This window comes from Periplaneta americana, chromosome 16, assembly GCF_040183065.1.
Source record: "Periplaneta americana isolate PAMFEO1 chromosome 16, P.americana_PAMFEO1_priV1, whole genome shotgun sequence".
Classification (NCBI taxonomy): Eukaryota; Metazoa; Arthropoda; class Insecta; order Blattodea; family Blattidae; genus Periplaneta; species Periplaneta americana.
The window spans coordinates 165,915,203-166,203,560 of NC_091132.1; the positions used below are offsets into that span (position 1 = coordinate 165,915,203).

Consider the following 288,358-nt stretch of genomic DNA (forward strand, 5'->3'; position numbering starts at 1 on the left):
ATCAGTAGTATTGGGTACTCCACAGAGGAAGAAAGACGAATCTCTGCTACAATCCCCTGTAACATGTCCTTGTATGACTATATACATTTTTTATTAGTGTTCTTTAAATATTAGTCTGTAAAATTGTATCATCTTTTGTTTCTGGTTAAGTGGAAGAGAAGGCCTGATGGCCTTAATTCCATAGAATAAATAGATTATTATTATTGTTATTATTATTATTATTAATAAAATTATTGACATATTTCTCTGGTTAGAGGATATCAGTGAAGCTATGCCTGGGAAAAAAGATTTTGTCGCAGTTAGAATGGTTGTTTCGAAAGTGAAAGTTAAAGTGTGCTGTTTAATCTGGCCTATATGAGCTACCATAACACAATGCTGTTCTTACCTTCAAAACATGTGCAGTAACAGTATGTATGGAAAGTCTGTATAATAATTACGTGCAACTTCTGCTAGAATAATAAGTGTACAGTAAATTATTATTTGAGCCGTTCAGAGCAAGAGTGGTGTATGTCAAAAATGAGTAATGAGGGTTAAAGTAAATGTTCTGTAAAATACAGCGCAAAGTAGCAATTAATATTCAGTTTATTTAAACTACTAGTACAGAAGTGTGAAAATTATTAGAATAATCTTACTTTTAAAGTTTTTTAATAGTTCCTTCACAAATATTAATTGAATTGATGAATATTGGTATATAATATTACTGTACTGATGTAGGATATATTTACTACTAACAATGCCGGAAAGCATTGTTGTACATTGGTATTTTTCTTATTTTACAATTGTTATGGGAATTCAGAAATTATTATGTTATGTTGGCGGAATTGGAAACATAACAAATTAATTAAGAAATGCTTTAAGCAAATTGTTCTTTGCGTTTACATTGTTGTGAAGGTTCAAATGAACGTATACATCTGTTTTGTGCATATAATTTTTTATGTTTCCAGTTCCGCCAACATAATATAATAATTTCTGAATTCCCATAACAATTGTAAAATAAGAAAAATACCAATGTACAACAATGCTTTCCGGCATTGTTAGTAGTAAATATATCCTACATCAGTATAGTAATATATACCAATATTCATCAATTCAATTAATATTTGTGAAGGAACTATTAAAAAACCTTTAATATTAAGATTATTCTAATAATCTTCACACCTCTGTAGTTAGTGAATAGCAGGAAGGCCATATTAATTGCTACTTTGCACTATATTTTACATAATTTTTACTTTAAACCTCATTACCCAATTTTGACTTACACCACTTTTGCTCTGAACGGCTCATTTGTGTACGTGTTTGTCTTCTTGAGTTTTGTAATTACGTGTGAGTTCCTCAGTGTTTGTTAGCCCTAGAATGCTATCATCATTGAGTGACACTGTATGCCTATTTGCTATAATTACGAATTATGTAATAGGCGAAAAAATTGTTTTTGAACTCTGTTCGTTCCAGAACGTAATATTTCTTTCCTTCTTTCTTTGTATTTTATTTGTTTAGGTATCCTTTTCATTTCAAATATTTATTTTAATGAAAATAAACAAAGATGAAATATACAATGATATAGACGTAACTACAAGAGATTTTTTCTGAATATAGTTTTCTTTGTTTTCTTTAGTTTTCCTTTTTTTTTTCTTTTTTTTTTTTTTCTTTTTTTCTAAATTCCGCTTATATCAAAGTAAATTTACAGAGAATCTACCTACAAGAAAGTATTTCTGAATGTAATTCTATTGCTTTCCTTAGTTCTATTGATTTGGTATCTTTGTTTGTTGATTAATTTTGCTTAAATGAAAATCAACGGATTGTTATGAATCTGGGTATTAGTGGCAGCCCTAGAATGCACCCGCCAATCTGCAAATAAGTTTGATACAACATATTGTGCTGAGCATTATCGTGCTACTGTGTTTAACTAATCAGCTACATTTGAATTGATGATAAAGATACGCGAGAGGAGCTCAGGCAGGAAGGAAAACTTTCATATTGGCTTCAAAATTCGATTCGAGATTTATTACTGGATTTTCTGTGTAGGAATTCTCTGCAGCTTTAACTGGGGGTGTTTTGGTTGAATTTCGTACACTCTCTTTTCTTCAGTAGCAGAATATGTGGTGAGTTCCCCGTTTTCTGTTGTCTTCCTTCTTTTCCTTATTTCTCCATTCGCTTGTTTCCTACAGTTTAATCTCCATCTCTCGTGCTGGATCTTCCATAGATATTTGACCTTTAGCTCAACTTCATCCTGGAATGTATTCTGAATTCTTGTCACTGTCACAGCTTAATCATCAAACTCTGCATTGTCTTCACCAGTATCATCTGAACGTTTCTATAATTCCAATAAAATGGTCTGGATCATCACTAAGTTTTCATCCTTTGTTACTGTGTTAGATAAAATACACTTACAACAAAATAAATAAACTGTACTAAAAGGAAAACCTTCTATTAATACGTAAATCTGACGTATACACTTCCAAATATATCTTAAAATAACTTGGCTAAGCGTGTAAGTTGCAACCTGCTGTCACGGCTGCTAGTCAACAACTGACAGATGGAGGCATAATTAGAAGGAGAGCAGGTTCTATTGGTGGAAAATATAGTGAGGATGAATTGATGGCCCATTATACGTCAAAATTACGAATGATAGCATTCTAGGGTTAATGTAGGTATATATTAAGGGAACTGAATAGATACAATATCCCAAACACGGGTTCTTTTACTAAGTGTGGTGACGTCTATAAAAAAAATTGCAAATTATGGCTTTTTTAAAGACGTTCGCAACTGCAGAGGTTATATCAGCGTCCCTGGTGTGCCACAATTTTGTTCCAAAGGAGTTCTCTTATATGTCACTAAATCTATGGGAACCTCGAGCATAGAAGGCCAGCGCTATACCAACTATGCTACCAACACGTCCATGCAAGGACATTATATAATCTGCAGGTAACTTTTGAATAACATTTTTACATTCTATCTTCTGCTCCGCATTATAAAGACGAAAGAAAATATTTATCTTCCATTACATCTCAGTCTAGCCTCGTAGTAAGTATGAGTTATAGCTGACCTTTACTAAGATAAGTGATATTGCTGAGAAAGTCACAATTCCCAAGTTGCTAAGTAGCTTAGGGGAAATGTCTATGCCGAAATAATGTATGTTGGGTAATGCAGAACTTTCTGTCAGATATTATTGGAGACTTAAGAATCGGTGAGTGGACTTTGAATTTATTTCATTCTATGGTATTCGTACATCATTTCAGAGCTATAATATGGAACATGTAAAGAAAAAAAAAATCTTAATTCTAGCTACCACAAAGACTAATGCTTAATCACAGTCCAGTTGAAATATATACAGAACGGTTTCACAACATACTAGAACAATACATGGTGTTAGTATTTATACTTAACGCAAGGAAATAATGTCATGTGGCGTGGTTCAATGTCATAGGATACATGTGCAGATTAGAAGGCGTTAGAAATTAGGTATTCATTGATTAAGTTTACAACTTCTTTACACTCTAAACTTTTTAGGAAATACGGTACTTCTTTAATTTAGTGATGCAGAGAACACAGGAGGAGCAAAAATACCGAAAAGTAGGGTTTTGTTGCGGCCTTTTGGTCTATTAGAAGATAACGGTATTTAATGTATTACATCTGGATTTTCTTTTTCATTTTTCACATTCCTATTATTTTAACTACGATAAGGCCAGTGCTTCGCATTATAAATTCTGAAGAGAACTGAGTATGGCGTAACATAAAATCATGAAATTGTGGTAGATTTAATTCGCCCTGTGTTATCTTTGTTATATTCTTTGTAGGTAACACGACAGCGCATCTCCGGAGCAGTGAGATCAATTTAGAAGTGTTGCCATCACATAAATTGTATCTTCGTCAATCTAACAGCCGGAAATCCGTCAAAATTAAAACAAATTAGACCCATATCTATTTACAAATAAGTAGAAATATTAACGCAACTCCATTCCCATTTTTGATTAAAATAAAAATTCCACATCATCTGCCACTTGATGTGCTGAGTTGTCCTACCCCCCCCCCCCCCCATGCCAAAAATTGAACAATTAAAAATGACAGCAGTAAAGAAACGATGTAAGTCGTAATTTCCGCCAAAATAATCCGTCACTTGTCAAAGGCATTCTATTTCCGTCTGCTACCCGTCAGTTTCGACGGAATTTCCGGCCCGTTGGCGACACTGCTGTTTAGTCGCCAAATTCACGGCAGCTTTGATGCCTATCGTTCTTGAGTGTCCAAGCGTAAGCAATGAAGAGTTCTTTGTGATTTTCGTGATTATATAATTACGTATATCAGATTACAGTTGTGGAAGAGGTAAGTTGCAAAATTTTATCTTCAACGTATATATTATAACATAAACTTCAGACTAGAATATACCGGATAAATCGCAAAGAAGGGTACGACAGTAGGGAAAGTTATCCCCAACCTCGCTGCTAGGCAATTCGCTCGCCACATTGCAGCTGCTCTCTCTCTCTCTCTCTCTCGCTCTCGCTCTCCCTCCCTCCCTCCCTCCCTCTCTCTCTCTCTCTCTCTTTTTTTTTTTGCCCACCACTAGATCATATTATATGTAACAGATAACTCATAGCTATATTAAAATCGGGAGCACTTTGAAGAGAAGAACAGCCAGGATCGCCTCCCGTCCCCGTTAACGAACACGAGATGGCAGTACAGTCGCTAATGCAATTCAGATGGGAATTATGACGTGACTCCTTCTGTAATAACTAGATGGCAGCGTAGTAAACTTGACAAAAGTTACGATGAAAGAGTAATGGAACGGAGAAAAATTCTCTCCGGCGCCGGGATTTGAACCCGAATTTTCAGCTCTACGTGCTGATGCTTTATCCACTAAGCCACACCGGATACAACCCCGACGTCGGACAGAATTGTCTCTGAATTTTTCTCCGTTCCATTACTCTTTCATTGTATGATGACGCAGAATATCTGCATGGAAATATCATATGTACTTCGGTACATTGAAATAATATCTGACAAAAGTTATTAACCTCAAAGCCTATAAGGCCGACCTATCTGGGTATATATGATCTAGGGCCTACCGTTCCGGGGGCGCACTGCCTGACCGCCTTGATTCAAACAGAAACAGCAATGTTTTAAACCCTCCACATTACAATTAAGTGTGCATTAGATCCAACACTCACGTTAAAATGTAAAATTACCTTCTAAGATAAAAAAAAAATGAATAGGGAACTCCTTTTTTAAAACAGATTAGATTAACAGAGGGGCGATGAAGATCTGATTTATGTTTTATATTAAAGTTATGAATGTCTTGATTAGCACTAAATTTACTTTGATTTTTAATATACTACATCATTAGAGAAAGAATGTACTTCCAAAATAAGTTCGAGATTTCTAAATTGTGGAAAATATTTTTATTATGATATCCTTTTATACACACCAGCCATTATACTTGTAGCTTTCTTTTGTAAAACAAAAATGTGTTTGGCTTCAGATGAGTTACCCCAGAATATTAATCCATATTTCATTACAGAGTGAGACTATGTCATTTTAAATATGTTTATAACACCAATAGCAGATAAGGATCTTAATGCATAACAGGCAGAGTTCAATTTAGGACTAATACATTCTATGTGTGTTTTCCAGTTCAAGTGATAATTATCCAACTCTAAACCAGGAAACCTTGTGCTTATGGATTCTTTGAGATCAGTTCCATTTAATCGAATACTATAGGAAACCTGAGCACTATTGTGTGTACTAAATTTGACTGCACTGGTTTTATCAACATTAAGTGCTACTTTATTTGCATGGAACCATTCATTCATTAGATTCAATACTATATTAGAAGTGTTTATAAAATTATCGTATTGTTTGTTTCAAATAATCACACTTTTATCATCTGCATATAAAATTATATGGGATAAATTGTTTATGGGCAAGGCTAAATCATTAATATAAACTAGAAACAACCATGGACCTAAAATTAGTCCCTGGGTAACTTTATGTTTAATATTTCTAAGTTTGAATAAGTAACTTTGTGACTATTTCGTATATTTATTTCTACTTTTTTTTTACTTTTGATAAGTAAGATGTAAACCAACCTAACGTCTCATCTTTAATACCAAAAAACTTTAATTTTTTTTTTTACTTATACAGGGACATTTTATTTTTACTTAAATTTTTATTGTACCTGAGTTTTTGAATGTACTTCACTCCCACCCTCCTCTACTCGTAAACTTCCAACTGTTCTTCTCACAGAACCAAGCGTATACAGTCAAAGTCTCCTTAAGGTCGTAGTAAACACAAACAGTATTAAGTTAGTGAGTATAGTACGTTCTAGAAATATGTTCGCGTTTTCCAGTGACGAAAGATTTTTCAATATTGAATCATATTTTCGCACAGGTACTGTCGTCCGTTTGCTTACGTCGCATCCCGATTTCCCTCACCCGCAACTGTTTAAAGTAACTTAAGTAAATCCAAGTAACTGTCACGTGATTTCCCCCTTTCTACGATCCTCCGACATAACCACTTGGACGGACAGTAGATAGCATGTCTGAGTAATGTTATCTGTGTGGGTCGGACAAAAGTGAAGATTGAATTCACAGTACGTAAGGTACTCTTTCATATAATAGGTATAGAATTATTTCAAAATGAGTTACTAGTACGAAGGACGAAACTGGTAATTGGAATTAGATGCAATAGTCTGTTGTCCGATAATATGCACAAAAGAACTGAAACCTGTATCTAAATGAACAGCCACAATTTTCAGAAATGTGTTTAAATATCCGTATTATGATTATTTTTCAATTTACCTTCATTCTCTATATTGTACACTAATGTGCCGTAGACAGTATAATATACAGTACACTGCATAATGAATACGTCCGCATGGATAGCCCAATTCGTGAGTAAAGACACTTATTGTTAATACTGTACTGTATTTTGATTAAACAAAAACTTAATGAAAATTATCAAACTCAAAATTACGATATTTCCTAGTTACGTAAATGGATGAACTACTTTTCTTCCCTCCTATACTTAGTAAAGTGATTTTTTTGTATTTTACGCCAGTATCATCGAACTTCAATCGTGGAAGGGGGTAGCAAATGGTGTTTCCGGCTATGAGCCATTAATCCAAAGGTATGATCAGGTTAATATTAAAAATGTTAATAAAAATAAGATGATGTCCCTGTATATTGTGGTCAAGACAATCAAAAGGTTTAGCCAATTCATAGAAGATCCCAGCTACATGTAATTTCGAATTTAAAGAATTTAGTACTGCATCCACCAGCCTAAAAGCTAGATTCCCTGTCAATTTTGGTTTTTTGAATCCAAACTGTTCTAAAACTAATATATTGTTGTACTCCAGGTAATGGTATAATCTGTTATAGGGCTACATAACTTTGTCAAACGCTTTTGAGAATGTTTAATAATGTAATGAGTCTATAATTAACAGTAGTACATTTTATCTCCTTTCTTGTATATTGGTTTTACTATTGAATATTAGAATCTTTCTGGACAAAATACCACATTGGATTGACAAATTGCACAAATAGCTATATATTATTTCAGAACAATCTTTCAGATCTTTACTTGGTATTTCATCATATCCAGAGGAATATTTTGTTTTTAGTTGTGTTATCACATGCGTGATTTCTGCTGCGGTAGTGGCAATAAATTTGAGACCTAGAAATTCAGCGTTAAATGCATCTGTTACGTAACCAATTTCAGCTGCACAATTTTGAATGTTTAAGTTCTGTATAATATTTATATAGAATCGTTAAAATGATTTGCAATTGATTTTTGGTTATCTATTTTACAATCATTAATTTTAATACAAGTAATATTTTCGTTTTTTAAATATCGATTAGTTTATTTTTTAATAATATCCCAAATAGTTTTAATCTTATTATATGAATTTTATATATTTTCATTCAGGTACATTCTCTTTGCATCTCTTATAACTTTTGACAAAGTTTTACCACTGTCTAGTATATACAGTCACGAAGCTTGGTTGTGAGGGTGCTAGGAACAAATTACTGTGCCGGTACTATTTCACATTTTCTGTAATGAGGCGATATTAGCGATCCTAGTGGTTAGCAACTATCTATGGATGCATATTTACTAAGTATTGAGCTTCGTGACTGCATAGACTAGACTGTGGTTTAACAATCATTATTATAGTAGTTAAGAACATTAGGATTGTCACTATACCTACTCATTAAATATAGATTCCTTTTTGTAACACATGATATTTTTATTCCCGGAGTTACCTACATGTTTTTAGTTTTACATATTTTCACTACCTTGACTGGAACTGGAAAACATTCATTGAAATAATTCGTAAATGTAGTGAAAAATGCTTTAAATTTACTAGAATTCAATTTTTAATTTTCAAATAATACAAGGTTACGATTTCCAAATACGAACTATATTTTCCTGCGTCATTTGAGTGTTTCGACTGGGAGCCAATAACTATATTTTCCTGCGTCATTTGAGTGTTTCGACTGGGAGCCAATCACGGATATGACAGCAACATACTTATGTTTACGTTAGGATTTTTCTTACAGCGAAAATAGTATACTTACAAAAAGCCATGTATGGAAAATTCTCAGTTACTGACCAAGAAAGTAATACGTTTGCGTTTGAATTTAATTTTATTTTGACAGTTCCTAACACTAGCAGGTAGCGAATTCCAGAGCCTTGGCAATGCTGTTGTGAAGGAAGATAAGTACGAGGAAGTATTACGTGAATTACGTCGTAGCAACTTCTAATGAGAGTTTCTCGACAACTCAGTGTCTATAAATCAATGTCAGTCACATAACCTCAATTGTTTCAGTTGAGATGGATTTAATCAAGATGGAACCTGATGTTGATCCATTGCACTTACAAGCTCATGGTAACAAATACGAAATAGAAGAGAATAAGGCTTCATCAGAGGTAAAGTGAAAACTCTCCCTGTTTCTTTTTTGTTTGTTAGAAGTGCTTGATGATATATTTGTTATTGTCCTGAATATAATTAATAAAATATCCTATCGAAAAGGCATTTGCTATGTGGTGTAGAGTATAAATTATATTCTCGTACACATATCACAGTATATAAATTATTTCCACAAGGCTATTCCATATGAAATCGATCAGTAAAAAACCTCGCATTTTTTAATACTCTAATTTTTTCCCTATTTATACAAGGTGCTGAGGACAGTGCATTTTAAAAAATATACTATCGAAAGTCAAACGGTTTTCGTGCTATTGAGAGACAAATTTAGCGTATTTTATAAAAATAACCCTCTTTCAATGCTCAGAACTCAGGAACCATTTACTGGAGAAGATTGAACGGGAGCTCATTTTGAAGCTGACATTTGGTAGGTTATGTTAAGAAGTAATCCTTATTTCTATTATATACAGAGAGACAGATAATCCGATTTTACTTATTTTTAGGCATTTTGCCCATTTGTAAAAATGTAAAAAATATTGAGAAAAAACCTTGCATTATTAAGAGGGATTCGGCATTGTTTGCTTAGTGGCTCCACAATAAGTTTTGAGGGTATTAAATAAATTATTTTCACACGCCTAGACTTGAACGGCGCAGTACTGCACGCACTGGCCGAGAGCTGAAGATAAGCGAGCGTTGGGCGTCATTTTACTCCAGTGTTTATGAAAACTTGTGACAAAGCTAGTCCAGCTATGCGCTAATAGACGAAACATCATATGTTCGTCTCCTGGTCTTGCTTGTCTCGGCTAGCCCCCGCCTCACAGTCAGCTGGTTACTTCATGCGCGTACTATTTTTTTTCTTTATTTGATATTTTCAATGTGTTTACTTGTACTTTCAATGCGGAATCCAACCATATATTTTAAAAATATTTTTTCGAGGTAAAAGGCGTTTTAATGAAGAAAAATCTAAATTTCTCCATTTCCATAAAAATAAGAAAAACTGTTTACATGTCAATATAAACTTTAATTTCTCAGCATCAAAATAAACCATGATTTTGATCATTGGGTGAAAGGTTTTCGGAGCCACAACAGTTTAAATTTGCTAATTTTATGAAAATACGATATATTTAAATATTTTTAATTTAAACACTGTGAAGTTCTGATGCCTCAAACTTTGCACAAAGCATTGTATCACAGTTGTCAATTTTTTTTAGTAGGTTATTTTACGACGCTATATCAACATCTAGGTTATTTAGCTTCTGAATGAAATGAAGGTGATAATGTCAGTGAAATGAGTCCGGGGTCCAGCACCAAAAGTTACCCAGCATTTGCTCATATTGGGTTGAGGGAAAACCCCGGAAAAAACCTCAACCAGGTAACTCACAGTTGTCAGCGGACAGAAAAAGTTTCATTGTATTTAAAAATTGCAAGGTCAATTTTCTCTATATTTCGGTCGATTTGAGTTGGGATAGCCCACAAGGAACTTTTCGCGCATTATCAGTCATTGCGTGCGTGCCTAAGGTCTTGTTGCCTTTTTGGATTCAATTTTCTTATCTAATTTGTTGACTGTGTGGAGAGTTAGCAAATAACGGCATGCAAAACCAGATTGAGGGATAATATTAATATTTTAAAACAACTAAATATAATCATTCATGACGTCTTTATGTTCTGTAGGAAGGGAAGGTATCGCATCTGGAAGTGACTGGCATGAAAGCAGAATGCATGGACCACAGTTACGAAATAAAATCAGAGATAAACGTTGACGAAACTCCACTGCCTACGAGCGTTGTATTCGTGAAATCTGAAGTTGATGTAAGTTGTTCACTGTCAGTATACAGATATACAGGTAGTGCATTTTTAATTATGTCAAAACCATTAACAGTGTCCAATATTAACTGCATTTTTGTTTTCAGTAGTATATAAACTTGAACGGCTTTCATTTTTGGATTTAAAATGGAATATATATTGAAAAGTTCTTGTAGATTTCATTTTAACTTTTTTCGAAATTTTTTCTTGTCTCTTTCTGATCTAACAATTAGCATGCTAGACATTAGATAGGTTCAAGCTGATAGCACAGTCTAATATATACAGTCACGAAGCTCAATACTTACTAAAAATGCAAACATAGATAGTTGCTCACCACCGGGATCGCTACTATCGCCTCATGACAGACCCTTTCCCCAGCAGACGATAAAATGTATTGTTCTTTCGATATCATATTCTTTTGAAAGAATTAACACCTTCCTTCCACTATTGAAGTGTGAAATACATAAGGTTTATATATTATTTTCATAAAATATATATTATATTTTATAAACTCACGTTCCTGGATCTTTCGGAAGAAGGATAACTCTGACCTCTTTTTCTTACAATATTTATAGAACCACAAACGTCCCCTTGTCCCATATTATTATTCATATTAATGTATTTTAGCCATTTAGAGTTATTACAACCGATAACGAACATTTCACAGTTTACACAACTTTTCACAACAAAGCGAAATACAGCACAGTCAATGCCTTTCGATCTAGACCAGGCCATAATGTTTGTTTGGGTTTTCTATTTCAGTATATGGAGCTCAGTGACATATTATATTATTACTTTATTGCGTATCATTGCTAAGCTTTATTTAGTGTAATGTGTCCATAAGTTCTGTTTACTTCTTGTTGCATAATATGTTGCAGGAATAATTGCAAAAATGTGTTAGTTTAATGTGAAAAGAATTTTAGGTTTTAACATAATCTGTTCACATCAACATTTTAAGATTAGAATGGAAGCTATTTTGAGGTTCAATTAAAACGAATTTATATTGTGATTTTAATTTAGCAGATCTACCTTCCTTAATTGTAGACAGAAAATTTACCATACGACTCCTGTGCAAGTAGTGTATGTACGATTGTGTTACTTCGTCTCTTAGGTAGTAGATAAATACGATAATTCAGTGCTCAATTGTAGTATTAAAATACGGACAAATTGAATTTGACGGGTGTCATACATGACATTATGTTTAATTATAATGTATAATTGCGAATATAGGAATATATGTTAAATATAGGAAACATAACCTATAATATTCATATGACATAACATACATATGTAGTGGCAGGGCATTGGAGACCACTAAAATTAGACAGAAAGGGGCAAGTGGTACAGTAAACATAATCTGTAATTTCAACATATCTAAATATTCGTGTGGTGTAACTGCAAATTATTGAATCGTGCATAAATGAATGTACAAGAATTTCGCAATATTTAATCGAAATAAAGACACATACTACACATACGAACAACGTAATTTTCACACCAAAAATAATATTACACCTTAACTCGCAAGGAATTGTGTCTGAAGTGTCCTCTAATCATTGTTTTAAATTTTATTAATGCAATTACTCTACATTTTAGAGAAATATATGTTATTCTTTATACATTCTAATTAATTTATATGGTTGAAACGCCGCCCTTCGTGATCGGGTTAAGCGAGTTATATGGTCAACCTTACGGCATGCATTAGATCACGATGGCAGTGACACAGTCTATTGTTACTAGTACAGTGCTCCAAGCGGCTAGCAACTATCGCGAAAAATGCAACTCATTGGCAAAGATCACCCCAAGCTTCGTGACTGCATATAGTAGACTGTGCTGATAGATAGGTTTATCCAAAATTCACAAGGGATTTGGAAGTTCTGTAACTGTTTTGGTAAGTAACTTTATAGAAAAATAATAATACATCTGTGTTTGTAACAGTTTGTGTTAATTTTTTTACAAACAAATCTGTGAAAATATGCAACACTGCAAGTAGTTCATCTACTGTTGTGTCTCATCTTGATTCCTAGTATAGCTATTATTCTCCTTCCAGAATAGTTTCTAATAATTTTCTGGACTTGCATTGATAAAATCAGCATTAACATAATATATTACAGACTTTGATCTGCCATAACCTTATTAATCTCTCAGGAAATTGGTTTCTTATTAATTTTCAAATTTCTACAAAGACGACAAATTTCAGGTTCCATCCTCAACCCATTTCGAGATGTGAATCTTCTCAGTCCATTCCTCAACTATCTGTGTTACATATTATTACATAGTTATATTGAATAAGGCCAATTTGCAAGTGTGGAAGCAAAATTTTTATTTTCTGCTATTATATCTGAAAAGAACAAATCGTGTTAGAGATTTGGCACTTTGAGAAAATAAAAACTTTCAACAATGATGCATCAGCTAAACGTATTCATATGTCAGTAAATACGTTTGCTTCAAATATTGTATCAAATTTTCGTTACGTATTTTGCTGTATAATACACATGCATATATTTTCAAGATTGAGACTTTATTCCAGTGCATTTCAATATAGTTTGAATTGAAATAATGCATGAAGGATATATTTCAATGTAGTTTGATGGAACAAGTTCCATTTTGTATAGAGGGCATTATAACCTTGAATAAATTGAGATTTGGTTCATTAGGTTTGAAAAGTTATGTCTCTGACTTAGAAAACCGATAACCCAGATGATCATGTCTGCATTATTTACTCACTTTTCCAGGAAGATTTGTTCGATGTGGACGGAGTTCAGCAGGAACAGAAAGTGGAAGTATCTTCAGAGGAGGATGAAGTGTTTCCTGAGAGGTGAGTGTACCAGCCAGTGCATCAGTTCACTTTTACCTTAGCATTTGCATCTGCATTGCTTATTGTTAGGGTCACTAATTTTTCCATCGTGCTGTTCTTGACCTAACATCCTGTGTGAGCATGGCTCCTGTTCCATTAATTTCAGTACCACACACTTAGGACTAGTGAGTAACATTTTAACAAATTCATTGTGCAGGAAACAGAATTAGAGACTGCTTCATGGGAGAAGTCTTTTATAACAATAAAATCATAATTTAGCCACTGGCGTAGCTCAGTCGGCTAAGGCACTTGCCTACCGATTCGGAGTTGCTCTCGGGCGCGGGTTCGATTCCCGCTTGGGCTGATTACCTGGTTGGGTTCTTTCCGAGGTTTTCCCCAACCGTAAGGCAAATGTCGGGTAATCTGTGGTGAATCCTCGCCCTCATCTCGCCAAATACCATCTATCACCAATCTCATCGACGCTAAATAACCTCGTAGTTGATACAGCGTCGTTAAATAACCAATTGAAAAAATTAAAAAATTAAAAAATCGTAATTTGCCTGGGCATCTTTTGATTTTGAAGTAAGTAAGTCCCACTTGTACAAGAAATATGTTGGTGTTGTTATTAATTAAGCCATTATCTCTCTTGCTGTCCAGTATTTCTCATACATAATTTATAGCAATGGCGTCACAAAATCAGCACGACAACTTATGATATTGATAGCTGCATGCTTCTTGTAAAAGGCTGAATATAACTGTACAATTACTCATTATACAGCAAAGTTGTAGAAAGTGTTACAGTAGTGAAGCTATTGCAGTTTTATGGAAATCACAATCATATAAACTTCGATTCACTTTATGTTATTAGTGCCTGAGATACGTCATGCACATTAATAATCACCAGTAAGAAAGTGTAATGAATTTATATATTACTTCTACAAACGACAATGGAATAAGGCATAAATATTATTGAAAAATTGAAATATTTGTGATAGGTTATGAATATGTGATAGGTTATGACTATTTCTTTATAAAATGACAGTACTTGGCATTAAATAATATAGCATATTCTTCTAGGCAAAAATAGTATGTACCTGTACAGTCTGTGTCAGCTTACTTCATACCCTAAGGGTCAAACCTAACCATTTTTCCCCCATTACTACATATGCTAGTGGATTGTGGTGATTTTTTAGTTTACAGGTTGAATTTTCTTTTGCCAACTTCGTTTTGAATTTCGATGCAGTGGTAGTGATATTGTAACTGGTATGTTGGCAGGTGATTCAAATATCGAATATATTTGTCGGTAATAGAGTTCCAAGAAATTAAAATTGTACTAGATTTCTGAGGCAGTTAGTGAAATTTGAACATAATAATTAATTAATATCAGTATTATTGCGTTGTGGTTATAATTCAAGACTATAGTCAGGTAAATTTAGTACTAATAATTTCATGTTGTCAAACAAGATGCATTTTTAGGTTATTTCTCGTGAGTTTAGTCAAACCAATGAATTTCATATTGCCAGACAAAATACTTGACATGTTGATACCTTTATCGTATAATTTGCCTACGAAAGTGTTACAAATTATTGAATTATTTAGAATAACCTTCCAACATAAAGTACAGGAAGTAAATAAGTCATTTAGTATGGAGCATTGTTTGATATCTGGTAACAGTGACAAGACGGCAATACTTGCTCTTTAGGAATTGTTCTTATCTGCCCCTCACAATATTTGAATTATATTGTATCACGAAACATTGGAAGAAAGAACCATATACTAGTACGTAAATACATGTACAAATTGAACAACAGAAAAAAGGTTGTCGTTTCCTAAGCTTTTATTTCATTGCTTATTTTTTTCCAATTACAATGTGTACCAGTACTTATAATGTCCAAAAATATTTTCTTATATTATTAAGAGTTCATTTTTCTGACTTGAAAGACTTGCTGCAGATGCTTGACGTTTAATGTTTATTTTTAGATATCTCTACGTCAGGTATTATTACGTTAGCAGGTGCAGTCCTTAAACTGGACATAAATTATTGTGCGTCAGTAGAGTCCCTGCCTACATTTATTAAGTTTAATGAAAGGCAGTACGTATAGCTGTAACCAGTTTTTTACTGGTTACAGCTATACGTACTGCCGAACATTGATAGCAGGGATAGCTTTTGAAGGAGGGCTGCGGAGCTGCAGCACCCCCAGGCATTTGTGGCTCTTGTCTTGTTTTATGTTGTGAAATACATTTATTATACAGTCTCTATTTAGCGGTTCGAAATTTTTTTTTTATTTCGCTCTCATTGGCATGCACGCATTCGTTAGTGAAGTCATTTCCTCCCCTGGTGCTGCCAGAGCGAAACGAGAGACAAAAACGGATTGGTGAAACCACTTCCTCCCCTGGAGCTGTCAGTCTCGTCTCGGATGCTTTGCGCGTTAGTTTCACCCCTCCCCCTGCTTCCCCTCGCTAAGAATCGAGAGTTTCCTGGCGCTGCAAAACTTGCAGCAGTTTGTCAGTGGCGCTCAGTTTTAAATACATTTTCTTTAATGTTGTGAGTATAACAAGTGCAACAATGTTTAATTCTGTACAATGATTACAGTCTATCCAGTTCAGTACCTTAACAATTCAGGAGAAATGTGAAATTAAGTGCCCATGAGTTGAATCCCATAATGGAAAGAGCCGCTAAACAAAATAGCGTATGAAGCTTGCATATTGTTTGCTAATTTATTCAGTATCCCTGCTTTCTTCTCTCGATTTCCACACAGTCTGTATTAGATTAATGTGTTTCAAAGACAATTCAATCAGCTGGAGCAACAAGATGAAGTTTTAAAATAAGGACAGTAAATGTTGTTCATGAGAAGAAGGAGCCATTGCTAGAATGTTTTCAAACCATAATGGAATCTGAAACATCTAACAACATCACAATAAATGAGGCAAGCGCCCTGGTGCGTACTCTCGAAGATCCTCAATTCAATATCTGGCTCAGTTTTTTTTCACTTATTGATGTATCATGTAGATATATTATACAACTAACTACATCATCCCCAGTTAGATATTTCTAAAGTTCAAATCTACATTTAAAAATTAAATAATGGTTTATTTCACGACACTCGCAACTGCAGTGGTCATATCAGCGTCGCCGGTGTGCCAGAATTTTGTCCTGCAGGATTCTTTTAAATGTCAGTAAATCTACTGATATGAGCCTGTCTTATTTAAACACATTTAAATACCATCGGTTTGGGCCAGGATCGAGCCCGCAACCGACTATGCTACCGAGGCCGACTCTGCATATCAAGCTTTGTTGATGCCATACAGACAATACAGAACAGTTCACAGTTGAGCAGCTAGATCTGTGAAAATGAAAACCCTAAAATGCGTCGTAAGGTTGAAGAGATTCAGACAAGGGTTGCGGCAGCTAAGGAAGTGTGTGACCTCACTTTTACACAAGCTAACACTCGATTCCAGTTCATTGATCATCTGAGTATTATCTTCTCTTCTGTGTCAAGAAAAATTTGAATACTACAAAAGCTCATTTCTTGAAAATGACCTAAATGTATGTGTGAAGCTTTTTCCAATGTTCGATAAAGACAAACTAAAAACGGAACTCACCGTGTTTTATCAGAGACAAGAATTCAGAAATGTCAGTGACGCAGTCAAGCTCTTGCACTTCCTTCTATCTGAGAACTTGCAGGCTTCATATTCAGAAGTTGTGGAACTACTATGCATAGCTATCACCATACCAATGACAACTTCCGAACCAGAACGTTGCTTTTCCTGTTTGAAGAGAGTAAAATCCTATCTCAGAAATACGATGAGAGAAGAGAGACTGACCACATTAGCTATGTTTTATGTTGTAAAGACTATGTTAAACGACATATTGAATTTTAATAAGAAGATGATTCAAAAGTTTGCAACCTACAAGACAAGGTGCATGGAACTAATCTTTAAATAAGTTGCATGGTTTATTTTTGGATGCAGCCCCCCTGAATTCAATACCCACGAGCCGCCACTGATTGATAGTATTTCTGAAACAAATTTTCATTATATTATTTAAAATAAAAAGTAAAAATTGAAGTAATTGAGTATATTGTGATCATGCCTTAAATGCTCTTTACTCTTTAGCATGAGGTCGAGTGATGCATTGTATTTAATTTGTACTTCCCTATGACGTCTAGCATAAGACTGCAGCTAGGGGAGGGATATCAGTGGAGGTAAGGTTAGAATGCGTGCTGTGCTGGAATGAAATTGAAAAACAGCACGTAACAGAATGGGATGACGTCACTGGTTTAGAGGAAAGGGCTGGGTATCACTGTAAGTGATTCTGATGTACTTCTTCCTAAAGACTGCACACTGGACAAAATGGTGGAGAAATTATCACAATTTTCTTCAAGTGTTTGTAGGTAGCACTCTCCATAGTAGTTCTATACCACATATAAGATTAAATGGGATTATTATTAAATACATATAGTCTTACTATTAAACTGAGTGGAGAGAGAAAACTTTACTAATAAACCATGCATAAGCAATGGATGTATAAACAGGCTGTAACTATACAATGGGAATTGCTTTGCAGTAGTTATATATACGAAACCCCTTGTTGGAGTGCTGTATATAGAGAAAAAATGGCCGCCCTTCTAACAGCTGTTCGTATCGACTGTCATTTTATGATGATGGTTGCCTTGTAACCACAGAAGAACAAACCAAAGAGCACAGAATAATTGGAATAATATTACTGTAGCTTGTACTCATTGACCAAAATATGATGTGGTAATCGATTAGAGCCAGTTGTACTATCGATACTTAACACGCCACACTAGAGCGCTCTATCGGATGCAATAGAGAACCTCAGATGTTCTATTACCTTTCGTAACGAAGTAATGACAAAACTGTGAAGTAGCTGTGTTATACTGTTATACACGACGTATGTTGTTTATAAAGGCCAGGTCTCAACTGGTAATAACCTACAGATGTTGCCAGTAATATCTTTACAATATAGCCGTAACAAAGGTTATTAATAAACACCATTTAACATTTAAAATAAAAGAATTAGAACTTAAATAAAGAATAATTTTATGCTAATATGAGGCAACTCTTAACCCATTGTACAAAAAGCGGACATCATATCCTACATCACACACACCTCGTAAGGTTGACTACATTGCAGACAGACGAGTTTGAGTGAAGAAATAGAACAACTAAACCTTCAAATCTAGTTTGTTTACACGTGTTAACTGCTCGGTAGAACTTAGAATTTCTAACGGTCAAGATTCAAACCATTCTTTCTTTGCTGAATCGTAGCCTACATCCTGCAGTATATGTAATGAGTGGAACAAAATTAATCAGTAAGAATATGGAAACAGATTATAATATGATTCTTTATTTTCCTATGCTGTAGTTATTGTTATTCTGGATGTTTTTTTATTTGTCCAGCGTCTGTATTTTGCTTTATCAGAAATGAGGCTCACCAACATATGCATATACTTCAGACTTGAAATTCTATAAAATTTGGAAGCGACTTTCCTTAGCCAACATCACTAATAGAGTAAGGAACAGATCAACCTTAATCACGTGCTTGAGTGGAGTAACCTTGGGAAGCTCATAAGAGTCACTGAACCAAAGATATAATATATTCATCAAATTAAAACTGAAAATCATTAATTCATTCATACTGTTCTGCCCCAGGGCATATTCTCCAATCTATCCTATTTTCCGCCTTTATCATAGTCTCTGCTTTCAACCCAAATGTTTTAAAGGCCCTGTCAACTTAAAAAATGCACATTTAGATAGAAAGTGATTCTAACAGAGTAGGTGTAGAGATTAGTTTCTGTGAAAACCCGAACGTCGTAAGATTAATAGAATGGCGACAATCCGCAATTAAAAATTCCCAGAGTTACAGAAGTGACGTCACAACTCCACTGTGGTGAGCCGCAACTGGGATTTATACGGTAATTGTCAGCTTCTTCCCGCGTCAGTCTCTTCCTATTGTAGTGTAAGTTTATGATGACTGGTGTTGTATCCTATATGAAATAGTTATTTCAAGGAATCATGGATAGAGTCAGGCCATCATACCAATTTGAGCTCAGAAAAGGTGAAATTGTAAGAATACGGGAAGAAAGCAGTGACAGTACAAACCGGCTAGGAACCACGGACTGGTCTGTCTGTGGTGAATGTGCTTCTTCAGTAACTCATGAAGAGTGTTTCTGTTGTGAAAGTCCAGTGATATGAGATGTAAAGGAAAGTGCTGAATGTATTACATTTCATAATGCACTACACGCTGTTATACTAAACAGAGATGCGTTGAATACTGCTTGGCATGTTATGATGGTGAAGGCGGAGTCTAATTTTGAAAGGGAAGAGTTACCGGAGGTAAATAACAGAAACATACGCTATGAGTTTACAGGCAGTTTGTTTATTGGATTAATTCTTGGAATTCCCTCTGGAGAGGAAACAGAAAAATCATACCTTCATGCGTAATAAAATAAATTTGTTGCGAATACCCCGACCCTGGCAATGAGTACAGAAACTTTCAAACTGCTGATAGAATAGAAATTTCGTATTTTTATTGATTAGAAATTCTTTTTAATTTTAAAAAATTCACCACTATTTATTATATTTTTCAACCAACACTCCGAACAATAAAAAGAATTAGGCTATCTCAATTTTGACATTTTTTTTATTTTACCAATTGTTTTTTCCTTTTATAAGGTTTTAATAACTTTACTTCCAGTAAACTTATTGTTAGCCATTTATAATTGTTTCAGTGTTAGTGATAACTCGATGAGAAAAAAGTAATAAATTTCAAAAACCTATTACAACCTGCATTTTTTTTTAACAAATTCAAAGGTTTAATAGATAAATTTGTTTCAATATACACATCGAAATTTTAAAAGAGGAATAGAAGAATAAGTAAATAGAAATAAGGCAGAGACGAACAGTAAAGAAAGGTCAGAACCTGCGACAGCTGAGGATATAGCAGAGATATTTGATATGTTTAAAAAATGTGAGGATGTGATCAAAAGTGCAAGTAAAGTGAAATTGTAAATGATAGAGAAGTATAGGGGAGAGAGAAAGTGCATAAGCTGATGTGTAGAGATAATTATAAGTATAAGGAAGTGAGAATAGTGAGAAACGATTAGGTGTAAGTGGAATAGTGAGAAAGTGAAAGTGAGCACAAATAGGAATGAGTGAAAATAGTGAAAAGGGGTTAAGAGAAGTGAACAAGTGACAGCATAAAATTAGTACTAACATTTGAACAGTAAATGAATAGAAGAGAAAGATAGGAGAAAAGGTCAAAGAACAAATAGGACAAATAAATCAATATGATAATTTATAGAGAAAAAGTGAAATTGAGATTTTAGTGAATAGTAGTTGGAGGAAAAATGGAGTTTGAAAGGCGTATATAACTTTAGATATATTAGGATTAGTGATCAAATAGAGAATAGCAAATGAAATGTAGGAGAAATACAAAAAGAGAGATTGAAAAAGTAATAAAGAAGGTACATAGTGTAATTGGGAGTTTTTGTGTAGACGTGTACTGCACATAATGTGTTAATGGTGGCACCGGATACAGAAATGTGAGGTACACCGTTACATGTAAAGAAGTGCTGTGACGAATATATTATCATATACACATCGAAATTTTTATTGGATATTGGATAAAAGGTGAACAGAGAGAGTAAACATTCCCACACAATATAAAATATAACACTCTTGTTCATTTTTAAATTGTTATATTTCGGTAAAGCCGCTTCTCCTATGGAGTCAGTGCACTCGTCACTACTGCTACTTGTTGTTTCACAAAAGGACACATCCATATCATTTACTTCGTTACTTTCACAGTTCGAAATACCCCTGAAAATTTCACTCCCCAGCTCACACTGCACACCTAATTCATTGCAATTTGTGTATGTGTTTAAATTGGCATCATCACTTGTTTGCTCAGAGATGTCACTGATCCCTGCTCCTTTGTTCACTGTCTCACAAAGTTCGCTACATGAACTTGTAAATGACTCGTTTTATCATCTTCTTCCTTATATATGCACCAGTCTTTCTCTGACTTTGATAACATTCGTTAATTTCACCCGGTTTCAATTTTAAAGAAGGGATTGCACTTTTTTTAACCAATCTACTTGTTTTGATACGCAGAAATTAATTTCTAAGCCGAGATTTAATTCCAAAATCTTCTGGAGTGAAGTGTTCAGAACAAATGACGGAATTCCGGATGGGTTCGAAATTACGCCGATTTATTCAATTCACCCATGTTTTGAATATAATCAGTGATCTTTGGCGATTAGGAAATACATGAATATTTATTCCAAGACCTGTGTTTGCAGTATTTGAACATCCAAAAAACACAACACTGAGGCATTTCCTATATAATAGCACACAAATTTGTATAAAATAGTAAGACACTAGTTGCTTCACTGTATGAAACGCTACTGAGTAAAGCTGTAAAGAAGAATCTCAGTGAACCACCTGGAGTTGTGATGTCACGACTACAGCTGGTGTCTCATTATACACGCAGCTTTGAGAGAACGGAGCGTCATAGAAAGTTGCGATTTTCACTGTTACATTTCTCTAAACAAAACCTTTATTTTGAGTACCACTTTATTTTTAAGTTGACAGGGCCTTTAATATCGCCTATCTTCTGAAGGTCCAGTTCAGTTTCCTGTCCGGCAAACTTGAGAACATGTGGCAGTATCCACTTTTCCTTCCAATTTCAATCTGATATAGTATCTAATGCAGCGTTCATCTATGGAGTATGTGTGCCAAGCACTTCCATACAAACATGCTCTGTCTTTTTCAGTGCTACAGTTGTAGATCTCTGGGTGATGCAGGGACGTACCAGCTGGACAACTAGTTCAAGCAGGAATAGGCGTCGTTTTGTTTCATTTTCCATTCTGGAGTTTAGAGAGTGTTCACACAACTGACGTCATTTATGTTGGAGAACAGTCATACGCACCACCTCTAGCCATCTTGCCCATAGTATCCACCCTTGCTTTGGTTTTGTTTTAGTTGAGTATTATTTGTGGCTTGAAATTGTTCTCTCCCTTTAAACAAGACTTGCAAGATGCTGTGATGACTGCAGCACAACAGTTTTTTTTTTTTTTTTCTTGGATTATATAATGTCTGTCATATCACCATGAGCCCAAAAAGAGACTAAAGAACTTCTTTTCCTTTCTCTATTGTAAACTGTTTGGAATGTCAACTTTTTGTTCTTCCTGTCAGTGAGGACTAGGTTTTGAGCCAAAATGTTCTCTGTCAAATTACATCATGTGAAGAAGTTGTCTGTTGGTACCCTTCGCCCTGTACTCTAATATAACACCTTGAGGCCCGATTGTATAAACAATTTAATCTTAGATCAGAGGTTAAATTGATCCTTGTTTCAGCTGAACTTGGAATTTTGTGTTGTATAAAGTCTAATCTGAGATTAATTTGTCTCAAACTAAAGTGAACTTTGACTGAAGAAATTTCTCCGATTAAGTTAGATGATCCAAGTTCAGTTATTTCTTTTCTGTTTGAAATATACGAGTGACAGATGTGCAAATAAAATATCCATTATTATTAATATTAATAGATATGATAGGTACATTTATATATATTTCTTTCAATTTCTTGCCTTAATACACAAACAATCTTATATTTTATAAGGCTCTATCGTGTTCAGCAGTATCAAATAACATAACCTATAATTATATTATGTTTATAACAACCATTAATAATTAACGGATATAAGTACATTCATAAATTTTCAATTAACTGTATTACTAAACGAAAATTGTGGTTTTATAAAGCTTTATTATGTTTAGCAGTATCAAACACCATAACATGATAACAACTCGGAGAACAGTCAACCTTCTTCTTATTGTCCGCCATTATTTACATTGCACAAAAAACCAGTGTCTCCAACACAGTGTACGGAAAGTCGCCAAAAAGTAGTTGTAAAGTCGCTAGATTTCTCATTATCAACAAAGAAAGATTAAATTTTTGACTATGGGGTGCTAAAAAGGTCACTAAATCCCCATTTAAGCAATATAAAAGTTAAAAGAAATTGTTGTTGAAAAAGAGTTAAAGTCGCTAGATTGGCAACACTGAACAAACCTGTCCGCGCATCTCGTATTTCACCTGTTTATGCGATGTTGCCAAATCCTTTTCACGTGAACTTAGATTGCATTTGAACCAAGGTAATTTGATCGCAGAAAAGTTTTATACAATAGAAGAAGTGCCTGAACTCGGTTCACTTTTCGATCTTCGATCAAAGTTGATCTTTAGTCAGGGAGATTTATACAATTGGGCCTGAGAGTTCTTATTCCTTGGTTCTTGTCTGTTCTCTGGAGACTCATCTGGATACCTTCCTTGTATACTTGCATGTTATGAGTATGATAAGTATTTGCATCTGGTCATGTCCAGACTTTTACACAATATTTCCTTGGTTTGGTTCTGATAAAATAACTTAGAATAACAACATCCACATAGAGGTGAAAGCTGCTTGTCAACCATATTGAATTCAATAGGAGATTGTGCAAGTTTTAAATTTGCTACAGACATCTCAAATATTTCTCTCAATTGAGTCAATGTTTTATTTCGATTACTGCGAGTTTCTTTTGTAGTCTTCATTCTTGCGATTGGTTTGTAACAGCTTTCCATGCGTCCCTACTCATGGCAAGTCTTTTCACTTCTTGTTATGTGGAGCATCTCGTGTCTTCTTTAATATTTGAAAGGTAGTTTATCCGTGGGCGTCCCTTTTAGTTCTTTCCTTCTATTATTTTGACAACTGGGTGATAATATCTAATTAGAAGGCCTAAAAGTGAATGTCTTCTCTTTTGAATTGTATACATAATTTCTCTGGTATGTCCTATTCTCTTCAATATTTCTTCGTTAGTGATTTTGTCTATCCAACTTACTTTCAGCATTCTTCTATAGCACCAAATTTCGAAAGTCTTTAATCTTCTTTTTTCTTCTTTGGCGATTGTCCAAGCTTCATAGCCGTATAATGCTAAAGTCCATACATTCGACTTCAAAAAGTGTTTACGGATGTCTATTGATATCTTTTTTGATATTAACAGTGTTTTTTCTTGCTGAATGCCAATTTTGCTAAAGTAATTCTGTTTCTTATCTCTCTAACACTTCTTCCATCTTTTGTAATTTTGGAGCCTAGATAACTAAATTCTTTAATTTCTTCTACTATTTGATCGCCTGACTTAATTTGCGTTTTTGTTTGTTCCTTTTCTCCACATACCAAAATTTTGCTTTTTCTCGTATTTATTTTCATTCTATGTGATTCTAAAATTTGTTCCATTTTTTCCAACATCTTTTCAGGATCCTGCTTATTTTCTGCCAGCAACGCGATATCATCCGCGTATCTTAACATACTCCATTTTTCTCCTTGAATTTTCACCCCAATGTCTGTATTTTTATATTTTATTGGGTTATTTTACGACGCTGTATCAACATCCAGGTTATTTAGTGTCTGAATGAAATGAAGGTGATAATGCCGGTGAAATGAGTCCAGGGTCCAGCACCGAAATTTACCCAGCATTTGCTCGTATTGGGTTGAGGGAAAACCCCGGAAAAAACCTCAAGCAGGTAACTTGCCCTTGCCCCGACCGGGATTCGAACCCGGTCCAATTGGTTTCGCAGCCAGACGCGCTGACTTACTCCATAGGTGTGGACCCAATGTCTGTATGTTCTTTGATTTCTTTAATGGCTTGTTCAATGTATGCATTAAAAAGGATTGGTGACATATTGCACCCTTGTCGTACAGCTTTTGTTATTTTGGCTACTTCTTGTAATTGTTCACATCTGATTATTACTATCTGCTCCTTATATAAGTTCCAGATAATTCTTCTTTCTCTATAATTAATTCCTATTTCTTTTAAAATTATCATCAATTTGTCCCATAAAACATTATCGAATGCCTTTTCAGTGTCTATAAAAGCTATATAAGTTGGTTTATCCTTTAACAATCTGTTTTCAATTAAAATTCTTAGGGCTAGTATTGCCTCTCTTGTACCCGATTTTTTGCGAAAACCGAACTGCTCTATTGAAAGAGTTATTGCAAGTATACATATCATTAAATGAGAGAAAAGATATTTTGCAAGCCTATATTATTTTATAATTGTAAATGACATTGTTGCAGAGCTTTATTAACATTATTACTAGTTTAACGTTCGCAAAACAAGAAATACCCAGTTAGAAATACATATTATCTCATAATAATGCCTACTGCGAAATGGAATGAGTTATGTTAAAGTGCCAAATTTTCCTAATTTTGAAGTGACAAAATTAACAAACTACAAACATTTTATATATCACGAGAATAAGTGATAGAAAAAGTTATACCACATTAGCAATACGGAATTTCGAAACGATCGCAAAATGTAGCACGCTCATGTCGAAAAAAAAAGTAAAGCAAAGGCAGGTGACTTTGGGCAGAGAGGTTTATTAAAAGGAGAAGCTAATTTGGTGTGCACTAACGTGATGTAAGCCTCGTGAAATACTGTACTTTGCACTGGTAAAGACCTATTTGCCGAGGCAATTTTAATACTTCCATCAGTACCCATAAATTAATTATACAAGTATGTACCTCAATGTATCTCTAATGGTAATATACCTCCTCATGTAATAGGTTTGTTTGGATTCTAATATTGAATAATTAGATAGAATATTTTCTTCAGGATTGCAGCTACCAATGAGAGGATTGTATCGTCAAAATTGGACGGTATTGCACTTGAAGAGAACGAGACTGTGTGTGAGATTCCCAAGAATTCAGGTTCCTTGGAAAAGCTTGCGCGGACTCGTGAAAATGAAAAGCAAGTCGAATTTGAATCTTCTAAAATATGTATCTCGAATTCGACAAAATCGAACTTGCATACACCCAAGGACGCAGTGAAGATACCTTTCAAATGCGATGTTTGTGGTAAGTGTTTTGCGAAGAAAATTAACCTTAAAAGGCATGAACGTCGCCATACAACCGAGAAAGCTTTCAGATGCGATGTTTGTGGTAAGTGTTTTGCCGTGAAAATTAGCCTTAAAAGGCATGTACGTCGCCATGCAGGCGAGAAATCTTACAGATGCGATGTTTGCGGTAAGTGTTTCACTGAGTTGTATAGTGTGAGAAGGCATAAACGCGTGCACACTGGCGAGAAACGTTTCAAGTGTGAAGTTTGTAGCATGCATTTCTCATACTCGAGTACACTAAAATTTCATATTCTCGTGCATACCGGCGACAAACCATTCAAATGTGATTTTTGTGGAACGTATTTCTCGCAGTCTTGTCACATGAGAACCCATGAAGGCCTGCATAGGAGAGAAAAACCTTTCAAGTGTGAAATTTGTGCGACATCTTTCATACGACTGGGGAATCTAAAAAGACATAAATGCTTGCGCAAGGGCCAGACAGCTTTCTATTGTGATGTTTGTGGCACCTCTTTCTCGAATTTGAGTAATTTAAGATACCACGAACGCCGCGGCCACATGGGCGAGAAACCTTTCAAATGCCCATGATATCTTCTTCATAGATCGTGTCTATTAACTCAGAAATTCAGTAGAATCATCTTCAGTATTATGCTACGTTTCTCTGAACAAATTACTGTGTGATATGAATTCTTAAATATTCTGTCATCAATTTTGAAGTTGGTTAACATATGTTTATGTTAACTGTCTTATATTCGTGAGAGAACACTATTGGTCACTTGTACACAAATAACATGAGAATGCGGTGTGGACTTTACATATCGTTATTGACATACTTATCGATATGCATTCTCGTTTCAGTTCTAGGTTTATTGGGAATCAAAAACCACTTTTGTAGTCATACAATGTAAGTGAGTATCAAAATTTTATCAACAGTAATCTCACTAGAGGTTTTGATTTATCTAGAGAAAATCAAAACTCGAGTGGGTTTTAATTGACTGTCACACAATTAGAAGAAAGTATATAAAGATAAGCAATGAAGTACTCCAATACAATAAAATATTAACTTACTTGCGAAAATACAACTGTCTTCAAATGTATTATTGTACCATCTCAGTATTACAAATATTACGCTAGATGCATCATAGATGGCAGTAGTGTGTTATCATAGCTGTTTTCTTCTTATCAGTTGTGCCAACTATGGAATCTTCATTGAACTCTGTGGACGGTTACTAGTCAAGAAGACTTTGTTGTTTCAGTTTCATCAATCATCCGGATCCCATTAATGAACGTCACTTGACAGATGATTTTCAATAAATCTTAGTATTAAAAAATCTCTGATTCGTGACTATCCATAATATCATATAGCAGAAGCTTTAACATAACCTAAATAATATAAACAAGTGTTAGAAAAGTTTTAATTGGGAATGATGAAATAAACAAGAAACGTTTTAATTAACGATAATGAAATAAAAAAATAAACAGGAATAATTTTAAAAGAAACAATTATTCAAAGTACAATTTTCAAATTTGTATGTTTTAGTGGTTGAAATGTTATGTTATGTTTTATTTAACGACGCTCGCAACTGCAGATGTTATATCAGCGTCGCCGGATGTGCCGGAATTTTGTTCCGCAGGAGTTCTTTTACATGCCGGTAAATCTACTGACATGAGCCTGTCGCATTTAAGCACACTTAAATGCCATCGACCTGGCCCAGGATAGAACCCGCAACCTTGGGCATAGAAGGCCAGCGCTATACCAACTCGCCAACCAGGTCGACTTTAGTGGTTAATGGTTCAGTTCATGTTATATTGAACGTGTGCATAAAAGAAGTGGAATCCGTTGATGTACATGGTGTATTCCTGAACTTATTCAGGATTTCCGAATGGTGTTCATTTATTTGTAAATAGGGATTCAGGGAAGATGCATAGCTATGACCAGTGATCTTTATTAATTCTTGTTCTTGAATGCCAATGCGAGTCACATTTGAAACTGCTGTGCATTGACTGGAGTGGTTGTATTTTTTTTTTTTTTTTTTTTTTTTGACGTCCAGACCAGTGCAGTTTGAAATGTTGGCACACAAAGAAACAAATGCTAGGGTAGTGATAAAAATAAACAAATGCTAGGGAAGCGATAAAATTAAACAAATGCTAGGGACACGATAAAATTGTGCAGTAAGCAGCCATGATTGGTTGAAAGACGTCCTTTCGTACCGTTTTATTGGTCAAAAGTAGTGTGACGTAGTAAAAGCGTAATAGTCACCATAATTCAATGGAAACATATAGCAAGTAATATAAAGTACACACTTTCAAATTAATATGTCAATCTTCAATAAACTATGGTATTCACTTAACTTTAACCCTTGCTTTCTCCGTTTATAATAAATAGCGCTACGCCCACTATGGCTCTGAACCCTTCATTCATCATGTTATTTCTTAATTGTACTCATCCATGACCATGAAAAATAAAACAGGGTGAAATTAGGCTTTGTGCTACAAGACTACGAAATATAACGAGCTATGTGAACTAGAGTGTACTAAGTGTAATGACTGGAACAAAGTGAATCAATATGCATATAGAAACAAATGATTTTCTTCAACTCTTACAAACAAAAGAAAATTAATAACCTATACCTATTCATTCAACAGTAAACTCTCCTTAAAATAATAAAAAATATTAATTACTTGAAGTAAACCTTTCACGGTTTGTATTTGTCATTAAAAAATAAAATTGTGGTTTATTTAACGATGCTTGCAACTGCACAGGTTATTTCAGCGTTGCCGATGTGCAGGAATATTGCCCCACAGTAGTTCTTTACATGTCAGTAAATCTAGTGACATGAGCCAGTCGCATTTAAGCACACTTAAACTGGGCATGGATCGAACCCGCAATCTCTACCACAGAAGGCCAGCGCTATAACGACTACCCTATCGAGGTCCACCTTGTAATTGTCATAAGTGAGGTTTTTCTTAGAGTAAAAGAGAAGACGGAAGATTAAGTTCTCTTTGCAGGAAGAAACTGGTGACTTCCGAAGTATATGCTCTTATGCAAGAGTGTGTCAGCAAAATAGTGCAACCCTTTTGTAGTGGCAGTGATGTGTAACCGTGCCGTAGTGTCGAGTGTGACATTGAAGTCACTGAAATAGAGGAAAATTGGGAAAACCGTAATACGGCGAACGGAAAGCTCCGCCCACGTCCCCTTTCCACTTTTCCCCTACAAGCTCACCACACACCCTAGCGGGAAAGAGTGGAAATAGGGGTTTAGGGTGGGGTGACATCTAGTGTAGGAAAGTGGAACAAAAAGAGTAACGACATACGAAGCAAAAGAGGAACTTCATCCTGTCAGTCTCTTTCTCTCTCTCACACACACACTCTCTCTCCAGCCTCTCCTTCTCTGTTCCTTGCTTCATGTCTCTCTCTTTTTTTTTTCTTACGACTTCGCAGGAGGGGAGATTCGATCCGAGAAAGTTCGTACTAAACCTAAACGCACGCTTTAGACCTCTCGGCTACCGAGGCGAGTTGGGGGTAGAAGGGAAAATGAATCTATTTATGTTTAAGGGAACTGCCATAACGTATTGTAGAAGGGGACAATGACCAATTAGCGTGGGTAGAAACTGGTGGGCTTGTGAATGTCGCTTGGTAGGGGTTGACTACGGGGGTGGCATAAGTGTTAACGCGCGGAGCTTCGTGTCCGTGTCCAACTTCGTGTACAGACGTAACCACGTGTAGTGATAATCCGTACCGAAGACGTGTACTTCTTCCTGAAAATGTCCAGGGAGAATTTGAAGGCGGATACGGTAAGGTACTGTGAGGAGCATGGACTACTTGCTAGTCATTACGAGTGTCCAACCTCTGGGAAAAAAAGACTAAGTTAACAGGTGAGTGTTGTTTAATGAAAACCACATTACATTGTGTTGTGTCAGTACATGTTGTGGACAGTTGTCTAATGCGTATTGCATTGTGGTTGTGGAGAGTTGTCTAATGCGTATTGCATTGTGGTAGGCAGTGATCCATCGAAGCGGGACAGATAGTGGAGAGAGAGAGCATGCGAGCGAGGTGCCAAGCGGCGCGGGTGGGGATAACTTCCCCTACTGGCGTTCGCCGTAATACGTTTTTGCCGGAAAATTAATATCTTATCGATTTAAACGAAACATTAAAAGATATTTTCGACATAGGTAGTCCATTGAAGAAGAAGAAAAAAATGTTTACTAAAATATTCGAAGAGGGAAATGCAAAATATAAGAACATTGATATATAAAATTTTTAACTGAAGGAAAATTCCAAGTCGTAACAGGACAACGAGGAAGAAGCTTTGGACAACATGGAGAAGAATGTTTCTTAGGCCCGTAACACACTTGCAGAATTTTCGCCAGCGAGAAATGTGTTGCGAGAAAATTACAAAATTGATAACATGGTTTCAAATGAACGTCCACTCACTGGAAGAGATTCTCGTTCGAGGCAAAAACCTCGCGCGAGTTTCTCGCTAGGATCGGTAGCTCAGCGAATTTTCTTGACACATTTATCAAAGATGTTTGACATTTATACTCTTTATGACGTTTGAATGTAGAAAAAGATATCACAGGTGGCGATGAATTGTATTGTTTTTATCTGAAAATGAGGAAAGATGGGTGATAATTGCAGTCAGAAACTTATCGAACTTGTACAAGGTCATCCGTAGGCCTGTTTATATGATAAACGGGATGAAAACTATCAAAACACGAAACTTAAAGAAGAAATCTGGAGACAAATATCAGATTATCTGAAAATATATAGGGCTATATTTTATTTTTATGAGATTTAATAGTATTAATTAAACACTTTAAATACTGTATCTATGTATATGTCTTAACAGTTTACATCATTTTAATCAGAACATAGCAAAGAATCCTCTATCATATCATGAATGGCAAAAAACTGAGGTCCATTGAACCTGAAATAACACCTAAACGTATCATCATTCAAATCGAAACCAGTGTCCAAAACTCGCCCTTACTTTCTAAGATACAATGTGATTTTCAGATATTTCTGGCTTTAATTTTAGGGCTACTTTTTTTTTTCGTTAATAAAATATGTTCATATAACGCCATTTCCTCATCATCTGAATACTCAGAGTCAACATAGCATTCGTACATAATTTGTAAAGTACGACAATATACTGTACTTACAGGTTATATTCTTAAGTACGACAATATACGTAAATACATAACCTATAATATTTCCCCCAACGAGTCATTACTATAATCAGAAAAATGCTTTCTGCATGAAGGCATTGCATAGATGATCATATACACTTCCAAATATATCTTAAAATAACTTGGCTAAGCGTGTAAGTTGCAACCTGCTGTCACGACTGCTAGTCAGCAACTGAAAGATAAAGGCATAACTAGGAGAGGAGGTTCGATTGATGGAAAATATAGTGAGGATGAATTGATGACCCGTTACGTGTCAAAAATTACGAATGATCGCATTCTAGGGTTAATGTAGGTATATATTGTTTAAGGCATAAATGGAACACAAAGCATGGACCGACATCAATGCTAGATTAGCAACACCATCATACTTAGGCAGGGCAGATCATATTAGGAAGTTTAAATGTAGAAAACAAAGAACGGACGTGGCAAAATTTTCCTTTGTTAACGGCACAATAGTAGACTGGAACAGCTTACCTGCAGCAATCTTTCAGGGTGGTCCTCTCAAAATCAATACATTTAAGGAAAAGTTGAGAAGATTAGACTGAAAATGTAATTGTAGGTGCAATGTAAATATCTAAGTTTTGTCGTGTAATTAAGTTAATATGTACCGGTAATTAATTAAGATATGTAAATAAATTAAGGTGATATGTAATTAATTGAGATGATATTTAATTAATTTGATTTGTAATTAATTAAGGTGATATGTAATTACTGAAATTGGTAATAGTTGGGTGAAATAGAAGTACATATAAGTTAGGTTTATTGCATCTATTTATTTATAGTTAGAAATAAATTTAGGTTTACTTTATTTTATTCTTTTTTAATTCTTCTTTTATTGCTGTAATTACTGTAGAATTGTAATGGTATTATTGTATATTATATATCACTGCCACCGGGTGTATAGCCAATTGTAGTGTTAATAAATACATACATACATACATATTAATGGAATTCAATAGGCACAATATCCTTAACATGTGTTCTTTTACGTAATATGGTGACGTCCATCAATATTCCTTTGCAATCATATTGTATAATCCGTAGGTAAGATAATTAGTTTGAATAATATTTCTACATTTTATCTTCTGCTCCGCATTATAAAGACAAAAGAAAATATTTATCTTCCATTACATCTCAGTCTAGCTTCGTAGTAAGTGCTTGGACAGTGCCCCAAAGGCGAGCTACTGATCATTGCTAGACATCATCGTGTACGACATGCTTTGGCGATATCGTTAAAAACTTTAAATTGGGAGATTCATGAGGAAGTACATTGTGTATCATCAGATGGTTCTTTTAGACTGGCAGACATTATTGCTATCAACGGACGCTTAAAACGGGCTCTTGTTCTTGACCCTACTATCCGTTTCGAAAGAAGCCTAAATCAGGCCACCGAAGTTGATATTGAGAAGAAGTCCATATATGAACCTTGTCTGCCGTATCTTTCTCAAAAGTACAACGTCCCTCTTAAACAATGGTCCGTCATTGGTTTGCTGTTTGGCAGTAGAGGTTCAATCACAAAATTCACATGGAATTATCTTAAGGAACTTCACATTCCTTTTGATTCTGTAATGTCTGTTCTTATAAATATTATCAAGGATTCTCTTCAAATATTACATCATCATCTCTATTTCAATTAATCAACTTATATTTGCCTTCAACAATTAACTTTCTTTTTTCTTTAATGTATCACATCACATTATTGTACATGTTTATTGTATTCAGGACCCTTGTGGTCACTCAAAATTCTTTGAGCTGATGTCTATAATTTAGAAATTTATTATTTTATAGCTAACGTTTACTAAAGTATCTGATATTGCTGAGAAAGTCAATCACAATTCCCAAGTTGCTGAGTAGCTTAGAGGAAATGTAACGTTAGTCTATGCCGAAATAATGTATGTTGGATAATGCCGAAGTTCATGTCAGACATTATTGGAAACGTCAGAATCGGTGAGTGGACTTTAAATTTATTTCATTCCATGGTATTCGTACATCATTTTACAGCTATAATATGGAACATGTCAAAAAAAAATCTTATTAGTAGCTACTACAACGTCTGAATTCTTAATCAGAGTTCACTTGAAATATATACAGAAGGGTTTCACAATATACTAGAACAACACACGGATTAGTATCCGTACTTAATACAATGAAATTGTCATGCAGCGTTGTTTAATGTCATAGAATGTAAGTCCAGATTAGAAGGCGTGAGAAATTAGGTGCTCACTGATTAACTTTACAATTTCTTTACAGTGTTAACTTTGTAGGATATTCGGTACTTCTTTAATTTAGCCGTACAGAGAACAAAGGAGGAGCAAAAAACGTAATTGGATAGAATATAGCCTTAGTAAAGAGAACGCATGGAGATGTCACAAAGATGTCAGAGGCAGACCTCGTAAGATTTGGACGTAAAGAGTAGAAAAGGTGCGGGAGACTAGGAAATGCCGGGCAGGCTAAACTTACTAGATAAACATATTGAAAAGTAAGGATTTCTTGCGGGCTTTTGATCCATTAGGAGAAACTGTATTTAATATATTATATCTGGATTTTATTTTTCATTTTTGACATTACCATTATTTTAACTATGATAAAGTAAGTGCTTCGCATCATAAATTCTTAAGAGTATTGAGTATAGAGTAACATTAAATTGTGCTAGATTTAATTCTATTTATCTTTTGTCTTCTATGCTTTGTAGCCAACATGACAGGGCATCTCCGGAGCAGTGAGATCTGTTTAGCAGTGTTGTCAACACATAAATTGTAACCCCGTCAGTCTAACACCTGGAAATCCATCAAAATTACTACAAATTAGACCCACTCAATATTATCTATTTACAAATAAAAACAAATATTAACGCAACTTTCTTACCAATCTTGATTAAAAGAATAATAATTCTACGTCATCTGTCTCTAGTTCTGAAGTTATTGTGTTGAGTTGGCCTAACCCCCCCCCCACAAAATTTAACAATTAAAAATGACTGCTGCTAAAAACGTCAAAAGACGATATAAGGTGGAATTTCCGTCAGAAAATCCGTCACTCTTGACGGAATTTCATTCCCGTTGGCGACACTGCTGTTTAGTCGTGACATTCACGGCAGGATTGATGTCTTTCGTTCCTGAGTGTCAAACCGCAAGCAATGACGTTCTCTCTGTGATTTTCGTGGTTATTACTTACATAATATCTGATTACAATTGTGGAAGAGGTAAGTTGCAAAATTTTGTCTCCAACGTATATAACGCAACATAAACTTCAGGCTATAATACACCTGTCGTTTGTTTTCATTACATCTGTTTTACAATTCCGCTGTTTCGTTTTAGTTTGAGGAAATGTAATATTGAATGCGGGAGAAAAGAATTGACCATCTTACCCCTTTTTGATTACAATGTATTCCACAGACCTTACATTAGCAATGTAGCATTAATTTCTGGAACAAGTCAAAATTTTACAAGATTAGGCCTACAATTTCAATATTTTGGCGAGGTATAGTGAGATGATGTGAGGCCAAGGATTCGCCAACATATTACCAGGCGTTTGCCTTATGTTTGCGCAAACCTCGGAAAAAACCGAACCAGATAACCAGACCAGACGGGGATGAAGTAAAGTGAGGCCGAGGTCTCGCCATAAACCCCCGCGGGGTCAAATTTTAGTACCCTACTGCCACTTCCAACAGACTCCTAACGAATATTCACACGTTTATCACTGGGATTATGGCGCTGGAAATCAATTTAGAACACTTTTATCTCAGCCACAACACATTTCAATTTCTATTGTACAATATAAATGCAATTATCACTACAATGACACATGAATTCTTGCAGATAACACAGAAACAACTTCGTAAACGTAATTAACAGAGTCGCACTTTCACTTCACTTCCACTAGATGGACTCAGAATTCCAGCAGACGATATGGTACAGGTGTAGCAGGGATGCCAATATCGTCAAACGAAACTGTGAGGAATGTTACAACAGGTGTGTAGCAGGTTAGGTTAGGTTTTTTAGGTGTGTAAGATAATATGAATGTTACCACAGTTGGCGACACTGCAATCATTCTCCCACACCACCTGAAATAACGTCACAACGACGAAATGTGGCCGCCTTCTTCCTTCAAGTACGACGATTTTCCTATATAAGTAAGGAACCTATTTGGGGCGGGTTGGGACCACAGCTCTCCCAGTTTCTACTACTCCACACTACAAAACTAAGATATTTTCAGTGTTTGTTTTTAATATCCTATACTGGCAGTACATTAATAAAACTTCAACCGGCATCAGTCCGACTGGGGAAAACCTCTGAAGAAACCAACCAATCAGACCAGACGGGGGATCCAAACCAAGCCCAAGCGCAGCTCCGGATCAGCAGGCTAGCGAGTCTGCCGACTGAGCTACATTGGTGGCTCTACTAAAAATATACAATACATAGCAATCAGATTATTAAATTTACAAACCCAAACGATTATTCATCAGTTGAGCTATAAAATATAATACATAGCAAGTAAGTTAATTCAATTTAATAGCATAAACCACGCAATCAGTTAAGATATACAAAATTTGATAATACATATCATGCAAATTACTTCAAATTACAAGCATAAACAATTCATTAGTTGAGCTATACAGATTACTACTCAATTTGAAGCATGTACAATTCATCAGGCAAACTATACAAACATATACAATGCGCAGTAAACAGATTAATTCAATTATAATCATAAACAATTCATCAGTTGAGCTATACAGACTACTAGTCAGTTTTCAGCAGATACAATTAATCAGTTAAGCTAAACAAAAGTATACAATACATTGTCATAATCAACAGATTAAGTCAATATGCAAACATATTTTAGTTGAGCTATTCATAATTGTGCATTTTATATCAAGTAGAATAATTTAATTTAAAAGCATAAACAATTAATCAGTTTTGTAAAAGGTATGAGCGCTAAACTGGAGAATTAGCACGGTAGATTTGAACCGTGTGCTTACGGTTACGACCAAATTGAACTATGTACACAATGTTTTTTTTTATTGGGTTATTTTACGATGCTGTATCAACATCTAGGTTATTTTAGCGTCTGAATGATATGAAGGTGATAATGCCGGTGAAATGAGTCCGGGATCCAACACCGTAAGTTACCCAGCATTTGCTCGTATTGGGTTGAGGGGAAACCCCGGAAAAAAATGTTGGCAACATAAGAACACGACTTTGGTCTGTGGTGTCGTTAGAAGGAGAAATTTGTTTCTTTTTCTCTCCATCTCCTTCGTTCTGAACATTACTGAGAGATAGCACCACTGTTACTCTCATCTATTTCAATGATTTTTCCCTGGACCACCAATTTGTTTGGACGACATTTCTACATAGAAGATTAAGACATATCTTACAAGCGATCTCCAGTTACTAACAGTATGGTCATCAATTTTAGTAGGCTATTTCACGACGCTTTATCAACATCTTAGGTTATTTAGCGTCTGAATAATGATGGTGAAATGAGTCCGAGGTCCAGCACCGAAAGTTACCCAGCATTTGCCCATATTGGGTTGAGGGAAAACCCCGGAAAACCTCAACCAGGTAACTTGCCCCGACCGGGCCATCTGGTTTCGCGGCCAAACGCGCTGACCGTTACTCCACAGGTGTGGACATGGTCATCAAAATTGTGTGTCCATTTTATCTCGAACTAAAATCTCTCTCACATTTTCTCTGACATCTTTCATCAAGGCCGAATATATAGATGAGAGTAACAGTGGTGTTATGTTGCCACCAATCTTATTTACATACAGAATCATTGTCCAGTGTGCCATAATAGGCAGGTCTATGCTACAACCACGATGAGAAGAATGTCCTTTCCACTATATTAGTGAATCTTTTCCTATAATTGTACTAAATATGTCCCATATTCTTGTGTAGCTGATTATTGGTTTCAGGTATGTTTAGAAATTGAAAATAAAATGTTTGGTATTTATCTGTTTATTTAACCTGTAAGAGATATAGGCATCAGGCCTTCTAATTTCCTCTTCCAGGGATTATAACTTGAATACTCTGAATACAATTCAAATAACAACTACAGTATAACATGAGTGTTAAAATATTATCTAATTAATAAAGTCTACACAATTAACATATGAATTACCTGTACTAAATGACTTGGACAAGGTGGAGTATCCACTGGCCACAGAAGGAATATTGCACAGTTTTATAATTATCATTGTGACGTTATAAACCAATTTTCGCTATTTTCATCACAGCAACAACACATTTCAATTGTTATTGTACTCTATTTATCCTATGATCACTAGATGTAATATATCACTAAACGATCTAAATGTAATTATTATGAAAGTCGCCATTTTTTCTTTCTGGTGTTATGATCTGCTTCCACTAGATGGCGTACACGTCTGTGGAATAACGGTTAGCGCGTCTTGCCGCGAAACCAGATGATCCGGGTTCGATTCCCGGTCGGTGCAAGTTACCTGGTTGAGTGTTTCTCCCAACCCAATATATGTGTATTTATTCACACTACAAATGGGTATATACCCGGTGGCAGTGGTAACTAATTACACTCAATAATGACAATAATAAACACAATATGAGCAAATGCTGTTTAACTTTCGGTGCTGGACTCTGAACTCATTTCACCGGCATTATCACCTTCATTTCATTCAGACCCTAAATAATAAGTAATTAGAATAATAGTAGGAGCAAATTTAGGTAATCGTGTAGGACTATTTTCAAAAAACTACAAATAATGTCCATGGTTTGTCAATATATCTTTTAATTAATAATCTTCCTCGTATGTAATCGTGAAAACTTTGTAACTAATTCAACAGTTCATAGCATAAATACACGTCAAAAAATGGCTTTCATACTCCATTGGCAAGTCTATCGTGCTATCAAAAAGGAGTACGTTGTATGGCAGTAAACATTTTTAATAGCCTCCCTATCGATATAAAAAATGAAACTCAAAACAAAAGATTATTTAGTGCCAAATTAAAGAAGTACCTGATTTCTCATGCCTTCTATTCTGTAGGTGAATTCATGACATTCAATAACACTTCATGAAATTGATACTAAAACTATGTGTTGTACTGATAGACTATATTGTAAAGCACGTCTGTATATATTTCATCTAGATTGTGACTATAAATTAAGACTTTATAATAGTATCAAGTTTTTTTGACTTGTTCCATATTCTAGCTGTAAGCAATGTATGAATACCATGCAATGTTAATAAATACAATACAATACAATACAATAACCTAAGACGTGATAAAGCCTCGTAATATAACCTACTTAAAAGTGCTGTCAAAAAAGAAGTGCGTTATATGGCAGTAAAAATTTTTAATAGCCTCCCTATCGATATAAAAAATGAAACTCAAAACATAAGATTATTTAGGGCCAAATTAAAGAAGTACCGTACGTAATTTCTCACGCCTTCTATTCTGTAAGTGAAATCATGACATTCAATAACACTTCATGAAATTGATACTAAAACTATGTGTTGTACTAGTAGACTATATTGTAAATCTCGTCTGTATATATATTTCATCTAGACTGTGACTATAAATTAAGGCTTTATAATAGTATTAAGTTTTTTGACTTGTTCCTTATTCTAGCTGTAAAGCAATGTATGAATACCATGGAATGTTAATAAATACAATACAATCCACTAGATGGCCCCCAACACGACTAGCGGGGTTTGCAATACATGTTTCAATACACGTTTAGTATGTGAGGAATGTTACTACAGGTGTGTAATATTATGTGACGAGTTAGGTTAGGTTTGATTAGTATTATGTCACAGATTAGGTTAGGTTTGATTATGTGTGTAGTATAATGTGAGAGGTTTGGTTTGATTTGGTGTGTAGTATTATTACTGTGAAACCCACTGTCACATTAATGAAATATGGCCGCATTCTTCATTGACGCAAGACGATTTTCGTATTTAAGTATGCGTATTGTGTACGCATGCAGCTCTCCCAGTGATCACATAAATTTCCACTAATCAATACTGTAAATCCAAACAATTTTCAAGGAATTTTAGCAAGTTCCTACAGTGACTGGGACATAAGTAACCTTCACATATATGAATGAAGCTACTGGATGTTGAAGTATTTTATGCTAGCATAAGACAACTATTTACAAGAAGCCATGTCTGGACGAGTCTCAGTTACTAACCAAGAACGTAATAAGTTTGCGTTTGAATTTTATTTTATTTCCACAGTCCCTAATACTAGCAGGTAGCGATTCCAGAGTCTTGGCAGTGCTATTGTGGGAAGTGCCATGTGAATTAGATCGTAGCAACTTCTAATGAAAGTTTCTCAACAACTCAGTTTCTATAAATCAGTGTCAGTCACAGAACCTCAATTGTTTCAGTTGAGATGGATTTAATCAAGAAGGAACCTGAGGTTGATCCATTGCACTTACAAGCTCATAGTAACACATGCGAAATAGAAGAGAACAAGGCTTCATCAGAGGTAAATTGAAAAGTCTCCGTGTTTCATTTTGGTTTGTTTAAAGTGCTAGATATATTTGTTATTGTACTGAATAACAATTAATAAATATCCTACTGGAAAAGGCATCTGCAGATACGTTGTAGAGTTTAGGCCTAAATCAGTTTCTTGTACACACATCACAGTGTATAAATTATTTCCACAAGGAATACTTGGCGCATTATCAGTCATTGCGTGTGTTCCTTACTGTTGTTGACTCTTTGGGTCGATTTCTAAAACGACGTCTACATCACGGCCACGGCTTTAAACCACGTTTGGATTTATAAAACGAGGTCTTTTTCATTTTTCTGAGCCATGGCTCGAAACCATGGTTTGGAGCAGAGACCAGCGAATAGGGATTATAAAGAATGGACACTTCGCGTCGGTACCTTTGATGTAGCCGGACCGATTTCAATTACCTTCAAGCCAGCTAGAGCGTCAGATTCTGCTTTCTCCCTAGAGTTGGCGCTGACATCACACCAGCTAGCAGTCGACACAGCGGAAATATAACACATACAATTAATACATCTAGGTACATTATGTACTCAAATAAAATAAATTGGATCCATAAAATAATAAATCCTTCATTAACTGTAATGTCTAGACTCTAGAGTACCTTTATAATGAGAGTTCAGACGTTGACCCCAACAACAATTAAAATATGTAATGATTTGATAGCGCTGAAAATGGAAAAACAAAACTCTTACGAGAAGTAAAACCATATACCTATATTATATTATATACAAATATTAAACGAATTCGATACTTAATTTTATAATGTATTGTATTATTTTATAATATCTCAAATATAAAATATTATTATTACAACTAGTTTGTCACTGAGAAATAAGGAAAAGCTGTTAACTTGAATTTATTTGAAGCAAAGCGTTACTGGATTATGCAATAAGGTAGGCGATGTTTGGATCCTGTGCCTTAAGGCCGGTTACACACTATACCGAGAAATGTGTAATGTGAAATGTGTGCCGAGAAATGCGTTTAATCGAAAGCATTGTTTTAAATGGAACGTCACACACTACAACGAGTTTCTCGCTCACCTCGCGCGAGGTAAACACATTTCTCGCTCTGATCGCTAGCCCAGCGAATTTTTCAAGACACATTCGACCTCTGTCAACGATTACGATTACACACAGACATCGGGAAAACATTTTTCAGCTGTTTCAATGCAGAAAACTTAGCAAAATTGTTCTAATATGTCAGATCGGCCATTGAACTTTTTTGGTGTCATACAAATAAGTATGACTCACGAGACGATAACTATAATAATACTAAATTGAAGACGTCGACGGAAAAAAGGAATGTAACATCAAATTATTAAAATATGTGATGTAGGGAGGAATAGAAATTTTAAAGCATTTATTTATAACAATAAATGAACTCAATGGCTGAATAAACATTTATCCCTGTTTAGTGAAATGATTGTGATAGTAAATAAAGCACTGATGAAATATGCTCCTGAAATAATTTTCCTTTCTACTGAAACATGAATTTACAGTTTTGTTCGTTATGCCCTTATTCCGGGGAGGTCTTCAAATAAAAGAAGAAATCTGGAAGCAGATAACCGCTTTAATCAGACATTAATTAGGTTAGGTTTCTAATTTGCAATGCCAATCAACGTAAGATTGGCTATGAATGAAATTATGACTTTATTATCACACAATACTTACCGATGAAAAGATATGATTTTGTATTAGATATTACTGTATGTATTACTTGCTAGTCAACATGATTTTATTAAGGATTCAGTTATCTTAATTGTACCCGTGATTCAGGGGTTTCATTATTGGACTGAAGAGAATATTGTTCCTGTTCATGAAAAAGTGAACACTGTCATTCCGTTTCGCGATAAAGTGAAATACAATTTCCTGCATGCCGTTTAATATAGTGAGGGAATAATGGTATTTCTCCAGAAAAATTACACCAAAGAAAGGCACAATTTTCTTTCGTTTCACTGACTTCTGCGAGTTGTATGATGTGGTAAAAACATTGTTTTGGTTTGCAGCCACAAATATTTTACTTTTAGGATAAAAAAATCTTTTGATACTTGTGTATTCTAATACGATGTTGTATCCCGCACTTGTTAAAATTATACAAATTTGATTCTTCTGTATTTTAATACATTGTTGTAGCCCCCTCCCCTCACTTGTTACAAATATAACACTCGTTAGGTCCAAGATGCAATACTATGAAAACTGGTTATTTCCCTAGTAATTAGTGCAGGAACTATTGCGTCTTATGTTGATAATTTTGCCAAATATTTTATATAATTGGGTGCTAATAAAGAAGCTCTATCACCCCCTATATTATGACCACATTGTCATAGTTTCACTGATGGCCGTGAAAAAAATTGAAAATGCATAGTTCCAGAGCCACTGTCGCATTAAAGAGTCTATCAAATACATTTATTGCAGTTTTATGCAATATAAATCTTTTCATGGTAATGGAGTAACAAACGTCTCAAAGAAAATAAAAGTTACATTTAATTAATTCATGTTTTGCATCACGAAATTATGTAAACTATTTACCTTTTTAGTATGTTTAAACTGTCCGTTCTTGGTTTGATCCACTGCTATATTTTTATTAAGAAATTGGATGATTTATAAGGTTCAAACTATAGGCTACAACATAATAAACATAGAAAAACAGAATTATTTGTATATTAACATTTTATTTATATTATGCTGTGAATATGAATATCTCATTTATTGTACAATGAACTGCATTTACGATACTGTACCATTTGTATAGAGTCCGAGGATTAGGAAGAGCTGTATCAAATTCTTTAACAAAGTTATATGTGTTAGGGGAAAGAAAATTAATTGTTACCGGTAAGTTTTCATCACACTGTTTCTTTTGTTTTTTACCTTAACATTTCATATGTCTCTTGAGAAGAGATAGGCCTACAAAAGTCTTTCAAAATGGAACGTGACATATCACAAAACTACTGTTCAAACAAGATTTTCTGTTTCACAGTTTCCAACACATCTTTCAAATCACCCACTGATTTCACCACTCGCCATTTATACTGTTGCAATGTCTTATTCTCTTTTTGTACACAAAACGATCCTTTTCTTAACTTCCTTATTCTTCTTCGATAGAACCCGAATTTCATTTTCAGTATCACCTCCCAATGACATAACGGAGGTCCCAACTTCGTCTACAACTGTCACAGTGGAGAGAGGGAGAGAAAGATTTCAGCAAACTTCAGTTTTACTTTTCTTCTTTCCTGAAAATAATAATTCATATAACATAACGAGCCTACTTTATACACAATAGCGAATAGATATCCAAATATTATTCTATCAGTGTAATGCTCATATAATTAACCTTTGGTTCTTCAGGGTGCAAATATATACAGCACAGCCCCCTTTTGATACATATATGATAAGGTCGTGCGATCCATATCCTCCTCCCTGAAGTGCCTGGAACAAATTGTGCTGCGACAACACGAGGTGTCCGGACAGCTTCAACCTCAGGATCCTTTCGAAAGCTGTAACACAAGTTAAATTTAAATATTAATGAACTACAGACGACAACAACTCCGGATATTTACGTATATAATGTCATTAGTCTCTCATACATACCCATGATAGGTTATTCTAGGTAAGTTCTTGGACACTTTATTTCCTCTGCCATATAGCACACCGGATCGACATATTTCAATTTATCAAAATATTACTAAAAAATTTAAAACAACACAACTACACCATGAAAATACAATGATAGGTTAAATTAAGATGGCTACCGAGCGAAACCTGCAACTATTTTCTATTCTGTACTCTTGGTTCGATTACACATTTCTCGGCGCTGTGTGTGGACAATGCTGTCTCGCCTCGCTCGCGCATTTCTCGGCACACATTTCACATTACACATCTCTCGGTATAGTGTGTAACAGGCCTAATTCTATTCTCAATTATTATCGTAGCGTATGCTCGATTACACTACCTCTAGCGCTTGAAAGTGGAACTAGCCACTGGCGCACAGAGAAACAAAACACAGGAAAATTCTCTCAGTGTCCATTCTTTATAATCCCTATTCGCTGCAGAGACCACGCTGGGGCTTCATGTATACAAGATGGAGGAAGTAGATCAGCTGGATGACTATGAAAGGAAAATTTGTGATTACAAATATTAAATCTCGGATTAGAGTGATGAGAGACAGGAATAATCCTTTATAACTATATAACGACGATAATTTCAGGCGAATATTTCGATTTTCGAAGGAATCAATGCAAAATTTAGCAAGAACGGTAAATAGTAATCTGAAACAAAATGCAAGGGGCGGTGGGTTGACAATTTTTTTACATCTTCTTGATCCTTTGAGGGAAGTAAGATATAATATTTTATATTCATTATTCCTTTATGCCTATAAGACGATACAGCTTAATTCTTAATCTTTACAGTAGTTTTTAAACATTTTATTTAATACTCGAAAATGATGTGAGCCTACAAGAATATGAAGCAAACATGATTTTGTTTTCTTATTTTAAGTTAATGTTGGTAGTAGTTATGAACAAATGATAAACTACAACATAAACGCTCGATTTGTGCTAATTATTTGGGCAATATCATTCGGTTACCTAAAAATCCGTTCCCTATTAAATACTACGTAATGCAATTATTTTAAACGCACATATATTATTTAAATTAGTAAATATAAGAATACCTTAGCTGAGAAGAATAGAATGTGACTTACTGCAATTCAATGAAAATATTAATCCCGATGTTCATTTCTTTCTAATATCGACTGTTTACAAGAATAAAAGAATCGATTCTAAGCTATGTTGCCATATATGAAACCCACGAACCTCAGTTTCTTCTCAAGCCGCGTCTCGACTTCGTTTTAGAAATCGCGTAAGGATTCAGACCACGATCGCGGTTCAAAAGCCGAGGTTTGGAACTACGATTTCGTCCGTGTTTTAGAAATCGACCCTTTGGGTTCAATTTTCTTATCTAATTTGTTGACAGTGTTGAGAGTTAGCAAATAACAGCATGCAGAACCAGATTGAGGGATATTACAAATATTTTAAAACAACTAAATATAATCATTCATGATGTCTTTATGTTCTGTAGGAAGGGAAGGTATCGCGTCTGGAAGTGACGGGCATGAAAGCAGAATGCATGGACCACAGTTACGAAATAAAATCAGAGATAAAGGTTGAAGATACTCCACTGCCTACGAGCGTTGTATTCGTGAAATCTGAAGTTGATGTAAGTTGTTCACTGTCAGTATACAGATATACAGGTAGTGAATTTTTAATTATGTCAAAAACATTAACAGTGTGCAATATTAACAGTGTTTTTGTTGTCAATAATTTGTAAACTTGGATGGCCTTCATTTTTAGACGGAATGAAATGGAATAATAATTCGCAAATATATATTTCTGGTAGTTAACAGAGGTTTATCTGGAATATATTTGGAAAAAGTTCTTGTGACTAGGGACAGAATTTCATTTTAACTTTACAAAAGTTTTTCTTTTCTTGTTCTGATCCAGCAATTACTATGATAGACATTCATCGATTGGTTCAAGGTGATAGATAGGTTTATCCAAAATTCACATGGGATTTGGAAGTTCTCTAACTGTTATAAGAAGTAACTTTATAGAAAAAGAAATAATACATCTGTGTTTGTAACAGTTTGAGTTTATTTTTTTTTACATACATATCTGTGAAAATACGCAACATTGTTAAGTAGTTCTTTCTCAACTTATCCATTCTATATTATACTCCTTCCAGAATAGTTTCCTATAATTTTCTGGGCTTGCATTTATAAAATCACCCTTAGTACCGTTTATTACAGACTTTGATCTGCCATAACTTTCTTTATCTCTCACGAAATTGGTTTCTTAATAATTTACAAACTTCTACAAAGACGACAAATTTTAGTTTCCATCCCTGAACCAATTTCGAGGTGTGAATCTTCTCAGTCCGCTGAAACTATCTGTATTACATATTATTACATAGTTATACTGAATAAGGCCAATTTGCATGTGTGGATGAAAAGTTTTTATTTTGTGCTATCTTATCTGAAAAGAACAAGTCGTGTTGGAGAGTTAGCATTTTGAGAAAATAAAGCTTTCAACAATGATGCATCAGCTAAACGTATTCATATGTATGTATGTATTTATTCACACTGCAAATGGGCATATACCCGGTGGCAGTGGTAACCAATTACACTCAATAGTGACAATTAATAATAAGCACAACTAATAAAAAAACAATAATTAATATCAATGATAAATAATAATAGTAGTAATAATAATAATAATAATAATAATAATAATAATAATAATAATAATAACAAGGAGCATCCTAAATTAAATGAAGCATGATCACTTAAAATAACATTTAAATTAAATCTAATTTGTATCTTAACCCTAAGTTCGAACTAAGACCCATGAGTGTGACAGGTTTATACCTGCACAAGTACCTTTCAGCACTACACTTAGCCTATTTTGCTGTCAACTCACTCACTGCTCTGATACTATCCTAATTTCACTAACACTTCAAAACCATTTAACTGTTTAAATACTTTGCACAGCCACTTCACTGACACACAGTTCACTTACACAATAGACTTCACTGACACTACACACTTCACTGACACTACACACTTCACTGACACAGCACACTTCCTCATTGAGAGAACACTTCAAATAACAAGATATCAACTAAATTACACCCTTTAAATAGTTTGTATAATATACTACCGTCTATTAGTAAAGTCCTTAACCCTATTTTTAAATACATTTTTGGTTATTGATAAAGCCTTTGGTAAGTCTGCAGGTAAAGCATTCCAGTCCCTGATAGTACGATTGAGAAAAGAAAACTTTCCATTGTCCGTCCTCTGTCTTCTTTCCCTCAATTTATATGAGTGGTCTTTCCTTGAAGAGTAGTTTGGCGGCTGCAACATATTTTTTATTTATCCCCAGGCAGGCTCACCTCTGTATGTTTTGAACATTGTGCATAATCGAATTCGCGTTCTCCGGTCCGTGAGTGTTAACTTCCGGAATGGTTTCACCCCCTAACATATACGATTCGATTATTTTAGTTCTTTTTCTTTTGTAAAGCTAATGGCTTTGCTCTTTAGAGAATTTATTTTCATTTTGTTGGCCATTGCCCAATCGTTTATTCTATTGAGATCATTCTGAAGAAGAGTAGTATCCTCATGACTTTTTATTTCCCTATATACGATACAGTCATCTGCGAATAAGCGAATCCTGGACAAGATGTTAACTGGCAGATCATTTACAAAAGCAAGGAATAGAAGAGGCCCCAAGACACTCCCCTGCGGGATCCCGGAAGTAATTTCTATTGGGCTCGATAATTCCTCCCCCACCCATACTCTCTGAGTGCGACGAGTTAAAAATTCCTTGATCCACTGGAGTACCCTGAAATCAATCCCCGTTGATTGTAGTTTAACCAACAGTATGTCATGTGCGACTACATCGAATACGCGTTTAAAGTCAATAATCACTGCATCTATTTGGCTATTTGAATCCATGTCAGTAAATACATTTTTACTGTTGATTTCCTCCAGATATTGTACCAAATTTTGGTGACGTATTTTGCAGTATATATAACCGTGCACATATTTTCATGGTTGACACTCGATTCTAGTGCATTTCAATATAGGCATATAGCCTGAATTGAAATAATACATTAAGGATTCCATTTTGTATAGAAGTCATTATAACCTTGCCTATAATTGAGATTTGGTTCATTAGGTTTCAAAAGTTATGTCTCTGACTTAGGAAAACGGAAACCCGTCTTCATTATTTACTCACTTTTCCAGGAAGACATGTTCGATGTGGACAGAGTTCAGCAGGAACAGAAAGTGGAAGTATCTTCAGAGGAGGACGAAGTGTTTCCTGAGAGGTGAGTGTACTGCGTAGTATATTTTAAAGTGTACCACCCACCGCATCAATTCACTTTTACCATCGCATTTGCAGCTGCATTGCTTATTGTTAAGGTCACTAATTTTTCCATCTTGTTGTCCTTGACCTTACATCCTGTGTGTGAGCATGGTAGCTACTCAGCGTACAGCAGGGATGTAGAAAGTGTTCAGTAGGGAAGGGATTGTAGTTGTAGGGAAATCACAATCATATAAACGTGACAGTTTATGTTATTAGTGCCTGAGTTACGTCATGCACAATAATAATCAGAAGTAAAAAAGTGTAATGAATTTATATAATATTTCTACAAATGGCATTGGAATAAGGCGTAAATATTATTTAAAAATTGAAATACAGTAAAACCTTAATAAGATGCTTTTCAAGAGGCCGGGTGTAAACCGCGTATTAACCGGGACCGCGTATTAGGCTGGTATACTAATTTTGACTTTTATACAGTATCTTTTAACTTACTTACTTACTTACTTACTTACTTACTTACTTACTGGCTTTTAAGGAACCCGGAGGTTCATTGCCGCCCTCACATAAGCCCGCCATTGGTCCCTATCCTGAGCAAGATTAATCCAGTCTCTATCATCATATCCCACCTCCCTCAAATCCATTTTAATATTATCTTCCCATCTACGTGACATTTCCGAATTCACGCGACAGGACCCGAACATGGTTCGGAAATGGCAGTAGCAGACAACTTTTAATCAGCTGTTTCTCTGTTTCTGTGCACTTTGTAGCGTGATGTCAGAGTGGAACAAAAACGAAGTAATGAAATTATCGAGCTTTACGAGCAATGTCCATGCTTATATGACATCAGAAGTAAGGACTATCACAATAGGATTTGGAGGGAAAATGCACTGGAGTTCATTTGTAAAAATTTGGAGTCTGTTCGTCCCAATACTATTCCCTCCGACATCAAAACAAAAATAAAGAAAAGAACATCAGGAGTTAGTATGCAAGAAAAAAAAATTAAACTTACAATTCATTTTAATACAATAAATATCTACTGGACAATTTTGTTCCAGTTTGAAATTTTTACTGAGAACATGGAATAACCCTTTCTCCTGCTTTCTGGATATGCATTTCCTTTCCCAGTCTGTCTTTGGTTTTTTTTTTTTCTCATTAGTGCAAGCTAACAAAACACTTGAAGCTGCAGAAACTAAAACAGCTGCTCACCACATCGTTCACACGTTGCTCGAGCTCAACAACTAGCCTCGAGTAGCAGACGAGAAATCTGCCAAGAGTGAACGGTGATACTACATTTAGCCAACTGAAAGCGCTTGATATAGGACGTTGCTCGACAACTTGCGTCCACTTGTGGACGATAAATCTGCCAAGTGTAAATGGTAATGCTACATATAGCAGACAGAAAGCATTTGATGTTTCGCGACAAATAGCAAGTGTGAATAGGGACTAAAGTTTGCTTTACCTCCTAATTGCGGAGAGAACTTAGTTTTCAAGACTTAATGTGTTACAGAAATGGAAAATTTAGTTTTGAGAACTATACAGAAATTCCATAACATGAAAGAAGACAATAAGGGTCTCGTAGGCTACCACTAGCCCAGCCAGCTACCCCTTCTCTTCACTTCAATCATTTGTTCTGTTTCGAGAGACATGGCACCTGAACGTAAAGGTTAAGTTGAAAACTATAAATTACAGTACTGCATAACTGTGGACGTAGAATAAAGTTGCATGGCACAGTATTGTATTTTCCTTTTTCGGTCTTCTCTACTTTAGTTCACAGTCGCAAAGATTTTACTGTAGAACAGTACAGTTGAATTAAACTACAGTAATACATTTCATTTAAAGCCTGAAGGGATACATTATGCATATTATAAATTTACTGTTAGATTGGGGAGCCTCCCTCCCAATAAAGGACACCTCCCAGATGCGGACAGATTGTTACGTCCCTTCGATGTCTGTAAATGAGAGGTTTCACTGTAATACTAAGGGTTATAGCAGATTTCCAATCCCGAATTTCGAAACAGTCGCAGAAAATAGCACACTCGTGTCGAAAAAACGTAAAGAAAAGGCAGCTGACTTCGGACAGAGAGGTTTATTAAACAAAAAAGCCAACTAAGAGTTGTCAAACGTGGTGTAATTCTTATAAAATATGTTGTACAGGTGGAGACCAAATTGTTGAGACAAATTTGATACGTGTAACATTGCTCATAAATTAATTATCGGGTAGAGATGTTAATGATATATCCGTTTTTACGAAATACCGATATTTTCGTTTCGATATAGCGATATATAGATATCGAAATTTTGATTCAATATATCGTATAATATATCGGTTTTCTCATAAATTTATCGATTTTTTTTGTGGAATTATTATCATTATCAACAACAACAAAATCCACACTAGACAACTCCGATAATTCCCGAGAGATGGCTGTACTGAAGGTGGACAGACACATAATTATTGTGCAACCTCACTCAATACCTTCTTCTAATTGGCTGGGCTATAATTCGAATTCAAACTGTTTAATATGCAGCACCAAATTCAAAATGCAGCGCGTGCGAACGTGAGACAGACGGGATTTAGTATTGTCATGAATATTCTCCAAGGCAGGAAAGCAACTCTCACCCCGAAAGGGAACCATCTGACCTCTAAACGGATGTCAGAACTTTTATTTCTATATTCTGAAGTGGAAAGGGAAACAAGGATTTAATACCGATGTGACATTTGTTTACGTCTATGATTTCTATACACAACCTAGTGCTGACATTCTGTTTTCTTATTATATATTTTAGTGCTTAAAAATTGTATCCCTATAATCATCGCCATTGTTATTTAGAATGGTTGAGTGTAACAATAACTTGCAATGGGAACTTACTATAGAACGATTATAACAAACCAGCTGTGAAGTTTGTTAAAACTTGTAACATTCTCAGTACGGTTTACTTACATTTAAAAATAATTACTAGTTCTGTTTACTTACATTAGAATTGATTACGTTGTTAGGTAGAAAAGAGCATTATACTGAATTTGTGTGTTGAATTGAATCCTATATAACATTAGAATAATTGAATCGTGTCCCAAAATCAAATACTCAACCATGTAGAGTTCATTTAACTCTTTCCCACTATATTATTTAAGCTCCCTTGTCTCCACCATAATTTTGATTTAGGTTAATACCTACATCATATGGTATTGAAAATGTATTTTTTATTGTTACAATTTTACATTTATCCTTTTGACTGTTATGTTGTTAATTCAGTGGTAAAAAGGAATATTAAAATTTAAATAATATTGTTGTAATACAGTAAATGTACGCCTAAAAATGCAATTTGCTTATGGAATAGCGATATATCGATAATCGTTCGATATATCGATATATTTTCTACGATATATATCGTTTATCGAAATTAGATTTGCAATATATTGCAATATCAATATATCGGTATTTAATTTATTTCCTCCATCACTATTATCAGGATGCATCTCCAATAGTAAAGTACCTCCTGGTGAAAATAGATTTGTTTTGATTAGAATATTCAGTAATTAAGTGTATATTTGTTGCGACTATTTTTATAGACTGATAGTATATTTCCTTCAGCACCATAGCTACCAATGTGAAGAATGTATCATCAGAATTCGACAGTATTCTACTTGAAGAGAACGAGACTGTGTGTGAGATTTCCAAGAATTCGGGTCCCAAGGGAAGACGTGTGCAGAATTGTGAAAATGAGAAGCAATATGAATTGTCTGAAATATGTTTCTCGAGTTCATCAAAACTGAACGGACATTTACCCAAGGACGTAGGACAGAAAACTTACAAGTGCGATGTTTGTGGTAAGTGTTTTTCAAAGTCCAGTAATCTAAAAACGCATGAACGCCGGCACACGGGCGAGAAACCTTTCAAGTGTGATATTTGTGGTAAGTGTTTCTCAGATTTAAGTATCGTTAAAGGTCATAAACGTCTGCACACGGGCGAGAAACCTTTCAATTGTGATGTTTGTGGCATGTGTTTTTCGCAATTGAGTCATCTAAGACACCATGCACGCCGGCATACAGGCGAGAAACCTTTCAAATGTGATGTTTGTGGTAAGCATTTCAGGAAATCTTATACACTAAAAAGACATGAACGATGTCACACAGGGGAGAAACCTTTCAAATGTGATGCTTGTGGTAAGTGTTTCTTGGATTCGAGTGGCCTAAGAAAGCATGAACGACAGCACACCGCGAGAAACCTTTCAAATGTGGTGTTTGTGATCGATCCTTGATAGAATAGTCTAAGCTAATTTTAAAATTTATATTGTAAATTTCTCAGTGCATGTAACAAATATATCATTCGCACGAATTAATTTGAGACAAACACACAAAATGTTCTATAGCATTCATTTTTGGTCTGCAGTGTGAGAAGTAGGAGAAAAAACAGGCAGTTTGCTACCCCAAGATTTTCCTCTGGGATACGGTACCTCCTCAAAACATACACAAACATGATGTATACAATAAATTGTTTCGTTCAGTAGTAAAACGAATCTTTGAAGCTTACGCAACACATTAAAGTTCTTAATGAAATCATTTCAAGTTACTTCAGTTATTTATTAGATTATTTTGTAATATCCATTTAGAGTTATTATTTAAAATAATGTTAAAGCTTCAAATTCCCGTAATTAATTCACTGGTCAACAGTCATCTTGCGCCAGACATAAAATTAACAAATCCGTACTGATTTCGATTTCCTGAATTCAAAAATAACAAGCAAAATGTTCCAGCAGTTCGGGTTTTCGAGATGCATAATATAATTCATTTTCTATATATTTTATTTTAAAAAATCACCTTATTTCGTGAGCAGCTATTTTGCTTTACAAATGTGACGACACATTATGTGAAAGCATTATTCGTGTAAGTAGGCCACCATGTTAGAAGTACTTGTAGGAAAAGAAATTATTTTATTGCCCTTTTACGAGTCTGTTTGGAGGGGGTGAAACAGGTTCGCGGTATGAATTCGTTTGAGTTTACCTGATTTTAATTGAGACGTACATTTCTTTCACTGTGAGCTTTAATTTCATTACTGTAGTTTATATTTTGCAACAGATCAGTCTGTCAAAACCACTTCTAGAAGCGGAAATTGTTTTATTGCCCTTTTCGGTTCCATTTCGAGAGGGAGAAAGAGGTTCGCCGTAAGAAATTGCTTTAGTTTACCAAGAGTTTTCCGTGGTGTTAGTATTCTGTGTACAACTTGTATTTCTTTAAAGTCTGCTTTAATGATAATATTCAAAGTACGAATAGTTTATATGTGCGGATTTTAAGGTTGTAGCATTGCTTCTTGGCATATAATTAAGCTACACAAAATTTTGCTGCTTTCTCTTTGAATGGGACAGTCGCGCTCGAGATAAGAATTACAAAATAAAATGACAATCACTAAAGCCAGGGAAGAAATATCAACCCCTTGTACCTCAAAGTAAAGTAATTTTAGCCTCTTTATACATTAAATTAGGGTTACTGAAGAATTTTGTTAATGGGATGAATCATAACACTGAAGCATTTAAACATATCCAGGAAAAATTTCCTGCTATTAGTGATTTCAAAATAAAAGAAGGGGATTTCAATGGACCACAAATTAGACAACTGATGAAGCACAATCACTTCGAATCTTTGTTGGATGGAAAAGAGAGAGCCGCCTGGATTGCATTCAAGGAAGTTGTATTAAATTATCTGGGTAATCATAGAAGTGAGAACTATGAAGAACTAGTACAAAATTTACTGTTGGCGTATGCAACTTTCTTCCTTCACTCCCATCTTGACTTTTTCCCCGAGAATTGTGACTATTTCAGTGATGAGCATGGTGAGCGCTTTCATCAAGATATTTTAACTATGGAGAAAAAAACTATCAAGGACAGTGGAGTACCTATATCCTAGCAGACTATTGTTGGGTTTCAGCTCGTGATGTATCTGATGCCCAGTATAAAAGAAAATGCAGAGAAAGAACGCAGTAATCATCTGAACAGTGAACATTTAACCTTATTTTCATTATATAAAGCATTAATTTGAATAGATATACATTCGAAAATGTCTCAAAAACCGTAACCAACAACTGTTTTTTATTGTCATATTCGTGTTCAGGAGGCTCAAATTATATGGAAAACATGTATCGCATATGCAGCGCAAAAATATAAGTTAAAATTTGTTACGCAGTGTTTATTAATTAAAAAGTGCAACAACAAAAATGACACAGTCACTAAATTGGCAATAATGGCCACCATAAGCCTTCTATACTTGAAATACTACTCAGTGTATAGATAATTATACAGTATGGACACTTCGCTTCGGTACCTTTGATGTAGCCGGACTGATTTCAGTGACCTTCCAACCAGTTTGAGCGCGAGATTCTGCTTTCTCCCAGGAGTTGGCACTGACATCACACCAGCTAGCAGTCAACACAGCGGAATTGTAACACATGCAATTAATTCATCTAAGTACATTATGTACTCAAATAAAATAAATCCGTCAATAACTGTAATGTGTAGACTCTAGAGTTCCTTTATAATGAGAATTGAGACGTTGACCCCAACAACAATTAAAATATGTAAGGATTTGATAGCGCTGAAAATGGAGAAATAAAACACCTATGACAAGTAAAACCATTTACCTATATTATACTGGGTGTTCATTTCAAAGTGTGTCATGACGTCACTGTTGATGAGTCAGCGATTTGAAGCGAGTTTCAGCTTTTGTGTCAGAGAAGTTGCCTATTAATCAAGGCGTTCAATCTGAACTTGAGAACGTGTACAGTATAACTTGAACATCGTAGCAACAGATGGCGGTCTGTATGGTCTGTGTACTACCATAACCTCTTTAGAACTGTGTTTTGCTCGGCCAAATCGTATGCAGGGTATTTGTTATCATCGGTTGCGTATGGCAACATTCCATAACACAAATCAAATGCTCCGTATCCATGTTGACCATCCAAGTTAATGTCAACAAATACGTAAGTAATCGTCTTAACCACTCTCCCCATATCCCGACAGTAAGAAAAAACTCATCTCAGTATATGTTTCGAAACAGTTCACATTCCTGCCACTACCGGCGTTACCGTACGTATCAGTAAGTACTCTTCTGAATGAACGCCGTACTTGCTAGGTAACTTCTCTGGCACATAAGCAATACACCTATGCGGAAGTGTAGGAAGATTGAATTCTCTAGGCTCATCGACTAGCCACATGATGGCATACAGCGAGCCATGACACACTTTGAACTGAACATCCAGTATTGTATACAAATATTAAACGTATTTGATACATGATTTTATAATGTGTTATATTATTTTATAATGTAATTTATTATATATGCAATATAAAAAATTATAATTACAACTAGTTTGTCACTGAGAAATAAGGAAAAGCTGTTAACTTGAATTTATTTGAAGCAAAGCGTTACTGGATTATTCAATAAGGTATGCGATGTTTGCATCCTGTGTCTCAATTCTGTCGTCAGTTTTCAGGAGACACGTCCAAAATAACAAAATGTTGGGAAATCGCAAAAAACTATAACATAAAAAGTTAAATTTTCATATATAATTTTGTTCTAATTAGATCACTATGGATACATACATCCAGGATCCATAATTTCGATCTTCCTGGATTTGTACTTTTCTGTAATATTGGAAAATAGAATTGGAGTTGACGCCTTATGAAACTTTGTCATGGAATTGTCCCTTTTCGCAACATTTTTGCACTTTTATTTGTGTAGAGACTGTTATGATTAAACCCAGAAAATTGTTATAATGCTTTATTACTTACATTAAATTAAATGTACATTAACCCTTAAGTCGTCGTGCGGGGGTGTTGTGAACACCCCAGTCAGATATTACGGAGCTGGTAACTTCATATTTTGTAAGTCTGTACGTCTGAAACTTTCACTACCTTTATTGGAATTCATAAGGCAACAATAACCGTAAAGATTTTTTGAACTCAGAATTCGCATATTCGAGATAACGGTTTAAGTGGGATGGTTTTAGCGCGACTGCTTAAGGGTTAATAACTTTTTTGAAGAAAGAGGTAAGCTTCAGTACAATAATATATTTGTAACAGTAAAAAATCTAGAAACATATTGTATTATTCCCTCACTGAAATTTTGAAAGTTTGTTCGATTACAAAAGAAATGGGAATTAAATGACTCCTTACCATACAGAAAATTTGAAAAACTGAACATATTGAGCAAATCAAGATTTCAGGTGTAACTCCCTATAAAGTTGATTTGAATAATTTCGAGGGAAAAATTGTTCCGGAGCCGGGTATCGAACCCGGGACCTTTGGTTTAACGTACCAACGCTCTACCACTGAGCTACCCGGGAACTCTAACCGACACCGATCCAATTTTTCCCTCTATATCCACAGACCTCAAAGTGGGCTGACAACTGTCAAGCAACCAACTTCGAGTGCACACTAACTCCGTGTGACTTAAATTGTGGTTTTCTGTTAACGTACCAACGCTCTACCACTGAACATATTGAATTTATACAAGAATTAAGTACCGTAAGGCAATAATTAAACATACAACACTCAAGCAACTGGCTTTAAACAAAACTGGTAGGATCTGCATCATTAATTTAATTAAAATCAGAATCTGATTTATCTATTTCATTGTTTTGTGGGCCTTCCACCACTAGTTTATAATATTTGAGATTAGGCAGTGTGTCCCAGTTTTCACCAAAATGTGCAGATAATATATCTCCAACATCTTTAATTTTAGCAGTTTTCACAGGTGCTCCAGTATCAATTTTATTTCGCCTAATAGAATTAGGTGACATTCCACGCTTCAACAAGGATTCGGCAATAATTTACTTCTCCTTGGACGAGTACAACACCAGCTTTTCTAGTCAAGTTTCTACCTCTTACAGGGAACAAATTGAAAATGATATGAAGTTGACGTCGTACAAAATTTTGTCCAATATTCTTTTGAGAAGATTAACTCCATATGTAGATGAAAGTATTGGGGATCATCAGTGTGGTTTTTGGCGTAATAGATCAACTATTGAACTGATATTTTGTATTCGACAGATAATGGAGAAAAATGGGAGTTATTCATAGATTTCAAAAAGGCATATGACTCGGTTAAGAGAGAAGTTTTATATGATATTTTTATTGAATTTGGTATTCCCAAGAAACTAGTTCGATAAATTAAAATGTGTCTCGGTGAAACCTACGGCAGAGTTCGTATAGGTCAGTTTCTGTCAGATACGTTTCCAATTCACTGCGGGCTAAAGCTAGGAGATGCACTGTCACCTTTACTTTTTAACTTTGCTCTAGAGTATGCCATTAGGAAAGTCTAGGATAACAGAGAGGGTTTGGAATTGAACGGGTTACATCAGCTGCTTGTCTTTGCAGATGACATGAATATGTTAGGAGAAAATCCACAAACGATTAGGGAAAACACAGAAATTTTACTTGAAGCAAGTAAATTGATAGGTTTGGAAGTAAATCCCGTAAAGACAAAGTATATGATTATGTCTCGTGACGAGAATATTGTTCGAAATGGCAATCTAAAAATTGGAAATTTATCTTTTGAAGAGGTGGAGAAGTTCAAATATCTGGGAGCAACAGTAACAAATATAAATCATACTCGGGAGTAAATTAAACACAGAATAAATATGGGAAATGCCTGTTATTATTCGGTTGAGAAACTTTTATCATCCAGTCTGCTGTCGAAAAATCTGAAAGAATTTATAAAACAGTTATATTACCGGTTGTTCTGTATGGTTGTGAAACTTGGACTCTCACTTTGAGAGAGGAACATAGATTAAGGGTGTTTGAGAATAAGATGCTTAGGAAAATATTTGGGGCTAAGAGGGATGAAGTTACAGGAGAATGGAGAAAGTTACACAACACAGAACTGCACGCATTGTATTCTTCACGTGACATAATTAGGAACATTAAATCCAGACGTTTGAGATGGGCAGGGCATGTAGCATGTATGGGCGAATCCAGGAATGCATATAGAGTATTAGTTGGGAGGCCGGAGGGAAAAAGACCTTTAGGGAGGCCTAAGTGTAGATGGGAAGATAATATTAAAATGGAGTTGAGGGAGTTGGGATATGATGATAGAGAATGGATTAATCTTGCTCAGGATAGGGACCAATGGCGGGCTTATGTGAGGGCGGCAATGAACCTCCGGGTTCCTTAAAAGCCAGTATGTAAGTAAGTATGAAGCTGGATATTCAGAACTGATTTGGCAGCTGTTTTCGAGTCATACATGGGACACTCTCCTTCAGACGAGACTCTGATAACAGTGCCTTCAGTTCTGTACATTTCTAAGTACTTATCTGGAACAACAATGCTGGACATACTCCTAATCTTCTTAACCAGCTGTCCGAAAACCCTATCAGGTGGCAAATATGAATGCCCAACTATTGTGTACAAGCATTCAACTTCTTTAATAGTTGCAGCAGCATTGGTGGTAAGCCATTTGCTCAACACTCCCAAAACAATCTGGTTTTTGTTATGGACACCACAGCCATCACAGAATAGCTAATTTTTGTGGATATTGGACAAGTCTATGCTGTTTAAGTGTCGTATTCATAGACGACACTTTGGACCAAAGTTGACTTTGGAAAGTACAAAGTCACCATTTTCCTATTCACAGTCAACACTTTGAGGAAAGTAAACTTCAGTCGTGACTTTCCTTCGAAGTCGCCGAAAACCTAGACTTTGACTTTGACTTTCGTTCGTGAACATAAGGAAAATGGCTGATATTTGGAAAATTGTTGAATTTTCCGAGAATAGTGAGGACATCTAGGAGTTTATTTTAAAGCTTCTTATGTTCCTTAGCGTATTATTATCGATTATAAATTAAAATCAAGGTACAGATTTGATAAACAGACAGTAATAAATACCTCGTCATGTTTCAACTTTCATTGATGAATAATCAAGAAAGATTGTCTGTTCCACCAATAAATAATACAATTTATTTCATCGCGATTACACGCTACAGGTACCAGTAAGGATTGATAGCTTAATATTCATTTTGACTATGTAATTCTATAAAGGATAGGTTATATAGTTGGATATGCAGTTAATTTATAATCCTGCTGTCGTCATAATAATGTTTTCTGCATATTGATTTAAAATCATTTTTAAGTAGTTTCTGCAGATAAGCAGGGAATAACTATGCATCTGACAGCAGGATAATATGTCTCTTTCATAGTCTGTCATTGGTGGCATCTTCTTATCATCTATATCTTCAGAATAAAATTATTTTACAGTGAAATAATTTCAGGGCTTAATGTGAAACGAATATAACTACAATCAATGTTATATTCAAAACAAAATTCTTAACAGGCAGTACTATTTCATATGAAATCTACCATCATGTTTTGTATTTACGAATTGTGTTATATACAAGACTGTTCGAACTAAGTTGCGATTTTTTGTGGCCAAGTAGAAGAACAAATTATTATCGATTGGTGTAAAGATCTACCTACTATATTTCAACTATCTATAAATTTAAATCGTTTAGAAGGTAGTGATTTTGATTGCCAACATTAGAACAAGATCGTCAAATCTCGACTTACCGAAGTCAAAGTCTCAGAAGTATTGTCTATGAATAGGACTTTTAACAAAGTTAAACTTTACTACGAAAGTCGACTTTGGGAAGTCTTCATCCAAAGTCTCGTTTAAGAATACGGCCCTAAGCTATGAAATAAGCATGAAGTTATTTCGTTTAAGCCATTCTTATGTTCACTTTCAAACCAAGTATAGAGAAATGTGTTTGCAGGAGTTTGTGCATTGTTTGAATAGTCAATGCAGATTGTGAAGTTAGAAATGTATAACTGGCGAGAATAATATGCCTTTTGATCTGGAACTTTCGGTAAAACTTGATTTTTGTGACAGTCATAAGACAGCATCAGAACACCATCATTGGATTTTATTCTCTGGTAAAATTGTTTGGCCTTCAGGTTTTGTGCCTTCAGTTGAGTAGATAACTGTGATTTTTCACTTTGTCTTCTTGCGTTGCGAATTATTTCCTGCATTTGTATAAATATTTAGCAACAATTTGTTGCTAGAGTTGCAAAACTTATGTTAAATTCCGTATCAAAAATATTTCTGAAATAGTCATATTTACCTTTTTGTTCGGGGTTTGTGGTACATACTCACACAAGGTCTTTATATTTAATTCACTGGGTAGATATTGCTTTATTGTGCTTTTAGCTCGATTGTAATGAGACTCTGCTGGTTTTGCAGCCTTACTTATCAATGGGTATAGACTAACTTAAGGACTTGTCCCATTCTGTAACCTGTATACAATCTGATCCCACAGGAATCAGTTCTTGGCCCTTTACAATTTACAATTTATATTAACGACATATCAGAATCTCTAAAGTACTGCCCACACCATCTCTATGTTGACGACCTTCAAATATACATAAAATTCCACACTGACGAAATAAATGATGCAATAACTAAAATTAATGGCGATCTGGACTCAATCTGGACATGGACACGGAAATTCCGACTTAAACTAGATCCAGAAAAATCACAGTCAATCATTGTGGGCCATTCACGTTTGTTAAGCACTATACCAAATTTGTCCCCTATTAAAATATACGGCACCGAAATTCCGTTCAGTGAATCAGTAAAGAATCTAGGTATTTATATGGATAAAAGTTTAAATTGGAACATTCAAGTTGCAGAAACCTGCAAAAAAGTACTCTCATTAATCCACTCGTTTAGGCGATGCTTACTGACCTAAGCGTTACTTCGGCACAGAGACTACAACGTGTTCATAATATGTGCGTCCGTTTCGTTTGCAATATTCGCCGGGCTGATCACGTAACACTATCCCTCGAAATGTTGTCCTGGCTCCGTCTAGAAGATCGTAGGAAAATCCACTGTCTTTCCCTTCTCTTTCACATATTGCATTTCTCCACTCCTGTCTATCTTGCGTCTCGTTTTCAAAATTTATCCACCCATCATAACCTAGACACACATTACAACACTCCTTAATATTATCCATTCCCTCCCACCGAACATCCTCATATTCATCTTCTTTCACTGTGGCTGTTCCTCGGCTTTCGAATTCTCTACCGAATAATGTCAGGGACTGTCAGACATCAAACCAATTTAAGAATAGGCTAACGAAATATTTTTCTAACAATTCTTGTTAACAATAATAGCTTTTGAGGTTTCTCAATGTTTAATGGTTATATATATATATATATATATATATATATATATATATATATATATATATATATATATATATCACAGATAAATATCAAAATTATCTCATTATTATTATTATTATTATTATTATTATTATTATTATTATTATTATTATTATAACTATTTCTTACCAATGTTTATTATTGTCACACTAACATTACTTATCCAACTTTCATTATTTACTTTCATGTTGTTTTATGGTCTAGATGTAATAACTATGTAAGCAATTGTATTCAATTAGAATTAGAGTCTAGCTGGGCGGAAGAGAAGGCCTACTGGCCTTAGCTCTGCCAGATTAAATAAATAAATTATTAATTATTGTAATCTGTGGTGCTTGTTCCTTTCTGCATCCTAATGTACACAGGACTAGTCCCGTTTTGCAAAAGTGTGGTCAATTGAAACATGTTTTTAGCAGTGGATCTAATACCTTCTGCAACTTTACATATACTATCCAGAACCCATCTACGAGATAAACAAGATGGCATAAAAACCTAAAAATAATTTTTTCGTGGACTTGTCCCCTTTTGCAAGTCCTCGACAGAATTATTATTTTAGTGTGTGCTCGATTACACTAACCTCTAGTGCTTGAAAGTGGAACTAAACGCCGGTGCACAGAGAAACAAAACACAGGAAAATTCGCTAAGTGTCCATTCTTTGTAATCCCTATTCGCTGTACTAACCTTTCAAGCATTCCAGAGGTTAACTTCTCAAATAAACGTGTCTAAATACACGTTGAATACTTGAGGCTTTCCCGGCGTTTGATGTAGAATAACTGTTCTCAGGTTCTCAGCCAGGTGAGTTGGAGATTTGCTTCCAGCTTTCGACGGCTACCTCTGCCATCTTCTTCAGGGAATGAAGTGATATGGGACCATGTCTAGCCGGTATATATGCAAAAGTAGGGCTTCCCGCTTCGGGCCAATCAGTAGCTAGCTCCTAGTCCCGACCGCCAGACGCATTCTGGTTGGTGGAAACGGTAGCCAATCAGGAGCTAGTTCCTGGTCCCGACTGTCTGCCGTGTGCTGGTGGTCTAAGCGTATTGATGGCAGGTTTCCATGCTGTACTCAGCTGTAGACCTCCATCTCTGTTGATATTATTGCCATCTAGCTGGATTTCGATGGCTTCCTTGATAACCAAGTCCCAGTAACCTGATGTCTTGTCCAAGATGGTGTTGGCGCCGAAATCTACCTTGTGACCAGTTTCTAGGCTGTGTTGGGCTACTGCAGACTTAGCGGGGTATTATAGTCTTATGCTGCGTTGATATTCCTTGCAGTGTTCCATAATGGTGTGTCCTGTCTGTCCGATGTAGCATTTCTCACACTCACAAGGTATTTTGTAGACACTAGGTGTCCTAAGACCAAGGTCGTCCTTAACTGGTCTCAGCAAGTTCTGGATCTTTGTGGGCGGCTTATGGATGGTCTTAATCCCGTGTTTTCTTAGCAGTCTGCCAATCTTGCCCGAGATGGGGCCATAGAACAGGATGTGTGCCATGCCCTTCATCTGCTCTTGTTCCTCGGCGGGTGGTTTGTCTGAAAAGGCCCTTCTGAGGGCCAGACCGATTTCCCTGTTGCCGAAGTTGTTCTGTTGGTACATCTTACGTAGGTGACGGATCTCAGAAGGGAGACTCTCTTTGTCCGAAATCCCTCTCGCCCTGTGCAGAAGAGTCGACAGGACCGTTCGTTTCTGTGCTGGGTGGTGGTGGCTGCGTCCATTCAGATATAGATCCGTATGCATAGGTTTCCTGTATACGCTGTGACCCAGTGTGCCATCTGGCTTCCTGGAGATGAGAATGTCTAAGAAGGGGAGACATCCGTCTTTTTCCACTTCTTTCGTGAACTGGATGTTCGGGTGGATATTGTTCAGGTATTCTTGGAATTCCTGAAGTTTTTCTTCACCATGAAGCAAATCTCCAACTCATCTGGCTGAGAACCCGAGAAGAGTAATTATTCTACGTTGAATACAGTTCCAGAAGGCTGTGGTTTAGATTTACGAAGCAAACAAATGGTACTCTTTGCTGTGAAGAAATGTATAAACAAATTTTTACGGATTACATTTTTTCACTAACGGTATGTTTTCTGGCCATAGAAACCAGTGGCGATATTCCATACCGATGCATAGCCTACCGCCTCACTTCCCTCACTGGCAGTGTTGCCATACCTAGTGATTAAGCAGGAGATTTCCTGTTTTTCCATTGAATCTACTGCTCTACTTCTTTTTTTGTCAAAAGTACGAATTTCTCCTTCGTTCTTGGCATGCTGGAGTCACCTGGTTCTATGCCCGGATTTTAAATTTATTACATATTATATTATGTCACCATGTCTTACTTTTCCATCTTATACACAAGTCAAACGATGTTTTCATTTGTCTCCCCAACGAGCTAGAAGTAAGAATATTCTTCTAGCTCGTTGTGTCTCCCTACTCATAACGCGTCACCACAATGATGCTTAAAGAGCAAGAACACGTGAAACAGTGAGAGAGTAAAGTGTAAGTAATGGTATTTTTGTGTTACATATCGTGCACAGTGATCTTTTAAAATGAGTGAAAGTGTCCCAGCAAGAAAGAAGAGTAAATACTTCTTCGCAGAATTATAAATCAGAGTGTGAAAATCATGAACAGTTAAAAGGTAGTTATGCAAAAACAGGAAAAGGGATCGTTTTTCGTCTGTTATAATCGCAGTTAATGCAGCACTGTCTTTAATATCATCTTTAAAATAAATCTTGTTCTATCTAAAATCGTTTGTCAATATACAAAAAAACTCCTGATTAATACATTTTAATGCGAAACATTGTCAATGGGACATTACTGTGTAAAAAAAAATTGTATGACTTATTTACATACGCTGAGTAAAGATGAAGTAGTAATATTTAGCAAAAGTGTTCAATTTCATTGGTTAGGGATGTGCTATATAGTAATAAAACAGTATCATCTTTCTTAAGTATACACTGTTTTGTAATTAATATTATAATAAGAAGAGAAAATTCATGTTTAATTAATCTACTGTAATATCCTGTTTTTTTTCGATGGTTTTCTCCTGATTTTCGTGAATAGGTCGTGGCAACACTGCTCACTGGGTCTTTGTATTCCGACGTTTTCTACTCATTCTTCCCTCCTTTTCTTCGTTACTATTTCGCAAATCGTATCTAGTGTACTCTTACTGAATTACAAACCCTTACCAGTCATCTGTCTGTGTAGCTACTACAGTCTAACTAATTGTTTTGTTCAGTCCATCATATATTGTTACTCTGCAAATATTATACTGCACTTATAATTATGATTATAATATCGGGAATGTATTTGTGGTTTTCAATTTTACTTATGTTTTTCAGTTAGTTCCTGTTGTCTCGAATCATTTAAAGTCACTTATTCCTAATAATGAATTAATACAGGGTAACAAGTAATTAAACTGACTAACTTTGGGAGATTCTATGGGACATCACAACAATCGGTTTTCTCCAATATCATATTTTCCTCAGAGGCTTCATTAAACCGGCAGAAGGCATATGCGTTCTTCAGTTCATGACGACTCTACAAATTCACATTTTATTGTACGTCTTGTCCCAGTGCAGTGCTTTATTAAGGGGTTAGGTACAGCTTACAGCAGTAAAATTTTGGAAATATTCAACATTTTTTTCCTCCACTGCTGTGTCTTGTACAATAATGAAAATTAGTACTGTTCTCCAACCAGGAGATAAACTGTGAAAGGAATGTGCTTACTATTGCGTCATCTATTGGAGTGAAGTAGATAGATAATATTAGTTACAACGTCAGTTTAAAAATCATGCGCTCTCCTGCATATGTTATTTCCTGTATGGAGGGATTAAAAGACCAGGAGATTAACAGTGATCTAATTTTGTAACTAGGGTAGTATAAAAATTTGTATACCACTGTTATGGTTTGCGCTTTGAGAGATAGCCAATAGAGATACGAGTATCCACGTGTGTGATCTTATGACATGACATTGGCATTCATTCACAGCATCACCTCGCTTCGTTTCATTCCCTGGAGACTTTCTCGTGGTTGGAGTACAGTATGTGTAAAACACAGTTCTGCTATATGAAAAAATATTTTTACGATTAAAAAAAAATTATTACAGCTTTTTATTTTATTTTATTTTTATTTTTATTTATTTATTTATTTTTCAAAATTTAGTTCACTGTGCAGTGATGAAGAGTTTTCCATATCACTCAAAAACTATCCAACATTCTGTAATGAAATTGTTTGTGTGCATTTATGCATGTCATATTTACATTATGATGTAAGATCACTTCTCTATCTTCGATAGATTGATAAAAAATAAATTCATTTTAAAAATGGTCAAATATCAGTATTTTCTTCTAACACAAAATAAAAAAAAAATTATTGTAATCATGAGTTTCAGTAATGAAATAAAAGGGAGAGGATATGAAAGAGTTAATAAGTTTATGAGTTATGAGAGAAACGCTTTATCACTGCATGAACTACCACCATTATGAATTTTGAAAAAAATAAATAAATAAATAAAAATAATATATATATTTTTTTAATCATGAAAATATTTTTTTCATATATCAGAAGGACACTGTTTTACACATACCAATTTTCATTATTGTACAAGATACAGTAATGGAGGAGAAAAATGTTTAATATTTCCAAAAATGTTACTGCTGTAAGCTGTACCTAACCCCTTCAGCCGATCTGGTGGTTTGATATTTGCTGCAGCAGAGGACATAAAAGACAATCTAGAAGTCTTTCACCTCATTAGACAATCCCTGTCTTGCCAATGTAACCTATGTATGGAGGTATTTTTGAACATCTTTGCAATGATTGTGATGTGTGAATGTTTTCAAACTTATTTCGCAGTGATTTTGGTGTATAAATGTTTTCAAACTTATTTCGCAGTGATTTTGGTGTGTAAATGTTTTTGAACATCTTTTGCAGTTGGTCTGGACATTCAAAACGTTATTTATTCAATTCTTGATGAACAGTTACAATGCATTTCTTTACCCTGTCATTCAGAACAGTGGAATGGCATGAGTATTAATTTCCAATCTGGTTAAATATTGGAGCAAAGTTTTATGGTACATGAAAAAGAAACTTAAGCATTCAATTCTAAGGAATGATTTTGGTGTGTACTTGTTTTTTTACATCTTTTGGTGTGTAAATGTTTTTGAACATCTTTTGCAGTGATTTTGGTGTGTAAATGTTTTATAAGAGATTCAAGCAATAAAAACAAGGCAATGGTTTGTGTTACATTAAGGTCATTTATCCTCCAAAAATAGTGCCTCGCAAGACAATATGACATTGATGTCCCACACAACCTCCCGGAGTTTGTCGGTTTAATTACTTTTACCCTGTATATGTTAATTAACTTAACGAAATTACTCAAAATAGTTTCCTCTGTATTAACATAATTAGAGCTGATGATCTAATCCATTAATGGACTAATTTTGAAATCCGAGTAACCAATAAAATATGTTTTAAGCAAATTAATCGAACTGATTAAAAATTCCCGTGTCGTGAAGGAAACCTTGTGAAATCTTTGTAGCACAAAATCTACAAGTATAGGCTATCTTTTGGTGTTGTAGTCTTAAGCTATGATTGACAGGTTGTGGATTGTGGACTTCTTGCATCAGAAAGCTAAAATCAATAATACTGTAAGTAAATCTACGCACACATCTCTCCTTAATAGTTTTTTCTATGAGAACTCGGCTTAGGTGACTGTTTACTTTCACGAACTATGAGAGCACGTGACTCATATTGTATTTTATGACAAGTTTTTGTCAAAATAATCACCCCATTGTACCTGGAAGTTTGCTATTGGAAGAGGGTTAATGATTCTAGTAATGGTATTTCTTAGAATTGAATGCTTAAGTTTCTTTCTCGTGTACCATAAAACTTTGCTCCAATATTTAACCAGATTGGAAATTAATACTCTTGCCATTTCACTGTTCTCAACGACAGGGTAAAGAAATGCATTGTGATTCTTCATCAATAATTGAATAAATAACGTTTTGAATGTCTAGACCAACTTCATACTTGCTGTTTAAAACTGTGGCAGTTACTACATTCTAATAGAAAGCCACAGATATAAAATAGAACCTTCCGTAAGAATTTATATTCAAGGAATACATTTTTTTTTTTAGAAACTTCGGTTTGAATTTAAATTTGGATGTCACTTTCCATTGTACATCGAAAGATGGTGGATGATCCAAACTGTCATATTCAGAATCTCACAATGTTTATTCATAATAATAAGGATTTTTCATTCAATGCTATGGTCAGATTTAACTTCTCTGCTATTACGGATCATGATCAGACATTTAATCATGTGCGAAGTACAGTTCCATCACTGGCTTAATGTAGGTCCAAATTCTTTCATTTTATTATTTTTAACGTCTTTTCCTACCCACATACTGTGCCCGGCCATGTATGCTGCACATCTAGATTTATAGTGACTTACACTACACTTTAACTACATCATAATTTTGACAATAAAATGGTGCAAAAGGTCGTGTTTCGACCAATCATGGCTGCTTATCGTACAGTTTTATCACTTCCCTAGCATTTGTTTGTTTGCCAACATTTCAAACTACAAATTCTTTATGATACTATAAAACATGCTTTGTGATCGTCATTATTTTGTTTTCGACTGAAAATGGCGGTTCCTTTCAAAGGTTTTGGTGAAGGGAACATTAGTGAAATAGAATTTTAGTAAGTCAATTAATAGCCTATCTGTTTTATAGTATTAGAGTACTTTATTTCTTCTGATCTTTATATAATTTCTTCTGTTTTTATCACCACCCTACCATTTGTTTCTTTGTTTGCCAATATTTCAAACTGCAAATTCTTTACGGTACTATAAAACATGCTTTACTATCGTCATTTCTTTATCGCAGCGACAGTCAACTGAAAATGACGGCTCCGTTGAAAAGTTTTGGTGAATCTAACTTTAGTAAAATAACATTTTAGTACATCGATTAATATTTTATTGTATTAGAGTACTTTATATATTTTCTTCCAATCGTGTAATAGTCCATTAAATCCCAGTCTAGTTTTGATTTTCTCTAGATAAATCAAAACCTCTAGTGAGATTACTGTTGATTATATACCGTGCATACATTTAATCTTCTGTGCGTTCACTCTACACCAGAGAGTGGGGGAAGAAAATATATACGAGTATACTCTATGAGTGACTGATGTTACTTTTGCGTATCTATATTAAATGTAAATAATACGAATATGATCCTGTAACCTGTAATTGAGTTCTAGTTTGTAATTGTGATTCCTTACGGTTTAATGATTGTTGTGAATGTTAATGATTGTTATTTTATTGAGTGATTATATATTTTTATGATAGTTTCGCAGATTCCAATGACCAAACAATATCATCAAAGTGTGAAGGATTTGCACATGAAGCAAACGTGACTAATTGTGACGCTGGGAAGCATTCTGTTTTCTCTACAAATAATGATTTTAGGGCTCATATTGGTGACAAGAGATTCAAATGCGATGTTTCTGAAAAGTGTTCGACTTCGGGTAATTTGAAAAGCCATACAGACGCAAAAAGTCATGATCCCCAACAAACTGATGACAGACCTTTTAAATGCAATGTTTGTGGAAAGTGCTTCTCTAAGGGCTGTTACCTAAAAAAACATGAAACTCTGCATATTGGTGAGAAACCATTCGAATGTGTTGTTTGTGGAAAGGGCTTCCAGCAGCGTAGTTACCTGAAACTTCATGTAGTGCAACATAGTCGTGACACACCGTTCAAATGTGAAGATTGTGGAAAATGTTTTGCACAGTCTAATACCTTGATAACGCATAGACGTTACCACACTGGTGAGAAACCATTATTATGTGAAGTTTGTGGAGAGAGTTTTTCGCATTGGAATCCTCTAATAAGGCATAGACGTCAACATACCCTTGAAAAATCTTTCCAATGTGATACCTGCGGAAAGTGTTTCGCGGAGTCAAGTGATTTAAAAAGGCATGCAAGGCGGCATACTGGTGAGAAACCGTTCAAGTGTGATGTTTGTGGAATGTTTTTTACCTACCAGGGTAATCTAAAAAGACATGAAGGGCGGCATAAAAGTTGAAAACCATTCGAATGAGATATTTGCGGAAACTGTTTCCCACAAAGTAGTAACCTATAAAATGAACTCCAGCATTAACGAGACATCGTTGAAATACATCTTCGGAAAGCGCTCTCGTATCCCGACATCAATGTTAGCAAGCCGGTGAAAAACTTTATTTGTGGAAACTGCTTCCCACAAAAGAGTAACCTAGAATTGTATTTAATATAACATAATGGTGGAGTATGCCATTAGGAAAGTGCAGGATAACAGAGAGGGTTTGGAATTGAACGGGTTACATCTGCTGCTTGTCTCTGCGGTTGACGTGAATATGTTAGGAGAAAATCCACAAACGATTAGGGAAAACACGGTAATTTTACTCGAAGCAAGTAAAGAGAGAGGTTTGGAAGTAAATCCCGAAAAGACAAAATATATGTTTATGTCTCGTGACGAGAATATCGTACGAAATGGAAATATAAAAATTGGACATTTATCTTTTGAAGAGGTGGAAAAATTCAAATATCTGGGAGCAACACTATCAAATATAAATATTACTCGGGAGGAAATTAAACACAGAATAAATATGGGAAATGCCTGTTATTATTCGGTTGAGAAGCTTTTATCATCCAGTCTGCTGTCAAAAAATCTGACAGAATTTATAAAACAGTTATATTACCGGTTGTTCTTTATGGTTGTAAAACTTGGACTCTCACTTTGAGAGAGGAACATAGGTGAAGGCTATTTGAGAATAAGGTGCTTAGGAAAATATTTGGGGCTAAGAGGGATGAAGTTACAGGAGAATGGAGAAGGTTACACAACGCAGAACTGCACGCATTGTATTCTTCACCTGACATAATTAGGAACCTTAAATCCAGACGTTTGAGATGGGCAGAGCATGTAGCACGTATGGGCGAATCCAGAAATGCATATAGAGTGTTAGTTGGAAGGCCAGGGGGAAGAGACTTTTGAGGAGGCCGAGACGTAGATGGGAAGATAATATTATAATGGATTTGAGGGAGGTGGGTTATGATGATAGAGACTGGATTAATCTTCCTCAGGATAGGGACCTATGGCGGGCTTGTGCGAGGGCGGCCATGAACCTCCGGGTTCCTTAAAAGCCAGTAAGGAAGTGAGTTATTGTTATGGTCAGCAACTGAAGCACAAATGTTGACGTGTTCCGAATCCATTTCTTGATTTGAGTTGCACAGTGGGCAGTTAGGGGACTGACATATTCCAATTCCATGCAGGTGCTTGGCCAAACAGTCATGGCCTGTTGCCAATCTAAATGCAGCTATAGACGATTTGCGTGGTAAATCGGGAATTAACTGTGGATTATGATCCAGAGAGTTCCATTTTTTTCTCTTGAGATTGTGTTATCAAATTTTGTTTGTTGAAGTCTAAGTATGTAGACTTAATAAATCGTTTCACAGGGTAATACGTAGATTTAGTAACAGGTCTGTAAGTAACAGTGCTGCCCTTCTTTGCTAAAACATCCGCATTCTCGTTTCCCAGGATTCCACAATGGGATGGTATCCATTGGAGTACAATTCTTTTATTGAGTCTTATTAATTGAGAGAGCATTTTAGTTATTTCTGCTGTTTGAGATGAAGATGTGTGTTTAGAGACTATTGATACAATAGCTGCTTTGGAGTCTGACAATATAACTGCATTTTTAAATTTATGGATGTGGCATGGAAGATTCCTGACACTTTCACTTATTGCAATGATTTCTCCATCAAAACTTGTTCCATATCCAAGAGATCTTATAAAGTGAGAAGAGACAGCACGTAACACCTGCACCTGCACCTTGTTCTCTGGAGATCAAGGATCCGTCAGTGTATATTTGAAGCCACTTATGTGGAGGGTACCTAATATTAATTGTCTCTAAAGACAATTGTTTCATTATTTCAGTGTTTACTTCTGATTTCAGTATTTCTTCTGTTAAATTTAGATTATACTCTATATTTAATACAGTTGAATTGGTTTAATTTGTAAGTTTTCTTTTAAATTTGGGATGTTAATTTTCTGTTTTAATTCTTGAACCATGGATATTTAATGTAATGTAACATGATGAGAAACCATTGAAATATGAAGACTGTAGAAATAGTTTTGTACATTGAAATTACCTAAAAATACATTGACGAACTTACTATTCTGGCGACAAATCATTCATGTGCGATGTATGTCGAAAGTGTCTTGCGCAATGAACTCTTCTAAAGTTGCATAAACTGGTGTACCATGTTGTTGCCATGTTTACCTCCTAGCTGTATACGAGGTTTATTTAACCGGATTTCAGTACCCATCCTAACTCCCCACAATCATCCCGGATCTAAAGAATTTCCTTTGTTTTGATGGCTCGAACAAGCGCGCCTTTCATAACCGAGTTTTCGGGCATGATATTTTAGACCACGTGGACGACGAATTAAGAAAATTGGCCTTGTTTATAGCGTATAGCCATGTAAATTATAATTAGTTGATTTATTAGTGTATGATTATCATTTTGTCTGTTGTAAGCTTCCAATGATTTTCCATATGTTTATGGGAAATTGCTATAATTTTATTGAATTAGGAATTCCATCCATTTTTTTCGATTTGTTTACCTTATGAAACCCATTGATTACCAGGTCATAAATATTTCAGGTCATACACAGCAAGTTATTGTTTTCCTTTACGAATTGGACAATGCTGTTAACGAAAATTTCTGGGGATTTTAATCCAAAAACTCAAAATGTATGTATGTATTTATTTACACTGCAAGTGGGCAAGCACCCGGTGGCAGTGGTATATACAATATTAACAATACACAGTTAAAATGATAAGCAATACACAATAAAATTTACAATACATAATAAAATTTACAACACATATACAATTTTACACACAATACAATAAGAATGCACAATACAATTTAACACAATAATAATAAAACATAAAATAAAACACCTAATTTTACAACACAACCTACATAATTATGTATAGGTCCTACATAATTTTCAATAGTCTTTCACTTTACTCTCATCTCATTCCCTGTAGTGGCACTATGACGCATTTCACTGACACTTTAGCACACATTTCACTGACACTCTGTAACACATTTCACTGACACTATAGAACACATTTCATTGACGCTATAAATTATCACTGATCGGAACTGTTCACTGCACTGTAAAACCATAACTTCACTGACTCACCTCGCTTCACTGATACAACAGTTCAAATAAGTCAAATAATTGCATTCTTATGCATACTTATAAACAGAACTACATTTAAACTAAACATTTCTAGTCTAAGGCCCTCTTACACGCTATTTTTAAATAATTTACAATTCAAACCAAGGAAGTAAACTCGTCAGGCTAGATAAATACATGCCACCTTAAAAAATTAAATGTTGAATGTCACCTTAATTTTAATTTTCACTTTATACACAACTCTTTAAATTATTCTTGAATCTCCTTAAGGAAGGACAGCCCTCAAAGACCGCTGCAGGTAGGTCATTCCAATCATTTATAGTTCTATTTAAAAATGAGAATTTACCTACATCCGTTTTCTGTTTCCTACATTTGATTTTAAAATCATGATCGTTCCTACCATAGTACGTTGGCTTTTCTAACCGAGCCGTTATGTCTACCCATGCTTTCTGACCTAGCTGTGCTCTATACAATGATGTTATTCTAGTTTTCCTACGTCTGTTTTCCAAAGTTTCCCATTTAAGTTCTTTTATCGTATCGTTCCCATCTTCTCTTTTACCTTTAACAAATTTAGCTGCCCTATACTGGATTCTTTCTAAGGAATTTATCTGATATATTCTATAGGGATCCCAACATGTAGTTCCGTATTCCATTAACGGTCGCACTAATGTTAGATATGCTATTTCCCTCGATTTGGGGCTAGCCTTTCTCAAGATTCTCATAATAAAGTGAAGTGCCCTCCATGCTTTGCCTGTAACATTATCAACATGCTCTCCCCAAGAAAGTTTGGAGTTTAAATACACTCCTAGGTATTTACAACATTGTTCTTGCGGAATTACAACACCACTGAATTCGTAATTAAGACTAGTTTCCTCTCGGGTTTTACAAAATGTTATAGATTTACTTTTAGAACCATTTATTTTCATCCTATGCTTTAACGCCCAGTTGTAAATGTTATTCAAGTCTGTTTGAATAGCATCTACATCTGAATTATTTCTAATCTTTCTATAGATAATGCAGTCGTCTGCAAATAGCCTCACATTTGATGTAATATCCTGGCATAGGTCATTTACGTATATTATAAAGAGTAATGGACCCAGAACGCTGCCCTGTGGCACCCCTGAACTTATATTTCCAATTCCCGATATTTCATAACCTACTCTAACTCTCTGGGTTCTACCTTTTAAGAATTCTTGGATCCATAGCACCACTCTTTTATCTATTCCTAGCCTACTTAACTTATCTATTAATATGTCATGTGGCACCAAATCAAATGCTTTCGAAAAGTCAATCACAACTGCATCGATTCTTCCGCCTCTATCTACCTCTTCAGCTAGATCCTGAACCAGCGACGTAATTTGACTATCACATGAGAAGCCTTCCCTAAAACCATGCTGGCGGTTGTAAAACCAATCTTTCGCATTTAGAACATGACGAATATAATCCGATATCAAATGCTCCATGACTTTACATACGACAGATGTAAGGCTAATCGGTCTGTAGTTTCCGACATCTAATTTATTTCCACCTTTATGTATAGGTACCACTATAGCTGATTTCCAGTCACATGGAATAGCTGCATTGTTTATGGAAACATGAAATATACGCATTAAGTATGGAATTATGGCCTCGGAACCTAATTTAAGAATCTCTGTAGCAATACTATCTGGTCCTCGAGACTTCCGATTTTTTAATTTCGTTATTCTCTCTCTAACCCCTTTGGAAGTTATTTTGAAAGTCGAATTTGGTTCACATTCACGGTCTGTGACACAACCACTCCTATCAGCGGGATTATTATTATTATTATTATTATTATTATTATTATTATTATTATTATTATTATTATTATTATTATTGAAAACCGAAATGAAATAGGAATTTAATAAGTCGGCCTTTTCTTTGTCATCAGTTATACTTTCTCGGTTCTGATTTCGTAAAAGCACTACTCCTTCATTTTTCCCTTTTCTCCTGCGTACATAATTATAAAACTGTCTCCAATTGTTACTTTCATCTTCTTTTAAAATAGTTTTTAGAAAATTTTCCTGAGCTAACCTTTTTTCACACTCAAGTTTCTTAATTAATTCAACATATTTTTCCCAATGCTCATGGCTCCGTTTACGTTTGCTAAATGCGCGCCTTGTCTTTTTCTTTAAGTAGCGAATATAATTAGTGTAATATTCTGGGTCCGGATTTTTCTTAATTATTTTAGAAGGTACACATTTTACTAATGCCTCGAAAATTATACACTTAAATTTATGCCACACATTTTCCATATTTCCTTCAGTCCTTAGAAAGTCATCATGCTTTTGTCGTAGAAACGTTTGTAATTCATGGACATTAGTTTTGTTAAAATTCCAGACAGACACTGGACTTGACCTCGGATTTACTGTTTTTTCCCATAAGATTTCTAATAAGACGCTATTGTGATCACTTATTTTATGAAGACTTTCAGAGTTGACAAAGAGAGAGACAGGTCTTAGTAGGTAAACATCTAAGAGGGCATTGTCACGCGTCGGACCATTTACTACCTGCGTGAAATCTTTACGCCAGATCAATTCATTAACAAGGGTCTGTGCATCTGAAATTGTACCTGAAATCCCGTTCCAGTTAATTTTCGGGAGGTTTAGATCCCCAGCAATTACTACGTTTCGGTCTTCTGATACTGTATTAAGATATTCATTTAGTTTGTGCAAAGTTAAATTGTTTAATTCACTGGGTGGTCTGTAACATGCTATTACATCTAAGGTTTCCAGCCCATTTCTTACCTGAACATTCAATATTTCAACTTCCTCATGTATCCACAGAAGATTGCTACTTATTTCTATCTTAGTACAAACGAAAACTCCCCCTCCCTTTTCACTTCTATCCTTTCTGAAGACTCTATAATCCGACCTAAAAATTTCCGAGTCATTTATGTCTTCCCTAAGCCATGATTCCGTCCCAATTATTACATCTGGATTATAAACATCGACCAAGTTCCAAAACGGAATAAATTTATTTCTAATACTTCGGCAATTAACCTGCAGTAGTCTTAGTAGGCCTGTCCTTACTTGAACATTCTGAATCCCCGTGGCACCTCGCCGTCACTGCAGGTCTACGCCGCCCGCGGATAGGTCTTCGACCGCACCCCCGCTGACCGCCGGTAGTCCCACGCCCCCGCCGTCGGCTGATAGTCCTTCGGTGCCGCTGCCAGCTGATGGATCCTCGATCCCGCCGCGCCATGTTGTAGTAACTACCCGCGCGAAGAGGGATCCCATGTCTGCAGCGCCCCTCCGATTTAGGTGGATTCCGTCTCTTCCGAAGCATCTGTCGTCTATCCAGGAATTTGGATCGACGAAACGCGCACCAAGACACTCCGCTACCCACTCGAAAGCTTTATTCACACGACCCACTTTTCTCCAGTTCACATCCCTCCGTCTGACGATTCCACTGATGACAATCCCAGCTGCCGGATATTTCTTCTTCGTTTCCATCACCAAGTCATATACATCTGCCATGATATAATCAACACCTCTTCGTAAAAGTATTATCAGAAAACATTTACAGAGATTTGACTGATAACATACTGGATATGATTTATACCAATTACTCTTGACAGAATGCAATTTCTTTGTACCAGGAATTTTCTGGGTATTTTCCCAGTGCTTATTAAGAGATTGTTTAGTTTCCTCAATCATATTACCTACCACATGCGTCAGTTGTAATTTTTGTACTTGTTTTTGTTCAGTGTTGACATACTCCTCAGCTGTTTGGATCGATTTACCTGATCTCACTGCAACATAAGCAATTCGCTTTACTCCTCCACCTCTCCCATCAACGCAGGCTTTTTCGTGAAAAGTAGCAAATAAATGCCATGCTGTTGATACACCATGTGCGTTAGCCATGTGAGTGAGATTGCAAAAATTAAAATATTGTTTATATTGACTGGCTGTTTCAGTTGAATATATATGAAGGCCTTTGATGTGAGTGATATCTTTAAGATGTTCTAGTATTTCCTCAAGGAACACATTCACTGTATATTTGTCATGATGCAAATAATCATACATCAAAGCAAACGATTTTATGTCTAATTTCGTATTAATATTATTTAGAAACGAGACTACTGCTGTGAATATAGTTAGTTGATTCTTATTCCAGTTTGGTGCTTGAATTTCATTTTGTTCCTTACAAAAAAAAAAAAAACTCAGTAAAATCAATCTGTAAGATTAATTTCCGTGGTTCAAATAAGTTCTTTTCAAAATTTTACCATAAGGGTACAGAATATTATATCAACACTTAAATGTAATATTTACCCCTTCATTGTGTTGAATGTTCTTGAAAATGGATTTATGTATGTATGTATGTATGTACAGTATGTATGTATTTATTTATTCACACTGCAAATGAGTATATACCCGGTGGCAACTAATTACACTCAATAATGACAATTAATAATAAACACAACTAATAAAAAAACAATAATAATAATAATAATAACAAGGAGCATCCTAAATTAAAATAATAATAATAATAATAATAATAATCATCATCATCATAATCATAATAACAAGGGGCATCCTAAATTAAATGAAGAATGATCACTTAAAATAACATTTAAAGTAAATCTAATTTGTATCTTAACCCTAAGTTCGAACTAAGACCCGCGAGTATGACAGGTTGATACCTGCACAAGTACCTTTCGGCACTACACTTATTTCGCTGTCAACTCACTCACTGCACTGATTCTATCCTGATTTCACTAACACTTCTAACCATTTCACTGTTCAAATACTTTGCACAGCCACTTCACTGACACAAACACACTTCACTTACACAATAGACTTCACTGAACTACACACTTTACTGACACAACACACTTCCTCATTGATAGAACACTTCAAATAACAAGATATCAATTACACTCTTGTGTCTGTGTCATTCAATTACTAAGTGTGTGAGTCAGTTACCGATCCTTAGTTTTTATAAAAGTGAAAATAATAAATTGCTCAAGCAAAGATTTTAAACCTTACTTACTCTATACACAGGATATGAACTATTTTCGAAATATATTTTTATTCACTTTTTGTATGTGTTCGGTAACTGACTGACCCTCTATTGCAGCATACATGATTTTGTGAAAGGATTACTGCTGAAATATAAAGTCCTCCTTTTTCCAGCAATGTCCTCTTATTTTAGATTCCATGTCCTCCTATAGAATTTCTTCTCATGGTAGCCCTAGCTCAAGTACCCAGTATTCGTTCCGAGAATAAACCCCCGTGCAATAACTCCCGATACGATGTAAGCAACTGGATACGCTAGAAGTGACTAGTGACACAGACCGTTGTTCCAGCCAAGAAATTCATGGTTGTAACTCGTGCAGAAGCACCTCTGATATAGATATTGAAAAACAATTTTTGTGACAGCTGTGTAAGACTATACACAATAGGGTGTATCGAAATCGGTGGTTAAAATTTTTTTTAAGAAATTAAAACAATTGGGGGTCTAAAAGGTTGTCTTATGGGTTCATTATTGTCTCTACCAAAGTTGGTACTCATACAAATATATCTATCCAGGGCACACTAACTTTAAAGTTTAGGAATTTCATCTAAGTCTATATTTAAATAACTTGGCAGTTCTTTGTTTACTACAGACTGTATTATTCATTATATTTCTCATATTTTCTGTTACTTTAACATTTTTAATATTACTTAAGTATCCAGATAACTGTACAGAACTTTTAACAATATTTACTGGCTGTAACAACCTAGAACTCACCACAGAGAGGTGACTGCTATATTGTTCTTTCTTTCTGTCGAAATAAATACCCTGGGGAAATTTTGTTTCTTCTAATTCGTTCTTAAGGACAGCACTACAATTTTTCTTTATCTTATCTCTCGTTGAATTTTGCTTTTATGTATTAATTTGCTTTCGTCCTCTTTAGATACTAGTTTAAGATCTTCTAACACTGACGAGGCAAATCCCGCTACTTTTCATACAGATACATCCGTTTTATCGGTAATTTTAGAAACTGCTGGCAGAGGAATTCTCATCGGCGAAATGCATATCGGCTTACAGGTCTTGATGTAGATTTCAGGAGATGTTTCCAAGTGAAATCCGAATCTGAAGAATTATTTTCTGTCGATGAGCTGTTCTGTTGTATAGCACACTCTGGAGAAATAGATGGCAGCTCTTCTTTTCCTTTACATTCCATGGATCTTATTTCCTCTTATTTTTGCAGTTTTTTTGTTACTACATTGTCCAGACTTCCAATCGTTATTTTTCTACATGTCCGTTGGTCGACCAGGAAATTTCGTTTTTTTTTTTTCTGCTACTTTTCACGACTGTTCACATTTGCAGTTCGCAAAGTCAAGGCATTTACATGTTGCAATATCAAATAGTCTTAGACTGTTATGTCTCATACAGTCCAGTTTCATCATCATCATCATCATTGGCACTACAGCCCGTTATGAGCCCTGGCTTCCCTCAGTAGGCGTTGCCATCTGTCTCTGTCCTGTGCAACAGTCCTCCAATTTCTGTCATTAGCCAGTTTCTGTTGCCAAAAGATCCGTCCGGCTTTTCTTACTTTGGGTTTCATAACGGTATGTTTTTTACGAGGTGGGGCTGTCAACCCCACACTCAACCCCCGACCTGGAAGACCAGTTCCGTGTATTTATATCCCCCGCAGACAGGGTGGCCCAGTTATACCCCCAGACACCGGGTGTTCATTTGATCGCCTCTTATGATCCACATGAACTCGCGATGGAGCTATTCTCCCCCGGCATCCACTCGGAGAACAGCCCAGTTTAGATTAATTAAATTTCCTCTTTTTTTTCCTGTTTTTAATAAATTCTTCACTTTATTATGATAATTTAATATCATATCTGTTATTGTTTTCATGGAAAAGAATGACAGGGACCGAAGCGTGTTTCCATGTAGCCTACTTTATCTGCAACTTTTTTCTGCATTACATGCACTGCAGGTTCTTTACTTCCTTAACCTTTTAATTCTATGTGAGTGAAGAAATAATATACCTCATTACATCTCGATAGGTCGGGAGTGTTTTAAAAAATTATTTTGGGGTACCAAAAATACCCCTCCAACCTGACAAACGTCTTCTTTCTTGTTTTTACTGGTGAAGATTTCGCCATTAGAAATAATAGGCAACACTCAAAACACCCATGCAATGCATAATAGGCAACTCTCTAAACACAAATACAATGTGCTACAAGCAAAGGCTCGGGAGGAACTGACGAATAGAAAACAGGGAAATTGTGACAGAAAGCAGAAGTGAATAATTTCAAGGGAAAAATTGTTCTGGGGCCGGGTATCGATCCCGGGACCTCTGGTTGAACGTACCAGCGCTCTGCCAACTGAGCTAACCGGGAACTCCACCCGACACCGTCTCAACTTTTCCCTTTATATCCACACAACTCGCGTGGGCTGACGAAACGCCAGAGAGTGTCGGGTGGAATTTCCGGGTAGATCAGTTGGCAGAGCGCTGGTACGTTCAACCAGAGGTCCCGGGATCGATACCCGGCTCCGGAACAATTTTTCCCTTGAAATTATTCAAATCTGCTTCACAGGAAGCTTTACCTGAAAGACTAGATTTGGAGAAAGCAGTGTTAACCATCCTTACCTTCACCCGTTCCCTCCCTCTAACGCAGTACGCACCCTGATTTGAAGTATATTGCCTTGCCAGTTTGGTAGTGTCTATTCAGTCATCTATACAAACATTTATAACAGCTGAATGTTCTTAATATTCAGTATTACAGAATGTAATTTTTTCAAGATTTTGGTCAGTTCTATAATACTTGGAGGGCTTTGTGCTTCGGTGAAAATTTAATCGAGAGGTCTAAATTTTTTTGAGCATAACTGTTACATATAATGACAACTTTTCCGCACTACATATTTTTTAATTTCGTAATTTAATTTTTTCGATACACCCTAATACACGGCATTATTCCATTAAAAATAGGGTTACCACGAGAAGAAATTGTATAGGAAGACATGGAATCTAAAGCAAGACGACATTGCTGAAAAAAAGGGGGACTTCTTATAAATTGGTATAAACAAAATTAAGTAAAGCTAAAAACAATGGCTCACCTTAGTTTTCTCATTAGTTGCTGGATCAGTATTACATCTGTACCCTACATATCAGTGGAGACCACTTTGTGCCTGAAGAGACAAACATATCTTGTAACAAATAACTATGGAACTGTTCACAGGACATGTCCTTGAAATTATATTTCACTATGTTTATACCTCTGTCACCGTTGGAATGCGATTTCGTTCTTTTGTCCATTGAGCAGATATTAGGGAAAATACTCTCTCAGCACTTCCATTGTGACTTGGGATAAATAAATATAATTAACATATTTTCAAGTATGCATCTTGATTACACAACTTTTAACACTGCATCACTTCGGAATATGTATGATAAGAACTTTCTTATGTTAAATGTTATGTTTTTTATTTAACGACGCTCGCAACTGCAGAGGTTATATCAGCATCGCCGGATGTGTCGGAATTTTCTCCCGCATGAGTTCTTTTACATGCCAGTAAATCTACTGACATGAGCCTGTCGCATTTAAGCACACTTAAATGCCATCGACCTGGCCCGGGATCGAACCCGCAACCTTGGGCATAGAAGGCCAGCGCTATACCAATTCGCCAACCAGGTCGACTCTTGTGTTAAATATTAACGTACCTTGTTAACATGTTTCGACCTATTTTCGGTCATCTTCGGAACTGGTCGTTGTTGGTCTTGGCGCCTCTTGTTTCCTGTGTGGGTGCGTTCATAAAGTAGAGTCAAAGAGTGTATGTGTTTTGAAATTGAGTTGTGTGTTGAGAATATAGTTGGGGTGTGTTTTTGTCTGTCTGTATATTTCATATTGCTCTAGTGTGTTGAGTTTCTGGCTTTTTGGTTGGATGTGCAGTATTTCCTTGTCTGTGTTGATGTCTTTGTAGGTGTGGTTGGCATTTGTGATGTGTTCTGCATATGTGGAGGTGTTTTGTAATTTTGTTATGGCTGTCATGTGTTCTTTGTAACGTACTTGAAATGATCTGCCTGTCTGTCCTATGTAGAAGTTGTTGCAGGTATTACATTTGAGTTTGTATACGCCTGTGTGGTTGTATTTGTCTGTTTGTGTTGTTTGTGTGTTGAGATATTTTTGCAGAGGGTTATTTGTTCTGTATGCGATGTTGTAGTTTAATTTCTTGAATGAGGTTGCAATTTTATGTTTGTTTTTGTTTTGGTATGTTAGTGTGATGTATTTTTTGTGTTCTTGTGTTTGTGTTGTATTCTCTTGTTTTTTGTGGTTTTGTTTTGTCTTACGTATTATGTTGTCTATTATGTTGGGGTTGTATCCGTTTTATTGTGCTATGTATTTGATTATGTTTAGTTCTTAAGAGTTAGTTTAGTTTTTAAGAGTTCTGAGAAAGTTTCGGTGCTCGCAGAAGTATTGGAATTGAAGAATTTGCACAATTTATCTAAATTTAAATCTTTGTCCAAATTAACTTGATTGACATATCTTAGTACATTGCAGAATGAAATTGATAAAATAGCTTAGAATCATGAATAGTGACTTTTTACAGTGTAAGAATTCAATGCTTGTCAACAGGTCATCATATTTTATGTTTTCTTTTTATGTGCTCCAGCTTCAACCATTGAAAGCAGTTAAATTCTTTCATAGGTTTTCATCATTTGTTTAGATATTCTATGTACTGTATAATATCGCACATTATTCAATATTCATATTAATTCTAGTTGAAATGCGAAATGCCGGACATTTCAAATTTAAAAAAAAATGCCTTCTGGACAGGATAGAATGATTAAAAAGAGGACATGTCCTCCTTTTGCCAGATGGATGGTAACCCTAATTAAAAACTCGATTTTGAAAAATTGTAACATAAACCGTTATTCGGCCCAACGCTTCAAATATATTCATTCATAATATAAGTCCACTTAATTTATACCCTACTGGCTGCTTTACTGTGGTTTTCGTCAATTACATCTAAATTCGTCCTTTCTTTTGCTACAGACGATTATAAGGTTATCGTGCAGGGTGAGATGAGGTTATTGCTACGGAATACTTAAGCTTAATTACAATATTATTGAAATGAAGAGAACAGAAATATTGCACAGTTATTGGTTTAACATCAATAGGTAGGTAGCCTATAGCATTTGCTGAGAGATAACATGGAAGAAGAAAAGTGTTTTGTACATATCTGCATCTTGTAACTTTGTATGGGTTCTATTTCATAATAGAGTTGGGTCGATTCGTGAACGAATCGTTCATTCGAACGACTAATAATAAAGAATCGTAAGAATCGATTCGTGGTATCAACGAATCGTCGTTCAAAAGAATCGTAACGAATCGTCGTTCAAACGAATCGTAACGAATCGTCATTCAAAAGAATATTAAGGAATCGGCATGGTATCGTAACCCACGATTCTATTCGTTGTTTGATGTAACCTGTCAACGGACATTTCCGAACCGTATCGAATGCTCCCGAGCGAGAGTGAAATCAAAATATGTACTGCATTTGTTAAGTATGGAAAATAATGAACACAAACCTGAAATTTGCATAGTTAAATAGAGATGTAATGCAAAAAATGTACTTCATAATAAGGTTCAGTTGATAAATTATAATTTAGAGACATTATCTTGGGTAATTTTGTAGACTAATGGAGTCCATACTGAATGGTTCCAGCCAATGAGAAAGAGACAATCCAATGTCTCGCCTCTTATGCCATCTATGAGAGAGATGTAGAACGTTTTTGTTCTACGCGTGGTTTGCAAAGGAAAGTGTCTTGCGACGATTCAAAAGAATAGTTGGAATCGCAGACTGGGAAGAATCGTGAACTCGTTGACGATTCAAAAGAATAGTTGGAATCGCAGACTGAGAAGAATCGTGAACGAATCGTTAGAATCGATTCGTAATGTGTGATTGAATCGTTGGAATCGACTTCTGAAAAAGAATCGTGTTGCCCAACTCTATTTCATAACATTGTTTCCACGCAGGGGCGGACGCAAGGGGGGGATTAAGGGGATATATCCCCTCCCGAAATGTTGAGAAAAATACCAAATAAGAAACAAAAATAATATTGATTTTAATTCGTGAATGTACATAGGAATTAGAGGGTTTTCCACGTAAATTCTCTTCGCTAAAATGTTAAATAAATGTATCTTTGCATTGAAATAAATCCCTATATCTGGGATTTTTCTTGCCTCTGCTTCGCAACTCTGATCCACTGCCCACTGGAGAGTAGCACTGTTCTCTGACACTTACTACAAGAGATCCAACGCAAGAGGACTAATAATGTAACTCGTTATGAGTGACTAAGTGGCCAGGATCTGACGAAATAAGCACCATCTTAAATCACAAAGTGATTATTTTTCGCATATCATGATATGCACCTCTGCACATGTATGGACATTATGCCACTGTCATACATCTCTATGACACAGTGCATGAGGGTAGGCCACTAGAGGGAACCCAAGAAGTGGAACTTAAACTGAGAGGATTCTATCCGACATCGGGATGGGAATCCAGTGTGGCTTAGTGGATAAAGAGTCAGCACGTAGAGCTGAAAACCCGGGTTCAAATCCCGGTGCCGGAGAGAATTTTTCTCTGTTCCACTCTTCCATCATCATATGATGACGCAGAATTTCTGCACTGAAATATTATCATATGTACTTCGGTACATCGTAATATAAGCCATACAGAAACCAACATTTTTGGTGTCTATGATTGTAGCTAGCCATGTTTTTAGCCTGTCACATGGTTTAGCCAGTCTACTACAGTCAGAACAGATGGACCTTAAGACATGCCTTGAACTATGTGAGAATCTAGAAAGAGAACCGGAAGATTTTCGTTTAAATTTTCAGCCAGTGAACCTAGAGGCAAAAAGTGTTGCTGAACTTACTGGAATTACGCTGGAAATTCCAAGAACTGCAGGGAGACAAACACAGCATTCTAACTTCAAGACAGAGAGTCCTGAAGAGTATTTTAGGCTTTCAATTCTCCTTCCCTTCGTAGACTATTTTATTAGTCAGCTCAAGGACAGGTTTTTAAATCATAAGGGAATCCTAAAATCCATACAAACTTTTCTGCCTAAAAACATAGTGCGCGCATCAGATGAAGATTTAGAAACTGCTGTTGAGGCTGTAGTAAATCAGTGGCCCAATGATGTTGATGCATCACCAGAGTCTTTCTTCAATGAATTGAGGATGTGGAGAAGAAATTTTCTTCATCAGAAAATTCTTCACCTAATGCCTACTGATTTTATATCATCTTTCAACAGGTGCAATGAAATTATTTTTCCCTGCACTCACAAGGCGCTAAAACTTTTTAGCACATTGCCTGTAACTACAGCAACACCAGGACGGTCGTTCTCAACATTGCTATATTTGAAGACTTACTTGAGGAGCAGACAGATTAAATGGACTGGCCTTGATGCATATACATAAATATGTAGAAATAAAACCTTATGAAGTACTGGATGAAATGTCTAAGAAACCTCGTCACCTTCTTCTGTAAATATCATTCTGTCATTATTTTTGTATTGCAGTCATTGTAAATATTAAAACTAAAAATATTGTGGTTTATTTAACAATGCTCGCAACTGCCGAGGGTCCACACCTGTGGAGTAACGGTCAGAGCGTCTGGCCGCGAAACCAGGTGGCCCGGGTTCGAATCCCGGTCGGGGCAAGTTACCTGGTTGAGGTTTTTTCCTCAACCCAATACGAGCAAATGCTGGGTAACTTTCGGTGCTGGACCCCGGACTCATTTCACCGGCATTATCACCTTCATATCATTCAGACGCTAAATAACCTAGATGTTGATGCAGCGTCGTAAAATAACCCAATAAAATAAAATAAAATAAATTGCCGAGGTTATATCAGCGTCACTGGTGTGCCAGAATTTTTTCCCGCAGGACTTCTTTTACATGCCAATAAATTTACCGATATGAGGCCGGTCACATTTAAGCACACTTAAATGCCATCGAACTGTGCTGGGATAGAGCCCGCAACTTCGAGCACAGAAGGCTATACCGACTACGCTACTCAGGCCAACTTGTAAATGTTTGTGACTCAGAAACAAATTGTGAATATATAAACTAATTTCTCATTATTCCATTTTTACTATCTCCTCCAATCCCTCCCCGAAAAAAAATCCTGCGTCAGCCCCTGTTTCCACGCTATATCCTGAGGAATGTGACACAGCCTTCTTGAAGCATTTACTATAACCGTTCAATTTAAGAGAGCTGTGATTATGGGTGTGGTGAAGTGCGCTGACTCTTTGTACTGTATTGTTTTTGGATTTTCTGTGTGTTTATTCTGTATTTGACCCTTACTTTCACCTTCACATTCTACATCAATCTTTTTAAATTTAAACTGACTGCTAACTTAAGTAACTTCGTTATTGTTCGTACTGGAACGCTGTTTGTACTTATGTTGTATGTGTGCTTGTTAGTTTAGAAAAGTTTTAGCTGTAACGATCAGATTGATAAAAAAAAAAGAAAAAGAAAGATGCTGTAGTGAGGTAACAAAAGTAGTAATTCAGTTCTGGGTATGTTTTGTAAAATTGACATCATAATGTTATACTTATTATTAATTACCAAGACAATTTACATCTGAGTGAAGAAGCCCCGTGTGAATTCATTCACAACACTGCTTCAGGTAACATGGAGGCTTTGGAGCGACACTGGGAGGTAGGTGAATAATACTTTTGGGGAAATTTCAGTATACTGATTCCTTAGTGACAATTAGGCCTATATCTTAAAATATTAAAGAGAGCAGATGTGTCTGTGTTTGTCGAATGCGCACCATCATGCTTTCGAAAAGGCACTTTTCAGTGTCAATAATTTATTTTGTGTGCACAAGGTTGAAATTTTGAAGTAAGAGGGAAAGAAAGGAATCCGTGTTCTGAAATGTATCCGCGAAGTGGTATTTGGTGAGATGAGGCCGAGGATTCGCTATAGATTACCTGATATTCGAGTATTACATTTTATGTGTATAATTCCAGCACAAGTAATGGATATTTCTATGAATAAAATTGGACTTATGGTTTAGGAGAATTCCCTATATATATATATATATATATATATATATATGCATACCGAAAGCCACTTTTTCCTTGCCAGGGATGATAAAAAGGTTATATCCATGAAACTATGGTATCGTAAAACGGGTGAATAGAGATGAAATGTTACTGTTTTTTAATTTTTTGTGTCAAAGAGTAAATACAAGGTGAGCCAATGAAACGGGCGATTTTCATATTCGTGTCTTTTCGGCTGTTGTCGGGTATTTTACATGCAACAATCTATTCTTCATTCGATAGCATTTGTTTATAATGGATCGTTGGATGGGTGAACAACGTGCTTTTGCTATTAAGACATATAACAAAAATTGTAATAGTTTCATTGTTGCACAACGGCAGGCATTAAAAGATGCTGATAAAGTAAATCGCATGACTTTTTGCCAACAATTCTTTGGTCTAAATGTTAATGAAGACACTGTCCACAATATCATGATGAGTGATGAAGCTCATTTTCATCTTTCTGAATACCTACGCCAATAAAGAAATCTTTCGATACTGGTCACCAACTAACCTTTATGAAATGCATGAGGAACCATTACACAGTTTCAAAGTCACAGTTTGTTGTGCAATAGCGTCATTTGGAATGATCGGTCCTTATTCCTTTGAGGACGATAATGGGACATCTGTTACTGCAACATCACAGATGTTTATTTCCAAACCACATTGTCTCAAGATATGGAGACATTTCATGGCCTGCGAAATCTCCAGATCTGACAGCATGCTTTTTTTTCTTATGTGGATATTTCAAGAGTATGGTCTCCAAACTCCACCTCCACAGAACATCGAAGAACTCAAAGAAAAAATTCGCCATGAAATTGCTCAAATTCCTGAGGACATGTTGCGTCGTGTAGTGGGGAACATATAGAGTTGAGCTTAAACGATATTTTCAAGTATCTGTGGCAACTGTGACTATAACAATTAAATATCTGTGACTTTTATCGGTGATTTTGTCACACCGATATTTTATATCGATAAGTAAGCACAATATGCATGAATTAGACCGATATTTTGTCACACCGATAAAAATTAACAGAAAATATTGACGAACAGTGCAATGTGAATACGCTTTCTCTATATACGCCACACATCAGTGGTTTATATGCGAAAATCCAACAAATAATGTACATGTACCATTAACAAATAAATACATTTTTTTAAGTCCTGCATTAACATAATATTGAGTCAGAATAAAAGTTAACGAAACATAAGTATTCGGAAAAAACGATGGAAAATAATTACAAAAAAAAACAGTTGTTCAGACAGGATTTTACACAAGATAAAGTATTGGTAACCAATGGTATTATTATTATTATTTAAATCGTGTAATCACTATATCATTTATAATAATATGGTGAAACTAGCGCTGAAGTAGTTTCGGCTATTTCGGATGTGAAAATTGTTGCATTTATAAGGATTTTTTTTTGTGGAGAGACAGTTGCTCCGGTTAAACTAGCGCTGAGGTAGTTTCGGTGTTTTCGGAAGTGAAAATCGTTGAATTTGATTTTTTGTGGAGATGGAGTTGATCATATATCCAAGGCATAACAAAGCCTAAACTAACCAAACCTAACCTGTCACAGATTCGTATATGCAAGGTGTATAAGGGGAATACGAAGGAAACTACCTCAAGGTTAGTTTAGCCAAATAAGTTGCCCATCATATTAGCCAGTTTTGTCTCGTTCGGTTTTATTCTATAAGTACTGTTGTCGGCTTGTGAGAAATGCTTCGAAAGTTCGGAAGAGCATAACGTTCAGTGACACGGAGTGAATTAACATGATTTACGTTTGATACCCCTTATTTTCAAATGTAATTAATTATCCCATTTATGTGTAAGTGTAGGCCTATTTTAAAAGTGTGCAAGGGCAATGAGAACGATTTGATGCAGCAGTGTCTGCTAGATGTCAGATCTTTTTGAAGTTTATAAAATTGACAATTTTTACTAACTACCCCATATTATTATATTTAAAAGTTGAAAATTACTTGTAAGTTGATGAGTTTAACAATATCTAGATAAATATCACCAAATATCAAGTTTAGAACATTGATTAGGCCTATTAAATGGGGTGAAATAACACCCCACACGAGTACCAATGTTAGCAAGCACTGTGCGATTTCCTAAGAGTTAATAACCATAAACAACATACCGGTAATGAACTTATTACAAATAATTTTATTTTAAGTTTAATTATTTTAATTAATATTAAGATGCTCTGTTCGTGTTAGAGCTATACATTAAAACTGGATCATACATAAATGAGAGAAGTACAGGTAAAGTTATTAAAATAATGTTGTAGGCTCCTGTAACTATTCTGTTTGTAATTAATAGTATAACTAAAAAAAATATTGTTACTGCGTAAAAATTGAGTGGAAAATACTTATACATTAATATAAATTCACAGTAAGTTAATATGAAAATGTGAAGATCTCGGGGAATACATAAAATATTTATAAAACATATATACAGACTAAATATGAAAACAAAATGTCAGATTCATGATTATATTATTATAATGCCGCTAATAACTTTGCAACACATCACTTTGAAAAAAATAATATTGAACAAAATATCACGAAAAAGTAATCAAATACCGCCCTATTGCTGTTATTGTATCATGCGCATGCGCAAACCCACGACGTAGAGGAGAAAATATCAGTCACAGACGTTGCAACTGTCACAGAGTACTGAATACGGAGCAGATTTCGATAGCGATATTTTGTCACAGATATTTCGCGTCATCAGTCACATCTGTGACAAAAAAAATACCTGTGACAAAATATCAGTTTGCGAAATATCGGTCATCTCTAGGAACATACAACTTAGACTTGAAGAATGTGTGCAACGAAATGGGTCCCACCTACGGGATGTAGTGTTCAGAAAATAGGAATTTTATGAGGTACAGGTAAATGCTATTGTGTACACTGTAAATGTAAAGTGAAAGTTTTGTTTCATAGTAATCTGTGTAATAATCATTAATGTTTTAAACTCGCCCGTTTCATTGGCTCACCTTGTATAAGAATAACAATAACAGCAACAACAACAACAACAACAACAATAATAATAATAATATTTATTTGTGCACTCGTTATGAATAAAAACATAAACTCTCTGATTGTTATATTTAATCTTTGATATAAAGCAATAAAAAATAGTAAAAATTCTTTCTTATTCACCCTTGCGTCCTTATTTGCCGCATTTTACGGTAATATGTTTCCTAAAATTTCGTTTACCCTCACCGTGCAACCTTCAACGGGAAAATGATGCAGTTAAAGTCGACGGAAGAACGTTTGGCTAAGAAATTATGTGTTTACAGAACTATTCTTTTCGTTGCGAACTTCCTAGCTATTAGGACTCAAGTGTACAGTACAGGAGGACAGCTAGTGGCGATTAATAGGGTTAGTGGGTTATTTTACGACGCCATATCAACATCTCAGGTTATTTAGCGTCTGAATGAAATAAAGGTGACAATGCCAGTGAAATGAACCCGGAGTCGAGCACCGATAGTCACCGAGCATTTGCTCATATTGGGTTGAGGGAAAACCTCGGAAAAAACCTCAACCGCGTAACAGTTCATTGTCCAAGGATTATGATTTCTTGTAAACACATGCTACGCGTGATTTAAATGTTTGAAGCAAACTCTCATAGTTATCTTTCTTTTTTGCCTTGTGTTTCGAGTGATGATAGGCCTATGTCTATGTGCCTCTCTCAATTAATGCTTTTGAAATCGGACGTGTCGAAGACTCCTGTTGCTTTCGCACCTCGTTCTTATATGTTGAATGTTTGTTATGAATCATTGGGAACGCAATTCCACACTATTCACACCAGAGGTCTACATCGGACGTTTTCACTCGAGCGCCAAGTAGTTCATAGCATAATCCGATAGGTAGCGCACATGCATGATGGGTAAAATTGTCGCGAGCGATAAATCCTCGAGCGGTATAAGCCGAGCGTTAGGCATTCGTTCTTGTTACAGTGATGAACTGTGTAGTAACATCATAGATGTTTATCATTTCAAAACTTTGCAGTGTTTCACTAACCTCTCCATAGTACAACTACAAAACTTGCTTTAAAATGTAATATAAATGTTGTAAGTAAATATTTTTTTTTTCTAAACAGGACTGATTTTGTTTTTGCCACATCTGATAGATGTTATTGGATGTAAATGTAATTATCATAAACAGAAAACACAATCACGATAATGCAAGAACCGTATCAAGTTTTCTAGTAATAATAATAATAATAATAATAATAATCTCTAATAATTAGTGTATCAATCTTTGCGTCTGTAAATGTTGTGCAGCATGATTACTCGTTATATTATATTTTCTGCGACGTTATCTCTGTACTAATATTGTTATTAATCTACTGCTATATCAATAATATTTTGTAAAACGTTTCTACATTGTCGCAGTATATAGGCGGAACACTATGTATGGACCTATCATATTATATATGTGGTAAATCAAATATTGAATAATTATTAATTAGCAATAATAACTGTATATATCGATGTTTTTCATACTATTTTATTTATAACTTCATGTTACTGTTTTGGTACGTTCCATTGAGTGTTCCATTAGACGTTTGTCATAAACGCAGAAAATAAAGCCTTATTTTTAACGTGTGGGCAAAACATATGTGTGTTTTATCTGTCTCCTTCTGTAGAAGGTAAGATATGTCGGTGAGATGACCTTGTACTGTGCTTCTATTTACTACGAGCGTATCATGACCGATCTTATGTCGCTCGAGGATGCGACATTCGACCGAGGTCAAGCGAGCGATTTAACTCCAGTGCAGCACTCTGATTCACACCTATTTTACACCTCTCGCTTCATGAAGTCTTAAACATTATCAATAATGTCTAGGTTCTGGTTATCCAATGTTTTCCATTTTAACTTAGAAAATACTATAAAATCATTACGAACGAAAGTATGAGTTTTAGGATCCATGTTTGTTCGATTTTTTTTTTTTTTTTTTTTTTTCCTGTTTGGTGTATACTATCTTCTCTCAAAACTTGGAACACTTTTTTTTAACACCATGTATACAGGATCAATATGAAAGATACAGACACACAAGATACAGAAACATGTACTCAATACACAACTGAATTTCAACTCTCTATGCACTTCGACATCATAATAAATAACACGATGGCATCCCCACCATCCGCCATTGCCACAACTCTAAAAGACAGCAGTCGAGAAAACACAAGCATGAAGCATTACTAAGTCCACTAGGACGACACAAAACGCTTTTAAACTGTCGTACAGCGTAATTAAGGTTCATTAACTTTTAGTGTACTGTATCACTATGAAGTTTAGGAGCTTTTAAGTTTAAAACCTTCTTCACATAAAAAATAATCATTAATACGGAAATCAGAGAGGACCTCGGGATGTTTGCCATTACTGTCGGAATAGAACGGCTATAAACACATTGAAAGTAAATGGAATTTCCCAATAAATTTTTAAATATTTATTTCATCAATCTTTCTTCACATCATGGCGGATTAGATATGTTCCAGTTCTTTTTTTTTAATTTCAATACGACGCTGTATCAACATCTAGGTTATTTAGCGTCTGAATGAAACGAAGGTGATAATGCCGGTGAAATGAGTCAGGGGTCCAGCACCAAAAGTTACCCAGCATTTGCTCGTATTGAGTTGAGGGAAAACTCCGGAAAAAACCTCAACCAGGTAACTTGCCCCGGCCGGGATTCGGACCCGGGCCACCTGGTTTCGCGGCCAGATGCGCTGACCGTTACTCCACAGGTGTGGACTCCACTTCTAAATCCGCCATCACTCTCTATATAATTATTACAAAAAATAATACATGTTGAACCTATGAGTGTCATCATCCATTCACAGTAATAATAATAATAATAATATTATTATTATTATTATTATTATTATTATTATTATTATTATTATTATTATTATTATTATTATTATTAAGTCTAGCCCTTGTATTTGAAATTCTTACTTTAACTTTTTCATTTCTATGTTCATCTCTTAAAATTATTCTGTTAACTTCATTGACTACTTTTCATAGTTTCCTATCGTGTCCAACTGTTCAACATTTATAATTCCAGTCCACACCTGTGGAGTAACGGTCAGCGCGTCTGGCCGCAAAACCAGGTGGCCTGGGTTCGATTCCCGGTCGGGGCAAGTTACTTGGTTGAGGTTTTTTCCGGGGTTTTCCTTCAATCCAAGAAGAGCAAATGCTGGGTAAGTTTCGGTGCTGGACCCCGGACTCATTTCATCGGCATTATCACCTTCATCTCATTCAGACGCTAAATAACCTAAGCTGTTGATAAAGCGTCGTAAAATAACCTACTAAAAAAAATTATACTTCCATATCTGTTCGAGCTTTGACTTTCTCTTCCCATCTAATTTTAACTCTAAAAAGACATTTTCCTAATTTATGCACATTGCTAGCGTTTAGGGGACCATTCATTTTTTTATAAGCTACTATAACGTTTATTTGTAGAAATTTTTTATCCACCCTAGCGTTTCTCAAATCATTCGTTGCCTGACACTTTAATCCAATATGCATTGTCTTCCACTAGTCCACATGAGGCACATTTATCCTTCTCTACGTTCCCTCCTTATTCTTGAGTCTCCAGATAGCTAATCTCCACCATGCCATTCCTGTTCTCTCTTCCCTTGAATTTAGTCTAATATATCTTACTGTTCCCAAAACTGTTTAACCTCCCTATAGTGTTTTAGTGATCCTAGGTCTATAATATTACTAAAAATATTTTGCTTCGAAATTTCGTTTGCCCTCTCTTTTACTATTCTTCCAATAGTTTTCGTTCTCTCCATAGCCAATTTAGACCTAAGTTTTGAAATATAAATCAATGGGAAATGTGGACATAGGCAGGATTGGAAATAGTGGAACAGGTATTGATATTTTAAGCACCAATCAAAATAAAACCTAGACTCAAATTTATTCGTCACCACGTCACAACTTTCACGCTTTACATATTAAGATTTGATATTGCATTTTCAGGGTTTTGAAATAAACTCTGTCCTATAATGTTCTTCTTCTATGAACTGTTAACATGAAATAATTGATAATAAATTAATGTTTACAGATTAATTGAAACAACTTAGCCACATCAGTGAGAGCCTCACCCGCAATAGAAATGGCCATGAGAGAGGAAGCTGTAAGTATCTGACTCAGACAAGACACAAGAATGTTTAGCCCAGTAATATTATCTTGCATTTTGTAACTAACAATTAGCTACTGTTAAGAGAAAACATTATAGAACTATAAAGTCTTCAAGATCAGTGGAGAGATAGGCCGAGGTCAACATTCAAGTCTTTTTTTGATCTTAGAAGTGTGTCACATATCAGACGACTTTTAATAAACAAAAGTCTGCCAAAATTCAGCCAGTGTTGCAATTTTTGCTTTACTACTTATTCCGATATAAATATATCGAATTCTTCAATATTTAAGGCAATATTACACTGCACGGAATTGTAAAATAATTATATACAGTGCCAGTGAAAAACATAGAGCCATATTGAAAGATAGTAAAGTAACACACATAATAACAACATACAAATTATTGTTTTATTAATGCAGTCATTTTATATAATGTACAAGACAACATAAACTAAACGTAATGACCTTTATTTGCATTAATATTTATAATACAAAATATCTGTACTATGTACGTATAATGTACCAGGTCAAAATAATAGAGCCACTTGCTACAAAATAGGAAAAATTACTCCAACATGTCTGAATTTAATATTTGGTTGGATATCCTTTACTCTTCAAACAGCACGACATCTTTTACCCACAAAGTCTACTAACTTCTGACAAATACCTACTGGAAGTGAGTACCAAGCATTTTGGATTGCTTCCCACAGTTGGTTCAGATTTGTGGCCTTTGGACGATCAATTCTTTTGTCAACAATATCCCACAGATTTTCAATAGGATTTAGGTCAGGGCTTTGCGGTGGCCACTCCAAGACACGAACATTTTCCGTTCTAAGGAAGTTTTGTACTACTCCAGCAGTATGCTTCGGATCGTTGTCATGCATGAATTGCCATACCATGGCATATTTTCTTCGGCATAAGGTGACATAACATCTTTCAAAATACCTTTATACATTTCCTTATCCATTATATTGTATTGTATTGTATTGTAACATTCCATGGTATTCATACATTGCTTACAGCAAGAATATGGAATAAGTAAAAAAATGTAATACTATTATAAAATCTTAATTTATAGTCACAGTCTAGATGAAATATATACAGACGAGATTTACAATATAGTCTACTAGTACAACACATAGTTTTAGTATCAATTTCATGAAGTGTTATTGAATGTCATGAATTCACCTACAGAATAGAAGGCGTGGGAAATTGGGTACTTCTTTAATTTGGCCCTAAATAATTTTATGTTTTGAGTTTCATTTTTTATATCGATAGGGAAGCTATTAAAAATTTTTACTGCCATATAACGCACTCCTTTTTGATAGCACGATAGACTTGCCGATGGAGTATGAAAGTTATTTTTTTGACGTGTATTTATGCTATGAACTGTTGAATTAGTTACAAAGTTTTCACGATTACATACGAGGAAGACTATTAATGAAAAGATATACTGACAAGTCATGGGCATTATTTGTAGTTTTTTGAAAATAGTCCTACATGATTCCCTAGATTTGGCACCTACTATTATTCTAATTATTCTTTTTTGTAATAGAAATATATTGTTACTATCTGTGGAATTTCCCCAGAATATTATTCCAAAACTCATTACCAAGTGGAAGTATGCAAAGTATATTGTTTTTAAGGTATTGATATTTACTATCTTTTGCATAGATCTAATAGCAAAACAAGCTGAATTTAGTTTGGGGGTAATTTCTTTAATATGATTTTTCCAATTTAACACATCATCGATTTTTAAGCGAAGAAATTTGGTTGTTGTTTCTAATAAGGATCTGTTATTAATTATTACGCTAGAAATTTGCGAGGTTGAATTTGGACAGGATTAAAATTGAATTATGTTAGTTTTGTTACAATTTAATACCAATGTATTGACTGAGAACCAGTCACATATTTTGAAGAGAATTTCCTGTGTTGAAGGTTGGAATGTGTTGGAGTTATTGGCTGTAATTACTATACTTGTGTCATCTGCAAATAATATGGGATGACCTACATCTTTTATTAGGTGGGCAAGATCATTTATAAACGCATCTGCCATTGATGCGAAATATGGGACCGACACCGAACCATGAAAAACATCCCCATACCATAATGTTAACACCTCCATGTTTGATAGTTTTTATGGTGTATTTATGATTATTTTCCTGCTTTGGTGGCTGCCTTATGTACACTTTCCCATCAGAGGTGAATCTGTTAAACTTAGATTCGTCTGACCACAAAACATTACGACACAAACGATCATCTTTATCCTTGTGTCTCTTAGCAAATGCCAATCTCTTTTTGATATTTTGTTTGGACACACGAGGCTTGTGTTTGGCTAGTCGACCATTGAGTTTCACATCACACACAGCCGTCGTCTTACAGTCGATGTTCATACATTCAGACTGTTCTCATTTGATGATAACTCTTTCAACCGTGGTGCAGTTAAGAAAGATTCCTTTTTAACTGCTCTAGCTATCAGTCGATCTTGGTGCAGAGAACTTTTTCGTGGTCTTTAGCTTTAGTTTGTTTCGATTGTTTTATTGAGTTCTGTACGCGTTTACGGCAAACATTTAGTTGCTTTGCAATTTGATTCATATTGATACCTTTTTGCTACAAACAAAACAATACAGCGTTGATCTTCATTTGTATGTTTTGTTCTCCCCATCTGCATAAAAATATGTTCTGAGTTGAAAAATATACCTAATACACTGTATATAGCATGGATGCACGGTAATAAAAAAAAGTGGCTATTCAAAAACACTAGTATATTTACATGACATTACGTAGCTCTATTTTTTTTAACATTCTATGTTTACCTTCCTATCTTCTGTGCTGCCTCAGACACGCAACTATTATTCTAGGACGTCAGGGTGGTGTATAGATGTTTACTACTACACGAACTAATAACAAATGCTGCGCAGAACTGTGTATGTATGGTACAAGTAGGTAGACGCCAGCCTCTTTATCTCCAGACGAGCATGGCGCTATTTTTTGGCCTGTATATACCACATGTCACTAGTCGCATTACATCTATGACTTCATAAACAGAGTATATATGTCAAAGTAATGAGTCTAAAGCATCTTACACAGATACTGCTTGTGTTTTCTTTATTTACAGGATTACGAGAAGACAGATGGAGCCTGCAGGATTGAAGGGTATATGTATGAAGTCAAAATGGCTGGACTTCTCTTCCTTAGACTAGTCCTTAAGAGAAAGAGCTTCCATATTGCCTCCAATATGGATGCGGCTGGAAAGTTCGATGATTTAGTGCTGAGCATTGATGGTAAAGCAGTTTTTGTACAGTTGAAACATAAGCTAGGGGCACAGATCTCAGCAGAAAATAGATTATACACAGTACGCAGAATCTTCGCAATGGAGAAGCACTATAGGTCTTACTACAATCTCAAGAAGAATTGGGAAGAGAAAACTGATCTACAACAGTGGGGTCCATTCCGCGATGTGCAGTTTGTTGTTTACACAAATGCTGTTGTGGCTGCAGGTGAAGCTGTTGATACTGACGTCCAGACTGTTCTTATGACAGAAGGAAAATGCTTACGTTTCTCTGAAAGTGACTTCCCCGAATTAAAGAACGAGCCTGACTTCAAACAGTTCCTCCATCAGTTCAGATTATACACGGAACAAGCAAGTCAGGAGAAGCTTGATTCCTTAATCAGAACTGAACTTCGTAGGGCTTTGGGGACGGATTCTCAGTTCGAGAAATTTCTGACGAATATAACGAACTGGATGGAAGGCCCTGGTTCTTACCTCACGGAAAATGTTGAATTTTGGAAGAACATAGTGAAATGCAGTGTCGATGACTTAAACAAAGCAAAAATAGATCATGTCGCAAAATTTAATCTGCAATTTCATGACAGAGAGTTAAGCTTATTTAGACAGCAGTTACCAGAGGGCGGAGGACTTCTGAGTGTTCAGAATTCTAACGTTCTCACTTGTCTCAAAGTTCACCAAAGTATTGATAAGAAGATTCTGGTAGATGCCAGTGTGCTGGAAGATAGAAAGAGTGAAGTGTTGGGCTTGTGGGGTAAGTGGCCTGGATGTGATATACTTGTGATTGATGGCTGGGTTGAGGCAATAGAAAACATCGTCCACAATTTAGGTTCAGGAAAGACCCTTGTTGTGATTCAGGACAGTGAGAAGGGGAGGGAATTAAATTCTCTCAGTCACAAAGACGACTTTCGTTTTGGGCAACTGAATGAGGAATCAAAGAAACAAATATTAGATTGCAAAATAAATTTCCAAGGTGAGTCCATGAAACTTAACAGATTGATTGACGACACAGCAGTGAGTGAAATAGCGAACGTTGAAATTGTAACTCAGATCCTCTCTGGAGTTGTAGAAAGCATTGGAGATAAACTGACTCAACAAAATGAACAGTATGTACCTCGTCAGTTTTGTAATAGATCACATGTGAGTGAGACAATCTTTTCTGATGATAGAGAGTCCTTAGTTGTAAGTGGAATATCACTACAGGCTCTGAGGCAAATAGTCCAGCATAGGAAGAAAGTAGAGATATTTGATGAAGCGAAACCTTCGGAGGAAGGTGTGTGTCGCTGTTTTGTAATTCGAGGAAGAGAGGATTTCGAGAAGGCCAAAAACATATTTGAAAGAATCCATTGGCTTCATAAAGAAGAAACGGGTTTTATTTGGAAAGAGTCCAGTGGCAGTATGTCCTATATTAAGTCTCACTTAATGGATGTTACATCGATCAGTAGCTTGCAGGAAGTGATGCTGCTCTCTGACAAGGTCAAGTTGCTTGTGGATCACCCTGGAATGGGAAAATCAACAGAAATTGTGAATTTAGCTCAGGAATTCAAGCGACTTGAACCTGCATGTTGGGTGATCACTGTAGTTCTGAATGAGCACACTGATTACTTGAGTAACTCTGGAGATTCAGCAGTTGAACTTCTTTTACAGGCAGGAAAGTTCACGAGTGACTTCGCTACATCACTGTTCAAACACGAGTTATATCATCGTGGCAATATTGTGATTCTGATAGACGGGTTTGATGAAATCAGCCCAGATTATGCAGAGAAGGTGTTGCACATGTTAAGACAACTTATCATGGAATGTAAATTGAAACAGCTTTGGATCACTTCTCGTTCTTTAATGAAGGACACTCTTGAGGAAAAGTTCACCTATCTTTCATTTGAATTACAGCCTTTCACAAAACAGGATCAACGTGATTTTCTTGTTAAGTTTTGGAATAATATAAATGGTGGTCTGTATGACTTAGACATATTTATTGCCAAATTGTTGGAAGTGACAGGGAATTCGTTAAATGATAAACTTAGCCAATTCACAGAAATTCCTCTGCAGACTTTCATGTTGGCTGAAGTATTTCGTAGTGAAGCTTCTCAATTTTGTCAATCAGGTGAGATGAAGTTTGACCGCAAATTGGATTTATTGGACCTGTATAACAGATTCGTGGATAGGAAATGGAATATCTTTGTTCATGAAAAGGGGCGATTAGATGTACAGGTAACAAATCTGGTGCAGCGTCGGTCACTGCAGCTGCAGAGGGAAGAATATGAGGAAGACCATATGGCGTGTGCCGTGCATTCCTTGCTGAAGACTGAAGACTTTAACAAATTACATTTCTCCAAGGCTGTTATGAGACGAGTTGAAGATTTCCAGGATCGATTTAGGAATGGAAATGAGAAGAGTGGAATTGTTGTTCAAATTGTAAATTCCACAGCAATGTTCATTCACAGGACGTTTCTAGAGTTCTTTGCCGCGAAGTGGTTCGCAAAATATTTCAAAGATGAAAGAGAATATATAGAAGAGATATTATTTAGAGAAGAGTTCGTAATTATGAGAGAATTTTTTTATAGGATTCTAGCAGAAGGATATGAATTGCATACTGCCATTCTAAATGAAGACAAAGATTATGTTCCCAAATTGTTGTCTTCCCCTGAATGTGATGTGAATGAAAAGGATCAGGGTGGGAGGACACCCTTGCACTTGGGAGTTATCAGTCACACTGAAAGTCATGATTTTTCACCAAATATAGTAATGTGTGAAATCCTGGAGCTATTATTGCAGAATCATTGTGATTGTAGAGCGGAAGAGGGAGTGTTCCACTGGCGACCTCTGACACTTGCTGACAAGATACAATCGTGGTCAGCTGTTGACATGCTACTGGTTAGTGATGCTGATAGTAGTGATATGATATTCACTATGGAATTGATCAAGGGTGAAGAGGGTAATGAGTTTTTGTGCAGAGTTTTGAAAATTGTTGCATTACAGGGATATATAAATATTGCGGAATTGATGTTCAAATGTGGCATATTGATGAATCATCCCATTGAAGTATCCATGTATTATGACTGTTTTGAGCCAGGTATTACTGCCACAATGTTACACATAGCCTCTTTTGCGGGACAAATAAAGCTGGTCGAATTTTTCCTCGAGGCTGAAAAAAAACTGTATCATCTAGAAACTGAACACATTTTGGCAATTATTATCAAAGAGCGTTTAGAAACAAAAGACTCTAATTACAGAACACCTTTGTCATGGGCTGCACACAAAGGTGATCAAGAAATGGTGAGGTTACTAGTAGAGAAAGGTGCAGATGTTAATAGTGGCGATATGTTGGAACAAACTCCTTTGCATTATGCAATTCGTGGTCGCAATATCAACGTCGTTAAGTTGTTAATACAAAGTGGCGCTAATGTTAATGCATGTAACAAACATAATGAAAGTCCTTTATTCGCTGCTGCAATACAAGATGATGTGCATATTGTGACACTCCTATTGAATAAAGGCGCTGATGTGAATGTATCTAATCAGTTTGATGCAAATCCAATATCCGTTGCTGCAGGAAATGGTAATTTAGATATTGTGAGACTCCTAGTGGATAAAGGCGCTGATGTTAATGCTTGTGACAAGATTGGTGGAACTCCAATATTCTGTGCTGCTTTGGCACAAAATGTGGATGTTGTGAGACTCCTAATAGATAAAGGCGCTGATGTTAATGCATGTAACCGTATTGGTGAAACTCCAATATTCTGTGCTGCAGCAAGTGGTAATTTAGATATTGTGAGACTTCTAATGGATAAAGGCGCTGATGTTAATGCACGTAACATATTTGCTGAAAATCTAATATTCGCTGCTATAGTAGGACGAAATGTGGATATTGTGAGACTCCTAATACATAAAGGCGCTGATGTTAATGCATGTAACAGTAATGATGAAAGTGCAATATTCGCTGCTGCAGGAAGGGGTAATTTTGATATTGTGAGATTACTAATTGATAAAGGCGCTGATGTTAATGCATGTAACCAGTATGGTGAAAATCTAATATTCGCTGCTGCAGAAATAGGACAAGTGCATATTGTGGAACTCCTAATGGATAAAGGCACTGATGTTAATGCATGTAACAAAAATGATGAAAGTGCAATATTCGCTGCTGCAGAAAGTGGTAATTTAGATACTGTGAGATTACTAATCAATAAAGGCGCTGATGTTAATAAATGTAACAAGTATGGTGAAAGTCCAATATTCGCTGCTGCAAAAAGAACGAATGTGGAGATTGTGAGATTCATAATGGATAAAGGCGCTGATGTTAATGCATGTAACAATATTGGTGAAAGTCTAATATTCGCTGCTGCAAAAGGCGGTAGTGTGGATATTCTGAGACTCCTAATGGATAAAGGCGCTGATATTAATGCATGTAACAATATTGGTGAAAGTCCAATATTCGCTGCTGCAGAAGGAGGTAATATGGATATTATGAGACTCCTAATGGATAAAGGTGCTGATGTTAATGCATGTAACAATATTGGTGAAGGTCTAATATTCGCTGCTGTAAAAGGAAAAAATGTGGATATTGTGAGACTCCTAATGGATAAAGGCGCTGATATTAATGCATGTAACAATATTGGTGAAAGTCCAATATTCGCTGCTGCAGAAGGAGGTAATATGGATATTATGAGACTCCTAATGGATAAAGGCGCTGATGTTAATGCATGTAACAATATTGGTGAAGGTCTAATATTCGCTGCTGTAAAAGGAGAAAATGTGGATATTGTGAGACTCCTAATGGATAAAGGCGCTGATGTTAATGCATGTAACAATATTGGTGAAGGTCTAATATTCGCTGCTGTAAAAGGAGAAAATGTGGATATTGTGACACTCCTAATGGATGAGGGGGCTGATGTTAATGCATGTAACGATATTGGTGAAAGTCTAATATTCGCCGCTGTAAAAGGAGGAAGTGTGGATATTGTGAGACTCCTAATGGATAAAGGCGCTGATGTTAATGCATGTAACCATATTGATGAAAGTCTAATATTCGCTGCTGTAAAAGCAGGAACTGTGGATATTGTGAGATTCCTAATGAATAATGGCTCTGATGTTAAAGAATGTAACCAGAATGGTGACAGTCCATTGTCAATTGCAATAAGAATGGGTTACCTAGATATTGTAGATCTCATAATTAATGAAAGTGCTAATGTTTATTGACGTAACAATTAAGATGATTTTCCATTGTTGTAGGAGTGTATGCAGAGATGGAAAAATGTACGACAAATCAGTACTTTTGGAAAAGTTCCGAGAAACGGTTACAAAAGAGAGCAGCAATTTCGAAACATCGTGTTTCAAAATTACATTCAGAGTTCCTGATAGATGATTTCTCATGAGAACCAGAGTACTCCACATACCTCCCATTGTCTTTCTGTCGAAACACTCCAGGTTCTTTCTCAGAGACCAGAGCTATTCCAGCCACAGGTGCGTGTATTGGGGAGAGCATGGAATTTTTAATTGCAATGAATTTCTGAAAGTTACTGATAGAATATTTCTAATGGGAACCAGAGTACTGTACAGTAATGGCAAAAAAACCGGACCGACCCTTATAGCTGATTTCAGAGCCTTGTTCACTCCAGAGCACGATAGACTGGTAACTAAGACTTTCGTGTTTCGAATCCTGCCTGGGAAGGAAACTTTTTTTTTTTTCTTATTCAAATTTATTCCCAATACTTTTATATTGCAGTGATATTTTACTATTTAATTAACTTATTATTCCCAGAACATGAATTTTACCAGCAATCGAAAAGTATTGGGTATAAATTTGAATAAGGAACAAAAAAAAAAGCTTCCTTCCCAGGCAGGATACGAACTACGAAAGTCCTAGTTACCAGTGTATCATGCTCTGGAGTGAACAAGGCTCTGAAGTTAGCTTCAAGGTTCGGTCCGGTTTTTTTTTTTGCCACTACTGTATATACCTTCCATGCTTTTTTTTTTTTTTTTTTTTTTTTTTTTTGTCGAAACAATCCAGATACTTTCTCAGACACAAGAGCTGTTCCAGCGAATGTGTTCACAGTTGCGTGTGTTGTGGAGAGCATGGAATTTTTAACTGCAATGCATTTCCGGTGTTTGTTTGAGTAATGAAACAATAACTTCGAATAATCAACTTCATTCATATTCTTTTCTATTTATGTTGCAACTGGAATGAGTACTATTTTCAATTGTAAGATTATTTTGTCTGTTGTAGTCCAAAGTCATTCTTAAGTTATGTATCCGGTGGGAAAAAAAAATTATAAAACTATATTTCTTATTTCTGAATCAGCGTTACTTGCCCCTTCATCCACTAACTTATCACTGGGGGGAAAAGGGAGGAAATTCATTGGATGACACAGATTGAGAGTTACTGCTGAGATATCACAAGACAACTGGCAGACAACCAGGCCTGTGGACGGAAATGTATGATGCTGTATTGTGTAGTAAATTTTGTATCATACAACTTTGCAAAGGTAGCCAAACTAACCTCAGTGTTTGTTACAAATAAAATGTTGAAACATTAATAGAGATTAATGTCGCATAGTATTAATATCGATTATTTAATAGAAGAGATGATGCAATAATAAAATTATTATATTTTGTAGTTTGTTCTTATAAATTACTGCACATATACCCGACTAGAACAGCTGTCATCATTCCATAACATACTGGGATTTTTTTACAACTAATTCCGGAATAACCTAACAGCTGATTGTTACGTTATGTCAGATGCTTTCTGCCATTTCGGAATTGTTCTTTGGAATTGGAAGACTCGGAACAGTTCTGGGAAAAAAATGTTTTTAGAGCTCTGCATTTCATTAAGAATGACCGACTGAAAATCATGATAATACGCTGGATTGGTCGCTCACTCCACAGGCTGGCTGCCAAGTGTTCTGACTCAGTAGAGACCAAACACCCAACTGAAGCATCACAGATGACTGGTCATCCTGGTCATATGCAGGTACCACAGACTGAAAACTGTCTTCGATCAATGTGTTTACAATATGCACTATGGAAATTATTAAACTGTCCGATACCCTATCACCTGTTTAGTGAATCACCTAGGTGTACTGCCTATCAGATTGAATGAAAAATTATAATAAAATATTTAAATAATAAATAAATCAATCAATGAAATTAAATAAAGTTTTAACCTACTATGTTGTGTATAAGAATATAAATATAAAGTATAAGCAGCACAAAAAAAAAGGTTAAAAAATTAAGTTTGTTTTTAATCCTGTATGAAGGGTACACGGGAATAACGATTAAGGTCCATTTTAGAAAGTTTCGAGAAAAACGAATTTTAAAGTTTAAGCACTTACTACGTTGTTATGTGTGTATTTAATAGAAATTGACGTAGTGGAATGTCAAGAACGATTATTTCTTATTACTAGCTAGACCACATGATAGTACTTCCTTTCCACTATAGGATAGCATTATTAACTCAATTTCGATTTTTGATGGACCTTGATCGTTTTTCCCGTGTACCCTTCGTATATGAAAGGAAGAGTTAACTTCTTATACTTTGTAATAGTGTTATATTCGTAATCACAGAGGACAAAAGTAAGTACATTGAAGAACCCAAGGAGGAAATTATAGACAAGATTGAATAAAAGTAAAGGCTCATTCACAATGAAAATTAAACATAACGTAAGCATTAATTTAACGTTACAGTAAAATCAAGAAGTCATACCATCATTCACGATGGGAACATAAACATAACAGCAAACATACTTGGTAACCATGGAAACATAACAACGACGCCATTTCCTCATATTCTGTCGTATACTTCAGTGCTCCACAATTGTGTTCTGTTTGCAAATCACGTAAGCATAAGCATGAAAGTATGGAGTTAGCAAACTTTCATGTTAACGTCTTACGGTAATGCTTATGTGAATCATTGTGAATGATCCCATTTGGTAGCCTGGGTGCAAACTTCTGTGTTTATCAATTTCATTTTTGTTTTGTTACCGATAAGCTGCTGTAAATTTATGTGTAACACTTTTATTGAGCCACCAATGCTTATCTAGTACAATAGTCATTTACATGAGTAAGATTTCTACATGGACGTTTTCGATACTATTTTGTGTATCATCTTCAGATGCATTATAATTATAAATTAGGAATTAAATTTGTAAATGATTGATTTGATGAATAAAACAATACATTGACAAAACTAACGCATTTTTTGACAATAACCAAATTACTGAATTGAAATCAGACCCTACAGAAACATATCAAAAACAAATAAAAACAGCTATAAAAAACGCACCAGACCTAATATCAAAAAGTAAAAGTCATAGTATCATAATGAGGAACCCTAAAGCACCAAATTTGAAAACACTTCCCAAAACACATAAAACAGAAATGACAATGAGACCAATTGTTAATTGCAGAGAATCACCAAATTATAAGCTTAACAAATTTTTATACAATTTCCTAAATACAAATATTATACAAGATACTCATTACAACATCAAAAATACACAACAAATTATACAAAAACTGAAAACCACAAATAATACTAAATTACTATCATTAGATGTAACAAACTTATATACAAATATTCCAATAGATGAAACCATAGACATAATAGCCAAAAAACTCAACGAAGCTCAGCTAGATAACAATTTAATTCAGCAAGTCATTCAGTTACTGAAAACATCATTGAAACAAAACTACTTTAAATTTAATAATAAAATATAAACTCAAACAAAATGTTTAGCTATGGGTGACCCCCTTTCTGGATACCTAGCAAACATATTCTTACAAAATTTAGAAAATGAACATATACATGATTTAAGTAATAAATTTCATTTTAGCATTTACGCAAGATATGCCGATGATACATTAATAGTATATGAAGCCCCCCAAAATTTGAACACACAAATACTAAATGAGTCTAATAAATGACATCAAAATATCAAATTCACTCTAGAACAAAGCAATAAAAACAGTCTAAACTTCCTAGATCTAAATATAACAATTAAACCTCCAGCAATAACCTTTAATATTTACTGAAAACAAACATCAACCACACATTCAGTAAGCAGAAACTCTACACACCCTGCCACACATAAAATCAGTAAATTCCGATATCTTATCAACAAATTACTTACAACTCCACTAAATAAAGACCATTACAATAAAGAAGTTAATTACATACAAAAACTAGCACACGAGAACGGATATGAAAAACAACTAATTAATAGACTAGCTTAAACCATACAGTTATTGGCCACTTAAGGAAAATTGTATGTTTGAAAGTCGAGGATTTCATTGCATTGTATTGTAAGAAGGAACTGTTGGTGCATCTGTAATTTTCAATTATTTCTTTATTCAAATAACTGTTACAAAAATGGAATCAATAATACTGTGTGATACTAGTGACCAAATAAAATTAATATGTATGAAATTATAGTTATTGGCCACTGACTGCACAGTTATTGGCCACTTCACAATTATCAACTATAACAGACATTAATTTTTGTTTTGGCTGCAAATATTATTTTAAACTGTTGCTATTATTTCTATTAGTTATTTACACATGCATTGCACTACTGTAATACCAGTTTTATGTAAAATATAAATCCACATGTCTCTTTAGTGTATAGATGTTGCTAGTTTAGCAATTTCTTCAAGGTAATCATCATCCTCAGAATTACCTTTAAGGTTCTTACTGTTATGTGAATCTTCTCCTTTATAAAAATGAGTGACATAGAGAGATATCACCATCTTTTTCAGAAATGTGTTGTTTGTGTTTACGTGAAATATAACTTACATAAAATACTTTTTCACAATCTTCACATCAAATTTCACTGAAAGCTTCTTGCAAATGTCACAAATTGGACTTGATTCATTTTGCAATTCTCTGAAGAGTGTTCGTTTTGTCATTTGTGTTTCCTCTTTTCTTTCTTTCGCAACTTCACGTTTTCTCTTTCTATTTTCTTTTCTTGGACAACTTTCTGTTCGCGCTTCTTTCTGTGCATATCGTTGTAGCTCTGTGATATTATCGAAAACGGAAATCTTTCTATATCATGTGTACCTTCTCTTTTAGGTGTCCGGCCACACCAGAAACTAGCCGATTAATGTATTCTTGATTCTTCTCACTTATGCTTTTTTTACTTCGTTATTTAACTATGCTCTATCAACTACGAAGTTATTTAGCGTAGATGGGATTGATGACAGCGAGATGATATTTGCGCCGAGATTTGGCCGAGAATTCGCCATAGATTACCTGACATTTCCCTTAAGGTTGGGGAAAACCTCGAAAAAACCCAACCAGGAATCGAACCCGCGCCCGAACGCAACTCCAGATCGGCAGGCAAGCGCCTTAACTGACTGAGCTACGCCGGTGGCTCTCATTTACATATGTTTCCACCACCAGAATGTTGACTACTGCAACCTGCATTCACACTTAATGTACGCTGAGGCACTTGCCTGCCAATCCAAACTTGTGCCCTGTAGTGGGTTCGTTCCCGCTCGAGATGATCATTTGGTTAAGTTTTTTTCCAAGGTTTTCCCAACTGTAAGGAGAATGTCAGGTAAACTATAGCGAATCCTGTGCCTCATCTCGTCAAATACCATTTCGCTATCACCAATCACATCGACGCTGAATAACCTAGTAGTTGATACAGCGTTATTAAATAGCCAACAAAAAATAAAAAATATAAACAATTGTCATGGATAGTCAGATTCCGGCGTTCATCTCTTGCATTTTATAATAGGTGTAATTGTCAGTATTGTCAGCCAAAACTTCTTGTTGAGTACAAGGTTGTTTCCGATCTCTGATAACGAAATTTGAATGACGTCATGTGCGTCAGGAATCACACCAACAGCTGAATTGCAGCGAGAGGTCACATACCAGTAGTGAGTGATTTCATAATCAGAGGGCATGGTGTATCACAGTAACAATGCCCAAGAAAATTTAACCCTTCTGGGAGGTGTACATAACTCTTTCCGATACAAAGTACAGTTACATGAAAATCATAGGAGCCTGCAAAAAACGTGGTTTCATTATTTCCAAGAAAGACATCTTATGTGTACTTAATAAGACTAGCTAAGCTCGGATGGGATTAATCCCAGAGTGGAAAAAGCAAGCAAATCCACCCCCCGTCACAAGTCGCCGCACCCCACAAGATGATACAGATTAACTCCATTCGAGCTTTACCAATCTTATTAAGTATACAGAAGATGCCTTTCTTGGAAATAACGAAACCTCGTTTATTGCAGGCTTCTTTTATTTATACTTAACTGTACTTGGCATTGGAAAGAGTCGTAATGTACCCCTCTCAAAAGGCTCGATTTTCTTGGGAATTTCTGCTGTGAGTCGCCGTTCACTCTGACTATGAGATCATTCACTACTGGTCAGTCATCTCGCGCCACAATTCAGCTCTCGTGTGACTCCTGACGCACATGATGTCATTCAAATTCGTTATCAGAGATCCGAAACAACCCTGTAGACTTGTCTGCATCCAGTATTCGATATGAAATGACATTTTCAGAACACTCATTATCAATTTCCTCCTAAGCTATAAGATTCAAATCACCTTTCTGTTTTAGCATTCTTTATTTTGATTTTTAGGGTTGCCTTAGGAACACCATACTTTTTAGCAATGACTCTAAGTGAAGTCCTGTGAGTTTCCAATTCTTCCAATGTTACCTTCATCGCCTTTGGCTTTAGTCAACCCATTTTGGAATCTTAAAAATAATCTAACCAGGGTATAAAATAAACAAGAATAGTTATTGGCCACCCATTAGACAGTTATTGGCCACGTGGCTAATAACTATGCACACATTTAATGGACTCAAAATAAAAATACTAGTGAAATAGTGGCATTTAATAAGTTAAATGAAGGAAAATAATTGATTTTTTTAATTATTTTAAAATTGCAGTTATTGGCCGGGGTGGCCAATAACTGAAAAATGCGTTATAATTAAACAGTTATTAGCCAGTAAATATTCAAAATTTAGGGATTGTATTTGAGTACGTTTTATAAGTGTAAAGTGAAAATAGAGATGTACTTACCTCATAATTGGAATAATAATAAATACCATTTAAAAGAAACAGTAATTATTACGACTCAACCACAACACAGTTCTTAAGAATTTCACAAGAAACCAAAGCCTGGGAACGTATGTTTTGCAGAAACATCTGTTTCCTCTCACAGTGCTATCTGTTGTTGAAAATTAAAGTAACTACCAAATAAGACAACATGCTGCTACTATCTGGCAAAATATTAATTAATTATTTGCACATCCTGTCTTATAATAACACATCAAAGTTCAAGTGGCCAATAACTGTATGGTTTACCCTAATTCAAAAAAGGAAAACAAAATTACATAAAAACAATTTTACCACACTCCAACCAGAAAATGCAAAAAATAATAAACAATGGCAAAGCATGACGTATTACGGCAAAATCTCAAATAAACTCTGTAATTTTTTCAAGAAACAAAACATTAATATAGCTCCTAGAACTAAACAATAAATTAAACAACATAATCCCCAATAAAACCAACAGTAATGAACCATTCCTAAATAGCTGCATATACCAGTTAAAATGTAAAAATTCTACAAAAACATATATAGGCCAGACACGACGCAACTTCAAAGTCAGATACAGAGAACATAAAACGGACTTCATTTACAATAGAAATAAATCTAAATTTGCACAATATCTTATTGATGAAAACCACGAGTTATCCAATATAAATGACACATTCAATATAATAAAAATTACAAACAATCCCTCAATAGACACGGCTGAACAATTTTATATAGCAAGAGAATATAACTCAGGACACCCCCTCCTTAATGAACAAATAACTAACACTAACAATCCCTTATTTAATTTATTTAAACTGCTCCCGCGAAAACAAAAGCATATAGCAACCACATAGGTACTTCCAACCCCCCCCCCTCCACTTCCGGTATCTTTCGATGTACATTAAGCACAACTCTGTTAGCGAGCCCCGTCATTCCAGCTCAGCCACGCAGCCGATAAGCACACAACATGCAAAACAGCTGAATTGTAAGTTATTTTCTATTATAAGATATAGTCACAACTTAAAACATCTCAATTCTAACATTAATTATATTAACAATGTTACAGAGAAGCACTGGCTTTGCTTGAATACAGAGCTCGACATCAAACCAAATTGTAACTCAACCTATTAGACAATCGAATTTGCATAGGAAATAATGGACAACAGTGAACTTCAAAATGGTAATGTCAACAAGTGGTAGCCACCGGCGTGGCTCAGTCGGTTAAGGCGCTTGCCTGCTGATCTGAAGTTGCGTTCGGGCGCGGGTTCGATCCCCGCTTGGGCTGATTACCTGGTTGGGTTTTTCCGAGGTTTTCCCCAACCGTAGTGTGAATACAAAGTAATCTATGGCGAATCCTCGGCCTCATCCCGCCAAATATCATCTCGCTATCACCAATCTCATCGACGCTAAATAACCTAGTAGTTGATACAGCGTCGTTAAATAACCAACTAAAATAAATAAAAAAATCAACAAGTGGTTACTTGATAAGTAAAAAGTAGGTAAAGTTTTGATACAACAATAACACACAGTGCAAAAGTGAAAATAATAATTCGTAAGTTACTCCACTTCATAACAAACTAAGTGATTTAAACAAGTGCTCTACAAATTGCTTCTTACATAATGATTCAGCATTTTATTATTATGAAGTTCTTAACGTCATCATTCCAGTTTTAAATAAAAATAAAGAGAGAACAGTTATAATCGCCCCACTCAAATGACAAAACAACAACAGAGACCAAACAAGTGTTCTTTTATAAGAGTTTTTATATTGTTTTTATATTGTTATATTATAAGTTTTATATTGCATTTTAGAAATTGATTGATATTAAGTTAGCTTAGTATAACCATTAACACTAATTGCTAGTACACATACGTACCAGCGACATCTATAAATGTATCACACACTTAACCACGAAATGGAAGTTCACAGAACATACACGCCAATGGCTAGGTTTTCAATCATTTACAAATTTAATTCCTAATTTATAATTATAATGCATCTGAAGATGATACACAAAATAGTATCGAAAACGTTCATGTAGAAATCTTACTTATGTAAATGACTATTATACTAGATAAGCATTGGCGGCTCAATAAAAGTGTTACACATTAAATTCTGTGTTTATGTTATGGTTATGTTTAATTTTCATTGTGAATGGGCCTTTACCCATTTTAAAACCAAATGGCGATTTTTCCATTGATTCTTTTAATTTTGGAATAATTTAAGCACGAATTTTGTTTGCTCCCTCCTTGACATTTCGTGATATGGTCGTTGAATGCGGAATAATAGAATCTGCATATACCTTATCATAAGTAGCGCCAACGTCAATCATTGTCTGTGTTTTAAGCATGTCTTAATATACACTATTGTAAAAATGTGAAGCAAAGTGGACATGTAGATTTGGTTTATTTTTATTTAAAACTGTGACTGAAATAGATTATGTCTGCTTTTGAAGTAATTTGACACATCACAAACTCTCTCTTCTTTTTATGCAATCACATATTGACTAAGCATTATTCCATTTAAAGAATTGTGCTATTTAAAAATTAGGTTTCCTTGTTGAAATTTTGAAATACTTTATAATTTTCATGCTATCTGAAATAAGAACAAAATGGTAACCTTCTTAGCTAGGTTGTTTTGTTTATCAGGCATTAATATGTGATGTAATTGCAGTGCAAAAATCTCGAGTGCTTGCGACCGACCAAGTAAATGTTTCAACAAACCAGTTATAAATTCTCGACTGCATGCGCTCGAGCGTATCATTTCCCGGCTGCCGAGGACTGATTGGCAAGTTCGGTTGGTCATTTTCAATAAAATGTAGAGGTCTAATTTACTAGTAGGAAGTGTTAATGTAGAATTTGTAAGGTTCTTACACGAAGGAGATATTGATGTTAACTATGCTTAATGTAAATAAAAATTTTGTTAAGAGGTTAATATTGCTTGCAATGTGAAGAAGTGTTATGCGCCATTCAGATCACTAACAGAGAGAGCTGCTGATGTGTAATGCCTCTATAGAGGATGCTAATATTGTAAGGTTGTAATATTCTAGTATTTGAAAATGATCTTGTACATACTGTAAGGTTAACTGGATACTGGAGCTGATGTCAATTCATGTAATAAGAATAAATGACTGTCCAATATTCATTATAGTGAAATGTTGTCTTCAATTAGGAATACGTTTGCTATAATCCAGCACTGATAAGAGCTGTGAATGTACATAGTATATTGTAACACTGTTATTGCCAATACGCTTTTGTTTTCTTTGTTGGTACACATTTCTACTGACATTATTTTCTTCCATTTTATCATCCTTACGCATGTAGAGATCATTCTTCCCATTTACCCTCATACTACCATTCCATCCACATCCAAGCAACAACAGTCCTAGGCCTACTAGTATTAAGTTCTGATAATATGTGACTAAGGTATCTTGAGCAGCCTAGCTTCGGACTGGATTTTCATCCCCTTTGCCTTTGTAGACGAACTCATAAATAAGTAACTTGTCTTTCTGTTTTATATATATTTTCCTTTCTAACTCCAGATTGCATAAACAGGATACCTTACTTATTCGCTGTCATCTGGATGGTTTTACATGACATTTAAAGTTATTTGTAGTTTTTATGTTTGTATTTATGGCTTACGAATGAGCAGTACAGTTAGGAAAATCATCCGTTTTCCATTATATAATTTATACAAATAGATTCAAAATCACTTATTTCTACTGTCATAAATGAAAGGATTCTGAAAGTAACTGATGGCGGATTTTGAAGCTAATAGTGATTTCAGCAAACCTTTCGCATGAAATTTAGTGACTTGAAACTCAAAGCAATATAATACAATAGTTCTCATATTTGGCTTATTTCTGCACATAACTCAACTGTGGAAAAAAATGCCAGTAGACGGTTTTAAATGTAGAGGAAGCTTGTAACGTGTTAGTATTTGTTGTTTTGCAATTTATATTGTGTATTTCTTTAGCACTTGTGATCACTGATTCTTTCTTTTTTATGATGACTAGGAAAGATTTACTTTCTTAAATTGTGTTCATGATTGGATATAACACCCACTGAAATGGATTTCTTGTACATTGCATATCACAAAATGTGTTTATTTTATGCTGTAAATACATTTCCAACCCTAATCATACTTCTTACTCATAATAGAATCTAATAATCTCAATTTTACCCATTCGTGATAAAAAATAGAGCGCAAGGTCTCTGGTATCAGCACACGTTACAGGGTATACAAAAAGAAGAGCTGACATTGGTGTTTAGAATGTAAAGTGTGATAGAGTTGTAATTATTTGTGGAAGTGGAAAGTGGTCGTTTGAAAGTTGTGAGGTTCTATATGGACAGGGAGAGGCCCTCATGTTAACAATAGATTTTCAAAGTATTTACAGCAAACTTGTCTTTGATACAGGTCCTTCGAAATGATAGTCAGTTAAATTATAAGAAACCGGATATGCAGTGAATACAGTACAACAAATTTACTCTTAGTAAACCTTCCAGTATTTTGATGCGGAACTTCATTATGGGAGTCTCTCTGAACATGAAATGTTTTCCTCCCTATTCATCATTAGAAAGACTAATTGACACTGTATTCCAAATTTAATTTCTTTATATTGGTCTTCTTTTATATAATTTTGTTAATGAGAAAAAATGACGATCATTAATAGATCTAAATAACAAATAAAATGTGTATAAACACTCTTTTGAGAATAAAATCCCACAAACGATTAAAAAGACTGTCTAAATTGACTTCACGATACGGTATCAATTGTTCCTAATACTGACTTGAAATTCATATGGCATGAAGTAACGACCCGAGATATATTGCACGAGTTAAGTAAAATTGGAAGTCTTTGCTTACATTGCAAGTTGGCAGACATTCACTTAATATAGATTTGTTACCATCTTTGTGGTAGCCCTGTTCACCTATGGACCTCGTTGAAGGGATTTGAAGTGGAAAAATTGACACACATAAAGGGATGAATGTGAGATCTGTCTCCCAGAACTAGGAGAAAGACACAGACTACATTAAGATTGGACAAATGGATGTTAAATTATTAAAAAATGAGAATATTTACGATCAAATATACATGTATAATATTAAAATAGCATCTCCTACACTCAATTTTTGTTTATTTCTGTTATATTCAACATAAAACGGCAATAATTTTAACGATTTAACATTGTCAACAATGAGAAGAATCAAATTTATGATCCAACTGTTCCTTATTATTGACATTATTGGCTTATTAGTGGGTGCAAGAGGCACGATTACAAAAAAAAAAAAAATTAATTTCTGCAAAGAGTTCAATCTTGAATCCTCTTTGGCCAAGACTATTTCTTTGATAGCTCTAAAATATTCAATCTATCTTCTGAGAAATCACATAATACATAAAGTAAATTAATAACACTAATAATTATATTTCTTACGAAAACATTTCCATAAAATTGTACGTATTTACTAATACTTGTATATTTGGTATATTTTGTCCTTCATGGCAACTCATGTTTTAGGGGAAGTCAGAAAATTAATTAAACAGTTATGAAGTCATACTGTATGTTTAGTGTAATGTGAAAGAGTTTAGTTAATTATTGGAGACAGACAATTTATTAACGAGGTGCGATCTGCAGACAAGGTATGCGAGAAAAAGCTGCAGTTTACAAGGTAAACCATTATCTCAATGTATTCAAGTGGATGTAATGATAATAATAATAATAATAATAATAATAATAATAATCGATGTATCCAATGGAGGAGCGAAGGAGCCTTCCGTCCTACCCATTATCTTCTGGCTTAGTTGCCTTATAAGTTGTGCTTTTGGTTCTGACCTGTCTCCGGACAGCTGAATAAACAACCATAATTTACATTGCTAAATCTTCTAGCCCGCTGCGCGCAGCTCATTTGAGGAAGAAACCTACTTAAATCTCTGAAAATAAACTCAGAACAATTCTTGTAGCTTATTGCTCTAAAGACAAGACTACATCTGATTACTGTGAAAGCTATCAACCCAGCCAATCGACTCCATCTTTTCTTATGTACACGACCAATGTTTTCCTGAGACATTTTCAAACGAAATAATCATGCAACACATGGAACCTAGCTCTTTCAGGGATGCCCATCTGTTAGCATCGGATTCACGAATGCCACCTGTCGATCTTGGACAATCATCGCAAACATAGCGCACACAATCATTATGCTGAACCACGCGAGACAACTCTCCATTCTACGGTCCAAGGTAAATCTATGTATCTACTCTTATATCGGAGGAAGATTTTTATTTTACTCGGTTATTTTACGACGCTTTATCAACAGCTTAGGTTATTTAGTGTCTGAATGAGATGAAGTTGATAATGCCGGTGAAATGATTCCGGGGTCCAGCACCGAAAATTACCCAGAATTTACTCATATTGCGTTGAGGGAAACCCCCGGAAAAAACGTCAACCAGGTAACTTGCCCCGACTGGGAATCGAACCCGGGCCACCTGGTTCAGAGGAAGAAGAATTGTTGCATACATATCAACTCTGAACACTGATCTATCTTATTAGTCGGCGAAGTATGCACTGAAAGAGAAAGAAACTGTCCACCATACTGCATTATCTCCAGGCCTAGTTGCCTCTGAATGATGCCACTGTCAATCATGAGGTTCGAAAAAGAGTCCAAATTGCTGATGACATACATACATACTTACATACATAATGGTAACTAGAACAAAAGGGTGTATGCAAGGGATACCGAAGGCTTGAACACTTCAAACCTAATCTATTACTGATCTGTGACCTTACTTCACATCTATTTATTTTCCTAGAAATATGTGTATTTGTAAAGTTACAATATATCATCACTCAGTTTCAGTTCATGAAAGAGAGCGCAGCACAGATCAGACGTCAGTTTCGTATGTGTTGCGTAACAGGATGTAAGATTCAATCTTAGATTTAACAACGGTCTTCATTCTTGCTTTCACAGTAAGGAACCTGTTTTACGTGTCTATGTTGTAGGTTACGCTACTTTTTGTTGTGGTATTTAGGGTGCTAGAATATTGCATATTTTATTGTCATTTGTATTGTATAGTTTTACTCTTGATTGAGTATTAGAGGAGGTCCTATGGCCTTACCTCTTCAAGATTAAATAAAATACGTTTAGTATTATTATTATTATTATTATTATTATTATTATTATTATTATTATTATTATTGTTTGGTGATATTACCGAATTATACTAAATATGATAAATAATAAAACAGAGTAAAAGTTAAGTAGTCCAAACACTCGTCTTAGAGACATGATGAGTGCCGGCAGCACAGGAGAACTTCGACGAACCCAACGCCCACGAAGAGCTTCATTAAGAGTTAAGACGTTGACCCCATCAGCAATTAATATATTCGCGTACTCCGATGGCATAATGGGCAGGTGGCGTATTATCCTTTGCCTTGAAAATGATGGTACACAGACTGATGTTATGTTTCATTTAACGACGCTCGCAACTGCAGAAGTTATATCAGCATCGCCGGATCTGCTGGAATTTTTGTTCCGCAGGAGTTCTTTTACATGCCAGTAAATCTACTGACATGAGCCTGTCGCATTTAAGCACACTTAAATGCCGTCGATCTGGCCCGGGATCGAACCCGCAACCTTGACACATACTGATCCTTTGGACAAATTCACATCTCAAGAAAACTCCTCTAAAGACCTGTTGTTCATTTTCTTTCTTTAAGTTTACGGGTTTATTATTTGGTTATTATAGGGAGTTACCAGGGCCGTAGAGAGCCGAAATGGGCCCCCTGGCTAAGATTTTACGGGCCTCCCTTTCAAACGATATAGCCTACGAGTGTTGAGAACGCTCCTATGTGAAGTAGCATAACACTGAACGATGCTTTTTATTATAGACATTACAAAAGTGAACAAATATTGTACACAACTCTATTCTCTATTGTTTATTTTAAATATGCACACACTAAGTCACTAACTTACATTTTAGGAGAACATTACATTTAAGAAATCTACAGTGGAGCTTTTCTTGCCTTTCAAGTCGCAAAATAGTCTATTATTTCTTCAAAGTCCAACTCTCGTGCAAGACTGCTTTCCAAAGCTAAGGTGCCAAGACTTGACAGTCTCCCTTGCGACATTGTTGAGCGAAATATGTCCTTCGCACGCGCTAACAGGCTAAACAACCTTTAATGGAAATGTAGTAAATATGCGCAAAGCAATGCAGAATTTGAAGATAGATTGATCAGTTTCTTTTGAGTAAGGACATTCAGAAGTTGAAGAGTTTGTAGCCTAAGTTATTCTTAAAGTTTACTGGTTGAATAGAGTAATTAATTCTAAGATCCCAAGGAAGTTGACACTCCTGGGATCACCAATAAGGTGGGTATCCCCTCTCATTGGCAAGCCTCTTTCACCTAGAAATAGAATCACATCCAAAATACGGATTAAAATCTTCCTCCATTTGTCCGTTTCATTCTTAAAGGTTTTAGAATGTAACATATCAGCTGCTAAATCCTCACTTAAAAGTTTCTCCAAGCCCCGCCATTCTAGATAACATGCCTTATGGCTAGCACTAATTTTATGTGTAGGTAATTTATCATAGAGTCTCTTCCACCAGTAAAACTTCCAAGAGAACATAATACTGAACGTGCAACTTGCTGAAGATACGGCAGTCAGTCTCTTGGTACGCTTTCTCCATTTTCAAGGTGCATTGCAGAATACAATGAGAAAATAAATTACTATCCATGTCACATTGAAACTCTTCAGGGAGTGATTTAAGCCCACGAAGAACTACTTCTTGAATCAACCCAGTACAAAACTGCAAATTTTCTAGTGTCCCGATGTCAAAATCAAAAGATCTAGAGGTTGCTGCCCATGATGTTATTGGTCACGGTGAGAGGCTACTAGTGGAGCAAGAAAAATCTGATCGTGTTGTATTTATTGATTCGGAACGTTCATTAGATCCTGATTTTACTTCGTCTTCGTCTTGAATATCGTTTCTTTGATCCAAAGATTCACTTTCCACTTCCTCCTCCTGTTCACACATTCTAATAATTTTCTTCAACACAAAATCAAAGTTTTCAAATGTTATCTGTCCTTTCTTAGATAATTCTTCCTTCGTCTCCTTCTCCTTTCTTTTCTGAGCACCAGATTTATGATGATAGCTCAGTCGGCTAATGCGCTTGCCTGCCGAGTCGGAGTTCTACTCGGACGTGGGTTCGATTCCCGCTTGGGCTGATTAGGCCTATCTAGTTGGATTTTTTCGAGGTTTCCCCAACCGTAAGGCAAATATCAGGTACTATATGGCGAATCCTCGACATCATCTCGCCAAATATCAACTCACTATCACCAATTTCATCGACGCTAAATAACCTCGTAGTTGATACAGCATCGTTCCAAGTAAAGAAAATTATAACTCATGATCTGCAAACAAAATTGATTAAAACATTAACATACACGTTTGTCAGCTTCCGAACAAGTCAACCTAACGACTCTTATTCTGTGTGTGGCGTGGAATAGAGATGGAACAAGCATGTACTACCTATCGCAGTAGAGAACTGTTTTCCCGGTAAATGCCACGCCGAATGCAACGATTTCACCATGATCCGTGTGTGTAAAAATGTCGCAAAAATTAAATAACATTATTACTTTCAGTTTTACATTTTAAATTATCTATATACGAGGAAGAGTCAAAAAGTAAACTTAATAATTGTTTTATTAATTGAATATGTACAATAAGACTACAAATACTCAGTGGCGTATACTGGTTAAAGGGTTTGGGGTACCACTGACCCTATTATTACACAAAATATATTTTAAAATCCCTATAATAAAATTCCTTACATATTTATGTGAATTCCAGATGTCTTGATTGGGACGAAAATACGTTGATGACTTCGTCCTTGAAATTACAGTTGGACCACTTGCAAAGTTTCTGTAGAAATGACTTTTCAATGGATATTAGTGACAAGCCGGATAAACGTTCTTGTGTATGAGTTGATCTACAGTAGGATTTTATTCTCTTCAACGCAGAAAATGTTCTTTCTACCGATGCTGACATAGCTGGTATTGTCACAATTAATGTTGCCAATTTAAGGACTTCAGGAATAACTTGGTTCAGCTGGTTTTCATATATGGCAGATAATATTTCATGGATAGGTTTGTTCGAAAAATCAAAGACTTCTGCTGAATATATTACACTTAATTCATTTTTCAAACGTACTTGATCAAAGTGACTGTTATAGGACTGAAATAATTTGTTTAGTGCCTCATTAGGGAAGTTTTCTCTATAAGCAGAAAATTTTTGAGATTCTAGAAGATGTGTGAACTGAAGCTTTCCATAATCAGAAAATCTGTCAGTAATTTCCATGTGCATACGATCTAGTATGCTGTAGTACAGCTGCCTGTATTTCAATTCATCATCTCCTTTTCTTCGCTTTAATGGTGGTTCCATTGTATTGGCTGAAGAATTTTCATTTTCCATATTACTCCATATGGACGGAAACCCACTACGTCTGAACTCGGATATAGTATTTTTTTTTTTTAACTTTGATACCTCTTGCAAGTAGTATGCTATGTCTATACTTTTTGTCTAAAGAATATTGTAGAGCACATCTGTATGTGCGAACACTCTAGCATAGACTTCAAGAAGAAATATATTCTAAAACTGTGTGAAAAAATTAAAATATCCTTGAGCCTGCACATTTACAGCATCATCCCAGTTTTCTTCAGAGTCATTACAAATTATATTTTTAAAGAAAGCAGTCCGTTTTTCTCTGTATTCCTTTACTGTATTTACAAGCCGAGATGTAAAATTCAATCTAGTTGGAGCTACTTTTGGGAGTTTCTTGTTCATAAATTCCTTGAGTTTTCTGATCTTTTAGGAGATGATGAGAAAAATGCAGCTAAACCCGACAGTGTTTTGAAAAAAATGCGGCATTCTGGAATGGATGAAGTAGTTTGTTGCAAAACTAAATTGAGAACATGGCTGTAACAATGGACAAATAGTGCTTGAGGATACTTTTCTTGAACTTTTGTTTTTAAGCCATTAATATTTGCCGCCATAACTGAAGCACCATCGTATGTCTGTGCAATTAACTTATTGCCGACATTGTATTCTGCTATAACACCTTCCACATGCTGAAACAAAGCAGCAGCAGTTTTGTTCGAACTGACATTTGTGAATCCTATAAACCGTTCTTGAACATTGGCAGTACTGTCGACGTATCTTAAAACAGTGGACAATTGACTCTCATTAGAGCAGTAACTTGTTTCATCAACAACAATGGCCACAAAAGGTTTTATGTTCTTTATCATAACCCCACTTATAGCAAATATTAAGTCATTCTGAATTGCGAGAGAAGTACCACGAAATACTGTTGAACTCTCAAGATGATTGGCCAGTAAATGGTCAAATTCACTTAAGGAACTTAAATATTCAATATAATGTCCTATATTGTCTGATTCCACACTCTCGTTATGACCCCGAAAAGCCAATTCTTGTTTTCCTAGAAAGCAGACTGCGTTAATAAGATGGAGTAAAAACTCCCGATTTTTTTTTTTCACAAGAGCACTGTGTTGGTTGATGTGTAGAGCTTTTCGCTTATCTAGCTGTAAATCAATTCTTGTCTTCCCAAAGTTTGCAAAGTTCATGCTACTACAAATATGAGCTTTTGATTTATCGTATTCTAGGACTGCCGTTCGAAGGGAGTTCATATTAGAAAACCCCTCTTTTGACCACACATTAGTTTCGCGGCTAAATAACAAACATAACCAGCAAAATAGTTTAGACAGTTTAAAAGTACCACACAACCAATTCCACTTACCATATGATGTTGAAGTGAAATGGCGTGTGTACTCTCGCTGTTTTTCTTTTACGTCCATGGACAAATTTAACTCAGGAGTTGGTCTTTCCATTTTCACAATTTCAACTTTCTCGTTGTTATGTACGACGGTTAAAAGACACTTTTAATAAACCTTCTATTACACTGTCATTTTCAACACAAACCTCTCCAGAAACTTGTTTTGCCATATTTTTCACAATATCACTTAATTGGGAAATTAAAAACTTAATAATTCACAATTAATATAACTCTTAGACACTCGAACAAATCACAGATTTAAAATAATGCACTGCAAGAACACAATCACATTCAATTGCTAGCGTACTAAGCGTATTGCTGCTTCGCGCCTGCGAAGAAACCGATCATGAGAGCGGCAACTCGCCCGCCTACAGTGCACGATGGAAACAGGAGGGAGCGGGGGGAACGGGCAGTTGTGCGACAGGACAGCGTGCGCGGTACGGACACAGGCTACCTCATGTAGCAAGCGGTTTCTCCAGCGATGCCGCCTTGACAACTTGTTTCTTTTCGAGAGCAGAGAGCGCATATAAATCTAACAATTACTTTAATTTTAATTACTATGGTAAAACTAATAATACAAAATTATTACATTATGTTATATTATAAACTTTTTCTTTTGTAATTTCCTTGGGCTACCGCGGTAGTCCGCAAAATACGCCCCTGCAAATACTTCATCACTTTTCAACATAGTACAACAGGAACACTTGTATTGAAAGTACTGGGGACTATATTGAAAAGTGATGAAGTGTTTATAGTCTTATTGTACATATTCAAGTAATAAAACAATTATTAAGGTTAATTTTTGACTCTCCCCCATAGAACTATCAGCACATTATCCGGGCCCCCAGGATACAGCTATGCCTTCCATACCCTCTCACCGGGCCTGGGAGTAACGGAACTTTGTGGCCTTCCTGTAAATATAAGGAAGTTAGCAGTTCTCTGAACCCTATTACTTTGACGTAACCGCGCAGTAGGCTACGGTACATGAAACTTAGAGCTGAAGATGACAAATTACGACCTGCTTGACAAGCGTAGCCACCATATCGGTTTCAAAGCATCTGGTACCCCGTTAAAACATGTTTTTTTTCATATTATAGTCAACGACATACTGTAATTTAATGAAATTGTACAATATGCTAAGGGTGAGAAAGCGACAATTTAACATTCTCCTATGACTCAGACATTCCAGGAAAACACGGCCACACAGATTTCTACTAGGGATGACGATATCGTCACTAATAGCGACGAATAAGGAAGCAGTCTGATTGGAAGAGCGTGATAAAAGAGTTACACACTTACACCAGTAATTTGTGATATAATTATCATAATTATGAAGATTAGTATTTAAGAACCTTTAAGAGTGCCGTACATGCATGAAACTGCGTTACAGTTGTTCATTTACGTGTTGCTGCAAGAATGGTAAGTGTTGCACAATATGGCGTAACAGAGCTTCCGTATTAAAACATGTTTTCAAGGAAACTGATATCGTATACGATTTTCCATATTTCAAACTATCTTCCCTCAGAACATTACGTAGGCAGTTTTTTCATTTTATTCGTAAAAAAAAAAAACTCGTGCTATAGAAAATTCGAATACCGGTATTGCATATTCTGGCTTTTGAAATCAACTCTGTCTCATAATGGTGTTGTTTTATGTACTGCCAACATGAAATAATTGACGGTAAATTATTGTTTACAGGATTACTGAATCAACTTAGCTACATCGATAGCAGCCCCACCAGCGATAGAAATGGTCACGAGATATGAAAGTGCAGGTATCTGTACCACGATCATTTGCGGTAGATGAACTAGGAACTGGAACTCTCCAATTATCTGCATAATGACTACTGTAACCATTTTTACAGGCATTGCATATTCAGGTAAGTTAAGCTAATTATGCAGGGAAAATTTCAGTATACGGATTCCTCACTGACAATTTATATCTTAAATACTAAAAATACGAGATTTTTCTGCGTTTGTCAAATGCGCATTATCATACATACGAAAGGGCATTTTTCAATGCCAGTAATTTATTTTGTGGGCACAAGGTTGGAATTTTGAAGTAGGCGGGAAAGGAAGGAATCCGTGTTTTAAAAGTTATCCTTTTGTTCTACGATTTAAAGTGCGTAATTGAACACATTTAAAATCAATATGAAATACAATGTGTCCGGCTTGAATATGTAAAGAAACAAATTTATTATTCGAAAACTAATTAAGGTCTTTCGATACGGGTTTTCCTACATAAACAGCAACTCAAAATGTTATTTTGTGGAGATTACTTATGTCCCAGTCACTATAGGAACTTCATAAAACACCTTGAAAACGCCTTGGATTTATAGTATTGGGCAATTTGCTAGGAGACGTCATTGCACATAGACCACTTTTACACTAAACTTAAATTTAGTATGTGCAAAGTATACTAAAACCCTAAAATAACGTAAGGTCACAGATTCAGGAAAGGTTAGGTTAGGTTAGTTTAGGGTATTAGTATATCTTGCGAAAACAAATTTTAGGTTTAGTGTAAAAGTGGTCTATATGTAACGACGTCTGCTTGCAAATTACCTAGTATTGATTACTAGAAATTGATGTGATCACTGGGAGAGCTGTAAGACCAATCATCCCGCCATAAATACGTACCTTACTTATATACGAAAATAGTCGTGCGTGAATGAAGAATAGGCAATATTTCCTTAATGTAACAGTGGGTTTCAGTGTCGCGAACTTAATCGAACCTAATGTAACTTTTCTCATAATACTATACACCTAATCAAACCTAACCTAAGTTGTTACATAATAAACACAATCTAACCTAACCTAACCTGTCACATAATACTACACACATGTAATAACATTCCTCACATCTAGTATAATTTCGTTTGCAGATATTGCTGGCCCTGCTGCTGGTATCAGTAGCCATCTGGTAGGAGTGGATAGTAATTACAGAAAGAAAATATGGCGACTTTCATAATAATTACATTTACGTTCAGTGTATGTTTTGTAATATATTAAATGTGTTAATGTAGTAATAATTATATATATATATATATATATATATATATATGTATTACAATAAGAATTTAAATGTGTTGTGGTTGTGATAAAGGTATTGGAAATTGGTTTATGGCGCCACATTGTTAGAAGTGTGCAACATGCATTCAGTTGCGAGTGTATATTCTATCTTGACCGTTATTTTCTACAAAAAAGTTTTCCACAGCATCTCAGTATGAGCACCATTTGTGGCATGACAGATGTCCAACCTATACTCAATCTCTGCTCATGTGTTAGACAATATTATAGGCGTAACACTCTCGACTTGACGGTTTTATCGGTGAAGTAGAACTGTCCTATGACCCTGAATTACCTTAGTGCGCACTTTGGGAGAATCACATTGGTATGGACGCGTTTCATGGGTGTTTCCATGCCTCAAATTCTGCAATTGTGCTTGTGCACTTTCCCGGAAACATGGAACATTGCCTCGTCTGAAAAGCAGATTCCATCAAGGAATGCGCCATTTCCTTCAATTTCTTGTAAAATGGATGCTGGGAATTCTCTCCAGCATGGCTTGTTCCGAGGTCTGATTTTTAGGCGTAACTGACGCCGCATCGTTTCCAATGGAGATATACACATGCGCAAGTATTATGACGTCATGCAACCCATGCGCACCAAACATTTTGAGTTGCTGTTTATGTACTGAAGCCCATATGGACATATCTTAAATCAGTGGTCATCAGCACTCAGTGAAATTTGCAATGGGTAAATGGTGCTGTCCCGCGTGCACCTTTGTGCAGCAGCAAGATATAGAGAGCGTACCCGCTAGCAGCTATGAGCACACCATGATGCACTGCATTTTCCGCGGGTAAGAGAGGCTAGCCCCAGGGTGCTCTGTGCTGATGACTCCTGTCTTAAATAGTTTTCGAGTAATAAATTCTGACTGTTTTATTATATGTTCAAGCCTGACACACTGCATATGCACAATGTGAAGTTTTAAAATGTTGTAAATTTGTAAAGTAGGCTACATATAAAATTAAAAACATTTAAATAGGAATGTGGTGCTCTATAACTGTTGTATTTACAATTTTCAGGCATTATCGTAGTATAAACAATATTCAGGCCATATGTTTTAAATATTTCATCTTGTATTAGCTTATTTTACGTCTAACCATCACAAACCATAGCAGACGTGTCATGGAATGTGGACAGCCCTTAGGATCCACTGGTAGGGTATCTTCTGTATCAGTAATATCTAGTTCATTCATGTGCTGTGCTGTAGATCTGTGTCTTTACTAAAGTTTTTTGTGTTGATATGGCCTTTGCTTGCTGTTATTTCCTCCAGCTCATAGATGTCGCTGTTACCAAGAAGTGTATACCAACGAATCATTTCTCTCCATATTTTTACTGCTTTTATAACGCTCTTCATTTTGGAGGAGTTCCAAAAAAATAATAAATAAGTGGACTGACAAATTATATGTTTTGGAAAATAGCCATGCTAGGAATATTTATGACGTTCGATTTTGAGCTCATAAGATGAAGAAAAGAATCTCATGAAAGAATATCTGTCTGTACAGTTAATAATGTAGCTTCATTTAGATGTGATGATTAGCAGTCTTCTCTCGCCCATAAACTTTATTGCCCATATGGTCATTTTACCCATTACCATATACGCCCGTTGATAAACAAGTAGCGACAAGATTTTTTCGCCCATGAATGTTTCACTCACGAAAATTTTTGTCCAATAATAAATTTTCAAAAGCGTATTATGTAGCTAATTTATTTGTGTGGATGCATGGTAATGTAACACTTTTACACAGATTATTAGCTTATAGTTTGTAATTAATTTATGGAGTTTTGTAACACTTTGAAATAGAATATCGATATATAATAATCATGACATTAAGTAATGTTACTTTCCACAGTCTCCTCGCTGTACAACTTCAGTTTATATGATATTGTGCATAGGTATTTTGAAATGTTGTCTTCGTCGTTATGTATATGTGTATAGTCGCGACGCTGTTATTTCCGGCGTGACTCCTCCTCTTTGCTTACACCTTAGGAAGTGAAGGCTCTATAAAGTCTAGGTAGGTAGTATCGTTCGCCATTTTTATTCTTACGTTGCCGAGCTACCATACGAGGAATCTATTTGTCACACCGTTAAACATTATGTCGTAGCTCCTATGATAATAAATCAAACGCAATGTAATTCAGCAAATAATTGAGCGGCAAATAACGTCTTCGTGTGCTTTCTGCAAACCCCAACGAAAGAGCCAAAATGGCGGGCGATTATATTAAGTATTTATCGACCCTTAAGAAATGAATCAGCGAATCACAAGACACACACGTTTATATGTAGCCGACCTGCAACGTGATTGGCTGCCGGAAATTAGAGCGATGGGACTATAGTAGATTTGAACTATCAATTTGATTTTCGTTTAACTGATATTTTTTACTAGTGGGCTTCTAATATTTTAGTTGCACAATTTTCGGGTAATTTTCATCTTCTTCCTCCATATGTGTCCAAGAACTTCCACAGTGACGCATGGTGCGCGATGATTAATTTGAACTATGCATGACACCCTTCCACTAGCTACATTAGGACCTGCTTCTCCTCTTCATTTAATACTGCGCTCAGTACCGTGAGCAATAATTGTGGCAGAGTTTGCCTCGTGAGTGTGTCTTATTTTCGCAGGAACTGATATGATAGTCACCTGTATAGAAACATTAAAGTCTTAATGTATTTCCCATTACATATCTCTCGTTTCATACAGCCCCAGTATTTGTGGGTTTTCTATTGTTCGCACCATGATAGTAGTACTGGTGTCCATTGTGTTCGAGCATGCCTTTGCCTCTTGGAGTGACAGTGATTCTGGTACCCATTACCTTTCAATTGAGCAATTTCAACATTATTAAAGTATGCTTACAAATTTTGCGCCAGGAAATAACCAGGTAGTCGTGGAAACTTAACATTGTACACACAGCATTGTCATGGGCGAAAAATAAATTCTGGACGAAATAACCTCTGTACATATATTCGAAATACGAAAATTTTTATGGGCCAAAAGTACATGGATGAGAAAGAGTCGGCAAGTTTTCCATGGACAAAAAATAGTGGGCGTAAAATCCAGCAGGTGAAATTTCATGCGCGAAAAGTTCTGAAAGCGATGTGTCAGTCATTTCGACAACTGAGAGTCACATATTTAATCATCTCATTTTTAGCAATTATTATGGGTATTCTGAATATATGATGACTGCGAAGCCTGAATTATCCTAATGTGTCACTTTTCATGCTATTTGTATGAACAATAATACAATTTCCTAAATGGTAGACTTTTGTTATCAGCTCTCTACACGAATAATCGAGCATTAAATGTTAAAAAAGTAACATAATTCAATTTAAAACCACTTCAAGTTTAATCACTTTAACTTTAGACACAACCATTACAATATACCTCTACTAGAAACATCAACAACCAAATTTCTTGGTTTGCATATTAATAATATATTAAACTGGAAAAATGTACTAAGGTTGGATAAAAATTAATGGCAACAGTTCGTTATTTCTGACATGGCTTTATTCACAGGGATATAACATTTACGTACCTTCTATATAGTCGCCCCTTTTATTTATTACTTTTTGCCTAGTTTTTGGAAGGCGTCGTACACCATCAGTGCGTCCATCTTTGTAGATATTCCGCATTGATCGCCCTATAGCATGGATAAGTTCATCTCTGATATTGTACCGGGTCCCTCGCAGTGGTTAGGCGAAGAGATCGTAATTGCATGGACTCATATCGGGTGAGTACAGTGGATGTTCCAGAATCAACCATTGCCAGCGATGCAAGAGGTCCTTGACAGCAGCAGCGGTGTGATTCCTAGCAGTGTCATGAAGAATGATGGAGTTCTGTACCATCAAGTGTCGTCGTTTTCTCCTAAAGGCTGGACGAAGGTGGTACTGCAGGAACCTGCAGTGGAAGTCCTCATTTACCGTCTGCCTTGGATGTACGCGTGGTACAGTATTACTCCATCAATGTCATACGCCACAATGAACATTTCCTTCACAGCACTTTGTGTAGGGCGCACTTTCTTTCGACCAGGAGAACCGGGATGCTTCCATTCATTTGTTTCGCATTTCAAGTTTGATTCATACGAGCGAGTCCAGGTTTCGTCCATTGCGACGATTCGTCCCAGAAAGTCGTCACCTTCCCTTTGGTACTGGTCCAACAAGGCCTGTGCGACTGCATAGCGGTGTCATTGTTGCACCTCGGAAATTTCATGGGGTATCCAACACGCTGCAATTTTGCGGTAACCCCGAATATCGTGTAGAATGTGGAGCACAGTTTTGTGTCATACTCCGACTTGCTCTGTTAACTCACGCGCAGTCCATCAGTGATCAGCATCCAACAGGGAAGCAAGGAGTTGAACTGTGTTGTCCTCCACATCATCGGGTCGTCCTGTATGGAGATTGTCCTGAACGACATCCCTGCCTTGCCAGAACGCTTTAACCCTTTGTGCCACTGTGTGATATGGCAACAGTGCATCAGCACATGCTTCACGCAGTTCCTGCAAACGTTCTTGTGCACTACGACTCGTGTCACTTCAATTTTGATCCAGGAATGTTGCTCAAGTTTTGTAAACATGATCTTTCGCCGCTCGCAATATTGCTATGAAAGTCAACATTCTACACACTGCAGTAGATTGACAGTGTACTGTGGCCATTAGCTACACTAACTCATCTAACAGTCCTTGTTCATGTCCACACAGCTGGCAGCTCTCGAACGCACTATGGTCATATGACAACAATGTTGCCATAACTTTTTATCCAACCTATGTATATTATAAAAAATAACCCCCAAACTTAGCTCAGCATGCTTTGCATTTAGATCGTTACAACAATTTCGAAACAGCAGTATGTTAAAGAACAATATTTTGCCTATTTTCATTCCATTATGTCCGGAATAATATTTTGGGGAAATTCTGCGGATAGTAAAAATAGATTCTTATTTAAAAAAGGAACAATTAGAATAATAGTGGGAGGAATGTCTAGAAAATTAAGAATAAAAGAGAGATTCTGACCTTTACAAATCAGTACATATATATGTATGTATGTATGTATTTATTTATTTATTTATTTATTTATTTATTTATTTACACTGCAAGTGGGCAAGCACCTGGTGGCAGTGGTATACACAATATAAACAATACATAATAAAATGATAAACAATACACAATAAAATTTTCGATACACAATACAATAAGAATACACAATACAATTTAACCCAATAATTACAATTAATAATAAAACATAAATAAAATACCTAATTTTACAATACAACCTACATATGTATCGGCCCTACATAAGTTTCAGTAGTCTTTCACTTTACTCTCATCTCACTCACTGTAGTGGCACTTTGACGCATTTCACTGACACTTTAGGACACATTTCACTGACACTCTATAACGCATTTCACTGTCACTATAGAATACATTTCATTGACGCTATAAATTATCACTGATCGGAATTATTCACTGCACTGTAAAACCGTAACTTCACTGACTTACCTCGCTTCACTGATACAACAGTTCAAATAAGTCAAATAATTACACCCTTATGCGTACTTATAAACAGAACTACATTTATGCTAAACATTTCTAGTCTAAGGCTCTCTTACACACTATTTTTAAATAATTTACAATTCAAACCAAGGAAGTAACTCGTCAGGCTAAATAAATACATATCACCTTAAAAAAATTAAATGTTAAATGTCACCTTCATTTTAATTTGCACTTTATACACAACTTTTTAAGTTATTCTTGAATCTCCTTAAGGGAGGACAGCCCTCAAAGACCGCTGCAGGGAGGTCATTCCAATCATTTATAGTTCTATTTAAAAATGAGAATTTTCCTACATCCGTTTTCTGTTTCCTACACTTGATTTTAAAATCATGATCGTTCCTACCATAGTACGTTGGCTTTTCTAACCGAGCCGTTACGTCTACCCATGCTTTCTGACCTAGATGTGCTCTATACAATGATGTTATTCTAGTTTTCCTACGTCTGTTTTCCAAAGTTTCCCATTTAAGTTCTTTTATCGTATCATTTCCATCTTCTCTTTTACCTTTAACAAATTTAGCTGCCCTATACTGGATTCTTTCTAAGGAATTTATCTGATATATTCTATAGGGATCCCAACATGTAGTTCCATATTCCATTAATGGTCGCACTAACGTTAGATATGCTGTTTCCTTCGATTTGGGGCTAGCCTTTTTCAATAAATTTTTAATAAATTTGCTCTAATGTAATAAAGAAAATTTTCCCACTAATTCAGCCATTCATAGTATAAATATCTGCAGAAAGAATGATTTTCATACGCTATCTTCAAATTGATCATACTTTCAGAGGGGAGTATATTACATGGCAGTAAATATTTTCAATAGTGTTCCTGAATACATTAGGAATCATAACCAAAACCTGGCATTATTTAAGGTAATATTGAGAAATTACTTAATGTCTCACACTTTTTATTCTGTGGATGGTTTCTTGAGATTTGACAGTACTGTGTAAATATTTTAACACTATTAAAATGATAAACATATTGCATTGTATAATGTTATTTTTATTAAGGTATTAATTGTGTATGTATTTCATATTTGCAATTTTATATGTTAAACGTTGGAATTGGACATGTTCATTATTCTGTGCTATAAAGCTACTGTACGAATATTCTGCAACGAATAAATCTATCTATCTATCTATCTATCTATCTATCTATCTATCTATCTATCTATCTATCTATCTATCTATCTATCTATCTGTCTGTCTGTCTGTCTGTCTGTCTGTCTGTCTGTCTGTCTGTCTGTCTGTCTGTCTGTCCGTCCGTCCGTCCGTCCATCCATCCATCTCTCTATCTATCTATCTATCTATCTATCTATCTATCTATCTATCTATCTATCTATCTATCTATCTATCTATCTATCTATCTATCTATCTATCTATCTACCTACCTACCTACCTACCTACCTACCGACCCACCCGCCCACCCATCCATCCATCCATCCATCCATCCATCCATCCATCCATCCACCTACCTACCTACCTAATCTGTTTGTCTATCGATCAATCCAACCATATATCTATCTGTCTGTCCCTCTGCCTGCCCGCCCATCCGTCCGTCGGTCTATCTATCTATCTATCTATCTATCTATCTATCTATCTATCTATCTATCTATCTATCTATCTATCTATCTATCTATCTATCTATCTATCTATCTATCTATCTGTCTGTCTGTCTGTCTGTCTGTCTGTCTGTCTGTCTGTCTGTCTATCTACCTAGCTATCTATCTGTCTGTCTGTCTGTCTATCTATCTATCTATCTACCTAATCTATCTACCTATCTATCTATCTATCTATCTATCTATCTATCTATCTATCTATCTATCTATCTATCTATCTATCTATCTATCTATCTATCTATCTATCTATCTATCTATCTATCTATCTATCTATCTATCTATCTATCTATCTATCTATCTACCTACCTACCTACCTACCTACCTACCTACCTATCTACCTACCTACCTATCTACCTATCTACCTATCTATCTATCTACCTATCTATCTATCTATCTATCTATCTATCTATCTATCTATCTGTCTGTCTGTCTGTCTGTCTGTCTGTCTGTCTGTCTGTCTGTCTACCTAGCTATCTATCTGTCTGTCTGTCTGTCTGTCTATCTATCTATCTATCTATCTATCTATCTATCTATCTATCTATCTATCTATCTATCTATCTATCTATCTATCTATCTCTCTGTCTGTCTGTCTATCTATCTATCTGACCATCCGTCTGTCCATCCGTCTATCTGTCTGCCTGCCTGCCTGCCAGTTTATTTATTTTATTGGGTTATTTTACGACGCTGTACCAACATCTAGGTTATTTAGCATCTGAATGATACGAGGGTGATAATGCTGGTGAAATGAGTCCGGGGTCCAACACCGAAGGTTACCCAGCATTTGCTTGTATTGGCCAGAGGGAAAACCACGGAAATAACCTCAACCAAGTAACGTGCCTCGACCGGAATTCGAACCCGGGCCACCTGGTTTCGCGGCCAGACGCGATAACCGTTACTCCACAGGGTGTGGACGCCTGCCGGTCTGGCTGTCTGTCTATCTGTCTGTCTAAAATCATCATCAGCAGCCATTCATTCTCCTTCAATCTTTTTAACGGCCGAACCAAAATTAATAATAATCGATGTTTGCAGGTTCGTTAAATAAAGTTGAAGGTAGAGTTGATGTCTGCAGCATCATCAACTGAAAGAGAAATGGCCACGCATGACCTATCACTCAAATGACGAACAAGGAAAAAGGCAAAATAAGGCACAAAAACTGGAAATAGGTCTCGTAAGTAATAAAATTAATATAAACGGGCCTCACCGCCCTCTCAGTCTACCTTCTCTCTGTCTTCTCAGTCTACTTTCCGTACACTCAGTCCACTCTCTTTCCTCTTAGTCCACTCTCTCTACACTCAGTCCACGCTCTGTACTCTCAGTCCTTTCTCAGTGATATCAGTCTACTATCTGTCTGCTTAGTCCACTCTCTGTTCTCTCAGTCCAGTATTTATCCTCCCAATCTAATCTGTGAACTATCAGTCCACTTTCTGTACTCAGTTCATTCTCTGTAGTCTCAGTCCACATTGTCCTCTCAGTTGACTCTCTCTGCTCTCAATCAAATCTCTTCTCATAGCCCAATATATGTACTCAATCCAATCTCAGTGTCCCAGTCCAATCTCATTCCACTCTTTGCCATTTCGGTCTTGTCGCTGTCCTCTCAATCCACTCTCTTTCCTCAAAGTTCACTCTCAGTCCTTTGATTCAACTCTGTGTACTCTCCGTCCACTTTATCCTCCCAGTCGACTCTATATTCTCCCAGTCCCCTGTATGTCGTTTCCAGTCCAATCTCTGTCTTCCCAGTTCACTATATGTGTTCTCAGTCCAATACTTGTCCTACCATTCGAGTATCTGTCCTCTGAGTCCAGTCTCTATCATCTCAGTCCACTATATGTGCTTTCAGTCCAATCTCTGTTCTGCCACTAAATTCTGTCTCTCAGTACTCATCCTCTCAGTCCATTCTATTTCTTCTGAGTCCACTCTATATCGTCTCAGTCCACTCTATCTTCTCTCAGTACACTCTCTGTCCTCTCAGTCCAGTCTAAGTCCTCTCAGTACAATCTATGTCCTCTCAGTACACTCTCTGTCCTCTCAGTACACTCTCTGTCCTCTTAATCCACTCTATGTCCTCTCTGTCCTCTCAGTCCACTCCCTGTTCTCTCAGTCCACTCCCTGTCCTCTCAGTTCACTCTATGTCCTCTCAGTACACTCTTTGTCCTCTCAATCCACTCTTTGTCCTCTCAGTCCACTCCCTGTTCTCTCAGTCCACTCCCTGTTCTCTCAGTCCACTCCCTGTTCTCTCAGTCCACTCTCTGTCCTCTCAGTCCATTCTATGTCCTCTCAGTACACTCTATGTCCTCTCAGTCCACTCTCTGTCCTCTCAGTCCACTCCCTGTTCTCTCAGTCCACTCTATGTCCTCAGTACATTCTCTGTCCTCTGAATCCACTCTCTGTCCTCTCAGTCCACTCCCTGTTCCCTCGGTCCACTCTATGTCCTCTCAGTACACTCTATGTCCTCTCAGTCCACTCTCTGTCCTCTCAGTCCACTCTCTGTTATCTCAGGCCACTCTCTGTCCTCTCGGTCCACTCTATGTGCTCTGTGTCGAATCTCTGTCCTGTCACTACACTCTCTGTACTCTCAGTCCAATCTCTGTTCTGTCACTATTCTTTCTGTCCTACCAGTCCACTCTCTGACCTCTCAGTCCACTCTATGTGCTCTGAGTTCAATCTCTTTGCTGTCACTACACTCTCTGTCCTACCAATCCACTCTCTGTTCTCTCAGTTGTCTCTATGTCCTCTCTGTCTTCTCAGTCCACTCTATATGCTCTCAGTCCACTGTATGTGCTCTTAGTCCAATGTCTGTCCTTTCACTACTCTCTCTGTCCTACCAGTCCACTCTCTATCCTCTCAATCTACTCTTTTTCTTCTCAATCCACTCTATGTGCTCTCAGTCCATTCCCTGTCCTGTCATTGGATCATTAAATTTTCTAATTTTACTATTATTAGAATTCTCTCTTACTCATACATGTTCCAAAGAATTACATTTATACGGAGATTGAACCTGGGTAATAATGTGTTTGGGGTCAACAGCTCCTTTGCCGTATGGGTTTTCGGTGCTGGACGCATCGTATCAATGTGACTCTGTTGTTCTGTCTGTAAACTACGTCAACGGTATCATACAGTTACAACGTACCGGCTTTTCAAATACATGCTAGTAGTCTTTCTCTCATCGCTAAGTAGTGTAGTGTTGGCAGCCATGCATACATGCATAATTTGATTTACATAGTAGCCTTGCGCTCGTCCGCCATGACACCTCACCGCATATAGTGTGAGGTTACCCACATTTTATATCAATATTTTTAAATTTAAATTGACTGCTAACTTAAGTAACTTCCTTATTGATCTGATTGGGTCGGATGTTTGAACTTCTGTCTTATGTGCGCTTGTTATTTTAGAAAAGTTTTAGCTGTAGCGATCAGATTGATTAAAAAAACGAAAGAAACATGCAGTAGTGATGTAACAAAAGTAGTAATTCAGTTCTGGATATGTTTTGTGAAATTGACATCATAGTGTTATACTAATTATAAATTACCAAGACAATTTACATCTGAGTGAACAAGCCCTGTGTGAATTCAGTCACAACACTGCTTCAGGTAACATGAAGGTTTCGGAGGGATACTGGGAGGTAGGTAAATAATATTTTCTTTTACTTGTCTATTTAACGACGATCATCAACTACGAGGTTATTTATCGTCGATGGAATTGATGATAGCAAAGTGGTATTTGGCGAGATGAGGCCAAGGATTCGCCATACTACATTTTATGTATATAATTCCAGCACAAATAAGGGATATTTCTATGAATAAAATTGGACGTATGGTTTAGGAGAATTCGCTATACATAAACGCATACTGAAAACCACTTTTTCCTTACCAGGGATGATGAAAAGGTCATTTCCACGAAACTATGGTATCGTAAAACGGGGTGAATGGGGATGAAATTTTACCATTTTTTATTTCTTAGTGTCAAAGAGTAAATACAAGGTAAGCCAATGAAATGGGCGATTTTCATATTCGTGTGTTTTCGGCGTTGTCGGTTATTTTAATTGTTACATGCAACAATCTATTCTTCATTCGATAGCATTTGTTTATAATGGATCGTTGGAAGGGTGAACAACGTGCTTTTGCTATGAAGACATAGCCTATTACAAAAATAATTATTGTTTCATTGCTTCACAACGGCAGACATTAGAAGATGCTGATAAAGTAAATATCCTGATGAGTGATGAAGCTCATTTTCATCTTTCTGGATACCTACGTCAATAAAGAAATCTTTCGATACTGGTCACCAAATAACCCTTATGAAATGCATGAGGAACCATTACACAGTGTCAAAATCACAGTTTGGTGTGCAATAGCGTCATTTGGAATCATCGGTCCTTATTCCTTTGAGGAGGATAATGGGACATCTGTTACTGTAACATCACAGCGAAATGTCCAAATCTTTCAAGAATTTTTGTGTCCATAAATTGCCAATAATCCTCTCATCAATAGAGACACGTGGTTTCAACAAGATGGTGTGACCAGTCACACGGCTAGATGCTCCATGGATGCAGTCAGACGTTTATTTCCAAATCATATTGTCTCGAGTTATGGAGACATTCCATGGCCTGCGAGATCTTCAGATCTGACAGCATGCGAATTTTTCTTATGGGGATATTTGAAGAGTATGGTCTTCAAAACTCCACCTCCACAGAACATCGAAGAACTCAAAGAAAAATTTCGCGATGAAGTTGCTGATATTCCTGAGGACACGTTGGGTCGTGTAATGGGAAACATACAACCTAGACTTGAAGAATATATGCAACGAAATGGGTCCCACCTGCGGGACGTAGTGTTCGGAAAATAAGAGTATTATGAGGTACATGTAAATGCTGTTGTGTATACTGTAAATGTATAGTGAGAGTTTTTTTTCTATGTAGTCAGTGTAATAATTATTAAAGTTTAAAAATCGCCCGTTTTATTGGCTCACCTTGTATAATAATAACCAGGGAACGGATTTATATGGACTAAAAATATATGAAATATGTAAATATATATGTAGTTATTTTTACCAAAATATGGAATTAAATATGGATTTTTACCAAAATATGGAATTAAATATGGACTTAAAATTATAAAAAAATGACTATGTACGTTAAATATTGGTACATTTTAATCAAACTAAACAAAAAATATAATGGACGTACCTTATCTTCCAATGTAGTTTCAACAAAACACAATTTTTATTGTCTGTTACCATAACAATAGGTTACAAACATTTCTTTCAAGTGCTGAAAAGTGAATCTTCTTCTATTGTCTCTGAGGATAGATTTATACTGACTAAAAGAGCGTTCGACGTCACAAGAAGTAACTGGTACATAATTCAATTTCACAATGTCTGCTGGGGATAAGTCCAAGTTAATCTTCACTGTTGATTCACCACTCATCACAGCAACAACCTTTTGTAGTTCTTCATATCCAGGGTTTTTTGAAAGTACAGTGTCCACCTTAGCTCTTACTGCATCTGCAACTTTACCTCTACCACGATTCAGTTGTTCCACAGTACTATTTATAATTTCAAAACTTTCAGATAGTGAAAGGTGCCTATTTTGGAGACTTTTGAGCGTTTTTATGATGCATGAAAATGTATGCTGAATGTGAGCTAAGTCATTCTTCACACTTATGTCACAGGTAACTGTTTTCGCAGTATCAATTGAGACTGGATCTTCAGAGTCCAATGCAAGGAGAACATTGTTAATAGAGTCTATATGTTCGGCATAATATTCAACTGCTTCTAGCCATGTACCCCATCTAGTTAAAATTGGCTTTGGTGGCAATGGAATTTCAGGGTACATTTCTTTCAACACGTTAACTCTACTGGGAGCTTTGAGAAATACTTTTTTCACTGATGAAATCAACAAATCTACTTTAGGGAAATTGTCTCTGACCACTTCTGCCACACGATGAAATGCATGCGCCACACAAGTAAAATGAGTCAATTTAGGATATACAACAGATAATGCTTGTCCAGCTTTGACCATATAAGGGGCAGCATCGCTAATAAAGAATAACACATTATCGTACATAATACCCTTTGGCCACAGGATACCCATAGCTTCGTTGAACAGTTTAACTATAGTTTTGTTATTGCACTTTTCTAGAACATCACAATGTAAAAGAATTCGTTCAGAATATTGTTCACTTAACAAACCGATAACTACATTACCAACAAGTCTACCTTCTTTGTCGGGAGTCTCATCAATGGAAACCCAAATTGAACTATCTTTAATTTCATCTCTTATCTTCTGTATTGTCTCATCGTAGATGGATGGAGCATACGTCTTCCTAAGTGTTGACTCATCCGGGATTGTATGTTGAGTATATTTTTCAAGGAATTCCCTGAAGACCTTATTCTTTAGTTTGTAGAGAGGAATATCAGCAGAGATGAGAGAACGGCACAGGTCGATGTTAAACTCAGATCTTACATTCGATGTTGTTGGTTGTGTTAAAAACAATTGTCTCTGCTTGGAATTTAGTTGTTTGTTGGCCTGATGTTTACTAGTTGTAATGTGTTGTTGCACCAGGAACTTTTGTGTAGATGATACTGCACACTGACACAAATTACAAAATAATATTTTATTGTCAGTTGATAAACCATCTTCTTTAAATTCTGAAATGTAACTTGTTAGTTTTGATTTTAAATTGACTGAATGACGTACTTTTGGCATATTTACCGTCTTTATAGTATGATTTACAAAACTGAACCTATGTGTACTCTGACTGGCATTTAACTGTTGAGCTGCACAACTGAAGTCTGTTAAAAATTTTAAATTAAATTAATACAGTTTTGTAACTTACTTTCCCATTGTTGATAGGATTGCTAATTTTCAAATAACTCTGATGTTAAAGGGATTACTGAACATGTGTTTAAATCTCTATTGTTGAAATGTATTTTTAAAAGTTAATGGAATTTTGTTTTGTTTTATTGTTAAACCTAATATAATATGGACTGTTTTATATGAAATATGGAAAATATATGGAAATTAACGAAAATATGTACTAAACTCTAAAATATGGAAAAATATGGAAAATAAAAGTAGGATTTTTCAACCCTACACATTGTGAAACATAAAGATAATGCAAAATATAAATTATATTAGCTTTATAAGTAAATATGTATTTACATATAAATCCTTTCCCTGATAATAACAGTGTTCATTTGTTCACTCGTTATGAATAACATAAACACTCTTATTGTTATATTTAATCTTTGACACAAAGAAATAAATAATAGCAAAAATTCGTCCTTATTCACCCTTGCGTCCTTATTCACCGCATTTACAGTAATATATGTCGTAAAATTTCGTTTACCCTCACCGTGCAACCTTCAAATTAAAAATGGTGCAGTTAAAGTCCACAGAAGAATGTTTGACTAAGAAATTAAGTGTTTACAGAACTATTCTTTTGGTTGCGAAATTTATAGCTTTTAGAACTCAAGTGTACACTACAGCAGAACAGCTAATGGCAAAGAATAGGGTTAGTGGCTTATTTTACGACACTGTATCAACATCTCAGGTTATTTAGCTCATCACTGTTAGCTACCCAGCATTCGCTCATATTGGGTTTATGGAAAACTTCGGAAAAACCTCAACTACATAACAGCTCATTGTCCTAGGATTATGATTCCTTGTAAACACATTCTACACGGGATTAAATGTTTGAAGCAAATTCTCTCTTTTCTGTCTGGTGATAGGCCTATATCTGATTTCCTCTTTTAGTTATTTGACGCTCTTGAAATCGGACGTGTCGAAGATTCCTGTTGCTTCCGCACTTCGTTCTAGTATTTTGAATGTTTGTTATGAATTTTTGGGAACACAATATCACACTATTCACACCTCTATATTACACCTCTTGCTTCATGAAGTCATAAACATTATCAGTAATGTCTAGGTTCTGGTTATGCAATGTTTTCCATTTTAATTTAGAAAATGTAGGAGACTTGCTATGAAATCATTCCGAACGAAAGTCACATGTGCTGAGTGCTCTTAAGGTATGAGTTTAGGATCTATGTTTGTTGGACTTTTTCTTTTTCCTGTTTGGTGTAACTAACCGTCTCTCAAAATATGGAACACTTTTTTTAACACCCTGTATACAGGATCAATAGGAAAGTCACAGAGATAGAAGATACACAAACATGTACTCAATACACCACTCTGAATTTTAACTCTCACACACTCTTCGATATCCTAATAAATAACACGAAGGCATCCCCACCACACAAAGGCATCCCCACCATCTGCCATTGCCACAACCCTAAAAGACAGCAGTCGAGGAAACACGAAGCAAAACACTTTTAAACTGTCGTACAGCGTAAATAAGGTTGATTACCTTTTAATGTACTGTAACACTTGAGGATTAGGAGCTTTTTAGTTTAAAACCTTCACATAAAAAATAATAATTAATACGGAAATCAGAGAGGACCTCGGGATGTTTGCTATTACTGTCGGAATAGAACACCTAGAAACATTGAAAGTAAGTGGAATTTCCCAATAAATTTTGAAATATTTATTTCATCAATCTTTCTTCACGTCATCCAATTCTTAATCCGCCATCACTCTCTATATAATTATTACAAAAAATAATACATATTGAACCTATAAGTGTCATCTATTCACAATAATAATAATAATAATAATAATAATAATAATAATAATAATAATAATAATAATAGGTATAGCCCTTGTATTTGATACTCTTACTTTAACTTTTTCATTTCTATATTCAATCTCTTAAAATTATTCTCTTAACTTCATTGACTACTTTTCACAGTTACCTATCGTGTCCGACTATTCAACATTTATAATTCTATATCTGTTCAAGCTTTAACTTTCCCTTCCCATCTAATTTTAACTCTAAAAATAAATTTTCCTAATTTAGCAGATTGCTGGCGTTTAGGGCACCATTCATTTTTTTATAAGCTACTATAATGTTTATTTGTAGAAATTTTTTATCTGCCCAAGCGTTTCTCAAATCATTCATTGCCTGACAGGTTAATGCAATATGCATTGTCTTCCACTAGTCCACATGAGGCACATTTATCCTTCTCTACGTTCCCTCTCTATTCTTGAGTCTCCAGATACCTAATCTCCACCATACCATCTCCATGTACTGTAACACTAAGAAGTTTAGAAGCTTTTAAGTTTAAAACCTTCACATAACAGAATAATAATAAATATGGAAATGAGGACCTCGGAATTTTTGCCATTACACATTGAAAGCAAACGGACTTTCACAATAAATTTTGAAATACGACCAATGGTACATCTGGGCATAGGCAGGATTGGAAATAGTGAAACAGATCGTGACGGTACTGATGTTTTAAGCACTAATCAAAATAAAACCTGGACTGAACTTTATTCGTCACCACGTCACAACTTTCACGCTTTGCATATTAAGATTTGATATTGCATTTTCAGGATCTTGAAATGAACTTTGTCCCATAATTTCTTCTATGAATTGCTAACATGAAATAATTGACAAATTAATGTTTACAGATTAATTGAAACAACTTAGCCACATCAGTAAGAGCACCAGCCGTGATAGAAATGGCGATGAGAGAGGAAGCTGTAAGTATCTGACTCACACAACACACAAGAATGTTTAGCCTGATATTATTATCTTGCATTTTGCAACTAACGTTTAGTAGCTGTTAAGAGGCAACATTATAGAAATATAGAACCCTTTATACAGCAGACAGTCTTTTGTATCAGTGGAGGGACAGATCAAGTTCAGCATTCAGGTCTTTTCTTGACCTTAGAAGTGTGTTGCATTTCAGACGAATTCTAATAAACAAAACAGTCTGAAAAAATTTAGCTAGTGTTGCAATTTTTGCTTTACTACTTATTCTGATGTACATACGAGTACCAGCATTATCATTATTATCAGTAAAGTAGTATTATCAGTGGTATCGGTACTACTAAGAGAATATTTTGGATCAATTCGTCTCACACACTCGCAGCAACAGTAGGAGCTAAGTTGGAGTCGAATTTACCGTCTTCTTCCTTGAATAATCTGTAAAAATTGGAAGTAAAATGTTCTGGTTGTTTATGAATACGTTATGTGAAAGTAAATCTAGCTTTCAAGTATAATTCCCTGTAAAGTTGATTTGAATAATTTCGAGGGAAAAATTGTTCCGGGGCCGGGCATCGAACCCGGGACCTTTGGTTTAACGTACCAACGCTCTCCCAACTGAGCTACCCAGGAACTCTACCAGACACCGATCCAATTTTTCCCTCTATATCCACAGACCTCAAAGTGGGCTGACAACCGTCAAGCAACCAACATTGAGAGCACACTAAACTCTGTGTGACTTAAGTTTTGGTTTTCTGTTAACGAACAGTGCCATGTATTATGCAAATCAAGCTTACAGGCATAACTCCCTGTAAAGTTGATTTGAATAATTTCGAGGGAAGTTATACCGGAAAGCTTGATTTGCATAATACGCGTCACTGTTCGTTAACAGAAAACCACAATTTTAGTCACACAGAGTTAGTGTGCTCTCATTGTTGGTTGCTTGACGGTTGTCAGCCCACTTTGAGGTCTGTGGATATAGAGGGAAAAATTGGATCGGTGTCTGGTAGAGTTCCCAGGTAGCTCAGTTGGGAGAGCGTTGGTACGTTAAACCAAAGGTCCCGGGTTCGATGCCCGGCCCCGGAACAATTTTTCCCTCGAAATTATTCAGGTTATGTGAAGTCTGTATTGTCTGATGGCTCATAAAATGTTTCCTTTGGCCTGCACATAATTATTGCACCCTTTCTATTTTACAAGGTCTTTCATAAGTAACGAGTCTTTCGAAAAATTAACTAATTTGGATAATTTTTTTAAATGATGTTCATTGTCACGAGAAAAAAACCCTTCTGGGTGCTGTACAGTCGATTTGGAAACAAACACCCCTCCCCTCGCCGCCAGAGCTCTTAAACGAAAGAACGGTTTTGTTTCAAACCATTATTAAAACATATAAATGTAAAAACAGTTTCAATTGTTGGCGAATTATGGCGTACAATTTTCAAAATGTCTTTTGTTGTGCTGAATGCACAAATGTAAGCAATATATCAACTCTTCATGGACTCTGGTGAGCATGTCAGGAGTAACCATTTGTATCGTGTGTCCAATTCATTCCACTAATTCAGGAATGGTGCGTGGCTAGTCGCATAGACACAGTTGTTGATGAATCCTCAGAAAGAGAAGTCCAGGGGAGTCAAATCAGGTAATCGCGGAGACCAACGGATTGGGCATGTGCGACCGATCCACCTACCTGGAAACACTTCGTCTACGAAACAAACGCTTAATTTGAACGACACTGTTTCCAAGTTCAAACCAGGCAGCAGTTTTTCTCTTCTGCAATAACGTTAAACGGCTGCGTGGAATTTTATCATTCCAGTCTATCACAACGATGTATATAAGAATGGCTGTGTGCTGTTATCCTTGGCGTATAGGAGGCCATGCTCCATGTCATTTTAAGTTGGCATCAAAGGCACATTACACATAGATAAGAAGCTTTCTCTTGTGACGAAGGTTGGGGACGTTTGTTTCCAAATCGACTGTACTGCACCAGGAAGGGTTCTTTCTCGTGAGGATGAACGTCATTTCAAAGAATTATCCTATAGTCCCGTTGCTCTAATTTCCGGCAGCCAATTGCGTTGCAGGTCGGCTATATTTAAACGTGTGTGTCTTGTGATTCACTGATTCATTTCTTAAGGATCGATAAATACTTAATATAATCGCCCGCCATTTTAGCACTTTAGCGTTAGCAGAAAGCACATGAAGACGTTACTTGCCGCTCAATTATTTGCTGAATTACATTCCGTTTTATTTATTATCATAGGTGTTACGACATGATAATGTTTAACAGTGTTGCAAATAGATTCCTCGCATGGTAGCTCGGCAACGTAAGAACAAAAATGGCGAATGATACTACCTACCTAGACTTTATAGAACCTTCACTTTCTAAGACGTAAGCAAAGTGGCGGAGTCACGCTGGAAATAACAGTGTTGGGACTATAAATAGTTGATTTTTCGATAGACTCGTTACTTATGAAAGACTCTGTGTATCCCTTTATGCAACTGATAATAATGATAATAATAAGTTATTATTAATAATAATGATGGTATTCGTTTGTGGAATTGCTTTTTTTTATTCCAAATCGTCTGATATGTAACACGTTTCTAAGGTGAAGATATGACCTGAATGTTCTCTCCCTTCACTGATCCAAAGACTGTCTATAGTATAGTTAGCACTTTAGACAGTTTTAGAATGTGCAGTGATGGATCTCGTCATCTCTCTTCCTCTCATTTATTATTCTCTCCTTTGTTGGCAACAAATACTCTGTTTTAGCTGCCATAATAACTTCCTGAACATTCACCACTTATCCATAGTTGAAAGTTTTTAGCAACCGCAAGTCCTTGCATTGCTATTTACAACTGAGGAGTGTTTTAAACAATTATTATAACATGTTAAATATCCGATGTTACCTGATGTTCGTGGAAATGATTTTAATTAACATACTATAATTTTTTTATATGGGGACTATATGCTAATTTACTTTTTTGTGTACTCTTCTGGACATAAAAATACCCCAATGAAGAGGCTCTAACTACTACAGACTATGTTCAGAATACTCTTACAAAGTTTGGTCCAATTGATAAAACTGTTGGTTTTTGTGGTGATAATTACTAGGGAGCGGATTTTTATGTGCTAAAAAATTTAAATATATTATTTTTTATGTGCCAAAGAGTACGAAAATATTTGCTAAAAATAAAATAAAATATTTTTTTATAAATATGACAAAAATACCTTGCTTAGCTTGGAAAAAAAAAATCTTACTAGGTACACACCAACCACATTTGAGTGCTAGTAGTAGGCCGAGAATTGCAGTGAACAACAAAGATCATCTCAAGTTCTCCATCATAAATGCATGCCGATTATCTCTGAACAAGGACTTATACTGTGAAAACGATCTTTCCACATCACAGGACGACAGATGTGCATATTTAAAGAGAGGAATGTCACAAACACAAACACCGTCAATTTCACCTACAGGCACACTCTCCAATACTTGAGCAACTTTACACATTTTTTTATATCCACTGTTTTTCCCAAGCACATTCTTGAATTTGTCCCTTAGTACTTGTACTTCTGGACCTGGTAGCGAGTCTAGTTTAATTTTCACGGCACGCACCTCCCTGTTTCAGACAACAGGTTTTTGGATGTTTCGAGTTTTTTATGGCGTCACATAAAAAACTTAGATTTGCTAATAGGAAAGCCAAATCGTTTTTTAAACAACCATCTTTCATTATATCTTGACGAAGCCTGATAACAGGGAATCACAACAAGACGTATTGCCTTACTTGGACATGAGCAAGAGGAGAGAGATTTGTTTAAATTAAATAATGTTCATACCTGAGCTCTTATCTATTGTGTTTCACAAACAAAGCATGGAATGAAGTCAACTTCAGCAACAATAAACATTCCTAATTATGTGTTGCAAGATCTCTCCTCCTTGTCCATGTTAATTTATTCTCTAATAACACTGAAATGCTGCCTAGCAGTTCTCAGAACTTGAGGCGATACTATTACAAAAATGGATCATGGTTACACCACACAGCGCTTAGAAACATGAAGCAACCATGAAATTCTTAAAAAGATAACGTACTTCTGAGTGGCATAATTGATTTAGTTTTAAAATGTTTAAAAGTTCTTGTAAAAAAATTATTTAAGTAAAAAACTCGAAGATTTATATGTTTGTAATAAATTTCCTGAAAATATGTATTTACATAATTTTTTTGTGAAAATATGTGTTTTTATGTGAAATAAAATTCGGGTTTTAAACTTGAAACTTAATGTTCGGAATTTTTCACTTTGTTAATCGTGTTTTACCACGCGCAAAAATAATATTTAATTACATGAAAATCCGCTCTTTAATAATTACATCATCATGTTTGGTGAGGTAGCAAGAACTTCTACAAATAGTGTTTGCCAAAGTTCAACAATCTACAAAACGTTCCTTGAAAGTAATTTTAGTGAAATATAAGCGTTGTTCCTGCCATCTTTCGGGTGTATCCCAAGTTAACATTGATGAAATACAGAGCTAATGTACCTCAGTAGTTGAGTTCCAGTCGGTACTTGTTAATGTAAAAACCTCAATTGAAGATAGAAAATGCTGTCCAAATTGATTGAAGAAGGTTCTGAAGAAGTATGTACAAACTTCAACCAACAAATTTCACAACTTTATTCATTGTGCCTAAATTATTTGAACATGTTGGTTGAACAGTTAATGAATTTCCTCCATTCAATTGTATACATAGGCGGAGTTATGCAGGAGGCATGGGAGGCATGCCCCCACCCAAACTTGTTTCAACTCTTTTTCTTTCTGTTAACGTTAGACAATATTGAATTCAAAAGATCTATTTTGCTTTTGTTTATGATTAAGTTTCTGTGCTTAAATTTATGAATTAATGTCTTCAGATCATGTGTCTAGATTATAATATTTATTTTAAGTTTGTAACGGTCTTACTAATAAAAACTCTATATACAGACGTTTAACTGTCTTATACATACAATGAGTAGCTCGTTTATATGTCGTGTGTAAATTCCTTACTAATAATCACTACATATGTCGTGTATAACAGTGTAACTGTTACAGAGCTATGTCATAGTTTCGTCATTACTTCGTTATGAAAGGTAATACAATATCTGATTTTCTCTATTGCATCTGGTAGAGCGCTCTAGTGTGGCGTGTTAAATATCGATAGTACAACTGGCTCTAATCGATTACCACACTATATTTTTGTCAAAGAGTAAAAGACACAGCAATATTATTCTAATTATTCTGTGCTCTTTGGTTTGTTCCTCTGTGGTTACAAGGCTACCATCATCATAAAATGACAGTCGATACAAACAGCTGTTAGAGGAGCGGCCATTTTTTCTCTATATACAACGGTTTAACAAGGGGTTTCGTGTATATAACTACTGCAAAGCAATTTCCATTGTATAGTTACAGCCTGTTTATACATCCATCGCTTATGCATGGTTTATTAGTAACATTTTCTGTCTCAACTCTGCAGAAGTCTCGTATAAAAACTATACACAGCTTATTATTAGTAAGATTGTGAATGTTTAAGAATTTCTATACCTCATTTGACAAATGTATAAGCACTGTAATGTTTTTTTTCTAACAACCTGTACTCATGTGTTAGAAGTCTGCAGGTGTTCAGGCCACCACTTGGAGATATATGAATAACATACTGCACAACAATGCAGAAAAAAGAAAAGTAATCCTGGTAAAGCGTGTAAATTTAAAAGACGAGATTAAATAAAATAATGTGAGTTTACATTTCATATGATATCTTCAGTAAGGTGAGCTTCATATAAAAAAGTTTATATTACTTTATTTATCCTATCACGATAACCCTTTATTCAGGCACTTTATTTTTTGTTATTTTAATTTCTGTTAACACTGTTACGTAGTTTTATTGATGCATGCATATGTTTCTGTATGAGACAGAAAAAGAGGGAGATTGTTTTAAGTTATGTCCTATTACAATTTGTAGTAGATCTACAAACAGTTCAAGCCCTATACAACTTGGTCCGAAACATCGCGGATATGGATGTAACACTATAAGAAACATGTCCCCCGAAAATACCTTTATTAAATGATCATATTCCGATATACTGTACCACGGTCAAGCTATAATGGGAGTAGGAGGTAAACGATATTCCCCATAATCTGTGGGGGAATTCTGTGGTTTTGCTATCCCCCCTCCCTCCCACAAGGAAATGGTTCTTTCTTCTCGTATGGTTGTATGAGTCTGATAGGTTGAATAATTTGGAAAAAAATTTGAACTTGCTATTCAGTATCTTATTTCAAAGGGAGTGAGTATTAATGATACAAAATATTTCGACGATTTTTGCCATCTACAACGATTTATGAAATAAATTGAAACTAATAATGGTTTGTTTCAAACTAGCACATGAAAAATGGGCTCACTACTTCAGTACAGGTGAAAATGCTTTTAATCACCCTGAATTATTGAAATTTGTCCAGTTTTGTTTTGCTATTCCAACTCATAATGGCAGTGTTGAGAGAGTATTTTCTATGATGTAGCCGCAGTAGTCCAAAGAAAGGAACAGGCGAACTCCTGATTCTGTTAAGAATATTTTAAATCTTCAATATAATTTTAAAGCTACGTCTTATGAACAGTTTTACCATTATGTGAAAGGAATGCCAAAATTGTTTAATAAAATAGGATCATGTAATAAATAAGATTGGACAGAAAGAAAATACTGGTTATATACTGCATTCAACTGTATTTTGAGATATATTTGCAACAAGTTTAATTAAATTGTAAAGGTATATTTAGACATAATATTTTAGCACGTATATGCATTTTCGTGTAAAAATGTAATTGGTTCGATTTATAAAGAAATGTTCCCTTTTTCATCTCAGAAAATATGGTAACCTTGCCTTCAATGCCACTATGATCCATCACCCAGATGAGTTTTACTTGACCATGTTCTGCACCATGATTATTATGTTTTGGAACTTGCAGAATTGCAAACTGATGGTGGAATTGAATATCAGAGACAGGAAATTTTTAAATGAATATATCGAATTCTTCAATATTTAAGCCAATATTACATTGCAAGGAATTGTAAAGTAATTATATACAGTGGCAGTCAAAAAAATAGAGTCGTGTTGAAAGGTAGTAAAGTAACACACATAATAACAACATACAATTGTTTTATTAATGCAGTCAATTTATATAATGTACAAGACAACATAAACTAAACGTAATGACCTTTATTTGCATTAATCTTTATAATAAAAAAAAATCTTTACTGTGTACGTATAATGTACCAGGTCAAAATAATAGAGCCACTTGCTACAAAATAGGAAAAACTACTCCATCATGTCTGAATTTAATATTTGGCTGAATATCCTTTACTCTTCAAACAGCACGACATCTTTTACCCACAGAGTCTACTAACTTCTGACAAAGACCTACTGGAAGTGAGTACCAAGCATTTTGGATTGCTTCCCACAGTTTGTCCAGATTTGTGGCCTTTGAACGAACAATTCTGTTGTTAACAAGATCCCACAGATTATCAATAGGATTTAGGTCAGGGCTCTGCGGTGGCCGCTCCATTACACAAACATTTTTTGTTCTAAGGAAGTTTTTTACTACTCCAGCAGTATGTATGCATGAATTACAATACTAGTGGCATATTTTCTTCGGCATAAGGTAACATAACATCTTTCAAAATACCTTTATATATTTCCTTATCCATTCTGCCATTGATGCGAAATATGGGACCGACACCAAACCATGAAAAACATCCCCATACCATAACGTTACCACCTCCATGTTTGATAGTTTTATGGTGTATTTACGATTGTTTTCCTGGTTAGGTGGCCACCTTACATACACTTTCCCATCAGAGGTGAATCTGTTAAACTTATATTCGTGTGACCACAAAACATTACAACACCAACGATCATCTTTATCCTTGTGTCTCTTAGCAAATGCCAATCTCTTTTTGATATTTTGTTTGGACACATGAGACTTGTGTTTGGCTAGTCGGCCATTGAGTTTCACATCACACAGCCGTTGTCTTACAGTCGATGTTGATACATTCAGACTGTTCTCATTTGATAATAACTCTTTCAACCGTGGTGCAGTTAAGAAAGATTCCTTTTGAACTGCTCTAGCTATCAGTTGGTCTTGGCGCATAGAACTTTTTCGTGGTCTTCCTCGTTTTTCGGGCATAGCTTTAGTTTGTTTCGATTGTTTTATTGTGTTCTGTACGCGTTTACGGAAAAATTTAGTTGCTTTGCAATTTGATTCATACTGGTGCCATTTTGCCACAAACGAAACATAATACTGCGTTCATCTTCAGTTGCATCCTTAGTTCTCCCCATCTGCAAAAAAAAAAAAAATGTTCAAATTTGAAAAATTGACCTAATACACTGCATATAGCATGGATGCACAGTAATAAAAAAAAGTAGCTATTCAAAAACACTAGTGTATTTACATGACATTACGTAGCTCTATTTTTTTTAACATTCTATGTTTATCTTTCTATCATCTATGCTGCCTCAGACACGCAACTATTATTCCCGGACGTCAGGGTGGTGTATAGATGTTTACTGCTACACGAACTAATAACAACTGCTGCGCAGAACTGTGTACGTACGGTACAAGTAGGTAGACGTCCGCCTCTTTATCTCCAAACGAGCATGGCTCTATTTTTTTTTGCCTGTATATGCTACATGTCACTAGTCGCATTCCATCTATGACTTCATAAACAGAGTATATATAAGTTAAAGTAGTGAGTCTTAAGCATCTTACACAGATACCTCTCATGTTTTGTTTATTTACAGCATTATAAGAAGACAGGTGGAGCCTGCAGGATTGAAGGATATATGTATGAATTCAAAATGCCTGGACTTATCTTCCTTAGACTAATCAATGAGAGAAAAAGCTTTCATATTGCCTCCAACATGGAAGCGGCTGGAAAGTTCGATGACTTAGTGCTGAGGATTGATGGTATACCAACTTTTGTACAGTTGAAACATAAACTAGGGGCACAAAACTCAGCAGAAAGGAGATACAATGTACACAGAATCTTCGCAATGAAGGAGCACTATAGTTCGTACTGCGATCTCAAGAAGAAATGGGAAGAGAAAACTGATCTACAACTGTGGGGTCCATTCAGCGATGTGCACTTTGTTGTTTACACAAATGCTGTTGTGACTGTAGGTGAAGCTATTGATACTGATGTCCAGAATGTTCTCATGACAGGAGGAAAATGCTTTCGTTTCTCTGAAAATGACTTTCCCAAGTTGAAGAACGAGCCTGACTTTAATAAGTTCCTCCATCAGTTCAGGTTCTACACAGAGCAAGCAAGTCAGGAGGAGCTTGATTACTTAATCAGAACTGAACTTCGTAGGGCGCTGGGGACAGATTCTCAGTTCCAGACATTTCTGACTAATGTAGAGAACTGGATGAAAGATCCATTAACTTACCTCACGGAAAATGTTGAGTTTTGGAAGGATATGGTGAAGTGCAGTGTTAGTGACTTAAATAGAGAAAAAGTAGATCAGCTCGCAATATTTAATCTGCAATTTGATGAAACAGAGTTAATCTTATTTAGACAAAAGTTACCAGAGGGCGGAGGACTTCTGAGTGTTCAGAATTCTAACGTTCTCACTTGTCTCAAAGTTCATCAAAGCATTGATAAGAAGATTCTGGTAGATGCCAACGTGTTGGAGGAGAGAATGTGTGAAGTGTTGGCATTGTGGGGTGAGTGGCCTGGATGTGATGTACTTGTAATTGATGGCTGGGTTGAGGCAACAGAAAAGATAGTCCACAATTTAGGTTCAGGAAAGTCCCTTGTTGTGATTCATGACAGTGAGAAGGGGAGGGATTTAAATTCTTTCAGTCACAAAGACGAGTTTCGTTTTGGGCAACTGAATGAGGAATCAAAGAAACAAATATTAGATTGCAAAATAAATTTCCAAGGTGAGTCCATGAAACTTAACAGATTGATTGACGACACAGCATTCAGTGAAATAGCGAACGTTGAAATTGTAACTCAGATCCTCTCTGGAGTTGTAGAAAGCATTGGAGATAAACTGACTCAACAAAATGAACACTATATACCTCGTACGTTTTGTAGGAGATCACATGTGAGTGAGACAATCTTTTCTGATGATCGAGAGTGCTTAGTTGTAAGTGGAGTATCACTACAGGCTCTGAGGCAAATAGTCCTGCATAGGAAAGAAGTAGAGATATTTGACGAAACGAAACATTCTGAAGAAGGTATGTGTCGCTGTTTTGTAATTCGAGGAAGAGCGGATTTCGAGACGGCCAAAAACGTATTTGAAAGAATCCATTGGCTTCATAAAGAAAAAACTGGTTTTATTTGGAAAGAGTCCAATGGCAGTATGCCCTATATTAAGTCTCACTTAATGGATGTTACCTCGATCAGAAGCTTGCAGGAAGTGATGCTGCTGTCTGACAAGGTCAAGTTGCTTGTGGCTCACCCTGGAATGGGAAAATCAACAGAAATTGTGAATTTAGCTCAGGAATTCAAGCGACATGACCCTGCATGTTGGGTGGTCACTGTAGTTCTGAATGAGCACACAGATTACCTTAGTAACTGTGGAGAGTCAGCAGTTGAACTCCTGTTACAGGCAGGAAAGTTCACGAGTGACTTCACTACATCACTGTTCAAACACGAGTTACATCATGGTGGCAATGTTGTGATACTGATAGATGGGTTTGATGAAATCAGCCCAGATTATGCAGAGAAGGTGTTGCAGATGTTAAGACAACTTATCATGGAATGTAAATTTAAACAGCTTTGGATCACTTTTCGTTCTTTAATGAAGGACACTCTTGAGGAACAGTTCTCCTGTCTTTCATTTGCACTACAGCCTTTCACAAAACAGGATCAACTTGATTTCCTTGCTAAACTTTGGAATGAAATGAGTGTTTGTCTGCATGACTTAGACATATTTATTGCCAAATTGTTGGAAGTGACAGGGAATTCGTTAAATGATAAACTTAGCCAATTCACAGAAATTCCTCTGCAGACTTTCATGTTGGCTGAAGTATTTCGTAGTGAAGCTTCACAATTTTGTCAGTCAGGTGAGATGAAGTTTGACCGCAAATTGGATTTATTGGACCTGTATAACAGATTCGTGGATAGGAAATGGAATATCTTTGTTCAGGAAAAGGGGCGATTAGATGTACAGGTAACAAATCTGGTGCAGCGTCGGTCACTGCAGCTGCAGAGGGAAGAATATGAGGAAGACCATATGGCGTGTGCCGTGCATTCCTTGCTGAAGACTGAAGACTTTAACAAATTACATTTCTCCAAGGCTGTAATGAGACGAGTTGAAGATTTCCAGGACCGATTTAGGAATGGAAATGAGAAGAGTGGAATTGTTGTTCAAATTGTAAATTCCGCAGCAATGTTCATTCACAGAACATTTCTAGAGTTCTTTGCCACGAAGTGGTTCACAAAATATTTCAAAGATGAAAGAGAATATATAGAAGAGATATTATTTAGAGAAGAGTTCGTAATCGTGAGAGAATTTTTTGATAGAATTCTGGCAGGGGGATTTAAATTGCATACTGCCATTCTAAACGAAGACAAAGATTATGTTCTCAAATTGTTGTCTTCCCCTGAATGTGATGTGAATGAAAAGGATAAGGGTGGGAGGACACCCTTGCACTTGGCAGTTATCAGTCGCACTGAAAGACTTGATTTTTCACCAAATAAAGCTAGTTGTGAAATCATGGAGCTATTACTGCAGAATCATTGTGATTGTACAGCTGAAGAGGGAGTGTTCCACTGGCGACCCCTGACACTTGCTGACAAGATACAATCGTGGTCAGCTGTTGACATGCTGCTGGGTAGTCGTGCTGAAAGTAGTGACATGATATTCACTATGGAACTGATGAAAAGTGAAGAGTTTTTGTGCAGAGTTTTGAGAATTGTTGCATTACAGGGATGTATAAATATTGCGAAATTTATGTTTAAAAGTGGCATATGTGTGAATCATCCCATTGGAACATATGTTTTTCATGATTGGTGTGGGAGATATGTTACTGCTACAATGTTACACATGGCGTCTTTTGCGGGACAAATGAAGCTAGTCGAATTTTTGCTCGAGGCTGAAGAAAGACAAGAATTTACAAACAAAAGGGCTTTGTCATGGGCTGTCCCCCAACATCATCTAAAAACTCAGAAGACTTCAGCATTTACTGTCAAAGAGCATTTAGAAACGAAAGACTCTGATTACAGAACACCTTTGTCATGGGTTGCTTACAAAGGTGATCTAGAAATGGTGAGCTTACTAGTTGAGAAAGGTGCAGATGTTAATACTGAAGATGCCAGGAAACAAACTCCTTTGTATTATGCAGTTTCTGGTAGCCATGTGAACGTTGTGCAGTTCTTAATAGATAGTGGCGCTCATGTTAATGCATGTAACAATAAGGGGGACAGTCTAATGTTCACTGGTGTTGAACAAGGTAATGTGGATGTTGTGAGACTCCTAATCGATCAAGGAACTGATGTTAATGCATGTGACAAGTTTGGTGACAGTCTAATATGCAGTGCTGTATTAACAGGTAATGTGGATGTTGTGAGACTCCTAATCGATAAAGGCGCTGATGTTAATGCATGTCGCAAGCATGGTGACAGTCCAATATTGAGTGCTATAAGAGGAAATAATGTGCATGTTGTGAAACTTCTAATTGATCAAGGCGCTGATATTAATGCCTGCGACAAGTTTGGTGACAGTGTAATATGCAGTGCTGTATTAAGAGGTAATGTGGATGTTGTGAGACTTCTAATCGATAAAGGCGCTGATCTTAATGCATGTGACAGGTTTGCTGACAGTCTAATATGCAGTGCTGTATTAAGAGGTAATGTGGATGTTGCGAGACTCCTAATCGATAAAGGCGCTGATGTTAATGCATGTGACAAGTTTGGTGACAGTCTAATATGCATTGCTGTATTAAGAGGTAATGTGGATGTTGTGAGACTCCTAATCAATAAAGGTGCTGATGTTAATGGATGTCGCATGAATGGTGACAGTCCATTGTCAATTGCAATTAGAAAGGGTTACCTAGATATTGTAGATGTCTTAAATGAGGGCAGTGCTAATGTTTAATTACGTAACAAATAAGATGATTTTCCAGTGTTTGTAGGAATGGATGTAGAGATGGAAAAATGTATGACAACTCAGTACTTTCGGAACAGTTCTGAGAAAGCAGTTACAAAAGAGAGCAGCAATTCGGAAACATCCTGTTTCTAAATTACATTCGGAATTCCAGATAGATGATTTTTCATGGGAAGCAGACTACTGTACATACTTTTCATCCTCTTTGTTGAAACACTCCAGGTACTTTTTCAGAGACCAGAAGTATTCCAGCCAAAGTGTTCACAGCTGCGTGTTATAGGGAGAACACGGAATTTTTAAGTCCAATGCATTTTCAGGGTTTGTGTCAGTAATTAAACAATAACTTCGAATAATAAGCTTAAAGGCCTCCCTACACCGACGCGAAATATTCGCAGCGGTGGCAAATGTTTCGCTTTGCAAAGTTGCCACTGTTTCAGTGTACATTAGGGTATATGAGCGTGCCCACACCGACGCGAATGTATCGCCGGACGTCTGCGAATCTGCAGCATTGAAATTTAGATTCGCCGCCTGCGCGGTTTTTTTTGCTGCCGCCACGAATTTTATGATGGCGTTTTGTGAGAAATTGTAAGGAAACATCCTGTATTATACGATTTATTCTAGAGGATTACAAGAAAAAGGGCAATATGAGTTGCAATCCAATTGAAATTTAATGAAAGTGGTAAGTTATTCACATCTTTAACATATCTTAAGAGAAAAATTCTAGCCTACATACGGCATGTCTATAAGGAATAATTTCATATTCGCATCTTTTGTGACTTTTATCAGTCCTTCAGAATGTCATAGCATTGCTTAGCACAGAAATATATTTCTAGAGAACCTACCTATATGAACTTTGCGTCATTTAACATCTTACTAAGGTTTAATGTTTCAAAGTTAATAATTTTCTTGGTTTAGGAAAGGTTTCATTCTTGAAAGCAAACATAAGCCTATATTTAATAGCAATTTCTTGTCAAAACTCATTCATATTTTATTCCTATGAAATACTCCAGGACGTCTTATATTAGCTAGTATAGAAGAGTTGTTTCAATAAACATAAATAGGCCTATTAATTGTTTTCATTAAACCTTACGGATTTGCGCTGTATCTCCTAACATTAGTACTCGCGTTTGGTGTCACTACAGCTCAATCAATGTTTTGGACTTAGGCTAATATTTTTATTTTATTATGCGATATTTGTCTACATAATGTTAAAATAACCGACTTGCAATTTATTTTTAAATATTAAATATAATATTATAGGATTGTTGTTTAGTCAATTTTCCGAAGACAAGTCTGAACCTCACAAATGATATGAAGAAAGCACCACTTATGAGGCAACTAGGCCAGGAGATAATGGAGTAGGGTGGCTAGTTCCTTTCCCCCCTCCATTGCATACATCTCCGAAAAAATTAGCAAAAATCTACACCTAGCAGGTACTGCCTCTCACACTTACACATAAACAGGATAATTTTATTAATTACCGGTATACGCGAATATCACTACTTGTAAGACAAATCCCTCCCAGATTTTAGACTTGGCATCACCTCTTGTCTTCTTTCTCTTGAAGGACGCATTCTAACAGAATCAAAGAAAAGTTAGAAAAGACGAGACGAAGTAGAGTCTCTTCTGTTTCGAGATTTTGTTACGCACTTAACACACGTGTATTGTATGCTATTTTTGCACGATCATATATTTATAACTGCAAATGCTGTATGAATTTTATGATAATTACTGCGTTGAGAGCGCATTTTAGTGAATGTAGCCATTATACATTCAAGAGCGTATTAGTTTGCTAAAAAGTTTAATAAAAGTCAGTATGGTTTTCTTTTTGTATCTAATGATGAAAAAAACATGAAAAATATGTTATTGAGGGGGTTTAGACGTATTATATTACTTTATAATAGAAACGCGGACAATTAAAGTATAATAATTGTTTCCAAATGTGAGTGTTTTGATTTCACGGCACTAAAATGATTTATATCGTGTTAGGAGTTTGTTGAACGTACTCTCATTGATTCCTAGAAAATTGCTAAATGACCGAGAATCTTCCAATGTCATCTCTCTGAGTAGGAATAAAAAATATATTACCAATAAAGGATCTTTTATTTAATTTCACTATTTTCATTTATTTATATGTGCTGGGATGGTAATTCATGTTATGAGGGATTCTCTGAATATTCGTTTCATAGGTAATTTATCTTTTCAGACATCTTTAACGTCTTGTTTCTGATGCACTTTTGTATTTTTCTACGTGGACTTTACTTTCTCACCCACACTTTTCTTTTTTCTATGTGTTCTCTCCTCCAGAGCTTTAAGTTCTTTGACAACGTTTGCAACCGCAAGCACAACATCTAAGGCTAAATACTAGGTGTCATCATTCTCCATTTTGATTCTTTTCTTTCAATAATTTAATTAAATGTATTCTCATATTTCAGTTACATTTATTTTAATATTATAACTACATTTATTTTAATATCGTGATTACATTTATTTTGAATTGCATTATTTATATTTTAATTACATTTATTTTAATATTTATTATTACATTTTTTCAAAACACATAATTAATACAATTTAAGTGATGGAAGTATTTTGTAAGCGGATTTGAAATCGGAGCAAAGATTTCTGTATTAATAGACAAGAGGTTGTCTTGAGTTCTTCGCCAAGTAAAAAGTATTCTTTTCTTTTACTCGCCGTAACTTGATAAGATTATAAGGTTATAATATTCTAGTATTCGAAAATGATCTTGTAGATATTGTAAGGTTAACTGGATACTGGAGCTGATGTCAATTCATGTAATAAGAATTATGACTGTCTAATATTCATTACAATGAAATGTCATCTTAAATTAGGAATACGTTTGTTATAATTCAGTACTGATAAGAGATGTGAACATACATTTTATATTGTAACACTGTTATTGCCAGTACACTTTTGTTTCCATTGCTGGTACGCATGTCTACCGATACTATTTGCCTTCATTTTACCGACCTACATTCCATTTTTATCATCCTTACGCATGTAGAGATCATTCCTCCCATTTATCCTCATCCTACCATTCCATCTATTGTACAGTTGTCAAAAAAAAAAAAAAAAAGTGGCCGTACTCGTGAACAGCGAAAATTTCTAAGTCCACTTTGGGTCACAGCAATGTTACATTATGCATGTCCTTGTAGAAGCAGTTCCGGAACTATGGAATTATTTCATATCTGTGTCTCATAGACCAGCGGTAGAGTGCTCGCTTAATGTTTGAAAGGTTGGGAGTTCGCGCCTTGTTCAAGTTTTCATTTTGTTTTTTAATCGTTCTTTAGCGATATAAATAACATTCAAATTATAATTTGTATTCTGTTACCGTTCTTTCGCGTTATAAATAATATTTAAGTTACCATTAATATTCTGTTATCGTTCTTTCGCGATATAAATACTCTGAATTTATATAAGAAATTATTGTAATATAAATAACCATTTTTCTTTGTAAAATAGGTAATTTTATTTAAATAATTAATTATATATTATATAATATCTTATATTAATTAAACAAACTGATATTTATCATTTATATTATGTTATCGTTCTTTAGTGATCCTGTATAAATAATATTGAAGTTATTTATATTCTGCTATTGTTGTTAGCGATATAAATAATATTCAATTTATCGTTTATATTCTGTTACCGTTCTTTAGCGACATAAATAACATAAATTTAATATTAGGTTTGGAACAATACAGTTGCATAATACTGGTGTTTGTTTTTTCTTTTTACATTATTGCATTATATTACCGTCAAACACAATAAAATGAAAAGGAGTAACGAGGAATTGAACCTCATACGTTTACATCAAAATCCCGACGTTCTTCCGACTGAACTACGAGGGCACAAGTAAAGAAACATTTGCGAAAAAATTGGCCCAATTCCCCTCCAAGATTTTCTGATGATTTGTAGAAGTTCGTCCAGGATGCGGGGGACAAAGGCTAATTGGGATTTCCTGGTATCTGATCGGGTCAAAAATCCTGATAGAACTAATATTTAACCCTTGCAGTGAATTTCGGTGAAGTCTGGAGGGCCCAATTAGCCAAATCCACTCTCTTCACCACCACGCTTGGGCCCCCTAGAATCTATTAAGATTCGAAAGGGACAGTGGTGTGCGGAAAGCAACAGGAAGTTAACGCATTTATCCTTCCCAAAAAGACTGCAAACATGAGCAAAGAAAGCTTTTAACAGAAAAAGAAGCATCTTCTACGACCTCTGGAAAAAGAACTAAGGAACAGACTAGTGAAGTGTTTTGTGTGGCACTATGGGGAAAAAACATGGACATTACGATGGAATGAAGAGAAATATATAGAAGCATTTGAAATGTGGATGTGGAGAAAAATGGAAAGTGTGAAGTGAACAGAGAGAATAAGAAATGAAGTTGTGTTGGAAAAAGTGGATGAAGAAAGTATGATGGTGAAACTGATTAGAAAGAGAAAAAGGAATTGGTTGGGTCATTGATTGAGAAGAAACTGCCTACTGAGGGATGCACTGGAAGTAATGGTGAATGGGAGAAGAGTTCGAGGCAGAAGAAGATACCAAATAATAGACGACATTAAGATATGTGGTTCATGTGCGGAGACTAAGAGGAAGGCAGAAAATAGGAAAGATTGGAGAATGCTGGGTTTGCAGTGAAAGACCTGCCCATGGGCAGAACGCTTATGTATGTCCAGGATGCTTGGAATGTCGTGGCTGAGAATTGTAGTTATTTGAAAAGACTCTAGTCGATTCCATACCCACTTGACTGCAAGAATGCTGGATAACGTTTGGTGCTGGACCCCGGACTCGTTTCACCGGCATTTTACCTTTACTTTATTCAGACGCTAAATAACCAAGATGTTGATAAAGCGTCGTAAAAAAAATTAATCGAATGCAAGATGTGATCTAGATGTGGGAAAGATAGATTAAATATATTGAATCGTAGCTTTTTGTTTTGTTTTTTGAACGATTAATTGTTTGAATGTTCTAAGGCAGATACCAGTAAGTTTCTTTTGTTTATGCCACGAAAGATATTTTTGTTGAGAATAAAATCTTTTTTTTTATTTTCATTTGCAGCCATTATGTCATAATGAGTAATGATAAAGGCATGGCATAATACATTCATAAACCTGATGTTAATTACTAAAATAATCATAAAAGAGAAAGGAGCAATTATGTATATTTTGTATCTGTCTCTTAAAAACAAAACAAAAAAATAACATAAAGAGCACGAGGTTGTATTCGAACGCAGGACCTCACGAATAAGAGGCCAGCACGCTACCATTACGCCATCAAGTAACACATATAATACTTTAATTATAACTGTAGATATCAGGCAATGTGATATAACAACATGTAACATCGCCTGTCTCCGAACTGTAGCGAAGATACCTGAAGGGAACTTTGCTTCTGGAGAGCGGCCACTTTTTCTTTTGACAATTGTACATCCAGTACATCCTACTAGTATTGAGTTTTGATAATATGTGACTAAGGTATCTTGAGCAGCCCAGCTTCGGACTGGATTTTCACTCCCTTTGCCATTGTAGACGAACTCATAAATAAGTAACTTGTCTTTCTGTTTTATATCTATTTTCCTTTCTAACTCTAGATCGCATAAGCAGGATACCTTACTTATTCCCTGTCATCTGGATGGTTTTACATGACATTTATATTTATTTGTAATTTTTATGTTTGTATTTATGGCTTACGAATGGGAAGTACAGTTAGGAAAATTGTCCGTTTTCCATTATATAATTTATACTAATAGATTCAAAATCCCCTATATCGTCTGTCACAAATTAAAGGATTCTGAAAGTAACTGATGGCGGATAGAGGGGAATTTGAACCTAATAGTGATTTCAGCAAACCTTCCCCATGAAATTTAGAGACTTGAAACTCAAAGCAATATAATTCAATAGAACTCATATTTGGCTTATATTGCTGCACATAACTCAAGTGTGGAAAGATATTCCTGTAGAGGGTTTAAATATAGATGACGCTTGTAACGTGTTAGCATTTGTTGTTTTCATTTTATATTTTGTACAATTTGCTATATTGTGTATTTCTTTAGCACTTGTGATTCTTTCTTTTTTATGGTGACTAAGAAAGATTTACTTTTGTTAATTGTGTTCATGATTGGATATAACACCCATTGAAATAAATTACTTGTACATTGTATATGGCAATCTGTATTTATTTTATGCTGTAAATACATTTGCAACCTTAATCATTCTTCATACTCATAGTAGAGTCTAATAATCTCAATTTTACCCATTCGTGATTAAAAAATGGAGCGCAAGGTCTCTGGTATCGGGGCACGTTACAGGTTTACAAAAAGAAGAGCCGACATTGGAGTATAGAATGTAAATTGTGATAGTGATGTAATTATTTGTGGCAGTGGAAAGTAATCGTTTGAAAGTTGTGAGGTTCTATATAGACAGAGAGAGGCGCTGATGTTAATACATCTAATACTGGTGAGAGAACAATGTTAGTTGTGTTCAAATATGGAGTAGGCCTAATTAATATTGTGACCTTTTCAGAAGGAAAGGCAGAGTACATAGTGAGTCAAACCTAAGTTATCAGCATTCGTATCAAGCTGTGATGTTGCTTCTTGACATGTAGCACATTTGGATTTCCTGCCATCTTGATTGCTTTAAGTACAGTATTATTGAAATGATGAGAACAGAAATATTTCACAGTTATAGAAATAACTTTAACAGGTAGGTAGCCTGTAGTATTTGCTGAGGAATAACATGCAAGAAAAGTGTTTAGTCCATTTTTTCATCTTACACCTTCCGAATTCTACGAAATAAATTTCTGTGGGGCACATCTGTTGGAAGAACATTGCAATATGGCAATAATGACGACTGTCGTTGCAAACACACGAGCCAGTAACTACATCCTGCTTCCGATGCTCAACTTATAAAATTGAATACACAATAATATTATTTGGACACCGAGAACAGCTCATTCATTGGAAATTGACGTAATGATAATAGCCAAAACATCAACTTCAATTCAATATTTAAAGAGAGATGTACATTGTAATAGACTTCAGAAACTCCCACATGTCAATGTAGTTGAGCATACGATGGTTAACACACGAATATAAAAATAACCCACTTGCCCCATCAGAAAAAGCCAATCACACCATTTGACTTCAGACTTTACGACTCAACATTCAGTAATGCGTTTTTATTATAAAATAATTCTACAATTTATTTATTATTGTTCAATATACTGATACACAAGCTTACACAATATATATTATATAATGTACCGAAGTACATATGAGGAGCATCGTTTCAAAACTTATTATGTCCTCCAGTGGACGAAATTAAATTTGTTACTTTCTATTTATTTATCCTTCATGCTGTGAAGTCTGATGGTTCCAAGTCGTCATATTTGTAAACTGTGAAACCAGTACTTAAAAATGGTTTCGTGTAGTTTTTTTAAAACTTCTTCTGTTTACGAATAATCCAGTTTTTCGTCGTTCGTGTAAAAAAAATTGTAAGTTGCACGTAATACGTTTTGAAACGATGCTCATATCAAGTTTCCATGCAGATATTCTGCGTCATCGTACGATGAAAGAGTAGTGGAACGAAGAAAAATTCTCCCCGGCACCGAGATTTGAACCCGGGTTTTCAGCTCTACGTGCTGATGCTTTATCCATTAAGCCATGTCGGATTCCCATCCCGATGTGGGATCGAATCCTCTCAGTTTAAGTTCCACCTCTTGGGTCCCCTCTGGTGGCCGCCCTCTGCACTACGTCATAGATGTGTTAGTACACCTTTAAGACACGCCTGTAGTTTATTTTCTATCACACGCAATACTTGGCTGTCTCTAATCTCCACGAGTATAGTCCTGCTTCCTCTTGCTCTTGTCTCCCAATCACACCTTCCTGCGAGCACGCCTCTCAACCAAGTGGACGAGACGATGCCCGCCACTTCTCCGCGTGCCCCCTCCTGCTGCCACCTGTTGGAAACAGCAGGCACTCGCCCTGGCGCGTTTTACATTCGGCCATCCCCATTAATTCTCAACTCTCCAGCAGGTCAATCAAGTCCTGTCTGTCAGTCACAGTTTCCTCGTCACCATTGTATCCTGGTTCACCGCCTGAGTGAATCCACTGCTACGGTGGCTGAAAAGTTGCGGTATCCCCGCATGCCTTTGACAGCACTCACCTGATACCTGTCATTTCCGAGCACCCTGTACGGACCACCATACTTGTTCAACAACTTGCAATTGACTCCCTTTTCACCAGAACACGCTTTCATCGCCCTTTCCACCTTGGTCAGGTTCTCTGCCGCCTTGTCCCTACGCCTGAGGACCGCCTGCTGAATGTCCTCAAATGTTTCGCACTCTTCTGCCATATTGACTTCCTGTACTCCACCAGACAGGTCCGCCATGGCACCACCTTGGTGAGAAAACATGAGCTGTGCAGGAGAAAAACCAGTACTGCTGTTGACACAGCGGTTCATGCCCCACACAATCTCACTCAGCTTCTCATCCCACCGTGATTCACACTCTGTGCTCGCAACAATCGCATTGAGTATAGTGCGATTCTGTCTTTCCACCTGACCATTTGCCCTGGGTGTGGCAATAGCATTCAGCACATGCCGCACACCCCGCCCCGCCAGAAACTCAGCAAACGCCTTGCTGGTAAACGCCAGTCCTCTGTCAGAGATAAGTCGCCTTGGATATCCAAAATCGCCAAATATCTCCCTCAATTTCTCAATGGCCTCTGTCGAACGGAGGGTTCGAGTGACCTTCGCTCAGGTGAATTTTGTGAACGCGTCCACCACCATCAGTACATAACTGTTCCCCTTCATACTCCTAGCAAATGGCCCCAGATGGGCAATGTGCACCGTGTCCAGGGGTATGGAGGGCTTCCTGATGGGGTGTAGCGAACCTTCTTGTCGCCCATGTCCACCCTTGCTGAATGCGCAGCTCAGACAGGCATTCACATACTTTCGGACAAAACGGCCCATACTAGGAAACCAATAGGTCTCCTTGATGAACCTCAGACACCGTTCATACCCGGGATGGCCAGCCTCATCATGGTGCTTACGCATCAAATTGAACCTGGCCATCGCTGGCACATACAGCCTGTTTCCCACCTGAGTTCTCCGGTAGAGTCTCCCTTCCTTCACAATGTAGTTCGCCTTGAGACTCTTGTCTGCCGTGTCCTGCGTCAACGCCGTGACGATGTTCTGAGTCTTGTCATCCTGCAGTTGCACAGTGAAGAACCAATCACCTTGAGACATGCTTACTAGATGGACATTCACTGGATTTCGGCTCAATGCATCCACGTGTTGCATTTTTGTTCCAGGACGGTACTCCAACTCCATGTCATACTCCTGGAGAGCCATCCACCACCGAGCCACCCGCGGAACCAGGTCCCGCTTCACCAAGGTTGCCCGCACCGCAGAACAATCTGTGACTGCCCGTTGTGTTCCGGTTTGGCACCTTGCTGGCTGCATCTCCCATGGGGCGGTTTGGACACGCAAACTTGGTGTGGCCCGCCTGCCCACACCGCATGCAGCGAAGCGTCCTTGGTTTCGGACAGTTCCGACTCAGATGAGTGCCCAACTCTTGGCAGTTGAAACACCTCACCCTCTGAGTCTTCCTGTCCGACTCCGCTCCACCATGGCTATGTGCCCGCCTCGCCCCGGTCTCCGTGCACCGCCTCTTCGCCTCTCCTTGGGATCGTCCACTCTCCCGGTACCTGTCCATCGTACTCAGGAAGCCAGAGTAGAGTTCCTCTGGAGTCTTACACTTGTAAGCACGCGCGTTCCCCTGGAGCTCTAGTGGAAGTCCCCTGATGATGCAGGAGAAGGCATCCTCGCCCTTGATGCGGCACCTCTCGCACAGAGCAAGCTTGGCGTGGTAATATTTCGTCATGGTCTCATCTGGTAGCTTGCGCCTCGCTACCAGTTCCTCCAATGACTCGCCGAAGTCATGCTGCAGTGGAAAGAAGCGCCTCAATGCCTTCTTCCACTCGGACCACGAGAGGTCGTAATCTTCCAGGCGATTATACCAGGCCTTCGCCCCACCTCGGAGTTTCGCCTGCATGAAGAACGCCCTCTCATAATCGCTCCAGTCGTGGATGCGGCCCAGCTGGTCGATCTTGTTGAGCCAACGATCGACGTTACACTCACAATCGTCTGGATCGTAAGCATCAACAAGTTCTCCCCCTGCTCTCGCCGTAGGGCGCGATGACGCCCTAGAGCTGCTGGCCGCACTTCCACACTAGGTGCTCTCTCTACAGCAGCGCCCACGTGCGCTACTGTTTGGCCTTCCGGGACTCCCCTTCTTCTTTGCTGCCCCTTTGCTGGCGCCTCCAGCCTCAGGTTGGCGATCAGTCACATGACGCAAGGTAGCCTGCGCCCGTTCCTCTACCTCCTTGAGGATACGGGCCGCCTGCTCTTGCATCATGCTCTGAATCGCCCTGGCAACATCCCCTTGGTTGAGGATGTGGGCCACCGCCAATTGGACCGGATCCGCTGCCGGCGCGTCGTCTTCCAGAGACGCGACGCTCCGGTCCACGTGGTCCCTGCACGTGCCAGATGACGAAAACGCCACGGAATCGGGGCTCGATTCTCGGTCCCCGACCTCCATTTCGTAATCCAGCACGCTATCCTCATCCTGGTTTAGATTACTCGCCATCTCTTACAGCACCTTAGAGATTTAACAAAAGAACGAGATTACCACGTGTTCGTAGCACCTTTAGCTAACTCACCTAGTTGCTTTTCTTTGACTGACACGCAGATATATCCCACTTCTGAATTGTTAGTACACCTTTAAGACACGCCTGTAGTTTATTTTCTATCACACGCAATACTTGGCTGTCTCTAATCTCCACGAGTATAGTCCTGCTTCCTCTTGCTCTTGTCTCCCAATCACACCTTCCTGCGAGCACGCCTCTCAACCAAGTGGACGAGACGATGCCGGCCACTTCTCCGCGTGCCCCCCTCCTGCTGCCACCTGCCGTCCATCCGATGCCCGACTCCTTCGCGCCTTGTGCGTGCTGCCACCTGTTGGAAACAGCAGGCACTCGCCCTGGCGCGTTTTACAGATGTCTATGAACGCAGGCCTAATGTCCACATGTGCGGAGGTGCACTCATTATGAGTGACTGGTTGGCCAGGATCCGACGGAATACGCGCCGTCTAAATCACAAGTGATTTTCGTATATCATATATATATATATATATATATATATATATATATATATATATATATATTATTTTAATGTATTGAAGTACATATGATGTTTCCATGCAGATAATCTGCGTCATCGTACGATATTGTTTTTATGTCATTATTAATGAAAGTTTATTGGCAATAGCACAATGCACCAATGATATCGTATTAAGATTTAACTTTTGTGAGTCATCATTTCAGCAACATTCTACAGCCATGTAGGCTTGTGAATTTTAACATTTGACATGATTATGTTTTAATAATTTGTATAATCAATATTGTCATTATGCTGAATACTTACATATACTATCACTTCAATAAGATTATTATTATTTTCAAACATGAGGCTAGATTATTTTAATTGATTTTAGATTGATATTGTAAACACTTCCTACCTGAAGATGCCCCATGAGTGCGAAAACGTTTTTATGATGACACAATACGATGTAAATATATAAAACATTGAATTAATTTGTTTTATAATATATTAGTGTTAAGCCATAAGACTGAATAAAAAGATTTCAATTTATTGATACATAGCATTATCGCATCTAGCAGCACGCTAATTATAAAACCAGGCCTAAGTGGCGAAAAAAAAAACTAATTACTCCATTCATTTAGCAGCACACCTGGTGGCGAAAAAGTTAAACTACGCAAAACGTATTCTCTCCCTTCCTCCCACGCTCGTCGACCCATTCTAAAACCAAACCAAGTTGTTGGTTTTCAGGTTGATATCAATTTGTTGTGTGTTCATGTAATGAATAGTAATTGACTTGAGTCTTCACCTGGAGGTATGTAGTTTGCTGTTTTATTATTTCTAAAGTAATATATTGAGGAAAAGACTTCGAAATTACAAATAGAAACACTACGTGTTTTATTAGAATAAAAATCCAGTTGATAGATGTATTGTTACGATTTCAGTTATGTTCCGGGCACGTCCGGGCTATAATTTTAACTTCTTCTGATACACAAATTAGTAATGTTATAAAAACATTAATAACATTTTGCGGATATTTGCGGAATTCTGCTGTGTAACACTTTCTTTAGAGCATGTGTCGGCCAGTTATTTTTACATTCTTAGATAAAACATAATTTTCTTTAATATTTTCTTCAGGATCTCGCTGTAATGATATTTTCTTAACAAAAGGGACCCTGTATGACGTAATAAGAAATTCTGACAAGAAAAAATTGACGATCAATTCTGATTTTTAGAGGTAATTTATGCAGAAACACATTAAATGTCTGGAAAATCTTAATTCGGATTTAAATAAGAGGCTATTTTATTTTATCCCTGATTTCAAAAAGAAATGGGAGGAGTTCAGCGGAAAGGAGTAAATATTTCTTCAAAGTAATAGACATTGTCTCTGGAAATTTCGATTAGAATCCTGAACTACTCGACTACCGAAAGAAAGAAAATTGGTCGACCACAAAAAATTTCGAAGATATTAGTGAAATAGTCATACGCCAGAAAACTAGAAATATGCGGCTTCAACATTCTTTTGGGGAGCTTTCATATGCTGCTGCCCACATGAGTCTTCGTCCTGTTGGTCATTTGGAAGCTTCCAAAGTCGTTAAAGATTTTACGATGACTTCACCAAAACGAGCTTGAAAATACGGAACTGCATACAAGTAGCACAGTCTACTATATACAGTCGCGAAGCTCAATACATAGTAAATATGCAAACATTAGATAGTTGCTCACCACTAGGATCGCTAATATCGCATCATTATAGGCAATGCAAAATAGTACCGTCACAGTCTACTGTTTCTAGCACCCTCAAAACTCAAGCTTCGTGACTGTATATAGTAGACTGTGCAAGTAGGTAAACAAAGGACACGAGAACTTCTATCAACCGAAGCTTTATCTATGTTTATTTAGGCTAATCTTACAAGAGAAGAGTACAACAAAATTAGGAAAAAAGAATTCTCTCGATTACCTTCTTACATAAGAATTCAGTCTGCCAAAAAAGAGTGTTATCCCGAAAAAGAAGCAATTATTGTGACTGAAACTTCTTTCGCAGTAAAACTACAAGCCCTGTTGGATCATACAGATTCACGAATTCCACATACTCAAAGAAGATATTTTAATGAATCGAGGATAAAATGGGTGCAGGAAATTATATTTGTTTAGTAAATGGGGATCTGATGTACCAAATCAATCATAGTACAAGCAGGGATTACGAAGAACACCGAAGAAACTGATGTAAATATATTCATTTCATCTCTAGTGCCTTTACGACTCACTTTAGACAAATCTGGGATGAACAAGCAAATTTTAATTTGGCAAAGTAGGAGGTATTTATTGATGAGATTCTGTAGACCCATCAAATTTCAGTTTCAGCGAAGAAACACAAGAGGCCAGTAATAACTACAGAGATCGTTATCAAGAAAAATTTATCGAGAGAAGACAACTCAAGATAGCTTAATAGGCTATTGATTGCATTTGAACAGTACATTTCAAGCATGGAAGAATTGCACATTACTAGACTGTCATATTCTGATAAAGAAGTGTTAGATATGGTACTGCCACCAAACATTACCTATAGTTCCCAAAATGAGTCAAGCAATGGTATTTCAGATTCTGACTGAGAACGCCACATGTAATCTTTGTTATTCCTTATTTTTGTATGTTTAAATCTATGATACATTTATGTTTGGTTCATTGTAATCGTTATTCTTAATTATTTTGTAAAATTTAAGTCCACTAAGTTATAATTTTATTTTAAGATTCTTACAACTGTAGTATTGTGCCAATAAGTTTACCAGAAACTTGACTACCGACAGGTAATAAATGATGTGATTATTATTATTGTTATCATTATTATTTTGTCATATATATTTCTGCCCATTATATTACCTAAATTCCACTAAAATAATTATTGCGAACTTTTCCCCCTCTTGGCCCCACTGTGCGCCGGTCACTTTCATTTTGACCAAGTGTATAAAACATCACAAAAAATCTGAAAGTTAGAATTTATAAAACAGATATATTACCGGTTGCTCTGTATGGTTGTGAAACTTGGACTCTCACTTTGAGAGAGGAACAGAGATTAAGGGTATTTGAGAATAAGGTGTTTAGGAAAACATTTGGGGTTAAGAGGGATGAAGTTACAGCAGAATAGAGAAAGTTACACAACGCAGAACTGCACGCATTGTATTATTCACCTGACGTAATTAGGAACATTAAATCCAGACGTTTGAGATGGGCAGGGCATGTAGGACGTATGGGCGAATCCAGAAATGCGTATAGAGTGTTAGTTGGGAGACCGGAGGAAAAAATACCTTTGGGAAGGCCGAGACGTAGATGGGAGGATAAGATTAAAATGCATTTCAGGGAGGTGGGATATGAGACTGGATTAATCTTGCTCAGGATAGGGACCGATGGCGGGCTTATGTGAGGGCGGCAATGAACCTCCGGGTTTCTTAAAAGCCATTTGTAAGTAAGTAAGTACAAAACATCACTTCATATTTGTTTCCTTTTTATTGTTATATGAGTTTACCGATTCTTTGGCGCTCGTCAGCTCGTGCTTTCAAGAGAATGTCATTCAAAAGAGTCAGTTCGTTCGCGAGCTGGTTGGCGGTTCTTTCGTTTGCGAGCTGGCTGCTTGACACCTCGAAATTGTTTCATTCGAAGGAATTCAAACATGCAATGAGAGATGGCGCGGCAGCGCGCTTCCTACCAAGGTCGCTAGATGTCTCTGACGAACAGCTGTTAGTCTTCCTACCAACGAGTTAGAAAGAGAAGACTATAGAGTGGCCATGTTGTCCTGTACAGCGCTCTTTGCGGTGCCACCGCGAAACACGACAGATGTGAGCTAAGCGCCCACCTTTGTAAAAATTCGTCTGCTTACAATGTTGTATAACGGAGGTAAGAAGTACAAAAAAAACGAAGAAAAAACATGCCTGTTGTGTGTGCTGCATATAACTGCAATGTCAAAAGGAAAAAGACAACTGATATATCATATTTCATGTAAATTTTATGAAGTTAAGTCCATAGTTTTGTTAATTAGCAGCATTTTTTTTCATGCATAAATGTGTAACAACGCCCGGCATAAACAAAATAAATGGTTCACTGGTAATGTAAAAAGGTAAAGGTAAACGTATCCCCGTAACATGCCATGAAGGCACTTGGGGGGCATGGAGGTAGAGCCCCATGCTTTCCATGACCTCGGCACTAGAATGAGGTGGTGTGGTCGGCACCACGCTCTGACCGCCTTTTACCCCCGGGAAAGACCCGGTACTCAATTTTATAGAAGGCTGAGTGAACCTTGGGGCCGTTCTGAAAGTTTGGCATCACTGGTAATGTACTTAAACTAAATACAGATAAAACCAATACAATTCCGTCTCAGATCCAGTGAAAAACAAATGGCAATACAATATTAAAACTGTATTTCGACACCGGCATCCTTTATTTCTGCTCCTTCTGTCCTTACTGCTTATACAAGAAGACGATGAGCTGTAGCTTATAAGAAGTAGGCCTACTTCGAAGACAAACGATTAATCAAATAAATGGTTCACTAGTAATAAAGTTAAACTAAATACGGATAAAACCGCTACAATTCCGTTTCAAACCTAGTAATAGCAATCAAATATTAAAATTGTATTTCGACACTCGCATCCAAAATAACGCAAAACTCTGGGGTAGGTCGTATTGTTGTTAGTATTTTGACTGGAAGGACATGAAAGAACATAATTGAGCACCCACGTGCAATAATGGGGTAAGTATGAATATATTTCGTAACTATTTATCCCATTATTGTACTTGGGTGCTCAATTATACACTAATAATTATCTGTAGTACCACAGCCCTTGAAAGGCTCAGACAGACCAGCCGGCTGTTGGCCTCACGTTCATATTTCGATAATAATTATACTTTACTGTAACAAAAAAAACTGAAAGCGTGTTTTGTCATGTTTCACCCAAGTTACAAGCTTGGAGGTAAAGGTTGTTTACTACAGATAGGGCCTACTTTCATTCTATATCTTATGGTATAGTAAATAGTTTAGCAACGTGTAGAGACTGGGAAAACAATTTAATAAAATCATCCGAATCATACTCGTTCATTTTATAGGCAATCTTGCAGGTCGCATTTAAAAGAACCTAGGAATATTAACATTTTCTTCAGTATATTTGCTAGGACTTCTTGTCATACTACATGACAATTTTGCTTAGGTTATTCTTTTAAGCATTCCTTCTAGGAATAGCTCAAATGTTTTAAATTTAGCGTACATAAGTTTAGATTAAGTTCCTAGCACGTATTTGACGAAATACTAGGTTTTTCCACTTCAGTTTGATTTATGCAAACGAAATTAAGACAGCTGACGATTCTAATGTCAGTTATCACCACGCCCACTTTGTTTTGGGCGCATAAGTTCATTACCGACGGTCGTTCAATTTTCTTCAAACATGGCGGCGCAATGACCACTCTATATTTTTCTCTTTCTAACTCGTTGCTTCCTACCAACGAGTTAGAAAGAGAAAAATATAGACTGGTCATTGCGCCGCCATGTTTGAAGAAAATTGAACGGCCGTCCGCCATGAACTTATGCGCCCAAAACAAAGTGGGCGTGGCGATAAGTGACATTAGAATCGTCAGCTGCCTTAATTTCGTTTGCATAAATCAGTTAAACTGAAGTGGAAAAACCTAGTATTTCGTCAAATACGTGCTAGGAACTTAATCTAAACTTATGTACGCTAAATTTAAAACATTTGAGCTATTCCTAGAAGGAATGCAAATTTGCCTATAAAATGAATGATATGATGCGGATGATTTTATTAAATTGTTTTCCCAGTCTCTACACGTTGCAAAACTATTTATTATACCATAAGATATAGAATGAAAGTAGGCCCTAACTGTAGTAAACAGCCTTTACCTCCAAGCTTGTAACTTGGGTAAAACATGACCAAACACGCTTTCAGTTTTTTTTTTTTTTTTTTTTTTTTTTTACAGTAGAGTATAATTATTATCGAAATGTGAATGTGAGGCCAACAGCCGGCTGGTCTGTCTGGGCCTTCCAAGGGCAATGGCACCACAGATTATTATTAGTGTATAATTAAGCACCCACGTACAATAATGGCGTAAGTAGTTGCGAAATATATTCATACTTACCCCATTATTGCACGTGGGTGCTCAATTATGTTCTTTCATGTCTTTCCAGTCAAAATACTAACAATACGACCTACCCCAGAGTTTTGCGTTATTTTGGATGAGAGTGTCGAAATACAATTTTAATATTTTATTGCTGTTACTGGCTTAGAAACGGAATAGTAGTGGTTTTATCCGTATTTAGTTTAACTTTATTACTAGTTTTCAATGAAAGACGGGAAGCAAGTCGTACACTTAGGAATAAAAGGAGAGGTTACTTGAAGGAAAAACTGAATGAGGTAGAAACAAATAGTAAGAATAAAAACATTCGAGATTTATATAAGGGTATAAAGGAATTTAAGAACGGATATCAGCCAAGGGTAAACGTGATCAAGGATGAGAATGGTGACTTGCTTGCAGACTCTCCATCAATCCTAAACAGATGGAAAAACTATTTTGCGCAACTACTAAATGTACATAGGCCAAATAGAAATGATCGGGACGAAATTGAAATACAAACTGCTGAGCCATTTATACCCGAACCCACGCTTTCAGAAGTCGAAATTGCGATAGAAAATCTGAAAAAGTACAAGTCTCCAGGTATCGATCAAATTCCAGCAGAATTAATACAAGAGGGTGGGAGTGCATTATATAGCGAAATTTATAAACTTGTACTTGCTATTTGGGAAAAGGAAATTGTACCAGAACAATGGAAGGAGTCCATAATTGTACCTATTTTTAAAAAGGGGGACAAAACCAACTGTGGTAACTTTCGAGGAATATCACTTTTGTTGACGTCGTACAAAATTTTGTCCAATATTCTTTTGAGAAGATTAACTCCGTATGTAGATGAAATTATTGGGGATCATCAGTGCGGTTTTCGGCGTAATAGATCGACTATTGATCAGATTTTTTGTATTCGACAGATAATGGAGAAAAAATGGGAGTATAAGGGTACAGTACATCAGTTATTCATAGATTTCAAAAAGGCGTATGACTCGGTTAAGAGGGAAGTATTATATGATATTCTTATTGAATTTGGTATTCCCAAGAAACTAGTTCGATTAATTAAAATGTGTCTCAGTGAAACATACAGCAGAGTCCGTATAGGTCAGTTTCTATCTGATGCTTTTCCAATTCACTGCGGGCTAAAGCAGGGAGATGCACTATCACCTTTACTTTTTAACTTCGCTCTAGAATATGCCATTAGGAAAGTTCAGGATAACAGGCAGGGTTTGGAATTGAACGGGTTACATCAGCTTCTTGTCTATGCGGATGACGTGAATATATTAGGAGAAAATACACAAACGATTAGGGAAAACACGGAAATTTTACTTGAAGCAAGTAAAGCGATCGGTTTGGAAGTAAATCCCGAAAAGACAAAGTATATGATTATGTCTCGTGACCAGAATATTGTACGAAATGGAAATATAAAAATTGGAGATTTATCCTTCGAAGAGGTGGAAAAATTCAAATATCTTGGAGCAACAGTAACAAATATAAATGACACTCGGGAGGAAATTAAACGCAGAATAAATATGGGAAATGCGTGTTATTATTCGGTTGAGAAGCTCTTATCATCCAGTCTGCTGTCGAAAAATCTGAAAGTTAGAATTTATAAAACAGTTATATTACCGGTTCTTCTGTATGGTTGTGAAACTTGGACTCTCACTCTGAGAGAGGAACATAGGTTCAGGGTGTTTGAGAATAAGGTTCTTAGGAAAATATTTGGGGCTAAGGGGGGTGAAGTTACAGGAGAATGGAGAAAGTTACACAACACAGAACTGCACGCATTGTATTATTCACCTGACATAATTAGGAACATTAAATCCAGACGTTTGAGATGGGCAGGGCATGTAGCACGTATGGGCGAATCCAGAAATGCATATAGAGTGTTAGTTGGGAGACCGGAGGTAAAAAGACCTTTAGGGAGGCCGAGACGTAGATGGGAGGATAATATTAAAATGGATTTGAGGGAGGTGGGGTATGATGATAGAGACTGGATTAATCTTGCACAGGATAGGGACCGCTGGCGGGCTTATGTGAGGGCGGCAATGAACTTTCGGGTTCCTTAAAAGCCATTTGTAAGTAAGTAATTAGTGAACCATTTATTTGATTAATCGTTTGTCTCCGAAATAGGCCTACTTTTTATAAGCTACAGCTCATCGTCTTCTTCTATAAGCAGTAAGGACAGAAAGACCAGAAATAAAGGATGCCGGTGTCGAAATACAATTTTAATATTTTATTGCTATTTGTTTTTCACTGGGTCCGTATTTGGTTTAAGTACATTACCAGTGAACCATTTATTTTGTTTATGCCGGGCGTTGTTACACATTTAAGCATGAAAAAAAAATGCTGTTAATTAACAAAACTATGGACTTAACTTCATAAAATTTACATGAAATATGATACATAAGTTGTCTTTTTCCTTTTGACATTTCAGTTATATTCAGCACACACAACAGGCATTTTTTCTTTGTTTTTTTGTAGTTCTTACCTCCGTATACACAACAATGTAAGCAGACAAATTTTTACAACGGTGGGCATCGTTTATCGTTGCTCCAACGTGTACGTACCCTAAGAGTACGATAAGAGAAATGATCTAGTGACGCTTTGGTATTATCAAAGAATCAAGTGTTCATATCAGAGCAACGAGGACGCGGGAAGCGAACATTTTGATTTATCACTAGAAGATATTCTATGCATCCACTTATGAGAGAAGATATATAGAAAGTATCAGCTGCCAAGTTCAAGGTTAATATAACTTAAATACGTACAAAATTAAACCAGTTTCTCATCCCAAAGATAGTATAAATTCGTTGTGTTGTGATTGGTTCTTGTCATCACATAACATAGGACGAATAAATATACAACTGATCAATTTGTCAATATCTACAGTAATTAATTTAATAAGCAGAAATAATAATAAATCGATTTATATTCGGATATATTGATAATCACCGGTATTTATACAGATTAATATTATTTTAATCAGAGATCATATGAACGACAAGAGCAAAGAAAATGGAATTTTTCTTTTTCGTCGCTTTTATCGTGTCTCTTCGCTTTTATCGTTACTCCAATATGCACACCTCAATGGCAATGCAAGCTTCAATTCTCTCTGATATAGCATCGCTGCTTCTTTTATCGTTTATCGTCGCTCCAACGTGTACGTACCCTAATCCGAATTGATCACGAACCCATTTTCTAAGTTTCTAAACATCATGACTCATCTAATCGCTGGAATGATAGAGGCAATGAAAAAGTATATATGTGTATTTATATCTCAGATCTTATACTGTAATTATATTGCACCGTAATTAACTTTATTTAGGCATACTGTAAGTTCTCATCGCTATACAGAGGGGAAGGGGTTTAAGTGCCGGCCTTTTCGTAGTCGTCGGGGACGGTCTACAGCAGCCGTCGGCAAATTTATACTCACGATGACATCACTGAACGCAAGTCGCAATACAAAAGATGTAATATCAATCGAGGACTATAGAGCACTTCGTTCTGACCCCAGTGGCGGACTCTCAACACAAGCATCTGACGTAGACTGCACAATATTGATTTATATATGGATGGATGGCTGGATTATATTTTATTTCACTTTTATTTGTTACTGTGTTACAATAACCTAGGAAAATACGTCACAATTTGCCACTCTTAATACAACTCGTAAATTTGCGTCTGATTGTCACGATCTTTGTTTAGATATTACAAGTTTTCGTTCAGGAAAGAAGTGTTGCGAAATATATTGAATATAGAGCCAAACATAGCAGCTACAATATGTAGGATAACGGCAGGCGACCTATGATAGGACTATACATATTTTCTATGGAGAGCATTTTATATAAATCTAAGCTAATCGTCGACCTGGTCGGCAAGTTGGTATAGCGCTGGCCTCCTATGCCCAAGGTTGCGAGTTCGATCCCGGGCCAGGTCGATAGCATTTAAGTGTGCTTAAATGCGACTGGCTCGTGTCAGTAGATTTACTGGCATGTAAAAGAACTCCTGCGGGACAAAATTCCGGCACATCCGGCGACGCTGATATAACCTCTGCAGTTGCGAGCGTCGTTAAATAAAACATAACTTTAACTTTAACTCTAAGCCAGTCTGCTGTGTTATACAATGGCAACGCTTTAAGTCCTCACTTATTTCCAGCTCTCTTAATAACACGTAACTTCATCTAGTAGACATTTTTAAAGTCGTATTTCGAGTCCCGTATGTTACTACAGATACAAGAGAGTTGCTTTATGTTCAGATTCATTTCTTCTATGTATTTTCTTTATGCTTGGAATAACTCCTCTCCTGTTTATTTCCTTTAAATGCGAATGACATCGATCAAATATTCTTATACAGAGAGATCCTTCGTAACTCCGCGAGTGAACAATACCAATGCTACTGTATCAAAATCTGTGTTTCCACCTAAAGCGAGAGATTAGACCACTGTTTATGCATTTTTGATTATATTTCTCGTCCAGCTAGTGTTTCATTATCCCTTATCCTCCTTTGTATGGTTCGTGTGGATAATTTCTTACTGTTAAAACATCAGATTATTCGGGACAAATAATGTTAGCAACTTTATTCACACTGTTTAAATGAACTGTCCTTCATTATAGAACTTCAATGATATTGCGATTTCCTAAACAGTAACATAACTTGCATTGAGTTCACTTTAACTCATAGCTTGTTTCATCAACACTTATTTGAATTTATTTATTTATTTATTTATTTATTTATTTATTTATTTATTTATTTATTTATTTGTTTGTTTGTTTGTTTGTTTCTTTGTTTGTTTGTTTGTTTCTTTGTTCGTTCGTTCGTTCGTTGATTTATTTATTTATTTATTTACTTATTTACTTACTTACTTAGTTACTTAGTTACTTACTTACTTAGTTACTTACTTACTCACTTACTCACTCACTCACTCATTCACTCATTCACTCATTCACTCAATCACTCATTCACTCATTTATTTATTTATTTATTTATTAACGTATTTACTTACTTACTTACTTAGTTACTTAGTTACTTACTTAGTTACTTACTTACTTAGTTACTTACTTAATTAGTTACTTAGTTACTTACTTAGTTACTCACTTACTCACTCACTCACTCACCCACTCACTCACTCACTCACTCATTCACTCATTCACTCATTTATTTATTTACTTATTTACTTATTTACTTACTTACTTACTTACTTACTCACTCACTCATTCACTCATTCGCTCATTCACTCATCCATTCATCCATTCATCCATCCATCCATCCATCCATCCATCTATGTATCTATTTATTTATTTATTTATTTATTTATTTATTTATTTATTTATTTATTTATTCGCCCCGTCCAGATCTACGAAAAGAAATTTATGTTTATTCTTATTTTCTAATGTATGCATTTTAGTTTACAATTACTCGATATGTTCATGCTTACCTATGATTTCGTGATGATCTTATGACTTGTAGTAATGTCGCTAGATGTTTGATTTATAAGTGCCTATTAGAATTTTAGAACACAAGAGGCGTCTACATTGTCACCATATACAACAAATACTGTTCTTCCCATTTTTCCTTAAACACACGTTTCCGAACAGACGTTGAAGGTTTTGAGGAATAAACAATCTAAATCTAATCAAGTAACCCGCCACTGATATATGCATTTGTACTGCAGTTGTAGGGGAGTTGGACGGAAGGGAGAGTGTGAAGCAAAGACGGTTTACTATGCTGCTCCTACGACATCACTTTTGCTAATGATCGCGATGATATTTTTAACGATTTCTGGTATAGAGGATCAAAAAATGGCTGTACAACATATGATCAAAACCTCATAGTTTTCCCAGAAAAAAAAATCTTCCCTTATTTTATTTGCGATATATCGTTAGTAAAATTACGAAAACGCGGGGAAAGCGATGAATGTCACATTTCTGTTAAGGATTAGATAATGATCTAATTGAGTCTATAACTGCAAGATGTAGTGCTGTTTCTATAGAAAATAAAGGGAATGATTACTGTATTCGTGGGGATAATTCTCCTTGTTACCATTTTTCATAAGAACAACATTAAATTTCGTAATGATCCATTGAATTAGATAATGACATTAACCTTAACAAAACTGTGACATTCGTCGTTTTTCCCGCGAGCTCTTCAATTACATCAGTAGGTTATCTAGCAAAGAGTTAATATTAGTTTGAATGAATATTTGTGTGCTCTATCAGTTTTCGTGAAATTAAATAATAATGCATGCTTAAATTTGTTAATATTCTGGCGTGAGAGGCGTGACAACATGTTTAGCAGAAATCATGCTGCCGACTGCAGCATGCATAGACGTATAGATCAGCTGAGTTCAAGCTCCCTGTCCATAGGTCTCCTATCGAGGTGATAGCAGTTCAGTACAGGTATTCGATAAACAATTTACAATGTCATTCACAATTCAGGAATATCATTATAAAAGTCTTCGTAATCAAATTGCGGCAAGAAGGACGTACCGTCAATGTCTTCCGCAAAGAAGTTACCTAATCGGTGAAACTTTTAGCAGTTTCTCGATTATATTACTAGAAACTAGGAGTCTCTTACCCCGTTTCGAAAATTACACAACACGAAATTTATTTAAAAATGATACGGCTTTACGGAAACGGGAGATTATAATGTAGCATTAGAAAAAAAAAGTTCATGTGATTTTGTGTAGTAAACAACAATTATTTATTTTTAGACGTACAATTAAAAATGGAAGAATATTGTTAAATAAAATGTAAGTTTAACATAATGTTCTATTAATGAGATTGAAAGTTTGTATTTGCTGCTCGTTTTATGTAAATAACAGTATTGTCATGGTCCGCCCCTGCATTAGAACAGAGCATCTGTTTTGTAGGCCTACCGGTATGTCTGAACCCACTGGAGCTGTACTGTGTACTTGTGAGATTATTGTTTATTTAACGACGCTCCCAACTGCAGAGGTTATATCAGCATAGTCGTTGTGCCGGAATTTTGTTCCGCAAGAGTTCTTTTACATGCCAATAAATCTACTGACATGAGCCTGTTCCATTTAAGCACACTTAGATGCCATCGACCTGGGCTGGGATCGAAGCCGCAACCTCGAGCACAGAAGGCCAGCGCTATACCGACTACGCTACCGAGGCCGACGTGTACTTGTAAACCCCCTCCTCCCCATCCAGCAACGTTGCAAAACGTCTAATATTGTGAACATTCATAATTAGTTAAATATTGCAATTAGAAAAAAAATTGTTAGGACTTTTTTTTCTTGCTTATGACATGAATAATCATCCGTTAAATAATAATGGCACTTACACCCCTTACACTCTGTACATAACAGGTTAACAATGCTTAAGCATCTTCCTGTACCCAATTTTTTTTTTTTTTTTTTTTTTTTTTTTTCCATTCTGCTCTATCTTGCCAGTCTCCTTCTGTCAATCCTTATGTATCTCCTCCATCATTATAATCCGTGGCCTTCTCCTCTTCCCTGCCTTCAGGGATCCATTCCAACATCTGTCTTGGCAGTCTATCCTACGGAAAAATTGTCGATAAGCGACAATAAAGTCTAGATTCGAAAAAATATACATAATTAAAATAATAATAATAATAATAATAATAATAATAATAATAATAATGATAATAGATAATAATGTCAGAAGATAAGAGCCTAACATGAATTGAATAATTACAGCAACAAGACAGATGGCCTGTCTTTGACAGTGAGCTCTATACTATACTATATCGACTATATATTGTAGTATAGAGCTCACTAGTCTCTGATTAGTGGATCAATACCGGGGCGGGCCTCACTACTTGGACCAACTTCAGAACGCAACTTCACATCCAACGGTAGAACTCGAAACTATTTGGCCGCTAGATGGCAGTGTCTATTTAATGTATACTAATAATACAAAAGTGTACATAAAACAATTTTATTGCGAACTTTGCGTAAATATTATGACAAGCTACATTGCGTTAACCAATAACTACACTTTATACAACGCTTTTATGATGGGTTTTCGGTTACATTTTCAACAGTTAATTAAATATTAATGAATTGTAAAGAGACATCCAGTGAGTAGTTGAACGTAGGGTAGACATAAGAGGGCTGAGTGAGGATCCCTCGGCATACTTACCTGGCGTAGGGGTTACCGTGATCATGAAGGCGGTTCCCCCAGGGTGAGACCCTTCCATTGCACCGCGGTTGGGTTGACCCCTGCGATTGCTCCAAATGTGAGTAACTCGGGCGCGTAATTTTTGGTAGTCGGGACTGAGTTCGCGCTGTCCCGGTGTTAATGTATAATTTAATATAGTTTTGTATTGTGTACTTTATCAAAATGAAATTGGCCGGTCTTGTTCTTTTTGACTAGAGATGGGGTAAAACGTGATTTTTCACTCACCGGTAGAGTTGAGCTTAAACGATATTTTCAAGTATCTGTGACAACTGTGACAATTAAATATCTGTGACTTTTATCTGTGATTTTGTCACACCGATATTTTATATCGCTAAGTAAGCACAATATGCATGAATTATACCGATATTTTGTCACACCGATAAAAATTAACAGGAAATATTGAAGAGCAGTGCAATGTGAATACGATTTCTCTATACACGCCACACTTCAGTGGTTTATATGGGAAAATCCAACAAATAAATTATGTACATGTACCATTAACAAATAAATACTAATCTAACTGAACAGTAACATGTAAAAAGTTAACCTCATATACCAAGAGGTTTTATCGTAGTTGATTGTAGATATGGATCAGTTGATAATTTTTAATGTAGTTGAGTGCGGAGAAATTGAGGCTATGTGATTATCCTAATCGTTTTAAAAATTGATCCTTTTTATTGTATATAATATAATCGATAAATTATTTTAAGTCGTGCATTAACATTATAATATTGAGTCAGAATAAAAATTAACGAAACATCAGTATTCGGAAAAACAATGGAAAATAATTACAGAACAAGACAGTTGTTCAGACAGGATTTTACACAAGATAAAGTATTGGTAAACAATGGTATTATTATTATTATTATTATTATTATTATTTAAATCGTGTAATCACTATATCATTTATAATAAGATGGTGACACTAGCGCTGAAGTAGTTTCGGCAATTTCGGATGTGAAAATCATTACATTTATAAGGAATTTTTTTGTGGAGAGACAGTTGCTCAGGTTAAACTAGCGCTGAGGTAGTTTCGGTGATTTCGGAAGTGAAAATCGTTGAATTTGATTGTTTGTGAAGATGCAGTTGATCGTATATCCAAGGCATAACAAAGCCTAAACTAACCAAACCTAACTTGTCACAGATTCGTATATGCAAGGTGTATAAGGTGAATACGAAGGAAACTACCTCAAGGTTAGTTTAGCCAAGTAAGTTTTATCTCGTTCGGTTTTAATTCTATAGGTGCTGTTGTCGGCTTGTGAGAAATGCTTCGAAAGTTCGGAAGAGCATAACGTTCAGTGACACGGAGTGAACTAACATGATTTACGTTTGATACCCCTTATTTTCAAATGTAATTAATTATCCCATTTATGTGTAAGTGTAGGTCTATTTTAAAAGTGAGCAAGGGCAATGAGAACGATTTGTTGGATCAGTGTCTGCTAGATGTCAGATCTTTTTGGAATTTATAAAATTGACAATTTTTGCTAACTACCCCATATTATATTTAAAAGTTGAAAATTACTTGCAAGTTGATGATTTTAACAATATCTAGATAAATATCACTAAATATCAAGTTTAGAACATTGATTAGGCCTATTAATTGGGTGAAGTAACACCCCACACGAGTACCAATGTTACGAAGCACTGTGCGATTTCCTAAGAGTTAATAACCATAAACAACATACCGGTAATGAACTTATCACAAATAATTTTATTTTAAGTTTAATTATTTTAATTAATACTACCCTGCACTGTTCGTGTTAGAGCTATACATTAAAACTGGATCATACATAAATGAGAGAAGTACATGTAAAGTTATTAAAATAATGTAGGCTCTTGTAACTATTCTGTTTGTAATTAATAGTATAACTAAAAAAAAATTGTTACTGCGTAAAAATTGAGTGGAAAATACTTATACATTAATATATATTCACAGTAATATGAAAATGTGAAGATCTCGGGGGAATATATAAAATATTTATAAAACATATATTCAGACTTAATATGAAAACAAAATGTCAGATTCATGATTGTATTATTATAATGCCGCTAATAACTTTGCAACACATCATCACTTTGAAAAAAATAATATTGAAAAACAAAGCATCACGAAAAAATAATCAAATACCACCGCCCGATTGCTGTTATTGTATCATGCGCATGAGCAAACCCACGACGTAGAGGAGAAAATATCAGTCGCAGACGTTGCAACAGTCACAGAGTACTGAATACGGAGCAGATTTCGATAGCGATATTTTGTCACAGATATTTCGCGTCATCAGTCACAGGTTTATCTGTGACAAAAAAATACCTGTGACAAAATATCGGTTTGTGAAATATCGGCCATCTCTACTCACCGGTGAAGCAGTGACAGTTCATTTTCGATCACGGTGATTTTAACCAGTGATTAGAGGTAGTTGCCAGTGATGACGACGAGAGACCCGATCAGCTGATCACTAGTAGAGCAGTGATCTAGTGAGTGGGGGCGATTGGAAGTGATTTCTCACTACTAAGTGCGAGCAATCAACTGTTCTGAATTATTGGTGAATGTGAATATGATCGTAAATGCATTACTGTTAAAATAATGAAAGGAATGCAATATTATGGTTGCATTGATAGTGCAGAGGAAAAACAGAACTAACGCAGAAGAAATATATTATGATGAAATCGGACACATAGTTGAGATTATTTGCGGATTTTAAAAATAAGGATATTTAACTTAAAGTACACACCTGTGGAGTAACGGTCAACGCGTCTGGCTGCGAAACCAGGTGGCCCGGGTTCGAATCCCGGTCGGGGCAAGTTACCTGGTTGAGGTTTTGTCCGGGGTTTTCCCTCAATCCAATACGACCAAATGCTGGGTAACTTTCGGTGCTGGACCCCGGACTCATTTCACCGTCATTATCACCTTCATCTCATTCAGACGCTAAATAATCTGAGATGTTGACACAGCATCGTAAAATAATTTCATAAAAAAAAATAACTTAAATACCGGCATTATGTAATTTTCATTTGGCTGCATGTATAATAAAGATGATAAACTGATAAGTGTGGTTGAACAAAGTGTTATTCGTAGGCCTGCATAATTCTAGCCTCTCCCTTCTTTTTATTCACACATTCCACAGTTATAGTGTGGTTAAACTACTACAATATACGGTAAATATTAGTGGTAATTCTCCAGAAATCTACGAAGGCAAAATGTTCTTTAGCTTAACTGGCTTCCGTGATATATATATATATATATATATATATATATATATATATATAATGATAAACAAGTGACTTCAGTTTGCAAATACTTTCAAAATATAAATCGTTGTATGCTTGTCAGTATATTCTAATACACTGTTGTGTTGTGGCCCCCCTTCTTTTGGTTATTTAACGACGCCGTGTCAACTACTTGGTTATTTAGTGTCGATGGAATTGGTGATGAGATGGCATTTGGCGAGATGAGTTCGAGGATTTGCCATAGGTTACCTGACATTCGCCTTACGGTTGAAAAATCTGGGAATCAGCCCAAGCGGGAATCGAACTCACACCCGAGCGCAACTCCGGACCAGCAAGTAAACGCGCTACTGCCTGAGCTATGCCGGTGACCATTTTCTTGTTACTAGGGCTGATTAATTTTTTCTTGAATGAAAAAAAATCAAATTTTTTAATTGTGCTTCTGTAATTTCACCAAGCTGACTAGTGAAATTTTTGCCTCACTGGTGAGCCACCATAACATTTTTAAAGCCCCGCTAATTACCAAGAAAACATGAGAGAGGTGCAGGACGAATTAACAGAGAAATGGTCATTTCTCTAGAATTGCGTCATGGACCTCTAGAGTGTTATATTTGAAACAAGTAGGGGGCAGAAGGGCTATAACAGTGCATTAGAATATATACCTAACTATAGAACTATTTTTATGTTATGTTTCATTTAACGACGCTCGCAACTGCAGAGATTATATCAGCGTCGCCGGATGGGCTGGAATTTTGTCCCGCAGGAGTTCTTTTACATGCCAGTAAATCTACTGACATGAGCCTGTCGCATTTAAGCACACTTATATGCCATCGACCTGGTCCGGGATCGAACCCGCAACCTTGGGCATAGAAGGCTAGCGCTATACCAACTCGACAACTATTTTTATGTTGAAAGTAACCTAGTTCTTAAAAATCTACTAAAGAAAGTTATGCCACATCACTAAGTTGTTCAACTCAGCACTGAAATTATTATTGCAGTACAGTATTTTCTTTCATCACAAATCATACAAGCTTACAAAGAACAAAAATCCATGTAATGTCAAGCAGTTCAAAAATTACTCAACAGGTGGCAGAGGACTGCAATGTAAGATATTGAGCTGAATGTTGAAATCACTGAGGAAATAGTGATTCGTTACAGTTGCTTCTGGTGCAATTAGTAAATCACCGCTTGATCACTGTTTCACTGCTTAACGAACAGTTCACTCACTGGAGTGAAAGTGATTTTTTAATCACCGGTGAAAAATCGCTGCTAGTGATTTTTTCTTCCATCTCTATTTTTGACCAGTAACAATTTTTTCAAGTTATTTTTTGTAAGAGAGCAGTGCACTTATATCCCCTACATTCTGTACACAATATGTTTTTGCTCCGACAATAAATTGTATTTTTTGATAAACACTCTTTAAAAATAGATTACTTTTTCTTTTTCTATTGTATTGGAATATACATAGAATTAACCTGTGTTGAAATACAGTACTTTACAATTCCGCCAATATTTCTCCACAATATTTGCTTTTTAAGTGTATCTATTTTTTTAACTCTTACAGGGCGGAATGATTCCAAATATAATTAAAGTTTCATAATTTATTTCTGAGAAAATGCTAAATAACTATGTTTTGCAGGCATATTGTGATGTCGTTATTCATTTGTTTTATAATTGAACGCTATCATTGCTGTCAATACGAAGCCAATTCAATCCTGAGCGATGAACGTTGCAGCTCGCACTAATCGTTGTAAAGCAGTGGTCATCAACTGATTTGCACTGTGCGTTGCATCTCCCTAGCTCGTTGACTTGCCCGAGCCAGCGAGTGTGCGGTGATGGAGCAGAGGTCCGTGCAGTGGCGGTGTGTCTGTTTTTAATGAGCGAAAAAATCGAAAAGTCAAAGGAGAGTTGGGAGGAAAATTTAAAAGGTACGCAAAACGCGTCCTTGCAAGGGGTTGGGGGCTGTACAAAACTAAATATGTGAGCTCCAAGCCTGTCGGCCACTAGTCTCACTCCGGGTTACGCTGCACCTCTGAAGGATCTCTAGAAAATTTTGAAGGGGAAGCCGAAATTGGACGTAACCTCTTAGGTACCACATACGCGAGGGGGGCTGAGATTGATCAAGTGATCACGGAACGGGGCGAGGAGGAGTTGGCTGGTGTTTGCCGTTAGGATGGCAAGACGCCGTCATCTGTTGTTCGATGACAAAGCATGTGAAGGTTGTCGGAAGAAGCGCCGTGAAATATAATCTGCAATTTGAGAGGTCCTTGTCCTTTCAATTTGCGACTTATTGAGTGACCTCGTATATTAATAGACTATATTATCTGAGCTAGGGCATACATCGTTTATAATAAGGGTGGAATATATATGGGGAAGGCATATAGGTCCGTGGCCCATTTCTTATAGGGCTCATCCCGACATTTGTCTTACGCCTGAGGAAAACCACGGAATACCATAGGCGAGATGAGTTGTCTCATGTATAAGAGACTAGCCAATTTGGCTATTATGTAGGAGGTGATTGTTGTCATGAGCCTTGTTGAATCGTCTCAATTTTGAGACAAGCCATTTGGCTATATGATGGCTCAATTACGAAGAGGGGGGAGAGATGTAATTAGTTAATTAATTTAATGAGCAAGACATTGCACATGATTTGAATAAATGAACATTAACTTTATTATTGCTTTAGAATGTTATTTTATATGTTACCTATGCAAAGACATTAAATAATAGGAACAGCACAATTATTACATATTACTGGCACAATTTCAATTAAATACTTAATACCCTATTCAAATTAATAAAAACTTGGTATTTATTTCTAAATTAAACACTGATTGCCACTACATACATAATTTTGCATTAAGTAATCCATGAACATACAGTAATGAATGGTACTATCTTAGGTTTGAAATGAGATAAATAATTGAAATGAGAAGCTATAAATTGTTTATGAAAGAAACAGAGTAAAAATAAATATTGTTACTCTTTGTGAAATACGAATAGAAGTTCATTTAAAAAATGGTAGCGATCGTTCGGGATTTTTAATCCTTTTCAGCCACCAACCATAACGGCCCAAATCAAAGAAATGTCGTTGGATGTACAGATGAGTATGATGGGGGGGGGGGAGAGGGAAATGTTTAACTCGAATGAATTTGCAGGGCGCATTTCATTATTAAGCATTCAGTCTGATTGGCTAATCAGCTTCATTTACTTTGTTTGTTATTGATATAGCAACAAGAATAAATTAAATTTCAATTTGTAAGATTGTGTCAATTATTATTTTTCCAAAATCTATATCTTATTACATCCAAATAAGAAAGAATTATATAGCGTATTGTATTGTTATAAAATTTGTATATCGTAAAAAAACAGTGAAAATGTAGCGCAACTAACCTCAGTGCTTATTAGAAATAAAATAACGAAGCTTTAATAGAAATTAATATCACGTAGTACTGTGGTAATATCCTTTAACCTCCTCAGTCCCGAGAATAAGTGTGAATTTTATTTTTTTTTGGCATTTATTCATTTTATTAACCAAAATACATAGTTAAACACAGACAAAATATTTAAAAAAAAATTTGATCCTCTTTTGTAACAAAACTTTAGTGTATCCTTTAGGACACATCAGGTTTAAATGACAACCGACACTTATTTTGACACACATGTTATTTTTTCGTAGTCAATCTGTAATTTCGAAGGAAAAATAAAGTTAACTGAACATCAATTAATGTTAATTGTTAGACATATGAACAACAAAATATTAATTGATAACTTAACAGTTTTATGAGTTATCATAATCAGAGTTTCTGAAAAGAAAACTTCATATTTCATGGAACAATTTAAAACATTGTCTGTCTTCTTGAATGCAGAGAAATATTTTGCAAGTGGTACAACTTATTCTGGCCCGGCATTCTACATCGGTTCTTGGTGGATGGTGTTGGTATCTCTGGAAGGTGCAAAATCCCTTTTGTTCTTACATGACCCGATGGTATTGGAATTTTCGCATTGTATCTATTTTCTTTGGTAAAGGCTCACTGGGCTCATATTCAGAAGTATCCTCCTGTTCAAGTGATACGTGTAGAAGATAGTCTTCTGGCTCCATTCGGAAACCCAAGTAATCCAATACATCTTTCTTTGGCGTTTCCAAGGCCATCTGATGTCTTCTGTATTCAATCCAACTACTTGCGATTGCGAAGTCGATGAAATGCAATATTGCCCTAATAGTCCACTTCTTCGTTCTTGCAGCAATCCTGTAGTAACTGATCAGCCTGTCTAAGAAATCAACGCCTCCCATGAAGGCATTGTAGCTTTTGACAGCAGCTAGACGATACACTACGATGAATTCCTTATCCTTCTTAGACCAACGGCGGCATTTGTCATGAGGATCTTTTCCTTCAAATGATGATGCCAAAATGACTGGTTTGTTATCAAACTATTTTATTAGAGAAATTTGTCCATCATTGCGCACTTTTTCATCGATGGAACCTCGTCCCTCAGCTTTCATTTGGGCATCCGATTTGAAATTTGCATTAGATGGAATGTTGACCTTCCTAAGAGTTCCTGTACCCTGACAGTGAGCCTTGTAGTGAAGAATATCCAATAACGCAATTGAAGTAAAGTATCGGTCCATGTACAAAGTACAGCCTGGAGGAAGATTCTTTGTTAGTCTCAGGACCACTTTCCCACCAATGTCTAAATTTTTGGTATCAGAATCAGGATCCGTATTGATTGTGTCTCCTTGTCCTCCATAAATAAAAAAAATCTAATGGAAGACCATCAGGGGCAGTAGCGATGAAACATTTAAGCCCACATGGATTTGGCTTTCCTTTCACGAATTGTCTTGCTGGAGCATGTCCATAAAAAGGTATCATTGAAACAAATGATGACCTTTCATTCAGTAAACAAGCAGTTTCAATACATTTCAGAAGAGGACTTACTTTCCAAATTTGTCTACTGATTTCTCTTCATTAGAAACGATTAAATCATCCCTCAATTTGAGATTATTTCTTATCAAAAAATATCCATCTCTACACATATTGTCGGCAATTGCAGGAACTCTGGTTTTGTCCGCCCAGTACATTCGAATTCTTGGGTACTTCAAATAGCTCATAATTTTTGTTATGGCCAAAAATATTTTTGTTTCGCTTTCTGTAAGACTTAAATTCCTTCCACTGTCTCTAAGATATCTCTGGTTTGTATGTTCAGTCAAACATTTTATTAGATCATTAGGAATATACCTATGGAAATAACCCTGAGGCTGTAATGTGATTGCAATTGGATTATTTTCTTGAAAAGCTGGAGCTGGAGGTAAAGGGCAAAATTCTCCTGTTTTGACATTCTTCCAATATGTTCTTCTACTAGAATTAGTTTCTGGAACAGGGGAACCTGACTCTGTGACTAGAGAAGGCTGTTCTGGAGAAAATCATTTCTTCTGTGTTTTCCTCTGTGAAGTTCTGACAGGTTTTTGAGAATTTCTTGAAGGACCTGAAGAATTAAAAGACTCCAGTGAAGTGGTATTCTGGGGTAATGGTGTGAAATGAGAAGTCATGCTGCCGCAAAGAAATGATGGTGTGGAAGAATTCGAAGCCATTTCATTTTCATCTTCAGAAGATGAGGAGGATGAACCTATGTCCTTTGGTACGCAAGAGGGATCACGCAAATCGTCGTCATCAGAAAATATGTCACAATCTGAGACATTTCCATTGAAATGTGCATCAACAAAGTCTGGTATGTGAGGATCATCTGCAATGTAGAAACGAAAGTGTAGAGAAAATATTGCCTTGTAGTTGACTACAATTGAAGGAAACAACAATTTCTGCATCAGTCACGCAATAATAGAAAACCCATGAATATGTCACCAGCTTCATTGATGATGATGATGATGATAATAATAATAATAATAATAATAATAATAATAATAATAAGCATAATAATAATAATAATAATAATAACAACAACATCCACACAGAAGTTGTCAACCAGTTGTTATGCTATTTAGCAGAAGAAATGATCAAACAATTGCGATGTTTTACAATTTGTATAAATTACTGTGCTTACACCTTTCTATAACAGCTGCCGTGGTTCGAATTGCATTATGGCCTAAGGTTCTTGGAAACGGAACTAGTTCCGAAACAATATAAAATTTTGGTGATTATTACGTTGTCAGATGCTTGCTGTTATTTCGGAACTGTTCTTGGAACCCGAGCACTCAGAACACATCCGGAAAGAGCACATTTTCCATCATTATGCTATGAAACCTTAAAATCTGACTCCATGCATTCAAGTTTTGAATTCGTGAATACAAATTCATGAAAATAAATTCGTGTGATATCCCATTCTGTCTTCGTGTACCTCTCACGTCTTGTGACGCCGAATGTAGTTTCTGTAAATACAAACTTATTTTGAGTAAAAATAGGAGATTCTATTCCTTTGCTACATTGCCAATGTACCTTGTAATTCGATGCAATGCATTGTGAAGAAATGTATTTCATGTACCCTATACTTTTTTCTTTTATTTTCAAACACAGAAAATGTTCATTTTGGAATGTTAAAACAAGTAGAGTATAATGCAAATTGAAACGTGTAACTTTAGGCAATTCGTTTGTATACTAGAAATGCAATGTTTATATTAGGCCATATCTGTAAGTGTGAACATTTATTTTGTGCCCTACTGTGACTGAATCTATACATTTTGAGGCAACGTGTAGCTGCACTCTCCCCTCCCATTCCCCTAGCTGTACACAACACAGTCGTCATTGCGTTCGTACACACTGAACTGAGGTCTGATCGTAATATGCTGTATGTATTACATCGCTTGAGCAGCAAATGCTATACGTACTTATGTTCTTGAAATGATTACGATATTCATTAAAAGAAGTTAAAATTCCTTGTTTCATTATGCTAAGATGAACAAAAACAAGCCGTAACGAACGATTCTCTTAAAACACAGGAGCACCAATCACTTAAATGATCCAAGTAACTGATCCCTGCCATTTTTATAGAATGTTTTTATATGGATCAAGTAGTAGGAAACGATCTCTGGTTCTTACTATTTTACTTGTATTTTAGTCCCTTTCAGTTATATTCGTCTTCCTTATCTTAAGGATACTCATCGTAATTTATAATGTGGTAGTGCATTTTAAGGTCATAATATTCTCACAATGCATAAAGTTTTGGATTTCAACTTCAGTATGGAAAGAATTTTTGTGTAATGTGAAAGCTCTTCTTGTATTCTATTAAAATGCTAAAATGTAATAAAAAATAAACTATGTGTGACAGAAAGAGAAGGAGTCCGTCGTTTTTGATCTGTGGGTAAGTTACACGTCTTCGCGTTCAAAGCAGTCCGTGGTTTGATCCATGACGTAGCGAAAGAAAGAGATGCTTCTTCCGTCCGTATTTGTCCCTTCTCATATGCTGTCCAGTGTTGACCTAGGTCTGGTCCTATGCCGTGCTGACCACACGACCAGAGAGGCTAGTTGTTTGAGCCTGTCTCTAGTATCGATCCAGAGCTATGCCATCTCCACGACATAGTACAGTAACTCAGTATTAAAGTGTGGACGTAAGGCAGACGAAATCAGAAATAAAGGGAGGAAAAAGATGGAGCAAAATATTCGTGACGTCATGTCCTGTACGTCAAAGCAATAACTGATATTTTCTTTTATTCAAAACGAGGGAATCAAGGTCTTCATGAACGTAGGATAATGAAGTAAATTGCAGGTAGCTGTTTCAGTCTAGCTGCTAGTATGCGTCATATTATTCCTCCTTACATACTTCTAAAACTAGTCGTATAGTTTTATCCGAATCTTTCGTTTGCATTCATTCTTGTAAATATGGAGTCAAATGGGCCCGTTCATTAAACCACAAGCGCTGACTGTGAGCAAAGCAGATCGTGGCTTCATTTTGGACATTCCTAACTTTTAGAAACATGTAAGTCGGAAAGTAGTTCGAAAGTGTTTTACCATGTGAGAAACAAAAATTACAAAGTCAAAAACGACACTGTAAGTGCTGAAAAAAGACTGACTGCGGTGAAACCGTCTATAGCGTTAATATCTCTAGATGCAGTAACTAATGTTTGTGTCATTATTAGAGTTATCTTTAAATAATTTGAAAAGGATTAGAGATATCTCAAAACGGATTGCACCATTGTTTTTCTCAGAAAGTTTCACATGATTCTGAGCTCCTACATGACCCTCTTTTCATTTAAAATGTCAAAGTTGCATTCAAAATGGCGGCTTTTGAGATAGCTGAGGGCTAGAATCGAATGTGTCACTGGTAGAGCATTTGGTCTTACAAACACTGGTAACACCTATAGTAATCGAAAATCAAGCATAAGGAAGATATTTATATGGTTCTATATTTTTTATTCACCGTGTATTTAAAAGAGATTATTACGTATAATTCTTATGTTGTCGATAGTTGTGTGTTATATTATATTTCCGACGTTTATTTTGTTTATATCGGTTTAATTAAATGTAGTAGAGGAAATTCATGAGGAAACCCTCTCATCAAAATTATCAAATTCGCTTATAAAGACTGCAATCTTCTCAATTATTTATGAACAGCAGTAACATGAGATTAATTAAACGAACGAAAAAATCTGTAGTGTATCTTAGTAAATTCTGAGGGCATTGCTGTCGCGAAGAGTAGTTTCAATGTTTTATACATTTATGAAGACGTATTATATAAATCTAGATATCAGATATTTAATATTTATAGTATGGCATTATTAGTGAGTTTAATTTTAATTATTAAACATGAAATTAGATATTACGAATAATTTATATAAGCAATGAAACTATAAGATTGGTGGAAAGTCACGTGACGTAAAGGCAGTTGAGCATCGGGACCCAAATAACGTCCAAGTGGACAGTGCTGTCGGTATTTTACGGTTATTTGAGGTCTCGAGCTTGGAGGGTTCAGTTCGACAGCGAGAAGGAGTAGCGTAACGAAGTCTGCCAGTGTGTGGGGACTACAAAGTGCGATATATTTGCTGTCTGGGCATTTGTGTATTCTTTTAAAACGATACAAAATAAGTGAACTTCGTAAAGGCGACGTCAAAATTTCCGTGATAAGATACAAAAATTTTCACAGGGATTATTACACGTTTGTTCTTTTCAGTTTTCTTGGTCTGTTTTTTGATTTGATGAATCATTAAGTTAAACTGTGAATGTTTATACTTTCACTTAGTTTGTATTTAACTAATGGAATTGAAAACCAATATTCCTGAAGTCTCGAAATAAAATAGTAATTGAAAGTTACAAAATCGTCGACAGTTTAAATTTAACTATAAAATACGCTCTGTGAAAGCGAAGTATAGATTGTTCGCAATTACTTGACGTAATATAATTTGCAGTGATAGGCTATAAACTGGAGTATAAATTCCAGGTATTATACCAGAAGCCGGTACGTATAGTTCTTATTCAGTGAATGTGTAACTGAAACTACAAACGAAACTTTGTTCATAATTAACTCACGAAGGTTGAAATTCATTCAATAAGAATTTTCTATTATTGAATTTACGCTGGTTTCAGCATTGTCTTGAATAATCATTGAGATTTACAGTTTATAATTTGAAACTGTTCCTCTGAATGAGACACGATTAGTGGTCATGACGTTATAGTCAACTTGCCACTGGAAATTCTTCAGTCGTGAAATACATAAATCACATTTCATGTTCATACTTCAACGAAGGACACTACTTTACACAGACTAACGACTAATTCTATCTTCCATGTGTTGTAGCTCTGGTTATAAGTAGTCTAGTAGTTGTAGTTCGTAGTTTTTTAGTTTTCTTCGCCTGTAGTTGCATAGTTTGAGGTGAATGGTTGATCTGTTTTCAATTACACACTGCATTTAACCCGCACAATACTTGGTGATGGACATTTTGAACAGACGAAGTATTTGACATTGAACGTGATATATTTAAAATTAATTCCATTATTACTGTAGACTCCTTTAGTCTCAAAAAGCTTGAATATTTTTTTCTCTACTACTTTTGGCTCTGTCTGAATTTCGAAATATTGGAGTCTGTTCATATAGCAAACCTACACCTGAATACAAAGTAGGTTAAGTAGAAAACTACTCGATGTATAAGTCGTACTTTCATACGGATAATGTTTACAATAATACATTTTTCACTCGTACATATTTCTTTTTAAAACCGTCTAGTTTCATTTAAATATTGGTCAAATTGTCCTAAATCTGAATTTTTTGCTTTTAGTTAGCGACAAGTTTGACAAAATTTCAACGAAATGAATCCATTTAAAAAATGAATCAAACATTCGTACGTGGCACGTAGACGTACGCAATAACTGAAAGTTAAGATGCGTCCTAAGTCGATAAAATGTGGAAATTGCGAAAGTTTATTGGAGAAAATACGTAAATTTATCGGTGTTGAATTTACGTAACGTTTCTAAGAAATGTTAAATTGAAATTATTGGAACCTTACTACCAACGTAAATTCACTGTAATATAAATTTATGAAGGTGAACTTGATAACATTTCTTACTTTTAATAAAAGCATATATAGTACATATTCACAACTATTAGCACAGGATGCATCGTGTGAAATTAAAAAAAAAAAAAAAAAAAATTGCTGCTTTAGCACTTCCATATCTCGTGTTCATAAATCCTAACGGCAAATATATCCATGAAATCCCTGCAGTTTGAACATAGCAGGTTTCGAAGCTCGAGACTATCGAACAGAAGATTACAATTTTGAGGTAAGATATAAGTAGTCACTAAAACAGAATTTGTCAAAACCAGAACAATGAAGCGGTTAAACCTCCCTATCACCACACATTACACATTGGAGACTGAAACCTTTCCACATACCTCGGCTTCAATATTCAGCTATACCTTCTTTAACCAAGCTCGCCTATAACAAAAGATAAATCCCACTTCAGTCCCGTGTGTACTGTGGGGAGATATCGAATTTTGCCCCCAAGAAATTTATTCCATTAACTTGTGTTCGTATTTGTTTCAGAAAACTGACAACTGACTCTGGATATGGGGAAGTCGTCTTTCTTAAAGCTGAGATCTTTACTTCCATGCAGCCTGAATTGTGAAGAGGATTTATGAAGTGAGTTGGGTTCTACTTTCTATAACACAGCTTTATTGAAGCTTAAAGCATCATAATTTATACGTGCTTATAAAATAATTTCTTCGAAATATTATCGGGTTGTTAAATTAATGATCTGTACAAATTTCAATAGTACAGAACATTAGAGGATTTGGTACTTTTCGCATGGAAAATAATGGTAAAAAATAGCCTATCTTAAAGTAGTTATAAATGTAATACGACATAAATTGAGATTCGCCATTCTAGTATGTGTACACACATTAAATTGTAAAATAAAAAAAAACAATGGTTACTGTTGAGTAAATCGTCCCCTTAAAATATTTTTTAAATTTAAACATGAATTTTTTTATAAATTCACTGCATGGCTGTGATTAGGTGCACCTCTCGCTTATTATACAGACATTGGATTGAAGTTATAACCACTAAACCGCTCATAATTACTAAGACACCCTGCCAAAATTATTAGTGTATCAGCAATATTATGGGCATAGGGTTTATACCAATCTTCGCCGTCAAAAAGAAAGACTGAAGATTACTATAAGCCTTAAGCTCATATTACAAATACATTAATAATTTTGGTAGTATTTCAGTACGCATAAGCAGTGAGGCTATAATTTCAATTCAATGTGCTATATGAAGTGAATAGTGCACCTAATCATGCATAGAAATTTATAAAATTGCTATAAATTTAAAATATAGACTTCAAGGGGAAATATTTACTCTAGGAGTAACCATTTTTTCTAATTATGAAGCTAGGTGTGCATACACAAACCACTAAACAAATGAGAGCTGCGAAGTAGAATTATATTTGACTACTTGAAGATGGGTTGCTTTTACCATTATTTTGCATGGGATAAGTAAAAACTTCCCTTAGCACTTGCCCGAAATCTGTAACATTCAAAGGAAACGTGGGATGGTATTGTTGAATAAAGTATCTATGGCCTTATTTGCAGATTCAAAAATCGCTCCAAACCGGGAGGAACGCCTGATGGGTCAACTTCACCTGCCATCCCCAAGTTGGACTTCACCCGAAGTTTGAACAGCAGTCCTAGAGATCTCCACGAATAGTAGGACTGCACATGTTGTCACTTTTGATTGCCTTATGCTCAGTAAGGGTCACTGGCTGAATCGCTCAGATCTTCGCGAACCACTCCAGGCAAAGTGGTTGTAGTTCCGTTGTAGGATTTAGTTTGTAAGCGTCAAGTTGTCTGGCCTGATTCGAGATGTCGCTGCATAATTAAGGACGTAGTGCATTGTTGTGTATTGTTGTGCTTTTGTTTGATGAGGTCATCGTTGGTCAGGTTGTTAGGCTCGCGATTATTTAAGGATGTTTCAGGGTGTTAGGGTGTTACTTGTAAGACGTGCCAATGTGCTGGGTTGCATTGGTAGAGCAGCGCATCGGCAGGCTGTATGAGACTTGGCAACGGGTTCAGCCAGAGGCGGACATAGGGCAATCTAGTGAAGAGGTCGACAGTAATTTATTCCAAATTTTTCAAATTTAAATTTAATTTTTCCGACTCAAACTTGACATTTTATTAGTGTATGTGAGATCATTACTTTATTCAAAACTTTGATTCTATATCAATTTCAGTTTCTTGAATAAATCTTTGCACTTAAGTGTAAGACATAATTATAAAGCAAATGAAATAATGAGTAATTGCACAATAATAAATCATTCATTAAAGAGCACTTTGTGATGACTAATGACTAAAAGAGTAGCAAAACTATAAATAAGACCTCTTCACTGAATCTATCGGCATGCGTCAGGGTAGAGTTAGTGCTGAAGCACTTCATTCGACCTCGAGTGATGAGTATGGCACTGAACCCTAACCTAACTAGTTCATTTAGGAGTAGCTGGATATCTTCTGAAAACAAAATTCTCTTCACGTACACTTAGAATCCATCTGGTTAATTTGCACATGAATTAATCAGCATCTCTGACAAATACTTGGCATTTGTGGTATGAAATTATTAATTCACAGAAGGTATCCATACAGTGTAATTGACGCATGCAATGGATTCGTCCCCTTCAGTTTGTAGAGAAGCAGCAAAATTTCGATCGTAAACATATTGGAGCATAATTAAATGTAAAGTGTATGCTGAGTAGTAAATGTAATTATTGAAGCTTTAACTTTAATAGAGATTTGCAGTTTACTCAGACTTAAATAATATAATAAATATTTTTATGTTAATGTAATCAAGTAACTGAGAATTAATAAGTAGAGGATTCAGTTATAATGTTAAAGTAATGCAGTATAAGTATTGATAATAATGAAGAAAGCAATGTTTGATAATTGCTGGTGCACATTGTTTACGATCGTGTCAGCTTGCTCTGTTGCTGTGGATCTCGCCGGTGTGCTGGCAGCCGGGCGGTGAGCGGAGTTATCTTCCGGCCTGGAGATGTGTGTGTTCGCGCCTGTATCGCGTTCTTCGACTCTCGTATAGCTAACCAGCCCCCGTAGGTAGAGTTAGAAGGCGTGCGCAGATGCGTGTTCAGGCGTGAGGAGATGCTACGTGAGCCATCATTGCCAATTTCTTCCAAATTTAAAACATTACTAGACATTACATGGCGGACCATTAACTTTCCCCTTCATGATCCTGTGACTCAACGTGTCGAAGGGGTGGCAACAAGGAAATGTGCCGGAATTACGAATTGAAATGTACACTTAACGATGCGTGTATTTATTTCTGAATAGATTTCATGAGAATGACGTCAAATCAAATTGGGTTAAGCTATTAAATTTTGTCTGTAATGAGTAACTAAATACATAAAATACTATTGATTATAAAATGCTTTAGCAAACGTATAACACTTGATTAGGAGAGATGTTAATCCTACGTACAAAACTAAACCAAAGGTTGCACTCATTTTTCTAATTTGCGTATTATGAATTGGTTTCCATTTGTTTGACCCAAAAACTTCCGACACAATAACCTAGAGATATTTCTTTTGCACGTATTAATGAATGGATGTATTGCCCCTATAATCCCTCGTGCTGGCTGGCTTGTAATTAAGTACTTCAGTTTGTTAGAGGTCAAGGTACAAATTCTACATCAGCAAGAACGCGATTAGTGTAATTGGAGAGAATCATTGTTGGAGTCGGAGGTCGTATGTATACATTCACATTTAAATTGTGATCCGCTAGATTCTGAGGCTGGTATGAATAGTTGCCAACTTTTCAAAATAAAGGAAGATTTTGTCGAAATTTTGTTGGTGATTCAAGCTTATTTTTCCATTCGAAAAATGTCTTATTGAAGAATTACACATAACCTATTGTACTCAAATTTTGTTTTAGTACATAACTTTTAACGACACTTTCATATTTTGAATCTGATTTAGCTTTGTTTGACAATTTACGGTCATTTATTTAATATACTGAAATCTCTTCGTAGTGAAAGTCAACATTTATAACAATTTGCTCTGAATTTATCAGTTCTGTTGAGCATGTTCCTCACGTTAATTTGTTCGTCTTTGAAAACACTCGTTTCACAATCGCATTCTATCTAGGTATGCTCATTATGAAACATATCGGGAAATATTAGTACGAACGTCAAAATATTTTCAAAATTTATATCCCAGAGATAACAGAAATAAGAATTGTACAATATTTTACAATTACCTACCCAGCGCCAAATTCTCAATAAGATAGTGTTGTATCTGGGAATAAAAAAAAACGTAAAGCCAAATTAGCACCAAAAATCTTAATACGGGGAAAACGTACAAAATGGCAACAGAGGATGTGAAGAATATGGCGGTGTTACATCCATTCATTACTAAATACAAAAGGTGAATAGTACTACGTTATTTTGTGGAAATTTTGGGTGCCGGAAAGTAAAACCACATGCTTAGTACTTTGAACTATTCACAGTATTAAATTGTTAAAAAAAAATGGTACCCCCATAGTCCAGTTGTGTACAACAGACTAGTTTTCTCAAATTCGTTTTCTGAGGCACATTTTCTTGGCGAAACAGGATCTGTCTAACCATTGCGGAATTTTATTGGTAATTTCAGTCTTATTTGGAGATTTCAGGTGTTGGAGTCTTGTTCGAGGTTGAAGATGGGTTGAGCTGAGGAATGCTGTTGAACATTGGACATGCATAATAACCACTCAAAATAGAAGCATGGACAATGTGACTAACTTTTAATTTAGTTTCTAACATGAGCTACCATAAAACTTCTCCAATAGATAAACATAGGCGATTCGAAGTTGTCAAATTTGTAAACATTTAATAATTTTTCAAATTCATATTTCAATTAAAAATACTTAAACCGTTGCGTCTATTCGCAGTGTGAAAAGTACCTACCAATTTATCTACAAGGATGTCGTCCTTATTTTTTATGTTCTGACTGAGACATTTCTTGTCGGGCAATGTATCTCGCTTGATGTTGTCGGCAAGAGATGATTGTTGAAATGTTATTCATTGATATTATAGAGGAGAAAGAAAAGGCTACCTACCCCATTAGCTCTTGCCTCTTGGGTGATATCTTATTAGTGTCACTTGTGAGGTTCCAACCAGGCTGTCTGCTAAAATATCACGTTTCATTATTTTATGGTTGCAGAAGTCAAAATTCGTGAATGATTATGCAAAGTGGAAGGTAAGGTAGTACATTAATAAAATTGTAGGATGTGATTCCTTAAAATATAACTAACAAAAAATTCTAATACCGTTTTGCTCGTTTTTGCGAGGGTTTTGAAGAAATAATGCATTGATGCACACATTTCGATCCGCGAATTTTTGCGAATACAGTTTAAAATAAGGTTTCATTTCTTATATAACAACGTGGAGAATGTTTATGTTCATATTGTAGCAATATTTTAATTACCAAATTCACAGATTTCGAATTAATCGATTGAAGAATCGTTGGAAACACGGATTGTCGAGTCACGTACAGGTCTAAAAATCTGGCATCGCTGTCGGGATGGCAGACATTTTCCGTAGTACTCGCAACTGATCAGCTGTTGTGATGTTTACATTGCATTAGTGTGCAGTTGTACGTACAGCGATACAGTTTTATTTCAAAACTACGAGATACCAGAGTTCACAAATCGTGTGTACTTGGACATGATCCAGGCCGGTGAAGGACTACTGACCAGAGTTCGTCATAATTGGACTAGATGTGGAAAGTGCACGCACGCTGATGGTGGAAATTTTGGACAGTACCTGTAAGATCTGAGTGGAATGTGGTTTACAGAGTTTTACTCTTAATTTCATTCTTAACGCCCAGAATTAGTGATTCGTAAAAGAGCAAACTGTTAATTACATCTTGTTCACAAAGTTACATCGTTTTTTTTAATTGTGATTGAACCTTCAATCCTGTTTTCGCTAATTTGGACATAATTTCTTGATTTTCACGTTATTTCTTGTTATTATTGTACGTATTTCTAGCCTACATCTACATTATTACGTCATACTTAGTATTTAATTGTTAGTGTATTGCATTGTAAGTTGATAATTCTGTATTCATTGTTGAACTCCGCCCGAACACGAGTTCGGGTTATTAATTTGCATTTTCTGACATTAAATTACACAAACTAAACAAATAACACTTGCGTCCCTATCCGGAGTTTACGTAGGTCACTTTTGTGCGAAGATTTATCCCCAGATTAGCTCACGAAGTATTGCACCGAAGCTCAGTACACTTCTTTGCTACCGCCCTCCTCCCACCTGCGGCAAGGTACACGGTGAAAGGTAGTTGAACTTAACCCACTCCTTCAAGTCGCTGAATGCCTGGGGTGTAGGGTACTACTTACGCGTCGTTGAGACATCTTGCAATTGCCGTCAGCGCTTTCAAAACAGTTGTAATTATCTCGCTATCCGTAAGTCCTATAATTTCATATTTGACAAAACGTTCTCTAAATAATGATCTATGGCTTCTGTCAATGTACTACCTTACCTTGCACCTTGTATAGCACTCTGCTTTAAATGGCATAGTAGCATTCAAATAATTTTTCTTGAAATGTTATTGAAGGTTAGAGTATTCAAATTGACTTTTATAACGACATTCAGATTTAATAATCTATTTTGTGATGAATTATTTTGCTTCTCGAGAAAGTTTTTGAAACTTGATTGTTTGAATATTGAATAAACAATAAATTAAAAACTGCAGTTTAAATTATTTTACTGGACATGGCCAATAGATCAGAAACATGAGCTGCTTAAATGGTAGAAGTATCCTAGTCCGTGATTAAGTGTCTTCTAATTGAGTTCTGATTTAAATTTTCAGAACTGAAATTAACTTTTTAAATTTTAATCTGTATCGTTGCCTTTTTAGGTCGTGTCTGAGATGGTTACTGGTCTTGAACGGCTTAATAGATGACCCACAGATGAAACTTCTATCCAGGGGTCTTCGCTCTTTGTGAATACTGGAAATCATGCTTTGACATTTTCCTTCCTAAGTACTGAATAACATTCCTAGTGACTTCACTGATCCTCGATGATTGAAGGTAAACAAACGAGTTGAAGTGGTTTACAAGTGTGATGCTAGTTAAAGCAATGTTTTTCACTTGTTTGTATTTCACTTTGCTTCTCATTTTTTGTGATGGAACGTGTGGCTCATCGTAAAATATAATTTCAGGCACTACAACTGCTCATTGCAATGTTTTTCCTGCAGACTCCGTTATAGCAAAATGTTTCGTGCAGACACGATTTAGTAGTTCACTTGATTCACCAAATTCATTTCGCTAAGAGTTGACTACGGTTAATGTATTGGGTTGATGCAAAAGATCCTTTTTTTTTCACAGCGACAGTATTTATTAAAGATGAAGAGACCGAAATTAATCAGTAACATATTATTCAGCTTTATTTATAACTCTGCCAACGCTGGGGTAGTTCGACAGATTGCCTCAAGAAATTTGCTGGTTTGGAATTTAAGCTGTCAAACCACGCAGAACCATTTTCTTGCAGTTCTTTCCGATGGAATTCTTCCTGTTTAGGGCAAAAACTTCTCTAGCTGCCTTTCCTCTATTGAGCTCGCAGAACAATGTTGGAAGTGTTCATTTTTCACACTTTACTCAATCTTCAGCCCATAAACACCCAAAATTCTTCAAATCCGCGAAGTTCAATGCGTGTTTACAAGCACACTCGAAGTGACGAACGATAAACCATCTAATAACGCTGTATTGTGAAAGAACTCTACTTATGCAGATTCCTTAGCTTAAACCTGTGTTTATTTCTGAATTTTTAATCATTGCAACATAATAGTGTTAGGCCCGGTTGCAGAAACATCGTTCAAAATATGATTGGCAATCAAGGAGGGTTTGATTGACCATCAGTTCTATTTCTGTTGCAGAAAGAACAATCAGTGTTTGATCGGAGATCAGTCTTCCATCAGATTTGATCAACAGATTTTTGCTGGTTGTCACTGATAATCGATCAAGTAGGCTATTTATGTTGTTCTGTTTATAATGCAGTTACTGTAATGTATATAGTAAATAGTTATATCGTAACAATATTGTTTTCGACATAATGGATTCTTCTGATGAAGAAATTTTAGAATGAAAAAAATATTATTAAGAAGAAGGCGTTTTCGTGATAGACATGAATTGATTTAGGTTAAGTAAGGATTCGTGTGTTTTGTTATTTTCAAAAATTGAAACAAATATATGCAGACAGACAAATCGAAACCTTCCACTTTCTCCAATGAACCAAGTTCTAATAATGCTGAGATTTTATGCTGTTGTAATTTTTCAGGCGGTCTTGGGTTATCTTGTTAGGGTCCACAAATCAACTATTTGCCGAGTAGTTAGGAATGTTACGTATGAAATTGCTTTGTTATGGCAGGGTCTCATAAATCCCCAAACTTCAAACAGGGAACGATTTGAAATCCAGAGAGAATTTTCAGCCATGTCAGGATTTTCAAGAGTAGCCTAATATTGGTTGTATAGACTGCTCACATCCCCGTCCAATCACCTGGTTGAAATGATGCCGAACTTTATCGAAGTAGAAAAGGTTTATTTTCTGTGAATATACAGGCAATATGTAGTCTACACCATCACTGCAATTCTGGAATGTTGTAGCCCGTTGGCAGGGTTCTACACATGACAACACAATACTGTATTTTTAATGAGTGGGTTACGAGCTCCATTTGTAAACAGAGAGATGGGAAATGGAATTATTTTGGGTTATGGAGGTTATGCATATTCCAATTTCTTGTAGACTCTCCTAGCAAATCCCACAACAGAAGCCCCCTCACGTTTTTTTTTTTTTTTGGGTTTGCTTCATTTTTTTCACTATATTGTAGTGTATATACAAATAGAATCCGCCTGTTTCCTTTCTACAAAAAGCAACAAAACAGCAAAACATTCACTTGAACATTCACTTGTTTTCCTAGTCACCGCCCACTTGATGCATTCGTTTCCCTACTTTTAAAGAGCATCAAATTGGCTGTGGTTGCTAAATAGCGCTGTTGTCAAATGTATTTTTCTCAAATCAGCAATTAGTAAATTGAGACAAGTTTATTGGAGATTCACGTTTGTGCAACGCAAAGAACAATCAAATAAATCAGACATCAACTGATTGGCGATCAGGGACTGATTTGATTTGCGTTTCTGCAACCGGGCCTTAGTGCTTCAGGAATTCAAATTTTTTAAATTGTCACTTGGTTCATGGGGTTGTTTACTTCCACTTTTGCGATATAGCTACTTCTACTACGTCATTCCACAAATTTAGAGGGCTTGCATTATTACTATACTGTTTGCTTTGTTGATTTCTATTAGCGGAGAGTTTTCGTTCGTTATATAAAAGAATAAATGTTTCATATTTCTTAAAATGCATAAGAATTAAGCGGATTGAAGAATGGACTTGCATACGCACATAATCTGGATTGCTCCTGTCTTCATTGGTAGTGTAACATTTGCGCGGCAACCTGAGATAAATGGTCTGATTTTCGTAAGGTTGTTGATTAACTTGAACTTAAATTTCCTAGCAAGTGTCATTCCGTGGGGTAAAATTTCGTGAAGCAGACAGGATGAAGTTAAATTTAAGCGATTCTACTTAAAATGTATGCAGTTTTGAGAGGAATACAGGCTATTTCCCCCACTTCTCTGGTTCTGTCACAAATTTTTAACTGAACGATTGACATGAATCTCGTGTAAAGGAAATAGGTTCAAATTCCCGCATTATTTGCAGCTCCTCCTCGTTGTTTGCAGTTTGAAATCTTTAACAAAAGCTTCCATTTATAGGTATTGAATGAATAGTAGAAGCAGCACCATAGAAACTTACTCCTTCGGTAGAGTGGATCATAATCTCTGGTTACAAACAAGCTGTGCAATATCCCTAATTTGATGCACAACCCCCCAAGCTGGAGGACCACTTTAGGATGGCATATGCACATAAATTCTAATGCTAATAAAATTAGTAAAGGTGTATTCATTTTAAGATTATGAAGTCTGTCTTGGTTCAGTTTCTTTATTGACGATTTACTATGCTTTTATTCAGTCACCTTTAGTTACAAGACCCTGTTATGTGGGAATCACTAGTTTGACTGTTAAACTCTTTTTGCAAATGAGAGCTGTAAGGGTAATTTGTGGAGCTCCAAGGTTGCATTGTAAAAAATTTATCAAGTTGGGTATACTTACTTTGCTGTCGTTACGTTTTGATCTGCCTCCTTTACATGAAAAAAGATTAAACTTAAACTGCTAAATGTAATCATAATTATGCCATGCGTAATGGAAGTAATATTTATCATAATAATGAATTTAGTATCACTCAAAAGTTTTGATACGGTTGCAAAAAGACTTGAAGATTACCATCTTATATAAAGGAATCTTTGTTTCAAAATATATTTAAAAGGTCGCCAAACTCTAAATTGAAGGCAAATAAATCCTCTTTATGGTCTCGAGAAATACTATTGAATATTAACTGGTAGTACATTTTTGTTTTGTCGTAGCTATACATTTCTTTAATGTCTCCAGCATAAAGTACATATTTATGTAACGCTGATTTACAGGGCTAGCCAGTATCACACTTACACAAACATGTTAATACATGGAAAGCAGTTCATATTCATGTCCTCTTTCTAAAGTTACTGCCTTATCGTGTGCAGTTTTGAGAGTCTTCGAATGTGTTTCCATATTTTAAAAACTCCCTGAAGTCAAATTGCCTTCGAACTCCTCTAAGTTTGAAGACTAAACTACTGATGAAATACAGTTTGTTTACCTTCAAACTGTTCCTCCAATATGTTCATTACTTGAAATATCTCCTCAGCTATCCTTGTCAAGCTGACTTAAAACATACGCGGAGTTTCAATACTATTTCGACTCTCCTGAAAATAACCCCGATGAACTAGAAGGTAAAATGTGTGTGGAGTTCAATGGAAGGACACTTGCCAGGGCTACATCATATTTTGTAATGTAACGATCAGTGCCGGTGCGTCAATAAGAGCACAAGATCACGTGAACACCTTGTTTCCGTTAATGCAGGACTAGTTTTATTATTTAATACCGTATTGACGTAGTGGGAATGTATAATATCGGAATTGAGTATTTTAAACTCCCGCATCTTGCATAAACTTCTTATGCAAACATCCGTTCACGTAGTCGACCTGGTTGGCGAGTTGGTATAGCGCTGGCCTTCTATGCCCAACGTTGCGGGTTCGATCCCGGGCCAGGTCGATGGCATTTAAGTGTGCTTAAATGCAACAGGCTCATGTCAGTAGATTTACTGGCATGTAAAACAACTCCTGTGGGACAAAATTCCGGCACATCCGGCGACACTGATATAACCTCTGCAGTTGCGAGCGTCGTTAAATAAAACATAACCTTTTCCGTTCACGTACAAGCCATGCTCTTTTCAAGAAGGTTACAGGAATTTCACGCATGCGCGGGAGAAAATTGTCTTTCGCTGGCCGCTTATGACTCTCCAAGAGCACAAAGCATTAAGTGAACAGTGAATCTATCCTACAGATGTCGGGTGCATCGATGCTATCGTTCACGTGATATATCTCGAGCCTGTAGGTGTCAGCATCTCACTGTCGGAACGTTTACTTTATGAGGTTGTGTGTACAGTGCTGCTACGAGAGTGTAGTTTGTGAATTACTATACTTCAGTCATTCAGTGTGAGCATAATAGCATAGTTTGGCTTTCAAACACGTGCAGGCTGAATGTGATGGTGGTATGAATTTAAGTATCTGTATGGTATTTATAGTAATAAATCTATGGAATGGGATTAAAGTACTGGTATAGGCTATAGTGTATCAGTGTGTTGTGAACCAAAATATATTACTGAACACACGCTTTTGTAAAATATAACTGCACTTATATGTATTCATTTTTAACATACGTAAACAATGAACTCTGTTAAAGTAATTTGGAACAGTAAAGAACTGGGTAAACTGGCATACCAGGAAAAATTGGAAATAAAGAGACTGTTTCATTATCATTATAATAATAATAATAATAATAATAATAATAATAATAATAATATGTTCTTTTGAATTTATATACGGTTTTTTTTTTTCGATAGTGAAATATTTGAATCATGACATTTATTAGGCTAAACTTAAGATTTCAAATTCTCTTGGATTTTGGAACACAAAATTGTGAACACATTTTATCACGAGCCGCCACTGGTAACGATCAACTTGTTTCTCTATACTCTATAGCAGTAAAGAATATTTTCTTGATGTGAAAATATTTGACTGCTGAAATGTATCGAATTATTCTAATATTACTCCATTTCAGGTAACTTTCGATGCTGCTAATTCTAACCGACCTGGAGTTAAGGGAAACATCAGGAAGTTGGTAGATCTATCAACATCTACGTTATTCACTTGAATGTTTTTTTCGTTGCTAACTCTATAGCAACATATAGTTTCTAGTCAACAATGTGACGCTGAAATTCGTGTTCAAGTTGTCCAGCGACAGTCCTTGTATATTTTTGAAGATTGGCTGATTAATATTAACCCGTCACACTCAGAATCACACTCACATTCATCCAAATTTTCAGATTCTAGACACCCAGGCAATTCTACTTAAAGAAAAATTCACAGAGCAGAGCCCGGTAATCGAACCCGGGACCTCCAGATCTGGATACCAGCATGCTGACCAATAGACAACGGAAGCAGTCTCACTTGAATCTGGAAAGAAGACCGAACATGACACCAGGATGCCTTTTATTGTTGCAATGAAAACGTTTGACTCTGTGGAAATAAATCATCACGTGAGGAGGTAGTGGGCATGCAACTGTAATGTAACCAATTGAAATGTAATCTTGTCCTGTGCAATGTAGACATTGTAATTTGAAGAAAATAAAGGAATTAATGTTTAAATTATTTCACTTGCAGATTAATTTATTATCTAGCAGAAATTAAACCTCTCATATTTTCCAGAATATGAATTTAGCTTTGACTAAAGTGAGACATTTCCTGTTCTATTATGAAATGGGAGATTATCTTTGTTTATATGTAATATCAATTCCACTTAGTAAGGATATCCACGTCCTGTTGGGAAGTTGATTTCTGATATATAAACTTACAGTTCCCTGCTATTGTCGAAAATTTTAACGGCTACAGATGAAACTGATGTCAACTGAAATGGGTGACAATGTTGTGTATGTAGCGCAGAAAATGAAAACTGATTTTGACTGTAATTTAGTAAATAATTTGAAAATGGAATGTGGTCTCGTATAAGCATTTCGCCCAACTTTCCCAAAAGCAAAGTACCACCAAAGTACTTTGAGTTGGCCGTGGTCATGAAAGTTGGGAAATTCTCAGATATACTAACAAAGTGTGGGTTTTGAGGAACTTCGTGTGGCTTGCTTAAATTTTATTTTAGATCGGTAACTTATCATCTGAACATTATACAGTAAATGTGAGCGAACTGAAATAATTTTAGTGTTCATAGTAAACTTTGCCTAGGATTAAAAAAAAAATTCAGGTTAACAATAGATTTTCAAATTGTTTACAGCAAACTTCTTTGATACATGTCCTTCGAAATGATAGTTAAATTGTCATAAGAAACCGGACATGCAGTGAATACAGTAAAACAAATTTACTCTTAGTAAGCCCTCCACTATTTTGATGTGAAAGTTTATTATGGGAGTGTCTATTAACATGAAATGTTTTCCTCCCTATTCACCATTAGAAAGGCTAATGAACATTGTATTCAAGATTTAATTTCTTTATATTGGGCTTTTTATATAATTTTGTTAATTAGAAAAAATTACTATTATTAATAGATATAAATAACAAGTAGAATATGCATAAACATAAAGTCCTTCGAGAACAAAATCCCACAAACAATTAAAAAGACTGTCTAAATTGACTTCACAACACCAATTATTCCTAGCATTGACTTTTGAAATTCGTAAAAGTAACTGATGCAATGGACGATTTGATTAAGTAAAATTGGAAGTCTTTGCTTACATTGCAAGTTGGCAGACATTCACTTAATTTGTTACTGTACCATCTTTGCAGTTGCCCTGTTCACTGATGCAACTCGTTAAAGGAATCTGAAGTGGAAAAATTGACTCACGTATAGGGATGAATGTGAGATTTCTCCCAGAACTATGAGAAAAACATAGACTATATTAATTTTGGACAAATGGACGTTAGGTTATTAAAAAATAATAAAAATATTTATATCAAATATGAGTGTATGTTAAAATAGCATCTTTTACACTCAATTTTTGTTTATTTGTTATATATTAAACATAAAACGGCAATAATTCTAATGATTTAACATTGTCAACAATGAAGAGAATCAAATTTATGATCCAACTGCTCACTATTTACATACATGTATAAGTTACAAACTATTGACATTATTGGGTTATTAGTGAGTGCTAGAGGCATGATTACAAAAAAAAAAGTACATTAATTTCTGCAAAGAGTTCAATCCTGAATCCTCTTTGGCCAAGACTGTTTCTTTGATAGGTCTAAAATATTCAATCTAACTTCTGAGAAATCACATAATATATCAAGTAAATTAATAACACAATAATTATATTTCTCACGAAAACATTTCCATAAAATTGTACGTATTTACTAATACTGGTACTTGTATATTTGGTATATTTTGTCCTTGAGGGCAACTCCTATTTTAGGGGAAGTTTGAAAATTAAACAGTTATGAAGTCATAGTGTGTGTTTAGTATAACGTGAAAGAGTTTTAGTAAATTATTGAAGACGGACAATTTATTAACGAGATGTGACCTGCAGACAAAGTATGCGAGAAAAAGCTGCAGTTTACAAGGTAAACCATTATCTCAATGTATTCAAATGGATATAATAATAATAATAATAATAATAATAATAATAATAATAATAATAAAACTAGTCATCCATGTATGCAATGAAGGGGCAAGGGAGCTCTCCGTCGTACCCATTATCTCCTGGCTTAGTTGCCTCATACGTTGTGCGTTTTCGGTATCCATCACCTGTTAGGTTCTGACCTGTCTCCAGACAATTGAATAAACAACCACCATAATTTGCATTGCTAAATCTTCGATCCTGCTACGAGCAGCTTATTCGAAGAAGAAACCTACTTAAATCGCTGAAAATAAACTTAGAACAATTCTTGTAGCTTATTGCTCTAAACATAAGACTACATGTGATTACTGTGAAAACTATAAACCCATCAAATCGACTCCAAATAGCGTACCTTCTTTTATTATGTACACGACCAATGTTTTTCTGAGACATTTTCAAACGAAATAACCATGCAACACATGGGACCTGGCTCTTTCAGGGATGCCCACCTGTTAGAAACGGATTCACGAATGCAACCTGTCGATCTTGGACAATCATCGCAAATATAGCCCACACGATCATTATGTTGAACTAGTACGAGAAACAACTCTCCATTCTACCGTCCAAGGTAAATCTATTTGTTTACTCATATATCAGAGGCAGAACAACGTTGCATACTTATCAACTCTGAACACTGATCTGTGTCATTAGCCGACGAAGTATGCATTGAAGGGGAAAGAAACTGTCCACCATACTCCATTATCTCCAGGCCTAGTTGCCTTTGAATGATGCCACTGTCACTTATGAGGTTCGAAAAAGTGTCCAAATTGCTGATGACTAAACATATATATATATATATATATACATATACACATTACTAACTAGAAAAAGGATGTATGCAAGAGATACCGAAGGCGTGAACAAACCAAACCAAATCTAACCTATCACTGATCTCTAACCTTAAGATACCTCTTTATTTTTCCAGAAATATGTTTATTTATGGTCCTTCAGTTTGGGGATGGGCGAAGGGCTAACAACATATCACCGTTAAAAACAGCTTGTTAAGAATCCATACAGTAAGACCGAGACGTAGATGGGAGGATAATATTAAAATCGATTTGATGGAGGTGGGATATGACAGAGAGTGGATTAATCTTGCACGTGATAGGGACCAATGACAGGCTTATGTGAGGGCGGCAATGAACCTGCAGGTTCCTTAAAAGCCATTTGTAAGTAAGTATGTATATTTGTAAAGTTACAGTATAATCATCACTCAGTTTCATTTCATGAAAAATAGCTCAGCACAAATCAGACGTCAGTACCGTATGTGTTGCGTAGCAGGATCTAAGATTCAATCTTACATTTAAGAACGGTCTTCACTCTTCCTTTCACAGTAAGGAACCTGTTTTACATGTCTCTAAGTTGTAGGTTACGTTACTTTTTGTTGTAATAATTAGGGTGGGAGAATATTCCATATTTTATTGTCATTCGTATTGTATAGTTTTATCTCCTGGTTGAGTGTTAGAGAAGGTCCTATGGCCTTCTCTCTTCAAGATTAAATAAAACACGTTTTTTACCGTATTATTATTTATTATTATTATTATTATTATTATTATTATTATTATTATTATTATTATCGGTATTATTATTTTTATTTGGTGATATTACCGAATTATACTAAATATGATAAATAATAAAATAGAGTAAAGGTCAAGTAGTTCAAATACTCGTCTTAGAGACATGATGAGAAATTTAAAGTGCCGGCAGTGCAGGAGAACCACGACCAACCCAACGCCCAGGAAGAGCTTCATTAAGAGTTACAACGTTGACCCCATCAACAATAAAGATTTTCGCGTACTGCGATGACATAATGGGCAGGTAGCGTATTATCCTTTGCCATGAGAATGACGGTACACAGACTGATCTTTGGACAAGTAATGGTTCATATCTCAATAAAACTCGTCTAAAGACCTGTTTTTCATTTTATTTCTTTAAGTTTAGGGGTTTATGTTGGTTATTTGGTTATTATAGGGAGTAACGGGACTTACTGGCCTCTCTGTACATACAAGGTAGTTGACTTGTTCCATATTCTAGCTGCAAGCATGTATGAATACCATGGAATGTTAATAAATACAGTACAATACAATACAGCAGATCCCTGAGCTCGTGTTACTTTGACGTAACCGGGCAGTAGGCTACATGAAACCTAGGGCTGAAGATGACAAATTACGACCTGAATGACAAGCGTAACCACCATATCGATTTTCAAAGCATCTGTTATCCCGTTAAAACATGTTTTTTTTTTCATATTATAGTCAATGACATACTGTAATTTAATGAACTAATACAATATGCTAAGGCTGAGAAAGCGACAATTTTATCATTTGGCTATGAGTCAGACCGTTGCCTACGTGACCTCTATAGTATCACGTAGGCAACGGTCAGACATTCCAGGAAAACACGGCCACTCAGATCTCTCGTGGAGGTGACGATATCATCACGAATAACGACGAATAAGGAAGCAGTCTGATGAGAAGTGCGTGATGAAAGTTTCACATTTATTCCAGTAATTTCTAATATAATTATTATATTTATGAATATTAGCATATAACAACCTTTAAGAGTGCCATAAATACATGAAACTGCGCTACAGTTCACAGTGGGACGGATTGCGATTCTAGCCGGAACAAAATTTAATAGCCTATTGATAAATTCCTTTCGAATCGTTGAAAATAGCAAGGTGAAGGTAAATTATTATGACATTTGATTAAATATTTGTATGAGAATTATTACTTTAGTATAGAATGCCTATTTTTTTTTCAAATCATTCAGTAGTAGAAATTGCATACAACTAATGCGAATAAAAAATTAAAGTAAACAGAAATTTTTTGCCACATTACTATGAAGAGAAAAGTAATATATGTAGTAAATGTTATGACTCACGGGTAATGTGCTAGGAGACGTCGTTGCACATAGGCCAGTTTTACACTAATCCTAAACATCTTATTAAATATTGAACAAGTTCTGAATTATAACCTAAAATAAGACACTTTCCTCGACACTTATTCATAATAAGGTGAAATGAGCAACGCATCTTGTATTTTTGGTCCAGGAAAAATGCTTCGTTTAACCGTGGTCTATATGCAACGACGTCTCCTAGCAAACTACCGACTCATATTTAGAAATCTGAAGCGTCTGTTGTATTTTCAGAAGTGTCGGACCCGCTAGCGCTACTGTCGTCCTCTTCTTGGGGTTGCAGTTGAGCAGTGCTGTTGTTGGTACTTGTATCAGTTTAATTACCTTAACTTACAGTTTTGATTTTCTTGGATTTGTATGTCGATTGATCTGGGATATGATGGGATCAGAAGATACTAACAACATGTGTAGGACATCTTCTAAATTTCTCTCACGAGAACACTTCCTAGCGTGATCTAACCTATACTTTCGTAAGCCCTTGTGTCTTGCCTCTTGAGCATCTTCAGATAACATCCCAATAGGAAGTATCGCAGTTTCCGCAATTTTTCATCCATGTATCACTATTTTATGCACGTTGGATGGCATGTAGTACCATGGATATAATTGTAGACATAAATGGGCTGTATCATTGGTGTACTACTCAAACGCCTCAATATACTGTATATTGAATATCCACATGAAATGGTGCGTAACATTACAGACAATCTGTGAATGAGGTCTTATTAATGCCCGTATTATTGGCTGTAATTTGTTGGTTTTCAGAAAACCGACGTGCAGTATTGTCATCATTTGATGTTCCAGGACCACCACGTTTCGGCTTGTCAATAAGAAGCCCTAATTGAGAACGAAATCTAGAAATAGTCTCCTCTTTTCTAGCTGCAAAAATATATTTGTTGTTGCCTCTGACCTGCCAAGAACATTCTTTTTAAAGAAAATAATCCGTTTCACGGTGGCACTGCATCCAACTTCTGTTAAAATTACTTCGAATATTTTTCAAAATATTACGAATGCACGTCTCACTATTAGAATCACACGTTTCAATACATAATTTGCTCAAAATATATGTATATAATCCATCTAAGTCGCCACTTTTATAGGCAAGTATTGGAAATAGATCACGGTATGAAATCACTGGTAGTAGTTCCAAGTCAAAAAAAAAATTAATCACATGCAGAGCGGTCAGTAGGAGCAAATGAAACTAGGTTAGTCTTAATTGCATACTTAAACCTATATTCTGACATAAAAATAAATGTGACTCTGTGTGACTCCTGTTATAAGTCAACGTTTGCTTTGATAAATAATTAAAAAAAATCATGCCGTTTCTAAAAATTCAAAGATATTATGTACATACAATTTATATAATAATTATCTACCAACCTTGTTCTTCATTTTCCATTTCGGAGTCACAAAATGTTTCACTCCAGATCACAGAAAACAAGGTTGCTTCTTACACAATTTCAGCGTGACTGAACAATAAAACTGGTTACAGAGGGGAATCCTCGTCAACATCATTGTATGACGTCCGTATGTTTAGTGTCAAAGCTTCTTTCTCATAATTTCAAAGGCATATTGATTCCGTTAAGTTCAATGTTAATTGAAAAATGAGCCACACATCTCATTTCCCTTAATCACGAACTTACTGGCATAGAAGAAGCCTTATAGGTCTTAAAGACTATTAACAATCATAATTATATGAATGCTGCGGAGGAACTATATATTACCACCTATTCTAATAATAATGATAGCCCGCTCCTTAACGAACAATATCCAAATTCAAATAACCCGCTGTTTAAAATCACACGCAAGTAACGGTCACTCATCCACTAGTCGTGCAACATATACAGTTTTCGTCATACGCTACCACTTAATGTAAAGATCAGTCGTGCCTCACCGTCCTCATGGATTTCAAGACGTTCTTCCATTTTTTGTAAGTATTGTTTTAGAAGATTTAAATAATACTTAAATGCTTCTAAATATTCTTTCATTCTATCCTTACAATTTACAGGATTTTTCCTGTTCTCCATAACGGCCACATGACCGACCTGTTCGTAGCATCTTCAAATCTATCTTGAAAACTGTATCTGCAATGACAGAAGAGTTTTGCTGTTCCCTTGGTTCACACACGCCTCTTTCAACACAGTGATTCTACACACGTGGTGGCTTTTTGCTATGTTATATTCTCTGTTTTTAAGTGATATTACAGTTGTAACTTTGGTTTTTAACGTCATATACCAAGTGTTCACTTTTTATAACATTTTCCATTCGACCTACACAACCTGAAGATGCCAATCAAAATTGGCGAAAACGTTTATTTTTAAATCTGTGTAAATGTTATTATAACATGTTTTATTGTGTTTTATGTTAAGTATTGACTGAATAGAACTCATTTTTTCAATTTTTTCTCATAGATAAGCATTCTGTGATTCATTAGCAACAACTTGAGATAGGACACGCATAAAAATGGGAACATGTGAAAATAGATTTTGTTCCGGCTAGAATCGCAATCCGTCCCACTGTCCAGTTGTTTATTTACGTGTAACAAATTAGTTGTTGCAAGAATGGTTATTGTTGCACAATATGGCGTACTCTGTTACGTGTTATACAAGGACAGAGCTACTGTATTATCTGTTTTATATCATGTTTTCAAGGCAATTTCAGAACACGGATTCCTTCCTTTCTCTCATACTTAAGAATTCCAACCTTGTGCACACAAAATAAATTATTGGCACTGAAAAGTGCCTCTTCGTAAGCATGATGATGCGCATTCGACAAATGCAGACAAATCTGTTCTTTTTAGTATATTAAGATATAATTATTATCAGTGAGGAATCCGTATACTGAAATTTTCCAAATTTTCATATTCCAAACTACCTTCCCTCTGAAAATTACGTAGGTAATTAATTCATTTTATTCGTCAAAAAAACTTAGTGTCTCATGCTATAGAAAACTATGTGCCATCTGGTAGGATTGTAGAGAAGGCCTTATGGCCTTAATCCTGTCAGATTAAATAAATAAATTATTATTATTATTATTATTATTATTATTATTATTATTATTATTATTATTATTATTATTATTATTATTATTATTATTATTATTATTATTAAAATTTGAATATTGCATATTCAGGCTTTTGAAATCAACTCTGTCTCATAATAGTGTTGTTTTATGAACTCTAACATGAAATAATTGGCAGTAAATTAATGTTTACAGGATTCCTGAATCAACTTAGCTACATCAATAGCAACCCCACCAGCAATAGAAATGGTAACGAGAGATGAAAGTGTAGGTATCTGTATTACTTCTATCTTGACGAGCATGTGCGGTAGATGAACTAGGAACTGGAACTCTCCAATTATCTGCATAATGGTAGAACAAGGCTATGCAAGGCCTGTAAAAGTGGTTACAGCAATTATGCTGTAATCATTTGTACAGGCCTTGCATAGCCAGATAAGTTTAGCTAATTATGCATTTTTCACTCGCATATCGAGCATCTTTTGTTCTACCATTTAAAGTGCGTAATTGAACAGATTTAAAATCAAAATGAAATACAGTGTGTCGGGCTTGAATATATAATAAAACAGAAATTTATTACTGGAAAACTAATCAAGATCTTTCCACACAGGTTTTCCCACATAAACAGCAACTCAAAATATTATTTCGTGAACATTACTTATGTCCCAGCCACTACAGGGACTTGATAAAACACCTTGAAAACGTCTTGGATTTGGTCAATTCCATTGTGACGGGTGTTACTTTCAGAAAGAGATTCTTCGAAATTTAATTGGAATACAGTAATTAATAAAATATTTTTACTAGTTCTTTTATACTCCAATGAATCTCCACTTGTTGCTTGTCAGAGACAACTAATTATTTTTTTTCTAAACATTATTTGTCAGGTGATATAAGTGAAATAAACAATGTGACGGGTGTAACATGAAAAAGACATGCATAAATTAATGATACAGTTTAACTGATAACTCTGTGAAGTTCACAGTTTGAATTAATTGTGTAACCTATTTTCAGTGAGAGGAAAGTTCAAGGAATCGAGTGATATAATGGATGTAATTAAAATATTAAACCCTACACTTACAATTTAATTAACCTTATGTGACGGGTGTTACTTAATAATGTGACGGGTGTTACTTGTCTGAAGAAATTTCACATTTGGTTTTTTTTTTTTGGTTCAAATCATAGAACATATATTTTCTGTAGTTCACTACATAGACTTAAGAGTACTGGTAGCCTAATATCAATGGTAGACATATGTTTTCAAAGTGTGCTATTTTTTTTAAGTTAACTTTCACTTAGTAAATTACAAATATGATGTTGATAGCTTCAAAATTGTACTTCTGGCGCTCTAAAGTAAATTAATACAAATATTTAATAGAAACAATAAAAAATACAGCCATAAAATCAAAATAGTGTGGCTAGAAGTACAGATTCGCTTTTGATATTAAACTGTTGTTCCTAACATAAATTTACTTTTTAGTATATATGCTCACTTCAACAAATGCTAAATATAAATTTATATTTCTCACAATGGAATTTAATAAATTTTACTAAAACTGTAATTACAAAACAAAATACAACAACTTAAGCAGCATCATACTCAGAGCTGTCTCAATTTTTACTATTTGGACAGCTTTTCCCAGTGACTGGAATTTCGTTTCACTGAAAACACTAGTGTTTATTAATGCAGCTTTTCTTGCCCTTTAGTTTTAAACTTTCAGTTTTGTTTTCTTACTGTGAGCAGTAAATTCTTTTCTTGATAGCTTCTTTGTTCTCCTAAGCTTGTACCTCTCTCTCTCCTTCTGCAAATAGTCTTCATATCTGTGTTGTTTGGGCAAAGGGAGATGTCATAAAATGAGCTTGGTGATAAGTGAAATTTAAACTTGGAACTCTTACTGAAAATACTTTTCTACACAAAACACAACAACTGCTAGTATTCTTTTCATTTTTGCACACTAACTTGTATAATTTAACTTGTGTGTTCATCTGGGGAACAAAATTCCTTCTGCACAAAAAATTACTTATCCCCCTTTACTCGAACACCACAGAATTTTATCTTTATTTAATTTTCTTCGCCTAGGGCATTCAGGTTGCCTCTCAGCTGCTGATTTCCCCATTCTGCAATTAAATATATACGATATCCAGCTATCTCAAAACGTTAAAATAAATAATTGCATGGTTAACATGCAGCTTCGTGTATCCTAAAAATGCAGCAGCTTAATCGGCACTTATTTTTAGGTTATGCTAGTGGTTAATATCTTCAGTAATTCATTCCTTGTTAAGTAAGCAAAGTAGAAAAGTACTATGATTAACTAAAATAGAACATAAGTACGTTTACCTTTGTAGCCTATAATTTTTATGTAAATCAGAACTTTCGACCAAACATTCAGCTTAATGTAAATTTGGTGGGAAATCTTTCAGACAAGTAAGATTATGGAGGAAACAGGTATTGACGACTGTTGATAACTTAAACTTCAGATTTACCAACATTTGAAACCTATTTAATAATGTGTTGTGGGAACTACCTGCAATAAATCAAAATACAGAATTCCTGTGTTCTCTGTGCTCTAATTTTGTAACACCCGTCACATTAAAACACTTGTTATTCTTATTTAAAAAAAAAAATTAAAAAATACTGTATTTTTGGCATCATATTTTGACTTTGCTTTCAAAAATTGGTGCCTTTAGGACAAAAACTGAGAGTAAGAGAGTAACTTTAAGCATTTTCTGTGACGGGTGTTACATAAAAACACTTATTTTAAAAACAGCGAATTTTTAAACTCACTGACATTCATAAAAGTAAATTGACACTGATTTTAAAGTCTTCTCTTTCTGTTAATAGAATTACAACAGAGAACAGTCTTGTGTATTAATTTTAAGTTATGGTTTGGCAACAAACTGCCAAAGTAAATTTGACAGATCAGAAGTACACACTAAAAATATTCACTTCGGATGTATGTAAAACAAAGATGAATTAAATAAATCGAAGTTTTCTGTTAATTTCTGTAAATATGAACTTTCCTGATTCGAACACGAAATTTAATTTTTAACTTCAATGTCCAACCTATCGTGGAATTGACCATTTATAGTATTGGGTAATTTGCTAGGAGACGCCATTGCACATAGACCACTTTTACACTAAACTTAAATTTAGTTTGTGCAAAGTATATAAAACCCTAAAATAATGTAAGGAAATGTTAGGTTAGGTTATTTTAGGGTATTAGTATATCTTGCAAAAATAAATTTTAGGTTTAGTATAAAAGTGGCCTATATGTAACGACATCTCCTAGCAAATTACCTAGTATTGATTACTAGAAATTGATGTGATCACTGGGAGAACTGTTAGTCGAACCATCCCGCCCTAAATACGTATCTTACTTATATACGAAAATCGTCGTGCGTGAATGAAGAATAGGCCATATTTCCTTAATGTAACAGTGGGGTTCAGTGTCGTCAACGTAGTAATAATACTACACACTTAATCGAACCTAACGTAACTTTTCTCATAATACTGTGTACCTAATCAAACCTAACCTGTCACATAATACTACATACATGTAATAACATTCTTCACATCTAGTATAATTTCGTTTGCATGTATCGCTTCTGATACCGGTAGCCATCTTGTAGGAGTGGATAGTAATTCCAGGAAGAAAGTATGGCGACTTTCATAATAATTATATTTAGTTCGTTCAGTGTATATTTTGTAATATATTAAATCTGTTAATGTAGTAATAATTATATATATATATATATATATATATAAGGCGCATCCAGATAGTAAGTTTCCCGATTTTTTCCCCTTGGAAGTAAACTTAATTAGCTGTGTCAATTGCGCATGCGTAACAGATCTATGATGTATCAATCATATACCAGCCAGACAGGTCCCGCCTGGTGCCAGTAGCGTAGCAGCAGTGGTCCGAGGTTTGGTCTGTGATAAAGTTCTTTAATGCACAAAGCATTGCACCAATTGAAATTCATCGGCAGCTCTGTCAGGTCTATGGGCCGAACATCAAGAGTAAGCAGATGGTGCGTCGCTGGTGTAGGCAGTTTTCCGAAGGTCGTCAAAGTGTCCGTGATGAAAAGCGCAGTGGGTGACCGTCCCTCATCAATGATGATCGCGTTGAGCTGCTGCAGCAGTGCATCATGGAGAACCGTTGCTTCACGATTACGGAGCTGAGCAGCCATTTTCCGCAGATATCGCGATCCTTGTTGCATGAGATTGTCACTAAGAACCTGCTGTTCAAAAAAAGTGTGTGCCAGGTGGGTGCCGAAAAACCTGACACCCGAACACAAAATGCAACGTTTAGGAGCAGCACCGACATTTCTGCAACGGTATCATGATGACGGCGACGAGTTCCTCGACAGGATCGTCACGGGCGATGAGACTTGGATTTCGCACTTCATCCCAGAAACCAAGCAGCAGTCAATGCACTGGCGGCATAGTGGATCTTCGGTCAGGACGAAATTCAAACAGATGCTGTCGGTATGGAAAGTGATGTGCATGGTGTTCTGGGACAGGAAGGGCATTCTGCTCATTTACTTCCTTCTAAGAGGTAAAACAGTGAACAGTGACCATTACTGTGAAACACTGCGAAAATTGCGACGTGCCATTCAAAACAAGAGGCGTGGAATGCTTACTGCAGGTGTTGTGCTCCCCCATGGCAATGCTCGTCCACATACAGCTCGGTGCACAGCAGCTGTTTTGACGGAATTTGGCTGGGAGTTGTTTGATCATCCACCCTACAGTCCTGATCTTGGTCCCAGCGATTTTCACGTTTTCTTGCACCTCAAGAAATTCCTGTCCTCCAGTGAGTGTTTTGGCAACGACGAAGAGCTGAAGACGTCTGTCACACGCTGGTTTCATTCACATGCGGCAGAGTTCTACGACAGAGGGATACAAAAGTTGATCCCACGATACAAATGTCTCAATTCTGATAGTGGCTATGTTGAAAAATAGCTGAAACATTGCTGTACCTGTTGCCAATAAATGTTTTCCTGAAAGTGTGTGTTCTTCTTTTTTTAAAAAAATAGGGAAACTTATTTTCTGGATGCGCCTCGTGTGTGTGTGTGTGTGTGTATATATATATATATATATATATATAATATATGGTACAGTAAGAATTGAAATGTTTTATGGTTGTGATAAAAGTATTGAAAATTGGTTTATGGCGCCACATTGTCAGTGATAAAAGTGTGCAATATTCTTTCAGTTGCCAGTGGATACTATATCTTGACTGCTATTTTCTACAAAAAGTATTTTCCACAGCATCTCGGTATGAGCACCATTTGTGGCATGACAGATGTCCAACCTATACTCAATCTCTGCTCATGTGTTAGACAATATTATAGGCGTAACACCCAGTGGCGTAGCGTCAATGTAAGCTAAAAAGCTCAGCTTCTCCAGTTAATAATAATAATTTCATAATAAACCTGCAGTTTATGAACAAAATTATTTATTAATTTTAATAGAATTTATATTTATGCATTAAATATTGTGATGCGGCAGCTCAAGATGATTTGTGATGCAGCAGTAAACAAGAAGCCTGCACTCACCAGCTTCCAAGCAGACTGGTTTCTTTCACTCATTCTTCTGTGTAACCCACCCCGCAGATTTTCCATCCCTTTCTAACTAAACTACCCTGGTCGCAAGGCTCGCAAGAAGCTAGCTTTTACATTGTGAAAATAATTTAGTTTCCGAGTTATCCCTTTCTTGAGTTGTGTTCAGTTGAAGTGTTAGTGTGCATTGTGGCTGATATAATAAATAATGAGCGAAATAAGTTCCTGACACTAATTTACTTGAATTTTTAGGACAGTTTTATTATCAAGACTGACTTACGAACAAAAGTGTGATTTAGAAAACAAATGACCGACTCTGTTGCCGTCACTGAAGGACACAACCAAAACACAGACGCATACTTACGAAATGATACGAATACTGTACCTATTGACTGTTAATATTGTGATTTTCTAAGTATGACAGGGAGTGAGCTAATGTTATACGTATACGTGTCTATTTGTTAGAGATATGTGTAAACCATGAATCATATTTTACTGCGTACCATTTGAGGTCATGCCTTATTGGAGTTACTTACCCCAACTTAGAAACTTGTATTGTAGCACTTAGATAATCAAACTGAATTTTTAATTTATATAATCAAGTACTTTCATTTATTTTAACTAGGTTTTCTTCAAAATTAGGGAAGCAGGCAGCATAATAAGCAATGAAAAAAAATATATATCACCGCACATCCACCTGGCGGAGGCTTCTTTTCTTACAATGGCTGAGGTACTCACAGCCACCACCTCACCAATTACAGGTTAAGACTATATTTTTGTAATACGTTTTCTAATATGTACATGAAAGACAACTTGAGTTAGCTTCCCTGCTCAAAATTTCATGCTACGCCACTGGTAACACCACAGTCTAGTATGTACAGTCACGAAGCTCAATATGTAGTAAATATGCATCTACAGATAGTTGCTAACCAGTAGGATCGCTACTATCTCCTCATTACAGACAATGCAAAATAGTATCTGCACAGTCTATTGTTCCTGGTACTCTCATAAACTTAAGCTTCGTGACTGTATATACTAGACTGTGGCAACACTCTAGACTTGATGGTTTTTTCGGGGAGGAGGAACTGTCGTATGACCCTGAATTTCTTTAGTGCGCACTTTGAGAGAATCACATTGGTATGGATGTGTTTCGTGGGGTTTTCCATGCCTCAAATTCTGCAATTGTGCTTATGCACTTTCCCAGAAATGTGGATCGTTACCTCGTCTGAAAAGTAGATTCCATCAAGGAATGCCTCATATCTTTCAATTTCTTGTAAAATGGATGCTGGGAATTCTCTCCAGCATGGCTTGTTCCGATGTCTGATTTTCTGGCATAATTGACACCATGTCGTTTCCAATGCGGAAATGCACATGCGCAAGCATTATGACGTCATGCAACCCTAGGGCACCAAACATTTTGAGTTGCTGTTTATGTAGTAAAATTCGTATGGAAATATCTTAATTAGTTTTCGAGTAATAAATTTCTGTTTTATTATATATTCAAGGCTGACACATTGCATGTGAAGTTTTAAAATGTTGTAAAATTGTAAAGTAGGCTACATATAAACTTAAAAACATTTAAACAGGAATGTGGTGCTGTATAACTGTTGTCTTTACAATTTTCAGCCATTATATTATCGTAATATGGCGGCCGGGTAGCTCAGTTGGTAGAGCAGCTGGCTACGGACTGGAAGGTCCGAGGTTCGATCCCAGGTGGTGACAGGATTTTTTCTCATTGCCAAACTTTCAGAACGGCCCCGAGGTTCACTCAGCCTCCTATAAAATTGAGTACCGGGTCTTTCCCGGGGGTAAAAGGCGGTCAGAGCATGGTGCCGACCACACCACCTCATTCTAGTGCCGAGGTCATGGAAAGCATGGGGCTCTACCTCCATGCCCCCCCAAGTGCCTTCATGGCATATTACGGGGATACCTGTACCTTTTTATATTATCTTAATATATAAAATTGAATGTAGGTATGTAGGTATGTGTGTGTGTATGTTCTCTATACAAATCTACATGTTTTGACCGATATGTGCCAAAGTTTGCACATTTAACCTTCATAACCAGGAGAAGAACATAGGCTACATTAAAATTGTGCAAATGGAAGTTAAATTAATTAAAATTATAAAAAATAAAAATAAATAGATCAAAAATTCACGTATAATATTAAAATGCAAAATCTTCTACAGTCAATTGTTTTTTATTATTGTCTGTTGTATTCAACATCGACTTTCACGAGGCCATGGAAATTTTAACACGAAATTAAATTACATTGTTGTTACACATCATGAAGGCTAAAACTAGATAATTCATGCAATAAATATCTTTACGCAGTCCAGGACCGTATTATGAATTCCTTGATGCAGTTCTGTAGATAGTGAGCAGACTGTTTTATACAACTGAATTCTAGAATTCTTTGAAAATATTGGAGAATACGACATCCCCATCTCATATAATATCCTTTCCTTTATTCTACTGTGCAAAGAGTACACTTTTGGAACCTTTAATTGGATACATATTAGAACCACATTAACACACGCAAACAGAATAAACAGACACATTAACCACTTACGTGGTTGACACACTGCAAACACACTTTAGCAAATGATTTCAATTTTAAAACAATCTAAATGAATACTAGTACTGGAAAAGGGAGTGAATTTAAAACCTCCCTGAAAGAGGGTGCTTTTGACCTAAATTACTTGGCAGCAGTTTCCAGTTTCCTCTCTACTATTCTCAAAATATCCACCGTAACAAATCCATTTATTGCACGCAGTCTATAGAGGGCCATTGGTAAAGTGTTGTAAAAGTGAACTTCCGTCCAGGGAAAGGTCTTCTAACATCTTGTTGTGAAAATCTTAACATTTCATTTTTCTTTCATTTTGATATTTTCTTTTTCTTCTTCAATCCTGATTCCTGAAGCTAAAATAAGGAACATAAAAATCGAGAAACTGAGGTGTCCACTCAAGACCATTAAAATATGCATTATAAATTGAATATAATGTATATTATATGCATTATTAAGCTTAAAATTGTTTAAATATCCATTATGCATGTTTTATCCCCAATATTATTTCGACAACTAAGAGTCTCGTATCTTATCATCATTTCATTTCTAGTAGTTACGTGTATTTTGAATATATCACTGTGAAGCCTGAATTATCCAAATGTGTCACTTATCATGCTGTGAGCACAGTCTAGTATATACAGTCACGAAGCTTAAGTTTATGAGGGTATTAGGAACAATAGACTGTGCAGGTACTATTTCGCATTGTCTCATGAGGCGATTATTAGCGATCCTAGTGGTTAATAACCATCTATGGATGCATATTTACTACGTATTGTGCTTCGTGACTGTATATACTAGACTGTGCTATTGGTATGAAAAATAATGCATTATCTAAATGTCACACTTTTGCTGTCACTTTTCTACACGAATAAAGAGCATTAAACATTAAAAAACTAACATAATTCAATTTAAAACCACTTCAAATTGGATCTCTGAAACATTAGACACAACCATTACAATATTCCTCTATTAGAAACATCAACAACCAAATTTCTTGGTTTGCATATTAATAATATATTAAACTGGAAAAATTTACATTATAAAAAAATAATCCTCAAACTTAGCTCAGCATGCTTCGTAATTAGATCGTTACAACAATTTCTAAACAGCAGTATCTTAAAGACAATATATTTTGCCTATTTTCATTCCATTATATCCTACGGAATAATAATTTGGAGAAATTCTGCAGATAGTAAAATACATTGTTTCAAAAAGGAGCAATTAGAATAATAGTTTGAGCAAGGCCTAGAAAATTAAGAAAAAAATTAGAGATTCTAACCTTAACAAAATCAGTACATATACTTTTTAATAAATTTCCTCTTACGTAATAAAGATAATTTTCCAACTAATTCAGCTATTCATAGTATAAATATCCGCAAAAAGAATTATTTTCATACGCCATTATTAAATTTATCATACTATAAAAGGGGAGTACTTTACATAGCAATAACAATTTTCAGTAGTCTTCCTGAAGACCTTTAGAATCACAACCAAAACCCACCATTACTTAAGCTAAAACTGAGAAATTAATGTCTCACACTTTATATTCTGTAGATGGATTCTTGACATTTCAGAGTGCTGTGTAAATATTTTAATGCTATTCAATGATAAACATATTGCATTGTATAATATATTATTGTTATTAAGGTATTAATTCTGTATATATTTTGTATTTGCATTTTTATATATTAAACATAAGAATTGGACATGTTCTTTATTCTATGCTATAAAGCTACTGTAAGAGTATTATGTAACGAATAAATCTATATCTGTCTATCTATCTATCTATCTGTCTATCTATCTATCTATCTATCTATCTATCTATCTGCCTGCCTGCCTGCCCGCCCGCCCGCCTGCCTGCCCGCCCGCCCACCCATGCGTCCGTCCGTCCATCCGCCTATTCCTCTGTCTGTCTGTCCGTCTAAAATCATCATCATCAGCCAGTCTCCTTCCATTCACCCAAAATTAATAGTAATCATCGATGTTTGCAGGTTCATTAAATCAAGTTGAAGACAGGGTTGATATCTGCAGCATCATCAACTGAAAAAGAAATGGCTACGAAAAAGAAATGGGTAAGTATTTGACTCAGAGAATATTTTGCTGCTAACATTGTGCTTGTTCCTTGCAAGTATTAAAGGACATCTTTGTATAGTATTCCTGCTTTATATTTCATGGCGTGAAGAAGCATATATTCGTAAAAACAATTCACTGGAGTGAATATTTTAATGTATCCGAAATTCTAAGGCTATACTAATTTAATCCAACACAGACATGTAGCTAACTTTCTGAATGGAAAACCAATTAATTGTGCTTGGGGCCCAGAAAAGATACTGTACCTTAGCAAATAGAAGAATTTCTGTAACACAGCTGTATAGAAAGAGTAGTACTTTGCTTTAGGAAAAAATACAGTTTAATGTTGAAAATAAGTTTCTTTAGAGAAAAAACTGGCAAGCTCGTTGGTAGAACAACTTGCTATGTACTGCATGGTTCTGGGTTGAATCCCATGGCTGATGGGATTTTTATCATTCTCTGAATTACAGACAGCTCTGCGATACACTCTGCCATCTGTGAAATTGAGTAGTGGGTCTTTGCCTTGCATAAAAGGCAGTTGGAGCATTGTGCCGAGATAATGAAACATAAAACTGTACCTCCATGTCCCCTAAGAGCCATCTTAGCGGATAAAAGACTAAAGAGAGTTGTTGTTGCGGAGTAAAATTCGCCTCCACCTCAGACATGTGATTATGTATAAGTATTATTGTGTAATATATCTTGTGTTGTGAAGGCTTTGTTAGATAGCTATTATTAGCCAGTATTATCTGCAAAATTGTGAAGAATTTTATAGAGGAATATTGGGAATTGTAGTAATGGTAATATCCTGTATTTTTGTTTTGTTTTCTTTTTGCTTCTCTTAAGTAAATACATATTAATGAGACCAATACACCTTTCTTGTCCCATGTTGCCGTGAGCTTCTTGGTTGAAAATGTTAGGAGACATTTTTGTGGTTTCGTAGGGAAGTTGGTGTGATCCTACGTCATTCACTGTTGTTTGTTTCCACGATCACATACCAAACTCATACCTGATCTGCCATGAAAACATGGTCGAGAATCCCATCACCTTCCCTCTCGTAATGCTGAGGAATATCAGTGCTATTCCCATCCTCATGGTTTTTTGGGCTTCAGACAACTTTCGGTACCTATCGAGCACGAAACTTGCGATAACCTAACCTTTGTGTCACCACTTTGTACAGAACAGTCCAACTGATTTGCGGAAAATGCTCAGAGTTCCGAAATTGTGAAGCGGCGGGTTTTTTTGACCACATCATCATTCACAGCAGATGATCGGCCCTTTCGTTCTTCATCATGGATGTTATTACATCCATCTCGGAATTCACAACACTAACGTCAAACAGTAACGTTCCTCACTCATAACTTTCCCATAAACTGCAGTAATCTCACTTTGAATTGCAGCTGCTATTAATTTTTTGCCCATAGAAACTGTATTACTGCACATACCTCAAACACTTGTCTTCATGAGAGAAACAGTCGAATGAAATCTCACAATGACACTGCCGAGAGCGTGCCAGGACAGAAAATTATTTTTCACCAACTTTGGAACAAAAAAGTTTTCACCAACATCTGTACCTTTTCACTAGTCTCTCAATTTTTTTTTTTTCATCTGCGTATGATCTGTACGTGCCTAACAAGATATAAATGAAGAAAATAGACATTAACATACTGATAAAAATTTTAGTAATGAATAAATTTACACATTGAAAACATTACAGTACTCAAATTAAGTGATCTTACATACATTGTTACTGAAAGATATGCATGCTGTTGCTGTGGTTCCTAAGTACGGTAGCTATTTCAGAAGAAATTGTAAAATTATAGCGAAAGCTCTTATCTTCATTAACAAGTATTTTTGTGTAGAGGATACCAGAAAATGTTTCAGTGTTGTGCTTGAAAATATAGTTTAAAAGTTTCATATTGTTCTACTAAACTTTTCAATGCTGATAGCAAAGAAAATTAACGTATTTGTGCTGGCTGAAGAAGCTTGTGAGGTTTCATACCTAAGAACACTTTGTTCTTCACAAGTTTCTCAATTGAATAGGGAAGAGCTGCACACAACATGAAGCACGAAGTGCCAATGAATGACATACACATTTTATGATTTTATGACAAATAAATTAAGCACTTCACGAGAAAGCAAGGTCTTTAAAGAATGTATATGAGCCATCATTGTCTGAGCACCATCAGCCACGATAGTTTTCTGTATGCACTGTTGTTATTTCCAACGAAAGTCGTAATGTAATCGTATATCTTTTTGCCAACTCTGATCCTCAATTATTGAGCCTCGATGACTAGAAGTGGATGGCACCATAAGAGAGTTATCTTTTGCTTTTCGCGCAGCAAATTGGTTCATGCCTGTAAAGGAAGCATGCCATTTCAGTTCATATAATTGTATTACAATATGATAATGCATAATAAATGATAAAAATAACTTATTCCCTTTAAAAGTTTGTTGGCATGACTGAGTTGTGTTTGCTTCGCAGTTACATTCATTTTTTTTTTTACAATGGCCATGCTTCTTTCAAGTGACAGCGCCGACTTTGTATTGAGTCGTAACTTTATCTTGAAGACTGATGGTTAAGGAGCGGATTCCTATGTAATTAAATATTCTTTTTGCGTGTGATAAAAAACAATTAACAAAGTTAAAAATTCCGAACATGAAGTTTCAGGTTTAAAACCCGAATTTTATTTCACATAAAAACACGTATTTTCACAAAAAAAATTATGTAAATAAATATTTTCAGGAAATCTATTATAAACACATAAATTTTGGAGTTTTTTACTTAAATAATTTTTTTACAAGAACTTTTAAATATTTTAAAACTAAATCAATTATATCACTCAGAAGTACGTTATCTTTTTTAAGAATTCTTGGTTGCTTCGTGTTTCTAAGTGCTGTTTGGTGTATCTGTGATCCATTTTCGTAATAGTATCGCCTCTAGATCTGAGAACTGCTAGGCAATTATATTGAAAGATGGTTATTTAAAAAACGATTTGGCTTTCCTATTAGCAAATCTAAGGTTTTTGTGTGATACCATAAAAAAACTCGAAACATGCAAAAACCTATTGCCTGAAACAGGGAGGTGCGTGCCATGGAAATTAAACTAGACTCGCTACCAAGTTCAGAAGCACAGTTACTAAGGGACAAATTCCAGAATGTGTTTGGGAAAAACAGTGGATATAAAAAAATGTGTAAAGTTGCTCAAGTATTGGAGGGTGTGCCTGTAGGTGAAATTGATGGTGTATGTGTTTGTGACATTCCTCTCTTTAAATATGCACGTCTGACGTCCTGTGATGTGGAAAGATCGTTTTCACAGTATAAGTCGTTGTTCAGAGATAATCGGCATACATTTGTGATGGAGAATTTGGAGCTGATCTTTGTTGTTGACTGCAATTCTCGGCCAACTACTAGCACTCAAGTGTGGTTGGTGAGCACCTAGTAACATTTTTTTTTTTCAAGCTAAGTAAGGTATTTTTGTCATATTTAAAAAAAAAATATTTTTAGCAAATATTTTCGTACTTTTTAGCACATAAAAAATATATATATTTAAATTTTTTAGCACATAAAAATCCGCTCCCTACTGATGGTCAAGTGCGATATATACACACGCACGCACACACACAGAGTGTTGGAAGCGATATAATGGTGAGCATGAAATAAACAAAAATCTATTATACATTTTGAGATTAAGTGTATGGTTAATTAAATAACTGCATCGAAAACTTAAACTCGCTGTCAACATTGCAGTCCTCAAGATTCCACACGGAGGAGGCATTGAACTCATCCCACTTGAGATGTAAACAAAAGAGTACGTAGTGCAAAATCAAGCGACTGCTTCGGCCCAGGTTTTCCTCGACAAAACTTAAATTCTCCTCTTCCCTGTCAACAATTTCATCTGGTTGTTGTCGACCCTGAATGCGATATATTGGAATTACTTTGTCCGTGTCACAGACCAGTTAACAGATTCGTTGAATAGCTCTGCCCTGGGTTAAGAATGAATGAATGATATACCTGTGATGTCCCATGTTGGGCAAATGCCCCCTGTGCGAGGGATGGGGCGCCTTTTACATGGGTGGTTCATGGGTACTTGCATAGTAAGTCAATCCAGGCGAGTTGTAGAATATACCGGTACTGTCTTGGAATGGTTATTAAACCTGTTAAACTTTACTAGTCTTAGCAGTTTGTTCTGTGGTCGTTTTATGCATTGTCCAAGTATTACTAACACCAGCACTTTGACAAACACTGAGATTACTATTTTACAATATTATAACTAGCAGTTGTTCTGTGCTCGAGGTTGCGGATTCGATGTCGGTCGAGGTCGATGGCATTTAACTATGTTTAAATGCGACAGGCTCATGTCAGTGGATTTACTAGCATCTAAAAGAACTTATGGGGGACAAAATTCCGGCACACCAGCGACGCTGATATAACCTCTGCAGTTGCGAGCGTCGTTAAATAAACCATGATTTTTTATAACTCACACTTTAATGAACACTGGCTTCACTATTTACAAAATTTTGACATGTACGTTTTCTATTTTCAACCAACACACAAAATCACTGAGTTCACTATTTACAATATTTAATATCCTATTGGAAAACTTCCTGCATACACAGGTAGAACGTCACGCTTCACTTTACATCTTAAGATCACGTGATACTGGGACAAGACGACCTTGACTACTCTACTGTATCGAAATAAAGTCTGTAACAGCTGATGAATGTTGCCATGTCTGATCTTGTTAGGCAACAAATTTGCAGTACTTTTTATTTAATTCACAAGAAAACTGTCCATTCTATCAAAATACGATAAAAGAAAAAATTATTCTTTATTACATTCTCTATTGGGATTGATTATACTCTATGAAATAATATTTTGAGCTTAATCAGATTAATTTTCTGTGATTTTGTTGTCTGTTGAAATTTATTGAAATATTGCCATCATCATGGGTGTCCATAAAGGATAAAGTATAGCGATTATACAAGAAAAAGTTAGACTTATTTTTCCTTATAGATAGAAAATGCTATAATTCAAAATCGCCTATATCGTTGCTGCACCTTCAAAGTCTACTAAGTGTTATTAAAAATATTTTGCAGGAGAAGGAAAAAAGCATTGTCACTTTTAATTCCCTTGATTTTCAAAGCTACTTTCGGTACAATTTCATCATTTATCGTGTAATTACTCAAATTTTACCGGAAATAGCTTTGAAAATAAAGCGAATTAAAAGTGGCAATCCTTTTTTCTTTCTCTTGCAAAAAAAAAAAAAAAAAAAAAGCATAGCGGATTTTGGAAGCCCAGTGACGATATCCACTTTCACAAATTAAAGGATTTTGACAGTAACTGGTGGGAAATAGAGGGAATTTTCAACCTAAGAGTGACTTTTAAGAAACTTTTTGCTTTAATTTTACTGGCTATTTTAATTAACACTATTAGAATTCACTCTTGGCAAGTAATATTTGGGCGTAACTCACTTATGAACCAAACGGTCCTTAGAGGCTTTTGAATCCAGAGGATTCATGGTGTTCCTACCTGTAATTACAGTATTGTGTACGTATATTTTATATTTATTATATGTAGCTGCTCTTGTCTTTTATGCCTTACATTTTCATTGCAACAAATATGCTGCTGTCGACAAGTATGATTAATTATGGTAGTGGTGGTGGTGGTGGTTGTGGTGGTGGGTACTGATTATGTGTTGATTTGTTACAGGATTATGAGAAGCTTGCCGGGTCTTGTGGCTATTTAGGATTCCTGTATGAAGTGAAAATGTCTGGACTTGTCTTTCTTAGACTCATGAATAACAGAAAGATCTTTCATATTGCAACTAACATGAAGGCAGCTGGAAAGTTTGATGACATAGTACTTAGAGTAGATGGTAACACAGTGTTGGTACAGTTGAAACACAAGGAAGGAACACAGAATGCAGAAAAAAGGAGAAAAAGAACAATAGACGAAATCTTTAATATCCATGAGCACTACAATTCTTACATGGAGACAAGTAGGAAGTGGGGACGGGATCCGGACCTACAGCACTGGGGTCCGTTCAGCAACGCGCAGTTTGTTGTATACACAAATGGAGCTCTGGATGAGGATGGAGGTGTTGACTCTGACTTCCATGCTGTCCTCATGACAGGAGAAAGATGCAAGCGTTACTATGGTAATGATTTCCCCTCTTTGAAGAACAAGCGTAACTTCAACCAGTTCCTCCATCAGTTCAGGTTCTACACAGAGCAAGCAAGTCAGGAACAGCTTGATTCCTTAATCAGAACTGAACTTGTTAGGGCACTGGGGACAGATTCTCAGTTCCAGACATTTCTGACTAATATAGAGAACTGGAGGAAAGATCCAGGAACTTACCTCACGGAAAATGTTGAGTTTTGGAAGGATATGGTGAAGTGCAATGCTGATGACTTAAATAGAGAAAAAGTAGATCAGCTCGCAAAATTTAATCTGCAGTTTGATGAAAGAGAGTTAATCTTATTTAGACAAAAGTTACCAGAGGGCGGAGGACTTCTGAGTGTTCAGAATTCTAACGTTCTCACTTGTCTCAAAGTTCACCAAAGCATTGAGAAGAAGATTCTGGTAGATGCCAACTTGTTGGAGGAGAGAATGAGTGAAGTGTTGGCCTTGTGGGGTAAGTGGCCTGAATGTGATATACTTGTAATTGATGGCTGGGTTGAGGCAGTAGAAAAGATCATCCACAATTTAGGTTCAGGAAAGACCCTTGTAGTGATTCATGACAGTGAGAAGGGGAGGGAATTAAATTCTTTCAGTCACAAAGACGAGTTTCGTTTTGGGCAACTGAATGAGGAATCAAAAAAACAAGTATTAGATTGCAAAATAAATTTCCAAGGTGAGTCCATGAAACTTAACAGATTGATTGACGACACAGCATTCAGTGGAATAGCGAACGCTGAAATTGTAACTCAGATCCTCTCTGGAGTTGTGGTAAGCATTGGAGATAAACTGACTGAACAAAATGAACACTATATACCTCGTACGTTTTTAAGTAGAACACATGTGAGTGAGACAATCTTTTCTGATGATCGAGACTGCTTAGTTGTAAGTGGAGTATCACTACAGGCTCTGAGGCAAATAATCCTGCATAGGAAAGAAATAGAGATATTTGACGAAACGAAACATTCTGAAGAAGGTGTGTGTCGCTGTTTTTTAATTCGAGGAAGAGAGGATTTCGAGATGGCCAAAAGCGTATTTGAAAGAGTCCATTGGATTCATAAAGAAGAAACTGATTTTATTTGGAAAGAGTCCAACGGCAGTGTGTCCTATATTAAGTCTCACTTGAAGGATGTGACCTCGATCAGAAGCTTGCAGGAAGTGATGCTGCTGTCTGACAAGGTCAAGTTGCTTGTGGCTCACCCTGGAATGGGAAAATCAACAGAAATTGTGAATTTAGCTCAGGAATTCAAGCGACATGACCCTGCATGTTGGGTGGTCACTGTAGTTCTGAATGAGCACACGGATTACCTGAGTAAATGTGGAGATTCAGCAGTTGAACTCCTGTTACAAGCAGGAAAGTTCACGAGTGACTTCACTACATCACTGTTCAAACACGAGTTACATCATGGTGGCAATATTGTGATACTGATAGATGGGTTTGATGAAATCAGCCCGGGTTATGCAGAGAATGTATTACACATGAGTCATTCCATGTCAAATCAACAAATTGGCTGTGGCACAACTTTTTCGGATACTGGTGAAAATTGTTCCAGTTATTAATTGGTATTGACTATGGGTACAGGCAAAGAATTTTGTGCGAAATCCTACTCATTTCTTTGATATGCACGTGTGTGTACAGTACTTCATCCCTCGATATTGGTGTGCGCCTATTCGGAAAAAAATCCATAACTTACAAACGACTCGAAATTTCTCTGTCAAAGTTAGTGACAATATATTCAAGAACATTTTGTACTATGTAGTGATACAACAGTGCAAAAAAAGTTTATATTATAATGTAAATAAAACAAAATATACAAAAATTGTGTCAATACTTTCATGTTGTATAGAAGATAAAGGCAAGGTGAAATAATAACGAAATATTAGTAGTAAAGACATTCAAACATTCTGTATGCATGGTGAAATTTTGAACTTGTATTTCGGCTCCCTTCCGTCTAGGCACGTGTGAACGTACATGCATGTTCAAACCTGCGCGGAGCAAGACTAAACATGTCTTGGAGGTGATGCGGCACTCCACTGTCAGTCTTGGGATATGCAAACTACAGTATTTGTCATACCTATGTACAGTAACGTTCACTTTCATAATTAAGTGGTATCATCAGTAAATCTATCATTAATTGTGGTAGCTGTGTGTTACCTTGTTTCGAGCTCGTCACAGCCGGGGCTGACATCACACCAGAATTAGCAACTAGACAAGTTACCAGACTAAGAACTGTTGGGTTATAGGTAAGTGAATTAAAACTGTGCGCCGTTATTTATAAAGTGCATATTTTACAGTAGTTTGACGTTAACACATTTCTATTTCAGTGTATTTCACGGGTGATGCTAGAAGTAGGAAAATGTCCAAGGAAATGGATTCTTGTTCTGTAGGACAACTGACAGGTGATAGTTGTCACAAACTAACATATACCCAATCTATTGCCTTGTTGGACGTGAAAACCTTGCCTGATCAAGACAGACAATTATTGTGGTGCATACTGAAGAAACCGAAGTACATAGAGACTGTTTGTTATCATCATCTGAAGATATACTGCAGTGACAAATATACACATCTCTTTGGACGTAAATGTTGTGATCCATATAGTAGAAGACTTAAGACTGTTATTAAGAAGGGTTTACGACAGATAACAGAAGACCTCGTCAACAGAAAGAAAAAACTCTCTCTTATACCTGGACAGTGTGTATGTACAAATTGCTATACAAGATTACAAAATAGTAGTGATGATTCCGATGAATCAATGGACGATCAGCCATTCTCAGTACCACCAGACGAAGAGCGAGAGTCAATAAATGTATCATTTTCACAAGTAGGAATATCACCCTTAAAGCAGAAGAGACTCAGCAGTGAACAAAAACAAGCGCTAGGGAAGAGAAAGTTAGCACAAGCTTCATCAGCTATCAAAGGTAGACTGGAAAAAGCTCTTCAGGTTACATTAGATTCGAGTTCAAACAATTCAGAAAACGATTTGGTTGCTCTTGGTAGGGACTATAAGGACCTTCTTGACTGTGTTAAAAGTTCCTTACAAACGGCATTGACAGTTCAAGAGAAAATGCGACTAGTTACAGTTGCGCCACGAAGCTGGTCATTAAAGAAAGTAGCTCAGGAATTTGGAGTATCAGAGTATATTGTAAGAAAGGCGAGATCACGTGGTTTGTTCTTTGATATCACAAAAAAGACTGGCCATCCCGTGCCTGAGAACGTTAAGACAGCAGTAGTTGAATTTTATGAAGATGATGATTATAGTCGCGTATGTCCCGGAAAAAAGGACTTTGTGTCTGTAAAAAAGACTACAGCAGATTCTATTGTACGAGAGCAGGTGCAAAAGCGTTTAATATTGTGTAACTTGAAAGAATTGTACATATTATTCTGCGAGAAAAACCCCTCACTTTCTATTGGGTTTTCCAAATTTGCCGAGCTGCGTCCAAAACACTGTATACTGGCAGGTGCAAAAGGAACACATACAGTGTGCGTGTGTGCAATACACTAAAATGTAAGACTCATGGTGCAAAGTTTAAAACACATACTGACAGTTCATGGAATGGATGAAAAAAGTCTCCTTCAAATGATGGTATGTTCTACACAAAATGAACCCTGTTCCTTATCAGGATGTGAAAAATGTCCTGGCCCTGGAAAAGCACGTGAATTCTTGCTGGAAAGTGAGGAAAGCATGCAGGACGTTGAATATAAACAGTGGGTGACAGTAGACCGATCTACATTGAAAACACTTGTTACACCATTCGAAGAATTCGTTGAAGAGCTCATTGATAAGATATGGGTAATTTATCGTCCTCATAGCTTCATTGCTCATAATCAGGCCCAATATTTGAAGCAGTGCAAAGAAACACTAAAGAAACACGAATGTGTAGTACTGGTTGATTTTTCCGAAAATTATACATTCATAGTTTAAGATGTGGTTCAAGGCTATCACTGGACAAATGACCAGGCGACACTCCACCCGTAGTTATTTATATGCACCAGGATGAAACACCAACTGTTCCCAAGCCCGTTTCTTTATGTATAATAAGTGACTGTTTGATGCATGTAACCAGTACTTTTTACCATTTCCAGAAAGTGTTAATTCAACACCTCAAAACATTAGATGACAATATGAAGAAAATTTTGTACTTTAGTGACGGAGCCGCATCTCAGTATAAAAACAGGAAGAATTTTGTTAATTTAGTTCATCATAAAAATGATTTTGGAATAGATGCAGAATGGAATTTTTTTGCCACAAGCCATGGGAAAAGCCCTTGTGACGCTATTGGTGGGAGAACGAAAAGACTAGCAACAAAAGCCAGCTTTCAGCGTCCATATATGGACCAAATTTTGTCGACCAGAAATCTATACAAAATTGCAAATGAACATATTGCTGGAGTGAAATATTTTTATGTCAGTAAAGAAGACATTCGTCTCACGGAAGTGGAACTGATGGAACGATTTAATAACTCTGTACGAATTCCTGGTACAAGAGAAAACCACTCATATGTACCATTAGATAACAGACATTTGAGAGTTTCCAGAGTTTCAGTGTCATGTAAATTCGTTGATATATCTGTAATAAAGTAGGCCTGAATATGCAATAAAAATGTCATAGATCAGAGTCAGTAAAATTCATTGACAATTATGCATGTCAATGATAGAAATGTTGTATCTCTTCCAAGAATAGAAAATACAAGCCAGTTTTTTTTGTATTGATAGTACAGCCAATGAATAATCTCCTGTAAAAATTTCATAATGTTTTCCATGTGCCTTTTCACACAATAAATTAAAAAAAAATACTTGAAAAAATTTATTTTGTTTTCATTTCAGCAAAGGTCGAAGAGTAGATCAAGATGTCTCACAACTCAGAATGAGGCAATACAACACCACTATAACTGGAAGAAATTTCGTGAATTTCTCTGCAGTAGTTTGTCTGTAATTAATTTTTTTCCTTTCAGACAGAACGTCAAGAATCTGTACATCCCAGCATACTCAAATGTACATTTCTCGAAAACTACTGTCCCATAGAACAAAATACTGTGTTTCCCTTCCTATGATACTGCAATAATTGTTCAGACTAAGTTTCACTCAAATTTCGAATTTGACCGCCACAGGTTTTCGGCGAAATTTGTTGATTTGAGATGGAATGACTCACATATTAAGAAAACTTATCATGGAATGTAAATTTAAACAGCTTTGGATCACTTCTCGTTTTTTAATGAAGGACACTCTTGAGGAACACTTCTCTTGTCTTTCATTTGAATTACAGCCTTTCACAAAACAGGATCAACGTAATTTCCTTGCTAAGTTTTGGAATAATATAAATGTTGGTCGGTATGACTTAGACATATTTATTGTTAATTTGTTGGAAGTGACAGAGAATTCGTTAAATGACAAACTTGGCCAATTCACAGAAATTCCACTGCAGACTTTCATGTTGGCTGACGTATTTAGTAGTGAAGCTTCTAATTTTTGTCAGTCAGGTGAGATGAAGTTAGACCGCAAATTGGATTTATTGGAACTGTATAACAGATTCGTAGATAGAAAGTTTAAGATCTTTTTTTATGAAAAGGGGCGATTAGATGAACCAGTAACAAATGAGGTGCTGCTTCAGTTACTGGAGCAGGAGAGGGAAAAATATGAGAAAGACCATATGGCATGTGCTGTGCATGCCTTGCTGAAGACTGAAGACTTTAACAAACTACATTTCTTCAGTGATGTTATGAGTCGAGTTGAAGATTTCCAGGACCGATTTAGGAAAGCAAAAGAGAAGGGTGGAATTGTTGCTCAAATTGTAAATTCCACAGCAATGTTCACTCACAGAACATTTCTAGAGTTCTTTGCCGCGAAGTGGTTCACAAAATATTTCAAAGATGAAAGAGAATATATAGAAGAGATATTATTTAGAGAAGAGTTCGTAATCGTGAGAGAATTTTTTGATAGGATTCTGGCAGAAGGATTTAAGTTGCATACTGCCATTCTAAACGAAGACAAAGATAATGTTCTCGAATTGTTGTCTTCCCCTGAATGTGATGTGAATGAAAAGGATAAGGGTGGGAGGACACCCCTGCACTTGGGAGTTATCAATCATACTGAAAGTCTTGATTTTTCACCAAATAAAGTTATGTGTGAAATCCTGGAGCTATTATTGCAGCATCATTGTGATTGTAGAGCTGAAGAGGGAGTGTTCCACTGGCGACCCCTGACACTTGCTGACAAGTTGCAAGCGTGGTCAGCTGTTGACATGCTGCTGGGAAGTCATGCTGAAAGTAGTGACATGATATTCACAATGGAATTGATCAAGGGTGAAGTAGATAATGAATATTTGTGCAGAGTTTTGAAAATTGTTGCATTACAGGGATATATCAATATTGCGAAATTGATGTTTAAATGTGGCTTATGTGTGAATCATCCCATTAAAACATACGTTAATGTTAATGGGTATGGGAGAGATGTTACTGCCACAATGTTACACATAGCATGTTCTGCGGGACAAATGAAGCTTGTCGAATTTTTGCTCGAGGTTGAAGAAACGCAAGGATTTATAAAGAAAAGGACTTTGTCATGGGCTCTCCCCCAACTTCATCTAAAAACTCAGAAAACTGCAGCATTTACTGTCAAAGAGCGCTTAGAAACAAAAGACTCTGATTACAAAACACCTTTGTCATGGGTTGCTTACAAAGGTGATCTACAAATGGTGAGCTTGCTAGTTGAGAAAGGAGCATATGTTAATACAGAGGATTCGTGGAAACTAACTCCTTTGTATTATGCAGTTTGTGGTCGCCATGAGAACATTGTGAAGTTCTTAATAAAAAGTGGCGCTAATGTTAATGCATGTAACAAAAATGTGCACAGTCCAATATCCGCTGCTGTGAATAAAGATGATGTGGATATTGTGAGACTCCTATTGGATAAAGGCGCTGATGTTAATGTATGTACCAAGGATGGTGACAGTCTGATATTGTATGCTGTGATAGGAAGTAATGTGGAAATCGTGAAACTCTTATTGGATAAAGGCGCTAATGTTAATGCTTGTAAGGAGAATGGTGAAAGTCCAATATTAGCTGCTGTGAAAGGAGGTAATGTGGATATTGTGAAACTCCTATTGGACAAAGGCGCTGATGTTAATCAATGTAACAACAATGATGAAAATCTAATATTCATTGCAGTGGAACGAGCTACCAATGATGTGAGACTCCTAAAGGATATAGACGGTACTTTTGATGTATGTTACAAGGATAGTAGCAAACCATTATCCGCTGCATTAAAACGATTGCATGTTTCCGTTTTCAGTTTCGTAAAGCATCTTGATTTATGCTACAATAATAGTAAGAGTCCAGAAGAGACTTATGTGGATATTGTGAGAGTCCTAATGGATAAAGCCGCTGATGTTAATGCATGTAACAAGAATGGTGACAGTGCATTGTCAATTGCAGTAGGAAAAGGTAACCTTGATATTCTATATATCTTAAATAAGGGCAGTGCTAATGTTTAATTATGTAAGAAATAAGATGATTTTCCAGTGTTTGTAGGAGTGAATGTATAGATGGAGAAATGTACAAATCAGTACTTTTGGAACAGTTACAAAAGAGAGCAGCAATTCGGAAATATCCTGTTACAAAATTACATTCGGAGTTCCTGAACCAGAGTTCTTTATATATGTTTCATCCTCTTTTTGTCGAAAGACTCCAGGTGCTTTCTCAGGGACCAAAGCTGTTCCAGTCAAAGTGTTCATAGTTACGAGTTTTAGGGAGAGCACTGAATTTTCAACTCCAATGCATTGTAGGGTTTGTTTCAGTAATTAAACTATAACTTCGAATGATAAACTTCATATTCCTTGCTATTTATGTTGAGCTAGAATCGGTACCATTTCCAATTGTAACATTATTTTGTCATAGTCCAAAGTCATTGTAAAGTTATATAAGTCATTCAAAAGTCACTGTACAAACTTCGTGGGTGTAATGTAGAGGTAAAGATAAGATTAAAATGTTATATAGCACTTTTTCTGAAATTGGTTTATTTCAGAGTTATGCAGCAGAGTAGGGATCACAAGTGCAACACAAAGAATGTAAGTATATTTACCCCAAAACATATCTAAAGTGCCGTCCATCAAGGTGAAGACAGTGACGTGATCGTCGTGGTACTGGTCTTGGAATGTTGCAGACCCTGTTCAACTCATTCCGCACAGTTTCAAAGCCATTTTCAATTCGCTGCTGTAGTTCTATGTTTGGAATTTTAGTACCGTAAACGAGCGCCTAGAGATGGCCCCGAAGGTAGAAGGCCAGGGGATTAAGGTCTGGTGATCTTACTGGCCAAACAACTGGTAATGCACAACTTATCCACTTTTCGGAATATGCAACATTGAAATAAGCAGGGACAACATCGTTCATAACCATAAGGTGGTCTGTGTATCGAGTGGGACATCTTTATGAAACAGACTACGCTATGCATGTTCAGAAAACATGTTCAGGCAAGATGGTAGAACATCCAGTGCGATTAACTGATTGTTCACCATATTGGCTCATGTTTTTAATACATTCATCATCATCATCATCATCCTTCACGAATTAGGCCTCTGTAGACCTGTTTCGGCCCCATCTAGCAGTCTTCTTAACGGTCTTCCTGGTCGACGATGTCCTCTAGGTTTATATTGCATCATAATTTTTGGGATTCTTGAATTTTCCATTCTTCTTACATGATCTAGCCAATTGAATTTGTATCTGGTGATTTTTTCTTCTACTGACTCTACTTCTAATTGTTCTAAAATTTCTTCATTCCTTTTTCGGTCTAAAAGAGTATATCCTGCTGTTCTCCTGAAAAATTTCATTTCCGTTGCTTTGATTCTGTTCATGTCTTTTTTCTTTAATGTCCAAATCTCGCTTCCGTATAGAAGGGTGGGTAATGCTAGTGTATTATATATTTTTATTCTTGTAGATTTTTGTACTAATTTAGCTTTTAATGTATTGTTTATTATTCCTAGAATTTGTGTAAATTTGGTAATTTTCTTGTTCACATCTTTTTCATTTTGATAAGATATTTCACAACCCAGATAATTGAAATTTTGCACTTGTTCAAGGCATTGGTTATTGTGTACCTATCTTAGGGAAAACTACATTACTTTCAAGCCTCAAACAAGCAGTATAAGGTTTTTAATACATTATTCGTCATAATTCTGAAATAAAGCAAGTTCAGAAAAAATGCTATAAAACATTTTACTCTAGTCTTTGCCTCTATATTACGCCGTCGACCTGGTTGGCAAGTTGATATAGCGCTGGCCTTCTATGCCCGAGGTTGCGGGTTCGATCGTGGGCCAAGTCGATGACATTTAAGTGTGCTTAAATGCGACAGGCTCATGTCAGTAGATTACTGGCATGTAAAAGAACTCTTGTGGGACAAAATTCCGGCACATCCGGCAACGCTGATATAACCTCTGCAGTTGCGAGCGTCGTTAAATAAAACATAACATTTAATATTACACCCACGAAGTTTGTACATTGACTTATGAATCACCATGTGTATCCAGCGAGAAAAAAAAATTATAAAACTATATTTCATATTTTTGAATCAGCTTTACTTGCCATTCATGCCACTAACATATCACTGGGGAAAAAAGGGAGGCAATTCATTGGATCACACAAATGCAGGGCTACTGCTGAGACATCACAATAGTCCACAGCTGTGGAGTAATGGTTAGCACGTCTGCCCGCGAAACCAGGTGGCCCGGGTTCGATTTCCAGTCAGAGTAAGTTACCTGGTTGAGGTTTTTTCCGAGGTTTTCCCTCAACCCAATATGAACAAATGCTGGGTAACTTTCGGTCCTGGACCCCGGACTCATTTTCACCGGCATTATCACCTTCACCTCATTCAGACGCTAAATAACCTGAGCCGTTGATAAACCGTCATAAAATAACCTACTAAAATAAAAAGAAAACATCTCAAGACAACTGACAGACAACCAGGCCTTTGGACGTAAATGTATGGTATTTTGTTGTGTTATAAATGTTGTATAATATAATATTGGAAATGTAGCCCAACTAACCTGTGTTTGTTACTAATAAAATGTTGAAGCTTTAATAGAGATGATGCAATAATAAAATTATTATGTTTTATAGTTTGTTCTTATAAATTAGTGCACATATAAGTGGCTAGAACAGCTGTTATGGTTCCATTAGCATTACAGTCCGCGACTTTTTTTTTACAAATTCTGGAATGACATAACAGTTAAGTGATGATTATACATTCTGTCAGATGCTTGCTGTCATTTCGGATTTGTTTTTTGGAACTGGACGACTAGGAACAGTTCTGGGGAAAAAAATGTTAATGGAGCTCTGCATTTCATTGAGAATGACCGACTGAAAGTCATGATAATATGCGTGATCACTCACTTGCTCCACAGACTGCTGCAAAACACCCAACTGAAGCATCACTGACAGCTTTTGATCGGCCATTTTCAAGAAAATGCAGAGGTCTAATATACTAGTAGGAAATATTAATGTAGAATTTGTAAGGTTCTTACATGAAAGAGATGTTGATGTTAACTATACATAATGTAAATGAAAATTTTGTTAAGAGGTTAATATTGCTTGCAATGTGAAGAAGTGTTATGCGCCATTCAGATCACTAACAGAGAAAGCTGCTGATGTGTAATGCCTCTATAGAGGATGCTAATATTGTAAGGTTGTAATATTCTAGTATTTGAAAATGATCTTGTACATACTGTAAGGTTAACTGGAGACTGGAGCTGATGTTAAATCATGTAATAAGAATTATGACTGTCTAATATTCATTATAATGAAATGTTGTCGTCTTAAATTAGGAATACTTTTGTTATAATCCAGTACTGATAAGAGCTGTGAATGTACATAGTATATTATAACACTTATTGCCAATACGGTTTTGTTTCCTGTGTTGGTACGCATTTCTACCAACACTATTTTCTTCTATTTCTCTACACATGTAGAGATCATTCTTCCCATTTACCCTCATGCTACCATTCCATCCACATCCAAGCAACAACAGTCCTAGGCCTACTAGTATTGAGTTCTGATAATATGAGACTAAGGTATCTTGAGCAGCCTAGCTTCGGACTGCATTTTCACTCCCTTTGCTATTGTGGACGAACTCAATAAGTAACTTTTCTTTCTGTTTTATATCTGTTTTCCTTTCTAACTCCAGATTGCATAAACAGGATGCCTTACTCATTTCCTGTCATCTGGATGGTTTTACATGACAAATTTCTAGTTATTTGCAATTTTTATGTTGGTGTTTATATCGCTTATGAATGGGAAGTACATTTAGGAAAACTTGTCTCTATTCCAATATATGATTTACACTAATAAATTCAAAATCCCCTTTATCTCCTTTCACAAATTAAAGGGTTTTGAAAGTAACTTATTGCAGATAGGTGGGAATTTGAACCTAAAGTGATTTCAGCAAATCTTTCACATGAAATTTAGTGACTTGAAACTCAAAGCAATATAAATCAATAGAACTCATATTTGGCTATATATTGCTGCGCATAAATGAAGTGTCAAAAAATATGCGTGTAGAGGGTTTTAAATATAGAGTATGCGTGTAACATGTGTAAGTATTTGTTATTTTGCAGTTTATATTGTGTATTTCTTTAGCTCTTGTGATCACTGATTCTTTCTTTTTCATGTTGACTAGGAGAGATTTACTTTTGTTAATTGTGTTCATGATTGGATATAGCACTCGTTAAAATAAATTTCTTGTACATTGCATATGGCAAGCTGTATTTATTTTATGCTGTAAATACATTCCAACCCTAATCATACTTCATATTCATAGTAAAATCTAGTAGTCATTTTACCCATTCCTGATTAAAAAATAGTGCTAAAGGTGTCTAGTATTGATCCACGTTTCGTGATTTACAAAAAGAGGAGCTGACATTGGTGTATAGAATGTAAATTGTGATAGTGATGTAATTATTTGTGGCAGTAGAAAGTGGTCTTCGAAAGTTGTGACACAATAGCGGCTGGTGGTCAAAATAATGAGTGTGCTACAATCTCCATATCGGCCTACTGTATACACTTATATGCATTTATCTTAATTTGAGACTCGCCTAGTGACGAAATATGAAGTCCATACAGCGTTCCTTCCTACTGCAGAACTTGTCAATTACCCTGGTGTTAAACCCCTCCATCTTGGACAGCATACTCTTTTCTATTGACAGTATTGCAAGAGCAGTGAGGCGATCCTGGGACATAGTGTTCCTTAAAAACGTTTTTATGCCTTTAAAGAAAGAAAAACATCTTTCTGGCTCAGCAGTGATCATTGGTGTTGTAACCAAAATATTTAACAACTTCGTTACTTCACAGAATGGATCCTGTGAATTGTTGGAGGCTATGTTATGTATTGTAACAATTGAACAGCTCCATCTATATTTCGGAAATTGGGTCTTCCATATAGAACCCCAAGTTGTGTCTTTAACACTCTTTTGTTCAGTACAGTATAGCTGTTGACAGCAACTTCAAGTTCGCGTTCAGGAAAATTATGCGAATAATTGTCAAAAAATTTGCTGTTTAACAATTTTGTTGCGGCTAGATAGCTTAAAGACTGAAACGAGAAGTAGTTTCCTGAATTATACTGTCACATAATTCCTTGGCTTCAATTTTCTAGACTGACTGATTCAGGAGGAACCTCAAAAACCAGGTAGATGGCAGCAGCGGTAGGACACTTGAATTACCACACAAGCATTCTTTCGTTACGCTTTACTTTTGTAATCTCCAAGCTGTGTTGTGCTGAAGCTGACTACAGCACTTCCCCGCGTAAAATTAGCCAATCAGAGCAGTGATTTCAGCTTCCGCACATGCGCATTAATTGTCTACATTCTTATAGAGAGTTATGAGTAGCACAACGTACGCCCTGAGGCACCAAAGAGCGAAGACTAAACACTCTATAACGCGTCGTAAACATAACCACGGGAAATTGTCAAATGACAGGTCAAATACTATGGTATTGCAAATACATTATTTGAGCAAAAATTATTATCATTGTGCTGTAGCACTATAGCTCATAAGGACGGGCCGCCCCTGTATAGACAGAGAGATTGTTAATTTGAAGACGCTGATAATGCAGTATTGTTGGCAGTTTTAAATGTGAGTGCAAGTATTACGAAATTCTTAACACGAAGAGGCGCTCATGCTAATACATATAATAATGGTGAGAGACAATGTTAGTTGTGGTCAAATATGAAATATGGAGTTATTTTACGTTGTGATGTTTTCAGAAGAAAAGGCATAGTACACAGTGAGTCAAACCTAAGTTAGCAGCATTCCTACCGAGCTGCAAGGTTGCTTCTTGACGTATGACACATTTGGATTTCCTGCCATCTTGGGTGCTTTAAGTCTGGGTTTCTTAATCACTTGTTCTGCTTAGCTGGCAACACGATTCTACTCACACTTTTCCTATATAATTAGTAGACTTTGTGGGATTACTTCTGTATTTATCAAGTTTTTGGGATCATTGCCACTCCACTATGGAATGATTCTATTGTCGGACTTATTATTTTAAATGCAGAATTTTGTTATAAGCATGAGTGGTTTTCTAGAACAATTTTCAAGTAGAAGTTGAACGATTAGATCATGGCCAAGAGCTTTTTTCTTTTTGGAGATCTTTTACTTTGAATGATTGTCCTGGTATATAATAGTTCCCCGAAGTATGATATTTGAAGAGGCTGTTTTAAACTTTAATGAATTTTATGTGCGAAATTTGGATAAAGAGTATGAATTTAGATTTTTCGTTATCGTACAATATGTGCAAGAAAAAGTTATGTAAAGCATTACTTGAAACACATGTTCTGTGTTGGTGAGTTTTTGGAATAAATTAATTGAGCCTATTGAGCCTGCTGTGTAGTTCTGTATATTGAATTTATTAACATGGTGTTGTATTTGCTCTGCAATTTGCCAATTATAGCTACGCCTACATTTTGCATTTTTGGCTGTGATGTCTGTAATTGGCTCTTTTTGATTTGTTTTTATTTGGTGTTTTTCATTTATATCTGTATCTGTGTCTTTTATTTAGGTGGTATCTATTTGTTTTTTTTTCCTTCTCTTTTCCATTTTTAATTTGTAATTACTCTTGTATCTGTTTTACCTCTTTTTCGTGTTGTATGCAATTCTATGTTTTTTTTATCTACTGTCTATTGTAATTGGGGCTTTGCCCTGTTATGGACATAAATAGATAAATAAATTGTGTTGGAACTGTTCAGAGAAAATGTTTATTTTTTGTTCAGGGATTGAAAACCATGGGTTGCAGACTTTAAGTGGACAAATCTTATTGTCAAGTATGTTTTATGCCAAACTTTGTTTTTTTGCCATTGTTATAAAAAGAGAATTATTAGCGTGACTTCTAGGCTTTATTAAACTAAATAGAACTGAATTTGAATTTTGTATTTTGCCCACAAGACATCTGGCACCTCTAGGAAGTAATCCAGAGGAGAGAGTTCCAGAAGAAGTGGCTATACCAATCTCTATTCAACACGCGGAGACACAAGAACCTTTTTATGTGATCAAACCCAGGAAGTTAGGAATATGGACAGTCCTATTTCAGTACTTGAATATGAGCTTCGAGACCATCAACCTCCTAGACTTCAAGAATCTAGATAAATGTAGTGGCACCATCAAGCCATCACTCATGTGGTAACTAGGCCAGGAAATAATAGGGTAAGCTAGCCAGTTCCTTTCCCTATCCATTGCATACATCGCTGAATAGCTACATATTTCACTAATCAGACTTCACATAAATACAAACAATTGTTCTTCCTCTGACACACATCGTCAAGTGAGATGCACTGCCTGATAATAGACGTACATACCAGCCAGAATCTCAACATAAGTATTTCCGGTGTTGAGAATCACTTAGTTTCTTCCTGTTACTCAATATAATAAATATTAGAATATAAATCACCTAGGTACAAAACAACTGCACTCTTTACCGTTTCAAATTAAACTGAACTGCCAAGTGTCCAGCATTTTCTTTGAATTGAAGTCTGAATGGACATTCTTGAGTGTTAATACTGGCTGCCTACTCTTATGACAGAGTTAGCAGCGTCTCTCATCACAAAGCTTATGATTGCGAGCAACGAGATTTGCCTTCCTAAAGATTCGTAGAGGAAGCTGTTGTACTTAGGGACAGCTTTTTAAATTTCAATTTTTGAAATTTTTGTATAGGCCTAAGCTTTTATAACTTTTATTATTAAGGGGAGAGGATGACATTTTTTTAAACTTTTTTCCTATTTGGTGTAAAATATTAATTTTTTGTATGTAGAGAGCTCATAGCTGTGGCAACTCAACCAAATCAAAATTTTTGAAAAAAAAAAAATTATTTGGGGGCCCAAATTTGAAAAAAATATACCCAATCCTGGATAGTAATGAAACCGATATATCTAAACCGTTTTTAAAGATAGATTCAAACAATTTTTTGCATTGTATTTGCAAAAGCGTGTTCTACAAACTGTCTGTAATAGAATTTTTATATTAGTCCCTATGTTTGTAAAATAAACAATTACAATTTTATAACAATTTTCTGATTTCCTTTCTTGCAAACAAATGGACGTACTTTTAAAATGAAATCAATTAACAAAATTCTGTTACAGACAAAGGTTTCCTAATAGTCTAAAGAATGTGTTCTAAATTTCATGCATGTATCTTTAATAGTTCAGAAATTATATCCATTTTTTTCTGGCAATGTAGCAACAAAAATGAAGTTGCTGGAAACCGATAAAAGCGGGCGTGTGATTTAAAAATCCATAGCGCAGGAAGTTTAAAAATGACGTCTCAACATCCGATAAGGGCGCAAATACCTACAAAATGTTATGCAGTGCATTCCACACATATCAAAGAGTATTTTAAAGAATTTTTTTTTTTTTTGAAAATTTAATTTATCGGAAACAACAATAAAAGTGGGCGAGTGATTTAAAAATCCATAACCCAGGAAGTTTAAAAATGGCGACTCAACATCCGATAAGGGCACAAATACCCACAAAATGTTATGCTATGCATTCCACACATATCACAGAGTATTTTAAAGATTTTTTTTTTGAAAATTTACTCATTTTTTACGAAAAAATACCATCCTCTCCCCTTAACAACAGTATCTTTGAAGTATAAAGTATCTTAGAAAAAAAGGTTTTCAATTAAATAATTCTTTTAATGTTCCTAAAGTGCCACATACTGTCCTTAGGTACATAAGAGTGATGTACCTTTGGACACAGAGTGATGTACTTTGGGACATAGGATGACATACCTTGGGACATGGTTCAACATAATATTAATGTAACTAATATTTTATTAGTCCACCGCTATGGAGTAATGGTCAGCACGTCTGCCTATGAAATGAGTGGGCCCGGGTTCAAATCCTGGTTGGGTTTTTTTTCCAGAGTTTTCCCTCAACCAATTTAAGCAGAATTGCTGGGTAACTTTAGACGTTGCACCTCGGATTCATTTCGCCATCATTAATTCACATATCATCCATACAATAGCCAGGATTAAGTTCATGGTGTAGCGTGCTGTACTTGTACAAGAGCGCGGCCGTTCGGCTACCCAATTATTCACAAAAATAGGAGTGGTAAGCACAATAAGCCTCAGGCTGCAGTGTAAGCCTTTGGCTCTCTACTCCGTACAAGAGAAGGAAAAAAGTATTTTTATTAAGTTTATATTTCTATAAAATACCGACAATTTACTGTTTTATAATTATTATTAATGACAAATTTTTCCTTTTAATTTAATGTAATAACAATAGTTATAATAGTGCTAAGTCTTAAAATAAATTTCAATTTTCTGAGAGGAAACAATATTAGGCTTTCCAATTAAATGAATTTGTTATTATCCAAGGGCGTATCCTTCAAATGACATTTTGAAAATATACGGTATATATACTACGAAGAAAAAAGTCACATGTAAATCCAAAAACTCCAGATAACAGGGATAAACTGTAACACGAAAGGATGTGATAACTCAATAAACAGCAGTGGGTTACATTTGTCTTCCACTGACAGTGGGATTACGTATAAGATCCATATACTCTCTCTCTCTGTTTCTGTTATACCAAAGTACGCATGATCAGTATTCCAAGTTACAGTTATGACGCACAAACCTTCCTCAGTAGTCCAAGTTTCAGTTTTAAGAAATTGCTCGTCCTCATATTTATAACACCCTGCGCATGCACACTGTGCCAAGTTCCTATTTTAACAGACTGCGCATGCTCAGTGTTCCAAGTTCCAGTTATAACAGACTGCGCATGTTCAGTGTTCCAAGTTCCAGTTATAACAGACTGCGCATGTTCAGTGTTCCAAGTTCCAGTTATAACACTGCGCATGCTTAGTGTTCCAAGTTCCAGTTATAACACACTGCGCATGCTTAGTGTTCCAAGTTTCAGTTATAACACACTGCGCATGCTCAGTATTCCAAGTTCCAGTTATAACACACTGCGCATGTTCAGTGTTTCAAGTTCCAGTTATAACACTGCGCATGCTTAGTGTTCCAAGTTCCAGTTATAACACTGCGCATGCTTAGTGTTCCAAGTTCCAGTTATAACACTGCGCATGCTTAGTGTTCCAGTTCCAGTTATAACACTGCGCATGCTTAGTGTTCCAAGTTCCAGTTATAACACTGCGCATGCTTAGTGTTCCAAGTTCCAGTTATAACACACTGCGCATGCTTAGTGTTCCAAGTTCCAGTTATAACACACTGCGCATGCTCAGTATTCCAAGTTCCAGTTATAACACTGCGCATGCTTAGTGTTCCAAGTTCCAGTTATAACACACTGCGCATGCTCAGTATTCCAAGTTCCAGTTATAACACTGCGCATGCTTAGTGTTCCAAGTTCCAGTTATAACACTGCGCATGCTTAGTGTTCCAAGTTCCAGTTATAACACTGCGCATGCTTAGTGTTCCAAGTTCCAGTTATAACACACTGCGCATGCTCAGTATTCCAAGTTCCAGTTATAACACTGCGCATGCTTAGTGTTCCAAGTTCCAGTTATAACACTGCGCATGCTTAGTGTTCCAAGTTCCAGTTATAACACTGCGCATGCTTAGTGTTCCAAGTTCCAGTTATAACACTGCGCATGCTTAGTGTTCCAAGTTCCAGTTATAACACTGCGCATGCTTAGTGTTCCAAGTTCCAGTTATAACACACTGCGCATGCTCAGTATTCCAAGTTCCAGTTATAACACTGCGCATGCTTAGTGTTCCAAGTTCCAGTTATAACACACTGCGCATGCTCAGTATTCCAAGATTCAATTATAAGAAACTGAGCGCGATAAGTATTAAAAGATGCACTTATAACTCGCTGCACATGATCAGCATTCCAAGATTCAGTTGTATGAAACTGCGCAGGGTAAGTTTTAAACTTCCAGTTATAACTCGCTTCACATATTCAGTATTCCAAGATTCAGATACAAGAAACTACGCACGATAATTATTAAAAGTTGCAGTTATATCTCGCTGCGCATGCTGAGTATTCCAAGATGCAGTTATAAGAAACTGCGCACGATAAGCATTAAAATTTCCAGTTATAAGTCGCTGCGCATGCTCAGTATTCCAAGATTCAGTTATAAGAAACTGCGCAAGGTAAGTGATAAAAGTTCCAGTTACATCACACTGCGCATGGTTAGTGTTTCAAGTTCTAGTTGTCACACAATGCGAATGCTTTGGATTAGAAGCTCCAGTTGTACCACACTGCGCATTGTCTCCATTTCTGAGACAGTGCACATGCTCAGTATTCCAATTTCAAATTCTAACGCACTACGCACGCTTAATGCTCGAAGTTCGAGTTACAATAATATGGGCATGCCCAGTATAACAGTTTCAGTTATAAGCAACTGTTCATGCTCAGTATTTCAAGCTAAAATTTTAGTACACTACGCATGCTCAATATTCCAGGTTTTAGTTTTAACACATTGCGCATGCTCAGTGTTCTATATTCCAGATAAAACACACTGGAATGCTAAGTATTCCAAGTTCAAGTTTTGCACACTGCGCATTTTCAGTATTCCTATTTCCACTTATAAAATGCTGAGCTACATCAAAATTAGAAGTTCGAGTTACAAAACACTGCGCATGTTCAGAATTCGAAGATTTAGTTATGAGAAACTGCACACGGTAAGTATTAAAAGTTCAAGTTATAAGTCGCTGCTCATGTTCAGTATACCAAGGTTCAGTTAACTTCCCCCGTATTCTTTGTATTCTCATTGTTCTTCACTTAACTTTCCACGTTTTCTTTGTATTCTCATTGTACTTCATTAAAATTTCAGTCTTTTCTTTGTATTCACATCGTTCTCCACTTAACTTTCCATTTTTTCTTTGTTTTCACACCGTTCTCGACTTAACTTTCCACGTTTTCTTTGTATTCTCATCGTTCTCCACTTAACTTTCCGCGTTTTGTTTGTATCCACATCTTCCTCCACTTAACTTCCCACGTTTTCTTATGATTCTCATCTTTCTCCACTTAACTTACCGCGTTTTCTTTGTTTTCACATCATTCACCACTTAGAATTCCACACTTGCTAAATATTCTCATTGTTCTCCACTTATTTTTCCATGATTTCTTTGTTTTCTCATCGTTCACCACTTAACTTTCTTCGTTTTCTTTGTATTCACATCGTTCTCCACTTAACTTCCCAAGTTTTCTTATTATTCTCATCGTTCTCCACTTAACTTTCCGCGTTTTGTTTGCATTGACATCTTTCTCCATTTAACTTCCCACGTTTTTCCTTATTCTCATCGTTCTCCACTTAACTTTCCGCGTTTTCTTTGTATTCTCATCGTTCTCCACTTAACTTTCCGCGTTATGTTTGCATTCATATCTTTCTCCATTTAACTTCCCACTTTTTTCCTTATCATTCTCATTGTTCTCCACTTAACTTTCCGCGTTATGTTTGCGTTCACATCTTTCTCCATTTAACTTCCCACGTTTTTCCTTATCATTCTCATCGTTCTCCACTTAACTTTCCGCGTTTTCTTTGTATTCTCATCGTTCTCCACTTAACTTTCAGCGCTTTGTTTGTATCCACATCATTCACCACCTAGCATTCCACATTTGCTAAATATTCTCAACGTTCTCCACTTATTTTTCCATGTTTCTTTCTTTTCGCATCGTTCACCACTTAACTTTCCTCGTTTTTTTTGTATTCACATCGTTCTCCACTTAACTCCCCACGTTTTCTTATTATTCTCATCATTCTCCACTTAACTTTTCACGTTTTCTATGTATTCTCATCGTTCTCCACTTAACTTGGCGCGTTTTTTCTGCATTCACATCTTTCTCCATTTAACTTCCCACGTTTTTCCTTATCATTCTCATCGTTCTCCTCTTAACTTTCCGCGTTTTCTTAGTATTCTCATCGTTCTCCAATATTTTTCCGCGTTTTGTTTGTATCCACATCATACGCCACCTAGCATTCCACATTTGCTGAATATTCTCAACTTTCTCCACTTATTTTTCCATGTTTCTTTCTTTTCACATCGTTCACCACTTAACTTTCTTCGTTTTCTTTGTATTCACATCGTTCTTCACGTAACTTCCCACGTTTTCTTATTATTGTCCTCGTTCTCCACTTAACTTTCCACGTTTTTTATGTATTCTCATCGTTCTCCACTTAAATTTCCGGTTTTTTTTTTGCATTCACATCTTTCTAAACTCAACTTCCCACGTTTTTCCTTATTATTCTCATCGTTATCCACTTCACTTTCCGCGTTTTCTTTGCTTTCACATCATTCATTGCTAAATATTCTCGTCGTTCTCCACTTATCTTCCCATGTTTTACTTGTATTCTCATCGTTCTCCACTCATCTTTCCATGGTTCTTTGTATTCTCAAAGTTCACCACTTAACTTTCCTCGTTTTCTTTGTTTTCTCATCGTTCTCCACTTAACTTTCCACGTTATCTTATTATTCTCATCGTTCTCCATTTAACTTTCCACGTTTTCTTTGTACTCTCATCTTTTCCACTTAACTTTTCGGCTTTTGTTTGCATTCACAACTTTCTCCACTTAAGTTCCCACGTTCTACTATTATTCCCATTGTTCTCCACTTGTTTTCCTTGTTTTCACATCATTCGGCGCCTAACTTTCCAAGTTTGCTAAATATTCTCATCGTTCTCCACATACCTATCCATATTTCCTGTGTATTTTCGTTGTTCACCACTTAAATTTTCTCGTCTTCTTTGTATTCGCATCGTTCTTCACTTAGCTTTATATTTTTTCTTTGTATTCTCATCGTTCACCACTTAACTTTCTTCGTTTTCTTTGTATTCACATCGTTCTCCACTTAACTTCCCAAGTTTTCTTATTATTCTCATCGTTCTCCACTTAACTTTCCGCGTTTTGTTTGCATTGACATCTTTCTCCATTTAACTTCCCACGTTTTTCCTTATTCTCATCGTTCTCCACTTAACTTTCCGCGTTTTCTTTGTATTCTCATCGTTCTCCACTTAACTTTCCGCGTTATGTTTGCATTCATATCTTTCTCCATTTAACTTCCCACTTTTTTCCTTATCATTCTCATTGTTCTCCACTTAACTTTCCGCGTTATGTTTGCGTTCACATCTTTCTCCATTTAACTTCCCACGTTTTTCCTTATCATTCTCATCGTTCTCCACTTAACTTTCCGCGTTTTCTTTGTATTCTCATCGTTCTCCACTTAACTTTCAGCGCTTTGTTTGTATCCACATCATTCACCACCTAGCATTCCACATTTGCTAAATATTCTCAACGTTCTCCACTTATTTTTCCATGTTTCTTTCTTTTCGCATCGTTCACCACTTAACTTTCCTCGTTTTTTTTGTATTCACATCGTTCTCCACTTAACTCCCCACGTTTTCTTATTATTCTCATCATTCTCCACTTAACTTTTCACGTTTTCTATGTATTCTCATCGTTCTCCACTTAACTTGGCGCGTTTTTTCTGCATTCACATCTTTCTCCATTTAACTTCCCACGTTTTTCCTTATCATTCTCATCGTTCTCCTCTTAACTTTCCGCGTTTTCTTAGTATTCTCATCGTTCTCCAATATTTTTCCGCGTTTTGTTTGTATCCACATCATACGCCACCTAGCATTCCACATTTGCTGAATATTCTCAACTTTCTCCACTTATTTTTCCATGTTTCTTTCTTTTCACATCGTTCACCACTTAACTTTCTTCGTTTTCTTTGTATTCACATCGTTCTTCACGTAACTTCCCACGTTTTCTTATTATTGTCCTCGTTCTCCACTTAACTTTCCACGTTTTTTATGTATTCTCATCGTTCTCCACTTAAATTTCCGGTTTTTTTTTGCATTCACATCTTTCTAAACTCAACTTCCCACGTTTTTCCTTATTATTCTCATCGTTATCCACTTCACTTTCCGCGTTTTCTTTGCTTTCACATCATTCATTGCTAAATATTCTCGTCGTTCTCCACTTATCTTCCCATGTTTTACTTGTATTCTCATCGTTCTCCACTCATCTTTCCATGGTTCTTTGTATTCTCAAAGTTCACCACTTAACTTTCCTCGTTTTCTTTGTTTTCTCATCGTTCTCCACTTAACTTTCCACGTTATCTTATTATTCTCATCGTTCTCCATTTAACTTTCCACGTTTTCTTTGTACTCTCATCTTTTCCACTTAACTTTTCGGCTTTTGTTTGCATTCACAACTTTCTCCACTTAAGTTCCCACGTTCTACTATTATTCCCATTGTTCTCCACTTGTTTTCCTTGTTTTCACATCATTCGGCGCCTAACTTTCCAAGTTTGCTAAATATTCTCATCGTTCTCCACATACCTATCCATATTTCCTGTGTATTTTCGTTGTTCACCACTTAAATTTTCTCGTCTTCTTTGTATTCGCATCGTTCTTCACTTAGCTTTATATTTTTTCTTTGTATTCTCATCGTTCTCCACCTAACTTTCCGCCTTTTTTGTATTCACATCGTTCTCCACATAATTTTCCGTATTTTCTTTGCAGTAACATCGTTATCCACTTAACTTTCCACGTTTTGTTTGTATACTCATCGTTCTCCACGTAACCTTCCGCGTTTTCTTAAATTAAAACCATTCTTCACCCAACTTTCCACGTTTACATATTATTCTCATCGTTCTCCACTTAACTTTTCGTGTTTTCTTTGCATTCACATCGTTCTCCACTTAACTTTCCACGTTTTCTGTGGATGCAGATCGTTCTCCACTAAACTTTCCACGTTTTCTTTGTATTCACATCGTTCTTCACTCAACTATCCACGATTTCTTCGTATTCTAATCGTTCTCCACTTAACTGTTCACGTTTTTTTCTATTCTCATCGTTCTCCACTTAACTTTCCGCATTTTCTTTGCATTTACATCGTTCTCCACCTAACTTTGCGAGTTTCTTATTATTCTCATCCTTGTCCACTTAACTTTGCACGTTTTCATTGTAGTTACATCATTCTCCAGTTTACTTTCCACGTTTTCTTTCTATGCACATCATTCTCCACTTAACTTTGCACGTTTTCTTCGTAGTCACATCATTCTCCACTTAACTTTCCAGGTTTTCTTTTATTCACATCATTCTCCAATTCACTTTCCATGTTTTCTTTGTAGTCACATCATTCTCCACATCCTCCCACGTTTTCTTTGTATTCTCATTGTCCTCCCCTTAACTTTCGGCATTTTCTTTGTATTCATATCGTTCTCCAATTAAATTTACACGTTTTCTCTGTATTCACATCATTCTCCACTTAACTTTCCACGTTTTCTTTGTAGTCACATCATTCTCCACTTACCTTCCCATGTTTTCTTTGTATTCTCATCGTTGTCCACTTAAATTTCAACATTATCTTTATATTCATATCGTTCTCAACTTAACTTTTCCCGCTTTCTTTGTATTCACATCTATATCCTCTTAACTTTCCGCGTTTTCTTTGTATTCGTATTGTTCTCCAATAAATTTTCCACGGTTACTTTGTATTCTCATCGTTCTCCACTTAATTTTCCATCTTTTCTTTCTATCTCATCGATCTCCACTTAAAAATTCCGAAATTTTTTTATTCACATCTTTCTCCACTTAACTTTCCCGTTTTCATAGTATTCACATCGTTCTCCACTTAATTTTCCTCGGTTTCTTTGTATTCTCATCGTTCTCCACTTAACTTTCTGAGTTCTCTTTGTATTCACATCGTTCTCCACTTAATTTTCCCCGTTTTCTTTCTATTGTCATCGTTCCCCACTTGAATTTCCGTGTTTACTTTGTATTCACATCGTTCTCTAATTAACTTTTCTCGTTTGCTTTGTATTCTGATTGTTCTCCACTCAACTTTCCACGCTTTCTTTGTATTCTCATCGTTCTCCACTTAACTTTCCACGGTTACTTTGTATACTCATCGTTTTCCACTTAATTTTCCATTTTTCTTTGTATTCTCATCGTTCTCCACTTAACCTTTCGCGTTTTCGTTGTATTCACATCATTCACCACTTGACTTTCCATGTTTTCTAATTATTCTAATCGTTCTCCACATAAAATTCCACGTTTTCTTCGTATTCTCATTGTTATACACTTAAATATCCACGCTTTCTTTGTATTCACACTGTTCTCCACTCAACTTTATGCGATTTATTTCTATTCACATCCTTCGCCAGTTAATTTTTCTCGTATTCTATGTATTCTAATCGTTCTCCACTTATGAAATTTGCTGTGTCTTTGTATTCACTTCGATCAGCATTTAAATTTCCTCGTTTTCTTTCTATTCACATCGTTCTCCGCATTAGTTTCCGCTATTTTTTACAATGTCAATCGTTGTCGACCGAATTTATGTCGTCCTCTTCTTAATTCCTTTCGTTATAGAATTAATTTTCTGTGTTTTCTCCTAGTCTCATCGTTCTCCTCTCACTTTTCCACATTACTCTCCTGTTCAATCGTTCTCCACATAATTCTCTTTTTCTTCTGCTTCAATTTCTTTCCTTAATTGTCCACGCTTTCTTTGTATACTTATCGTTCTGCACTTAACATCCCACATTTTCTTTCTATTCATATTGTTCTCCACATATCTTTCCACTATTCCTTTTAATTCTCATCGTCCTCCTCTAAACTTTCACGTTTTCTTTATGTTCCCATCGATCTCCACTTAATTTTCCATGCTTTCTTATTATTCTCATCGTTCTCTACTTAACTTTCCGCGCTTCCATTGTATTCACATCGTTCACTACTTAATTTTTCATATATTCTTTATATTCCCATCATACTCCTCTTCACTTTCGCTGTTTTCTTCGTATTCACATAGTTCTCCACATACCTTTCCACGTTTCCTTTGTATTCTCATCGTTCTCCACTTAACATTCCGCGTTTTCTTTCTATTCACAACGTTCTCCACTTAACCTTCTACGTTTTCTTAGTATTCACATCGTTCACTACTTAAATTTTCCACATTTTCTTTGTATTCCCATCGTTCTCCACTTCACTTTCGCCGTTTTCATTCTATTCACAACGTTCTCCACTTAATTTTCCGCTTTTTCTCTGTATTGCCATCGTTCTCCACTTCACTTTCGCCGTTTTCATTGTATTCAAACACTTCTCTACTTAACTTTCACGTCTTTCTTTGTATTCACATCGTTCTCCACTTAACATTCCACGTTTTATTTTTATTCACATCGTTCTCCACATTACTTTCCACGTTTCCTTATTATTCTCATTGTTCTCCACTCAACTTTCCGCTTTCTGTTTTATTCACATCATTCACCCATTGAATATCCGCGTTTTCTAATTATTCTAATCGTTCTCCACTTAACTTTCCTCCTTTTCTTTGCATTCACAACGTTCTCCACTTAACTATGCCCGTTCCCTTATTATTCTCATCCTTCTCCACTAAACTCTGCACGTTAACTTTGTATTCACATCGTACTCCACTTACTTTTCTGTGTTTTCAATGAATTCATATCGTTCTCCACTTCACTTTCCAGGCTTTCTTTGTACCCTCATCGTTCTCCACTTAACTTTCCGAGGTTTCTTCGAATTCACATCGCTCTCCACTTAACCTGACACGATTTACTTTGCATTTTCATGGTCCTCTACGTAATTTCCATGTTTTCTTTGTATTCTCATCGTCCCCCACTTAACTTTCCGCGTTTTCTATGTATTCTCATCGTTCTCCCCTTTGCTTTCAAGTTTTCTTTGTATTCTAATCGTTCTCTACTTAAATATCACGGTTTTCTTTATATTCACTACCTTCTCCACTTACCTTTCCACGTTTTCTTTGTTTTCACATCGTTCGCCACTAAAATTTTCCCCATTTTGTTTGTATTCCCATCGTTCTCCTCTTCAATTTCGCCGTTTTCATTGTATTCACATAGTTCTCCACTTAACTTTCCAAGTATTCTTTGTATTCACATCGTTCTCCACTTAACTTTCCTCGCTTTCTTATTACTCTCATCGTTCTTCACTTAACAATGAGCGTTTTCTTTGTAATCACATCGTTCCCCACGTAACCTTCCACTTTTCTTCGTATTATCATCGTTATCCACTTAACATTCCTCGTTTCCCTTGTATTCTCATCGTTCTCCACGTAACATTCCTCCTTTTCTTCGTATTCTCATCGTTCTCCACTTAACATTCCTCGTTGTCTTCGTATTCTCATCGTTCTCCACTAGAATTCCTCGTTTTCTCCGTATTCTCATCGTTCTCCACTTAATATTCTCCGTTTTCTTCCCATTCTCATCGTTCTCCTCTTCACATTCCTCGTTTTCTTCGTATTCTCATCGTTCTCCACTTAACTCTCTACGTTTTCTTCGTATTCTCATCGTTCTCCACTTAACGTTCTGCGTTTTCTTGGTATTCACATCGTTTTCCACTTAACATTCCGCGTATTCTTTGTAATCCCATAGTTCGCAACTTTGCTTTTCACGTCTCCTTTGTGTTCTCACCGTTATCTTCTTAACTTTAACGTTTTTATTTGTATTCACATCGTTCTCCACTTAAATTTCTACGTTTTCTTTGTATTCACATCGTTCTCCATATTACTTTCAACTTCTCCTTATCATTCCGTTTTTTCTTTGTATTCACTTCATTCACTACTTGAATGTCCACGTTTTCTAATTATTCTAATCGTTCTCCACTTAACCTTCCCCGATTTCATTGTATTCTCATCGTTCTACACTTAAATTTCTTTGTTTATTTTGTTTTCTCATCCTTCTCCACTAACCTCTCCGCGTTAACTTTATATTCACATCGTACTCCACTTAACTTTCCGCGTTGTCTTCGAATTATCATCGTTCTCAACTAAACATTCCTCGTTTTCTACGTATTCTCATCGTTCTCCACTTAACATTTCTCGCTTTCTTCCTATTCTCATCATTCTCCACTTATGATTACTCGTTTTCTTCGTATTCTCATCGTTCAACACATAAATTTGCATGTTTCTTCGTAATCTTATCATTCTCTACTTAATATTCCTCGTTTTCTTTGTATTCTGAACTTTCTCCCATTTACGTTTCGCGTTTTCTTCGTATTCTCAACGTTCTCCATTTAAAGTTCCACGTTTACTTCGTATTCTCATTTTTCTCCACTTAACATTCCCCGTTTACTTTGTATTCTCATCGTTCTCCACTTTACTTTCCACGTTTTCTTCGTATTCTAATAGTTCTTCACTTCGCATTCCTCGTTTTTATCGTATTCTCATCGTTCTCCACTTAACATTCCTCTTTTTCTTTGTATTCTCATCGTTCTCCACTTAACATTCCTCGTTTTCTAAGTATTCTCATTGGTCTCCAATTAACATGCCCTGTTTACTTTGTAGTCTCATTGTTCTCAACTTAACATTCCACGTTTTCTTCGTATTCTCTTTGTTCTGCACTTAAGAGTAATCTTTTTCTTCGTATTCACATCGTTCTCCAATTATCTTTCCACGTTTTGCTTCGTAATCTCATAGTTCTCCACTTATTATTCTTCGTTGTCATCCTATTCTGATCGTTCTCCACGTAATATTCCTCATTTCCTTCGTAATATCATAGTTCTTCCCTTAACAATCCCCGTTTCTTCCGTATTCTCATCGTTCTCCACTTATCTTTCCACGATTTCTTCCAATTCTCATTGTTCTCCACTTAACATTTCTCGTTTTCTTCGTATTCTCATCGTTCTCCACTTAACATTTCTCGTTTTCCTTGTATTCTCATCGTTCTCCAATTAACATTTCCCGTTTTCTTCGTATTCTCATCGTTCTCCACTTAACATTTCTCGTTTTTTTTGTATTCTCATCGTTCTCCAATTAATGTTTCCCGTTTTTTTCGTATTCTCATCGTTCTCCACTTACCTTTCCACGTTTTCTTCGAATTATCATCGTTGTCCACATAACATTCCTCGTTTTCTTCGTATTCTCAACGTTTTCTACTTAACAATCATAGTTTTCTTCGTATTCTCATCGTTATCCACTTATCCTTTTCTTCGTATTCTCATCGTTCTCGGCTTAACATTCTCGTTTTCTACGTATTGTCACCGTTCACCACATAACTTTCCATGTTTTTCTTCGTAATCCTATCGTTCTCCTCTTAACATTCCTCGTTTTCATCGTATTCTCATCGTTCTCTACTTAACATCCCTCGTTTACTCTGTATTCTCATCGTTCTCCACATGACTTTCCACTTTCTCTTCGTATTCTAATAGTTCTTCACATAACATTCCTCGTTTCCTTTGTATCATCGTTCACCACTTAATTTTCCACGTTTCTTCGAATTCTACTCGTTCTCCACTTAACATTCCTCGTTTTCTTGATATTGTCATCGTTCTCCACTTAACATTCCTCGTTTTCTTCGTATTCTCATTTTTCTACACTTAACATTCCCTGTTTTCTACGTAGCCTCATCGTTCTCAACATAATATTCCTCGTTTTCTTCGTTGTTCTCCATATTACATTAATCTTTCTCTTCCTATTCACATCGTTTCCCACCTAACTATCCACGTTTTCTTCGTAAGCTCATTGTTCTCCACTTAAAATTCTTTGTTGTCATCAAATTCACATTGGTCTCCACTTAACAATTCTCTTTTTCTTGGTAATCGCATAGTTCCCCAATTAATATTCCTCGTTTACCTCGCATTCTCATCGTCCTCCACTTCTCTTTCCACGATTTCTTCCTATTCTCATCGTTCTCCACTCAACTTTCCTCGTTTTCTTCGTATGCTCATCGCCCTCCACTTAACATTCCTCACTTTCTTCGTATTCTCATCGTTCTCGACATAACATTCCACGTTTTCTTCGTATTCGCATTGTTCTCCACTTAACATTTCTCGTTTTCTTCGTGTTCTCATTGTTCTCCACTTAACTTTCCACGTTTTCTTCGTATTGTCATCGGTCTCCACTTAACATTTCTCGTTTTATTCGTATTCTCATCGTTCTCAACATAACTTTTCCAGTTTTCTTTGTATTCTCATAGCTCTCCCTTTAACATTCTTCGTTTTTTCCGTATTTTCGTCGTTCTGCAGTTAACATTCCTTGTTTTCTTCGTATTCCCCTTGTTCTCCACTAGCATTTGTCGTTTTCTTCGTATTCTCATCGTCCTCCACTTATCCTTCAACGTTTTATTCGTATTCAAATCGTTCTCAAAATAACATTACTCATTTTCTTCGTTTTCCCATCGCTCTCCACTTAACATTCCTCCTTTTCTTCGTATTCTCATCGTTCTCCACTTAACATTCCTCGTTTTCGTCGTATTCTCATCGTTCTCCACTTAACTTTTCCAGTTTCTTCGTATTTTCTTCGTTCTTCATATACAATTCCCCGTTTTCTTTGTATTCTCATCTTCCTCGCATTAACGTTCCACGTTTTCTTCGTATTCTCAACGTTCTCCACTTAACGTTCCACATTTACTTCGAATTCTAGTTTTTCTCCACTTAACATTCCTTGTTTTCTTTGTATTCTCATCGTTCTCCACTTAACCTTCCAATTTTTCGTCATTTACTCATCGTTCTCCACATGAAATTCCTCGTTTTCTCCAGTACTCTCATCTTCCTCCACTTAGAATTCCTCGTTTTCTTCGTATTCTCATCATTCTCCACTTAAGATTACTCGCTTTCTTCGTATTTTCATCGTTCTCCACATAACATTCCTCCTTTTATTCGCATTCTCATAGTTCTCCACTTAACATTCCTCGTTTTCTTCGTGTTCTTATCGTTCTCCACATTACATTCCTCGTTTTCTTCGTATTCTCATCGTTCTCCTCTTAAGATTCCTCGTTTTCTGCGTATTCTCATCGTTCTCCACTTAACATTCCTCCTTTTCCTCGTATTCTCATCATTTTCCACTTAACATTTCTCGTTTTCTTCGTATTTTCATCGTTCTCCACTTAACATTCTTCCTTTTCCTCGTATTCTCATCATTCTCCACTTAACATTCCCTGTTTTCTACGTAGCCTCATTGTTCTCAACTTAATATTTCTCGATTTCTTCGTATTCTCATTGTTCTACACTTAAGATTAAACTTTTTCTTCGTATTCTCATCGTTCTCCACTTAAGGTTCCTCGTTCTCTTCATATTCTCATTGTTCTCCAATTAACAATCCTTGCTTTCTACGTATTCTCATTTCTCTCCACATAACATTCCCTGTTTTCTACGTAGCCTCATCGTTCTCTACATAATATTCCTCGTTTTCTTCGTATTCTCATTGTTCTCCACTTAAGATTCCTAGTTTTCTTCATGTTCTCCTTGTTCTCATCTTAACAATCCTCGTTTTCTACGTATTCTCATTCTTCTCCACTTAACATTCCCTGTTTTCTACGTAGCCTCATCATTCTCAACTTAATATGCCTCGTTTTTTACGTATTCTCATTGTTTACCACTTAAAATTAATCTTTTTCTTCGTATTCACGTAATTCTGCAATTAACGTTTCCCGATTTCTTCGTATTCACATCGTTCTCCACTTAACTTTCCTTGTTTTCTTCCAATTCTCTTCGTTCTCCACTTAAAACTCCTCGCTTCCTTCGTATTCTCATTGTTCTCCACTTAACTTTCCACGTTTTGTTCTAATTCTCATCTTTCTCCACTTAACGTTCCCAGTTTCTTGGGATTCTCATCGTTCTCCACTTAAAATTCCTCGTTTTCTTAGTATTCTCATCTTCCTCCCATTAACGATCCGCGTTTTCTTCGTATTCTAAACGTTCTCCACTTAACGGTCCATGTATCCTTAGTATTCTCATTTTTCTCCACTTAACATTCCTCGATTTGCTTGTATTCTCATCGTCCTGCACATAACCGCCGTTTTCATTGTATTCACATAGTTCTCCACTTAACTTTCCACGTATTCTTTGTATTCACATCGTCCTCCACTTAACTTTCCTCGCTTTCTTATTACTCTCATCGTTCTTCACTTAACATTCAGCGTTTTCTTTGTAATCACATCGTTCCCCACGTAACCTTCCACTTTTCTTCGTATTCTCATCGTTATCCACTTAACATTTCTCGTTTCCCTTGTATTCTCATCGTTATCCAGATAACAATCCTCGTTTTCTTCGTATTCTCATCGATCTCCACTTAACACTCTTCGTCATCTTCGTGTTCCCATAGTTCTCCACTTAAAATTCGTCGTTTTCTTCGTATTCTCATACTTGTCCACTTAAGTTCCTCGTTTTCTTCATATTCTCATCGATATCCACATAACACTCCTCGATTTCTTCGTATTCTGTATGTCCTGCACTTAACATTCCTCGTTTTCATCGTATTCTCATCCTTCTCCACTTAACATTCCTCGTTTTCTTCGTATTCTCATCCTCCACCCCTTAACATTCCTCCTGTTCTTTGTATTATCATCATTCTCCTCTTAACGTTACGCGTTTTTTTCGTGTTCACATCGATCTCTACTTAACATTCCTCGTGTTCTTCGTATTTTCATCGTTCTCCACTTAACATTCCTCGTTTCCTTTATATTCTCATCGTTCTCTACTTAACAATCTTCGTTTTCTTCGTATTCTCATCATTCTCCACGTAACATTCCTCGTTTTCTCCGTATTCTGAATGTTCTGCACTTAACATTCCTAGTTTTCTTTGAATTCTCATCGTTCTCCACTTAACGTTCCGCGTTTTATTCGTATTCATATCGTTCTCCACTTAACCTTCCTCGTTTTCTTCGTATTCTCGCAGTTCTCCACTAAACATTGCTCGTTCTCATCGTATACTCATTATTCTCCACTTAAGATTCCTTGTTTACTTCGTATTCCCATTGTTCTCCACTTAACTTTCCACGTTTTCTTCGTATTCTCAACTTTCTCCTCTTTGAATTCCTCATTTTCATCGTATTCTCTTTGTTCTCCAATCAACATTCCTTCTTTTCTTCATATTCTCATCGTTCTCCACTTAGCATTCTTCCTTTTTTCCGTATTCTCATCGTTCTCCACTTAACATTCCCCGTTTTTTTCGCATTCTCATCGTTCTCCTCTTAACATTCCTCGTTTTCTTCGAATTCTAATCGTTCTCCACTTTCTACGTCTTCCTCGCATTCACATCTTTCTAGTCTTAAAATTCCTCGTTTTCTTCGTATTCTCAACGCTCTCCACTTAACATTCCTCGTGTATTCGTATTCTCATCGTTCCCCACATAGCATTCCTCGTTTTCTTCGTACTCTCATCGTTCTCCACATAACATTCCACGCTTTCTTCGAATTCTCATCGTTGTCCACATAATATTCCTCGCTTTCTTCGTATTCTCTTCGTTCTCCACATAATATTCCACGCATTCTCGTATTCTTATGGTTCTCCACTTAACATTCCTCGATTTCTTCGTATTCTCATCGTTCTCCACCTGGCATTCCTCGCTTTCTCCGTATTCTCATTGTTCTCCACTTAATATTCCCCGTTTTCTTCGCATTCTCATACTTCTCCTGTTGACATTCCTCTTTTTCATCGTATTCTCATCGTTCTCCACTTAACTCTCTACGTTTTCTTCGTATTCTCATCCTTCTCGACTTAACATTCCTCGTTTTCTTCGTATTCTCATCGTTCTCCACTTTACATTCCATTTTTCCTTCGTATTATCATCGTTCTCCACTTAACATTCCTCGTTCTCTTCGTATTCTCAACGTTCTCCAATTAAAATTCCTCCATCTCTTCTTATTCTCATTGTTCTCCACTTAACATTCCTTGTTTTCTTCGTATTCTCATCCTTCTCCAATAAACATTTCTCGTGTTCTTCGTATTTTCATCGTACTCAACTTAGGACACTTCGTTTTCTTTGTATTCCCATCGTTCTCCCCTTAACATTACCCGTTTCTTTGTATTCTCATCGTTTTCCTCTTCATATTCCTCGTTTACTTCGTTTTTTCATCGTTCTCCACATATCTTTCTACGTTTTCTTCGTATTCTCATCGTTATCCACTTAACATTTCTCGTTTCCCTTGTATTCTCATCGTTATCCACTTAACAATCCTCGTTTTCTTCGTATTCTCATTCTTCTCCACGTAACATTCCTACTTTTCTTTGTACTCTCATCGTTTTCCACTTAATATTCCCCGTTTTCTCCTTATTTTCATCGTTCTCCACTTAACATTCCTCGTTCTCTTCGTATTCTCAACGTTCTCCAATAAACATTCCTCGTTCTCTTCACATTCTCATTGTTCTCCACTTCACTTTCTTCGCTTCCTTCGTATTCTCATCGTTCTCCACTAAAATCTCTACGTTTTCTTCGTATTCTCAGCGTTCTCCACTTAACATTCCTCGTTCTCTTCGTATTGTCAGCGTTCTCCACTTAACATTCCTCGTTTTCTTCGTATTCTCATCCTTCTCGCATTAACATTCCTCGTTTTCTTCGTATTTTCATCGTTCTCCACTTAACATTCCTTGTTCTCTTCGTATTCTCAGCGTTCTCCACTTAACATTCCTCGTTTTCTTTGTATTCTCATCGTTCTCCCATTAACATTCCTCGTTTTCTTCGTATTTTCATCGTTCTCCACTTAACATTCCTCGTTCTTTTCATATTCTCATTGTTCTCCTATGAACAATCCTCGCTTTCTTCGTATTCTCATTCTTCTCCACTTAACATACCTCGTTTTATTCGTATTTTCATCGTTCTCCACTTAGCATCCTTCGTTTTATTTGCATTCTCATCGTTTTCTCTTCACATTCCTCGTTTTCTTCGTTTTCTCATCGTTCTCCACTTAACATTCCTCGTTTTCTTCGTATTCTCATCGTTCTCCACTTGACGTTCCGGGGTTTCTTTGTATTCACATCGTTCTCCACTTAACATTCCTCGTTTTCTTCGTATTTTCACCGTTCTGCACTTAACATTCCTACTTTTCTTCGTATTTTCATTGTTCTCCTCTTAACATTCCTGTTTACTTTGTATTATCATTCTCCACTTAACTTTCCACGTTTTCTTCGTATTCTTGTCATTCTCCACTTAAGATTCCTCGTTCTCTTCCTGTTCTCATCGTTTTCCACTTAACATTCCTCGTTTACTTTGTATTCTCATCGTTCTCCACTTAACAATCCTCGTTCTCTTCGTATTCTCATCGTTCTCGACTTAACATTCCTCGTTTTCTTCGTATTCTCATCGTTCTCCACTTAACATTCCTCGTTTTCTTCGTATTTTCATCGTTCTCCACTTAACATTCCTCGTTCTCCTCGTATTCTCAACGTTTTCCAATAACATTCCCCGTTCTCTTCATATTCTCATTGTTCTCCACTTAACATTACTTGCTTTCTTCTTATTCTCATCTTTCTCCACCTAAAATTGCTCGTTTTCTTCTTATTTAAATCGTTCTTCACTCAGGGTACTTCGTTTTCTTTGTATTCCCATCTTTCTCCCATTAATATTCCCCGTTTTCTTTGCATTCTCATCGTTTTACTCTTCACATTCTTTGGTTACTTCGTATTCTCATCATTCTCCTCTTAACATTCCTCGTTTTCTTCGTATTCTCATCGTTCTCCACTTAATATTCATCGGTTTCTTCGTATTTTCATCGTTCTCCACTTAACATTCCTCGTTTTCTTCGTATTCTCAACGTTCTCCACTTAACATTCCTCGTTCTCTTCATATTTTTATTGTTCTCCAATTAAAATTCCTCGCTTTATTCGTATTCTCATCCTTCTCCACTTAACATACCTCGTTTTGTTCGTATTTTCATCGTTCTCCACTTAGCATCCTTCGTTTTCTTCGTATTCTCATCGTTCTCCCATTAACATTCCCCGTTTTCTTTGCATTCTCATCATTTTCCTCTTCACATTCCACGTTTTCTTCGTTTTCTCATCGTTCTCCACTTAACTCTCTACGTTTTCTTCGTATTCTCATCGTTATCTACTTAACATTCCTCGTTTGCCTTGTATTCTCGTCATTATCCACTTAACAATCCTCGTTTTCTTCGTATTCTCGTCGTTCTCCACGTAATATTGTTCCTTTTCTTTGTATTCTCGTCGTTCCTCCACTTAACGTTCCGCGTATTCTTCGTATTCACATCGTTCTCCACTTAACTTTCCTCGTTTTCTTCATATTCTAACCGTTCTGCACTTAACATTCCTATTTTCGTCGTACTTTTATTTTTCTCCTGTTAACATTCCTGTTTACTTTGGATTCTCATCGTACTCCACTTTACTTTCCACGTTTTTTTCGTATTCTCATCTTTCTCCTCTTAAGATTCCTCTTTTTCTTCGTTTTCCCATTCTTCTCCACTGAACATTGATCGTTTCTTCGTATTCTCATCGTACTACACTTAACATTCCTCGTTTTCTTCGTATTCTCTTCGTTCTCCACTTAACTTTCCTCGTTTTCATCGTATTTTTAATCGTACTCCACTTAACATTCCTCGTTCTTTTCGTATTCTCAACGTTCTCCACTTAACATTCCTCGTTCTCTTCATATTCTCATTGTTCTCCTCTTAGCATTCCTCGCTTTCACCGTATTCTCATCCTTCTCCACTTAACATATCTCGTTTTCTTCGTATTCTCATCGTTCTTCCCTTAACATTCCCCGTTTTCTTTGCATTCTCATCGTTTTCCTCTTCTCATTCCTCGTTTTCTTCGTATTCTCATCGTACTACACTTAACATTCCTCGTTTTCTTCGTATTCTCTTCGTTCTCCACTTAACTTTTCTCGTTTTCATCGTATTTTTAATCGTACTCCACTTAACATTCCTCGTTCTTTTCGTATTCTCAACGTTCTCCACTTAACATTCCTCGTTCTCTTCATATTCTCATTGTTCTCCTCTTAGCATTCCTCGCTTTCACCGTATTCTCATCCTTCTCCACTTAACATATCTCGTTTTCTTCGTATTCTCATCGTTCTCCCCTTAACATTCCCCGTTTTCTTTGCATTCTCATCGTTTTCCTCTTCTCATTCCTCGTTTTCTTCATTTTCTCATCGTTCTCCACTTAACTTTCTACGTTTTCTTCGTATTCTTATCGTTATCTACTCAACATTCCTCGTTTCCCTTGTATTCTCATCGTTATCCACTTAACAATCCTCGTTTTCTTCGTATTCTTATCGTTACTCCACTTAACGTACCGCGTTTTCTGCGTATTCACATCGTTTTCCACTTAACTTTCCTCGTTTTCTTCGTATTCTCACCGTTCTCCATTTAACATTCCTCATTTTCTTCGTATTTTCATTCTTCTCCTCTTAAGATTCCTGTTTACTTTGTATTCTCATCGTTCTCCACTTAGCTTTCCACATTTTCTTCGTATTCTCATCTTTCTCCTCTTAAGATTCCTCATTTTCTTCGTTTTCTCATCCTTCTCCTCTGAACATTGATCGTTTCTTCGTATTCCCATCGTTCTCCACATTAGCATTCCTCGTTTTCTTCGTATTTACATCGTTCTCCACTTGACATTCCACGTATTTTTCCTATTTTCATCGTTCGCCACTTAACATTCCTTGTTTTTTTTGTATTCTCATTGTTCTCCACTTAACTATTCACTTAATTTTCTGCCTTTTCTTTGTAGACACTTCATTTTCCAGTTGAATTTCCACATTCTCATTATATTTCCTTCCTTTTCCAATTAATTGTCTGTCTTTTCTTCCTATTGACATCATTTTCCACTTAATTTTCAGCAATCGCTTTTTAATTCGTTAGTTTTCCAGGCAATTCTCTGCATTTTCTTTCCATTCACATCTTTTTTTACTTAATATTCACCATTGCCGTTATATTTCCTTCGTCTTCCAAATTAATCTCTGCATTTTCTTTCTATTTCCATTGTTTTGCACATTTTTTTCCGCATTCTGTTTATATTTTCTTCGTTTTTGGATTAATTCTTTGCTTTTTCATTGTATTCACTTTGTTTTGAAATTAATTGACCATATTCTCTTTATAGTTACTCCGCTTTCCAATTAATTATCTATTTCTCTTTTGTAGTCACAACGCTTTTCACTTAAAATTGAAAATTGGAATTATCGAAAATTTTGAGTTTTAGAACATATTGAAGATTTTTTAAAATTTTGGAAAATTTCAAAGAAAATGAGAAATGTTATGTGGAAACGATTAGAATACGAAGAAAAGAAGGATTGTTAAGTGGAGAACAATGAGAATACGAAGAAAACGAGGCATTTTATGTATAGAACGATAAGAATACAGTGACAACGAGGAATGTTACGAGGAGAACAATGAGAATACGAAGAAAGCGAGGAGTGTTAAATGGAGAACAATGAGAATACGAAGAAAGCGAGGAATGTTAAGTGGAGAACGATGAGAATACGAAGAAAACGAGGAATATTAAGTGGAGAAAGATGAGAAAAAGGCGAAACAAGGATTGTTAAGTGGACAACGATGAGAATACGAATAAAAAGTGGAAAGTTATGTAGAGAACGATGAGAATACGAAGAAAACTAGGAATGTTAAGTGGAAAAAGATGAGAATACGAAGAAAACGAGGAATGTTAAGTGGAGAACGATGAGAATACAAAGAAAACGTTGAAAGTTAAGTGTAGAACGATGTGAATACGAAGAAAACGCGGATAGGTATGGGGAGAAAGATGAGAATACGAAGAAAACGAGGAATGTTATGTGCATAGCGATGAGAGTAGGAAGAAAACGAGGAATATTAAGTGGAGAAGGATATGAAAATGAAGTAAACGAGGAGTGTTAAGTGGAGAACGATGAGAATTCGAAGAAAACGAGGAATATTAAGTGGAGAACAATGAGAAAAAGGAGAAAAAGGAATGTTAAGTGGACAACGATGAAAATACGAAGAAAACGTGGAAAGTTATGTAGAGAACGATGAGAATACGAAGAAAACGAGGAATGTTAAGGGGAAAAAGTTGAGAATACGAAGAAAATGAGGAATGTTAAGAGGAGAACGATGAGAATACGAAGAAATCGTTGAAAGTTAAGTGGAGAACGATGTGAATACGAACAAACGAGGATTTTTAAGTGGAAAACGGTGAGAAGACGAAGAAAACGAGGAATAATATGTGGAGAAGTATAAGTATACAAAAAAATACGAGGAATTTTAAGTGGAGAACGATGAGAATACGAAAAAAACGTGGATATTTAAATGTTGAACGATGAGAAAAGTAAGAATACAAGGAATGTTAAGTGGAGACGATAGGAATACAAAGAAAACGTGGAATATAAAGTGGAGAACGATGTAAATATGAAGAAAATGACGAATGTTAAGTGCAGATCGATAAGAATACGAAGGAAAAAAAAAAGGAAAGTTAAGTGGAGAACGATGAGAATACAAACAAAACGCGGAATGTTAATTCGAGAACGATGAGAATACGAAGAAAACGAGGAACGTTAAGTGGAGGATGATGAGAATATGAAGATAGCGAAGATTGCTAAGTGGAGAAAGATGAAAATACGAAGAAAACGATGAATGTTATGAGGAGAACGATGAGAATACGAAGAAAACGAGGAATGTTAAGTAGAGAACGATGAGAATACGAAGAAAGCGAGTAATTTTAAGTAGATAACGATGAGAATCCGAAGCAATAGAGGAATGTTAAGTGGCGAACGATGAGAATAGAAAGAAAACGAAAAATGTTGAATGGAGAATACGAAGAAAACGAGTAATAATAACTGGATAACGATAAGAATACGAAGAAAACGAGGACTGATAAGTGGTGAACGATAAGAATAGGAGGAAAACGTGTAAACATAAGTGGAGAACGACGAAAATACGAAGAAAACGAGGACTTTTAAGTGGTGAAAAATGAGATTACTAAGAAAATGAGGAAAGTTAATAGGATAACGATGAGAAATCGAAGAAAACGAGGAATGTTAAGTGGAGAACGATGAGAATACGAAGAAACGAGGAGAGATAAGTGGAGAACCATGTGAATACGAAGAGAACGCAGAACGTTAAATGGAGAACATTGAGAATACGAAGAAAACCAGGGATGATAAGTGGAAAACGACGAGAATACGAGGAAAACGGGTGAACTTAGTGGAGAAGGATGAGAATACGAAGAAAGCGAGGATTTTCTAGTAGAGCAAAATGAGAATACGAAGAAAACGAGAAATGTTATGTGGAGAAGGACGAGTATCGAAAGATAACGAGGAATACTAAGTGGAGAACGATGAGGATACGAAGAAAACGAGGAATGTTAAGTGGAGAATGATGAGAATACGAAGAAAACGAGGAATGTTAATTGGAGAACAATTTGAATACAAAGAAAGCGAGGAATGTTAAGCGGAGAACGATGAGAATACAAAGAAAACGAGGAATGTTAAGTGGAGAACGATGAGAATAGGAACAAACGAGGAATGTTAAGTGTAGAACGATGAGAATACGAAGAAAACGAGGAATGTAAAGTGGAGAACGATGAGAATACGAAGAAACCGTGGGAAGTCAAGCGGAGAACAATGAGAATACGAAGAAAACGTGGAAAGTTAAGCGGAGAACAACAGAATACGAAGAAATTGAGGAATCTTAAGTGGGGAACAATCAGAAAACGAACAAAACGAAAAATATTAAGTGGAGAATGATGAGAATATGAAGAAAACGAGGAATGTTAAGTGGTGAAAGATGAGAATACGAAGAAAACGTGGAAAGTTACTGGAAGTGGAAAACGATAAGGAAACGCAAAAATGACAAATATTAAGTGGAGAACATTGAGAATAGGAAGAAAACGAGGAATTATAAGTGAAGAACGATGAGAATACGAAGAAAACGTGTAAAAAGTAGTGGAGAACGATGAGAATTCCAAGAAAACGAGGAATATTAAGTGGAGAACAATGAGAATTGCAAGAAAATGGGGAAAGTTATGTGGAGAACGATGAGAATACGAAAAAAAAGAGAAATGTTAAGTGGAGAACATTGAGAATACGAAGATTGATAAGTGGAGAACGATGAGAATACGAGGAAAACGTGTGAACTTAGTGGAGAAGGATGAGAATACGAAGAAAAAGAGGATTTTCTAGTGGAGCAAAATGAGAATACGAAGTAAACGAGAAATGTTATGCGGAGAAGGATGAGTATAGGAAGATAACGAGGAATGCTAAGTTGAGAACGATGAGGATACCAAGAAAACGAGGAATGTTAAGTGGAGAATGATGAGAATACAAAGAAACCGAGGAATGTTAAGTGGAGAACGAATAGAATACAAAGAAAACGAGGAATGTTAAGTGGAGAACGTTGAGCATACAAAGCAAACGAGGAATGTTAAGTGGAGAACGATGAGAATAGGAAGAAAACGAGGAATGTTAAGTGTAGAACGATGAGAATACGAAGAAAACGAGGAATGTAAAGTGGAGAACGATGAGAATACGAAGAAACCGTGGGAAGTTAAGTGGAGAACGATGAGGATACGGAGAAAAAGGAGGAATTTTAAGAGGAGGGCACTCAGTATACGAAGAAAACGAGAAATATTAAGTGGAGAACGATGAGAATACAAAGAAAACGAGGAATGTTGAATGGTGAAAGAAGAGAAAACGAAGAAAACATGGAAAGTTAAGTGGAGAACGATGAGAATACGATGATAACGAGGAATATTAACTGGAAAACGTTGTGAATATGAATAAAGCGAGGAATGTTAAGTGGAGAAGGATGAGAATACGAAGATAACGTGGAAAGTTAAGCGGAGAACAATAGAATACGTAGAAAACAAGGATTCTTAAGTGGGGAACACTCGAAATACGAAGAAAAGAGAAATGTTATGTGGAAAACGATGAGTATGCATAGGAAACGATGATTGTTAAGTGGTGAACGATTTGAATACAAAGAAAACGAGGAATGTTAAGTGGAGTACGATGAGAATACAAGAAAGACGAGGAATGTTATTTGGAAAAGGATGAGAATACGAAGAAAACATGGAAGGTTAAGTGGAGAACGCTTAGAATACGAAGAAAACGAGAAATGTTAAGTGGAGAACATTGAGATACGAAGAAAACGAGGAATGATAAGTGGAGAACGATGAGAATACGAGGAACACGTGTAAAGTTAAGTGGAGAACGGAGAGAATTTTAAGAAAACGAGGAATGACAAGTGGAGAAAGATGACAATACGGAGGATACGTGGATAGTTAAGTGGATAACGATGAGAATACGAGGAAAACATGGAATTTTAAGTGGAGAACAATGAGATTACGAAGAGAAAGTTCAATGTAAAATGGAGAACAATGAGAAAACGAGGAATGTTAAGTGGAGAAAGATGAGAAAACGAAGAAAACGAGTAATGTAATGTGGAAAACGATGAGAATACGAAGTAGAACGTTGAAAGTTAAGCGGAGAACGATGAGGATACGAAGAAAACGAGGAATGTTTTATATTTGAAGATGAGAATACGAAGAAAACATGGAAAGTTAAGTGGACAACGTTGAGAATACGATGATAAGGAGGAATATTAACTGGAAAACAATGTGAATATGAAGAACACGAGGAACGTTGAGTTGAGAACGGTGAAAATACATAGAAAACGAGGAATGTTAATTTGAGAATGATGTGGATACGAAGATAACGACGAATGTTTAGTGGAACACTTTGACAATACGTAGAAAACGAAGAATATTAAGTGGAGAACAATGATAATACGAAGAAAACGTGGAAAGTTAAGCGGAGAACGAAAGAATACGAAGAAATCGAGGAATCTTAAGTGGGGAACAATCAGAAAACGAACAAAACGAAAAATGTTAAGTGGAGAAAGATGACAGTACAAAACAAAACAAGGAATGTTAAGTGGTGAAAGATGAGAATATGAAGAAAACGTGGAAGGTTACTGTAAGTGGAGAACGATATGAAAACGAAAAAAAACGACAAATGTTAACTGGAGAACATTGAGAATAGGAAGAAAACGAGGAATTATAAGTGAAGAACGATGAGAATACGAAGAAAACCTGTGAAATGAAGTGGAGAACGATGAGAATTCCAAGAAAAAGAGGAATATTAAGTGGAGAACAATGAGAATTCGAAGAAAATGGGGAAAGTTATGTGGAGAACGATGAGAATACGAAGAAAAGCGAGAAATGTTAAGTGGAGAACATTGAGAACAGAAGATTGATAAGCGGAGAACGATGAGAATACGAGGAAAACGTGTAAAGTTAAGTGGAGAATGATGAGATTACGAAAAAAACGAGTAATTTTAAGTGGATAACGATGAGAATACGAAGAAATAGAGGAATGTTAAGTGGCGAACGATGAGAAAAGAAAGAAAACGAAAAATTTTGAATGGAGAATACGAAGAAAACTAATAATATTAAGTGAATAAAGATAAGAATACGAAGAAAACGAGGACTGATAAGTGGTGAACGATAAGAATACGAGGAAAACGTGTAAACATAAGTGGAGAACGACGAGAATAAGAAGAAAACGAGGACTTTTAAGTGGAGAGAAATTAGATTACTAAGAAAATGAGGAAAGTTAAGAGGATAACGATGAGAAATTGAAGAAAACGAGGAATGTTAAGTGGAGATCGATGAGAATACGAAGAAACGAGGAAAGATAAGTGGAGAACCATGTGAATACGAAGAAAACGCCGAACTTTAAATGGAGAACATTGAGAATACGAAGAAAACGAGGAATGATAAGTGGAGTACGATGAGAATTCGAGAAAAACGTGTGAACCTAGTGGAGAAGGATGAGAATACGAAGAAAATGAGGATTTTCTATTAGAGCAAAATGAGTATACGAAGAAAACTAGAAATGTTATGTGGAGAAGGATGAGAATAGGAAGTTACCGAGGAATGCTAAGTGGAGAACGATGAGGATACGAAGAAAACGAGGAATGTCAAGTGGAGAATGATGTGAATACAAAGAAAACGAGGAATGTTAATTGGAGAACGATTTGAATACAAAGAAAACGAGGAATGCAAAGTGGAGAACGATGAGAATACAAAGAAAACGAGGAATGTTAAGTGGAGAACGTTGAGAATACAAAGAAAACGAGGAATGTTAAGTGGAGAACGATGAGAATAGCAAGAAAACGAGGAATGTTAAGTGTAGAACGATGAGAATACGAAGAAAACGAGGAATATAAAGTGGAGAACGATGAGAATACGTAGAAACCGTGGGAAGTTAAGCGGAGAACGATGAGGATAAGAAGAAATCGAGGAATTTTAAGAGGACACTCAGTATACGAAGAAAACGAGAAATCTTAAGTGGAGAACGATGAGAATTCTAAGAAAAAGAGGAATATTAAGTAGAGGACAATGAGAATTCGAAGAAAATGGGAAATATTAAGTAGATAACGATGAGAATATGAAGAAAACGAGGACTTTTAAGTGGAGGAAAGGAAAATACAAAGAACATGAGAAAATTTAAGAGGATAATGATGAGAATTCGAAGAAAAAGAGTAATGTTAAGTGGAGATCGATGAGAATACGAAGAAACGAGGAAAGATAAGTGGAGAACCACGTGAATACGAAGAAAACGAGAAATGATAAGTGGAGAAAGATGATAATACGAGGAATACGTGTGATCTTAAGTAGAGAACGATGAGAATACGAAGAAAATGAGGAATTTTTAGTGGAGCAAAATGGGAATAGGAAGAAAACGAGAAATGTTATGTGGAGAAGAATGAGAATACGAAGATAACGAGCAAAGTTAAGTGGAGAACGATGAAAATACGAAGAAAAACGAGGAATGTTAAGTGGAGAATGATGAGAATACAAAGAAAACGAGGAATGTTAAGTGGAGAACGATTTGAATACCAAGAAAACCAGCAATGTTAAGTAGTGGACGATGAGAATACAAAGAAAACGAGGAATGTTAAGTGGAGTACGATGAGAATACCAAGAAAACGAGGAATGTTAAGTGGAGAACGATGAGAATACGAAGAAAACGAGGAATGTTAAGTGGAAAGCGCTCAGATTACAAAGAAGACGAGAAATTTTAGGTGGGGAACGATGAGAATAGAAAGAAAACGTATAATGTTAAGTGGAGAACGATGAGAATACAAAGAAAACGAGGAATGTTAAGTGGAGACAGGTGAGAATTCGAGCAAAACTTGCATAAATGTGTGGAGAGCGACAAGAATACGAAGAAAAGGAGGAATGTTAGGAGAACGATGAAAACGCAAAGAAAACGTGGAATGTTAGGTGGAGAACGTTAAGAATACGAAGAAAGCGAGGAATGTTAAGTGAAGATCGCTGAGAATACGAGGAAAACGTGGAAAGTTAACTGGAGAAAGACGAAAATTCGAAGAAAACGAGGATTGCTAAGTAGAGACCGATGAGAATACGAAGAAAACGTGGAAAGTTACGTGGAGGTCGATAAGAATACGAAGAAAACGAGGAATTATTATTGGAGAACGATGCGATTATGAAGTAAACGGGGATTCCTAAGTGGAGAACAATGACAATATGAAGAAATCGGGGAATGTTATGTGAAGAACGATGAGAATACGAAGAAAACGTGGAAAGGAATGCGGAGAACGATGAGAATACGAAGAAAATGACGATTTATAAGTGGAGAACACTCAGAATACGAAGAAAAGGAGAAATGTTAAGTGGAGAAAGATGAGAATACAAAGAAAATTAGGAATGTTAAGTGGTGAAATATGAGAATACGAAGAAAACATGAATGGTTAAGTGGAGAACGGTGAGAATACGAAGAAAACGAGAAATGTTAAGTGGAGAACGATGAGAATACGAAGAAAACGAGGAATGATAAGTGGTGAATGATGAGAATACAAAGAAAACGAGGAATGTTAAGTGGAGAACGATTTGAATACAAAGAAAGCGAGGAATGTTAAGTGGAGTACGATGAGAACACGAAGAAAACGAGGAACGTCTAGTGGAGAACGATTTGAATACAACGAAAGCGAGGAATTTTGAGTGGAGAACGATTAGAATACAAAGAAAACGAGGAATGTTAAGTGGAGAACGGAGAGAATTTTAAGAAAACGAGGAATGACAAGTGGAGAAAGATGACAATACGGAGGATACGTGGATAGTTAAGTGGATAACGATGAGAATACGAGGAAAACATGGAATTTTAAGTGGAGAACAATGAGATTACGAAGAGAAAGTTCAATGTAAAATGGAGAACAATGAGAAAACGAAGAAAACGAGGAATGTTAAGTGAGGAAAGATAGGAATGCGAAGAAAACGAGGTATATAAAGTCGAGAACGATGAGAATACGAAGAAATCCAGGATTATTAACTGGATAACAATGAGAATTCGAAGAAAATGTGGAAAGTTATGTGGAGGCTAATGAGAATACGAAGGAATGTTAAATGGAGAAAGATGAGAATACGAAAATAACGTGGAAAGTTAAGTGGGGAACGAAGAGAATACGAAGAAAACGAGGATTGATAAGTGAAGAAAGGTGAGACTACGAAGAAAACGGAGAATGATAAGTGGATAACGATGAGAATATAAAATAAACGGGGATTGTTTTGTGGAGAACGATGAGAATATGAAAAAAACGAGGAAAGATAAGTGGAGGACGATGAGAATACGAAGAAATCGAGGAATGTTACGTGGAGGACGATGGGAATACGAAGAAAACGAGGACTGTTAAGAGCAGAACGATGAGAATACGATGAAAACGAGGAAAGTTAAGTGGATAACGGTGAGAATCCAAAGAAAACGGGCAATTTTAAGTGCGGAACAATGAGAATACGAAGAAAACGTGGATTGTTAAGTGGAGAACGATGGCAATAAGAAGACAACGAGGAATATTAAATTTATTACGACATGAATACTAAGAAAACGGGGAAAGTTAAATGGAGAACAATCACAATACAAAGAAAACGAAGAATGTTGAATGGAGAACGATGATAATATAAGTTAAACTAGAATGTTATATCAAGAACGATGAGAACACGAAGAAAATTCGGAACGTTAACTGGAGAACGATTAGACAAAGAAGAAAATGAGGAATGTTAAGTGGAGAACAATGAGAAACCAAGTAAGAGAGCAATATTAAATGGAGGACGATGAGAATACGGAGAAAACGAGGAATGTTAAGTGGAGAACGATGAGAATACAAAGAGAAAGATGAATGCTAAGTGAAGGACGATGAGAATACGAAGAACACGAGGAATGTTAAGTGGAGAACGATGAGAATACGAAAAAAAGTGGAATATTACATGGAGAACGATGAGAATGCGAAGAAAACAAGTAATGTTAAGTGGAGAACGAAGAGACTTTTAAGAAAACTAGGAATGACAAGTGGAGAAAGATGACAATACGAAGAAAACGTGGAAAGTTAAGTGGATAACGATGAGAACACAAAGTAAATGATAAATATTTAGTGGAGAACGATGGGAATACGAAGAAAACGTGTAAAGTTACGTGGAGAACGATAACAATACGAGGGAAACGAGGAAAGTTAAGCGGAGAATGATGACGATACGAAGAAAACGAGGAATCGTAAGAGGACAACATTTAGTCTACCAACAAAACGAGGAATGTTAAGTGTAGAACGATGAGAATACGAAGAAAACGAGGAATGTAAAGTGGAGAACGATGAGAATACGAAGAAACCGTGGGAAGTTAAGTGGAGAACGATGAGGATACGGAGAAAAAGGAGGAATTTTAAGAGGAGGGCACTCAGTATACGAAGAAAACGAGAAATATTAAGTGGAGAACGATGAGAATACAAAGAAAACGAGGAATGTTGAATGGTGAAAGAAGAGAAAACGAAGAAAACATGGAAAGTTAAGTGGAGAACGATGAGAATACGATGATAACGAGGAATATTAACTGGAAAACGTTGTGAATATGAATAAAGCGAGGAATGTTAAGTGGAGAAGGATGAGAATACGAAGATAACGTGGAAAGTTAAGCGGAGAACAATAGAATACGTAGAAAACAAGGATTCTTAAGTGGGGAACACTCGAAATACGAAGAAAAGAGAAATGTTATGTGGAAAACGATGAGTATGCATAGGAAACGATGATTGTTAAGTGGATTTGAATACAAAGAAAACGAGGAATGTTAAGTGGAGTACGATGAGAATACAAGAAAGACGAGGAATGTTATTTGGAAAAGGATGAGAATACGAAGAAAACATGGAAGGTTAAGTGGAGAACGCTTAGAATACGAAGAAAACGAGAAATGTTAAGTGGAGAACATTGAGATACGAAGAAAACGAGGAATGATAAGTGGAGAACGATGAGAATACGAGGAACACGTGTAAAATTAAGTGGAGAACGATGAGAATATGAAGAAAACGAAGAATGGTAAGTGGAGAAAGATGAGAAAACGAAGAAAACGAGTAATGTAATGTGGAAAACGATGAGAATACGAAGTAAAACGTTGAAAGTTAAGCGGAGAACGATGAGGATACGAAGAAAACGAGGAATGTTTTATATTTGAAGATGAGAATACGAAGAAAACATGGAAAGTTAAGTGGACAACGTTGAGAATACGATGATAAGGAGGAATATTAACTGGAAAACAATGTGAATATGAAGAACACGAGGAACGTTGAGTTGAGAACGGTGAAAATACATAGAAAACGAGGAATGTTAATTTGAGAATGATGTGGATACGAAGATAACGACGAATGTTTAGTGGAACACTTTGACAATACGTAGAAAACGAAGAATATTAAGTGGAGAACAATGATAATACGAAGAAAACGTGGAAAGTTAAGCGGAGAACGAAAGAATACGAAGAAATCGAGGAATCTTAAGTGGGGAACAATCAGAAAACGAACAAAACGAAAAATGTTAAGTGGAGAAAGATGACAGTACAAAACAAAACAAGGAATGTTAAGTGGTGAAAGATGAGAATATGAAGAAAACGTGGAAGGTTACTGTAAGTGGAGAACGATATGAAAACGAAAAAAAACGACAAATGTTAACTGGAGAACATTGAGAATAGGAAGAAAACGAGGAATTATAAGTGAAGAACGATGAGAATACGAAGAAAACCTGTGAAATGAAGTGGAGAACGATGAGAATTCCAAGAAAAAGAGGAATATTAAGTGGAGAACAATGAGAATTCGAAGAAAATGGGGAAAGTTATGTGGAGAACGATGAGAATACGAAGAAAAGCGAGAAATGTTAAGTGGAGAACATTGAGAACAGAAGATTGATAAGCGGAGAACGATGAGAATACGAGGAAAACGTGTAAAGTTAAGTGGAGAATGATGAGATTACGAAAAAAACGAGTAATTTTAAGTGGATAACGATGAGAATACGAAGAAATAGAGGAATGTTAAGTGACGTACGATGAGAAAAGAAAGAAAACGAAAAATTTTGAATGGAGAATACGAAGAAAACTAATAATATTAAGTGAATAAAGATAAGAATACGAAGAAAACGAGGACTGATAAGTGGTGAACGATAAGAATACGAGGAAAACGTGTAAACATAAGTGGAGAACGACGAGAATAAGAAGAAAACGAGGACTTTTAAGTGGAGAGAAATTAGATTACTAAGAAAATGAGGAAAGTTAAGAGGATAACGATGAGAAATTGAAGAAAACGAGGAATGTTAAGTGGAGATCGATGAGAATACGAAGAAACGAGGAAAGATAAGTGGAGAACCATGTGAATACGAAGAAAACGCCGAACTTTAAATGGAGAACATTGAGAATACGAAGAAAACGAGGAATGATAAGTGGAGTACGATGAGAATTCGAGAAAAACGTGTGAACCTAGTGGAGAAGGATGAGAATACGAAGAAAATGAGGATTTTCTATTAGAGCAAAATGAGTATACGAAGAAAACTAGAAATGTTATGTGGAGAAGGATGAGAATAGGAAGTTACCGAGGAATGCTAAGTGGAGAACGATGAGGATACGAAGAAAACGAGGAATGTCAAGTGGAGAATGATGTGAATACAAAGAAAACGAGGAATGTTAATTGGAGAACGATTTGAATACAAAGAAAACGAGGAATGCAAAGTGGAGAACGATGAGAATACAAAGAAAACGAGGAATGTTAAGTGGAGAACGTTGAGAATACAAAGAAAACGAGGAATGTTAAGTGGAGAACGATGAGAATAGCAAGAAAACGAGGAATGTTAAGTGTAGAACGATGAGAATACGAAGAAAACGAGGAATATAAAGTGGAGAACGATGAGAATACGTAGAAACCGTGGGAAGTTAAGCGGAGAACGATGAGGATAAGAAGAAATCGAGGAATTTTAAGAGGAGGACACTCAGTATACGAAGAAAACGAGAAATCTTAAGTGGAGAACGATGAGAATTCTAAGAAAAAGAGGAATATTAAGTAGAGGACAATGAGAATTCGAAGAAAATGGGAAATATTAAGTAGATAACGATGAGAATATGAAGAAAACGAGGACTTTTAAGTGGAGGAAAGGAAAATACAAAGAACATGAGAAAATTTAAGAGGATAATGATGAGAATTCGAAGAAAAAGAGTAATGTTAAGTGGAGATCGATGAGAATACGAAGAAACGAGGAAAGATAAGTGGAGAACCACGTGAATACGAAGAAAACGAGAAATGATAAGTGGAGAAAGATGATAATACGAGGAATACGTGTGATCTTAAGTAGAGAACGATGAGAATACGAAGAAAATGAGGAATTTTTAGTGGAGCAAAATGGGAATAGGAAGAAAACGAGAAATGTTATGTGGAGAAGAATGAGAATACGAAGATAACGAGCAAAGTTAAGTGGAGAACGATGAAAATACGAAGAAAAACGAGGAATGTTAAGTGGAGAATGATGAGAATACAAAGAAAACGAGGAATGTTAAGTGGAGAACGATTTGAATACCAAGAAAACCAGCAATGTTAAGTAGTGGACGATGAGAATACAAAGAAAACGAGGAATGTTAAGTGGAGTACGATGAGAATACCAAGAAAACGAGGAATGTTAAGTGGAGAACGATGAGAATACGAAGAAAACGAGGAATGTTAAGTGGAAAGCGCTCAGATTACAAAGAAGACGAGAAATTTTAGGTGGGGAACGATGAGAATAGAAAGAAAACGAATAATGTTAAGTGGAGAACGATGAGAATACAAAGAAAACGAGGAATGTTAAGTGGAGACAGGTGAGAATTCGAGCAAAACTTGCATAAATGTGTGGAGAGCGACAAGAATACGAAGAAAAGGAGGAATGTTAGGAGAACGATGAAAACGCAAAGAAAACTTGGAATGTTAGGTGGAGAACGTTAAGAATACGAAGAAAGCGAGGAATGTTAAGTGAAGATCGCTGAGAATACGAGGAAAACGTGGAAAGTTAACTGGAGAAAGACGAAAATTCGAAGAAAACGAGGATTGCTAAGTAGAGACCGATGAGAATACGAAGAAAACGTGGAAAGTTACGTGGAGGTCGATAAGAATACGAAGAAAACGAGGAATTATTATTGGAGAACGATGCGATTATGAAGTAAACGGGGATTCCTAAGTGGAGAACAATGACAATATGAAGAAATCGGGGAATGTTATGTGAAGAACGATGAGAATACGAAGAAAACGTGGAAAGGAATGCGGAGAACGATGAGAATACGAAGAAAATGACGATTTATAAGTGGAGAACACTCAGAATACGAAGAAAAGGAGAAATGTTAAGTGGAGAAAGATGAGAATACAAAGAAAATTAGGAATGTTAAGTGGTGAAATATGAGAATACGAAGAAAACATGAATGGTTAAGTGGAGAACGGTGAGAATACGAAGAAAACGAGAAATGTTAAGTGGAGAACGATGAGAATACGAAGAAAACGAGGAATGATAAGTGGTGAATGATGAGAATACAAAGAAAACGAGGAATGTTAAGTGGAGAACGATTTGAATACAAAGAAAGCGAGGAATGTTAAGTGGAGTACGATGAGAACACGAAGAAAACGAGGAACGTCTAGTGGAGAACGATTTGAATACAACGAAAGCGAGGAATTTTGAGTGGAGAACGATCAGAATACAAAGAAAACGAGGAATGTTAAGTGGAGAACGGAGAGAATTTTAAGAAAACGAGGAATGACAAGTGGAGAAAGATGACAATACGGAGGATACGTGGATAGTTAAGTGGATAACGATGAGAATACGAGGAAAACATGGAATTTTAAATGGAGAACAATGAGATTACGAAGAGAAAGTTCAATGTAAAATGGAGAACAATGAGAAAACGAAGAAAACGAGGAATGTTAAGTGAGGAAAGATAGGAATGCGAAGAAAACGAGGTATATAAAGTCGAGAACGATGAGAATACGAAGAAATCCAGGATTATTAACTGGATAACAATGAGAATTCGAAGAAAATGTGGAAAGTTATGTGGAGGCTAATGAGAATACGAAGGAATGTTAAATGGAGAAAGATGAGAATACGAAAATAACGTGGAAAGTTAAGTGGGGAACGAAGAGAATACGAAGAAAACGAGGATTGATAAGTGAAGAAAGGTGAGACTACGAAGAAAACGGAGAATGATAAGTGGATAACGATGAGAATATAAAATAAACGGGGATTGTTTTGTGGAGAACGATGAGAATATGAAAAAAACGAGGAAAGATAAGTAGAGGACGATGAGAATACGAAGAAATCGAGGAATGTTACGTGGAGGACGATGGGAATACGAAGAAAACGAGGACTGTTAAGAGGACAACGATGAGAATACGATGAAAACGAGGAAAGTTAAGTGGATAACGGTGAGAATCCAAAGAAAACGGGCAATTTTAAGTGCGGAACAATGAGAATACGAAGAAAACGTGGATTGTTAAGTGGAGAACGATGGCAATAAGAAGACAACGAGGAATATTAAATTTATTACGACATGAATACTAAGAAAACGGGGAAAGTTAAATGGAGAACAATCACAATACAAAGAAAACGAAGAATGTTGAATGGAGAACGATGATAATATAAGTTAAACTAGAATGTTATATCAAGAACGATGAGAACACGAAGAAAATGCGGAACGTTAACTGGAGAACGATTAGACAAAGAAGAAAATGAGGAATGTTAAGTGGAGAACAATGAGAAACCAAGTAAGAGAGCAATATTAAATGGAGGACGATGAGAATACGGAGAAAACGAGGAATGTTAAGTGGAGAACGATGAGAATACAAAGAGAAAGATGAATGCTAAGTGAAGGACGATGAGAATACGAAGAACACGAGGAATGTTAAGTGGAGAACGATGAGAATACGAAAAAAAGTGGAATATTACATGGAGAACGATGAGAATGCGAAGAAAACAAGTAATGTTAAGTGGAGAACGAAGAGACTTTTAAGAAAACTAGGAATGACAAGTGGAGAAAGATGACAATACGAAGAAAACGTGGAAAGTTAAGTGGATAACGATGAGAACACAAAGTAAATGATAAATATTTAGTGGAGAACGATGGGAATACGAAGAAAACGTGTAAAGTTACGTGGAGAACGATAACAATACGAGGGAAACGAGGAAAGTTAAGCGGAGAATGATGACGATACGAAGAAAACGAGGAATCGTAAGAGGACAACATTTAGTCTACCAACAAAACGAGAAATCTTAAGTGGAGAACGATGAGAATACAAAGAATACGGGGAATGTTGAATGTTGAAAGATGAGTATAGGAAGAAAACATGGAGAGTTAATTGGAGAACGATAAGAATAGGAAGAAATCGAGGAATGTTAAGTGGAGAACGATGAGAATACCAAGAAAACGAGGAATTTTAAGTGGAAGACGATGAGAGTACGAAGACAACTAGGAATGTTAAGAGAACTACGATGAGAATACGAGGAAAACGAGGAACGTTAAGTGGGGAACGATGAGAATACGAAGAAATCATGGAACGTTAAGCGGTGAGCGATGAGAATACGAAAAAATCGAGGAATCTTAAGTGGAGAACACTCAGTATACGAAGAAAACGAGAAATGTTAATTGGAGAACGATGAGAATAGTAAGAAAACGAAGAATATTGATTGGTGAAAAATCAGAATACTAAGAAAACATGGAAAGTTAAGTGGAGAACGATGAGAATACGATGATAACGGAGAATATTAACTGGAAAGCGATGTGAATATAAAGAAAAAGAGGAATGTTAATTGGAAAAAGGATGAGAATACGAAGATAACGTTGAAAGTTAAGTGGAGAACAATAGAATAAGAAGAAAGCCAGGAATCTTAAGGGGAGAACACTCAGAATACGAAGAAAATGAGAAATGTTAAGTGAACAACGATGGGAATACGAAGAAACGAGTAATATTAAGAGGAGAACGATTAGAATACGAAGAAAATGATTATAAAGTGCAGAACGAAGAGAATTCTAAGAAATCGTGGAATTATATGTAGAGAACGATGAGAATATTAAGAAAACAAGGAATGTTAAGTGGATAACGATGAAAATAGGAAGAAAACGAGGAATATTAAGTGGAGAACGATGTGAAAAAGAAGAATACGACGAATGTTAAGTGGATAAAGATGGGAATACGAAGAAAGCGAGGAAAGATAAGTGGAGAACGATGAGAATAGAAAGAAAACGAAGAATGTTGAATGCAGAAATCTAGGAATGTTAAATTAAGAACGATGAGAATACGAAGAAAATTAAGTATGTTAAGTGGAGAACGATGAGATTACGAAGAAAACTAAGAATGTTAAGTGGAGAACGATCAGAATATGAAGAACAGGAGGAAAGTTAATTGCAGAACCACGTGAATACGAAGAAAACACCGAACGTTAAGAGTAGAACTTTGGGAATAAGAAGAAATCGAGGAATGATAAGTGGAGAACGATGAGATTACGAGGAAAACGTGTAAACTTAAGGGGAGAATGATGAAAATACGAAAAGCGAGGACTTTTAAGTGGAGAAAAATGAGAATACTAAGAAAATGAGGAAAGTTAAGAGGATAACGATGAGAATTCGAAGAAAACGAGGAATGTTAAGTGGAGATCGATGAGATTACGAAGAAACGAGGAAAGATAAGTGGAGAAAAATGAGAATAAGAGGAAAACGTGTGAAGTTAAGTGGAGAACGATGAGAATAGGAAGAAAACGAGGAATTTTTAGTGGAGCAAAATGAGACTACGAAGAAAACGAAAATTGTTAAGTGGGCAAGGATGAGAATACGAAGATAAGGAGGAAAGTTAAGTGGAAAACGATGAGATTACAAAGAAAGCGAGGAATGTTAGGTGGAGAACGATGAGAACACGAAGAAAACGACGAATGTTAAGTGGAGAATGATGAGAATACAAAGAAAACGAGAATTGGTAAGTGGAGAACGATTTCAATACAAAGAAAACGAGGAATGTTAAGTGGAGTACGATGAGAATACAAGAAAAACGAGGATGTTAAGTGGAGAACGATGAGAATACGAAGAAAACGAGAAATGTGAAGTGGAGAACGATGAGAAAACGAAGCAAACGTGGAAAGTTAAGCGGAGAACGATGAGAATACGAAGAAAACGATTATTCTTAAGTGGAGAACACTCAGAATACGAAAAAAATGAGAAATGTTATGTGGAGAACGATGAGAATACAAAGCAAACGAGGATTGTTAAATGGTCAACTATTTCAATACAAAGAAAACGAGGAATGTTAAGTGGAGTACGATGAGAATACAAGGAAAACAAGGAATGATAGGTGCAGAAGGAAAAGAATACGAAGAAAACATGGAAGGTTAAGTGGAAAACGATGAGAATACGAAGAAAACGAGAAATGTTAAGTGGAGAACATTGAGATTACGAAGAAAACGAAGAATGATAAGTGGAGAAAGACGAGAATACGAGGAAAACGTGTAGAGTTAAGTGGAGAATGATGAGTATACGAAGAAAAGAGGAATGTTAAGTGGAGAAAGATAAGAAAACGAAGAAAACGTGGAAAGTTAAGCGGAGTACGATGAGGATACGAAGAAAACGAGGAATCCTAAGAGAGAATACTCATAATACGAAGAAAACGAGAAACCTTAAGTGGAGAACGATGAGAATACAAAGAAAACGAGGAATTTTAAGTGGAGAACATTGAGATTTCGAAGAGAACGTTCAATGTAAAATGGAGAAGAATGAGAATACGAAGAAAACGAGGAATGTTAAGTGTAGAAAGATGGGAATACGAAAATAACATGGAAAGTTTAGTGGAGAACGAAGAGAATACGAAGAAAACGAGGAATGATAAGTGGAGAAAGGTGAGATTACGAAGAAAGCGGAGAAGGATAAGTGGATAACGATGAGAATATAAAATAAACGGGGATTGTTTCGTGGAGAACGATGAGAATATGAACAAAATGAGGAAAGATAAGTGGAGGACGATGAGAATACGAAGAAAACGAGGACTGTTAAGAGGAGACCGATGAGAATACGAAGAAAACGAGGAAAGTTAAGTGGCTAACGATGAGAATACAAAGCAAACGAGGAATGTTAAGTGTAGAAAGTTGGGAATGCGAAGAAAACGAAGTATATAAAGTGGAGAAGGATGAGAATACGAAGAAATCCAGGAATATTAACTGGTGAACAATGAGAATTCGAAGAAAATGTGGAAAGTTATGTGGAAGATAATGAGAATACGAAGAAAACGAGGAATGTTAAATGTAGAAAGATGAGAATACGAAAATAACATGGAAAGTTTAGTGGAGAACGAAGAGAATACGAAGAAAACGAGGAATGATAAGTGGAGAAAGGTGAGATTACGAAGAAAGCGGAGAAGGATAAGTTGATAACGATGAGAATATAAAATAAACGGGGATTGTTTCGTGGAGAACGATGAGAATATGAAAAAAATGAGGAAAGATAAGTGGAGGACGATGAGAATACGAAGAAAACGAGGACTGTTAAGAGGAGAACGATGAGAATACGAAGAAAACGAGGAAAGTTAAGTGGCTAACGATGAGAATACAAAGAAAACGAGGAATTTTAAGTGGAGAACAATGAGAATACGAAGATAATGTGGAAAGTTAAGCGGAGAACGATGAGGATACGAAGAAACCGTGGAATTTTAAGTGGAAAACACTCAGTATACGAAGAAAACGACAAATTTTTGTGGAGAACGATGCGAATACAAAGAAAACGAGGAATGTTGAATGGTGGAAGATGAGAATACGAAGAAAGCCTGGAATATTAAGTGGAGAACGATGAAAATACCATTATAGCGAGGAATATTATCTGGAAATCTATGTGAATATGAAGAAAGCGAGGAATGTTAAGAGGAGAACGATGACAATAAGAAGAAAACGAGGAAAGTAAAGTGGAGAACGATGAGAATACGAAGAAAACGAGGAATGATAAGTGGTGAATGATGAGAATACAAACAAAACGAGAAATGTTAAGTGGAGAACGATTTGAATACAAAGAAAACGAGGAATGTTAAGTGGAGAATGATGAGAATACAAAGAAAACAAGAATTGGTAAGTGGAGAACGATTTCAATACAAAGAAAACGAGGAATGTTATGTGGAGTACGATGAGAATACAAGAAAAACGAGGAATGTTAAGTGGAGAACGATGAGAATACGAAGAAAACGAGAAATGTGAAGTGGAGAACGATGAGAAAACGAAGCAAACGTGGAAAGTTAAGCGGAGAACGATGAGAATACGAAGAAAACGATTATTCTTAAGTGGAGAACACTCAGAATACGAAAAAAATGAGAAATGTTATGTGGAGAACGATGAGAATACAAAGCAAACGAGGATTGTTAAATGGTCAACTATTTCAATACAAAGAAAACGAGGAATGTTAAGTGGAGTACGATGAGAATACAAGGAAAACAAGGAATGATAGGTGCAGAAGGAAAAGAATACGAAGAAAACATGGAAGGTTAAGTGGAAAACGATGAGAATACGAAGAAAACGAGAAATGTTAAGTGGAGAACATTGAGATTACGAAGAAAACGAAGAATGATAAGTGGAGAAAGACGAGAATACGAGGAAAACGTGTAGAGTTAAGTGGAGAATGATGAGTATACGAAGAAAAGAGGAATGTTAAGTGGAGAAAGATAAGAAAACGAAGAAAACGTGGAAAGTTAAGCGGAGTACGATGAGGATACGAAGAAAACGAGGAATCCTAAGAGAGAATACTCAGAATACGAAGAAAACGAGAAACCTTAAGTGGAGAACGATGAGAATACAAAGAAAATGAGGAATTTTAAGTGGAGAACATTGAGATTACGAAGAGAACGTTCAATGTAAAATGGAGAAGAATGAGAATACGAAGAAAACGAGGAATGTTAAGTGTAGAAAGATGGGAATGCGAAGAAAACGAAGTATATAAAGTGGAGAAGGATGAGAATACGAAGAAATCCAGGAATATTAACTGGTGAACAATGAGAATTCGAAGAAAATGTGGAAAGTTATGTGGAAGATAATGAGAATACGAAGAAAACGAGGAATGTTAAATGTAGAAAGATGAGAATACGAAAATAACATGGAAAGTTTAGTGGAGAACGATGAGAATACGAAGAAAACGAGGAATGATAAGTGGAGAAAGGTGAGATTACGAAGAAAACGGAGAAGGATAAGTGGATAACGATGAGAATATAAAAAAACGGGGATTGTTTTGTGGAGAACGATGAGAATATGAACAAAACGAGGAAAGATAAGTGGAGGACGATGAGAATACAAAGAAAACGAGGAATTTTAAGTGGAGAACAATGAGAATACGAAGATAATGTGGAAAGTTAAGCGGAGAACGATGAGGATACGAAGAAACCGTGGAATTTTAAGTGGAAAACACTCAGTATACGAAGAAAAAGACAAATGTTTGTGGAGAACGATGCGAATACAAAGAAAACGAGGAATGTTGAAAGGTGGAAGATGAGAATACGAAGAAAGCCTGGAAAATTAAGTGGAGAACGATGAAAATACCATTATAGCGAGGAATATTATCTGGAAATCTATGTGAATATGAAGAAAGCGAGGAAAGTTATGTGGAGAAGGATGAGAATACGAAGAAAACGGGGAATGTTAAGTGAAGAAAAGTGAGAATTTGAATAAAAGTTGGATAGTTCTGAGGAGAACGACAAGAATACGATGAAAACGAGGAATGTTAGAAGGAGAACGATGAGAATACAAAGAAAACATGGAA

General features: G+C 36.0%; 6 protein-coding genes, 1 long non-coding RNA gene and 1 other non-coding gene across 28 annotated transcripts in view; all 8 read left to right on the forward strand.

Annotated features, from left to right (window-relative positions):
• Positions 1-203, forward strand: part of LOC138691428 (zinc finger protein 665-like) — a 38,802-nt gene extending 38,599 nt beyond the window's left edge. Inside the window, exon 10 of the mRNA XM_069813354.1 lies at positions 1-203. This exon is cut by the window's left edge and continues 2,884 nt beyond it. The gene's annotated coding sequence lies outside the window, so the exon portion shown is untranslated.
• A 4,015-nt stretch (positions 204-4,218) lies between these two features.
• LOC138691789 (gastrula zinc finger protein XlCGF17.1-like) lies at positions 4,219-107,245 on the forward strand. Of its 13 annotated transcripts, XM_069814186.1 has the most exons (8): positions 4,219-4,317; positions 8,816-8,916; positions 10,586-10,723; positions 13,453-13,535; positions 39,979-40,079; positions 45,185-45,322; positions 47,907-47,989; positions 68,522-71,524. In XM_069814186.1, coding segments are annotated over exons 3-8 (1,146 nt in total). In that variant the 5' UTR covers positions 4,219-4,317; positions 8,816-8,916; positions 10,586-10,721; the 3' UTR covers positions 69,261-71,524. The 13 variants fall into 13 exon arrangements, with proteins under 13 accessions (XP_069670287.1, XP_069670288.1, XP_069670297.1 ...); XM_069814187.1 differs by lacking the exons at positions 39,979-40,079; positions 45,185-45,322; positions 68,522-71,524 and adding an exon at positions 51,587-54,158; XM_069814196.1 differs by lacking the exons at positions 39,979-40,079; positions 45,185-45,322; positions 47,907-47,989; positions 68,522-71,524 and adding exons at positions 26,186-26,427; positions 27,613-29,783.
• LOC138691788 (uncharacterized) lies at positions 85,599-103,572 on the forward strand. Its single transcript, XM_069814182.1, has 3 exons — positions 85,599-86,120; positions 93,597-93,668; positions 96,789-103,572. The coding sequence occupies exons 2-3, from the start codon at positions 93,648-93,650 to the stop codon at positions 102,153-102,155; spliced, it is 5,388 nt and encodes a 1,795-aa protein (XP_069670283.1). The 5' UTR covers positions 85,599-86,120; positions 93,597-93,647; the 3' UTR covers positions 102,156-103,572.
• Positions 107,246-121,839: 14,594 nt separating the features above from the next.
• On the forward strand, positions 121,840-165,034 carry LOC138691791 (uncharacterized). Of its 4 annotated transcripts, none has more exons than XM_069814200.1 (5): positions 121,840-122,286; positions 122,566-122,746; positions 140,619-140,690; positions 149,505-150,426; positions 163,156-165,034. In XM_069814200.1, the coding sequence occupies exons 3-5, from the start codon at positions 140,670-140,672 to the stop codon at positions 163,632-163,634; spliced, it is 1,422 nt and encodes a 473-aa protein (XP_069670301.1). In that variant the 5' UTR covers positions 121,840-122,286; positions 122,566-122,746; positions 140,619-140,669; the 3' UTR covers positions 163,635-165,034. The 4 variants fall into 4 exon arrangements, with proteins under 4 accessions (XP_069670301.1, XP_069670300.1, XP_069670298.1 ...); XM_069814199.1 differs by lacking the exon at positions 163,156-165,034 and adding an exon at positions 132,119-132,257 and having other exon boundaries at positions 121,848-122,286; positions 149,505-160,004; XM_069814197.1 differs by lacking the exon at positions 163,156-165,034 and having other exon boundaries at positions 121,849-122,286; positions 149,505-160,004.
• A 14,205-nt stretch (positions 165,035-179,239) lies between these two features.
• On the forward strand, positions 179,240-179,402 carry LOC138692312 (U1 spliceosomal RNA). The gene has a single exon (XR_011330064.1). It is a non-coding gene; the product is annotated as a U1 spliceosomal RNA (small nuclear RNA).
• Positions 179,403-198,565: 19,163 nt separating this feature from the next.
• Positions 198,566-205,856, forward strand: LOC138691792 (uncharacterized). Its single transcript, XR_011329961.1, has 3 exons — positions 198,566-198,756; positions 199,866-200,037; positions 205,538-205,856. It is a non-coding gene; the product is annotated as an uncharacterized lncRNA (long non-coding RNA).
• A 4,382-nt stretch (positions 205,857-210,238) lies between these two features.
• LOC138691794 (uncharacterized) lies at positions 210,239-241,880 on the forward strand. Of its 6 annotated transcripts, none has more exons than XR_011329962.1 (5): positions 210,271-210,524; positions 210,989-211,056; positions 213,968-214,039; positions 223,886-223,966; positions 238,165-241,880. XR_011329962.1 is itself a non-coding variant. In XM_069814203.1 (5 exons), the coding sequence occupies exons 4-5, from the start codon at positions 223,946-223,948 to the stop codon at positions 231,699-231,701; spliced, it is 2,049 nt and encodes a 682-aa protein (XP_069670304.1). In that variant the 5' UTR covers positions 210,271-210,524; positions 210,989-211,056; positions 213,968-214,039; positions 223,886-223,945; the 3' UTR covers positions 231,702-231,860. The 6 variants fall into 6 exon arrangements, 4 of the variants coding, with proteins under 4 accessions (XP_069670307.1, XP_069670306.1, XP_069670304.1 ...); XR_011329963.1 differs by lacking the exon at positions 238,165-241,880 and adding an exon at positions 224,435-224,826; XM_069814203.1 differs by lacking the exon at positions 238,165-241,880 and adding an exon at positions 229,674-231,860.
• Positions 235,101-241,880, forward strand: LOC138691793 (ankyrin-3-like). The gene is made up of 2 exons (XM_069814202.1): positions 235,101-238,664; positions 239,285-241,880. The coding sequence occupies exon 1, from the start codon at positions 235,286-235,288 to the stop codon at positions 237,632-237,634; it is 2,349 nt and encodes a 782-aa protein (XP_069670303.1). The 5' UTR covers positions 235,101-235,285; the 3' UTR covers positions 237,635-238,664; positions 239,285-241,880.
• Positions 241,881-288,358: the final 46,478 nt, after the last annotated feature.

Bases quoted from the DNA above. Each gene is read 5' to 3' on its own strand.
- LOC138691789 (XM_069814183.1), top strand. From the start codon at position 34,586: ATGACTGCTGCTAAAAACGTCAAAAGACGATATAAGGTGGAATTTCCG. The intron at 34,815-39,978 runs GTAAGTTGCAAA...CAATTGTTTCAG, and splicing joins TGATTACAATTGTGGAAGAG to TTGAGATGGATTTAATCAAG. The intron at 40,080-45,184 runs GTAAATTGAAAA...TATGTTCTGTAG, and splicing joins AGAACAAGGCTTCATCAGAG to GAAGGGAAGGTATCGCGTCT.
- LOC138691788 (XM_069814182.1), top strand. From the start codon at position 93,648: ATGGCCATGAGAGAGGAAGCT. The intron at 93,669-96,788 runs GTAAGTATCTGA...CTTTATTTACAG, and splicing joins TGGCCATGAGAGAGGAAGCT to GATTACGAGAAGACAGATGG.
- LOC138691791 (XM_069814199.1), top strand. From the start codon at position 140,670: ATGGCGATGAGAGAGGAAGCT. The intron at 140,691-149,504 runs GTAAGTATCTGA...GTTTATTTACAG, and splicing joins TGGCGATGAGAGAGGAAGCT to CATTATAAGAAGACAGGTGG.
- LOC138691794 (XM_069814206.1), top strand. From the start codon at position 223,946: ATGGCTACGAAAAAGAAATGG. The intron at 223,967-229,673 runs GTAAGTATTTGA...GATTTGTTACAG, and splicing joins TGGCTACGAAAAAGAAATGG to GATTATGAGAAGCTTGCCGG.
- LOC138691793 (XM_069814202.1), top strand. From the start codon at position 235,286: ATGACTCACATATTAAGAAAACTTATCATGGAATGTAAATTTAAACAG.